This window comes from Cryptomeria japonica, chromosome 4 (genome assembly GCF_030272615.1).
Source record: "Cryptomeria japonica chromosome 4, Sugi_1.0, whole genome shotgun sequence".
NCBI classification, from domain to species: Eukaryota; Viridiplantae; Streptophyta; class Pinopsida; order Cupressales; family Cupressaceae; genus Cryptomeria; species Cryptomeria japonica.
The window spans coordinates 332,565,071-332,853,428 of NC_081408.1; the positions used below are offsets into that span (position 1 = coordinate 332,565,071).

Here is a 288,358-nt window from a genome sequence, read left to right on the forward strand (position 1 = left end):
GACTAAATACTTGACCCGTATTGATTGTGGGATCTTTTGTATGAACCAAGCAATTGGGCAATCAAATCATCAGAAAATTCTCTTTTCTATCCCCCTTTCTCACTCTTCTTGTTGTCTTTTGAAGAGTTGGCCATTTTGCAACTAAAGTTTCAAGTTTCCTCTCTAGGTTTTCACAAAGCTAACCCAAGGGTTTTGTTTATTATTAACTACTTTCACTAGTAATTTGTGACTAGATTACCTAAGCTATCCTTACTCCTACTAGCAATTTCCTTTAATTTGAATTGTAAATTCGAAGAAAAACCCTTATTACTTTGAGAATGTGACAAGGTAACTTACTAGTCTTAATGGCATGAAAGTTGCAGATTTGTTAAAAACTTTGTTCGGCCAAAAAAACTAGCAAATCCTTCCCCTTCTGCACTCGCATTGGCTCTGAAGTTAAGTTGCTTTTTTAATTATGCTAGAAGAGGCAGAAATAGCTAATAAATATTGATTAGAGGACACCATTAATGCAATTTGTGATAACAAGTTTAAAATGATCAAATTTCCACAATCCATATTAATATTCTTGTAGCACACAATCAAAACTAGAAGTAGCTACAAGAACAAGTTGTTTGTCAACTGACCATTGGCAATTTTTAGTGTTAGAAGTTGATTGGACTTAATCTGCAATATTTGTCGAGATTTGAATTTCTTTTGAGGAAAAAGACAACACCCTTTTGACTCGGTAACTTTGACATGTGTCATCATTTCACTTCTTCGTAGGAGCTCTCAAAGTGTCCCAGTGAAGCCTTTAGCTTGAGTGGAAGCTACCGACTCAACGTTTCAGTCCATCCTGGAGTGTTTCACTGTCTCACTAGGACACGATAACTTTCCTAGCGAAAGATTTTATCTTCAACAAAAGTGCTGACTGCAACCTTACCCTTCCTTCGAACCGGTGGGGCCATTGAAACACCTCCCTAGTCTTTCTTTTATCTAGCATGTCTTCCATGTGTTCATTCATTGAAACACTGGGACCAAAGGAATGTCCCAACGAAGGTACAACCTCTGGCAAAAACCCTTGATGTCAACAAAGTTCGACGCATCACCTCTCATGTTTCTTTTCGTAGCCTCACAAGGACATATGAAATGCTTGGGAGAGGACATGTTTCCCACGCAATGTTATCGATCCTATCAATTGGCCACATCAAACACTCCTTTCTATTTAGATTGTTTACAGAAGCCTCCAAAGGTTCTAGCAAATGTATTACCTTCTTTAAGACTTCGCCAAAGCACAAGGACGACTAGGGTGAATACAATACTTTAAAGACCCACATAAAGTAAGCATATGCTCCCCAAAAGCTTTCCAACCTTTGTCTTCGGAGGCCCTAGCCCACTGATGAATACTTTCCTCTGTAAACCAACTAGGATTGCAATCTTCTTTACAACACAAAATGCTAGCTTGTTCACTTGTTGTCCTAGCATTAGAATCCCCCACCAAAAGTACCTCACCGAGCTGAGAATACATTGCAATATCCTTTTTTAAAGCTGCAAAATGATCTTTGTGGTCCAGGCCTCTATTCTTGTACATTTTTTAAACTTGCAAGGCAAAGTAACATGCTGCAATACGAATAAGATTACCATTTTCTGCGATTTTGAACCAAATGAATTGTTTATTCGAATCTTCTCTTACTAGCTGAATTGAATGCCCTTCTTTTTTGTTCACTAAAATCATAATACCCCCGTGACCTTTGCCATTCCCTGTTGCCTTGTTCCACACTGCCAACTTCAAATACCCTTCAAACAAAGGTGTCTTGCACCCTTCATGCTCATGAGTTTCTATAAGACAAATAATGTCTCTATCCTCCGCAATAGGCCCTAACCCAGGTCCACGTCTCCATGGATAACCTCTACAATTCCAACAAACTAGACTTAGAGAGACCTGGGTAGGTCTTGATTGCTATTTGTGTTGGCATGTAAGACTCAAAGTTGAGTCTACCATCCCATTAGCCTATATTGTCTTCGTTGGAGTACTTTCTACCAAAGAATTTGCTGCCACTTCTTTGCTACAAACTTGCTGTTTTGTTTTGTAATGAGGCCCAAAAGAGGCAATAACCGCTTTGCCTTTGTACAACCATTCTCTTTTTCTTTCATTCCTAGCTGCTCTAACTATTGACATCGCCTCCCTCTTTTCCTCTTGTTGCCTGATAGTTAAATCATCATCTAGAGAAAAGCAAGCGCCCCTAAGGAGTTGTTTTTTTCCTAGAGGAACTTGTTTGTCCCGTATGTTTGACATGATGATTTTAATGGGTCTTGCTCTTTCATCGCTAAGCTTACCCACCCTCCATGCTTGGCAAATCTGCCCTTGCCAGCTCAAATTGTCTTTTAGAAAGTCACTAACTAGATTGAGAGTGCGTTCATTTCTCCCATAATCCTTCACACCTTTAATTACTATGTTTGTTGCCCTTGCTTGCCTTTCTTTGGCTTCTTTGTCTTGCATACTGTCAACCCGTGTATTTGCTTCTTCTACTTCATTAGAAGAATCGTTGATAACTTGTGCCCAAGACTTGGGATTTTTAGAAGAACCTTCTTCCTTACCTTCTCTTTTTGCCACTCCATGATTGTTTGTTTGGTCAACTTCTTTGCCTACCTCCTGAGGTGATTCAAAATTCAACACCTCTTTACTTTCCACTGTAGTTTTTTCATGGCTTGCCAGGCAGTCTTCATGTCTTGCCATTCATTCTTCCCCACCAAAAGAGCCTCCTGCAACAATGCTAATTGATCTTTTAAGAATAATGTTAATTTATCTAATCGATGAATCCTCACCACATTGGATGTTTCGGGACGAAGGCAAAAGCCTCAACATAATGCTAATTGGGACAAGAGGTTCCGCCTGCCTCGACACATAATCAAACAACTTAAAACTTATAAAATGCACATGAGGACTTGAACTCAACTAGGAAAGAGGGGGCATCGAAGGGCTGCGACAAATTCGACAATGCAAAATAAAACAAGGGGCTTAGTAAGTAAATAAATAAATGGGACGAGCATCGCATAGGACAAGGGAGCCGCTAACAACAACGTTTAAAAAGGCATGAGTTGTACCTTATGTTACTGGAAACTAGGAACAACCAACCAACACAAAATTAGAACTTAAGTAAATCAAAGCCGAAGGGTTTAGGGTTTTAGGAGTAAAACAAGAATCAACCCTAATAAACAAGAAGGTGCCCTAACATGTCATGCAAACAATTGATGTTTGTTTGAATTCAATTGCATCTTCATTGACAAAAGTTAGACCAAAACAAACAAAAAATGAAGTAGAGACTTTGAAAAGGAGTAAAAGCAAATAAATTTGGAGTTGGTCTTAGATATACAAGTGTAGTAACACATCTTCAACCCAACTTCACAAATCCCCTTAAGTTTGCTAATTGATACCATATATTTGACCAACAATAATATGATTCAGTTATTTAATCCAAATAGTCAAGTCAAAATTCTATGTCAAATGAAGTTGTTACCTCAAATCCTATTGTTTATGTATGTTTCCCTTGTCATAGAAATGCCACATTATACATTCTTGTTTTGATCTTCAATTTGTAGCGGTGGCAAGACCATTCATTTTGTCAACCATAATTATGTTACAACTGAGCCCACTGAGTCCATTACAAAGTCAATTTCAGACAGACTGATACTCTTGATGACATTCTTGATGCTATCTTCGACATAATTCATATATGCTTGGGGTATTTCACCTCTCATCAATGCAAATCCAAAATTTTGTGGCATAGTCCTTCAAGTATTAAATATGTTTCCTTGCTATGCAAACAATATAGTACCACCGTTAGTTAGATAGTGAAAAAGGTCTTCCCTCTAGCCAAGGAAATGCCATGAAACAATATGTTTTATATATAGAGATATAGACATGCAACTCAACCTTTTTAATAAGGACTGAATGACCAACTAAGCTATATGCAACTAAGTGGAATTTATTTGTGCAATATTTAATCATTTTGACGAACATGTTTGAATGGGGATTTAAGCAAAAGATTTGTGTGTTCGTGGCAAAACAATCAGATGACTCGAGGAAACATGAGCAATTTACATGATTTTTAGACTTCGTAATCTGAATGCTGTTTTTTATTAAAAATCTTCACTGAAAGTAAATAAAAAGTTCCCTAAAGATAAAAACAATGTATTTTGCAGGGAGTTTGCTGGATTGCTATAAATGGTGCTCCCTCCTCTACGATGTCACCTCTATGTTACCTAGATGTTCTATTGGATAGCTTTCTTCTGCAGAGTCATCTTCCCTGTTCTATTGGATAGCTTTATTTTGCAAAATCATTCTCTTTTCCAAATATAATTGTCTTACTGTTTCAAAAAAATTTCCCCCCTTTGGGAATTCTCTCTCACATCTGAATTTGTTACAATAAACTTAAACGGTCAATTTGCATATCTAGATTGCTTCCTAAGACTTGAGTGATGCTCTTTCAAGCAGTTTGCATTAGTGAATTGGTTAATTAAGTTGTGATATCTTATTTGTAATTGGCACTTTCACATATCAATTCAAGGCTTCTTTATATTTTATCTTCTCTACCAATACAAAACATGATACGTTTTGTGTGTTCTGGCTATCCAATCAACAATTCTTTGGGAATGGACCCCTTGAATAGGTAATTGAGTGTTGCTGTGCCCACTGCAAACGGGACGATATGGAATCAACTTATTCATCATTTATTTTATCCTTTTCAATTCTTTAACAATGAATTCGTGCAGGGAAAAGCACAACTATATCCAATAGAAACAAGCACTTTTTTGGCATTTTTGCAAAATGGTTCTCACATCTGATTTATGTACAACAATTCTCATATTTTCTCACAAACAAGATATTTATCATACATGCAGGGTTTCAAACTCCTTGCACTTTGAGCGAATTCTTGTATTTGTTGTGTTTTACAGGTTCCTTTTGTACTTGTAATGCATGTTCCTTTACACAAACACATAATTTTCAATTATGTGAGTACAAATAAATTTTCTCTAGGTTTTCTCATTAAATTCTCTCTAGCATTTTCCAATTTTGTGAGCAGAATTCAATATAGTACTGTGGCAGAGAAGATTAATGCGACCGCCCACAAATGATTTGCTACTCACATATCTGAATGTTTCTCTTCGAGATCAACTTGAGTAGATCACCTCTTACAAGGAATTTATGAAAACTGACATTTCATATATCTGGTGCAGCTACTGAAGTATTTCCTTTTTCTTGTAAGCATTTGGTACATTTACAAACAAATCCATAATCTGAAAGAGATGCTTCCCTTTCCTCCAACGGCATGTCTTCTTCAATGTAAGAAATAAAGATCTGTAGAACAAAAATGCAATTTGATCAGGAATTGAAATAATCTAATTAATACAAGAAGCATTTCAGGTGCATAAAAGTCTGTTCCTATTGACACTATTGGCTTGTAGATATATCTAAAAAACTCAGACGTTGAATATGTGTTTAACTTGTACACCAATAAATGCAAAGTGCCAACCTTAAAGTGAGTGAGTTTATTTAGTGCCATTTATTAAGCTATGTCATCGTAATTGATCCTAATCATCATAAGTAATTTTTTTGCATAATGAAATCGAAGTAGCATGTTATGTTGGAACAGCCCTACGCTACAAAGCAAAACTGTACTGTATTTTCAATCTCAAATTAATGGAAGAAAGCTTACGAGCAGTACATGACAGAACACACCAGTTTGGCAGAGAAAGACACAGTGATATCACCAATGACATCATCACAACTCATAAATCACATTAAGTTCAATGTTATCATCAAAACTCTTTTAAATCATCACGTAAATCATCATGAAAGCTATTCTTCTCTGGTGGAAAACATAGCCTTTACTGTAGTCATCATTCAGAAACTTGGAAATGGCAAAAACACAAGCCCAAAATTTTGGGCTTGGGACTCGGCAAATAAAAAATCACATAAATACAAAAAAATTAAAAATTAAATAAATTTAGAGAACACAAGTCTGTTTTGATCATAGTAGTATTACACAGAATTGGAATTGACATGGTGAACCAGAAGTCTAAATTGAATTCAATTACTTGGAAACAAAAAACCTCTGAAAATATCAAAAAAATAGGGAAAAAATAGTCTGTCATTTCAAGACAAATAAAGGGACAAAAAAATTCTGCCACATCTGGCACCGCACAAAACATTTTTACTCTTTGTTTTTAAAACTGACGTGAGGGATCTGGGGGTGGCAGACCATGTCAGGGTTGAGGAGCAGCCATTAGGATGGTGTTGATGCGGAAGTTTGCACTTCTGTCAATGCAGAATAAAATATATGGAACATATCCTATCCTCTCTTCAATAAGGTGATCTTGTATGCCCTCGAATTGTCCTAACAAGATAACCCCAAGGTGTCCAATGTCAGGTCTTGACTGTACTTGGATAAACTCAGTTATAATGTGATTTTGATGGTAATCACGAGGGGACTTATGCATCTGACAAGCTGGTTCGCATTTGGTATGCAATTTAATTGATGCTTCACTTTTCAAACTGATTAAAATAAAGAGCGAAAGGATAGGGTTTAGAGAATCTAACCTAAATCTATGGACAATGACAGTAATGGTTAGTGTTGCAAATAGACAAATTCCTCACAAACTGATTCCTGCTTCACTAGAGACAGACTCACAATGCCACAGAGATAGTGCAATCTTCAAAGGAAAACGAAAGGTTTTCAAATCATGAACATATATTTAAGTACCCAATCCTAGCGCAGCTCAAATAAACATTCACAATTGAACCAACAACAATAATAGGCTCAGATTAACCATACACAAAAACTTACAATCAGCAAATCCCCAATGATATGAACCAGAAATCCATCGAATATCATCATACTTCACCACTAAAATCACTGAACTTTAACTAACTTGATTGAAGAAACCATGTAATCAGGAGAAGGCAACTGGTAAAACACCATACTTAAATGCTTTATTCATTTGCTCCAACTGATGGTACAACAATTCCTGCTCAGCAACTCCTACTCTACTCTACTCTATTCTACTTCTAATTCTAATTTTTACAATGAAAGACACATTGGCCTTTTATAGATATTATATTTTACATCAACGGCCAAGATTAAATCTTATGAATGGCCCAAATCTGCCTTCTCGAAACCCTAACAAGTTTTATTTAATGATTTCAACAATTTTCTAACCAATTCCAAATTGTTTCCAACTGTTTCCACCACAAAACGAAAGTTACACGTTTCCCAACACAAGATAACAACTTTTTGTCACAAAAGGTCAGAATTGCCAGCTGGATAAATAACTGTCTTTTATTGTATTACATTAAATTAGCCAAAAAGTTGTTATTTTTACAATAAATTAATTCTCTTTTATTTTACAATAAATCATACTGCATCTCATATTTCCTGTAGCATTTCTCTGGAATCACTCACCTATTTTCTAGAATTCTAGAAATGACATCCTCTACATTGTGATAGTGATCTCAATACTTCATCTCCAGCTCTGCAACATGCTTTATGTTTGTTGACATCTCTAGATTTTACAAAATTCTTCATTTCTGGGAGTATGTTACTCTCAATCTTCTTTATAAAGACTGTTGAGACATGGACCAGCTAGGACTCAAACCTAGGACCTTCCATACGCTGCTGGAGTGCTCTACCATTGAGCTACTGGCCCCTCTTGGACCAGTCCATCGTCAGTCCGGGTGTGGCTTATTTCCAACACCAACACCAACACCCCCCCTTAAGCCACACCTCTCGTGTGCTTGGGGCTCCTAGCCTAGACCTGGCTCTGATACCATGTTGAGACATGGGCCAACTAGGACTCAAACGTAGGACCTTCCATATGCTGCTGGAGTGCTCTACCACTGAGCTACTGGCCCCTCTTGGACCAGTCCATCGTCGGTCCGGGTGTGGCTTATTTCCAACACCAACAAAGATATCTTGTAAATTTTAATCTTGTATTTCCGTATTTTGTCTTGGTAATCATGTAGTACTTTTAGAAACGTTATTTGGAAGGCTTCAAGTCATTTTCCTCTCGAATAACCATCTCCCTTGGTTCTTATTCAAACTGCTTCCTCACTTTGACTACATCTTTAATCTATGCTCCAAATTCTTCATCTCCACGCTCCTTTTTAATTTGCAAGGACAAATAGTTCATTAAGCACCTAAAGATTTTAGTAATTCAAACACCTTTCTCATTTATGTAAGTCTTGTGATTTTCAAAATTGTTCCAACACACACATATCCACCTCCTCACATATTCTTCACTTCATCCTCTTTTTAAAGGATTCATCTTCTCATCTTTGCTGGAATTTGGAATTCTGATTTAAGAAGGCAGATTTGAGATCTTGGCACTTGGAACATGATTAGGATTCTAACTTCTTGATGCAGTTGTCTTAGGAAAGTCTTTGGATTTAGGATTTTGGCACTTAACTCGTTACTTGGTACTGCAGACTCGAGTCTAGGAAAGGATTTAGGAGACTGCACTTTAGATCTTCTGCTTTGAACTCAGACCTCTGACAGATGTTAGGACAGGAGGCACTTAAAATGCTCTTTGGAAACCTAGGATTTGTCCTTTTGTCCTTAAGACAGCATTTTGGCAAATTTCTCCCAATCTTGGACTTGAGAGAGCTATTGGAAAACTCAATGCATGGATTCTGATTAGGAAATCTTAGGAAAGTGATTACGAACTTCAGACCAAACTAGGACCTACATATTAGACTTGGAATCAAATTTAGGTTAAACTTGGTTCATGGACTGTCTTTTGGATTGTTGACCTCAAATAGCATTTTGATATTTCATTCCTAAACTCGGACACGGGAGAAGAATAAGGATTTCTGCTATTGAAAACTCAAAGCTTAGACTAATTTTAGGATACATCAATCAGAAACTTGATGCTAGGAATGAAATCAGGATCATTGGTCGTCAAACTCGGAGATTGGAGGGATCTTGGGAACAATGCAAACTTGGAATATGGAAGGATTTTAGGATTAACCTGCTAAACTTGGGTTTTGGAAACAAATCAGGATTCTACTGTGTCAAACTTGGTATCAAGAACCCCTTGAGGATTAGACACAAACTCAGCATTTGGAAGTGATTTAGGAATAAGACAAACTCGGCGTTTGGAAGAGTTTCAGTAATAAGACAAACTCAGAGGTAGGAGAACTTTTGGGAAACTCAGAGTTGGTAACACCTTTTGGAATATATGCTCAAAACTCGGACTTTGGAAGGAATGTAGGAAAGTCAATCTGAAACTTGGAGTTAGGAATCAATTTAGAATTAAGACCTTATTTCAAAATGTTGTGCAAAGTCCAAGTTTTAAACCAGCTATGACACATGTCTTGCAACTCGGAGGTAGGAAGATTTTGGGAATAAGGCTTATTCCCACTTGTTATGCAAAGTCCGAGTTTGGGAGTCAAATGTGCTTTAGTTGGATTTTAAAAGGTTAAGGAGGCTTCCAAGTCCATATTTAAATAAATTATAGATTCAAGCTCATCAAGTTGTACTAGAAACTCCCCCCTAATGCACATCGTCGCCACCATGGTTCTCCATTTGAAAGTTCTTGTTCCTTGTTCCATATCATACTCTTGTGATTGCATGATGCATTTTGATCTAACCTCTCTCTTACTCTAGCAATCCCTATAAGACAAAGCTGTGGTAAAATACGAGCAAAGCAAGCAAAAATAAAGAGGGTTCTATTGATGTGTTTTTTATGCACATGCGAACATAGAATAAAATACCATAAGTATCTTATCCTCTCTTGAACAAAATCTCTCGGATGCTGAAGATTAGCTTAAGGATCATGCGAGAAGACTCCAAGGTTCATGAATGTAGGATCACTACGTGTGGGTAAGCTCGTTGGTTGATGTGATTATGTTGGAATCACGAGGGGACTTACATTCAAATGCCTGAATGCTTGATTTGCTAGAACTTAGGTCCTATCTACTCAATTAGAAGATAAAAAAGAGCAAAACGAATAGCGTTTGAGAAGTCTATGCTAGGACCTAGAATGTAAGAATATAGATGAATGACTATATGGAATCCTACTGAGCGAGGTCTCACCATCAAACTGAACAATTTGACACAAGCTCAGTGCAATCTTCTAAGGACATTTCAAAGATGTTCAAATCATTACCATTGAACACTATTCACCATTCAAGTTAATGCATAAGCAATGGATGGATAACGATTCGAAGTTGAGCTTATTTCATTCCAATTGACCACACAAGGCGCACTTACAAGCAGCAAGAGGCTAGTGGTATGGATTAGGCGGATTCCACATGAATACATTCAATAATTTCTTCCATTCAATCTAATCAACATAAAAATAAATTGAGAAGTAGAACCATGAGGCTTGTTGAAATAACAAATTTCACCATAACTTCAATGAAAAGAGTATCTCATTTACAAGTCATACCAACAATTCTTCCTTCTCTTAATCTACTCTAATTGCTATTCTAATTGCTATTCTATTCACTACTGGCTAACTATTCACTATTAGCTATTAACCAACTATTAACCTTTACAAATGAGAGACTTGAGCCTTTTATAATGCTCAATACAATTCAATGGCTTAGATCCATTTGAAATCAATGGCCGAGATTTTACAATGAGAACCCTAATTAGGGCTTGTTACAACAACTCAATTCGGCCAATGAAATAATTACATTCCATGAGTGTGGACCAATAGAAATCAGGCGTAGGTGCCTCAGAGTTTGTGCCATCATTGGTGAATCAGGTATGTTGAATCAAGACATGCAGAGGTAGACCTTCCTTGATTGGCAAGTGGTGACTGGGATAATGATTAGGATGCCACTTCACACTTTGTAGGTTTGATCTTCTAACTTTGATTAACTCTTCTGAAACTGTCTGCTTCTTCAATCGTGCTCGATGTAGGCTTCAATCATAGATGTGCGAGGTGTAGATCTTAGTTTTGAAGTATTGATGTACTTCTGATGTCACCGTTGTCTTTCTCCTTTGAAACTCCAAATCTTTTCTCTTGTGACTCTCTTCATGCCCTGCAAAAGAAACAAGCAAGTATTACACACACTTAATATAGGCTGATTAAAGCATATAGAGAGGATTTGCCATCATGAAGCAACACTTGAAGTTGTCTTTTTTTTTTGGCTCGTGAAGAGGTCTGAAGTGTATTCCATTATTGATGTTCATTAAGTTCTCCTTGTCTTTGAAGTCACTCATTTCACTGAGATCATGAAGTTGTTAATGTAGATCAAATCATGAAGTTCGCTCATCTTTCTCAACTCATGAAGTTCACTTGCATGAAATTAGCTCCATTTCCTCAACTCATGAAGTTCGCTTCAATTATGCAAGTCATGAAGTTCGTTCTTGATCTCTAATTTGTGATGCGCTCTTCTGTTTCAGTTTGTGAAGTCACTTATATCCATCAAAATTTAAAGCTCGCTGATATCCTTGCATTCATAAAATTCGCCCTTATATGCTTGAAGGTGAAGTTTGAAGTTCGTTGTTATATCATGAATCTTGAAGTCCGCTGCCTTAGGTGAGTTTATAAAGTCGTTCATCTGTGTGGATTCATGAAGTGCTCTCTCCTACCTCAATTCATGAAGCGCTCCCCTATCTCAATTCATGAAGATGATTTTCGCTTTTGTAGGCTTGAGATCAAGTTATAATTCGCTCTCCTTCTTGAACTCATAAAGTTCATTCTTAGTGGTGTGCATATGAAGTTTGTTCCAAAAGTGATGTGTTTAAGAAATTTATTCTTTGAAATTCGCTCCCCTCACTCAACTCATGAAGTAAATGCTATCAAATTTCCTTCATTCCTCTAATTTCAACGCGAGGAAGTCCGCTCATGTCCTCCAATTCATGAATTCGCTCCTTTCACTCAACGCATGAAGTAAAAACTTCGCTCCTCTCACTTCCAACCTGAAGTAAAAATTTCACTCTTAGTTGCTTGAACTTGAAGTTCGCTCCTCTCAATGGGATCATGAAGTTCATTTGATATTATATCTTCATTGGGCGATTATCTCTTCTTATTCAATGTTGTTTTTCTTTGATGAAACACGAAGTTTTCTCACCTCTATTCATACATGAAGTTCGCTCACTTCTTCCTCAACATGAAGTTCGCTTACCTCCTCTCGAACATGAAGTTAAATCTTCGCTTACCTCATTCAGCACATGAACCTTGCACTTCGCTCTTCTCCTTCATTCCACGAAGTTGATATTCTTTTAGTCTCAAGATCGCTTCCATTTATTAAATCATGCACTTCGCTCATCTCTTTTGATACATGAAGTTCGCTCACTTCGTCTTGAAGGTGAAGTTGTGAAATTACTCTACTTCGCTCCTCTCAATGGGATCATGAACTTCGCTCCATTCCTTCAACTCCCGAAGCTATCAACTTCGCTCACCTCTTGCAACTCCCGAAGTTGGAAATTTCGCTCACCTCCTTCAATTCATGAAGTAGCATTTCGCTCACCTCCCTCAATTCATTTGATAGTGGAATCGCTCCAAACCGGCAGCTAATGAAGTTTGTTTGGCATTGGATCTACTCAAAGTGATCATCTTTCATCTCTCCCTCAACTTCGCTCGTGTTTTGATTTCTTGTGCATGGACATTGATGAAATTCGTTCCTAGATGTAAAGTCATAAAGTCCAGTCCAAAACAGCAACTTATAAAGTTGCAAATTTCGATCAAAGGGGTATGCAAATAGAGTCTTATTTCATTTGCTTTGCTTTCTGGTCATGAAATCCCCTCTAAACTCTTCAATCCTTTACATAAAATTCGCTCCAATTTGTTGATTCATGAAGTATGCACCTCGCTCTAAATCCTCAACACATGAAGTCGCTCCTATCAGCCATCACATGACGTTCGTTCCTCTCCTTGAAGTGATGAAGTACGCTCCTCTAGCCTTGAGCATGAAGTGGATTTCAAACTTGAAGAAATTTTTTTTCAGTAAACAGGATGCACTTGCTCGTTCTTCTTCATCATTCCATGACCTTCCCTTTGCTTTTGTATCAAACTCCAACTCTGTTTAAGGTGGTGAATCTCCTGCAGTCAGCTTTGTAAGTGAATAGTAATGGTCTGATCCACCCTCTTCATGTGATCAAATCTTGATATTGTCCCTTTCCCAAATGTGGATATTGATGTGTGAGTCCTCCTTGAATTTGACTTGCCTTGGAATGTAGTCTTTGAACTTCCTAATGAAATCATCTCTTTATCAGCTTTCGGTACTCTTATCAAAACCTGAAAGATACATAATGAATCAAGAATCATGCAAATAAAACAATCCTTCACACCCCTAATGCATCATTAATTGCTTTCAAAGATCAATTCAAATCTGGGAAATAACAATCTACTGATGGAATTAGTCCTTGAAATCAGTTCTGATCTGAATTTTGATCTTCAAATTTGTAGCTCTGCCTCTCTGTCTGCTGCAATTCGCTGTCTTTAGATTGTAGAGCAGATTGTATCAATTGTTTTGATTAATGCCTTGGAATGAGGATGGATGTCCTCTTATATAGACGGTGGATGTTAAAGGGTCTCTTTTACTCTATCTTCATTAAAGTGACACATCTTCATTCACAGGCCAGCTCCTTATTTTTTGTTGCCACACCTTGCAAGGACTGATGAGGTGGATACTTTATCTTTTAAAATTCCCAAAAAGAAAAACCTATTTTTTTATAAAATTTCTGGTGGGGCCCATGCAATATCCCAAAACATTCTAAATTCCCAATCCAAAAGTTAGTGGGTCCCAGCAAAGAGTATTTTAAAAACTTATTTAATTCTCTATTTTGGAGTGTGTGGGGTCCAAAAGGATGATATGATACAGTGGAGAGAAATATGAGGGGGGAGTGGTAGGAAATGTTAAGGGTAGCTGCTACGTGGAGAAAGAGGGGGAATGGGATGTTGGAGAAAAGGGGGACATAAGGGATAAAAATGATGGAAGGTAAGAAATACGTGGAGGGAAATGAGGTATAAGTGGTAGTGGATGGAGTTAGGGGAGGTTAGGGAGTAAAATGTAATGGGAGGTATAAGGGGGTAATGAAAGGGTAGAGAGGATGGAGGTTATAATGGGATGGGGTTTAGGTTAGGGGAAGGAAGGTGGTATAGGATAGGATAGGATAGGGGTAGGGGTAAAGTGGTAGGTAAGGGAAGTAGAAGGGTAAGGGGGGTGTGAGATGGAGGGTGGAGGATGTAGGTGTGAAGTTATAGGTGAAGGTAGGGAGGTGAATGAGATGGAAGGGGTAACGGGGGTAAAGGCAAAGGTAGTGGTAGGGGTAGGTTAAGGATGTAGGATGGGAATTAGGAAATATAAGGTAGGTTATGTAGGTGAAGTAGGTTAGGGTATGGGGATGGGTGGAAGGAAGGGTAGATGGATAAGAAGGTTAGGATCAGGTATATGGGGATAGTGAATGAAGTTTTAGGATATGATAGGAAAAATTGGAAAGTAGGGGAGGTAACGATAAATGTAGGTGAAGGGTATAGGTGATGAGATGAAAGGGGAAATGGGGACAACAATGGTGAGGGATAGAAATGAGTGATCGGGTTTGGGCGCCCACTGACAGTGCTGGGAGAAGTGGAAGTGGTTGTGCCTTGGCTGGGCGGAGGGAGTGTTGAACCTCACTTCATCCTTAAGAAAGAGACTTGATCAGCTCCTGAGCAACTGCAAACAAAAAGGTTAATAGCAAAGACTCAATAACAACCAACAACTAAACTAAGACCACTAACCTAGAAAGTGAAAAAAGTGGGGGTCCCCATTTGCAATGGGGCGATGTGTGAATACGTCACAACAGGTTCCCTGTTGGAGATGACGTGTGTGTGTGCAACACAACAGATGGCATCATTTTGTATATTTTTATCACTACAACCAACCATCAATAAATAATTACAATCACTTGCCAGTCCACTCAAGCTGCTAAGATGCTAATCATTGAAGAGAAGATGCTGCTTTTTTTTCATTTCAGCTAAATTTGCCATTTTATCTAGTTGCATGTACTTGTTTATTTGGCTTGGGCTAGCCCCTCCAATTTTCCAAATTACTCATTGCTTTAGCATAGATGATAAATCATGGATGTTTCTATTTCATAATGATACTTTATTTGTTATATTGAATGGTATCTTCTTTTTGCATCAATGTGCTTTTCACAAGAGGTGAGCACTAATGCAGAGCATCCACACACTAAACCATATTAGGGAGATTCTTTCTCCCAACTTACCTATTCGATAGGTACTAACCCTTCCACAACTTCACAATTCTCCTCACAAGGCTACTAATCCACTCACAAGGCTTCAATAGCCCAAAACACATTTCTTGTTCACCAACTCCTTATCCAACCACTCACACACATTCCTCCATACATATTCAACCATCTTGAACTCACATCCATGCTCTAAAGCACTCAAATACCTTCAAACCCCTTTATGGTCACTCAACCTAGGCTGTCCCCTATTAGGACTTCCACTCTTCCACCAATGCCAACTCACAATATGCAATGGTTTCTTACAAACACACATACTCTCTTGTCACTCCTAAAATGCTTCTCAACATGTTCAAACTTGGCCCTCTCTACCCACCCAACCTCCCAAAATGACTTAACAATGTTTATTGAGGATTCACTGTTTTTAGGACAGTCAACAACATGTTTAGGATCAGTCAATATCATGTGGATGCTTCTCACTTCATAGGGTCTTCAAACACTGCTAAAAGCTTCAAAGAACCTCCTAGACCTTCCTCAGATCTCTCCCACTCTAACTCTCATCAACACTCACTCAATCTTGCACAAAAATGGAGATGTTCTTATCACTGTCAAATTAGGACAGTCAACTAAGTGCAGGGACAGTCATAAACTTTCTTGGTTTGATTAGCCCTTAGGGTTTCCAACCTCTTGGAACACGTTTGAGACACCTCTATAACCTCTTCTAAGCCTCCACCAATCTTTCCAAACCCTCCTTACACTTCAACACATTCAAACACCACCAATACACTTCTGTTCACAGTCTGAGACACTGAAACCAGTCACATTACCATCTATTTGCACGTACCAACATTGATATGAGACCCTGCAACCAAAGTAGAAATAAAAATACATGACATTTGCAACATTGCCCTCCATTCCACCAAGTTTTGGCCCATTCCACCAAGTTTTGGCCCTTGGTCAACATGGAATGAAGGCTATTTACATTTTTTTTTCAAAACACTGTTTACCCTACCTAGGGTTTTAACAACTTTTACAAAAATTAGGAGGTCTCTCTCAAAACTTAATGAAAGGAAATGAAACAAAGATCAAACTCCTGACAATTCACCCTTCTATCATTACCAAATACCTTAGAATGCAAATGAATGAGTTTCCAACGAGAAAAACAAGAGAAATCAGACTTGTTGGTTGAAAATTTTGTACACTTAGGGAAATATACAAAATTGTGACTTCAACCACAGTGTGAGTAAAACTCTCCTAATTAAGGGAAGGCTGCCCCTATCTATATCTAATATTAAAACTAAAATTGGATGAAACAATAGCCTTTCTTCCCTTTTCAAGAAAGCTAATATCCTTTTCTCTTCACAGAAAAGTGATAACAATTTATGGTAAAACAGTAGTAACAAATTTAAAATAAATGAGAGAAAGGAAATGAAGTTTCCTGAAAGTTCAAAGACTTCTGTCACTTCCCTCGGGACGGGACAACAATATCAAGCTCAAAGCCTTGAATATATGAAGTCCTATCTACCCTTTTCTATACTAATGATATCAAGAACAAATTATAGCAGCACAAAAACTGAAATACCTTATTCTTTTCTACATAAAATAGTAAGAACTAGTACGAGCTCAAAGACTCACAGCTATTTCTTACGAAATCTACTTCTAAACACTCTTAAGAACAAGTGTAAGCACAAAGTCTTACAGCTCCTCTCAAAAGAATATTTACTCTAATTTAGATTAACCTCCAATACTTGCAACTCAAAGACTGCAAATCAGATTCGATTAAGCTCTCAAAGAAACACTTTCAAGAAAGGTAATATGGAACACAAACTCAAGAATGGAGCACAAAGACTCAAAGCTTGAGCAATTTTCTTCTATTCCTTTCAATTCTTCAATTTACACATAAAAGCTCAAAGACTTCTTTGTTGCAAATTTGGCAGAGTTTTTTGCTTGCTTTCTAAAAGATAAAAGATACGATAGACCCCCTCAAGTATTTATAGGAGAGGAGTCATGAGAAAAAGGTGGGAGGATCCTAACTAACTTGAGAAATTCTCTCGACCACCAAGATTTATTCAATAACTAATTATGACTTATTCAAAGTTACAAGTCCTATCTTAAATTGACTTGTAACTTGTCTACTTGTAATTACAAAACACAAGTAATGACTTAACTTGCAATCTCACAAAAATGTTTTTACAAGTAGACATGTCGAAGGAGAAACTACAACTAAAAGATTACAATTTTGAAAATGGAACCAAGTGTTGAAAAACACTTAAGTCTCAGCGTGAGAAAACATGAATCCTACGAACCTCTGGATGATCATTTGCAGCTCATCAGGATCTGGTTCATTGGTATTTTTTGCCACGATCATGGTTTTCACAATAACATCACTGCAACGAAGGATTGTGGCATTATTCTTCTCAAAGGAAGACTGGATTTCCTGCAAGTAGGCTTGATAAGTCACTAAAGCTTGAATGGATGCTGCTGAAAATGGTTCACTTTTCCACTCTTGACGGATCTTCAACTACAGATCTGAGAGAACCTTTTCTTCTGCCAATAATTCCCCATCATGACCCATGATGTTGCAAGAAGCTTTCTCACAATGAGAGATCATATCCTGAAAAACTTCCATTTGTAGCCTCATAGCATCATCAATGTCTTCAATAAGTGACTTGAGAACAAGGGCTTTGTCCTCCAAGAGCTCCTGATATTCTAAGTACACAACCCTTGAAGGAATTACCTGATGTTCTAGAAGAACACTTAACTTTTGCTGAAGAATTTTAAGCCAAGCAGTCAAGCTGTCTTCTACCCTTTCCAAGTTCCGTTTGAAAGTATCAAAAACTTGGTTCAATTGTTCTTCAATGGTCTTCAATTTGACCATCATTTGGAAAACCTCCTTCAAGACTCATGCACATAGATTATGAAGTTGATCAACCCAAGATTCCAATGCTTGTACCTTTTGAGCAACTCTCTCAACACCCTGAATTGACTCTCGTTCCTCGGTAGAATTTGAAGGATTACTCACTTCACCAACAGGTTTTGTGATCTTACGAACAACTGCAACAAATTGCCTATTCTCCTCTTCTAGCTTGTCTTTCTTGGCTAGAAGTTCATCATACCGATGTACTAGTGAAGCTACCGAATATTGGGCATCATGCTTTACTACCTCATGCGTTTGCTTACCCAGTTCTACCCTTGTGACCTTGTAATCAGCAGCTAACATCTCTTCACGTGGCTTATCTGCAAGAGGCTAAACAATTTCAGCCACCACCATCTTATTACCATCAACTGTTACCCTTGAGATTTTTGGCTCTTTTGGCAACCTTGGGCCTAGACTGCTTAAGCTGCTGGTAATCAAAGGCATCGGAAGAAATCTCTTGTTTCTTCCTCTTGGGCATGAATGAACTAAGCCATGGAGGTAAAGCCTGTTGTCCTCATTTTTGTTTTCAAAAATGAAGGACCATTACATAAATTTTTTGTGAAATAATGAAAAGTTTACTCTATGGCACGCTTCCCGAGGCAGAATTTCGACTAATCCTTGGACCAGCTTAATCCTCAGTCCATCCTCGAACCACGTTGCGAATTTCGTCGCATTCTGGATTTGTTTGCTATGTCTTTCTTTCAATTTCGGGTTTTTTCTCCCTGACTTTAGGTGGAAAATTTCTCTTGAATTGCAAGTTTTAATGATTTCCATTGTTTAGGTCTTTGTAGGGAAATTTTTGGCTAATTACAACTGCACTTTATTGAAAAATAAAAACTTGTAATTTGCTTTTTATTTCCCCCTTGATGCTTTTTGGCTTTTTCAGTTAAAATAGGGAATTTTTTGGTTAAGTTACAAGTAAACTTGTTATTCTTTTCTAAAACCTCTACTTTAATGGTTTTTGCTTGTAATAGGGATTTTAAACCCCTATTACATATGTGCAAGTAAATTAAAACTTGTTGTAGGGATTTTATTTTCCCGTTACAAGTAATTTTAAATTTGCACATCTCTCTCCAAAACCCGATTTTCTCTATAAAGTGCATTCTTGAAGGATTTTAAACATGTAATTGCATTTTAAAAACCCGATTTTGCCTTGTTAAAGGAAAAGTGACATTTTAAACTTGTCATATTGCCCAAAAAACCTGATTTTGCCTAGGAATGAGATAAAGTGCATTTTAAACTTGTTATTTCCTCCAAAAAACCCGATTTTCAACAATACATGCAAATTCGAACTTGTTATTCCTTCCAAAAAATCCGACCAGCAAGAAAAACAGATTTGTTGAAGATTTCAAAGCAATTTTTGTGGAGATTTGTTGGAGATGCAAGGTGTTTAGGATTTCTTCCTATTCTCATGCAATTGTAGACATCTTTCACGCCATTTGGGGGTTTTTGTTTGCTGTTTTTCTTCTTCAAAACCTACCACGTGATTCCTTGAATCCACATTTTGAGGGATTTTTACTCCACAAAGAAGCAATCTCCCGAGTCATTTTTGCATCTCTTGCCTATGCGTTGGAGTTAGAGGGAGATTTGGCCACTTTTTGTGCCATTTTATTTGCATTGATCACCACGTTTTTATGCAAATAGCGTTTTTGTAAAAACGTGGCTAGGGTTTGGCATTGCGGATTGTCTTTATTTAAGGGATTGTCTTCTTCATTCAAAGATTGTTTCATCTTTTTGAAGAGGCATTTCAGATTAAAGAAAGGTAGGTTTTCTTTTCCTTTCTTGTTTCATTTTCATGTTTTCTTGTTTTCTTATTTTCCTTTCTAGTTGTAAATTTGTAAATATGTTGTTCTTGCCCCTAAAATCGGTTTTGTGAGAGATTTTCCCTCTTCATAAGCAATTTTTGAATTGCATTGATCTTCCCCATTTTCCCTCTTTACTTGTGTTAGGGATTTTAAATCCCGATTACAAGTTGGCTGAAAATCATTGTTCTTCCCTTATGGTTAAAGAATTTAACCATTTTTGGTTAAAATTCCAAGTTGCAAAAAATAAGAAATACCCATCCTTTCAAAATTGGGTTTTAAGAACCGGATTACATGTTCGAAGTTCTTCCCATTTCATGAAAATGACATTCCCGGATCTTCCCTTTTTTATCTATTCATGTCACCCATATCCCTACTTTCCATTTTCGTCATTTTCCGCAAGTCTAATTCTCATTTTCCACCCATTTCTCCATTTGCAAATTTACAAGTGTACTTGAATTCGGGTTTTAAAAATCCGATTGCATGTATGCTCTTTCCAACTTGTATACTTGCAAAAATTTCCCCAAGATCTGAAATTGGTCTAAGTCAAGGTTCCCCCATTTCCATTTATTTCCCATCTTTCTCTCACAAAGTCGTGAAGTGCAAGAGTCAAAGTTCTTCCAATTTGAAGGAGGAAAAATGTTAGTTGCAGCTGAAAATGATGTTGCCTTAGAACTTTTAAATCTTCATCACAGTATTTCAGGTTGTCCAATGTCAGATTTGTCGTCATCACCAATTCCAAAAAAGAAGTATAAATATGACAAGTACCAAAACGAAGTTGCGCCTTCCCAAGTTTCCTCTCCTTTGGATCGTATAAGAGATACAAAGATAGGGCATGTGGACATGTCAGAAATTGTCAAGAGGGTTAAGTATCCACAAGATAGCAATATGCAGCGGCTGTTGCACAACCATATCCATCACGCATCTTCTTTCCCAGAGGTTGCCCTAGAACCTGAATTTGTTCTTGCTTGCGCCCATCACTTTGACAAGGAGACAAGAATCATTAAAAATGATGATGGCAAAGCAATAATCCGCCTTGATGCAGACACAATTGAGAAAGTCTTCAAAATACCTCCCACACCTGTTTACATGGAAATCTCCAAAGAGAGTGCAAATAAGTATTATGTGAAAACGGAGAAAGACTTCAAATGTCATATCAACAGGTGGATCTATAAGCTACAAGCCGCCTTCTCAAGGTGGGCTAAGTTGTAACGTTGTGACTTCAAATGGGAAATAGGAAACATCATAACCCTCCTCAACAGGATAATGGGCCTTGAACATTCTAATGTTTTTGAGCCCTGGATGTACCAGTTCATCATGTTCATAAAGCAGTCCCATCATATATCATGGGGAGAAGTCATCAACGATGCGTTGTGTGAACAACTTTCAGCAGGCTCTTCCACCATGACTTTCTACATGAACTCATATTTGGTGTACCTGGCAGCATCGCTTAGGCATTTTCCAGGTCTTTCTACCAAGGGTGATCGCTCGCTTATACCAGTATGGGAATATTATGATCAGTTGCCTTTAAGACCCAGCAGATTGCATTTCAGAAGAGTCCAAGATGCATTCTTCGGTTACTTCATGTGTCAGTTTGACAGAACTCTGAAGAACAAAAGGGTATCAAATGAGGCATGGGAAAGGGTGAGTGAGCATAGATGCTTGTTTCTACAGTTTCCAACCTTCACCTATATGAGAATCGGATGCTATAGTGGGCAGCCATACATGCTCCCTAGATACGCAACTGATAAGATCATTCTTATGGAGTCGGGAAGACAGATCATGGCTGTCCACGCTCATCAGTCCGTCAGACATAAGGTTGGAATGGGGATCTCTACAACAAACCCATTAAAAATTGGCCGGTATTCTCTTGTCACATCTGTTAAAGCCAAGGCCATGGAGACTGAAATGCAGGAAATTAAGCTCAAAAGGTTTAAGTCCAGAGCTGATTTTGATTACCGGGGTATGAAGGAGAAGATCAAAAAATCCTTCGTGCATGTGCATCGCATTGAGGATATCTGGGTAGATCTCCGTACAGAGGTCGAAGTTCTGAAGATGGATTACTACAGGCTCACTATTGAGCAAGTTGTTGATTTGAACTTGGTGGATATTCCACAAGGGATGACTGACGATGGGCACGTACTTGATCCTGAATATATTTCATGAAGGGTTGAGGAAGCTCCACTTCCTTTAAACCAATGGTCACACAAGGAGTGCATATCCATTTTTGAGAGATTTCAGCCTATCTTGGCTAACACCAACGCTTGGTTGAAAAGTAATGTTGTTAGACTCATAAAAATCAAGATTGGAAAAGAAGATGATTCTACGAGGCCTCTTGGATGTAAGTCTGAGATTCAGGTTGACAACAAGGAAGGCGCATCATCTTTGGGCACAAGGATCAAATTGCAAGATAGTCGGGCAACAGTGCTTCCTCCTGAGGCGACAATTCATGGGAAGGAAAAGCCACGGTTTCATGTTCAGGTGATCGATCTGGACAATCCAAAAGAAGGGCAGCAATCTGATGATGCTCCTAAGTGTCCAGCATCGGACTCGCCTCATGAGATCATTCCCCCAGTTTCCATTGAGACCCCCCTTTCTCCTCCTGACTTGCTTGTGGATGAATCTCCTCAGAATGCCATTCCTATTTTGGCATACGAGCCACCTCCTGATCATCAACACAAGAGTGTGTTGGAAGTTCCTGAAGATACTCTTGCATGTATGCAGCTGTTAGAGATTGATATCTCCACTCCTGGTTTTGAAGAATTTATGGGGCAATCTTCATGCCCATTGGTTATTGAGCAAACCGTGGTCGCCATCCAAACGAATATTCCTCCCAGAATGACCACGGTTATTCAAACAGAAACTGCTTCTCGTTTGCCTACAGCTGCTACTGAAGGAGAGTTGATGGCTTTACCTCCATAGCTTAGTTCTTTTGCTCCAAAAAGGAAGAAGCAAGAAATCTCACCTGATGCCTTTGATTATCAGCAGCTTAAACAGTCCAGATCCAAGGTTGCTAAAAACGCCAAGTCTATCTCCAGAGTAACTGTTGACAGCAACAAGATGAAGGTAGCTGAAATAGTTGAACCCACTGCAGATAAGCCACTTGAAGAAATGTCGGCTGCTGATTACTAAGTTACGAGGATAGAATTGGGTAAACAAACGCATGAGGTGATTAAACATGATGCTCTATTTTTTGTAGCTTCATTGGTACAGTGGTGTGATGAACTTCTAGCAAAGAAAGACAAGCTACAAGAGGAAAACCGAAAACTTATGGCAACTGTTCATAAAATTACAAAACCTGCTACTGAAGGGAGTGACCCCACAAGTTCTTCCGGTTCCCAAGAATCAATTCGTGGAGTTAAAAGGGCTGCTCAAAATGTACAAGCATTGGATTCCTGGGTTGATCAGCTTCATGATCTATGTGCACAAGTGATGAAAGACATTTTTCAGATGATGTCTAAGTTGGAAACCGTTGAAGAGAAACTGGATCAAACTTTCGATACTTTCAAAAAGAATCTGGAAAGTGTTGAAGATAGTTTGACAATTTGGCGTACCATGCCCCAACAACAGTTGAGTGTTCTACAGGAGCATGGCATCATCTCTTCAAGGGTCATGTACTTGGAATTTGAAGAGCTTTTGGAAAATAAGGCCCTTGTTCTTAAATCCCTCATTGAGGAGATTGGTGATGCAATGAGATTACGGGTAGAAGTTTTCCAAGATATTGTCTCTCATTGTGAAAAGGCCTCTTGCAACATAATAAGTTAGGATGGAGAGCTAATACCAGAAGAAGTTCTTGCAGATTTGCAAATAAGGATTCATAATGAATGGAGGAGTGTAATGTCCCCACTTTAGCAGTTGACCAAGTGTGTGTGCGTTAGCCTTGTTCTACATGGTCCCGAGGGCTAACGAAGGGTTTAAGGGGATCCTGGAGTGTTTTGGCCTAGTCATTTCCAGTTTGGGCCAAAACGAAGTTGATTTACTCAGTTTCAGGCATACTTACTATTTTTAGTAAGTCAACAGGACATAGTGGAGGCCAGTTTTGGTGTTTGGATTTCATACTCCTCGGTGAGAGCTTTCTGACGAGATATCATTCGCATTATTTGGAGTCCGATTGCTAACACATTTTAATGCCTGAAGTTTTATTAAAGTAACATTTAATTTAATTGCAAAATATTAAAGTGTTACTCTAATATTTATTTTATGGGGATCTGTACCCAAGGGAGACATAAGTGAATATTTTAATATATATTTTATATTGCTCATCTTTTATCCCACATTGCCCATGAGAGTTGAGTCGACCCTTGGAAAAAAAATAAAAGAAAGCGTTTGTGGCTTCATTAGATATGTTGAATATGAGAAGAATTGGTATGTGTGAGTTGCAGATCCGTTCTTGGCATTAGAGGACGTCTATCCTCTCTTGTGACATTCTAGACATCATTCCACTGGGGTTTAGCCTTTGGAATCCATTGCTATCAGCTTCATTATCAGGCAGATTGGGTGCATTTCTAGCTACAGGCAGATTTAATGTTTGTTCATATCTTCTTCCCTACTTGTCCGATGCTTATGCCATTTTGAGGAGATGATTTTATGAAGATATTGGACCTGCTGAAGACAAATTAATATTGCTGCAACACTATTCACGTGGGTACTATTCACGCGATTACTATTCACGCGGGTACTATTCATGTCACTGTAGCAGCAAGATTGAAAATGATTGCTGGAGTATTATGTCAATAATGCTGGAATAATTAGTGAGTTGATAATCTGCCATGTATTTGATTTTATTAAAATCTGAAAATAACATCTTATCAGCAATAGTTAAATTTTCAGTTTGCATATTATTGTAGTTTCATTCTTGTCCATATTCTGTGATTTCAATTCCATGTAAAACAAACCAACATTTCATTTCCGGAGCCATAAGGGAATTTAAAACATTAAACGGAGAAATAAGGAGTTGAATGCAAACTGTTTGATAAAATTCCTAGTAGCAATTGGTATGGTTTTTTGGGCATTCCGGGGTGTCCATTACAAGGAGCGATCAATTCTCAGCTGTTTCAATTCAAATATTGATGAAACATCAAATCTTTTTGCATGAAATTCAGTCCATCCTGGAGAAAAACAGCTCTGCGCTCCTCTGATGTCGTGATACCATTGTGAAGACCATGGTTGTTGCCAAGAACACCCATGAACCGGATCCCGATGAACTACAAATGATCATCCATAAATTTGAAGGATTCATGTCTTCACGTGCTACAGCTTAAGTGTTTTTCAACACTTAGTTGTATTTTTCCACATTTGTAATCTTTAGTTGTAGTTTTTCTTTTGACAAGTTACATGTAAAAGTCTTTTTGTAAAATACAAGTTAACTCATTACTTGCACTTTTGTAATTACATGTAAGGCAACTACAAGTTGTGTTCAGTTAGGACTGTAGTTGGAATAAGTCTTAGTTAGTTATTGAATAAGTCTTGGTGGTTGAGAGAATCTCTCAAGTTAGTTAGGATGCTCCCACTTTTTTCTCAAGGCTCCTCTTCTATAACTACTTGAGGGGTCTATTGTAATTTTTATCTTTTTGAAAGCAAGCAAAAACTCTACCAAATTCATAGCAAAGAAGTCTTTGAGCTTTCATGTGTAATTTCAAGAATTGAAAGAAATAGAAGGAAATTGCTCAAGTTTTGATTCTTTGTGCTACATACTTGAGTTTGTGTTCTATATTATCTTTCTTGCAAGTGTTTCTTAAAGAGCTTAATCACATTTGATTTGCAGTCTTTGTGCTGCAAGTAGGTGAGGTTAATATAGATTAAAATAAATATTTTGTTGAGCGAAGCTGTAAGTCTTTGTGCTTTCACTTGTTCTTAGGAGAATTTAGGAGTAGATTTTGTGAGAAATAGTTGTGAGTCTTTGTACTTATACTACTTCCGATTATTTGAAGTAGAAAAGAATAAGATATTCCAGTATTTGAGCTGTTATAATTTGTTCTTGATAGAATTAGTATAGAAAAGGGTAGATAGGACTTCACATAATCAAGTCTTTGAGCTTGATATTGTTGTCCTGTCCCGAAGGAAGTGACGGAAGCCTTTGAGCTTTCAGGAAACTTCATTTCCTTTCTCTCATTTCATTTCGAAAGTTGTTACTGTTGTTTTATATCAAATCGCTATCACTTTTCTGTGAAGAGAAAAGGATATTGTCTTTCTTGAAAGAAGAAGAAAGATTGTTGTCCCATCCCATTTTATTTTCAAAGTTGTAGTTAGATAGGGGGAGCCTTCCCTTAATTAGGAGAGTTTTACTCACAAGCTGTGGTTGAAACCACAATTTTGTATATTTCCCCAAGTGTACAAAATTTTCAACCAACAAAGCCATCAACTCTCCTTCAATAGTAGTTGCAAGCAAAGGAGAAGCAGTTCCTGTTTGAGCAACCGCGGTCATCCTGGGGAAAGTATCTGTCTGGATGGCAACCATGGCTTGTTTGGTAACCAAAGGACATGAAGTCTGTTTCATAAACTCCTCAAAGCTAGAAGTAGAGGTATTAATCTCTAATGGATGAATGCATGCAGGAGTATCCTCAAAGATTTGCAACAGACTCTCTCGTTGATGATCAATAGGAGGCTCAACCGCTGAAATAGGAATGGCATCCTAAGGGGACTCAGCCGCTACCGTGTCAAGAGGAGATAGAGATATCTCCATGGGAACTAAGGAGGGAATCTCATGAGATGACTCTGAAGCTAGTGACCTACGAGCATCATCTGATTGTTGTCCTTCTTCTGGATCATCAGGATCAATCACATGAATGTGAAGTTGGGACTTTTCTTTCCCACAAACTGTCGCCTCCTCAGGAGGAAGCACCATTGCCCGACTAATCCGCAACTTGATCCTTGTGCCAAAAGATGATGCACCTTCCTTGTTATCAATCTGAATCGCAGACTTGTGTCCAAGAGGCCCTGTAGAATCATCTTCCTTTCCAACCTTAATCTTGATGAGCCTAACACCATTACCTTTGAGCCAAGTGTTGGTGTTAGCTAAGATGGACTGAAATCTCTCAAGAATGGAAGTGCATTCTTTGGGTGACCATTGGATCAGAGGAAGTGGAGCTTCTTCGACCTTCTGTGAGATATACTTCGGGTCAATCACATTCCCATCATCAATCATCCCTTGTGGAATGTCCACCAAGTTCAGGTCAATGATCTGCTCATGGGTGAGCCGGCAATAGTCCATCTTCAAAACCTCCTTTTCTATACAGAGATCCACCCAGATATTCTTAATGCAATGCACATGTACGAAGGACTTTTTGATCCTTTCCTTCATGCCTCGATAGTCAAAATCTGCCCTTGACTTAAACCTTTTGAGTTTAATCTCCCACATCTCAGTCTCCATGGCTTTGACTTTGACGGATGCGACGAGAGAATACCGACCAATCTTCAATGGGTTAGTTGTAGAAATCCCCGTCCCAACCTTATGTTTGATAGACTGATGAGCATGCACAACCATGATCTGTCTTCTCAACTCCATAAGAATAATCCTATTAGTTGAGTATCTAGGAAGCATGTATGGCTGCCCACTATAGCATCCGACTCTCATATAAGTAAAAGTCAAAAATTGAAGGAACAAGCAACCATACTCATTCACTCTTTCCCATGCTTCATCTGACACCTTTCTATTCTTCAGAGTCTTGTCAAACTGGCACATGAAATAACCAAAGAAAGCATCTTGAACCCTCCTGAAATGTAATTTGTTGGGTCTCAAGGGCAGCTGATCATAGTATTCCCACATTGGTATAAGCGAGCGATCACCCTTGGTAGAAAGACCAAGGAAATGTCTAAGTGATGCTTCCAAATACACTAAGTATGAGTTCATATAACATGACATAGTGGTAGGGACTGCTACGAGTTGTTCACACAAAGCATCGCTGATGACCTCTCCCCATGAAATATGACGGGACTGCCTTATGAACATGATAAACTGATACATCCAAGGCTCAAAAACATTAGAAAAGTCAAGACCCGACATTTTGCTGAGAGTAATGATGTCTCCAATTTCCCACTTGAAGTCACAACAGTATAACTTAGCCCACCTTGTCAAAGTGGCCCGTAGCTCATGAATCCACCTATTGATGTGGCATTTGCAGTCCTTTTCACTCAGCTGCACTATCCTTGGAAATCTCCATATACACAGGTGTTGATGGTATTCTGAAAACTTTCTCAACGGTATCCGCATCAAGGCGAATTATTGCCTCCCCATCATCATTTCTGATGGTTCTTGTCTCCCTATCAAAATGATGAGCACAAGCAAGGACAAATTCAGGTTCTAGGGCAGCCACCGAAAAAGAGGAAGCGTGGTGAATGTGGTTGTCCAACAAATGCTGCATATTACTATCCTGTGGATCCTCCACCCTTTTGACGAATTCTGACATGTCAACATGCCCAATTTTCGTATCCTTGATATGATCCATAGGAGAGGAAACCTGTCTAGGAGAAACCTCATTCTGGTATTTGTTATATTTGTATTTCATCTTCTTGGGAACAGAGGATGATGACAAATATGTCATTGAAGAACAATCTGGTATGTTGCGATGAAGATTCAAAAGTGTCAAAGCAACATCAAGATCAGCTGCAACTAACATCTTCTCTTCTTCAAATGGGAAAAACTCTAACCCTTGCACTTCATGATTTTGTGAGAGGAAGATGGGAAATAAAAAGGGATGCTTAAAATTTGACTTTGACCAATTTCGGATCTTGGGGAAAATTTTACAAGTATACACGTGGGGAAGGACAAACGTGCAATCGAGCTTTTAAAACCTGAATGCAAGTATACTTGTAAAACGGAAAATGGGTGAAAAAAATGAGATTTTGATATGCGAGAAATGACGGGAATGATATGTATGGATAAAGGCAAAGAGTATGGATGAAAATGGAAAGATTTTGGGAAAATCACTTTCAAGAAAATGGGAAGAACTCTCAACATGTAATCCGGTTCTAAAAACCCGATTTTGAAAGAATGGGTATTTTTCATCTTTGAAACTTGGGATTTCAACAAAAGATGGTTAAAATATTCCAACCATAAGGGAAAATCAACTCTTTTCATCCTACTTGCAATCGGGATTTAAAATCCCGAATGCAAGTAAAGAGATAAAATGGGGAAGATCAATGCAATTCACAAATTGCTTTGCAAAGGGGAAAATCTCTCTCACAAAACCGATTTTAGGGCAAAACCAACATATATACAAAGATCAAGCAAGGAAAGAAAAACAACAAGACAAGAAAATAAAAACAAAAAAAAAAGAAATCATACCTTGCTTCAATCCAAATGCTCTTCCAAGGAAACGCAACAATCCTTGTGATGAAGAAGCAAAACCTTTAAATAAGCAACAAATCGAACTTGAAAACTCTAGCCACAAAAACGTCTTTAGTAGCAAAAATGCCTTTCAAAATGGCAAAAGAATTGGTCAAATCTCCCTTAAATCTCAACACCTAGGGTTCAAAAGGCAAAACGATATGGGAGAGAAGAGATTCGTGGCATTTTGGAGGAAAAAATCTTGGTGTTTTGGCAAACACGTGTTGCTGGAAACTCGCCTTCAAACCAGCAAATGAATACACCAAATGGCATGGAAAGAGTTTCAATATGCATGAAAATAGCAGAAGAATTCAAAACGCCTTTATCTTCCTTAAAAAATCTCCACAAAATAGGTGAAAATCTCAACAAACTCGCCTTCCTTGGCTGGTCGGATTCTTAGAGAGATGCAACAAGTTTTATTTTACATGTAATAGTGAAAATCGGGTTTCTATTTTCATATTACAAGTTTAAAATGTCACTTTATCTCTATTCTAGAGCAAACCGGGATTTAAAAACTCATTTACAAGTTTTAAAATGTTACTTTTCATTGCACAAGGCAAAATCGGGTTTTTGGGAGAGAAATACAAGTTATAACAACTTGTAAGAGGAAAATAAAATCCCCTCAACAAGTTTTAATAACTTAACTTAAAAAGAACTTGTAACAAGTGACTTGAAAAATAAAACATGTAATAGGGAAATAAAATCTCTATTACAACTAAAGAGCAACTTTAAAAACTTGTAATGGGGAAATAAAATCCCTATTACAAGTAAAACCACTTAAAGAGGAACTTTATAAAAGAATTACAAGTGACTTTTAAATTTATAATTTAAAATTAACTTGTAACTTATCCAAAAAAGTTCCTACATGACTTAAAAAGCCAAAAAGCAACAAGGGGGAAATTAAAAGTAAGTTACAAGTTCTTTAAAATAAAGTGAACTTTTAATTAACTAAAAATTTCCCTACAATGAGTAAAACAAAGGAAAACATAAAACTTGCAACTTAAAGAAAATTTCCCACCTGCAGTCAGGGAGAAAAAACCCGAAATTGAAGGAAAGACATGGCAAACGAACCCATAATGCTATGAAATTCGAAACGTGGTTCAAGGATGGACTGAGGATTAGTCCAGTCCATGGATAAAGCAAAATTCTGCCTCAGGAAGCGTTCCATAAAGTAAAATTTTCATTTTATTACAAAATTTTTATGTTATAGTCCATCATTTTTTAAAACAAAAATGAGGACAACACTGTCACATCTGAAACATACAGCAAAAATGCAGGAAATCACAATCTTTATTGATGTTCTTCTTCAATACATTGAACAATCTATAATAGTGTAGCATCTATGCACCCTAGCAATCATTAGTCCATCTGGTATGCATGATGATCTTGGACTTAAACGTATCCTTATATCTTATAGTACCACTAAGGGACAATCGTCTTATTTATAAGACTTCACGATTTTACGGATGCTTTAGTACTTCATTGCTATTATGACATTAGTATTAAGGATGAGGACATCACAGTTGTGCTCATAGGCTATGGACCTTTTCTAGGCCATTGAGCTCATGGGTTTGAACAAGTGAAGTGTGTTAGCACGAAAGGATGGCCCCGCAAAAGTGGCCTAAGTGGGAAGAGATCCTCCGTAAGTGGTCTATCTCAGCACGGACCAGGCTAAAAGCTCAAGTTTCTCCAAACAAAAAAATACTTAGAAAACTAAGACAAAATGACACACCTTGGCTATAGCTTCAAATTTGCAGTTGATAACTTGTTTCAGACTTGAAGCAAAAAGGAAATGTGACAAAATGTGTCCAATATCACCTTTGAATTTCCCTTGTCCCTGCAACAACCTTGATAAAAACCCAAACAACAAGGAGGAGCACACACCAAACAGAAAACACAAAATGAAATGAGATGATGTTTTCAAGTTTTGGGGAGCATTGTAGGGTTGGAAAGTGGCGTGGGAGGGATTGTGGGACCCCAACCAATCAAATTCTAAAACAAATGCTTTTTCTAAAAAAACATTGCTCACTGGAAGACCTTATTTCCACGAGGGATGCATGGTGGTCCCCGGGATGGTTGAGGGATGTCCCCAGCTGTCTCAAGGATGGCCAAGCGTCCCCTAGCATTTCCTCACCGTTTCCTGGGATTAGCAGATTGGGGGAAACATCCTCTAATGTCCTGCCATCCCTAAAACACCCTGGGGAACAGGGATGTGGGCTCCAAGGGTGGGGACGTGTCCTTGTGTAAGCTTGATTCCATATGATAGTGCAATGGGAAGCCTTATATTTTCATATCCAGCCCATGTGAAAAAATTGCATGACAGTAAAAAGGGTTTAAGTATATCTTCACCGGTCTTCAAATTTATCTATTTGCTCGAATGGGAGACCTAAAGGTAGGATATTCAACATATAGGGGTTTGTCGATGCAAATTGGAATGTGGATTGACGGTCCAAAAGTGGCTACATCTTCACCTTGTTTGGTTGGGCTACTAATTGGATGAGCAAGAGAAAATTAGTAGTTACTCTTTCCACTACAAAGGCGAAATATATGCAGCAATACATGCTTATCATGAGGCTGTTAGGTCATAGAGATTATGCACATATTTGGCCAAGAACTGTACATTCCATGCCATGACAATGCACATAGACATCAAATAGCACTTTGTCTGTGACATGGTGGAGGATATAAAGATGTTGGGAAAACCAGACACCTTGGAAGATGTTTCAAATTCTCTTACTATGCTTGTTTGGTGTGTGATGCTATCGGCATTGCCCATTATAACTAATTAACGTTTGATCATGTTTTTTACTTCTTATGCAATCTATACAAGAAGTAGAAGATTGTTGGGTTAGGAATGGTACACCTTGCATAATTGACAATTAATGTTGGTGATTAAGTTTGCTCATCTTGTAATGGATTCTACACTAGGTGATTCAATATTTTCCTATGTAATCAAATATAATATTGGAAATAGGTATTAATTAAGGAGACCACATGAAAACATGCATCAAGACACAAGAAGAGCACTTCAAGATGGAACATGAAACTGCCATTCTCTAGGTAGACCTATTTGGTTTTCGAATGTGAAAGTCAGCTCGGGTTAGGCGAAGGGTCATATTTGGGTGCCCTAAACAAATGTAACCGTGGTTTTGGTAGATGCCATTTGAGATTCATGTATCCCAACACTATACATACGATCCTTGGGACAGTAATTAGATACAGTCGATTTTGGAGTAAGGAGGTGCTGCTGGAATTGCTAAATTTAGAGCAAAGAATGATGATACTATAAATCAACTTTTTCATTGTATTGTACAACTATATTTGATTATATAGTAGGCGGTATTAATTTGATGCTAGGTTTTTTCTTGAAGTTGTTTTCCTTGGGTGAATTTAGTGTTGTAACTACACTAGGTGTGATTGCTCCCAATCTCCATTGTTGCTGATTTGCTTTCAGATTTCTGATGATTATTCATTTGATATAAAATTGGAAATTAACTCTTAAGCTAAATCTACAGTTATTTTTTCTCACCATGTACAAAAATAGAATATAATATTTTGAATACCACTGTTATTGCATTTTGACCATCTCTTTTGTCTTCACAATTCCATTCTAGTCATTCAAAATTGTAATATCTTACCTGTTCACCTTTAACGATAGGTTTAGTAGCCACCAATATAGCTTGACCATCCTTATCCTACAAAGGTCAATGCACAAATATTCAGTGCTTTAGCTGAACCATTAAATCCACTCTTATAGTAGAACACTTACAATTTACACTACAATTACTGACAATTATACAACAGTAATAAATAAGATATTTCAAGGAAATATTGAATTCCTTACAAATCACAGTGTGTCACAAAATAACACGGTGAACTACTCAAGAAATCCTTTTCTATAATATTATTCTCAATTCATTATGATTCAACAAATTTGCTAAGGATGTTCTGTTTGCATCTAATAAATGCATTCTAGTATGCAAAGGCAATCCTTGTAATCATGATGCAAAGTTTTTCCCAGTTGTTTCCACTCTTGATAATAACAAGGATAGAGAGAAAAACAAGTTTTACTGTACAAACATTTTAATTGACTGACAGATATATTGTATAATTTCACATCCTTCTTAAAGACCAAGTTTAAAATTTAGACAGATATTGTAAGTAATGGTTTTAGGGGTGATGATTTATTGACAGGGCTATTTATTCAAGGAATGAAACCTATGAAGATTTGATGAATCTATAGTATAATATATCACCCATATTCGTGTGCTCTAGCAGAGAGAAAAATTTTGGCCTGAAGAGGCTCACAGCTTATATGCACATTCGGTCTTATTAACCACTTGAATTGGAGCTCAATTGCAGGAGAAGTAATCCAATAGAGGATAGACTGGTGATTCTTATAACCCACGGACAGCACCTAATTGCAGGATGAAATGCCTGCAAAAGATAAAAGCCCAACAATCTCACCTCTCTATAAATGGAAGGAGAGCTATCTCTATCCAATTGAGTGCTTCTCAAAACATGTGATTTAAAGCTCATCTTGTTAGATGCTGACTGTTAGCCTAAAATTTGCAGGAATATAGCTCACAGAGCATTTATAAGAAGCATAAGGAAAATATTTCACAAAACTCCACAACTTTCATTCAAGTAAAAAAGGAAATGCCTTTTTTGGATTTTGTGTTAAAGATGATTAATTTCAAAAAACAACAATCACGTGGAAAAACTTAATGATTCATAACGTGGTATATGTGAACAACACATAGCATGGCCGAAAATTGCATTATCATCACTGCAGAATCCACATAATGATATCATAAGTTGGAAAGCAAATAGGATAGCTAATTTTATTCCCATACATGATGCAAATAAATAAAGCATTATTAAGAATGAACTTTCTTCCATCCAGTCTACTCTAGTGATCACTTTCCTAGATTTCACTCAAATTGCTATTTCTACTGAATCTGTCAAAGATACATCTATTGCATGTCTTTTGGTAGTGGCCATTCCATAGAGTCTAAAAATCACTATAAAGAATTTGTCGAATAGTGCAGTTGCACAATACAACGATATGGATTTTGTAGCCACATGGGAGGAATAAGTTCAACATGCAAATGTAGTGGATGACCCGACACCTAAAGAGTTAAGACATTCCTAATCCACCTCTTAAGTCTCCCAAAGCATGGAATGTACATTGTCACCAGGGAAAAGAGGGAAAACTCTAATTAGGGCATAGAGAATGAAGAGAGTTATTAGAAGACTTTGGAGTTCATTATTGAAGTATGTTGATAATATTTTCTCTTTCCTCACACGGATTTTGGCTGAGACTTAGGGTTTGAAGCTGCCCTTTGTGAAGACAAAAACCTTCATGAAGGATTTGTATCTGCAGGAGTGAAAGATCTCTCTAGGGTATTGTGGAAACCTCAACTTAGGGGTTTCATTTGGGCGTCAAATAATTTCAGTTTTGAAGTATTTTGCTGTGATTTTTTGAGCGAGCTGCCTCCTTGCTAGGCTGTACCATTTGGCCATCAGTTTGGAGATTGGAGGGGTCATTCCCACTACTATCTAGTGTTGATTTGCATAGTTTTTTCATTAGCAGTGGAGAAGGCAATTTTCTAGAAGATCTCAAGGTTGAGTGAGTTCATTACCAGCAACTCCTGTCCACAAATAGGCCATACAACTCACCTTGGGGGAGTAGCATTTCTAGTCCAAAACGCCTAGTGTTTTGGAAGCCTTCTTCTACACTTGTGGGCGCCTAGGTCAGATTTTGGTATTGGGACAACTTGTTGGATGGAGAAAGAAAGATTGAAGGAGCTGCAACCTAATTTCTGAGTTACCTACTTGGCTGTTACCTTCATTTCAGACCTGCAGTTGGCTGTAGCAGACCCTTTTTCAGCAAACTAATCAAGAGCAATATTCTGGGTATGCTTTACTCTGAGATGTAACACAATTTCCTAAACTGGGTTGCTGTCAGAATCAACAAGTCTCGCCATTCCAGACCTGCAACTAGATCTGGAAATTATTGTTAAAGAGGATATTTTGCTGTTGTATCCATTTCCTCTCCATTTCTCATATTTTGCTGTTTGCTCTCCTGTTTTGCTGAACGTTGAGGTTGACTTTAGTAAACTTATAACCTCCACAATTACAGAATTGCTTTGCAAAATTAATGATTCATCAATAAATTTTCAATCTTAGCGAATGGCAATCAAACTCAAAAAAGGATGGCATGATTATGTAGTTTATTATATTTTGTGTCATTCTGTTGGATTTTCCTCGTGTATACTGACACCTATAACCAGACCTAGTGGCCTAAATGAGGAGATCATCTAAATGGAGATTAGCCTTAAAAGACGAATCACCTTTATAAATAAGCAGCAGTTGAGACTGACCACTAATTTTGGGAAATTAATATATTTCTAGGAAATCACATTAGTGGTGTTGTATTCACTAAGTCGCAAAAATATGATTCATATAATCAGCACAATAACAAAAATAGTAAGTCTAATGTTATGGGGCATGCATCAAGGTGATATTAGTGTGTGTTCTTGATATCATAAAATAGTTTAATCTATTTGTGGAACTATATATCCAAATTTAGTCCTTATAAAAAGGCCTGTGATTTGTTCACTCCAGAAATTAGTAAGTCACCTGTTCTCGCTTGAAAGCCTTACAATTTGGCTCACAAGAATGATTGATGCAACTTTGCAATGGAAAGAATGCAGTGCCTGCAATGATACACAAGCATACATCAACATGGATGGAAAAGATTTCTAAATTATTTTTTAAAAGATGAAAAGTATGCATCACTTCACAAAAAAACAAAAAAGGTTGAATTTCTATTCAGTAATACAATATAAACTAATAAACACCATGGCATTACTAAGAACAATAACAAGAGATAAGACAAAATGTAGTCACTTGTTTTGAGCATGGACAGTCCAACTCTTTGCTGGAAAACAACAATCACATTCTTCTTTAAATAGTTGGACTAAAATAATGATAAATGTAAAATCCTTTGAGCTGACAAGGGCTATTTCTTCCATTGCTAACTGAGATGAATGGCTAAACGTAGCAAACTGGTTGGCTGAGTGTTATGAAATTCAAAACAAATATTTCTAGTTAGAATGAAGAGAATCTTACCTGCAAAATAGAACTATCATTTCATTTGGATTACAACAGAAAACATTAGCCATCAATTCAGTGTCCCTCCCATAAATGTGTTTTACTTTAACCATATAAGCATGTCAAGTTGATTGTTCAAGTTAAAGCAATCAGCAATGGAGCATAAATAAGATCACATTAAATTGAAATTTACAATTCTTGAACAACTTTGGTCAGCAAATAATATGGACAAACTAAATAAAATTCAATACCAACAAGAGTGAATCAACGAGATGATGGCACCAAGGAAGATTTGGCATATCATGTGTATTCCACATTACGTTAAATTCCATCATGGAAATTAGTTGCTTGGCTTGTGGAAAACTGTGTTTACTCTTACTAGGCCTACACAGCTACTCTTGATAGTTCATAAATCTTTACATCACATATTAATTGTCTTAGACAATGAAACAAGAACCGTGTAGGGAAATAATATTTCTAGAGAAGATCATCCTAACTCCAATCCAAAGGAAGTCTTTTGACATCCTTGTTAAAAGAGTCTATAATGACTTTGGTCTACTGCTCATACTATTTGAAATACTTACAATTTACGACAAAGTTTCATAGGATTGTTCCAAAGGGAATAGTCTTGAAGCCCTAAATGATGGAGTTGCCAAGATATATTTACAAATAAAATCTTATCATTTGATTTCCATCAAGTTCTGTCTTATTGGAAAATTCAACAAAATATGGAATGAAAAGTCAAATTTGTATTTATAATAAGTATGCCATGATATGAACATGAAGTCCATGCAATTGCAAAAGTATCAATAATTAATCATGAAATACTCAAGAGTGGAAATCCATGTGATAGCATGATTATATATGGGCCTATATATATGTTGTGTTATGATTTCAAAGGATGTGTAATAACAACAAATCATCAAGGAGTTGTTGCTTCCAAGTGTCATGTCCAATCAATTGCGTATAGAATCTCTAGTTTATGTAAAGACTTAAATTTTGTTGGACATCATAAAAGAGATCCTATGCAGGCCTTCCAAGACATATCTAATGTGAGTGTTGTGCTCTGCACAACACACCCCGTCTTAGACAGGGGACCCCCGTCTGCCTTAACGTGCCTTCGTGTGGTGGAACGAGGGAGAGCTTGGGATTTCATTCAAACAAAATCATTCCTTTTGTTATCACGAAGCCTCCCATGCCTTCCAAAAATGCCGAGAAAACCCCAACCCTACTGATGCCCAATATTGTGCCGATAAGGGCAAAACGAAATAGGAGTCATGTGTTTTGACCAAAGGCAATCCTGACTCACATCCAAGGGCAAGCAAGTAAAATTGATAGTATGCGTGATCTAAATGCCTTTGCAAATACTGAAAGAAATCCCCGAAGAAATGTGGAGGGGGGAAATGAAATGCTAAGCTCTTTCATCTCCAAATGCCGTGAAAATGTCGAAAGACAAGCTTGAAAGGAAAAAAGAAACAAAAGTCAGTGTTTTTTCTTGTCAAAAATAGGAATCGACATTCTTTTGCCCGACGACGTGTGCCTCGAATCTCCTATCTTCCCCGAGAAAATGCCAAGCGTGGCAATTTTAAAAGTCAATGCAAATTAAATTGAAAATATTTAAAGGGAGGACACGAAATTTCTCTCTAATCGCCACATAAGGCCGAGTTTTGCCTATTTAAAGAGGTGGTGTTCTAAATTTCGCCCCTTAGAGTTAAGTCGCCCCAAGAGATATGTTTAAAAATTAACTAAGGGGGGCATTTTAAGAAATCAGGTTTGCATTTCGGCCCAAAAGGCCGAATTTTTCCTCCCTAGTTGAATCACGCAAAGAGGAAAGTGAAAATTTTCTTTTTTTTAAAGAAGGCCTCTTGCGTTTTACTTGAAAAGGCCGAGTTTCAAAAAGGGGTCGCATTTCACAAGAGAAAAGACGAAAGCTCGACATTTTTCATATAAGTTTATAAAGAGAGTTTTCTTTCGCCCTCGTAAGCCAAGTTTTTTTTTCCCTCGAAGCTTGACATTGCCTTGAAAACATTTAATATTTGTTAAAATCAATTAGATTTTTCAAGGTGATTAGTTGAAATCAATTGTTTGTAGATTGATGTCGTTGGAAATAGCTAGGGTGGCAATCTGAGGCGCAAATTGAAGATGTGGTCGTGATCGAAGTTGGGAAGCAAAGATGCAACGCACAAGATCAAAATGGTGCTCCCAGAAGTGCTGCCAATGAAGAGCGCACTACAGAGCTAGAGTAAAGCACGAGGATACGCACCACCACCGAGCAACAAGTTGAAGTCCACCAGCAAGATTGAAGACAAAAGAACACACAGAATGCTACAAGCGTATGCATACTCAGAAATACACAGCTGGAATTGATTCCAGAAAATTAGTTTGTAAAACTGAACTGTTTTAATGTAAATAACTACCCGTGAGCCCCTTATTAATGCAAAATAAAACAAGGGTACACAAATCAGTTATTCCTCAGCTACTTGATTGACCAAATTGATGTCAAATAGTGGTTGGTAGTTGAGAAGGTGGTTGGGAGGACAACTGAAAGTTACTAGGCATGGGCTAAAGCTGCCAAGCTTCTAGAAGGTAGATTGCAACCATTGGATGCAGTCAATCCTGACCCTTGATTCAAATTCTAAAAGTCTATAAAAGGCAAGGCCTTTATTTTGTAAAGGGTTGGATTTTTAGTAGTTAGAGTTTTTAAGAGTTAGATTTTAGATAGCTAGATAGTTAGATGCAGTTTTCAGATTAGGATAGAATAGGACTGCTGTAAGAAATTGTTGTAATGGCAATATAAATCAATATATGAACATTGAAGTATGGTGTTGGTTATTTTGGTTTTCTCCTGTTTGCATGGTTTCCCTTCAGCTAGTTAGAATTAGAGTTCAACGATTTTAATAGCAAAGTGTGAGGGTATTTGATGCATTTCAAGTTCATAACATTGGGGTCCAGCTGATTGCAAGCCACCGTGTATGGTTAGTCTAAACCTTACTATTGTGCTTAGTTCAACTGTAGGTGTTTGTTTTGGGCTGCCCCAGAATTGGGTGCCTAAATGAATTCATGCAGTCTAAAAATCCTTCATTCCCTTGGAGCTTGCACTATCCCTACAAAGTTGTGAGTATATCTCTGGTGAAGCAAGGGTTAGTTTATTTGAAATCTGTCTACCTGTAGCACCAACCATTACTACCAATGTACTTTGGAACCCTACACCATTCTCTTTTGCTTTTATTTCCCAGTCTGAGAATCGCAACATCGTCGGATGCAGGCCAACTTGTTGTAAATGTAAGCCCCCTTGTGTTACCAGCAAAACACATCAAACTGTTGAGTTATTCCGCAGTCAAGACCTAACATTTGGAACCTTGAGGTCGTCCCCTTCTATTGTTCATAACAGCATTAGGGATTTCCTTATTCAAGAGAGGATACGATACTCAACATTCTATTATGTGTTGACCGGAAGGAGTTGGCAATCCGACTTTAGCTGCGTGAACAAGTGTCACTAACACTTGGTGATCTCTTACCATGTATTTCCCACACTTAATCTAATATAGTTTCATTTGACATTGTTCACATGATTCTTTGCATACATGATGTGATCGTATCACTCATTAAATATGACTCTGCTTATCTTCTATGAATGTTCTTGTTGACGTGTTTTTTAGGACTACACCGAACACAGAATAAAGTACCAACGGTCACCTTACTCTCTCTTGATCAAAACTAGTCTGTATGCTAAGATTGCATGAAAAGTTCAAACGGCTAACTCCAAGGTTCCTTCAATGCATGGACGTGACTCAGTCAGTTGATGGGTTTGTTGCTAACCCAAGGGGCCTTATGCATTCACTTGAAGAAGAGAGCAAGTTCAAGGATTTCGATACGAATGATTTGCAATGAAAGCTCTATTTTTTTTTGGATTTTTGGATTTAGGATATGCGGAAAAGTAAATGAGAATAGGGTAGAGAGAACTATACTACAACTAATCTAATCCTATGAACATGGAGATGGGATTACTTATGCAAAATCCAAACACGCTTCTCTTCGCCAGCAATGCACTACACGAAGGCGATGCAATCTTCAAAGGGTGTGTTAAAGATTTTTAAATCATCAATAGAAACCATCAAATCGAACAATCTCTATTGATATTCAAAGTGAAACATACACGAATAACGAGGGCTCAGGCAAACTTTGCATAGTATGCAACAATCAGCTGCACACCAAAAGTATGAGCACGAGTCTTGCATCAAGCAATCCTATCAAATCCAGTCCATCTAATAACATGAAAGCAAATCTAATCTATGAAGAGAGTGAGACCATGCGAGCTCCAAAACAACACAAGAACACACCAAAGATAGAACAATGTATTAAGTGTTTGCTTCAAAAACTCTTAGCAACAGTCTTTGACAATAATCTCTCCTACTTACAAATGAGGGGGGTCACCCCCTTATATAGGCGCCTGGCATTGACTACATACGAACCCTAAAGATTCCCCACTCAAGATGCAACAAGGTGGGAACTGGCTATTAATGCCCACAAAGCCCATATACAATTATTCCAAAATCCCAAAAATGGCGTCCATTAGTGCATTAAATGCACCCCATTACATCAAACATGACATAAATACAATAAACATTCCCATGCAAGAAATAAATGCCCATCATTCCCCATGCGACAGATACATCCGCCGAGAATCTGTCATAAGATCAATAATAAGGCGGCTGCATGCAAGAAGATTCCTCGTGCATTCAACATGCATTGACTGGGCCACCACTAAGTCAAAAATATTCCAGTAGTAAATATGTCGCCACTATTCAGCCAAAAAATTCTTGTCCAAGAATGGATGACCATTATCCCGATCATTTATTGCATATGCAATGAATTTACTAATGACGGCTTTCAGTTCTCCGATGGAGATACTTGGCACATTTTCAATATCAAATTCCATCAAGGTAATTTCTTCCTCGCTCTTAGAAAAGAAGCTTTCCCATTCCATCATGATTTCATGTGTCTTCTTCATTGTACTGGAAAATGAAAAAACATTTGCAAAATGTTCCTTAGGGAATGAGCCTACGAAGAAGAACTCATGCAATTGAGATTTCAAGGAGTTCACTATTACTCCATTCTCATTGAGCTTCCTTGCGAATAGTGCCTCAATTGCATTGATGATTTCCTCCTGCACCTTTTTGATCGAGTCCTTCAAAGTTAAAGACTCCATGTTGAATTTATCAAAGGTGTTCTTTCCTGAGCAAACAGCACAGAACCACCGGGGAAAGTCATAAAACTCGCTCTCCTAAATTACTTTTCCATCAATTAGAGTTTACCTTGGAATCTTTGTCAGAGCCCTGAGCCGCGGAATGGTTAAGTCTTGGTATATGTGAACATCTTCCCACAATCCTTCTACTGTCTCCAATCTGTTCAAGAGGGCTATGAACTTTGAATGAAGTTGAGCCAAGTCCTCGATGAATTTTCCTACTTCAGTGTAAACATCTTCTATCCATTCCCTGGAATTTTGTGCCATTGCTCTAATTATTTCCGCATCATCAACAACTTCCTTAGGAAGGGAAGAAGTAGGAAGGAATGAAGGACTTGCCTCCCTGAGTGGCCTTTTCAAACTTCTGATGTACTCGCATAGAGCTCTATTTTCCTCCCTCAACCTCTTACATTTCGCCTTTGTCTTCAACATCTTTTCCTTCATGGCTAAGGAAGATTCTTTGAAATCTCCAATTACTTGTCCCATGGAAGCAGGACCAAGATCAACCTGTCTCATAACATAATCTTCCTGCCTGATTTCATTCCTGTCCTTATCCACTGCAGGCTCAGCAATGTGCAAGGTCCGGGATCCACACTCATCCCCCACAACTTTTGAAAATTTCTAGGGAGCCTTCCTTTCTGCCGGCTGATCCATCTTCTTCAACAACTCTTCTAATTCCCAAGCTGGATCAATTTCCTTTTTTGGTTCCTTCCTCAGCCTTTCTATCAACCAATCTGGAGTGGGAATGGAGTGACTATGGATTTCCATATGCTCCCGCTCCTGTGATTCTTCTTCCATTTCGCCAAGGATGGCTTCCACGAAGCTATCCTGATGAGTCTCTTCCTAGTGTGGAGGACTTTCTTGTTTTTGACTTCTTGGTTGATTGGGTCTGTGTGAAGCACTAATGCTAAGTATATCTGGTGCTGGAGTATTGCCTCGAGGTGGATCTGTTGGATATGCAAACATCTCTACCTCATATACACTGGAAGAACTTGTCGGTGACTGCACCCTTGCTCTCTTTTGCAGAAATTCTTCTTGTCACACTTCTTGTTGAACTTCCTGTGGAACCCCCTGCTGGATATCTTTCTTCCTTCCCATCCTTGGTCTGTTTGGCACACCCTCCCCTTTATCAATCTGACCTTCTCCTTCTGCCTGGGCCTATGAAGATCCTTCGGTTGTTTCATTATGGCAATCTAGACTTCCCATTAGCCGATACGTCAAATGAATATTTCCTTCTGCCAACTTCCTTATCTGCCGATCAACCCAATGGTTAGTGAATTTCAGCACCGGTCTAGCCAGGACATTCAAATCATCAATTTTAGGATCCGACCAATCAAGCAACTGAATGGGCTGATCTTTCACTTTCTCAAATTCAGGTTGCATTAAATCCGAATCCGAATCCTCTTTCACCTGATCCGGCACCTGGTAAATTTCACTTATCCTGATGGTGTCAAGGAGCAGTCTGGAATACATTTCTTGCGGACTTCAAGGTCATCCTCGGCACTTGCCCAATAATCTTCTAAGTGAAATTTGTGTATGAATTTCATGCTAGCAACCTTCCTGATTTGGCAGTAAGGATCATACTGAGATCTGGATGTATAAAATGGCAAGCGATAGAATGCCAACTCCTCCATTGCACTTTCAGCCACTTCCAAACTTGGGCAAATTTCCGTTAAGTCACCTAGGACAATTGGGAATTCGATGGACTGCTTCTTCATCTGTAATTGATCATAGGTTGTTAACTGCCTCATGAGTTCCAACAGTATGAGTTTGTCTGATGGATACCTTGGCAACTTGTATGATTGGAATGAAAATCCCTGCGTCCTGATGTAGGTGAATTTTGGAAACTGTAAGAATGTGGCTCCATACTTCTAAACCAGGGCCCTTGCTTGTGGCGATACCCTTACGTGCAACTGCTTGTGCATAAGTCGTGTCAAGTACATAGTGAAGGTGTCATTCGCCAACCTGCAAGAACTAAGATTATGAAGATGCAGCTGGGGATAACAATCATGCACTTTCAGCTGTGCCGGTTCGCAGCCCATGATTCCACTTGTTCGCAGACCATCAAATCCTTCCCTTCGCGCAAGCATATAGATTACGTAGGAGCTCATGAAGAAAGACTGGGACTTTCTTTCTTTTAAGTTCCTCAGTTGTTCGTGCAAGTAATGACTAATCAATCTGGCCCAGTCAACTAGCTCGTTTGCATTCATGATCTCGCCTATATAGAAGAACATCCATGTTACAAAGTTCACAATATGTGAACATCCCATTACTCTACTCAGCATCTTTATTAGGTCCACATATTCCTGTTTGAACTCAAAGATAGTGAGAGTCTTTGGCATTTTGGAGACATGTGCCCTAGGCTTTAGCAACCACTGTTTATTGATCAAGTCAGCACACCTGGTAGGACCTACGTCATATACTATTTGAGCTCCACTAATAGTCATGTACGTCATGGAATGGTGTGAAGGAATTCCGAAAGCTTCACCAATTGACTCTGGAGTCAATGTCGCCAGCAGCCTGCCATTTGACATTGAAATTGTCTTCCGCTCCAGATTATAATGCTTTGTGCACTCCAAAATCAAATTTGGACACTGAATAGCAGGAGGAAAACCAGCTGCTGCAACAATTTCTCTTTTGACAAATTTGACAACAATTGGTGATGGATTGTCCTGTCGTCCCGAACATTCTGATCTTTAAGGCAGCCAAATTGAATGTGCCCAAATTTGTATCACTGATTTCCTTCCATCCGGAATTCATCTGGGAACTAGGAAGGAAGCCTTTCATCTCTGCCTTGATCAATGCTTGCCTAGTGTGGTTAGTCGTCTTGCTTGATTCTGCCATCCTGAAAAGCACCTTGCAAATGATGAAAAATCGACTAAGTATGACCTCTCTTCACTTCTCCAATTCTTCTTTCTCAAATCCTGCACGTGAGAAATGAAATGCCTCTCCATGCTTATACAGAATTCTTCAAATCGTACTGCTAAGTTAGGAAGCGTTAATTTGGCAACTGAATTTATTATGCATCACACTTTCCCAATCACTGCGCTATGCAAAAGAAACTTCCCTTGTAATTAAGTTTGAATTTGGAAGTTTCACTTAATGCACTAAGTTATGCATCATACTTAGAATATTCCCTTTGCCAACTCATTAACTTTCCATGCTTTCAAATTTCAGAGGGACATTGAAAGATTCTTCAAGATTCGCTTGATTCTCAATCCTAGCTTGACTTCTCCTGCTTCGAAAGGAATTTTTAATGCTTCTTCAACATCCCCTATTTTTTAGGGATCCTCCTAAAATTTAGGAGTCGGGTCCATTAGATAGAGAAATTTCCCACGATTTTGAATCCATAAAAAATTCAAAATTCAAAATTCAAAATTCAGATAAGATTCAATGCCTAAAAATTCAAAATTCAAATTTTTTCCCGAGGGGATTTTGCTTTTCATTCCTCCTTGACCCTTGGATTTTCATGCCTTTGCCAAATTTCTTCAATTTTCCGGTTTGGGCATGGAATTCATGGCAGGCGGAATCCATCACTTCCTTGATTCTCCTTGCATACCTCATTATAGCGCCTTGACTTGGCTTAGGGCGGATTTTTCAACTTGTCATGGAATTCGTGATTTGGAGGATTTTCCTTCAATACCCCTCTTTAGCGCCCTCCCTGAGTGTTGGGCAAAATTTCCCTAAGGTGGAGGAATTGACTATTTTTCCTTCCTTCCAAGCATACTACATTTTGGCACCCTTCCATGTCTTAGGGTGGAAATTTCACCTGGATAAGGAATTCCACTATGTTGTGCATCCTTACTTGACCCCTCAAATTTGGTGCCCTCCTAAGTGGTGGGGCAGATTTTCACCATGAAGGAGGAGCTCGACATTTTTATCCGTTCTCCATGAGCATACCATTTTGGCGCCCTCCTTCACTTCTAAGCGGTATTCTGACTTTGTCAAGGATTCATCAACTTTCAGCGCATTCCAAGGACTCGTCAATCTTGCGCCATCCACAATGTTTGGGCGCTATTTCACCTAAGAGAAGGAATTCACAATTTTCTCCCTCCTTCCATGACACTTGAGTTTTGGCCCCTTCCTTTCATGTTGAGCACTATTTTGACCAAGGAAGGAATTCATTGATTTTTCTCCTTTCCATCTCCACCTGAGTTTGGTGCCTTGGAATGCAATCTGGCATGGGTGAAGGAATTCCACTTGTCTTAGATTCTTCATGAACTTAGATGAATTTTTGAGCTTCTTCTAGATGAGGACGTGATGTGATTTCCCGGACTTGGATAAATTTTCCGAGCTTTCTACTTCAGGAATGGACTTTCAACACAGCCATTTTTTGACTCTCTCTGTCTGCTTTGACTTTCAGGGATTAGAAGTAGTCGTGAATGTTCGGCCTCCATCACATTGCCTGAATGGTCCTGGCAAAAATGAACTTCAAAAAAGAAAAACCTTTAGAACATCAGTGTTAGACCCCAAAACAAGACACGGAATGACTTTCTAAAAATAGAAACTTACTAAAAATAGTTAGTTTGATTTTTCTCAAAATGACGACATTCCAGGACTCAGTAAAATCCCTAAAAATAGAAAGTTGCTCCTTTTTGGCTCAAATTTTACTAGGAGGTTCCATGAAGGGTCCTAATTCTAGTTGTATGTTCAGTTTTTCCAAAACCCTAATAGAAAACCCCTAAAATCTAGGACTAAAGGCAAAAACCCTAAAATTGAAGAAACAAGCCTAGACTTCACCAAAATCACTCAAACGAAAAGCAGACTTAATAAATCTAACCCCTGAACACTCGCAAAGCAAAAGAATGACGAGATTGCCACCAAAAGACCCCAACAAACAAAACCAAATGACCAAGAGGGCCTAAAAAGTAGGGGGTCCCCATCCGGGATGGGGTGATGTGTGATTAGGTCACAACAGTTCTCAACGTAAATGACTATCTTCTCTCTTCACTTAAAGGAAATATACCAGTCTAGAATGTGTCAAAGAAAATATCTAATACTCACAAGCAACAAACAATATAACAACTCACAAATGAAATAGAAACTTGGCATATGCTCATATCCACTGCAGTGTACAATTCCCAAATAGAGAGCAACAAAACCAAAGAGAATACCAAAGAAAGCCCCCTTAACAAGTGGGATTGTGAAAATACAACAGCCCAAAAGACATTTTAGTTGGAGAACTGCCTCACAGAAAGCATGTATTGAGCAAGAATAATCACAAAATTAAATAAGTAGCCATGCATGACACAATACTCAATGATGTTGTTGCTCTGCCCTAAAAGTTAATAAGATAATTACTGATTTCTCAAAAGATCTCCAGCCACAAAATATCCTAGTGCAAAACAAAAAATCTTTCACTTTTTTCTTTTTCCTTGATATCATTCCAAAATCAAATTTTAACTCAAACTCTTCCCAAGAAACTCAAGCTAATTGTGCACTTAAAGGAATAATTTTTCCCTGCATCTCTACTCACTTATGCATGACAAGTCGTATTCTAAAAGAGGAGTGTCATTGTTAACCGTCAAAAAAATGTAATCTTTTTCTCGGACTATAGACACCCCAAAAATCAAGTATGGCATTATCCTTGCTAACATCAATGTCACTCCCACATGATTCATGCTCCTCTTGATGTCAAATCTGAAATCATGACATTCTCTCATCTAATTACATCTCTTCTAACATTAGTCCCTCAAATGTCTTGGATAATGCCATCTTGACATTGTTCTTACCAATGATGATATTATCCTACCTAATATTAAATTTCCTATTAGACAACTAACATCATTTTGTCTTTATTACACATCCAAATGCTCCTTAAGTCTGATGCAACTCTAAATCAATTTTCTAATGATGTCTCTACCAGCCTTCAAATTATTGAATTTCATGGACTTTGTTTATTCTAATTGCCTCTACCAAATTTACGAATTTCTGTCATAATCTCCAAAAAAAAATAATAAATAAATTAAAAAAAAATCTTGGGGAGTCTTAAAATCTTTTCTTGCCTCAATAAAATGAATTTGGAAACTGAAACGTTATCCTCAAGATAAAGTATAATGGATTTGACAGCTGAAATTTTGAACTTCACCTCTGAGTTGACCATGGTTATGCCAAATGTTTAGCTAATTTCTATTTTATTCTCTATGAACTTATGGCACCAAGTTTTGTCTTCAAATAAAATTTTGAAGCGAACAGTTTTTCTTCAAGTAGTTGTACCCATACAAAAGAATTCATATTAAGTTAAATTCCAAGTATAAAACATGTAATTTGTCGCTTGTAAGTTGTTTCTGATTCATTGTTGCCAATAGTTGCTACTATTGTCATCACCAATTATAGTCAGCACCTATGCAGGACCCACAAAAGGAGGTTTCCATGCACACCAAACAAGATGGATGTGCCAGCTAGGGTGCAAGAAAGAAAGAAATTATGTTAATGTCCACAAATGACCAAAACTAAGTCAATGGGACTCAACAATACATAAGTATAGAATAAGAGAAACCTAGAAAGGACCCCACAAAGGAAAAGCAAAGAGCAATGAGATACAAAAGAAGGGACCATCAACAAAAGTGGTCAAGAAACTAGTAAATTGTCATGTCACCTTTCTTGGAATAAACCCAAATAGAAGACTTTTAGCCTATCCTTATTTACAGTAGGCTAAAGAAGAAGAAACTTTACATTTTGTAAATATATAATAATATTTTAAGTGGGACAAATAATTTCAAATTTAAAGGCCAACTTAATAAAATTATTATAATAATAAAAATAAGAAATAAAAAGTTTTCATTATTACCAATATTAAAATTAAAAAAAGCATTTTGAATGCTAAATAAAATAAACAGAAGTATTTTTAAATACTTGAAATAAAAAATGAAATAAAATAAAAATATTAACTATATTTTTTTTGAAATACTTGGGAGGGAAATTTAAGACCCAAGAGCTCTTTATTTGAGGATCAATCAAGTTATCCTCTCTGCATCCAATTTCTAGATTTCAGCGAATTTTCTTAATTTACGGCATCCACGGATGAATACCCTTGATTTGTTTGGGGTTTGAAAGAACAAAAACCCTCTTGAATTCCAGATTTCAGATCTTTAAAAAAATATAATAAAATGAAACAACAAAAAGCATAAGGAGAACAATCAACAAAACATTAACACCAGGATTTCTCGTGGAGAACCCTTTCAGGAAAAAAACCACGGCATCAAATAGATTTCATTAACTCAAATGGGCACCAACCAATGTTACAAAAGTGAGCTTCAGGTGACAGAGAGCACCAACTCTCACAAAATCTGAAGCACAAACTTCATACATCATGAGCACCAACTTCGTTTCGCATAACACTGACATACTCAATTCTGTCCACTATCACACTCAATCCAATCTGATAAAAAATGCTCAAACAAATCAATCACTCTGATTTTCAACCTCCAGAGTATTATATTATTCTCACAATTGCACTACACTCCCAAATGTTATTAATAACCAGAAGAAAAGTTCCAGTTCAAATTTTGTCTCAGCATCGTATTCTTGACTCTCATCCATATCTGTCCAGCATACTTCAAAAAAAAAATTGCACCCATGAAATCTTCTGATTTTTGTCATCTCAGAACACACACTCGACACTTCGATTTTTCAAACATAAATTATATGTTTTCCCACACGGACATCTCCATTGCAATTGTAGGATATCATCACAAAAAGATCGCACACCTGATTGTGCACTACTCACTTCCAAAAATGCAGCTCGCACAAAAAAACGACTCAACCAATATTACCCCCAAAATAATATTTTTAACAACCAGCCATTTTTTACTGATTTCTAGCTGCACATAGCAATATTCATCCAATCAATTCATAGCATAAACAAAAGAGAAAACGGCAGCCTTCAAATGCGCTCAGCCCTGCATATTTTGAATAGACTGTTTTTTATTTTCAAGGCACTGTCACTGCCACCTTCAGCTCAATGAAATGAATAGCCACACAAATTAGAGTTATCCCCACGATTCAAAGTAACCGCAAGAAGAGAATAATACATCCAATAATTAATCACATCTTTCCATTTACCAAATCCAGCACACGATTTTTCAAAACATAATATACTTCACACAAATTTAATAGTGTACATACACAACCTGCGATAAACTCAGCAATCCCTTATGTGGCACTTCGTCGACTCAGAAGTATATTTAATTCATTCAAATGCCTATCCAAAGAAACGTTTGTCCTTACTTAGAAAGCTTTAACTGTACAGCATGAATATGCTTGGATAAATAAATAATATCCGACACATTCGTTGTGTGTTGCATTCCCACAAAAGTATCGCATAATCTCATTTATATGGCAGCATTCTTTGCAACGTGGAGCATGGATATAACAAAGAAAGAATATACCGAATCATTTAAGATTATCAAAAGCAGTCAACCCTTTTGAATATTCAAATGATGACATGGCAAATAAACTAACAAGATTGCTGACATGAGACAAGTAAGCACATAGGATGCTGATGCAGACACACACACTGCTCAACCAAACAACCAAGTAACTCCAGTAAGCATACAAGCACCTCAAACAAGCACACAAGCAGCTCAAGCTGCTCAACCAGGTAGACAAGTAGCTGAAGTGGGCAAAAAGGGAGCTCAAGCAGCTCAACCAGTCAGGTAGACAGCTCAAAACAAAAAGCCAACAACTCAAATAGGCCATAATGAATAATCAGCAACTTGACAAGCTCAGATAACCTTTGACATCAGTAAAAAAAATTCCAATAGAACCAACCGGGGAGGATCTCTCAGTACCATAGCCGATCCTTTTCAAAAGGGTTTCCATCCTGATCATATTCAATCTATGAATGAATAACTCAAAATAGGGTCTGCAACTAGGGTTTGCCGACGTGGATCGCGCATCTAGGCTCAGCGACGGGTTCCCTCCTGCGAGTGGAGGAGGTGGTAAGGCCTCCTCCATGGTGGTAAGGCCTTCCTCTTTACTTCTCTCCTGCATTCATTCTCCTTTGCATTTATTGTGCGTGATGAAGATAGGACTGTAGTTCATGTTTTTGTACATGTTGCCCTATGGGCGAGGATTCAAGCGTGTCGATCATTAATTCGGCTTAGCCGTCGGTCTCTAAGGTCAAGGTCGACGGTTTTAATGGCAACACTTTCCGAGATGCCATTATTGGCTCAGTTGTGCAGGTTCTGGATGAGGCCAAATTTGTTCTGGTAAGTGATACCAAACCAGGGAGCGATGGCGGAGGAGAAAACCTCGGTAAGGCCCCTCCCTCTCCTTTGCCTACCTTATCCATTTCGCCTAACGAATCAATGGCTAAGGCTATAGATTTGGAAAAGGCTAGACTACAAGATATAGCTATTTTTTTGCATCCACTGACATTGATAGATGCCCGGCTAGAAAATTTATGGATGATTGGATAAAAAATGTTTGGCTAAAAAAATTAGGGTTTAATTTTTCCTTTTACAGAATGGTTCAAAAAGGTCTTTTCATTATTTTTTTCAATGATAATAAATCTTAGGCGGAAGTTCTTAAGAAACAATTATGGGCCGTGGGGAAAACCACCTTAAGGGCTCTTAAATGGTCATTTAACACAATCAATGAGGAAATACTGGCACTATCTTGCCCTCAATGGATTCAAATCAAGAATTTACCTCCCATTTTCTAGAATTTTATTCCTCACATCATGGAACCTATAGGCAGAATGATAAGGGTAGACCGCTCGTCGAACCTGGTTCCTCACCTGGATGCCCGAGTTCTAGTTTCCATAAACCCCAGTGTAGATATTCCCAGATTTATTGTTATTAATCTTGGGGGTGAACAATTCACTTGTCTTGTTCAAGCCCTAGGCGGTCTAAATGTTTGTTTTTTGTGTAGGAAGGAAGGGCATATTAGAAGATTTTGCCCTATTATTAATGCTAGGAAAAGGGCTTCTAAAAACCCTGTTGACCATGTTTCTAAACTTGATTCTAACGGAGGTAACCCCTCCATTGGCCTCCAATCTTGGCGACAATTCTCCTTTAATGGGCAAACTTGACTCTCAGAGAAGCCATAAACAAAGCCGTCTCTGGCTTCCTGAGTGAGAAAAACAGTAGAAATCCCTACTATTGATAACTCTGTCGTCTTTGATACTTTCAATGCCGATCCCCCTCCACATTCTACTATGTCAGAAGCCATATCGCAGTTGGAGGAAACGAAGGACAAGGGCTTCCAGGTGGTAAGTAGGAAGGACAAGAGGTCAAAGAGGAAAAATGCACAACAACTCACATTGGAAAAAATTAGAGCGCATGGGCATGAGCAGAAGTGCTCCTCCGCAGTACTCATGGAAGAAGATGCTCTTGAAGCTCTGCCTGAGATTAAATTTTCTAAAAATAATAATGGGCATTATCTCATTAAATCTATCATTAGAAATTTTGAGGGGATAGAGAGGGATACCAGTGATTTGGAAAGGATGGAAATAGTCTCCCCTCCCCTCGGCAATTCCACCAATTTACCGGATTCTAATCAATTTCAGGTGCTTGCTAGTCAACCTGAACCAACAAAGGAATTGATTGATTCCTTGGATTCCCAAGGAGAAGGAGATTGCCCCCACCCTCGTCAAGCCATTGATACTACGGTGTCTACCCCTCCTGAAGCTAACAAGTTGATTGATCATGACGGTGTTTTTTATGAGATCGTCCCTTCTGACCCAACGATTGGCAATTCCAATCCTTACAACATTCCCACTCTCATCGAATTTCGCATAACTGAGGTAGATAACCCGCATGATGGCTCCTCATTGGGCATTCATGAGTCCGCAGTAGAGATTGACTTAATTTCCAACTACTCTGTCACTAGTGGTGAGGGGGTCTGGGAGAGAGGAGCTTTGGATGAGGAGATTTCAGAAACAAAAGCTAATACGAGGAGCAAAAGTGGCAGACCTCTAGGATCCCAAGAATAAAAACTCTCCTTTGCATAAGAAATCCAACCGTAAACCTAGCATGCCTAAGTGTTTTAGCAGCTTCCAAGCTGCCAAGGAAGACAATTAAGATTTTGCTGACCATGAAATGCATTTTGTGGAATATTCAGGGGATGGAATCTCCTGACAAGAAATATATTGTTAGAAGAATGATGAAACAACATAAAGAATTGGACGTTGTTATGCTTCAAGAAGTCCAGGCCATTAATTTCTCATTCGATGTTAATTTGAATTTTGTTTGGAAAGATGCTCTAAAGTTTTGTACCAAACATGAAAGGGGATGGGGGGAGTTGTGATCCTCATCAATCCCAAATGGAAAGACTCAATTGTGTGTTCCGGAATATCCCTATGTAACAGAGCAGTTTGGGTTTCTGTTAAAAATGGTGAAAACACTTGGTATTTGTACAATTTACGCTCCTAATGATTATAGGGAGGGAGCCAATCTATGGCAATGGCTCGCATCCTTACCAAACATCCCATGGATCATGGGAGGAGACTTTAATATGATTGAGCACTAGGAGGATAAGATGGGAGGTTACAAATTGGATTGGAAAGGCGGAGAGAAGATTAATTGGGATAGGCTGCAAGGGATGAAGAGACTGTATGATCCGTTAGAAGGTATGAGATCTTCCAACAAAGAAATTTGGTTTACCTGGTGTAACTACCAAAAAGGTAATAATAGGATCTACTCTAGACTTGACAAATTTTATGCTAATAAGGATTTCTTTTCTTTTGCACCTAATCAACATGGTTGCCCGGTGGGGGTCTGGCCTTCCTCTCTTTTTGACCATCACCCCATTATTACCCAATTTTCATTGAGAGAGGGTATCAAGGATCAGATTGAGGGCAATAACAAATTTATTCTCAACACAAAACTGTTGGAAGATCATGATGTTCTCGCTGCTATCCACATTGTCAAGCTCTTTAACAGATGGAATTCTCACTCTAATTCCTATATTGCAAGATGGAACGCCTCTGTGATTGGTTGGCAAAACGTACTTAAGACTGTGGGAAAAAAGAAAGCTAAGGATGTGAGGCAAATTGAACTTATCCTCATCTCCAATCTGCACAAGGCAGAAGAACAGATCCAAAATGACCCGAGTAGTGATGTCCTTTCCTAGTCGATGGCTATGGCTAGAGATAAACTTAGGAAATTGCAACATGACAGAGCATTAGGAGCAAGGGCGAGAGCCAGAATGCATTGGTTGCAGCAGGGTGATAAAGGTTCTAAGTTTTTCTTTAAGTATCTTAAGCAGAAACAAACTAGAGAAAGAATGGATAAGTTGTGGGTAGAAGACAAAGAGATCTCTAGTGGGGAAGGCATCATGGCAGAATTCCTGACCTTTTACCAAAAGCTTTTCTCATTTGAGGACTCACCTACTTCTCTTCTTACCAAGGAGAGATGTCGCTCTCTCATTCCTAAGCTTCTTTCACCTGAAGAAAATCAGAGGCTAAACCAACCATTTTCAGTGGAGGAAATCAAGAGAGCCATTAACTCACTTCACAATGATAAGGCCCCAAGCCTTGATGGACTCTCCATTGAATTCTACAAAGCCAATATCAAATGGATTGCAGATGACTTGCTGGAAGTGTATAAGGAAGCCACTGAGCAAGATTCCTTTGGGGCTGATATTAATAGAGGCCTTAATTAATTACTTCCTAAAGAGAGGGATAAGGCTCTCATAAAAAATTGGAGGCCTATCACTCTCCTCAACGTTTCCTATAAAATTCTAGCCAAAATGCTAACTATCTGACTAGAAAATATCCTTCCTAGACTTATATGTGCCACTCAGACAAGCTTCATTAAAGGCAGATACATACTTGAAAACCTGATCACCAGTTGGAAGGCAATGGAATGGGCCAATAACTCAAGTCAGAAGGTAGCTATGTTTCTTCTTGACTTTGAAAAGGCTTATGACAGGGTTGAATGGAAATTCATCATCATGATGCTTGAAGCATTTGGTTTTCTCGAGGTATTTTGTCACCTTGTCTAGGTCCTCCTCAAGGATGCCCATGCACAAATTGAAGTTAATGGTTCCATCTCATAGGCATTTCAGCTTAGTAGGTCTTTTAGGCAAGGATGTCCTCTTGCCCCTCCCCTCTTAAATTATTGCCTCAAAAGCTTTGTACTACCTGTTAAGAGATGACACCTTATCTCCTAAAGTAAAAGGAATTACTCTACCGGATAAATCAGATCTGCTTAACATACAGCTTGCAGATGATACTGCACTATTTCTCAAGCTATCTAAGAGTAACATGGATTCTTTATCCTTCAAACTTAAGATGTTATGTGGGTGCAAAAATTTCACAGTCTAAATCTACCTTGCTCAGTTGGTCTCATCACCCTCCTGATTGGCTTGCTCCCTATGGGTTTCAGTGGGGAGGACCTAACAAGATTGTCAGGATTGTCATGTTTTCAGCATGCTAAATTCATGTGTGTGCCTTCCTTGAATATGTTTGATTATCCCATGAGCATGTTTCATAATTACTCATAAATGTTTTAAGAGCTATGCTCTTACATCCCTTCTAAAATGAGGTGTATGTTTTAGATCACTGTGGTCCTTTCTGCAAACATAAATAAAATGAGAAGACAACCTAGGGACTATTGAAACAAGTCGATACTATGAAACCTTTAGGAAGGAAGAATGTGTGAATTGTGAAGTAATAGGATAAGAACTTAATAGGTATAGTAAGTTGCCTATAAATTGTCATAAAAGTATAAAGGAAACATGTTAGCCATTCAATATATTCATGATACATTTAATCTCAATCTAACACCTAAGTTACCAATACGTTAATATCTAACCATAACACCATTGGTCCAACCAAACCAATTTGTCATACATATGATTGATGACACTTTAAGGTGACCTTGTTCCTTCTCTTAGTAGATGAGAGGAAACTTGTCTTAAAATTACAACTTGAAATAGTATCAGAGTAGTGCAGCAGGAGATGGTTTAGGAAGGGGAGTACAAAAACAATTAGATACATCAAACCCTTGTAGAGTCATCTTGAACACTCTCTCCGTGATCATTGCTTGAGGACAAGCAATCTCGGGAAGGGCGGACGGACATATACCTATATAAATATTGTTATATAAGTATTATTACACAATCACCTACTCATTTCCATCCCTTATAAATATTACTAATAAATTTATCTAACAATAATATTTAATATTTAATATTTGTCCAACAATAATATTTAATAATTAATATTCATTTAACAATAATATTTTATATTTAATATTTAGTATTACCTGACAGTAATTTAGTGTTTAATATTCATTTAACAGTAATATTTAATATTTAATATATAGTATTACCTAACAGTAATACTTAATTATTCATTGCCGCCGATTACCAATAACAAAAGGGTGGCAGTCAAAACAAAGTCAGAATACCTTGAGGGGAAACGTGACCCCACATAAGCCATATCTCTCCCAACAGACACAGCCTTTACCCCAGTATAAAGCACGGGGAGGCAAACCACGGAGGATTTTAAGGAAGAATATTGCAGGTGAAAGATCACCCACAGGGTGATATCCTGTTCGAACTTCCAGGTATGCACACTAATAACCATTCATTGCTGACTGTAAGTTAAGTAGAAAGATAATCCTGTAATCATTCTTTAATATTATTCAAGATATGAACAATTTAATATATATATATATAAAATAATTGTATGACTATGTACACGAGAGAATAAATTAGTAATCCATTATGAAGAGAATAAGTAAGCAGTATTAACCAGATTTACAGTGATACAAATCCATCAAATACAAATAAATAAATGCATGACTACGAATTAATCTAATACTAAAATTAATCAATAATATAAATCAGAGATTCATAAATAAATATATAACATAAACAAACAATAATTCCTGTGACACAAACAGAATGCCTTTAAGCTGTCTTAAACCATTATCAACTCTGTATTTTCTATTCCCCAAGGGAGATGGGTGTTGCTAGGGAAGAGCAGAGTAAAAGCATCCAATAGAAAGCCCCAAGGGTGAAAGACTCCTCCTGGAATCTGGGCTACAAGCCCCAAGGGTGAATGGACTGAGTCCAGTAATCTGGGCTACATTAAAGAGGTGGTGTCAAGCGCCCTAGGCAGCCAAGCCCTCTTCTGGGAAAAGGATCAGATTGGTTTAAGTTTAGGCCTAGTTTTAAGAAGTTATCTTACAGCGCATTAGTTAGTTATACTTAATTAATAATGTAAGAAAGTAACATAGATGCTACTTTTGATAATTGACAGTGTATGACTAGGGGACATTACAATCTACCCTGCTCAGTTGGTCTGATCACCCTCCTGATTGGCTTGCTCCCTATGGGTTTCAGTGGGGAGGACCTAACAAGATTGTCAGATACCTAGGGATTCCGTTCTTTGTCTCTCCTTGTCTTAAGGATATGTGGAGTTGGATCAAAAGCAAGATTGAAAGGAAACTGACCAAGTGGAATAACCACTACCTCTCACTAGCAGGGAGAATGTAATGTCCCCGATTTTAGCCTGGAATTGTTTGTGTTGGATATGTGGAGAAATAAGGAAAAATCATTTAATTTAATATTATATAAGTTGTCTCATTATATTTATTTAAAATCATACGTGATATGACTTTATATTTTAGTTAAATTAATAAAGTGACTAAAGTATAAAATAAAAATAATTAAAGAGTCCCTTTAAAAAAAATAATTAAGTGTACCTACCCTCTTCTAGAAGGAATCTTATCATGGGTTATAAATAGAAGAGGGAAATGGAAGGATGGGCATCAGTTGTTTTGGTTATCTCTTGTATCGAGTTGTGGGGCCAAGGGTTGTCCGCAGAATAGATCCTAGGGAACGATACCTCCCTTTGATCAGCATAACTGAGGAGGTGAAAGACCCTCTAAAGGGTTGCTTTGTGAGTAAGGAGCACTCTACTTTTCACATCAGGCTTAAGGAGATTTTCATATCAGTCATAACAGTTTGGGAGTTTGCTTCAAACTCTCACTAGCCACGATTTTGTAGTTGAGGCATGTTTGATGCAAGCCTTCATAGTAGAGATCAGCAATTTTGTCTAGGAAGGAGGGTGATGCTATCTTGGTGTTTGGAAGGTGAAACAAATTGAATTGCAGACTTACATCAGATTGGCGCAGACTTCATGTTTCCCACGATTTGGTTCATGGCTCATTGTTGATGCACCAAAATTCACATTGGAGGACAGTGATTTCAGTCTAGGAGCAAGGGGATCCTTTTTGAGACATTTTGAATGAACATAGGTGACAAAACATTCATACTTTGGTGGTCTGACCAGACGGACCTGAGCATTGAAGAACCCATCAATTTGGGTGTTACCTCCTTGCATGAGCCTTGAGACTAGCCATTCAGTGAGGCGCTTCAATGTATCATTAAAAACGATCCATTAGAAAGTGATTTGGAGGAGTTATTGGCATATTACATCAGCATCTCAGTCATCTTCATACAGCAGCAGGGCCGAACTTTGGTTGGGTTCGATTGGGCATTGAGAAGACCCCAATATGATGGATATTGCTTGATTCTTCATCATTTCAATAAGGCAATACATATCAGGTTCCTAAGACATCTCAATTTCATTGTAATTTCAGTTGTATGCATGAGTTGTGTGAGTGTCACTTGTCCTCAGACAATCTGAGAAATAGTAATCATTATCAGTTCTTGTGTTTGAGTTTTGTAATGATTCATTGAGCTATTATATGAAAAGGGTTGAAGCACATAGGGCTGCACTTTATATAACTGAATTCTGAGGTTGTAAGTCAATTATTTGACAGAATGTCAGCAAGTAGATATGCCTGTTTTAAAGCTTTATTTGTCTTATAATACTTTTGGGTTGTTGTCCAAGCATTTCTATATTATGATACTTCTATTTACGAATGTTCTTACATGAAGAATTAGTGTTAGATGTCCCTAATATCAAACTGAAACTAAGATCAGCAGACTGAAACTATGTTAGCCAAGTGTTTGACGAAATATCTAAGCCAAAAGAAATAGAAGTTTATATCAGAATTACTAGGGGACATCACAAAGAATACAAGTCTGTCAAAAATTCTCTCCTCATATAGTATCTACTACCATCGGTGTGGATGTTCAGTAATTAACAAATTAATGATATTCAGAAAATCATCAGAAATTTTCTTTACCCTCTTGGGTGAATTGCTTAAAACATACAGGTAAAACACGTAATGCAGAATAATAATGCCATAGAGATCAGATAAAATATAAAAGATGTTATTCCACTCGTAATCATGTCTCTTTGTACAAGTTACCTTGTACAAGTTACCTCCGAGGTATATAAAGGTACCGAGGGGGTGCGAGTGGCAACCGTCGCACCATAACTACCATCCCTCGGTTACCGAACTAACAAAGACAATTACAACTTAATTAAATGTCTTATTCGTGTACAATATTGCCGCCAACATCATCCCCCCCAAAAAGAAAGGTCGTCTCCCGACGACTTACAACAAAATGGGGAATGCATTGCTTATTACAAAACCCAACATAAAAACTAAGGGGGTGCAGAGGGCAACCCTGATGAAGAAGGCCCCGGTGGTGGTGTAGTGGTGGATGCCAGTCACCCACACAGCTCGTACACCTGCTCCGTCCGCCTCTTCAGATCCCGTTCTGCCACCATTTGTCTCTCCAGTGCAATCTTCACCATGTAGGTGGCCTCCAATACTTCCTTATCCTTCTTGTCCACGCTCTCCAGTGCACTAACCAATCGAGTCTCCAACTGCTCTCTGGATGTCCTTTCCTCTTCCAACTGTATAGCCAAGGCAGACTTCTCTGCCACCAGAATATCCATCGTTGTGCGAGTATGTGCCATGGTAGCCTCAACCTCTCGAAACCTGGCAGTCAGCTCCTCCCGAGCCGTCACTGCGGCTACGCGCAAGACCTCAACTGTGGATGTCGTCTATTGTGTCCTCCAGAGCTCCAGATAGCCTTCGTGGAAGGCCTGCTCCACCTCTCTCAGCAACGACTGCATCTGAGTCTCGCCAACCCCCTCAGTGAGGCGCCAAGCCTCCAGCATCCCCAGGTTCTCCGTCTCGGGCCACCCAGCAAACTCAAAACACCTCCCAAACTCCTCTCTGCATCCGGTGCGAGCAAAGGTCAACAACCTCTCCATCTGCTCGACCATGGCTGCATCCGCCTAGAGGCTCGCAAATGACACAAGCCGTTGTGCTCCTGCAGTCATCTCCACATTGAATTGCTCAAATTCTCCAGCGCCCTGCTGCACTCCCACGGGTACCTCCTCTCTGTAAGGATTGGTTACTACATCCGCTAGGGGTGACGCAACCCTCTGAAGGGCCCTACTGCTCGGAGAACTCCCTTCCTCTAGATCAATGATATCCAAGGAATGCATGGTCCTGCCTGGAGATAGAGCGGCCTCTCCCGCCGGTGCCACAGGTGTAAGCTGGTAACGGCTCAACCAGGCACTGAGGTCATCATGGAGAGCGCCTGCTTCCATCATTGCCTCCTGCATATAGCCTGGCAAACCTGGCACATCCTGACCTGGCACATCCGACACATCGTGCACCATGGAAGCCTCTCCACTTGCCAAGGTACCCGGCCCATCTTGCTGAAGTGAGGCCACCCCAAAGTTGGTCCCTGTTGTGGTTGGTGTCATCGCTATCGTCACCCGAGGCTGCCCAAAGCTAGGAACTGGCACCATGGTGACTACGCTGACTATCTAGAATGACCGCGGCACCGCCAACTGACAAGTCTTCGATAAGCGTGCTGGTGTAAAGTGGACCTGAACCTGCAATGCTAAAACAGACCCTTCTGTACCGGCCGATTCCACTACCTCCTCTTCAGGCAACTAGTCACCTCTTCTTCCTGCCAACCGAAAGCTCCCTCCGCTCACCTGGGAGGTGTCTGAGGATTCCTCCCTGCTGCTATCTACATCCTCCTCTGCATCGGACTCTTCTGTGTCGGACTCTGTTTCTGACATGGCGGGCTTCTTCCTTTTTTTGCCGAGTCGTGCCTCCACGCCATGTGCCAAGACGTCCAAGTGCGACCAATAGAATATGGGCGGCTGGTCTGGTGCAACACGGCCTTGTGGCTCCAATGGCTGTGAGCTTGGGGTGATCTGTGTGCGGACTACATCGCGGAATAACCTAATGGCGTGATGCGGCATGTAAAATTTCTTGTACTGTAGCGTCATGAACTCGTCCATCCTATCCGCCAACAGTGATGCCCAATCATACACCACCCCATTGTGCAGCCCACTCATCAATACTATCTGTGCGATAGCTATGTCAAACGCGTGGCTAGCACCTATGAGGTGACTCTTCACCACGAACAACAAGCATCGCCATACTCCCTTGGCCAAAAATGTTTTCTTTACCCCCCTACTCTTGCCTACACTCTTGAGGCTATCTTTTTCTCCCTGGGTGAGGTTATCGCGCAACATCAACTGTAGCAATGTGGCACGGTTTTCTAGACTAATTTTCTGTGAAGTGTCAATTTTCTTTCCTTTCAACCCCGGTATGCCAAACACCCTACTGAACTCGCCTGTCGTGAATGAAATAGTTATCCGCTGGTATTGATAGTCAAATACAGACTGGTGGCGATGTCTATCATCGCTGCCAATCATGGCACGCAAAACCACCTCAAAATCCTTTATGCATAAAACTGGCATCTGGACGACCTAGTGTACCTGTGCCTGACGAAGGTTTTTCTTTATCGGGTCATCATGAGTTGTCTTCGCCCACCAGTTCCTACAGTCTATTCCATTCAGACCTTCGAACACAATATTATCTGTTGTTACCTCATCCTTGTCCTTTGTCGCCAGAGGTTTTGGATGATGCTTCCTGCTTTTCTGACTACTACTCATCTCGAGGTTGTCTGCAATATGCACACCAAATGGCAAAACTCGTTTGCCTGTGTCTGCGCTTGATTCTGAAGTTTTTCACCCTCCCTATAATTTTATCTTTTTTAGGCACATATAAAATATTAGTTTATTTTTTATTATCGTGCGACAATTCATTTCATCTATATAAAATATTAGTTTATTTTTTATTATCGTGTAACAATTCATTTCATCTATATAAAATATTAGTTTATTTTTTATTATCGTGCAACAATTCATTTCATCTTTTTTAGGCACATATAAAATATTAGTTTATTTTTATTATCGTGCAACGACTTGTCTTCTAACGGCTGTAACCGTTTTCGCCAATCCGCCTTGTTCTTATTTGTGTCCATTGGTCCCGGATTAATTTCTTTAATCTGCTTTTATAGCTTTAAAACCAGCCTGCTACTTTCTCCTTCCAACTGCCAGTTGCCACTTTCTGCCACTTTGCCACTTTCTCCGTCCAACTACCAACTGCCACTTTCTGCTCCTGTCGGTAGTACGATTGGGGCTCTCCTTCCTCCGGGATATTTTTCTTCTTACTGTTAGCTGGGCGTGCATTTTAATTTTCCCATGGGTGTGCGTTTTTGTTTTCTCCCTTTGGCATTGTGGTCTGTTTATATATGGTGGAGACGGTGCCACCGTACGGTGGTCCCATGGTGCCACTGGTGTGGCCCCCACCGTACGGTGACCCGCAGTGCCACCGCACGATGACCCCGCGATGCCACCGCACGGTGGACCCTACGGTGACCCCGCGGTGCCACCGCACAGTCGTCCCGTGGTGCCACCGATGTGGCCCCCACCGTACAGCGAGTGCCACCGTACGATGTCTCTGCTCTTTTTTTCTTTTTTTTTTTCAATTTTAATTTTCGGCCGTACGGTCAACTATCATACTAACTTGTATGACAGTACGGTTTTTTGTTTTTTTTTTTAAATTGTTATTTCTTCTAGAGGGTCCAGGATCAATCGCCCATCTCTATTCGTGGTGTTGTTTTAACTTCGACCCATTGACGATGTTTGGTATCTCCTTCCCGTCGACCGTCCACAACTTAATCACCCCGTTGCCATTGACCTCGCGTACCTTGAAGGGGCCTAGCCATCGCACTTTAAATTTTCCTGGTTTGATTCCGTTTCTCCCATTGAATTTCAACACTAATTGCCCCGGAGTAAACTTCATTTGCCGAAGATGCTTGTCGTGCCAGACCTTCCGTCTTTGTTGCGCTGCCTCTGTAGCCCATTGTGCCATCATTCTTTTTTCGTCCAGCTTGCTTAAGGCATACAGTCTCTCCCTCAGGCTCTCCATATCCCCGAATCTATTCTCCACTGCAATGCGAAGGCTTGGCACCATGAACTCTGCTGGCACCACAACTTTCTGCCCGTACATGAGTTGGAACAGAGTCTGGCCGGTGGTCACCTTGTAGGTTGTGCGATAGGCCCACAAGATCGACGGCAATTTTTCTTCCCATTCTTCTCCCTCGACACCGCATGACTTGTAAATCACGCCCACGAGAATCTTGTTGGTAGCCTCAGCCTGCCCATTGGCTCGCAGGTAATAGGGGCTAGACAATGAATGGAAAATCTTGAATTCTGTAGTAAGGAGTTTAATAACGTGATTCACAAAATGTCCACCCCTGTCGCTTGTCAACTGTATAGGGATCCCATATCGTGTAATAATTTGCTCGTAGATAAATCTTGTTGTACTTACGGCCGAGTTGTCAGGTAGGGCCCGCACTTCAACCCACTTGGTTAAATATTCAGTGGCTACCACAATGTAGCGACACCTCCTAGCGCGCCTCACCTTGAGCGGCCCAATAAAATCCAACCCCCAACGCTCGAATAGTTCTTGAGCATGCGAAGGGTTGAGGGGCATGAAATCCCTTTTCAGCAGCCTCCCCGCTCTCTGGCAGGTATCATAACCTACTACCCATTCTCTCGCATCATTATACAATGTGGGCCACCAGAGGCCTACTAGCAACACCTTCCTTGCCGTAGTGTCCGATCCCATATGGCTTCCTGCGGGCCCCTCATGTGCTTCCCTCAAGATGCTTGGCACCTCTTCCTCCATCACACACCGACGTAACACCTCGTCGGGCCCCATTTTATACAATAAACCATTAATCAGCTGGAATGTGCGGCTTCTCAACACAAGCTTTCTTCGCTCTCCCGGCGGCATGCCTTGGGGGAATACGGAGGTGGAGAGATATTCCCCGATGGTCGTATACCATGGTGGTAGTACTGCGGTCTTGAATAGGTGGGCGTCTGGGAAGTCGTCATTTACCCCTTCTGGCGGCTCTCCGGACCTGATCCGGGACAATTGGTCAGCAATGACATGGCTTTTGCCTAGCCGTACACTTATTGTGAACGTAAACTCCTGAAGCGGCAGTAGCCATCTGCTTATCATGCCTTGGATGACGGGTTTGTTTGCCAGGTACATCAAGGCCTGATGGTCCACATAGAAGGTGAAGGGTGTCGCTGGCAGGTAGTGTCGAAATTTTTGTACGGCATAGACCATCCCAAGGGCCTCCCTCTCGGTGGTACTGTAGTTCCTCTCGGCTTTCGACATCAACCTACTTGCAAAATAGATGGGGTTATCCAACGTGTGTGCCCCTTCCTGCGCTAGCATAGCACCAATGGCATAGTTCGAGGCATCCACGTGTACGTGGAATTCTCGGTCCCAGTTTGGATAGGCCAGAATGGGTGCTGCCACCAATCTCGTCTTGAGTTCTTGGAATGCTTCCCTTTGTGCCGATTCCCATATGTATGGTTCGCCCATTCGAGTTACTTTGTCGAGTGGAAATGAAAGTTGGGCAAAGTTCTTGATGAACTTCCGGTAGTATCCAATGTGTCCCAAAAAGGACTTGACTCCTATCACATCAATGGGCGACTCCATTTCCACAGTTACTCGTACCTTATCTAGGTCAGTTTTCAGTCCAGCTTTACAAACGATATGGCCCAGCAACTTCCCCTGTGGTACCATAAACCGGCATTTCCGTGGATTTAAGGCGAGCCTGGCCCTTCGGCACCACTCCATGCACTCTCTCAGCGCCACCAAGTGAGTGTCTTCGCTACTGAAAATCGACCAGTCATCCAAAAAGGCTTTAAAATTTCCCACCGACATCTTATCAAAGATGTGAAGAACTATCCTCTGGAAGGTTGCGGGAGCGTTGCACAAGCCAAAAGGCATCCGGTTGTACGCATAAACTCCATCTTCCACCACAAAGGTGGTCTTCAGCTTGTCCTCCTCAGCTATCGAAATTTGGTTGTACCTCGAGAAGCCGTCGAGAAATGGGTACATTTCATGGCCAGCCACCTCCTCCAGGATACTGTCTATGAAGGGTATGGGAAACGGGTCCTTGATGGTGACTGTGTTGAGGAACCAAAAATCCACGCAGATGCAAATCTCTTTGGCCTCCTTCTTTAGTGAAATCACAATCGGTGAGACCCACTCACTTGTCTCCACCCGAAATATGATGCCAGCCTCCAGCATTAGTTCGATTTTCTCGTTCACCGTGGCAACATAGTTTTTGTTCATTTGGTACGGCCTCTTCCATACTGGTTGAGCTCCTAGGACCAATGGTATCCGGTGGACACACATTTCTGGCGGAACCCCCTTCAAATCCTTGTAGGACCACGCGAATACGTCCTTGTATTCCAAGAAGATTTTGAATGTTGCAACCTTCAGCACTGGGCTCCAATCGTCGCCTACTCAAATATTTCGAGGATTGGCAGTGTCTCCCAAGTTTGTCTCCTTCACAGTGGGGTCTTCGTACCGCATTGGCCTATCTTTCGAAAATTCGTATGCCGAGACATCATTTACTAGGGCGTCTCCCTCCTTGTACTCTGTGTATTATGGCGGAAACTCCTCCTTCTTGCCTGGCTTGTCCTCAATTTGTAGCATGTGACAAGCCGGATGAAACACTTCATAGTCTTCCATTTGCTAGTGGAAGAGTCCATTCAATGAGGAAGTGTCATCTTCTGAACATCCGCCAAGTTCCAGCACTCCTTCCTCGTTTGGTTCCCTCTCGTCTTTACCTTCATAGGAGTCCCACTCCCATCTATTTGAATCCTCTGAATCCGAGTCAGATGACGCCAATTCCTCTCCGACAACCTGGGTCCTCAGGTCAATGGTGTACTTCCGCCCCCCTTTCTCCATAGAAAGGGTGTTCTTTGTCCAGTCGTGGTTCACCTTTGCTGTAACCAGCCACCCTCTACCTAAGATGGCGTCGTACATCTTCTTCTTGAGTGGGATTACCACAAAATCTAGTATGAATGGTTGCGTGCCGATGGTGACCGGCTGGGCCATCAGGGTGCCGAGTGGCTTGATACCGTGTTGGTTGCACCTACCAAGTTGAACGTGGGTGGCCATAATGTTGGCTTCCCCAGCTTCTTCCACATATCCTCTGGCAGTACATTCACCCCCAAACCTCCGTCCACGATGGTGTCTTTAAGGATAGCCCCGAGACTTCCCATCTCTACTACAGCAGGATGTCGACCACTATTTAAGGCCAACAACATTGGGTCAGATGAGGGGCTGACCGGAACTTCCGCCCGTGTGGCACACAAAGGTGCTTGCGCAGTGGTTTGTATGGAACTAAAAAATGGCGGTTCTCAACTGTGGTACTGTTTCCAAAAGGTCCTTTACCCTTATAGGTACTTCCATTTGCAGTACTTGCCCAATGATGTTATTTTCAGCTTCTGTACGAGATGTACTCACCACCTCGTTTTGTCGTTCGGCCGTCATTTAACGTTCAATATTGGCTTTTGCCTCCCATAATCTCTCCTCTGTACGGGGGTCGGGATAAGTGGCCTTTTTCGACTGAGCGCAGGTGATCGCCAGTACTTCTTTCTCACCAGTCTTCTCAATGTTGAGGAGATTAACCCCTAGCTTAGGGCAATTTGCGTCCTCATGGTCGCCTAGCCCACACCATCGGCAGAGGTGCTGAGGGGTGGCTTCCTTCGTGCAATCACGAGCGAAGTGCCCCCACTGATTACAAGCCCTACACTGGATAATTGGTAGGCCCTTAGTGTCATACTAGATACGGCTTCTGTTATTGTTATTGTTGTTATTCCTTCCGCCGCCGTGTCTGTTGTCCCGATAACCTCCAGATGATGTCGTTGTGTTGGTTTGCTGGGTTGTACCCGCTGGTGCGGATGTTGTGGCCTGCTCAGTGAACAGCACTTGGTTCATTTGCGTACTTCGGGTCTTCATGTTATATGGGCACTCCTTAATGGAGTGTCCCATCACTTGGCAAATCTCACAAAAGGCATTCTTCGGGCAAGTACCCTTCGTATGTCCTTCCTCTTTGCACTCCGTGCACCATACGTCGCCTTCGGTCCGACCCGTGCTTCTCATTGTTTTAAATTCTCTCCTCATTTGCTCCATGTCTTTCTGGAGCGATTGCACCTTTTTGCCCACCTCGCCATCGTTGTTGCTTCCCTCGAAAGAGTCATCATCCTCGGACAAGCTATCCTTCTTTTTTTTCTTGGATGTCTTGGTCTCACTCTCGAGATCCATCGCTCTATCATATGCGTCTCCGTACGAGGTTGGTGGAACAATTTTCATCTTCTTACGAAGGGAGTGTTTCAGTCCCTCCATGAACCATCTCTTTTTCAACCCATCCGCTAGTTGACTCTCCATTTTCCCCAACAATTCCTTGAGCCACCGACTATAGGCTTGGACACTCTCGTTCTTGTTCTGCTTTGTGCCATAGATTTCGACTACTATTTCATTGTCATCTCTGAGGAGACGGAACCCTATCCCAAACTCCTTCAGGTCGGGCCATGTGCCAACTTTGGCCTTATCCATATCTGAGTACCAGTCGATGGTTACCCCCCTTAAGGTTGCTGGAAATTGTGTTACCCATTCATCCTAGTCGGTAACACCGTTCGCTGACCATATGGTTTCACAAGTGCGGCAATGGCGGACGGGAGCTTCCTTCCTGTCGTCGTTGAACTTCGGCAACTTCTGTTTACTGGACATTGATGGGGGTCGTGTCCCCGGAGGTGGTTGTGGCTGTGTCTGTCATGCACCCGCACCACTCCCTCCAGCGCCGGTGGTGTTTCCTGCTTGAGTGACTGGCGGCTCCTCGGTCCCTACGGTCATACGATTGCCCTCACCTCCGTTCTCACCCATGTCCGGCTCCCTTCGGTGGTCCTCACTACACGGCTCACTATGCAGCGTAAGGAATAAGTTCCTGAACTGATCCCGGGTCTCTTCGACCAGATTCCTCCGTAGCCTTGTTTCCTCCAAAAACTCTTCGTGGCTTCTCACCCTGCAGTGTTCTGGCGACCCGTAGAAATTTTCCTCGGCTTCTACACCCTTTGTGACACCTCCTTGGTTCCCTTCGGGCAACCCTTCGACAGGTCGTCCTTCGGCAAGTTGCCTCAGCCTTCGTCTACGTTCTACTTGTTGCTCCAGAATCAAGGGCCTCTGCGCAACCTCCCACTCCTCACTTTTTGCTTTTCTATTTCTATCTTTGTTTAATAGTGTTGTGATCATTTCACACATCGCCCCATCGCAAATGGGGACCCCCTCTTTTTGCTTGTTTTTCGCTCGTTTTCGCTTTCGTTTTTAGGGTTTTGTTAGTTAGTTAGTTGTCTGGATTTAGGGCCAAGCCTTAGGGTTTTAAATTTTGCCTTTTCAAGCCAAAATCCAGTCGTTTTTTGAGAGCTTTTGAGCTTCCTTTTCTGGAATGCAAATTTTGAATGCAATAAATTCGCCAAAATGGTCTAATTCTCAATTGGAATGTTAATGCAGAGCTTAAATTTGTCTAAGTGTTGAAAGTGAAATGTGAATTTTTGTCCGATTGAATATTTTGACCAAATTTTGACTTTTTTGAATTTTGATCCTGGGCATTGGAATTGATTTGTTTTCGCCTCGTGAAGTGTTAAGATGTGAAAAATCTTGTTATTTTGGCCTGTAGGAGCAAAATCGCTCCTGTCCCTCAGTGAAGGACGGGAGCTCATTTTCAAATATCTCATCATCCCTGCAGAGTCTAGGCAAATTTCAAGTTGGACGTGATGGAGAACGGCGAGATCTTTCCATTGAATATAAATTGAAGATTTTCATGAGCACAGAAATGCCTCCAGGAGGAAAATCGCTCCTGTCCCTCAGTGAAGGACCGGAGCTACAATTCAAATTTCGCCTTATCCTTGCAAGATTTCGAAAACTTAATGATTTGAGGACATCCAAGGGAAGATGCTTTGCCAAATGAATATAATTTGAGATGCAAAAACGAAGGAGAATGACCTATATTGACTAAATCGCTCCTGTCCCTCTCCAAGGGACCAGGGCGAGGTACCTTGTAGCTCTCGTCCCTCTCCCAGGGACCAGAGCGATTTCCTTCATTATGCAAAATCCAGACAAGGGTCAAGGCAAGTTTACGTTCAAAAACAAGGGAAAACATGAGATGAATGCATTGAATATAAATTGAAGATTTTTGGGACGTCCATAACGGTGTTAAATGCCTAGTTCGCTCCTGTCCCTCAGGAAGGGACCAGAGCGATTTTTGATATAATTGCTTTTCTTGCAAAGTTACAAACAATGTCAAGGCATGAACGAATAGAGTGAAGAAGGACGAGTCCGTTGAATATAAACTTGGAACCTGGCAAAGTGAAATGAAGACCACAAGAGCAAGTTCGCTCCTGTCCCTCTCCAAGGGACCAGGGCGATACAATGGTGATGATACTTCCTACGCAAGTTCAAGGTCGTTCCTCCAAAGTTCAAGGTCGACACAAGTCAAGACAAGGTGGCGAGGGACGTTTCAAGGCATTTTCAATCAAACACAAGCATCAAGGTCGTCACGATGGAAGGATTTGCGCTCTAAGACCCCAGATCGCTCCTGTCCCATGGGAAGGGACCAGAGCGATATTTCCATTAAGGCATCGATTTCAAAAGACAAGCAAGTGTTAAGCTAGCAAGGGGATCGAAAGGACGTCATTACATGCGTTGAAGATAATTGCAAGTTGAAATAAACAAGAACAAGCTCACAATGTTGAACTTCGCTCCTGTCCCTCAGGAAGGGACCAGAGCGATATTGAGTATATTGATCAATTCATGCAAGAATTACGTTGAGTCAAGGCTTCACAAGGTTGTAAAGGGTTCAAGATGTCTTTTGAGGATGACATGCAAGAGTTGTGAACGTCCAAACATTATCAATCAAGCTAAGGAGTCCATATCGCTCCTGTCCTTTGGACAAGGACCAAAGCGATTTCATCAAAAACACTCATACTCCTTCAAAGTCAAGGCAAGGCGAGGATGGACGAGGTAAAGGACGTTATTTCGAAGGCAATAAACAATGAACCAGGGTTAAACGTTACCAACTTGAGTTCAAAATGGAGAAAAAACATGGATCGCTCCTGTCCCTCTCCAAGGGACAAGGGCGATGATCCTTATAACATCAAAGGTACCTTGCAAAAGCAATTGGGACGTACGTGGAATAGACAAGCAATGATATTATTCGCCTTACAATGGAAGTTCGAAGGTCAAAGATACAAGATGAACGTGAAGACATGGAGATCGCTCCTGTCCCTCTCCAAGGGACAAGGGCGATGTTAGGCAAAACACATGATATTTTTTTTGAAAATCACGTTAAAACAAGGACGCACAAGGTTTTAAATGGCACTTGGAAGATGATACAAGGAAAGGATCGTATCAAAATGGAGTATTTCAAGCAAAACCTTAGGATCGCTCCTGTCCCTCTCCAAGGGACAAGGGCAATGATACATCTAAAGACACTTATGCGCACATGCAAGGCAATCTAATTCGAAGAACCCAACCAGATGATCGATTTGGAACGTGGAAATGAAGGAGTTGAACGTGAAAAATGCAAAATCATGACAAAAATAGTGAATCGCTCCTGTCCCTCTCCAAGGGACCAGGGCGATGAGGTACGTCCACTTCATTTTCAAAATTTTTGGCGCCAATTAAACCTTTTTAAATTCATTTTAATGCCAAAATTCGATAAGATTTAAGTCCTATTTAATTGGCATTTAATATGGCGTTTTGCATTAATTAATTATTTTGCCTTGATTTAAAAAATCGAAATTTATTAATTAAAATAAAAGGCATTTAATTAATTAATGAATTAAATAATTAAAAGTCGAATAAGAACGCTCATGCATGTAAGTCGGCCTTGTTATTTTATTTAAAAATCGTTTGAAATTGCTTTATTTTATCAAGTCGGCCTTGAGGGTGAATTGTGATGTGAGCGCTATATAAGGGGGGTAAAAACTATCATTTCTACATCATTATTTTACCTTCCTTCATGCGAATTGAAGAAAGCAAAGGTGGTGCGAAGTGTGCTTGAAGTGTGGAATGCGAATTGCGTTGAAGACCAAAGGTGGTGCAAGTTTCATTCATCCAAGGGTGGCGATTAGTTATCAAAAGGTGGTGCGAATTTGAAGACCATACTAAAGGCAAACTTGGGGATCCATCTAAGACCACGTCGAAGGTGCGAAACTTGGAGATTTATTTGTGCGAACTTGAAGATCCATTTGAGACCACGTCAAAGGCGATAATTGAAGATCACGTTCTCCCCAGAGGTGGCGAAGTCAACTTTGAGGAGATCATATTGAAGATTATTTTATACCTCAATTTTGCCTAGGCAAATTTTGTTTTTGCATTCTAGAGTTAGCTCTCTATCGAGGTATGGCGATTTAATTGTTATTGCTTTATTCATTCATCGTCATATTTCAAATTTTGAAATTTTGATTCTTGAATTTCTCTTGGCTCAATCGTTGTATTTTAGGAAATGATGACTCTAGAGACTTATCATGAGGTTTCCTAAAATTTATCTCTCTTATTTACGTTATTTATTGCAAAATATATTTCTTATAATGAAATGTTGTGTAGGTATGGCAACCCCAAAGGCGGGAGCATCCACTAGTCGCTCGGCTCTCATGAAAGAAGATCAGAAGACCGAAGAAGTGGAGACCAAGATCGTGTCTAAATGGAGCAACGTTGGAGATACAAACTTGGGGAACTTTAGCACGAAGAAGTTCCGAGAGGTCCCTTACATCGGCAAGCCATCACCTGTCGCCCGGAGAATAATAGAGAGTGGCATCATCAAGGCGGCCGGTTTTCCTCCAGCTATTCAGTGCCACGAGTTGATGATCGAGTGTGCCCGTCACTACAATCCACAGTCCAGGACAATTGTGTCCAATGAGGGAAGCACTTTGGTGTACCTTTCAGAGGAAGCCATAAGTGAAGCCTTCCATCTTCCAGAGCACAGGGACATGATATACAAGAGCATTGAAGGAGCCAGATCAGTGTACGATGATGATCCAGATGCTTGCCTAAGCATAATTAACAAGAACTGGCTACTTAAGAGTCGTCCCCGTCTGAGCAAAGTACCGAACACACCACACAGGATTGATTTCCAGGAGGAGTACAGAGATTTGATTACCATGCTCAACAGAGTTACAGGAGCACCTCATGCCTTCTATTTTGAGAAATGGATGTTTTACTTCATCCAGGTGATTGTTCAAGGAAAGGGTACAATACATTGGGCTAGGATAATTAGCCATTGCTTAGACGTACAGTTGAGAAGACTCAGGGCTACTAAGTCCTTCCACATGAGTTCATACGTCATCTATGCCTTAATCAGGAGCGTTGAGTACGCAGGACTACCTCACAGAGGAGTGATTGGAAGAGGACCCGGCGAGGTCAGAGCTTGTGAATCCTATACCTACTTGCATCATCCACCAGGGAAGAACTACAAATTAGTCAATGATACTTTCACGATGAACATCACAAGGACGTTGCAAGGAGGGATTCACAATAGATTATCTCAGGATGCCCAGGAGTTCATCAAGAGGTACGGTGCTTGGTTCATTCAGTTTCCCAAGTTCACTTACATTAGAGTGTATGGATGTCCTTTACCTCCATACATGTTGCCGAGGTACCCGACAGACAGAATTGTGTTACTTGAAGTAACAAGGCAGTTGGCAGCATATGTGAAGGCATTCAGACACAGACATCAGAATGGAGTTCAGGTACCTATTATTTTGGGTAATTCAGTTGAGGTATGTCCTAATGTCTTAGCCATGGATGACGCAGAGAAGGAGTTAGCCTTGTATCCTTTTTCATCTTTTGCTTGGAGGAATAGTTTTGATCCACATGGACATTTAGAGGAGACGGTCGGTAGAAGATTTAGACATGAGCACCAGATTGAAGATTTTATGATGAATCTCCTAGACGATCTCGAAGTGAAACGAAAAATGCATTCTAGATTGCCTTTGGATTTCATCAGGAAATGTAAGATTTACAGAGTGGCCGACCAAGCTCAGGACAACGGCAGGCACATCCAATCTTCATATGATAGAGAAAGCAAAACAATAAGTTTGAATTGGAATGAGCCCGAGGCCGTGGATTTAGATGATTTGATGGCACCAGTCTTGTCTTGTACTCGCAGATGGGTAGACGTTCAGCATCAGAAGTTGAGAGAACAAGGCATAGCCATGTCTTTTACTTTGGAAGAGAAACCAGCCGAAGGTGGAGCCAGTGTTAGTGAAGGCAATCCTAATCCTAGGAATTCAGGTGAAGGTAACCTTCGATGTGCCAGTGAGGGCAATCTCCATTCGAGAGGTTCGAAGAGAAAGGAAAGATCAGAAAAGAAAGAGTCTTCCAAGAAAAAGCAAGGTGCTAACAAAGATCAAACACCAGGTACTTCTTCCAGACCAGAGGATAGAACAGTTCGAGTGGAAGAGTCCATGGAATCAATGGTACAGAATGATAGACAGGAGGAAGGACAGGCACAGCATGTTTCATCCGATGGATCTCTCCAAGACTATGATTTAGATAATGATAATGAAGTAACATCTCCTCCCAGACAAGAAGAAATAGTACATAAAGAAATTCAAGTTCAAGAGACAAGATCAAATATCCCAGATTGGTTGAAGGAAAGATTGACTAAGGTGATCGTAATTGAGGACGAGGACAGTGCAATTGATTTAGAGAGCCTCGTGGGACGTTCACATATGACAACAGAGAAGAAGAAGGCTACAAAGATGTCCAAGATGATTCGAGATGAGACTGGATCTCGAAAACTACAGATAGCTACACCGGCAGCAGACAAATATGAGGGTGAGATCCTAGCAGAAGACTACCATATACAGACTATTGAGTTAGGACCATCCACAGCAGAGCAGACTTTAGATGATGCCACCGACACATTTGAGGCATTGAAGGACAAGCTTAGAGAAGAAGTAGAAAAGAATAGAAAGCTTGAGAGAGAGGTTGGCGCATGGAGGACATATTTCAGTCACATCAATGAACCTTTGGGACGTCAGGATCCAGTTAGATCACCATTGCAGGCATTGCCCCTTCAATCAATCAATGAAGCAGAAAGATTCAGGAACCTGGTCCAGCGTACAGGTAGTTGGATGGATAGATCTCACACGGTGGCCATTGAGTTTGTTACAAGGATGTCGAAGATCACCCATCAGGCTATCCAAGTTCTTGAGATTATTCACAGATTGATGGCAACAGTAGCTGCATTTGCCCATACCAAGGACGTTGTCATCCCTGTCTTGAAAGTTATAAGACACACATCCAGAAGAATTTTAGCACAAGAGAGGATCTTAGAAGGTGATTCTCACAGTTTGTTTCAGTGGTCAACCTTACTCCATTTAAAGAGTGTTCTCTTCGAGGACATCAGTGTTAGATGTGGTCAAGTTGAGGAGGTGATCAATCTGATCCAGGACAGAGTATTTGAGGTACTTCGTACCATTCTTGGCAGAAGGATCGAGGTCGAGACAGATGTGGATTTACAAGAATTTGAGGATAGAATCAAGATCATCTTTCGCAAGGACGCGGATGTTACAGATGAGCAGTATGATCAAATGTATGCCACCATGCTCCTGATTGATAGAACAAAGGAACTTGAACCTACTTGGGACACGGCTCTTCTAGATGCATTTGATCAGGTTATCCACATAGAAGAGAGTATCAAGAATCTTCCCGAGATTCCAAGCACAGAAATCGAAGGAATCGTGACAAAATTCATTGCATATGCTAAGAAAGAGAATTGGAAAGGGAATAAGATTCTAGATGAAAGGTTGTTACAGATGACATGACATCTTATTTCTCATTGGTTGATACCTCCTAGATTTTTGTGCCAAATTTAATATTTGGCTATGTATTTAATATTGTTCAGTAAAAAGGAGGTCATTTGTAACAAACCCTAATTAGGGTTTAGGTGTCATAATCTTGTCCATTGATTTATTTTCAATCTGGACCTTTCATTGTAACTGGGGATGCTATTTATGCCCCCATTTTCATTTCAATAGTGAATGGTGAATAAGTGTGAGAGATAATAGTTGATGTAATAGAGAGATTAGAGTTAGAAGCAATTTTTATTTTGTAGCAAGATTGAGTCTTGAAGAGAGAGATTTAAGCAATTGTTGTATATGATGACTTGGAAATCAATAAAATATTGAAGTTATGGTGTTTTGTTGCAAATTTCTTAAGTTATCTTCATGGTTGTTGGATGTACTTGAATCACGCTCAATCAAAGTAGTTTGTTAATTTGAAAGACTAAGTGTGAGGTTTGATATTTGGTAGGATTCGCAATCCAAACCACTAGCTTCTTGCTGATTGTAAGAACGCCTTGCGTGGTCGACTGGAAAACATTTTGAGTCCTTAACCTTCAAGCATTTTCGTATCTAGGATATGTACCTTCGTAGTAGTGTCCTTGGTCTTTGATGCATTGAACATCATTATTACCTTAGAAGATCGCACTAATTCCAATTGAGTTGTTATCTTATGGCAAAAATTGAAGTTGGTTGAGTCTTGCCAAATCTCATTCATGCTAAGTCGTTCATAGGGCTAGGCTAGATTAGACTTCCTTAAACCCTGTCCTTTTGCCATTTTTTGAAAGTTCTTTTTAAATTAGTAAAAATCTTCGAGCCTTTGGAATCCGTAAGACGCCTTGGAGGAAACAGCAAATCACATCATACCACTAAAAAAGCTTGTCCACACGTGGAGACCCCACTAAAAGAACCTTGGAGTCCATCTAACTCATCCTTTTTGCAGATCTTCAGCAGTTAGAGACTATTTTCTCAAGAGAGGATAAGATGCCTGTCGGTATTTTATTCTGTGTATGATTGTGTACAAAATACACGTCAACAAATAGGTTAGGCATTAATTCCCGTGCATTTCCATAAATAACACATAAAAACAGAACACTCCTTTATTAATTCATCATATCAGATACAACTTGTGTCAATCTTATGACACCTTTATTCAATATAGAATGTTCTTTTATCCCTCTGGGATTCAGAGTTCAATTTCCTCTTGGTCTCATGCCATCTCGCTCAGCTTCCCAGCGACGGTTGTTTTCTTCGTACTGTTGGAGGACTTGTTGGCGTCGCTCCTCACAACCAATCTCCTCCAAGCGAATTTGTTGGGCCTGTGATGCCTGTGCGAGCAACCAGGGGAGGTGGTTCATCAACCGATTCACTGCGGGGCTAACTTCCAGTGCACTCCACACGGCACTTGTTGGAACTTCAGCCTCCATGGCCTCTCTTCGGACGTAGGTCTCGATGGCTACCTGGAGCAGGATTAAAAATTCCCTCATCGCAGTGTCTTCTCCATCGTAGAGCTCTATTTGCGCATTGTCGGCCTCTGGGTTTATCTCACCAATGGGTAAGCCCATCGTGTCCGTACGCCATCCGCTCCTTCCTTTCCCGAGTATGTCTAAGCAACGGCACCAAATGTTTACCCTCTTGGGTGAATCGCTTAAAATATACAGGTAAAACACGTAATGCAAATAATAATGCCATAGAGATCAGACAAAATATAAGAGATGTTATTCCACTCATAATCATGTCTCTTTGTACAAGTTACCTCCGAGGTATATAAAGGTACCAAGAGGGTGCGAGTGCCAACCGTCACACCATAACTACCATCCCTCGGTTACCGAACTAACAAAGACCATTACAACTTAATTAAATGTCTTATTCGTATACAATATTGCCGCCAACAAATTTCCTGTGGTCAGATGGAAAAGGGAATAGAAAAGTTCATTCAATTAAGTGGCAGTGGTGTTGTATGGCCAAGGCAATTGGGGGATTGGGGCTGAAGGATCTTAAAGCTCAAGGGACTGTTTTAGCAGCTAAATGGATATTCCATGCATTGGAAGGAAATGAGCCATGGAAGATACTTATTAGGAATAATATCAAGTTGGGTGTTCCCAAAACCGCTAAATCCTAGAAATCCCTTCCTCTTAGTGACCTTTTAGCTGGAAGTTTCCCTGTCTCTACTTCAGGCTCATCGGTGTTCAAGTCAATTTCGAAGGCATGGGAGAGCGTTAGGCACAATATAGCTAACAGTTGGGCCAATAGGGATGATCTCATATGTGGGCAAAGGTCAATTTGGTGGAATTTATTCCACAATGGTAAACCCCTAGCCCTTACTCAAGGTTGTTCGGCCAGACATTGGGCTAACAGAGGCATTTGCTGTTTCAAGGACATCTTTTTGAATAATGATCTCATCTCATGGGATGACCTCTCTGGAAAGTATCACCTCCCTACATCTAATAAGAGAACTTATAACATCATGTATAACGGATGTGTTGCTTTGCAGCTTCCCAAAAGATGCATAACTATTGCTAACAGGTTTGTAGACTTCTCTTGGTTTGATGACACTAAGCTATGTAAGTTGAAATCCATTTCTGTTTATAACTCTCTTATACACAATGTGAGCATTCTTAAGCACATTAATTCTTACTGGTATTCTGACTTAACACCCATGCAATGGGGTAAGTTGTTTAAAATGTTTTGGAGGAGCCCGTTGGCTCCCAAAAAGAAGACATTCAGATGGCTGCTAATGATTGATAAGCTTCCTATCAGACCTGATCATAATAGAGATGTTATTTGTACCATATGTAAAGTTAATGAAACTACTAGACATATATTCTTTGATTGTATCATTGCTAAGGAAATCTGGTTAATGTTTGGATTTTCATTTCCATTGCATGTTACTCCTCTTGATATTGTTACCGGCTAAGTTGCCGGTTCGGGTTCCGGTTCCGGTTCGGGTTCGCAGAACCCGGTACGCCGGTACGGCAAAATTTTGAAAAGGGGTTTGGGTTCGTTTGGGTTCGTTAGTACAAAAACATGTAAATTTTATATATATATATATATATATATCAAAGCCTATAAGCATGAATTAACATATGCATGTCACATAGCATCATATGAACAACAAAACAAACATAAACTTGTAATCATAGCATCATGATCATACCATAATTGATAATAGCATCATATACATCAAGTTTAATATCAAAATGACAAAATATTCAAGTATCATTGTTTCAACTTTCAACAATATAAACTTAAAGTTTAATCATCAAATGGATCATCTAATTCTTCATCCTCCTCCTCCTCCTCCTCCTCATCCTCATTGACATTGACATTACATGAGCCAATGCCACTTGCACTTGCACTATAAGTTGGCTCAATTTCCGAGTCATCAAGTGTCAATGCAAGAAGCTGAGAAGCAGGAGCATCCAAATCAGTATGCTCTGGCTCTATATCCCACATCTTTGTTTCCCCTTGTGTGTAGTCATGTTGTTTGTGTGAAAGAAGACGTAGGTTGGAATGCACATATACTAAATTCTCCGCTCTTTTTGATAGCAGCCTATTGCGCTTTACTGAGTGGATGAAAGAGTATGTGCTCCAATTTCTTTCTGAAGCAGATGAACTAGCAACCTATGAAGACAAAGTAAACAATTAAAGTTATACATTAATAAAAATAAAATTACTAGCAACCTATGAAGACAAAGTAAACTATAAATAAACTAAAACTTGTAAATTAAAAATTTTAATTAATTAAACTTACTTGTGATAAAACTTTTATAGCGAGGGGTTGTAGGTGTTGGAAGCATGTGCCATGGAAGTACCACCAGCTATGAGCATCTTTCTTGGATCTATGACGAAGTGCATCAACACTTAGACCATTCCCATTTGCGAATTCTATGAACTCATTTGTAACAACATCTCGCAAATCATCATCGGGATATAGTCTAAGAAATGCTGCCTTATACCCATCAGATACTTCTAGATCTCTCCATGGTGGAATCCTTCCTGGTTTATCAAGAAACTGATTGCTATAGTACTTAGGTGTCAAGGCATAGGCAAGAAGGTGCAAAGGAGTGGTCATCTTATTCCACCTCTCTACAATAATTAATTCCAGTTCTTTGAAGAATTTCTCCTGAGGATCATTCTCTTTTTCATTTATAGTGAACTTTACTTTTTCAAGCATTGAATCAATGCCATCATAAATCTCACCTATGCAAGGCCTATCCATGTCTGTATAGCGAATCATGCTCATGATGGGCTCAGTGATACTTAGGAGATATGTAACAAGATCCCACCATTTCTCATCCAATATTCTATCCCTAATTTTTCCTGCCCTCTCAGTGCTACTTTGCTTCCATACAGTCCAATTGGTGCTGATCACCATATTGCATAGTGCCACTCTAACTTTCACAAGTCGTCTTAAGACGATTGTGTTTGATGCAAAACGGGTCTCAGCAACCTATAACACAAATTAATGCCAAATTATTAAAAAATAAAGCCAAACTTTAAAGAAGAATACACAATATAGCTTACACAATGATATTATTAACATTGAAAATTCAAAAAAATCAGAAAATGTAAAATTAAATTACTATTTCACTTACCTTCAATAGCTCCAAATTCGAATAGGTTCTAAAAATCCCTTGAGACATGTGGTGGTTTGTGATGAACATCTGGATGTCCTCAGCCTCTGCATACACATCTCTGATCCATTTTATTTTTTGCCCAATCCTTTGTAGCATAAGATTGAGTGAATGTACCGCACAAGGTGTCCAAAAGATGTGATCATAGCGTTGCTCAACCAACAAACCAGCAGCTCTACAATTTTTTGCATTGTCCGTTATGACTTGGACAACATTGCGGGGTCCCACAGACTCAATGGCAGAGATGAGAATTTCTGCAATAAATTCGCCATCTTTTATTTGGCCCTCACAATCCACAGCTCTCAAAAACATTGCCCCTTTAGGGGACACCGCTATGACATTGATCAAGGGACGGTTTTTAGCATCTTTCCACCCATCTGAAACAATTGTTACACCTGTCTCAACCCACGAATCCCTTATGGGTTTCAATGCATCTTCAACCCTCTTCACCTCTTTCTCCAATAATGTTCCACGTACCTTCTCATAACCGGGGCCCTTATACCCTCTTGGTGCCTCATTAACACTTTTTATCATTTGCTTCCAATATGGGGAGCGAACAACATTGAATGACAAACCATTTGCATAAATGCACCTTACTATATCTTGATCAGCATTGTCTCTACTCTCATTTTGGAATGCGGTTTCTAAAGGCCCTTTTGTTCTTTTACGTGTCAAGGGTGGTTCACTTTGAGGTTCATTTGTGGCAAAGAAGGGGTGGTCTTCTACTACAATACTGGGATTAGAAGGGCCTTGCATTCCCCTTGTTTTCTTTGATGCGGTTTGGTTCAATCTACGGGCTTCCCTCTCTTCTGCCGCCTCATGCTCCCTAATATATTTCATCACTATCTCATCTGGTATAGGTTTACCACTTTTGCCAGGGCATTTTTTGATGCCTCTTCCTTTTATTCCACACAAATGGCCTACCACTCGATAATATGAACTATTACGTTCAATATCACATCCATGGCATTTCCAACGGAATCCCCCACCTCCCGGAAGTTGTTTTATAATGTCCACATATTTCCATAAGGGAGAATTTGGATCATTTCTTTATTTTGCAATTACTTGTTCATTGCCAATGGAGGAAGATGTAGATGCCATTCTAGTTCCTATGGCAAGAAATAAAATAAACATATTCAAAAACAAAAACTAAATAATGAAAAAAAATTCAAGTTTCATGTTTGACAATTTGTGAAACAAAAATAGTTGGAAAAAAATGTTTAAAAACCTACCTCTTGCTGCCAATGGAAGCTTGAAAATGTATGGAAATGATGCTGCAACACTTGTTGAAGCTTCTAAAATCAGTCTTCAACTCCTCCTCTTTGATCTTGGAAGCCAAATTTTGTTCAACCTCTCTTCAACCTGCTCTCATAAAAAATTTGTTTGCAACACAAATGAGGTGAAATGTGTCAATAAGATGTTTTAGAAGTGTTTTTTAGGTTATAATTTTCGCTTTTTTAAAGGCGGAATTGAAAAAAAAAAAAAAATTGGTTTGTTTTTTAACTTATTGGGCCGCCCAGCCACGCGGGTTCGACTGGGTCCGCCCGGGTTCGACTGGGTTCGACCCCAGGTTCGACTGGGTTCGACCCGGTTCGACCCGGGTCGAACCCACCCTGGGTTTTACGAACCCTGGTCGAACCCAGGTCGAACCGGACCCGGTCGAACCCGGACCCGTACCAGGGCTTCCCAGGGGCGAACCCTGCAACTTAGGTTACCGGTTATATTAAAGGCATTAAAAAAGAAAGCAATTTATTTTGGAATCTGTTATCTTGCGAAATTCTTTGGTATATATGGAAAATCAGAAATGAAGAAAGGTTTCAAAGTAAAGAGAGAGTCCTTACTGAGTCTTGTCGTAGACTCACACACTACTTTGTCTCTTCACAGTTGGATTTAGTAATCAGGTTGAACAAGGAGAAATTCCAGAGGTTTTTGAATAACGGCCACACCAGGATCTTCGTTCATGAGCTCTCTCACGGATACACATGGCATAGACTAAATGTTGAGGGTACTCCTTTTGTCAGCACCCTGGACGCCCTTTGGGAGGAAATCAGGGGCAATAGAGCCCTGATTCGTTAGTAGATGATATTCTCAGCCAGGATGAGAGATGATCAGAGGTTGGTCTGGATGGAAGGCACTCTGGGATGGGTCGCATGGATGTAAATAGATAGTCATTGTACATGTTGTGCACCATTATGTATCTAGTCAGATATATATTATTAGTTAGTCCTTCTTAGTTAGGAATCCAATAGGATCAGCATAAAAACAGTCTGATATGTTAGCATGATTTTTTTGAGGCTGTTCAATCAGTGATATTCTCAGATATGTACTCTTGATTTTTGCTCTATAATCGATATAAAAAAAAGAGTTTTCGTCCACCACAAGAATGAAACAAACCAACCTCAAACCTCAAGGGCTTCTAGGGAAAATATCATAATCTTATGCCTAACAAATGACCTCCTCAAATGCCTTTTTATACTTTTTCTATCCAACTTCCAGAAACCTCTAATTTAGAAACACTTTATTAATTTAAATTCCCTTTTAACTTTGAAAAGAACTTTTCATTAAAATAACAAAAAATTCACACTTAAGGTCCCTATATTACGCACCCAAAATTTAGAACTTTTTGCCTCGGTCCCGACGAGCTATAACACTAAGATGCGCAATAATATTTTAATTATTTTCAACAACCTTAGTAGAAATAATTAAAAATAAGCCATTAATGCACCAAAATAGCGGAAAATTGTCGAACCCCATCGGAATAAAAATCTGATCGCACTGTGTTGACGTGGCTACAGTCGTGTTACTACAACTATCTCCGGCCAACGCAGAATAGAATTTTCTAGTTGAGTATCATATCCTCTCTTGTATAAGGAAGCCCTAATGCTGCTTTTAATTGATCAAAGGGGACAACCTCAAGGTTCCAAATGTCAGGTCATGACTGCGGGATAGCTCAACAGTTGATGTGTTTTGCTGGGAGTACAAGGGGCCTTACATTTTGCAACAAGTTGGTCTGCTGCAATTCTCAAATTGGGAAATAAAAACAAAGGAGAAGGGTTAAGAGACCTAAGATTAGCTAGGCCGGTATGCGGGTAGACGGATTCAACATAACCAATCCCTGCTTGGCCAGAATAACTCACAACCTCGCAGGAACAGTGCAATCTTCAAGGGGACTTGGAAGATTTTCAGACTGCAGGAGCATGGCTAAGCACCCAATTTTGGCACAACTCAGACGGACACTTGCAATTGAACTAAGCATGATTTAAAGGCTCGGGCTAACCATACACAAGGATATACAATCAGCATATCCTCAATGGTATGAGCTTGAATCCATCAGATACCTGCACACCAAAAGATTTATCTGAATTGCTGAAAGAAACCATGCAAACAGACTAAAACCAAGATGACAAACACCAAATCAATGTCCATTATATTGATTCTAGCTGCCTATTACGACAATTTCTGCAACATTTCTATGCTGCTACTAATTTGAAAATTGCAACTACTTCTAACTCCTAAAAATCTAACTAGAATCTTACTAACAATCTAACCTTTTACAAAAGAAAGGCCTCTGCCTTTTATAGAATTTACAATTTCAATCGATGGCCAGGATTGACTGCATCCAAGGGCCCTGATTTGCCTTCTAGAACTTGGCAGCTTTAACCCATGCCTACTCAATTCTTAGTTATCCACCCAACCACTCTCCTCAGCTACCGACCACTATTTGGCTTCAATTTGGTCAATCCGGTAGTTGGACATAATTGACCTGTGTCCTCACACTTTGAATGTATTAGATGGGGCCCACAAGCAGCTTTACATTAAACAATTTCAATTCTTTAAACTGATTTTCTGGAATTTCTTCTAGCAGTGTATTTTTGAGAATGCACATTTCGAGTATTTTGTGTGCTCTGTCTTCGGTCTGGTTGGTGGACTTCAACTTTGCGGTTCAGGTGATGGCATGTTTCCCTGTACCTCATCGCTTCGACCTTGCGCTTTGCATCTTTTCTTTCCTAGCTTTGATTGCGATCCTTCTTCGATTTGCATTTCAGGCTTTCTCCTAGTTCTTTCCGACGACGCCTGCAAACAATCAATTTTGATCCACATTAATTACTTCGAAAGATTAAATAAATTAATTTAACAAATATCAAATTTTACGCGATGTCAGACTTTGTCCGGCTACGACGAAAGATGTTCGCTTTTAAAACAATATAAGTCCCCTCCTTTGCAAAATTAGGGTTCTAGGATAAAAAGCGACAAATATGCCAAGATTTGCTTTTAAACGTCCCTTTGTTTAAATTCGGCCAATTTGACGTGAAAGGGCGATCTTGCTCTTGGTTTTAAACGTTCTCCTTTGTCACACGTTGAAAACTTTGGCCAATTCACCTAGCTTTAAAAATTTGAATATTTTTGCCTAATTGCTAGTGATTTCAGCTTCATTAGTGAAAATACACGAATTTGAAAGTTTTCGACCTTTTGAGGTTAAATGTGCGATTTTGTCTTTCTTTCTCATTTTTGACTTATATGAGTCAAGATGGCACGATTTTGAAGTTTTTTTATTTCACTTTCGGCATTTGACTTTTGGACAATTTAAACTTTTATTCTATTCGGCTTATTTAGGGATTTTGCAAGTTGTCTACGAATTTCGGCCTTTTGGGTCATTTTGTACAAATTTTCACTTCTCTTCACATTTTCAACTTAAATGCTTGAAGTGTGCGACCTTAGGCCCTTTCGATCTTTTCGGCCTTTTGAGGTTATTTTGTGAGCTTAGACTTGTTTTAAGTTTTCGGCCTAAATAGTGCTTGCACAATTCAATTCCTTGAATGATTTTCGAGCTTCATTAGACATCCTTGCGATTTGAAATTGGTTTTCAGTTTGAATGATTTTGGCTCATGATGATATCGCGCAATTTGTATATATTGATCATTTTCAGCTCTCTAGATGGTTTGGCGTGATTTGAACCCCTTAAAGTTTTCGGGCGAATGAGCCCCTTTTGCGAACTTACCCTCTAATTTCGGCGAGTTTGGCCAAATTACGAACTTGCTTCTGATTTCGGCGAATTTGGTGATATCGTGCGATTGTGAACTTTTTTAGCTCCTTCAGCTTAGAAGCTCCTTTTGTGTGATTTGGATCTATTGATCTTTTTCGGCCTAGAAGCTGCTTTTTAGAGTTTTCGACATGATTAGCTATTCTGTGAGATTCGTTTTAAAGAGGACGAATTTGTTCGACCTATGGTTTGATAACTTTTCGGCCATTTCACTAAAATTGCACGATTTTACTTCCTTTTCATTTTAACTACCGCTCTTATTTCAGACCATTTCATCAATTTGTGCAATTTTTACTTTGCCCTATGACTCCATTTTAGTCGTTTATCGGCCATTTTGGGAAGAAAGTGCGAACTTTGTTCATTTAGCTTTATACGCCTAACTTCTCCAATTGTAAACTCGGGAATATTAGTGAAAAAGTGCAATTTTTGTCAAGTGACCCCCCTTGGTTAAGGCGAAAATACAAATACTTTCAAAAAACTTGACTCTTTAAGACTTTTATGCAAGAATTTTAAGACGCCTATGTTGTATGCCAAAGTCGAACTTTATGAAGGAAATGTGCGATTTTGCAAATGGCTAGGGAGATTTTGGCGATGAATGAAGAAATCGAACCATATTAGTTTCGACCTCCAACCCGATATTTTCTTCTATTTACTGATGGCCTCCGGCATTTCTCAGCTGCACAGGGCGGTGGTGGGTCTTTGCTCGAGATTTTTAGTGAAAATGAGCAAACTTTTTGTGTTCTTTGCAGAACACACAAAATCGCCGAACTTTTGCCCAATATTCACTGGGATTTGTGACTTTAACAGAGCCATGTTTAGCTTACGTGTTCACTATCATAGGCACTTCATTGGTTTTGAAGGCTTCAAGTAAAATTCCGACCCCATTCCGAGATTTTAGCGACTTACAGAGGATGCTAGCAAAAGCGATTTTGATCAGGTCCCTCTCTCTCTCACACAAATTGGGAAGACTAGCACGAGGGGGTCCCTGTCAACAAGACGGGGATGTGGTGCAAAACGCACAACACACTGCAGGGATCCTTATGGAGAATAATGACAAATGGATCCATCCAAACGACTTCCTATAAATAGATGGTCTCTCCAAGATTCTTGGAGACCAAATTGAAAGCCGGAAATAACATCTAAAAGAGGCATATGAGTCCTCCAGGTCACTCGAGCTCATTAGAATCATCAAATAACTCATCTAATCAAACAAACACCCATCAAGAAAGTCAAAGTCAATTGTAGTGCAAGAGAACCCTAAAATTGGGACATTTCATATAACCTAGCAAGTGGAAATGGCATTGTAACCCACCATTTTAAGGTTGAACTCGTTTTTTGGTCTATGATATGTATTAAACTCTAACTTTGATTTATATATGATGGAAATCCATAATATGCTCTACAAATTTAATAATGTGTTTTTGAAGAATATTTTTACAAATTTATGTATTTTAAAATGTTGGCTAAAATTGTCGAGTTTTTGTTAAGTCCCAAGTTTTAAAACTTTTTGAGCTTGCCACATTATTTTTGTGTCCATGCTTTTCAACTATGTTTGACTGCAACCCTTGAATAGCCATACCACTATCAAGGTTAGCCACTCAGCCTTGAATGATCGCAACCAATAAATCAAAGGGATTTCAATATGTTGTAGAGGGGATTTATTTATTGAATTCAGATGTACCATTTCAGGGGTGAAAAATACCTAGTAAACGGGTATCATACAAGATAAATTGCTGCAAAAGAAGACAAGTCTGCCATATGCCAGTCCTGGTCTGCCACAAAGATTTGTTTTATCTGCTATGAGCCATCCGACTACCAAAACCCAAGGTTAACGTAGCACCCAAGTAAAGGGAATCGCAGGTAGTTAAAGGGAATCACAGGTTTGACTAGGACTAAACAGCAACCCAAGGACGGCAACCTGGCATAGCAGGCAAGAGAAAAAGTAGAGTGAAGGCTAGGTTAATATAACTGCTACTAAGAAATTCGTTGTATTTACTCCAGATGCCTCAAATAGCTGCAAGGATTGGACATTGTAAAAAATAATTTATTGTGTTTTCTTTGGCAAGCACACCATCTCACAATCTGCCAACCCATTTGGCATTTAGCCCTTCAGGGATTGCAAGCTGGAGAAAAGCATTAGAAGCATATTTTGGACTAAGAAATCGAGAACACCTCCCCTTCTAGATACTTCGAAAATAATTTAACTATTATTTCAATTTGAATAATTTTTCCATGTGAATGTTGCAAGTATTCTTCTAAGTTCTATATTATTCAGATTCATATAATTCTGCTATATTCATGATAATAATATTTTATTCAAACAAAAGACAAGAAAAAAATTGTATTGTCAGAATACAACAAAAAAAGAAAAGAAAAAACAAAAAAACAAACAGTCAAGTATTTTTCAGTGAAAATGTCAAAAAATCTTATAAGGGATATTTCACGGACACCTATAAAATCCACAATTAAAATATCAAAAAAAAGCATAAAGTTTACAAAAAAAATTATTACTTTTCTCTACAAACTTAGAATGGAGATTGAAGATCATCTAACCTTCACAATTCGTGGCATAGCCATCACCTAGTGCTTCAAGAAAAGGCCTTGTCATTTTTTCAGCTTCTATCTGCAAAATGTATTGTGGTGAAAATAAATATATTCATCATTGTCGTTCTTTTCATTTTTTCCCTAAAACCCTGCAAAGTTTGAACTCTCCCTACAAAATGAAAAATATGCTGACCAAACATAGCAATAAGAGTAGAAATTTCCAAATTTTACATCTTGAACCATAAATAACTGTCCTTGCTGACTTTTGAAAATGACCTTTTCAGAATGTGGCAGATCATCAATGTAGATAAAATAGTCCTCTACAGGTGAGGCCACTACTAAATCTCTGCATGCAGAACACAAAAACGTGTTAGCAGAAAAATGAAAATTTAAAACAAAAACAAAAATGCAATTCCACAAACCAAAACATATCCACCCAAATTTAGACTTGCTGACAAATGAATACAAAGATGAATTGAACTATTTTATTACTCAAATATGGTTGGGACTATTTGAAGAAAAATAAATACAGAATCATATACTACTCCCATGAATAAGTGAAATACATGGGCCGAACACTGGGATAACAAAGAAAACCTCCGTCACTTTGCAAAACATTAAACAAAAGCACCTTTATAATTACTAGCTTAATAATTTCCTGTACTGAGAGAGAATCAACAATCCTCTTTCAGTTCTTAGTTTTCTTCTGGTTATTATGCATAACATGGTATTGAGACTCGGATTCATCTGGCATTTACATATAACATTTTTTACTCATAGAGACTGTAAAACTTGGATATAACCACTGCCTTCTGGAACCATGCATATTCTCAAATTACCAACTTTACTAATATTGCAAATGATAGCAGGCATCACTGAATGACAATTTTTGCTTCTTTCTTCAATAGCATCAGTAATAATAGAACAAGCATTCCAATAGCAATGAAATTTTCCATTTCTCTCAGTGGCAAACTGCACTGCCATCACTTTGAAAAGATCCATTGAAGAAAAAGGGAGTGTCTACAATCTACTGTAACAAATAAGAAAATACAAATATATTGACCTTCAACAATGAAGTATACAGAAAAATAAGAAGAGATAAGAGTTCAACTCAATAAAGCACTTGGAACAAGATTTTAGGGAAAAATTCTCAACATGAAGCCTCGAAGCAAAGGCCAAACTATACACGCACTTTAAGATATACTTGTTGGGTGACCACATAAATAGCTTCTGAGGTAATGATGATGGTGTTCCAAAAATAAAAATTACATGGAATGCTTCTATGGTCATAATAATACAATTCTAAAATTGATTTTCTTCATTTAACCATTAAATTTTATACACTGATTGTTTCAAGCCAGATGATGACCCAACGAAAGTTGCAAGAGGATCTTGGCTTTACAGTTTTCACAAAAAAGATTAAACAATTGGTTATTTCTAGTGTTCATTCTAAATGCCTTGGATAACACACATTCTGAAATATACAATACAATGTGTTGACTGGTGAGTCCACTGGGTCAAGGCAGCTAAAACCACAGCAGACCACTCAGCTCTGGTCTCTGTAATTCTTGCGCACTCAGAAAGTCTGAATACTACAAGAGAGACATTTCACTTTGAGGCAGAAGCACCCGGGCAAGTGAGCAATCCACATCATCAAATGTCTTTTGAGTTTTCATTTTCGTTATTCAGCATTGAGTTCGACACAATTTTCAGTCGGTTAAGGCATAATTTATTGACATTGTTGTCATTTCCAGTGATAAAATGTCTTGTTTTCAATATGTGATGTGGTATTTTCATTGTCTGGTTGATTTGAATTCATCTGGTATTTGAAGGTGCAGATAAGAGGTCCGATTTAGAGTTGCACATGGTCCACCAATCAGATAATTGTAATGATTGCAATTATTGGTATCCTCTATTACATTGATAATGAAGCTTCTGTCAATTTTCTCACAACACTTGAGACATTATTGCCAATATATATCCCAACTTAATTGAAATCAAAGGAAGGAGTCACTTTGACCATAATCAAAGAAGCAAAGAGAATTAACTATACACCAACAATGAAAGAATGGTGTAGCCACTAATTGATAGAGTCATTCGAAGGCAAGGATGCCAATCTTGTGGACATTTCAGAAATATACAAACCATCCTATCTTGATCATATGTTACTAAGTTTGTTATGCTAAAATAATAATAAGTATTTTATATGACAATTGCATCTTTGTAATGCTGCCCTAGAAAGAGGAGTGTAGTGGGGCGCATAGTACGGTCCTACAATGCAGATTTAAAGAAAAGGCAGATTGCAAGTCAGAAGGTGAGGAGTTGTGAATAGAGAGAGACCATGCAGAGCTTTAAATAAGACAAAACAAAATCAAAAAGGAAGAATGAAGGGCCACAAGAATATGAAAAGATAACAGAAAAGAAGATGAGGTGCCACCTTTGGGGATAGGAATGCATGAAGACTAGGAAGGTGGAAAGGCATGCAGGGAAGTAGGGAAGACTTGAAAAATGTTGCAAATAAAGTGAAAGCATGGACAAAGGCGTAGAAATAATAAGTGCACGCAGAGATGAACCAGATGGGAGAATAAAGGCATGGCTTAGAGGAAAGGAATGTTGAGTTTTGTCATTGATGCCAATATTTAAGTCATTCTGCTTATGTCTTTGTGCAGAATTATGCTCAGATGATCGATTCTTTTTAGTTTACTTTGTGACATGTGGATTGAGCGTATATTTATTGGAAGCCAGTTGCACAGTTTGAACGCTGTTTCTCTCTACTTTGGTTTGTGCCAAAGGTATGGCGGAATTCATTTGTTTTGACAGAGGGATTTGCAGGGTGTGTAAGTTTCTTTTACAGAGCCATCTTCTATTATTCTCTGACAATGGTGATTTGTTCTGCCTGTATTTGAGCCATTTCTTTCAGCCTTATAGGTTCTCTGTGAGTGGGAGTTACAATTTCTTTTGTACCTCTTGATCTGTGTGGCTGATGAGATATGATACTGCTCACTTTTCAAACATGATGCCAACCTCCAGTGCTCACAAAAAGAATAAATTGCTACCAGTTTTGTTTCAGAAGAAGTAAAGTCTTTATTGAATGATGGTTGGAGTGCATCGGTTTTTTGGTGAAGCGTGGCATTCCTCTACTTGGAAGTTTTCTACGGAAATTTTCTTTTGGTGAAGTAAAGTTTTGTTTTTTTAATCCGGAAAAAACAAGAGTTTTCATATTTTCTTCCCGAGCTGCTTACATATTGCGCACAGCAGGTGATTTCGGATAATGTAGATGTAGCGTCCTAAAATTGCGACACTTGCAATTTCGACTGCATTTGGGTCTTCACGATGGCGATGCAACACGGAACCTGAATGGAGACCCCGAAACTTGTTCATGACACCAAATACTGCATTTTTCAGCACCTTGGCCTAATCCTCCTTGCACCCTGCTGTCCCTGGAGGTGGGACCATGGCGCCCAACGCCCTGGTCCTTCAGGACTAGGGCACCCAGCGCCTTGGTCCCCCAGGACCATGGCGCCCAGCGCCCTGGTCCCTGGCCCTATTTTGGGCCTGGTCTCTTTTGGGGCTTCGGGTCTTTAAGTTTGCAAATTGGAAAATAATGTTTCCTGGTCGGCCTAAGGTCGGGAAAATCAGTCTATCAACCCTAATTGACAAGTATATAAACTACATTTCCTCTCCCATTTGAGGAGGTCGAAAAGGGGAAAGAAGCAAGAGCAAGACGCGAAAGCGATATTCAAACATTCAAGCATTCAAGCATTCAAGCATTCCTTCAAGCAATTGAGCATTCTAAGTCTCCATTCAAGGCTAGGTGTTGCATTCAAGACAAGGATTCAACCATTGAAGAGGAGATCACATACAACATACAACATACTACATACATTACACCTTCGTATGTAAGAATACAAACATTCTTACAACAAGGTATCAGTACTTGTTTACATTACAAACATTTACATTTACAGCATTCTCATTTCTTGGTTAATTCCAAAACCGGGGTTTGACCTAAAGGCAAACCCCTCATCCCTAACCCCCCAATCGTCCTCTCTTTTCTGTGTGTAGGTTGCAGGTACGCAGCTGTAATTGAAGATCTGGAATCCTTGTGCAAAGACGAACAGATCCCCCTTCGTTTCGCGGATTTTTCGGAGGACCGTGTGCACGCCGGGCGCCATCGTCCCGTCAACTTTTGCTCAAATTTGCAAAACAGCACCGTCTCAACTTTTACTGCTAATTCCAGGTCCGCAGCGTCATCCCATATCCCTATCTCTGTTTATAAGCGAATCTTTCCTACTTTACATGCATTCCTAGTTCAATCTTTCTATCTACATTCTTTACAAAAGAGGGTATCCTTGATGTCTTAACCCTTGAAACTCATATAGAATCCAATCTTGCATTGCATGGGATTGGATCTTGTTGGTTTCAACCCCTCTTTTGAATGTAAAGTCTCTCCTAAGTGAAAACCATCAACCCTAGTGACTCTCCCTTCTCTCTCCTTGGAGTTGGGGAGGGGAGAACGACTAGGGTTCGATTTTTCCGCTTTACAGTAGATATGGTATTTTTTTTTTTTAAATCGGCTTATCGCCTTCAGTGGAGTGTCGACAAAGTGTAGCGATTTATTCTTTTTGTGAGCACTGGAGGTTGGTATCATGTTTGAAAAGTGAATCGGATATTTTATTTATTTTTAAATATAATCAATTTTCTCTGATGAGTGAGCAGTCTGTTAGTTAACAACTTTGTTTCTAAAAAAAGGGGTATTGCATATGTTAGTAGTGCTGGAGTTCATTTTTGATCGAGGATATAATTGCTGCTGGGAATATATACATACATTGATGAAAATATATATACAGAGCTGAAAAACATATTGTTTTGGTACAAAGATGCCTGAGGTCTGAGTATTTGGTGTTTGAGTTAAAATTTGAAGATTGAGATGGGGTTCTGTATACAGTGTGAGTTGCTGTAAATCTCCTGAGATATTTTTTTTGTGTACACAGAGAACCTTCATTACAGACAATCTGTTGAATATAAATATCTAATGATATGACAATGTAATGTGTTAAAAGAGTTTTACTTATGTCTGATAAAACAGAGTGCTTATGTTTTCGATCAAGTCCTTGAATTCATTTTTGGTGTTTTTGAGTTGGTGCTCATTTAAGGTTGATGCCTTTGTATTGAGTTGGTGCTCATAATGTGAGTTGTAGCTCACTTTTGTAAAAGGGTTGGTGCCCAGTTTCAGTTATGATAATATTTTTCTGTACCGTGGTTTTTTAACCATATGGGTTTTAGCTTTCTTTTCTTTAAATTTGATTCAAAATTTCAAAGTACCTAAGATACTGATTCCCCCCCTCAGTATCTTTGGTTTTGTTTTCAAGGAAGACGCCCATATAGAAGCAAATAAGAAAAAATAAATAAAGAATTGCACAGGCAAGAAGAAGATGTAGAGAAGAGTGATGAAGTGGAAGAAAAGTGTGGGCAGAAAGAAGTAAAAGGAGCAAAGAAGGTAAGAGGCCACAAAGAAGAGAATGAACTGAGCAAAGATTGAGGGGAATAAGGAAGTGACCATGTGAAGTTATCACAGAGATAAGGAAATGCCAAGCTAGATAGATATAGAGGAAGGACTGCCTCAGTTGGGCATGCATTTATGAACAGAGATGGATTAAAAGAGCTTAGGGTTTGCAGAAGAAAGCAAAGAAGACTGCTAAACAAGAAGAATCATGACAGTTTGGAAAGAGAGTTTTGGCATATGGATTAGTCTACCCATGCGTAGTAAGAAATAAAGGAATTTGTGTTGCAGATTAACGAAAGGGGAGATGCAAAGCAAGGTAGGAGAGTAGCAGAGCAAGACTAATAAGGTGTAGCCTATGTAAGCAGATGAAGATTAGAAAACTAGTGCGATTACAGATAGAAGAACAACGTAGAAACATTATAGCATTTGTGTGATGATAAATTAAGTTCATCTATTGAAACTTGGAAATGTTTATCAATAATGAAAGAATTTGTTGTGCATAATTAGTGATAGTTGCTCTTTTCATTAGTCTGATAAGACTCGTGAAATTTGAACTGTGTCAACTTTAAATAGAAAGGACGCTACAAATTCGATGTTTTATCTCTACTATGTTTCTCTCAGGGATCTGCAACTTACCAACCATCCCCAAAACACAAGGTCAAACTCTTTTTTCTACTACAAAAGCTACACCATCCTTGGATGTTAGGGAAGTTTCTAGATAAACTGATATCAAACTCATCCGTACCATTTGCCCAAAAATCTTCCAGGTCTATCCTATGTCTATACCTCTCTCCACAAACCATTCCAATATGGCTGTGAGGATCGAAATCAGCCCTGGATCGGTAAAATGTGAATGGATACCACTGCACTTCTAACCTGGCACTCTTAGCTACCTGTGTCGTCAAGCAAGACTAAAAACATATTTCCGATAAAAAACGGAAAGGAAATGGCTGTCTTCTGCTTTGCACTTTGGAAGCCTTGATATGTTTCCAATTGCCGAAGGACTTCAAGCAAGATCATTCTGCTGATAGGATAAATCGGAAGTTGGTAAGGACATCCGGTAAATCCTTGAATTCTTATATACATGAATCTTGGATAATGGATAAACCAGGATCCATACTTGCTTATCAAGCTCTTGTCCTCCTGAGTGAGCCTCTAACGAGTTCCTCCCTGCAATGTCCTAGTGATGTACATCAAAAAGGCATCATTTACCCGTTTGAATTGGGCCTTTTCGCTAAGCTGCAACTGTGGATAACAGTCATAGGACATAAATTCATTCTTGCCATTGCCTACTATGCCCTTGCAAATTAGTCTTGTATATCTATAATTTCTTGCTAGTAGGTAGACAATGTAGGAGCTCATGTAAAAGGACTTCGTCCTTTCCAAAATTTTCAGTTGTTCATGCAGGTTGTTGCTGATTATTCTAGACAAATTGAACATTCTAACTCCAGAGGTGATCTCGTCGATGAAATAATACATCCATGTTTCAAATGGCGCACCTTGAGGGCTGCCCATTACTCTATTCAGTAACAAAATGTTGCCATATTCCTCCTTGAAGTTAGTGCGAAGCAATCTCTTTGGCACTCTCTTGAGGGTGGGCCTTGGCTTCTCCAACCACAATATGGCTGTCTTCTGCTTTGCTCTTTGGAGGCCTTGATATGTTTCCAATTGTCTAAGGACTTCAAGCAAGATCATTCTACAGATAGGATAAATCGGAAGTTGGTAAGGACATCCGGTAAATCCTTGAATTCTTATATACATGAATCTTGGATACTGGATAAACCAGGATCCATACTTGCTTATCAAGCTCTTGTCCTCCTAAGTGAGCCTCTAATGAGTTCCTCCCTGCAATGTCCTAGTGATGTACATCAAAAAGGCATCATTTACCCGTTTGAAGTGGGCCTTTTCGCTAAGCTGCAACTATGGATAACACTCATAGGACTTAAATTCATTCTCGCCATTGCCTACTATGCCCTTGCAAATTAGCCTTGTATGTCTATAATTTCTTGCTAGTAGGTAGACAATGTAGGAGCTCATGTAAAAGGACTTCGTCCTTTCCAAAATTTTCAGTTGTTCATGCAGGGTGTTGCTGATTATTCTAGACCAATTGAACATTCTAACTCCAGAGGTGATCTCGTCAATGAAATAATACATCCATGTTTCAAATGGCGCACCTTGAGGGCTGCCCATTACTCTATTCAGTAACAAAATGTTGCCATATTCCTCCTTGAAGTTAGTGCGAAGCAATCTCTTTGGCACTCTCTCGAGGGTGGGCCTTGGCTTCTCCAACCACAATATAGTTGTCTTCTGCTTTGCTCTTTGGAAGCCTTGATATGTTTCCAATTGTCGAAGGACTTCAAGCAAGATCATTCTGCTGATAGGATAAATCAGAAGTTGTTAAGGACATCCGGTAAATCCTTGAATTCTTATATACATGAATCTTGGATACTAGATAAACCAGGATCCATACTTGCTTATCAAGCTCTTGTCCTCCTGAGTGAGCCTCTAACGAGTTCCTCCCTGCAATGTCCTAGTGATGTACATCAAAAAGGCATCATTTACCCATTTGACAGTCATAGGACTTAAATTCATTCTCGCCATTGCCTACTATGCCCTTGCAAATTAGTCTTGTATATCTATAATTTCTTGCTAGTAGGTAGACAATGTAGGAGCTCATGTAAAAGGACTTCGTCCTTTTCAAAATTTTCAGTTGTTCATACAGGTTGTTGCTGATTATTCTAGACCAATAGAAAATTCTAACTCCAGAGGTGATCTCGTCGATGAAATAATACATCCATGTTTCAAATGGCGCACCTTGAGGGCTGCCCATTACTCTATTCAGTAACAAAATGTTGCCATATTCCTCCTTGAAGTTAGTGTGAAGCAATCTCTTTGGCACTCTCTTGAGGGTGGTCCCCCTTCCTTTTTTGGGCCTTTTTGTCTTCGCCCTGTTGAGTTTCGCGCAGAGTGTCTCGCGTCCTTTCGAGCGAGCCCGCGACCGGTCCGTGAAGTGATGATGTTGAACGAAGAAGTTGGTGATTCCGTTAGGCTAGTCGAGCCCTCGGGCATGAATTCAAAGAGATTGTTCAAACTTGTGAAATCGCCCTGAACAGGCGTGTGATGATGGAGACTCGCGAAGTCCGCCAAGTAAAAGGACAGCGCGTCTGAAGGTCACATGAGGACCCAAAGTTGCTGATTTTTCGCCTAGGAATGATGAGAGAGATTACATGATGTTTGTTTTTACAAATTCGCGAGATTTGAATGAATGGCGATTTTTGCCAGCTGAAAGGCAAAAGGAGCGAATTTTTTTTCAAAGTGCCAAGTTGCCAAAATGCCCAAAAGGGCCGAAATTCGGACCTTAAGGCCAAAATGCAAAAAAAAAGAAAGTTGGCAAAAGTTAGAAAAGGTCCTAAAGTTTTAAATTGGCAAAAGTTGGAAAAGGTCCGAAAGTTTTATATTGGCAAAAGTTGGAAAAGGTCTGAAATTCACTAAAGGCACTTAGATTGCGAAATTGGCAAAACCCTAGAAGTCGCCGAAGTTGACAAAATCGTCAAAAGGTCCGAACTTAGCAGAAATCCCAAAAGCACCGAAAATCGCGTGAGGGTAAGAGACGTGGAAAATGTAAGACGTTTGCAGAAGGGTTAGAAGTGCCGAAGTTCGCACTTTCTACCAAAATGCGAAAAGTCCAAAATTAACGAAAACAACCAAAGGTTCGAAGTTTTACGAACTGCGCCCAATCCTCAAAAATCGTGATTTGGGCGAAAATCGCGATTCATTCACCAGTTCAAACATTGGCAAATAAGACCAAAGTGCCGCACATTGGAGACGCAACCCAAAAGTTCGAAGTTTACATACCAAGGAGAGGTCGCAATTTAGGTAAACTTTACAAATCGTATGAAAGCTCCGTGGATCGCGATTACTGCGAAGTGTTTGGGTTTCTAAGTTTTCAAATACTCCAGGAATGCCGAAGTTCGGTGGCTATAGCGAAGTTACAAATTAGTAAAACTTGCAAAGGTTCTAAAACCCCGAATTTTCCAATAGGGCATGAGTCGCATTTTTTTTGGATTGAAGTTGACCGTTGAAATTCAAAATTGCAGAAACCTCCCCTTTCCATCCGCGAAAATCTCACCAAGTAACAACAACGCAAAAGTGTGGAGGTAGGAGCTTTCACAAATCGCCCAAGGTTGGAAATCGCAGGAGCAAATCGCCCATATCGCAGACCCTCCCATTCAAATTTGGAATTCATTCTCGCAGGGCAAATCGTGCAAATTCTCACCATCCATTTTCACCAGGTAAGTGTGCTCTACCTCTTTCAATCGTCTCAAATATTTGCAAATTGGATAGATGTGTGTGCGAAAAATCTAATTAAAATGTTTAAGTCTTCAAGTCACATCTTTTTCCGTTTGTAAGGCGTCATGCTAAGCAATTGAAATCAGAATTTACTCCTTAGATTTAACCAGAAATTATATTTTCAAACTTAGGAAAATTTCTCAAGCTTTGTCCATTTTAAAAAAAAAAATTGATCCTGGAAATGCCTAAGTATAAATCCGCAGTCAAAAGCTTCATAACTATTCATGTTTAAATCAATCAAGCTTTTAGCTAACAATATCACGTTGTTTCCAATTCAATTTTTGAATTAATCCTTGAATGCTGGCATATTCTCTATCTAACCCACCTTACTTCCTTTATATCGCCTCGTAATCCACATCCCGCTATGCAAGATAAATGCCTAAATCGGCAGTAGAATCATAAAAAACACCTGCTATAGCTGAGACATCGTGAGCATCCAAATCAAATATCCCTCGCAAAATTGAAAGGATGAAGTATCAATATCAAAGAGGGGGGCTGAGGGAGTCAAAAGTTCACATTGTCTGGGACGGTGTCGATGATACTAACCTGGGCCATATTGATATCCAAGATTTCAGGAATCGAGTCTTCTCCCCTAATGCCTATGGCAGACCTAGACAGATGATGGAAAGTGGCATCGCCCAAGCGGCGGGATTTCCTCCAGCAATGCAAAACTATGAGTTAGTAGTAGAAGTTGCCTGACATTACCAGCCAGGTTCCAGATTGATGCTCCTCGAGAACATGACCCTCGCTAACTTCACTCCCGAGGCCATTGGCGACGCATTTGACATTCCCTTTCCAAACAACCCTATAGCAATGACTATGGACGAAGCATAGGAGTTGTATGATATGAATCCCACCAGATGCAGAACGCTGATAAATGAAGAGTGGTACAAGGAAAGGAGATCCCCAAGCGTCAGGATTGGGAAAAAGACCCCTAGAAGCGACTTTCACAATGAGCATGGGGACATGGTCACATTGCTCAGCAGGATTATGGGACTTCCCCAATCCAACTACTTTGAAGAATGGATGTTCTACTTCACAGAGTAGGTCTTCGCTGGGAAGTCCAAGTTTGACTAGGCCCAGATCATAAGCGACAACATCCACACCCAGCTGATAGAACTTAAGACAAAGAAATACTTCACTATGACCTCCTATTTGGTCTACATGTTCGCCAAGAACCAACCACTGCCAGGTTTAATAATGAAAGGAGAAATTGGGAGTGGGCCTGGTCAGGTGTAGGTATATGATTGTTACCCACGTCTGCATTATCAAGATATAGCTCAAAGAGAAAAGAACAGCGCAGCCTATGCGGTTGGTCAATATGAGCGCGTCAATGACGCCTTCACAATGCGCCTAGTCAGGCTAATGCAGGGAGGATTACACATAAGGCTCTCAGAGCAAGCTACTATTCTAGTACAGAGATACGGAGCCTGGTTCATCCAGTTCCCGAGGTTCTCCTACATCCGGATAGTTGGCTTTGATGGTGCCCCTCTCCGGCTTCCACAGTACCCAACCGATAAGATAGTTCTTATGGAGGTCGCTAGGCAATCACGTCCGGCTGGTAGCTTACTCAGAGACAGGAAGCTAACTAGATTTGCATTCCCCATGATCATAGGCAACTAGGATGTACATCTAAAGACCCCATCTCAGGCAGAGGAATCCTTTGCAGAGCTAGCCTCATATGGCCTAAAAGAGCATTTTCCAAGGAAATGTTTTGATCACGACAATCTGGCGAAGAGAGCCTATGGCAGGCGGTACAGAGAAAAGAAGTCAGTTGAAGATTATTGGAAAAACTGCTCTGACGACTATGAGGTCCGAAGGCGTGAATATTCTAGGCTGAGTGTGCAGCAAATGCGACTCTTTGAATACCGTCGGGTCCCAGATCAACTCACAGATTCAGGGAATTGTCTGCAAGTCCGGGAATTTGAGGCGGTAAGGCATCTTTTGCCAAGCATTGATTGGTTGCAAGACCCGATCACTGATTTTGAGGCAGTTATGGCAGCCCCAGCAAGATATACAGACCAATGGTTGCATCAGCAGATTGAGCGACTAATTCATGAAGGAGTCCAGTTCACCTACCACTTAATGGGTAGCCTTGATTCTCAGTCCTCCGAAGATGAGGGGACTTCCAGTGCACCTAGGGAAGAAATTGAAGAGTCTGAGAAAAGGAAGAAGGCTAAAGCCAGTAGAGGAACTCTGACATCCAAGAGAACAAGGGAGAAGATTCCCATTAGGAGACCAGAGGTCACTTCATCGTCAAAGGACCCTAGTTCGTCCGATGATCTAGTAGAACTAGACTATATACCCGCTCCGCCTTCCCAGAGTGACATTGATGCATTTGGAGTTGATGATCATCCCGCACCCGACATGCTAGACGCCGAGCTGAGAGCTATTGAATTAGCCGAACCGGGTAACCAAATTGAGGAAGGAGAAATTCCATCCATTCAGAGGATTGAAGTGCATGAACCCACCCAACAGAGTCGCCATGAACTACTGCTCCATAACACTGCCAAAGATGACTCTACCATTGAAGGAAAGCGAAAGACAGAGGAGACCCGCGAGCTCGAAAAGACTGAAGAGCTACCATCACACGAAGGCACCAGGCAATTGTTTAGTGAAATAGGAGAAAACTCTGCTGCAAGCAAAGAGCTTGACACCTCCTCCACTCCTCCCGTAACCGAGTAGCTACAAATTTGTGATGAGACGGCTGAAAACATCAAAGAACAGAGTGAAAATTTAACCATAGCATCAGCCCAAGTTGTACCTCATGAATGGTTGATTGCCCGAGCCCAGCGCAAGGCTACCAAAAAGCCACCCATTGATTTGGAGGACACCTTCTCACATATAGATCAAGCTAAAGCCAAGGGGAAGAAAAAGCCCAAGGCATATTCCAGAATAACCAAAGATGAGCAAAGAAACCGTACTCTTCACATCGCCACCCCGCCTGTAGACAAGCCAGCAGATCAGATCACACTGGCAGATTATAGCATCACAACCGTCCCCATCAGACGACCCACTAAGGAACAGGAAAAGGAGGAATTCAAGGATTCAGTACAGAACATGCTCAAGCAACTTGAAGAGATAACAGCTGAAAAGGACATGTATCAAGCTCGTGTCGAGCAGGCCAAGGGATACATCGATCAACTCCTGAGACCATTGCACAATGCTTCCGAATCCCACATTCCCCCGACAGCCTTGGCACAGAGGACCACAACAGAATTTGAAGAAGTACGGGATACTGTGAGGGCCGTCAGAGAATGGATACAAGGCATCAAAGGGAGGGGAGAACGAATCCTCAAAGAAGTAAAAGAAATGGCTCACCATCGAGAGACCACCCAGGTCCGGCTATTAGAGGTAAAGAGGGAATCCCTTAGAATGCATGAAGTGGCTGCCACTACTCTTCCCCTCATGAGAGCTCTCTTCTGGACCCATGCACAGATTCCTACATTGTCCACTATCCTAGATCCTTATAACATTAGCACTCTTAAGGAATAGTACTGGACTATCACCATGAAGAATGACACGAGAAATCATTGATAAAGAACACGATGCATGCGAGACAATTCTAAACACCGTGCAAAAACTCGGCAAAATGATCCTTCGATCAATGGTCTCGGGATGGCAAAATGACCTGTCCGATGAAGTGATACAGCCGGACTGGGAGGAAAGACTAGGGACGGATAGGATCACCTATTCCGCTAAAGACCTAAGTTTTGCTGGTCAATTCCAATCAGACATGTGCTTCGACCGTAATCGTTCCAGCTGGAAGGATGGTTTGAAGCACAGAGACCAATACCTTGAAGGCATGCAGTATAAAATTTGCCATCCTCCTATGCCTCCATTCAGTTTGCTATTCCAATTGTGCTTCAGGTTCCAGGAATATGTTCGTGAGGAACGTACAGCAGGTCGGGACCTTTGGCAAGAATATTTGCACGACGAGGATGAATTCCTAGAAAAGGGGTGTGAAGCTGAAAAAGAAAAAGTGCTCTCCTAAAAGTGTTTTTTCCTTTCTAATTTTGAAAAGTGCACTTTTTGGCCAAAGGGTCATGTTTGACTTCCAAGTCAACTAAATGTAAAACTTTATGTGTATGCACCTTTTGGATTATTTTGGATAAGTTCTAATTACCTTTTTGGGTAGTTATTACTCCCTTTAGGGTAGTTGCTGATATTTGCCTCCCATTTATGGGTATGGGTACTCTTTTGTAAGGATGAATCTGGGCCTTTAGTTTAGATTGGATCTTGGCCATTCATCCATTTTTGAAGCCTATTTAAGGGACTGGTTTTCCCTCATTTTGTAAGAAGTTCATGGATTGTTGCAGAAGCTCTGGCGAAATTTACAGGATTTAATGCAAAGTTAAGACTGTTTCAAGTTTCCTTGTGAGTACATGGTCTCCTTCATTAATTTAGAATTTTCAGTTACGTTTCCTTCCTTTATATAGCATTTTCAAAGTAAACATCTGATAGAATCCTCGTTGTTCATACCATTAGGGAATGGCTGACTGTCTTTCCTTCTGTATGGTTAATCTGAACCTTTCATATGCTTAGTTCGGTTATTGAATGCTCACTGAACGGATGTAAAAGTTCTGGTGTTGTATTTGATAGCATGAAAAATTAATTTTCCCTTGAAGATCGCACTGGATTGATGCAAGTATTGTGCTTAAATGGCTGGTAATGCTTAATCTAGTTATTTGGAGGTGTCTGTCTGTTTACTGAATCTGCTATCTAGTTAAGTAATTTAGATCTCTCTATCCCTCCTTTTTCCCCTTTTTTATCAAGAAGAATCCATAGTCTTGCTCAAGACAGTATTAATCCAACTTAAACCATCTGATAAGTGAGACTATTAAAGTTCCAGGGAACTCATCCAGCAATTACCTATTTTACCATAAGTCCCCTTGTGTTTCTAGCAAAAGCACATCAAACCACTGAGTAATCCCGCAGTCAAGACCTGACAAACGAAACCTTGAGGTTGTCCCCTTTGATCAAACGTCAGAAATAGCATTAGGGATTTCCTTATCTCAAGAGAGGATAGGATACTCAGCAAGTTTATTCTATTCTATGTTGGTCGTATAGAGTTTGCAGCAATGCGACTTTAGACACGTCAACAGATCCTAGATAAACTAGGATCCATACTTGCTTATCAAGCTCTTGTCCTCCTAAGTGAGCCTCTAACGAGTTCCTCCCTGCAATGTCCTAGTGATGTACATCAAAAAGGCATCATTTACCCGTTTGAAGTGGGCCTTTTCGCAAAACTGCAACTGTGGATAACAGTCATAGGACTTAAATTCATTCTCGCTGTTGGTTGAAAATTTTGTACACTTGGGGAAATATACAAAATTGTGGTTTCAACTACAGCACACGAGTAAAAACTCTCCTAATTAAGGGAAGGCTCCCCCTATCTAACTACAACTTGGAAAATAAAATTGGATGGAACAGCAATCTTTCTTCTTTTTTTAAGAAAGACAATATCCTTTTTCTCTTCACAGAAAAGGATAGCGATTGAATAACAGCAGTAACCACTTTCAAGTAAAATGAGAGAAAGGAAGTGAAGTTTCCTGAAAGCTCAAAGACTCCCGTCACTTCCTTCGGGACGGGACAGCAATATCAAGCTCAAAGACTTGACTATTGGAAGTCCTATCTACCCTTTGCTATACTAAATTTTACAACGAATAAAAGATAACAGCTCAAAGACTGGAATAATCTATTCTTTTAACACAAAGACAAGAACTAATGCAAGCTCAAAGACTTGCTGCTATTTCTTATCAAACAGTAATTTTCCTCAAGAATGGATGCAAGCTCAAAGACTTGCTGCTCCTTCAAGAGAGTTTCCTATTTTAATTAATCTTCTCTACTTGCAGCTCAAAGACTTCAAATCAGATTGGACTAAGCTCCTTTAGAAACACTTGGCATAGAAGAAATAAAAGATTCAAACTCAAACATGTAGCTCAAAGACTCAAAACTTGAGTAGTCCTTCTTTATTATTTCTTCAAAAACTTTCAATCCACATACATAAGCTCAAAGACTTCTTGCTGTAAATTTGGCAGAGTTTTTGCTTGCTTTCCCAAAAGATATATTTACAATGGACTTCTCAAGTATTTATAGAAGAGGAGCCTTGAGAAAAAGGTGGGAGGATCATAACTAACTTGAGAGATTCTCTCAACCACCAAGACTCCTTCAATAAATAACTGAGACTTCATTAATTAACTAAGAGTTACTCCAACTAACTAAGACTTATTCCAACTACAGTCCTAATCGGACACAACTTGTAGTTGCCTTACATGTAATTACAAAAGTGCAAGTAATGTGTAACTTGCATTTTACAAAAAATATTTTTACATGTAACTTGTCAAAACGAAATTACAACTAAAGATTACGAAAGAGAGAAAATTCAACTAAGTGTTGAAAAACACTTAGGTTGCCTTTTGTGAAGACATGAATCCTTGAAATTTCCGGATGCTCGCTTGTAGTTCCTCGGGATCCGGTTCATGAGTGTTCTTAGCAACTACCATAGTCTTCACAATAGTGTCGTGACAGCGGAGGAGCGCGGAATTGTCTCTATCCAGGATGGACTGGATCTCATGCAAAAAGGCTTGATGTTTCATCAATGCTTGAATTGAAACTGCCGAGAATTGTTCACTCCTCCATTCACCATGAATCCTCATCTGTAAGTCCGCAAGAACTTCTTCTTCTGGAATTAGCTCTCCATCCTGACTTACTATATTGCAAGAGGCCCTTTCACAATGTGAGACAATACCTTGATAAACTTCATTCCGGAATCTCCTTGCATCACTGATCTCTTCGATGAGGGACTTAAGAACAAGGGTTTTGTTTTCCATGAGTTCCTCATATTCCAAGTACATGACCCTGGAAGAGATGATGGTGTGCTCCTGCAAAATACTCAGCTGTTGTTGGGGTATGGTACGCCAGATTGCCAGACTTTTCTCAACACTTTCCAGATTCTTTTTGAAAGTGTTAGAAGTCTGATCCAATTTCTCCTCAATGGTTTCCAGCTTAGACATTATTTGAAAAATGTCTTTTATTACTTGCACGCATTGATCATGAAGGTGATCAATCCAGGAATCCAGTGCTTGTACTTTTTGAGCAGCCCTTTCTACTCCACGAATCGATTCTTGGGAACCGGAAGAACCTATGGAGTTACTCCCTTCAGCAGCAGGTTTTGTGATTTTATTGATGGCTGCCATGAGCTGTCGGTTTTCTTCTTCTAGCTTGTCTTTCTTTGCAAGAAGATCGTCACACCTTTGCACTAGTGAAGCAACAGAAAACTGAGCATCATGTTTAATGACTTCATGTGTTTGCTTGCCCAATTCTACCCTTGTAACCTTATAATCAGCAGCTGACATTTCATCAAGTGGTTTATCTGCAATAGGTTCCACAATTTCAGCTACTTTCATCTTGTTGCTATCAACAGTTACCCTGGAAATAGTCTTCGCCTTCTTAGCAACTTTGGATCTGGACTGTTTGAGTTGCTGGTAGTCGAAGGCATCAGGTGAGATCTCTTGCTTCTTTCTTTTCGGGGTGAAAGAACTAAGCCATGGAGGCAAAGTCATCAACTCACTTCCTGTAACAGCTGTAGGCAAAGGAGAAGCAGTTTCTGTTTGAATCACTGTGGTCACTCTGGGAGGAATATCTGTTTGAATAGCGACTATGTTTTGCTCAGTTAACAACGGACATGAAGATTGCCTCATGAATTCTTCAAAACCAGAAGTGGAAGTATCAATTTCTGATAACTGAATGCAAGTGGGATTATCTTCAGGAACTTCCAACACACTTTCTCGTTGTTGCTCAGGAGAAGGCCCGTATGCTGAAATGGGAACTGCATTCTGGGGAGACTCATCAATGAGCAAATCAGGGGGAGAAAGAGGCGTCTCAATAGAAACTGGAGGAATGACCTCATGAGGCGTGTCTGAAACTGGAGACTTAGGCGCATCATCAGATTGCTGCCCCTCTTCTGGATTATCCAGATCGATCACCCGAACATGGAACCGTGATTTCTCCTTCCCACGAGTAGTTGTCTCCTCAGGAGGAAGCACTACTGCACGACTAACTCGTAACTTGATCCTTGTGCTTGAAGATGAAGCACCCTCCTTATTATCAATCTGAATCTCAGACTTTCGTCCAAGAGGCCCTGTAGAATCATCTTCTTTACCAACCTTGATTTTGATAAGTCTAACAGCATTGCTTTTCAACCATGCGTTAGTGTTGGCCAAGATAGGCTGAAATCTATCAAGAATGGAGACGCACTCTTTATGTGACCATTGGATCAAAGGAAGTGGAGCTTCCTCAACCCTCCGTGAAGTGTATTCAGGATCAAGTATACGCCCATCATCAATCATCCCTTGTGGGATATCTGCCAAGTTCAAGTCAACAATTTGCTCAACAGTGAGCCTGCAGTAATCCATCTTCAGGACTTCAGCTTCTGTGCGGAGATCTGCCCAGATGTCTTCAATGCGATGAACATGTACAAAGGATTTTTTGATCTTTTCCTTCATACCTCTATAATCAAAATCAGCTCTAGGTTTGAACCTCTTAAGCTTGATTTCCTGCAATTCAACCTCCATGGCCTTAGCCTTCACAGATGTGACAAGGGAGTATCGACCAATTTTCAACGGATTTGTGCTGGAGATCCCCATTCCAATCTTGTGTCTAGCAGACTGAAGAGTATGAACAGCCATAATCTGTCTACCCAACTCCATAAGAATTATCCTATCGGTCGGGTATCTTGGTAGCATGTATGGTTGTCCATCATAGCACCCAATCCTCATGTAGGTGAAGGTGGGAAATTGCAGGAATAAGCACCCATACTCAGATACCTTGACCCATGCCTCATCTGATACTCGCTTATTTCTGAGATCCATGTCAAACTGACACATAAAATATCCAAAGAATGCGTCTTGGACTCTTCTAAAATGTAGTCTGCTAGGTTTCAAAGGCAGCTGGTCATAATATTCCCAAACTGGTATGAGAGAGCGATCACCCTTGGTAGAAAGACCTGGAAAGTGTCTAAGTGATGCTGCTAAATATACCAAATAAGAATTCATAAAGAAGGTCATAGTGGTAGGAACCGCTGCAAGTTGTTCGCACAAAGCATCGCTGATGATTTCACCCCATGAAATGTGATGCGACTGCCGTATGAACATGATGAATTGATACATCCATGGCTCAAAGACATTAGAGTGCTCAAGGCCTAACATTCTGCTGAGAAGAGTGATGGTGTCTCCTATCTCCCACTTGAAATCACAACGGTACAACTTTGCCCATCTTGAGAAGGAAGGACGTGGCTCATGAATCCACCTATTGATGTGGCGCTTGCAATCTTTTTCTCTTTTCACATAATACTCTGCTGCACTTTCTTTGGTGATTTCCATGTAAACAGGTGCAGGAGGTATTTTGAAGACCTTCTCGATTGTATCCGCATCAAGACGAATTATGGCTTCACCATCATCATTTTTTATGACTCTTGACTCTTTGTCAAAATGATGGGCGCATGCAAGAACAAATTCAGGTTCTAGGGCAGCAACTGGGAAAGAAGACGCATGATGGATATGGCTGTCCAACAGCCGCTGCAAGTTGTTATCCTGTGGATCTTCTACCCTGTGAATGAATTCTGCCATATCAACATGCCCTATTTCTGTGTCCCTGACGCGATCCAATGGCGAGGAGACCTGGGAAGGTGTAACCTCATTCTGGTATTTATCATATTTGTATTTCATTTTCTTTGGAGTTGGCGATGCCGGCAAATCTGACATTGATTGCGAACCTGGAATGCTGTGATGAAGACTTAAAAGGGTTAAGGCCACATCATAAACAGCTGCAAATATCATTCTTCCTTTTTTCAAATGGGTAAAACTTCGATCTCTGAATTTCACGGTTTTGTGAGAAGAAGAGAGAAGACATGTAGAAATGGGAAAATCTTGACTTTGACCAATTTCGGATCTTGGGGGAATTTTCGCAAGTATACAAGTTGGAAAGTACATACATGCAATCGGGATTTTAAAACCCGAATACAAGTATACTTGTAAATTCGAAAATGGAGAAACGGATGAAAAATGGGATTTTGACTTGCGGGAAATGATGGAAATGGAAAGTGCGGATATGGGGAACGTGAATGGATAGAAATGGGAATATCCGGGATAGTCATTTTCATGAAAATGGGAAGATCTTTTCAACATGTAATCCGGTTTTCAAAACACGAATTTGCAAGAGAGAGGTATTTCACATTTTTCAAGCTTGGAAATTTAACCGAAAATGATTAAATTTCTCAACCGTAAGGGAAGAACAACAATTTCCAGCGAACTTGTAATCGAGATTAAAAATCCCGAATACTAGCTAAGATGGAATTTTGAGAAGAATGATGCAATTTAACAATTGCATTTCAAAGGGAAGATTTGTTTCATGAAAACTAATTTTAAGGGAAGAACAACACATGTGAAGAATGCAATTAATAACAAAATAAAATGAAGAAAACATGAAAATAAAAAGAAGAGAAGAAAGGAAGAACATACCTTGATTGGAAAATCAAAATGCTTCTCCAACAATGCAATACTTCTTGAGATGAAGAAGCAAAACTGAACTTTTAAACCCTTATCACGTTTTTGTGAAAATGCCCCCAAAAATGGTAGCAATCTTAAACTTGCAAGAGTAAAATGCCAATGAAAGTGTTCATTTCAAGTTTGTTGCAGCAAAACGATCAAGGTATTTGCTAAAGCAATAATACCAAAGGTGTTTGAAGAGGTATCAATGCCAAAAAACGCAGCCAAGAGAGTCACGTTTTTGTGAAAAAACGTGGCATTCATTACACATTCAATGCACCATTAAATGGTGCGAACCTGCTCTTACCCTCCACGCCTTAGGAAGAAAGGCCAAAACGATTTAGGAGTGTGGGCAACATTGAAGATTTAACCGCTCAAATCGTGGCATTCATGAGGCACGTTAAAAAAAACGCAGTTGCTGTTCCTTAGGGTAAAAAACCAGCGGATTTGTCTTTGAAATGGCATGATAGATGTCAAAAAATGCAAGAAGATAGGATGCAAACTCAAAACGCCCCCATCATCCAACGATTCACCCACGAATTTCGCCTTGAAAAAGTCCAAAATCACTTCATTCTTGCATTTCGGGTTTTGAAAAATGAATGACAAGTTCGATTTTCTTCAAAGGAAGCAAATCGGGTTTTAAACATAAAATGACAAGTTCGATTTGCACTTTTTCCTCTTTCATGCTTAAAATCGGGTTTTAAATATAAAACAACAAGTTTAAAAAATTCACTTTTTCACTCATTAAGCCAAAATCGGGTTTTTTTGGACAAATGACAAGTTTAAAAATTGTCAAAAATGAACTTTATGCTAAAATCGGGTTTTAAAAGACAAACTGCAAGTTTAAAAATACTTGTAAGGGGGAAATAAAATCCCTACAACAAGTATTAAACACTTGCACACATGTAATGGGGATTTAAAATCCCTATTACATGTAAAACCCATTAAAGTAGGGGTTTTTTGGACAAACTGCAAGTTTACTTGCAGTTGAGCTAAAAAACCCCTATTTTAACTAAAAATGACCAAAAAACAACAAAAAGATAAAAACATTAAATGGGAAACTAAAAATAAATTACAAGTGACATATTTGAAATAAAAAATGCACATGTAAGTGATCAAAAATTCCCCTACAAAGACCACAACAATGAATATCATTAAAACTTGCATTTTGAAGAAAATTCTCCACCTGCAGTCTGGGTTTTAAAACCCGAAATTGAAGGAAAGGCATGGCAAACGAACCCAGAATTTGACGAAATTCGAAACGTAGTTCGAGGATGGACTGAGGATTAAGCCAGTCCAAGGATTAGTCGAAATTCTGCCTCGGGAAGCGTGCCATAGAGTAAATTTTTTCATTTTTTCACAAAAATTGCATCGTAGTGGTCCTTCATTTTTGGAAACAAAAATGAGGACAACACTCGCCATTGCCTACTATACCCTTGCAAATTAGTCTCGTATATCTATAATTTCTTGCTAGTAGATAGACAATGTAGGAGCTCATGTAAAAGGACTTCGTCCTTTCCAAAATTTTCAGTTGTTCATGCAGGTTGTTGCTGATTATTCTAGACCAATTGAACATTCTAACTCTAGAGGTGATCTCGTCGATGAAATAATACATCCATGTTTCAAATGGTGCACCTTGAGGGCTGCCCATTACTCTATTCACTAACAAAATGTTGCCATATTCCTCCTTGAAGTTAGTGCGAAGCAATCTCTTTGGCACTCTCTTGAGGGTGGGCCTTGGCTTCTCTAGCCACAACTTGTTGACATTTGTTGCGCAAAGCTCAAGCTGGTCCTCATAAAGTTTTTTAGTTTCTTCCTTAGTTTTATAGAAAGTCCTGTTGTAATTTGGTATTCCAGATGCTTCTTGAATGGCTAACTCTCCAAGATGAGCCATATTCTCCCATCTGGCACAATGATTTGTCTTTCTTGTGCATTGTAATATATGGCACATTCAACCATAAGCTCAGCACACTCCATAGCCAATGGAAATCCAATTGCTTGGACAATGACATTTCTCATCATCCGGTGAGCAATAGGTGTTGGCAATAGTCCATCTTGTCCATACATTCTCCTTTTGAAATCTTTGAAATCCACATGCCCAAGGATAGTGTCTGTGACATTTTTCCATTTGAAATTAATCTTTGACTCCGGCTGCAATCCTTTATTGGCGAACTTCATCTGAATTTTTCTTTAAGGTCCTCCTTTGGTGGTCATCAACCTGCAATCAGTATAAAAAATTTAACATTCTTTCAAGAAAATTGAAGATTCTAACTTTGATTTTTGGACCTTTTGCTCAAAAATTTCACTTTCAGCCTGTCAAAAAGCTAAATTTATGTGAAAAATTAGACTGAAAATGGAAGAATTTGGCCAAACACTTAGTAAATTTAATGAGAATAAGTGATTAAGATAGAAGACGGATGAAAGAAGTCAGTCAAATTCAGATTTTGAACCTTTGAAATTGCACTTGTGACTGAATTCTTGATGAAAAATTTGCCTTCAATTATGTCTTTAACTCAGAAAAATCACTTTATCTCTGTCCTCCACTTAGAAAATTTACTTTATCTTCAAAATTTCTCCTTCAAAAATCTATCTTTCATAACCTTGAGAGAGAAAACCTTTCACCATCGAACTTGAGAATGAAATGAAAATGACTAAAGGCTGGAGAAAATTGATCATTTTGGCAACTTCATGTTTTTCTTTAGATTTATCAAACTTGGACTACTTCATTTCTTCCAAAACGGCAGCTTAATCTTCTTTCAAAATTTTGGAAGAAAGTTTCTATTCTTGCCCATGGTGCCATCCTTAGTCAAAATATCCTCTGAATGAGTTGGTGAAGAACCTTCTAGATTCTTCTTTTGAATTCAAAATTTTCTTTGTGTTGGAAAATGGAGTTTTTCGAAATTTTCTTCCAAGTGTTGGAAAAATATTCAAAAAATATTATAAGTATTAAGTTTATTTTTCCAATCTTCAAACTTGATTGAACCTTCGTCAATGGCAGATTTTAAATGTTTCATGCCATTTCTCTCTCCTAGGCGAACTTTGCCATGGCATCTTATCAAACTTACCTTATGCTTTGGCGGTTTTGACCATGTTCTCTTTATCTCCCCTTGCATCTTGACATGGCGGACTTCACGTTTGGTATGTCATTCTAGTCAATGGAAAGGTGAAGTTTGTACTTCTTAAGCCATGCTTGGGCGAACTTTGCACTTCTTAAGCCATGTTTGGGCAGACTTCAACATTGACATGCCATTGTGCAAGGGGGACTTCATGACTTGCACACCATTGTGCAAGGCGGAATTCATGACTTGCATGCCATTGTGCAAATGCTAGGGCGGACTTTGAGGTTGTCTTGCCATGTGCAAGGCGAACTTGACACTTGCCTTGCATTGTCCCTTGCATCTTGACATGGTGGACCTTGAGGTTGTCTTGCCATGTGCAAGGTGGACTTGAACTTTTGTATGCCACTCCATGGCAGACTTTGCACATGATCTGACATCTTCACCTTTGGCATGGCGAACTTCATGTTTGGCCAAACACTTTAAATTTATTCCATTGCTATCCCCATTTGAACTTGTCCTTGGCGGACTTCGTGGTTTTCTTGTCATTGTGCATGTTTATCTAGAACATCTAGACGACCATTTTGTCTAGAGATTTTACCCTGCTTTTTACACTTGGAGACAATTTTTTTATTCTAAAGATAGGAATGTTAATGCCATGACCTGAGGGACCCAATCCTAAGTCAACTTTCAAAAAAGATGAAAAAAGAAAAAAAGAAAAAAGCAAAGAAGCTAGCAAAAAAGTTGCTTCCTGGATTGGTCCCAAAGTGCCAAAAATTTAAAAGGCAGAAAAAGAAAAAAAGCACAAAAGCAAAATCCCACAAAAATAGGAAGGTGCCAGAATTGACCCTAAGCAATTGTGTTTTTCGTCCTTCGGGCCCTCTGAGCACTTTGATGATGTCCAAACACTATTATGAGCATGATTTCCCTACTTGACCCGGATAACCTTTCAAAAACTCAAACTCCAAACTCCCAAAGAAATGGACTTATGAAATTGCAAAGCGAAGACAAAGCCCTAAAAAGCAAACAACTGGGGGGGCAATGTGTGAAATAGGTCACAACACCTTGTTAATATGAAAACTAACATTGCTACCAGCAATATGCTGCAACTGATATGTAGGAAAAATTTCAAAATGAAATGAAAAATTAAGGGACTGCAATATTTTAAATGTAATTTCATTTATAAAATTCAATTTAATATAATTTCTTTCTTTCTTACAGTTAAATTGTTGATATGAGAACTAACATTGTTACCAATTATATACTGCAGCTGATATATAGGAAAATTTTCAAAATAAAATGAAAAGTTAAGGAACTGCAATATTGTACACGTAATTTCATTTATAAAATTGAATTTATAATAACTTCTTTCTTTCTTTCTCAAAGTTCAATTGTTGATATGAGAACTAATATTGTTACCAATAATATACTGCAGCTGATATGTAGGAAATTTTTCAAAATGAAATGAAAAATTAAGGGACTGCAACATTTCACATGTAATTTCATTCCTGAATTTTTCAATTTTATAATTTATGATATTTCAACAAATAATAATAATTTTCCACTCTAGATCTTTCTAACGAAAAAAAATGTTTTGTACAATTGCTTATTGTAAGCTTTATTTTATTTTAAAACTGGTAAATAACCAAACCAAAAAGTTGAGAAATTAACTTACAGGTTATTTAATTCAAACATGCCAATGATTTTCCCATAGACTTGAAGGGAAAATACTTCAGAAAATGAATTAAAGAAAACAAAGAATGAGGCCAAGCCTATGAGGAATATTGGGAAAATTATTTGAATAAATCTCATAGCTACAACTACCAGGATATTCAAATATTGTTTCAACATTTCAAAGAATCATTTTCGAAGTTTTTGATACCATTTGTACAATTAAACTAAGAAAGCAGGAAAAAGCTATGTATATGTCATTATCAACATCTGGTTTATATAACAGTTAGTTTCCCATGCTGTACAAATGGATACGTGGTGCATATTCTTCTTCAAAAATTGCTCCTTTGAGAAGTTGCAAAGACTGCAGTGAAAAGATTGAATATCAGAAAAGAGATTTATATGTAAAAGCAAAATTTCTAATAAGCTACGCCTCCATTGCCATAGAATCTACCATAATAAAACAAAACACGAACACAGTACATGGAAAAAGAAAATCAGCACCAAGTCAAGCTAAATCAAAGGAGGAGAAGTCTATTATTGCAAGGTAGCAAGGCAAGATCCAGAGGTTAAACGAGGTCATCATACTTCCATTCTTGATTTGCATCCTCATTAATGAATAATTGGTTCTTATTTGAATAAGAATGAAGAGAAATACAGAGATAAGTATTTCATTAATATATTAGAGCACCACCAATGTATGCCCTCGGATATTTCAACTTTCAAATGCATAAAAATAATCTTACCGTCCATGCAAATTCCTTTATTTCCTTTCTAAATTCTGACTCGTCGATGGGATCAATATCTTCCGGTAATGCAACACACTCCCACCACCTACATGCAAATGTAATTGTCTATTTAATTGAGCATGGTATATATTTAAATTGAAAATCACCTAGACTCTTACATATTCCATATGCGCTGTCAATTACAAAACAAAAAATCAAAGTAAACAACACAAACAGTAGAAAAAAACCCTAAATACTCAAACAAGACACTGAAGAAATTATGAAAAACTATCAGTTGAGACAGTTCTTAAACAACACAAACAATAGAAGAAAATACTAAATACTCAAACAAGACACTATAAAATAGTTTATGAAAAAATATAGTTGAGACAGTTCTTAAAAAAAATCAAATTAAACAACACAAACAATAGAAGAAAATACTAAATAACCAAACAAGACTCTATAAATAATTTATGAAATACTATAGTTGGGACGGTTCTTAAATGTTGGCAGCACCCAATCTATGAAACTGTCATGCAATTTGGGGCTATTGTCAGTGAATAAATGCACATTTATCATTGAGGTTTTGGCATTGACTAAATTATGACATGTAAATCCTTGTAGGCAGCACTCATTTCCATAAGGTTCTGAGCATACAGTTTCTTATATCCCATAGCAAATGGCTCCCATATATTCAATACTTCAGACCAGTTGAAATCCTCATGAAGATTTTCCTTTCCCTTTCTACTTTTAAGAATGACTTTAGAAATGACCTGCAAAACTAAAACAATATAAGAACGCTATAAATCCATAAATGGTTAGGTAAATATAAGTTCAACTACATATATTCCAATAGTAATTCCACTGTGTCCGAAGACTTTGAAATATATCCAAAGATGGATGTGGAAACTAACCCATTCTTTTGAACTCTTTTATTTATTTGCAATCCTCCTATCCCATAGACATACTCAACAACATGATCTTTTGCATTGTAACAGACAATTGAAGGAAATTGACATAATGAACTAATCACAACCAACTCTATTATAGCCTGAGCTAGTTGTCATTCAGAAGAGCACATAGTATAGAAAGATGTAATTCATGTATAAACATGCCCAATTACAATTGCATGTCATAGGCCCTTCCAATTCTGTTATGAAGGATGATATTAGAAAACAAATGGAGCCATAAATAATTTCAATCTTCCAATATCCAAGATGATTTAACATATTATGAAATAAAACATGAAATTTACACAAACCAAAGTCAATTTTTGGATTGAAAAGGTAGTTTAGAAGCAACAGAATGATATTATTGTATAAGTCTTACGATAATATAAATTTTTGATATCCTATAGAGACATGTGCATGCAACTTGCTTTTGTGCATAATATATAGCATATGTTTTTGTTAATGAACACAGGACTAACTCATGTGCTCAAGAAATTTACTGTCAGGAGCTACAAAATTTGATTACAACTGAATGCTCGAGTGCACATCCTTAAGCCTCTATTTCATCATGACAATTTCCTGTTTTGTATAGGATTACCTCCTGTAAATAACGAATAACTTTCATGTAGCATATTGTAGTACTAGTAATACTAGCACATTGTAGTACTAGTAATACTAGCACATTGTAGTACTAGTAATACTAGCACTTGCACAATTAGGAGGTGCATTGTTTGGGCCAACAGGAAAACTCATGTTGAGCAGTATGTTAGATGTAATTATTAACAATTGGCATTTGAAATGACAGTATTATTAACATAGACCTATCATATACAGATGGAGATGCAACACAGCATGATCATTTGAAAAGACAAACGAGAATTTAAATCAAAATCACATTAAATACCAACAAACTGAAAACCATAAATTTTCAAGAAAACAAATGACAGCATTTATATATAGAATGATTCAAATAATAAAAAGACCTCTTCAATGTACAATTTGAACAACTCGAGTAGTACTCCTGATAAGTAAATTGACCAATTAACTTCCGACAAAAATATCTTTTTACAATATTTTTAAACATGCAACGTAATACAACAAAATGAACCCAAGCTTTGCATTATAACGGGTATCTTAACAAAATGCAACACATATAGAGTATGAATCTTTGAAAAAGTCAAAAATCTACAGAAACTATTCCCAAAATGAAAGGTTGTCACGGACATGTATCTTCATTTCATGATAACATACACAAAATAGCTACATAGTTGTTAAAAACAGTCATTTTCAACTAAATCAGGAAATAAGATTAATGAACGCAAACAACAAACAGCAAAATGCTTGAATACAAGAACCTGAAGAGAAAGAATCTTAAGGAATTGTTTTTTCTTGCAAAGATTCTATGCACAAAAATTTCTAATGGAGAAATCAACGAACATATACAATAACCAGAAAAACACTTCAAATGAACAAATCAGCAGTGTTACTCAGAAACACATTTCCGGCCTAAAGGCACACGGTCCGGAAACAGAAAGGGTTTCGGGGACAGGGGAACAATTGGAAACGTTTCCAAACCGTCCCCGATCCTCGAAATTTTTGGAAACCTTCCTGGAAACTTGGAAACAGTCAACCTTTTTTCCAGGGACCGTTGACCGTCCCCGGGACGGCAAGGGACGCCCAAGCTGTCCCCTAGCTGTCCCGAGGACAAATGACCATTTCCGGCCGTAGGCACAATTAAAAAACAATTTGTTTTTTATAAAATTTATTTTTCATTATTTTAATTTTCTTTAAATAAAAATTATTAAGGAAAGCAATTAAATTGTTTTTAATAAAAATCACTGATAGAAAGCAATTAAATTTTTTTTATTTTTACGATACCATATTTGATATTGATATAATATTATATCAATATCAATTATATGGTATCAATACCATATTATTGATATCGATATAATATGGTATCGATATAAACATAAAAAGTTAAGTATTTAAGTCATATTCAGTTTTGAACAAGAATTCAAAAAAAATTGGCAGAGATTTCATGGCAGCGCAGGGAAGAAATATTCTGAAATATAGAACTAGTGAACACTGAAGACATGAAGTGTGAAAGCTGAAAGGATTTTTTTCATTTTGATTTTGGTCTGAGCAAGGAAAAAGAAGACTATGAAGTGTGAGCTGTGAATTTTATTGCTCAGGCACCCGGGGTTTGAAGAAAAGAAAGAAAATTTAAGAAGTAACAGCAAGACTATTTGGATTTGCCATTTGGAGGGTTTAAATTCAGATTTGGAGCATTGAAGATAAGTCCATGCTTCTGTTTTTAAATTTTAATTTTTTTTTTCATAGTTTCAAGAAAAAATGTCTGATTTTATTTTTTGTCACTTTTATTTCGGAATTTTGAGCTTGCATTATACAGTAGACTCACTCATTAAACATGAGTGACAGCAATAGAAGTGATGGTAGTGATGAAGAATGGGAAGGGGAAAAAGTTGCAATTGAGGGTGGTAGTGGAAGTGTTGGGGGTGAATCAACACATGTATCTAACAAAATTGAAATCCCTTCATCTGTCCTAAAACTGTTTGCACAAGGCCCTTTTAACCCTTAAAACCCTCTACTTTGCCTTGTTCATCCCATAGATGCCAAAAAGAAAAATATTAGAATATTTAATTATTATTTATTTAGTATTTTAATGGTCATTAGAGTATGTTTTGCTTTATTTAGTTTTCTATTTTTGGCTTCTATTTTTTAGAAGCGGTTGTTTTTTTTTTAGAAACATCAATGTTTGTAATCGCCTATTTAAACGGCTCTATAGTTGAATAAAGAAATCCAATTATTTTGAGCAATCAATTTTCATGGTATCAAAGCGAAGAGATGGGATTTTTTAGAGTTTGGCAAATTTTTTTTAAATCTGTAGAACCCTTTCTAGAACTCTTTTCTAGAAAAAATTTTATCGATTTAAAAAAAAAAATCCTTGGTGGTTCGTGCGCTTTTTTAAGATGTAATTCAAAATTCTTTTCTAAGGCAATTTTTAGGGTTCATGGCTTTTGTTGTACTAGGGTTCGTGGTCACAAGTTTTTCACAGGTTTGAAGTTGCTATTTTTTTGGGTTGGCACAAGGGTTTTCTTAAGTTGAAAAAAACCGGATTTTTTTTGAAAAACGCGACCCGTTTCTACATATTCGAGGGTTCTTGGTCTCCTACGAAGCATTTTCTGGTTTTTCACGACACGATTTTCGCGTCTTTTTGGTGTGATTTTTCACGATTTCCCTTTTTTTCTAAGAGCGGGTTTTAAGCAGATTTTTCCTCCTTTCACATCAGAATTTGTGGACAAGCTTCTATTGCGGATTTCTTTTTGGGGGCTGTAGTCGCGTTTTTTCAACGCGTTTTCTTGGCAGTGACGACAAAGTCTTTTTTTAGTGCCATTTTTTTCCGTGATTTTTCCTATGTTTTTGTGGGTTCTAAGACCCATGTAGGGGTCTATAGTGCTTGGCGGCTTCTATTTGGTATTTTTCCCTGCACGCGATAAAAGTTTTTCTATCTGTTCGTGTTTTTTGTGCCCACGAAAGTGCCTTTCTCTCAACATCGCATGGTTTATGGGCCTCTTCGTGGATGGCAGGAGTGTTTTTGTCTACCAGTTGGAGGTTATGTGTCTTTCCTTTGGCGAGGGGAGTTTTGTTTTTTTTTTGACGGGTCTTTGTTACTTGCGATTGGTGTTTCAAGCGGCTAGGTTTTCATGGGTTCTCCCGTTTTGGGTTTTCTAATTTTTCTCCACAAAAAATCATGGGAGGGTTTTGCTTGATTTTTCCTCAAAAATCAAAGAGTGTTGTTTTACCATGTGATGTCTAGTGTTTTGTCACGTGATGTATGTCGTTTTACCACATGATGTTTAGTATTTTGTTGCATGATGTCTGATGTTTTACCACATGATGTTGTAATGTGCCCAATTTTAAAAGTGACAATTAAATTAATTTTTATTAAGTTGTCCAAAAATAAATATTATTTTAAAGGATGACTCATTATAAATTAATTTAATTAATAAGTAAAATTAAATAGTACATGTCACTTTATTATTTAATTGCCCTAAATTCAAATTATTATTCAAGAGGGGGGCGATTTATTCCCTTTGGCCAATTATTTGTTAATGAACACTTTATTAGTGTTGTGGGTGCCTATCTTCCCTTGGACAATTTATTTACAAGGCGATTTACCTTCAAGCCTAAGTAATATATTATTTATGTGGTCGATTCATTAACATTGGGTGACACTTTATAAAAGCTAAGTTAAATGGATGACTTAGGCGGCAGGAGAAAATATTTGTTTTGAGCCAATAAGGAGTTTCTTCTCATGGAGACTTCAGCATGTGTGAAATATTTCATTGCCAACTATAGGAAAACTAGGAAATATTTTATAATCGACCAATGAGAGGGCGAGTCTGGGATTCACGGCAATGGAGAGTTGTAGTCGATGCTCAGTCATGGACTTGGGGTGGCTCTTTAATCAGAAGTCGGGCGTGCTTTTTGGAGGTGATGGTGGATCGAAAGTTCTCATGGAGAATATCAGAAGGAATCGCTGAAATAAAAGCATTAATATTTGGATATTGATTTTGAAGTATTTTCTTCTTCCTGTGTTTTGTCAGGCAACTTACTAGGGACGAAAACCCTTGGTAGATAATGATTTGGATGGAATCCCAAGTCATTGAAGGTCGTAATCCACAAAGGGTTTCGAATTGCACATAAAGAAGCATTTACAGGTTATTTGGTTGCAGATTCAAGCTGAGATTAGGCGGCTAGGGTTTCTGTGCGAAATTCAGAATCTGATAATTATTTTGGACAGACTGATTAAAATCATTACCAGTGTCAAGTTCAACAGCAAATATCAATAATCTCCCAGCGCCCCATTGCTTCCAGTGATTCATGATTTGCAGAAGGCGTGGTAATTGTGGAGGCTAATACAAACTGTGAAATTCAAAGACCAGCACCATAGTAGGAGGGTGATTTGGAAATAGAAGAGTTCGATCAGCAGAGACTCACCATTGTGGTGTATGCAACATACTAGGCAACAATCTCAATATTTTAAGGCATCAAATCCTTAAATTCGTTAATGGTTTCTTCAATAAATTTGGCCAATTGGGGCAGTAGTCGACCTGCTGTAATAAGAGTATCCTATAGCATGTAAAAATAAGGAGCTGGGAAGTCTAACATAGTTCGAACCATCTTTGGTGGCAGACTGGGTGTGTTACTTGCACCTGGTATTATATTCATCAATAAACTCCATGTGTGGAAATACTGAAATCTCCGAAAGTTGGCATCTTTCAGATGTCTAGTGTTTTGTTGCGTGATGACTAGTGTTTTATTGCGTGATGTTTGGGGTTTTGTCGTGCGACGTTTCAAGGTTTTGTTCAATTTTTTCCTCAAAAATCGTTTCAAGGTTTTTGGTCTTGTTTAGGGATTTTTACCATTTTTCCCATAAAAAAAATGATGATTTGTAACTTCATTTTTTGAGGGTTTGCCGATTTTTCCTCAAAATCGTGGTTTCAGGTTTTAGTTTGGTTACCCAACATCAGGTTGGATGGATTCTGGTATTCTTGACCATTCACACTTTGCAAATCCTGGGAGGGTCTCTGTCGCAACAAAGTGTTCTTTCTGTATGTGATCAAAAGACCAACAGTGTCTTCTATAGGGTAGTTAGTAGATAGAATGACCAATAAAGGAGGGTATTAGAATATTCAGTTATTATTTATTTAGTATTTTAATGGTCATTAGAGTATCTTTTTCTTTATTTAGTTTTCTATTTTTGGCTTCTATTTTTTAGAAGCAGTTGTTTCTTTTTTAGAAATATCACCGTTAGTAATCGCCTATTTAAACGGCTCTAGAGTTGAATAAAGAAATCCGATTATTTTGAGCAATCAATTTTTCAAAAAGAAAAATTCGGGTGGAAGGAGGGTGTATAAGTGTCATGTATACAAAGGTGAAATTAGAGGGAGCTACACAAGGGTGTGGTCTCATTTTTGGTTGTTATGGGCAAAGGAGTTAAATATTGTAAAAATCTAGAGGATGCAAAGTTAGAGTGTTATAGAATACACATGGAGGCTGAATACAAGTCTAAAGGTTTGCCCTTCATAATGCCTCAGCCATCTACTCATTCTCATAGTGTTCACCCTAAGTCATCTAGTGGTAGTGCCGTTCATAGTGTGGGAGTCAAAAAAATAAAAATAAAAACGGAAAGAGGAAGGCTAGTGATAGTGAGCAGCCAGTGGCAGTTACAAATTTGTTCAATGTGCAAGCACGGGAATTGGCAAAGAGTTTCGTTGCTGATTTCTTTTATGCCCATGCCATCCCATTTCATGTGGCTCGTTCTCCTTAGAAAATGATGAAAGATGCAGGTAATATTGGTCCCTCTTTTGTACCCCTTGGAGATCATAAACTACGCACTACCCTCCTTGACAAAGCATATTCGAAGGTGAGTTTGGTGATGGAGGATATGAGGCATACTTGGATGAATAGCGGTTGTTCCATTGTGATGCATGGGTGGACCGATATTAGTCATCGGCCACTCATCAACATCATGGTCACATGCATATTGGCTCTAATTTTCTTAGAGCCATTGATTGTTAAAAACAACGCAAGGATGCCGATTTCAATTTAGCATTCTGACAAAGGCAATAGAGGAGGTTGGGACCTCAAATGTTGTTCAAGTGATAACTAATTCAGCACGTGTGTGCAGATTGGTTGGTTTGATGGTGGAGGGTGCTTACAAGCACATCTTTTGGACTCCATGTTGTGTTCATGCATTGAACAATGCATTGAAGGACATGGGGAAATTGGATTGGGTAAAGAAAGTGATGACACATGGTAGAGATGTTCAAATGTTCATTTGCAACCACCACACCTCGATTGTTCACTTCAGGTTGTTTTCAAGGAAGGAATTTCTCAAACCTGTAGAGACAAGATATGCCAGTTACTACATTTTGTTAGAGAGGATGGTTGAGGTGCATGATGCTCTATTGATGATGGTAATGAATTCAGAGTGGAATAGATGGCCTACTGCAAACACTCTTAAAGGAAAAGCCATAAAATAGTGGATCCTTGATGACAATTGGTGGTCCACTGTGAGGTAAGACATGTTAATTGTCGTATTTAATTAAAAATCAGATATTTCTTTCAATTTTCAATTTTTAAATTTCTGTTTTAATTAAAAAAAATCTGATTTTCAGTCTTTTATTAAAAAAAAACTGATTTTACGTTAAAAATTATGATTTTTAACATTTTGTTCTTGTTCTTATTGCAGATATGTTTGCTCCATCATCTCTCCTGTTGTAGATGTCATTAGATATGTTGATACGGACTCTCCTAGCTTTGGAGAGAGATATGTGATTGTTGACAGCATGATTCAAAAGATGGAGATAATTTTGGCTCACGATAAGTCGTTGGACTTATATGAGTACTACATTCAACCAATTTTCATGCGGAGGTGGAATGCTATGAACACTCCACTTCATATGGAAGCCTTTGCACTAAACCCAAAATGGTATGAGCCTAGGCCTGGAAGGTGCACTCTTAGTGAGGATGTCGAGGTGAGACATGGGATTATAAAGGCCCTTCAAAAGTTGTATTCATCTAAGGACTCTTGTAGACTTCGCGAGCAATGGGTCGCCTTCACAAACCTTGATGGTCCAAACTTTAGCACACTAGATGCCAAGATGGATAGAGCAATAATGGCACAAAAAAGCCTTGTTGGATGGTGGCAATGGCATGGGTTGATGCACCAGAGTTGAGGTCACTTGCCATTTGTGTCCTCTCACAGGTTGCTAGTTCCTCTGCTGCAGAGAGGAATTGGTCTACATATAGCTTTCTCCACTCCGTAAAGAGGAATAGGCTTACCTTTGAACAAGCGGATAAGTTAGTGGTTGTGCATAGTGCTTTGTGACTTGCAGATCATAAGACTCCAGAGTATTGACAGACTCCAGCTTTATGATGGGATATTAATCCCGAAGACGCCACCCAGGTTGATGAGGATGACACATTGGAGGGATTGCTTGGCATTCTGTTGGATGATGCAACCTTTGAGGCTCAAGCTGACAGTGTCAGTGACATTGACGTGGATCAAGATCAGGGGCAACAACATAATATTTTTGTTTTCATTTTGACTTTGAAGTTTGAGACTTTTGAGTCTTTTGACATCATATGATACATTGATACATTATCTTGATATATGATATGTTACTTTAAGTCTTGATTACTTTTAACTTTTCATTTTGTTGAAACTTGCAGCCTTTGCTTATTTAAATATTTTGATATATAATATGATACTTGATAGTGATACTTTTCATTGTTCAATGAATTATATCTATGAATGTATGAAATTGAAATTTGAGCTCTCATTTGATTCATTTGATCATGATGCTATCCTATGTCCTTAATCTTATTCTATGATGATTCGATTTGATTTGTTCGATGCTATGTTCTTAGTTCTATGATGATTCGATTAACAATCATTGATTCAATGATTTTAGATTTAGAATCTAGATTCTAATTTATAAATGTTATTATGCTGCTATGATGAATTTTTACTATGTTACAATGTTATATAAATTTCAGATTTCCCTATATATATATATATATATATATATATATATATATATATATATATATATATATATGTATATATATATATATATATATATATATATGTATATATATATATACATATATATATATATATATGTCGTACCCTGTTCCGGGGAAAAAAAAAAGTCCTGGAAACCATCCCCCCATCCCGGAAACTCGGGGAAACATAGTAAATCACTGCATACTATTGAGAAAACAAGGACAAGCTCTCTTCTAAAACAAGAGGATCGGAAATCTTTCTTCAAATTTTCAAAACTGCACTAAATGACACTACTTGTCTCCTTGGCACCAAAAGATTCACCAAAAAAAGCTTATGTGGATAGAAATTTTCTGCCCTGGAGAGAAAGTAGTTAACAATTTATGCAATGAACAAGAAAAATGTTAAAAAGAAAAAAAATATATCTGGTAAAAAGATAAAATGGCTTAAGACTTACCTTTGCTCATAGCAAGCTTGATGACATGAGGCATTATTGTAGTGACATTTATCTGGCACTTATCTCTGATGAGGTCTCAATTGATATTACCCCACTCTCTTGCTAGAGGCATCTCAATAAAAGCAACCTTGAGGCATACTGATGTCAAAGCAGCCTATGATAACACTAGCCTTGCCTTTGCCTTTGTCTTCCTTCATATGTCAAGGGAAGGGGATAATCCAACTGATAGACAGAATGGCATTACTTTTTTTTCAAGTTGAGGCAGTTGCAATGGGTTGACCATTGTGCCAAAGCCCTCTCTCTCTCCCACCACTATTATTTTTACTATCTGACATACAACAAGCCTTGGAACCCCCCAATGCCTAGTTTGATCCAGCTCGAACACAATGCCTCTTCCCTTTCTGATCTGTCCATGCTCCACTTTGGATTGGCTCAAATTTATCCTTTCCCCCAAAATAGATTGGATCGAAATTCTCCTTTAACCCACTATATTAACAAGAATGGATTTTCCCATAAAGTGAGAATTTTAGTGACTGAATGATACTTCCTAGCGTGAGACAATTTTTCCAGCATTTTTTGGGCTTGAAAGCCCACAAGAAAAAGCCTATCAGCTCATAACACAAAAAAATGATTTAGAGGTTACCTTTTTATGTTGGACATGGTATGAACATAACATTTAATGAGTAACAGTTACAAGGTTAAAAGTTTATGGGTCCTATGGATATAAATAGAAACCATCAGAATGATATATATGAAGATTGTAGTTTAGTATATACATAAGCCCACCTAGGACTAGCCATATGTGTAATTATCTGCTACATTATTTAATTAAGATATCAATTACAAACCAACACTGTCATCCATTAATGATTTCTCCAATCCTTCATTGATGTAATGGTACAGACTATAAAGACCCTTTGCTAATATGCCCAAAAAATTTCCAACTTCTCTAGTTTGTAATGGAATAAGTTTTGGAGAGTTTGCTTGTACGTTTCAGATTGTTTTATGAAATTGCTACTGCAGGGTTTTAGCTTTCACAATAAAAATACATGGATTGATTGAAAAGCGACAAATTTATAAAGCACGCACAACTGAAATGATAGACTTTCTTTGATTTTGGCAATATAAAATTACAGAGATAATATTAACAGAATGAAAATTACTGCTGTTGCATTCAGAACTGCAGAGCAGAAAACTTGACACCACCCTTGAATGGTGCTTTCAACAAATAAGAGGCTCGACGTGCATAAGAAGAGACACGTCCAGGCCTGAAGATTTTTGCAGCAGTCACTAATTAGTAATTTCAATGCAAGTAAAAATGCACTAGTCTGTAGTGTTAAACACTGCTCAATTCCACACCTAGGACATCAAAGTGAGCATTCTTCGCATTTATCAATTTGCTTCAGTCATAATCTCATTCGCACCCAACTGGAAATAACCATACACCTCTATAGAATGAGAAATAAGTTTGACCAGCTTCCTAAAGGCCACGCAAGGATGGAGGATTGTGCTCATGCCTTTACTGAGGCAATCAGTTTGCCTAGCAATAATATTCTGCCTTTAACTTCATGCCAAGGAATGACATAAAACCCAAATACCCAACACTATACCAATCACTCATCAATGAATAGTGAAAATAAAGCAACAACCAAATCAATCTGATATTTAATCAATAATAACCACGTCTCCCATTGTGTATTAGTGTCCAGCTAAAACTCCTTCGACAATATATTTCTTTCACATATCCATGGCATCCACAAATTCATCCAATAAATATTTGAGATAAACTCAAAATATTGCAAATATGTCTCTACAAGAGACTTCACAAATTTGATGAACTCTAATTGTTGAATCCACTGTGAGACTTTTGAATGAAATCTCCAACCACTAGCAAGGGTAGATTAGTTGCACTCCCGAAACCCATTTCCCCTTAAGGTTTTTGTCTTAAGAGTTTCCAGCTCCAAAGAGGCCCTCCAAATCCAAATGAGAGAAATAATCCAAGCATTTCCAAATGAGACTTGAAATGTCCCTTTTATAAAAATCCCCAAAAACCACTAGAAGAACTTTTTGAATTCCCGCTTTTTTTAATATTTTAATTAAACCAAGGAAATAAAGTATCTTTAGTTATTTCCTTTAATATTTCAATTAAGTCACTTTATAAAGCTTATTAAATTAATTAAATATTATTATCCACAAAACATGCTTTGTAGGATAATATTCAATAATTAAATTAAATAATTCTGTTTTTATATGACTTTAGCCTACAGGAATTAAATAGGCTAATCATTCATTCTTTACACAAACTCCAACCATGAGCTCTCAAATCTTAAAACCTTTGAAAATGCACAAAGTGATTGGAACTGTCACAACCCAAAATTTCAACTATTTAATAGGTTGCTACTGTTAGTGCCAACACTAGTATTGTCATTATATATATATATATATATATATATAGAGAGAGAGAGAGAGAGAGAGAGAGAGAGAGAGAGATCCACACACACATATATATACATATATATATACACATATATATGTACATATATACATATATATATGAATATATAGAATCACATATATGTATGTATATATATATATATATAGGATCACTTGGATAAGGTCCTAATTCAACACTATTGGGTTCATGATCAATCAAAAGCATGATATCCATGTTCGAAAAAGATGAAAGAATGTAGAACCTCTATGATTGTAATAGGATCACTTTAATGCCAAATGAATATTGTATTCATGAAACATAACTCTGCTTGATCCCCATTGCCAAGGTGGTATGAATCTTTGAGTTGTAAGTTGTAACTAAAGTTATGTTCAAAAATACTTAGAGTGTGTCAATTTCAATTCATGTGGAAGCTCAACCTATTTGGAAAGTTATTTTGATTAAGTCATTTCTAAACAAAAGAAAGTGCAAATGTTGTTATTAAATTATTGTAATTACCCTCTTATATTATAGTTAAAAATAATCATTTTGAATGGGTCGAATGGATTTAACTCCACTATTAGATTATTTAAGATAAAATAACCAACCACATAAGCAATACTCTATTCAAATATGGATGAAAGGTACATGAAACATGAATGGAGTAATTATCTGATAGGAAAGTAATTGTTTGAATTCACCTTGGCAGGCCAAAAGTGTCATTTAGCCAAAATCAAAGAGGATTGGAACAAACAACTAAAGCTAACTAGACTTAAAATTACATGTATTCGAGATTGAGAAGCTAGTAGCAATTGAATTGTGAGTTGATTGGAGTAGGGTTGTGTTGACGTCTGAAATCGCATTGCTGCAAACTCCATACGGCCAACGCAGAATAGAATAACCAGCTGAGTATCCTATCCTCTCTTGAGATAAGGAAGTCCCTAATGCTATTTTTTTTGTATTTGATCAAAGGGGACAACCTCAAGGTTTCTTTTGTCAGGTCTTGACTGCGGGATCTCTCAGTGGTTTGATGTGTTTTTGCTGGAAACATAAGGGGGACTTACGGGGAAATAGGCAATAAGCTAGTCTGCTGTGATTCTCGAATTACGCAATAAAGAGCAAAAGGAAAGGGTTAGGAGATCTAAAACTAACAACACGGGTATGCGGGTAGACGGATTCAACATAACCAATTCCTGCTTGGCCAGAGTAGCTCACAACCTTGCAGGAACAGTGCAATCTTCAAAGGGACTTGGAAGATTTTCAGACTGGAGACGCCCGGCTAAGCACCCAATTCTGGCGCAGCTCAAACGGACACCTGCAATTGAACTAAGCACAATTAAAGGCTCAGGTTAACCACACAAAAGGATACACAATCAGTATATCCTCAGTGGTATGAGCCTGAATCTATCAAATACCTGCACACCCAAAATAGAAAGATCTATCTAAAATGCTGAGAGAAACCATGCAAACAGGATGAAAACAAGACAATAAACACCAATTCAATGTCTATATATTGATTTCAGCTGCCTATTACAACAATTTTTGCAACATCTCTATGCTACTGCTAAGATCTAACCTATTCTAACTCTAAAATCTAACTATCTAACAATCTCTAACCATCTAACTATCTAACAATCTAACTCTTTACAAAAGAAAGGCCTCTGCCTTTTATAGATATTACAATTTTGAATCGAAGGCTAGGATGGACTGCATCCAAGGGTCCTGATCTGCCCTCCAGAAGCTAGCAGCTTTAACCCATGCCGAATTAATTCTCAGTTATCCAACCAGCAACTATCTCAACTACCTGCCACTATTTGGCTTTAATTCAGATCTATCCAATCTTCTTGGTGGTTGGCAATAGTTATCCACAAAAATATCTTGTGCGGGACCCATTGTCAGTTTACAATAAAGCAGTTTCAGTTTTAAAACTGAATTTCTGGACTTAAATCCAGTTGTGCACTTTCTTGAGAATGCATAAACGTGCGGCATTCAAAGTGTTCTTTGGTCTTTGGTCTCGGTGGTGGACTTCAACTTTGTGGTTTGGTGGCACGCTTCCCCATGCTCGGTTGTTCTCGCGCTCTTGCATCTTTTCTTTTCCAGTCGTCAACGCCTCACCTTGATTGCGATCCCTCTTCGATTTGCGTTTCAGGTTTTTCTCCCGGTTCTCCAATGACATCTCGCGACTTGTGAACAATCAATTTCATTTTTATAAATCAATTTGAAAAATTAAATAATTTAATTTAACAAACATTAAATTTAATTACGACATCTGGCTTGAGAAGCTCTTTGTGAGATGTATCTTGAAAATGCTTCTCCTTTCTCTTCGAATGTGAAATCTGATCCTTGGTCTTGATAGTGTTTGGGCGATTTACTTCTGCGTGATTTTACCTTTGGAGTCTTGGGCGTTTTGAATGGGTTTATGGCAAATTTCGGAGCATTTAACACCTTCTACAATTTTCAAAAACTTCGGACCCTAGGCTCATGTTCGCAAGTTTCGCCTTTTCGAATCTCGGAGCTTCAACGCCTTTTGCGATTTTGGAGATTTAGCGTTTTTGCAACTTGGAAAAGTTTTCGGACCTTTGGACATGTTTCGCAAAAAACTTCGGACCTTTAAACGTGTTTTGCAAATTTCGGATGTTTGGTGTTTTGGCGAGCTGGAGATTTTCGGACCTAAACCCACCTTTTTGCAAATTCAAGGTAAATTTAGGACCTTTAGCCCCTTTTCGCAAATTTCGAAGTGTTTAGATGTTTTTAGCGAACTGGAGGCATTTTCGGACCTAGACCACCTTTTTGCAAATTTATACAACTTTGAATTTCGGCCCCAGGGTCCGAAATTGGATGACTTAAGTGAAATTCGAACCTCTGGGGGCTTTTTGCAACTTTCCAAGCATTTTCAGACCTAAAGCACCTTTTGGGAAATTTTGAATTTGGCCCCAGGGTCCGAAATTGGAGGACTTAAGTGAAATTCGGACCTCTGGGGGCTTTTGGCAACTTTCCAAGCATTTTCGAACCTAAAGCACCTTTTGGGAAATTTTGAATTTGGCCCCAAGGTCCGAAATTGGAGGACTTAAGTGAAATTCGGACCTCTGGGGGCTTTTGGCAACTTTTGAACCTTTTCCAGTTTTGGCTTTTGGGTCCGAAATTGGGCATTTTAAGTGAAATTCGGACCTAAAGGGTCTTTTTGCAACATTTCACATTTTCCAGTTTTTGCCCCAGGGTCCGAAATTAGGCATTTTTAAGTGAAATTCGGACCTAAAGGGTCTTTTTGCAACATTTCACATTTTCCAGTTTTTGCCCCAGGGTCCGAAATTGGGCATTTTAAGTGAAATTCGGACCTAAAGGGTCTTTTTGCAACATTTCACATTTTCCAGTTTTTGCCCCAGGGTCCGAAATTGGGCATTTTAAGTGAAATTCAGACCTAAAGGGTCTTTTTGCAACATTTCACATTTTCCAGTTTTTGCCCCAAGGTCCGAAATTGGGCATTTTAAGCTTTTTCTTCAAGAAGTGCGAGCTTGGGCACTTGGGTGAGTTTGTCAAGATCTCGTCGAAGGATCATTTTATGGAATATAACATTTAAGTATAAGAAAGATTCTTCTTTCTTATACTTTAAGTTATATTCCATATATACTTTCAGGATGTTTGAGAGTGGTTTCGGACCTCCAGGAGTTATATTGCAAATTCTAGTTTTTGGAGGATTCCTCAGTTTTCCAGACTTAGTCAAATTTCAGGATCAGGGCATTCCAGACTTAGCCAAATTTCAGGATCAAGACCGAAAGGCACAAACTGGGGGGTCCCTGTCTAAGACGGGGATGGGTGTGCGATTCGCACAACAGGTTGCCAAGTGGCATTAGGTGAAGAAATATATATAGAGAAATAGGTTGAACATTGTCTTGTGGTTGGATTGGAGAAACAAGTTGATTACAATGGACATAAGAAAGTGATGGGGAGAGATACACAGATGAACAAAGAATAGGAAGCAAGTTGAACTCTTTGTCAGCATATGGGGGAGAATCTAAAGGGTGATCTAAAAATGTTTCTTTAAATTTGTGCTCAACTACGTTCGAAGACATTGTTTTTCAGCACTAATGGGTGGCGAGGAGCATTGATCTATGACAAACAATAGCAAATATGGATGCGGATATTCCATGAGGAGAGGAAATCTGTGAGATTGTGGCCCTTCAATTATGAAAAGTATTCAAGCTAGCTCAAGGAAATACGTAAAATAGATTTATTAGTGATCATTCAAAGGGAGAAATTGCAAACAAAGGAAATCAACCTGTTATTGCCTGCTGTTTTACAACAGTCTTTACTTGTTAAACACATAAGCAATTGTCTAGTGTTTTTGGGAATTGCAATAACTGTTTTGCTTTACTTCTGTTTTATGAAATAATGGAGGTATGAGGATTTAGTAAACTATATTTGATGACATAGCAGATGTATAAATATACTTATTATGTTTTTAAAAGATATTTCTGCAGACATTAAATCAGTTGTGTCACATCCACAACTTTCACTGTGGATGAACACAAAGGAAAATAAATAATTAAATAGCTAAAAGGCGTGTAGTCCAGTACAGGATGAACGATTTGATGGGAGGTATGGGCCTCCATAAAAGTTTATAGAATGACAATCAACGTGTAAGGGAGACATCAAAAATTAATGGGCATGGTGCAAGCTTTGTAGGAATGGTTGCATAGTTCGTAGAGCATGGCATCCCTGCCCTTTGGCAATCCAATACGACATCCAAAAGGTCAAATTGTTGCACAATAATCATTATTAAATCCTCCTCACAACCCCGGGAATGGGTCATTATTTTCTAAGTTGGTTTTGAAGGCAGAGAGGATGAGAGAGGGTGGGATGACAGGGAAGAAAGAGATAGACAAAAGAAGAGAAACGGAAGTATATGCCCAAATGGATCTGTTGAAAAGGCTATAGAAACATTAAGGCAGATGTAAACTGTAGGTGAGTACAAAGAAGAAAGATTTGCGATGGAAGAAGAGTTGATCCTCTCATTTAAAGAAAGTTAGCTTGTACTCTAACACCTTCTGTGTAGAGACTGAAAAGAGTTGGAGATTAGTTGCAGGTTGGGGATAGACAATGGAATTCCATAAAAGCATAAAGGACAGAGGAGATTCACAAAATGTTGTAGTTGTAATTGCTTTGGTAGATTGGTATGCAGAATGTGCAAGCACAGACAAAGCACATGAACTGTTTGATATAATTTCTGAAATGAAAATGTGGTCTCATGGAGTGCAATGAATGTAGAATATGCACAAATATATTTGTTAAAAGGCTTTTCAAACTATCAAGCCAATGACGTTGGAGTCAGAATCTACAACTGGTGGATGCATTCTCCTTGCCTGAGCAACCCTTAAAACTTGGAACAAGGTATGGGTATCCATCGATGTATGAGGGTTAGATAGATTCTTCCATGAGACGGGAAGATAATTTTGGAGCAAAAGTTTTATGAATGCCGAAAGAGGAAATTCCAAGGGTTAAAGTAAGGAATGTAGCCATCCAAGCACCAGGAGGAAGGACTATAGATTCAACGCCAGAATCAAAATATCTTCAACTCTCCTCAAAGCTTAGTATAACCTATTTAGTATAATTTTAAGTCTGGAATAACTACTTTCTCGTTGTTGTTTAGGGATTATGAAGATTTAAAATAAAGGATATGGAAATTGACAATTAAAGTAAGGATATTGACTTTAAGTCATTTTGCCATGTTTATTATACTTTTCAATAGTTGAGATTATTTGGTATTCGATTTAAATAGTGATGAACTTATATTCATATTTCCATATGGGATGGAGAATGTTGAAAAAATAAGAACAGTTTTCCAAGGTCTCATTCTAGCTATAAAATATGTATGATGTTAAGGTGTTGTGATCTTCTTTCTTATGGCTACCATTTACAAATGTTACTTGTTTTGACAATAACTAATGAACTTGCTGATGGACCTATTGATTGGTAGGAGGAGGGTACTCCATGGATGTCCATTGCATAATCAATTATAGAATATACTCACTTGTGCATATAAGCAAGCAACATACGAACTATTAGATATCAATTAACGTTACTTGATTCCCTCAATGTTAAAAGGAAACCGAGAAGTAGTGTTTTAATCTTCGCAAAATTAATCCCATGTATGATCTCTTTAAAGTCTAGATACTTATAGATTGTAAGAAAATAATTTAATTAAGGATCTTGGCCTTGAAGCCATATTCATACATGACACTACCTCACTAGATTCTCTATTGGTGACCATGTTTGCGAATATGGGGCATTATGTGTATTGAATCATAATCAACTCAAAATATTATAGCCAATAGTGGCTTAAGATGTTGCTTAAAATAATTATGTTTTAACTCCAATGGCTAGGAAGTGGCTTGGACCTTAACCTCTACCATGAAATTAGATGATCATGTTGTGAAGAGATCCTAGTGTGCTTAGCCTCAGCTGAAATGTTATCTAGGATTATGATACCCTTATCCTATAAATAAAATCAATTCCAAAAGCTATTATTCATCTTTCTAAGGTTGATATCAATGTCTTTAACTTAGTAAAACTATGATATATGGAAATTAAATATGGTGTTAATTAATAATAACTCTACAACTATTGTTCATTAAACCTTGTCTAGTAGAACCTAATTGAGAGTTATGGTGATTATTGATTTGCACTATTAGTAATTAAAATCATAAGTATAGAGTATTATTATTACCATGGGTATATCTTCATATGAAGACTTAACAACACAGCGTCTTCACCTATCTTCTGCATAGTGTTGGTAATAAATACACTTAAAGGAAGTTTATCATTCTTGATGTATGCTTCTATGTAGTTGATAACACACTACCATATAAATGACATTCTTATCTTGAAGACAATAGTTTCAAATACCATAACAATGGGTTACTCAATCAAGAAAATAAAATAGAATGTTAAGAATTTTATTACAAGTAATATTAAGGAGTGAATATCTTATATGAAAATACACAAAGAATATTGTTCCAATTACCTCGAGTGTGACACAAACACTAATCATACTTGATGCAAGTTTGTAAGCATTGGACATGTCTTTAGGAGTTAAGAAGAAGTTTATGCGGCTATAATAAGATGATGTCCTATATTTTTATGATGCTTGATATCATTGAACCATATTGAAGCGGAATGCCACTCGAAGCCTTATCAAGGCTTTTGCGACATTCTTATATCATATCAATCTTATGACTATACGATGAATATTGATCTCTTAGGCACAATAAACTTGATAAAGGACTATAATGAAAACCAAGGTAGGGTAATATAGTTGTGTTGAAAGATTGTATGTTTGTGTAGGAATCATGGCTTAAGCAATATATCCCTATGATGTCAGTCCTATGAGGTTTAAAATACTTGGGATATTGGAAACATTATATATATTGTTATATTGAGACTATAAGATACATATTGACCCTATGGGTAGAAGATCCTCCATACTAAATCTATTGGGTGAATTTTGATTGGTAGTGCTCTCTTGTGGGTTTGTGTGAACTAAAGTTATTTCAAGTTGAGTAGTAAGGTATCCCTAGGTTGATAAACAACCCCGAGTCATTCAGGTTGGTTTATGAATAATAATGGAGGACTTGATCAAACCTCAATATCATTAAAGGGAAAGCATTATAGTACTATTTACTAAATTATGACATTATTTATGATATACCAACTAATGCAAAGTGTTATTAATGGAAATGATCGTATGATGAACCTTAGGAACATGTGTGTAGGCGTCCAACGAGAGAAATCTTGGAGGAGAACTACATGTGACTTTGACCCATTTGGAAGCAGGAACGTAGGCGGTCCTTGGGTGAAGGATGCCCCTATGACTTCAAGTCCGTAGGGGTAGGGTCTAGGGGGGGTGGGGATAACTCTAAGGTTTGGGGTTGTTCCTAACTTGTCGACCTTTCCTCTTTAGTAGGCTTCAAAGGAGGCCAAATAGGCATTAGAAGATCATGAAAGAGATAAGAAAGCCTTATAACTCATATTTAATATATATGGTGTTTTTAAATAATTAGTTGATAAAGTGTAAGGGTAGACCACCTTGTTGTCAGTTTGTTTATCTATTGAGTAGAGGAAATATTATGTTGGATCCAAGTGTTCTTATGCAGTTGTATGATTTAATTCTAGACCTATAAGACTTGTGTATACTCCTAGATTAGTCAATTATGATCTATTTGTTCTGAATTAGGAACCTCTCTTCCAATTATAGTGCTAAGCCATGTACAGGTGTTGACTTTTATGGCTACGGATTGAGTAAGGGCCCTACAAGGGCATAGGTAGAGGTTGTATACCTCATTGCATAGGCTACCCTTCTCCATCCGAGGTGATCACCAATGGAAATCCTATGGCCCGCATAAGATAAGTTTATCCGCTCGAGATTGACAGTAGTCAAGGACCGTACTATGCCAGTAGATTGTCAGTCGTACCCCCTAGTTAGTGGATGGTTATCGCCTGTTGCATGCAGGCGAGGGATACCCCGCTTGGATCTAGGGTATTGGACAGATTCTGCCAGGAAGATGTAGGCTTGGGGGCCAGTTGCATGCCAGTGACGTATGTCCTTGTTGCTTAGCCATCCGATGGACTGCAGGGAAGAGAATTTCTAATGAAGAATAGGTAGGTAATAATTGGACCAAACCTTGTATAATTTGAGTATATACTTATGTGGAAGTGGTATAGTTGACTTGTTAGGATGAGGATAGACACCCGGTGTAGTACGGGATATATCGAATCTTGTTCCCACTTGCTCGTTGGTGCAAAATACTAGACAGAAGAATGTGTCCCACAATGTAGTGCATAGTGCACCAACATTTCTTTTATCTGGGATGCACTATGGGCAAGTGGTAGCTAGTTGTTAAGATACGTCAATTCCTCACTGTGTAAATTCCAGTCACTAGGTATGGGATGCCTACTGAAGCTAGTCACTATCTAAGAGAGATGTATATTGAAATTAATCCTTATGAATATGGGATGTATGCTAGAGCTAGTCACTATGTATATGTGGCGTAAGCCAGAGCTAGTAATCATGTGTGTGATGTGTACGAGCTAGTCACCATGTGTAAATGGGAAGTGTGCTCAATCACTCTTTATGGAATTGGAAAATTGTGAAAGGATAAGATCCCTAAGTAATTGTGTATCTTTGAACGTTACTTGATGGCAATTGGTTATTGCTATATTATTATTGGGCTAATTGATAAATAGTCCTTGTTTTAAAGAGAGATCAACTATCTTATACAAGAGGAGAGAAATGAACTCCCTCTAACACTCTGGACGAACTACGAAGCCTCTAACTTCCCTCGAAGGGATACGTAGGCAAGGTCATTTGGAATGAACCCTCGAGTCTTAAGTCTAGGTCTAATAGGGATCTTGACCTCAAGAGCTTACCACCTTTAGATGCAAGCATAAGTGGTGGTGTAGATTTGTCATCACTAAGGTGATTAAAGAAATTATGAAGTCGACGTTTCTATAATAGAACAAGAAGCTCAGTTGATTAAGTTGGCACTTGTGAATGTAAAAAAAAAATAATAATTGCAGTGTTCAAGGGGTGGATATTACAAGTTGTGCTGAACTATGACATTTTCTGATTCTGTACTTACATTTGTGGTATTTAGATCTTTGAGATTGCTAATTTCCTGTACATTGATTAAGAGAAATAATAGAGTAAAGAATACACATTGAAATGAAAATAGTTTCCTAATAGAACTATGCAAATTCAATATCTTGTTACAACTGATTGTATTATGTTATCAATAATGTTATGGAAGTTTATGTTTACTTTCATTTATATTGTTGGTAACTTAACCTTGGCTAATGAATACATATCATCTCCTACGGAACATAGGTGTAATCCAGTGAATTTAACCATTCGGAAAAAAATGATATAGAATCTTGGTGTAATCTTCTCACAACCCAAGTTGGGTTATGAAAGGAAAACATTGACGATAATATATGCCCATTGAAGCAGTTAGTGAAAGTTAATTTTAAAATGAAGCATAATTTGAGGAGGAAGATGACAGCTGCAAGGAGAACAAGGCATTGGAAAATACCAGTTTCTCTCTGGCTGCAAATTTGAAATGAGTGTTCCTCAAATATCACTTAGGAAGTGATAATATAAAACTAAACTGTGATGGAGGCCATTAGAGTGTAAATAATCAGCAATCAGAGAAATTAGAGATTGTAAAGGAGTCCACAAGGGTGCAGATTTCAATTTTCATACTCAAATCTCTGAGTTTCAAAACCTAATTCCATCTTCAATCAATTTTGTTGTAGAAAATTTCTTCAAGATGAACTCAGAATCTAAAGAAACCCTCAAAGAATGAAATCAACACTACAAAAAATGCCCATAATAAACCCAAAAAAACAATTGAAATACCACTTTAAAGAACTCAAAATTATTGGTAGCTCAAAAAGTAGACGTCTCTTTACCTGGCAGAGCCACATGAGTATATGATTGGCTTCTGAGCATCCAGGATGATATTCATGATTGGATATTTGTTTCCATGGATGAATTCTATAGGGCACTAAACAAGGGTAGACAGGGTGATTTGATCTACAAAGCAGTTTTCAGTCAACTTATGAAAATGAAAATGAGGGAAGTAGTTATAGGAGGGATTCAGAAATTTCTAATCTATAAACTTCCTTCTGAATGGAAAAATTTAGGAAAGATTTTCATGGACATCTTATGTGTTGTTGCATATGCCCAAAATTACTTGTCCATGGGATAGATATAAGTGAGAGATGTTGAAGGGGGCTGGTTGCTTCGTTGTATGCATGCTAATGGGGCAAGCATGTTTCCATCATGGTTGACCCCCATATTTTGATAGTAGCAAGTCGCATTGAATAAAAGAAGAATGTAGTGGCTTGTAGTTTTCACCTTAAGGCCTGGCAAAGAAACGCAGCACATTCATGTGATGAAAAGTGAGACAAGACAGTGAGTCACTCCATGCAATCACAAAGCAGAAAATGAATGAAGAAAATCAATTTGAAGGGAAGATGTTAATGTATGAGTGGAGACATCTCAACAGATAAATAAAAATTAGATACAGCTTTTGATGACAGATTGGAGGATGTAGAAAAAGGTTGATATGCAGGATATCCATGTTTCTAGCTGATTGATTTGCAGACCATATTGTTAGGGACAGGAAAAAAATCAAGCTAGTCGGAGAGAAATTATAAGCATCAGCTAAGAAACCAAAAAAGATGCACAGATGTTTTCATTAAGAGACTAATTTGATCAATTGATTTATGGTTTGATGTCCAAAGGTTTTTGAGAATTAAAAATATCATCTCTTGTAGTACCTTCAAATAAAGGCATTAATTCCATTGTGCCTTTGCTATATTTCCAGATCTTTAGAGCCTATAATCATTTATTAACTACCATATTTACTAGCCAGAAACTATCAGATGCTCTGAGTGTACGCACACACATATCAATGCATTCTTGCTTTCTTATTTTGTCTTAGGATTTTTCTTCCTCAAAAATACAAAGAAATATGTTGGAGACCAATACAAAATTGTTTAAGAGAGAATTTTCATAAATCTTGCAGCTCAAGAAGATTGTACAAATAATTTTTTCACTTCTCAAAGTATAATATATAACTCCTTACCAAGCACAGTAGCATATGCATATAATTCCCTTATTTAGTGTGTTATCTTGCTACAATACTTGAATTATCCACCATTCTCTTCAACTATTTTAACTTTAAAGTGCACCTGGCAACTTTGCAGTAATCTGTCATATTGAGTTTTAGTGATTAGGTTATGTAAGATTGTTTTTTGTACCTGAGCAGCAACATGGAAAATATCATTTGTCTCTGCAAGAATCAATTATCCAAATGAATCAGATGGAAAAATTATAAATCTAGATAAAATATAATAAAGGATTCTCACACAAATCAAGAAATCTTACAAAGTGAATACTCCGCTTCTATGAATGATTCCTACAAATCAAAAGTCATTCTGAAAATAAGTGTGCATCTTGATCAAAGAGGGGACACAGGATTATACCATCCGCATGTTGTTTGAAATCTAGTAGTCCAGCTCTGTTCTTACACAGAGATCTTTCCCCGGTACAGAGTAATGAATGAAAAGCTTCCCAGGCAGCTTCGGCACAGGATATGCTATACCAATATTCAACTCCAAGATGAGTTACAAGTCAGCATAGTCAATCAACTCCAAGAAATGATATAATTAAATAATATGACAAAATAAGAAAAAAGAATCTAGCGACATAAAACAAATCTTTAATAATTATTTTACAAAGTACAAACAATAAAATTATTGCATACAAATTATTATGAGGGATGTTCGAATTACATGATAAAAAACAACATCAACATCATCAGAGACTCACACGAGGACATGGAAGAGAAATCTTAATTTTAATTTTCAAATTTTAACAACTTGCAAATAAAATTTATAATTTCTCATCATAGTTAAAAAATAGAAATGAGAAAGAAGAAATAGGGTTTCTATTATTGACACCCAACATGGGAGGGAATTATGGTTCAAAGCAAAGCAATTAGAGATGCTCAGGAATCATCCTGATGATGGATAACAGAGTGTGATCTGAAACGTTGATGTAAAAAACTTCACACAATCTAATCCAGAAGCACTGATTCCTAACTTATGGATTGTGGAAACCTAATTTCTGTTAAGAAGAAATATGGCAATACAAGAAAACTCAAAAGATGTCTCACGCAGGCTTCACATAGAATAGGTAAAATATAAAAACCAGTTCTCTAAAATGGGCTGTGTATTTGATCAGGACCACTATTTCATGCATGGAAAGCACATCCACATGGAACAATTTACTAATTGAGAACTAGGATATTTGTTCACATACTCTAACAATAAGCATGATTTGATTTGGAGCCAGTGAGGCTCAGGTTTCAAAATCTAGCCCACACTTGTTGTTACATCTAAGTATTTGAATAATTATTATCATTAAATTATATAACAATTAATAGAAGGAGATATAATTGATATTGGTTAATGCATTATCAACAGACTAATTTATTACAGTTGATTAAATAGCAATTAATCAGTTCAATTGACTTATTATGATTAGTCCTCATGTTTACAGTGTCAATGATAATTATTGATGACTAACTACCACTCTTGGTTGTGTAGTTGCCTGCAGGTTACTTTCTCTTATGTAGACAAAGACCTAAGGAAGGGTATCATGGAGAAGAGGAAATTATATCAAGTTGAACTGACTGTGAAGAATGGGAACCTCACACACTCACTGTGCATGGACGACATTAATGTTCTAGTTGTTTAATGCCATTTCATCATTTTGCAAAATGCTGTGCATGTGTAGTTTTGTACTGTCGCATCCTACATCAATGTTCTTGGAGTGCCTATGCTGTGATTATGTCACAATGTCGTAAGTGCATTAAATTACAAGATGCTTTGCATGGTTGAATTCATGATTTTTTGGTCTTTTACAATGTCATTAATTAGGTTCTATCAAATAATAACCAATTTGTTGGTCCATGGGATTTTGGTCTTATGTCTTTGCATTGATTGATATTTGATAGTTTAAATTCATTTGTTTGATAAGCCTTTGGCTAAATGCATTGGTAGGTTGATGTTTGACAATCACATAGATGTGACCATGTTCTTGAGCCATTATTATGTGTGATTTTTTTTTTTAGTTAATAATAAAGTGGCCATTATTGTTCAACCCTAATAGTGAGCATTTGATGTTTGTTTGCAATTAGTACACTGCTGTTTACTCATTGTTCTTGAATCTTGAAGTAATGGTGGCATCACTGAAGTGCAAAATTTCGATCTTCTGCTCCATTCTTGGTATGTGTAGCAGGTTTGTTATGCTGTTATGAAAGCAAGCATGTAAATATGGATTGTTTGACAATTGTTAAGAATGGAGTTAAAACAGCTTCCATCCTCGGGCCACTTTAATTGTATTTATACTAGAAATTTTGGACTAAGGCATTTTACACTATAGTGTACCTTCTTAATAGGTCTCTGACACAGGCAATCAAAGAGAAGACCCCAGAAGAATCATGGACTGGGAGGAAACCACGAATCAGCCACTTGAAGGTTTTCAGTTCTACTACATAAGTGTGGATTCTAGATGCCAAGAGAACCAAGCTTGACTCCACGAGTCAAAAGTTAATGTTTACAAGTACAATAACAATCATAAAGCCTACAGGCTAATGATGTGGGCACTGATTGCATAACATTCAACAGGGATGTAATGAATGAAAAAGTTGGGCCTTTTCAGCTCTCTTCTAACATCTAGAGTCCTGAAGATCAGCCTCTGAAGGCTAAAGATTTGAGTGTTCAGCTTCCACTAGCTACACCTAAAAGGGGGATTTTGACGATTTCGAACTTGTGGAAACACCTAGGCAATTCCCAATACCAGCAGATTTTCTTCAAGAAAACCTGGATCAACATCCAAATGATATAGTTCAGGGCAGTCCAAGTCATGACGACCACGCTGGTTTGGATAAAGGTGTTTCTACAATGAGACCTAAGTGGTGAAAAAAGTCGTTGGTGATGTTCGAGATGATGAGCTGGTTGAGGATCGATCATCCAAAGGAAAAAGTAAGCAGAATACAGTAAACTTTGCTCTTATGGCTAACATTCAAAGTGTTTATGAACCCCAAGATTATTCAGAGGCAAAGGGTAAACCTGAATGGGAAAAGGCTTTGGAATCTGAACATCAAAGTATTTTAAAAATTAAGACTTGGGTCCTTTCAAATCTTCCAACAAGGAAGAAACCCATTGGCTGCAAATGGGTGTACAAAGTCAAGTACAAGTTTGATGGTACACTTGACAAATACAAAGCACAGTTGGTGGTTAAAGGATTCTCAAAGAGAGAAGGAATAGACTCTGAGGAGAATTTTGCTCCTACAACAAAGATGAGCACCATCCATCTAATTCTAGCCATGGCAACACAATTTGGCTGGAAAGTCCATTAAATGGATGTAAAGAGTGCCTCCCTCAATGGAGATTTGGAAGAAGTGTACATGACACATCCTTAGGGTTTTCAAGTTGCACAAAAAGAGCATCAGGTATGTAGACTGACGAAATCTCTTTATGGCCTAAAACAAGCACCGAAGGCATGGTACATAAAGATTGACAGGTATTTGGATGACTAGGGGTTTCTGCGAAGTCCTTTGTATCCCAATTTATATGTCAAAACCATAGGTGATGATATCATTCTTTTCATCATTTATGTGGACAATATTATCATTATAGGCAGTGGAGCACATTTGCTTGAGCAAATCAAATGGAATTTGTGTCAAGCTTTTGATATGACAAACTTAGGCCTTCTTTGTTATTGCCTGGGTATAGAGGTTTGGCAAACAAGTGATAATATTTTTATTTCTCAACCTAAATATGCCAAGAGTTTGCTAGACAAGTTTAGAATGACATATTGCAAAATTTCATCTACACCTATGGAGAAAGGGCTAAAACTTTCAGCCAAATCAAACTCAAACGTAATCAATGAGTCAATTTTCAAGCAACTAGTGGGCAGCCTCATCTATCTTACAGCCACTAAACTTGATTTGAGTTATGTTGTGAGTTACATTTCTCATTCCATGACAAACCCTCGGGCAAAACATTAGGTTGCAACGAAGCGAAAACTAAGATATGTGAAAGGGACACTTGACTTTGACATTCTATATAGCAAAAGAAAAGATCCTAGGCTGGTTGGATTCACAGATTCAAATTTGGCAGGTTTTGTTGATGACAAGAAGTCTTCTTCTGGATATGTTTTTAGTCTTAGTATGGGTGCAGTCACATGGACTAGTAAGAAGCAGCAACTAGTAGCTCTCTCCTCGACAGAAGCAGAGTATTAAGGAACTGTCAAAGCAGCATGTGAGGTAGTCTAGTGTAAGAGGATGCTACTTGACATGCAAATGTCTCAAAAGCTTGCCAAAAATCCAGTCTTCCACAAGCGTACAAAACATGTCAAGCTCCATTGTCATTTCATACAGCAGCTTGTAGAAGATCGATCAGTGATGTTGCAGTATGTTCCCACTAAGGATCAGACTGCAAATATTCTTACCAAGTCCTTGAGTCCAAACAAATTTGTCAAATTTTGGGACATGGTGTAATTAATAGATTGACCATTAAAAGAGGATATTAAAATAAAATTGTTATATTTAGTTTACAATGGTGAATTATGTTATTAGGATAGTATTTAGAAACATTCTTTTATTCTTCAGTTAAGTTCACTTTTCTTAGTTGTCGATCTTATCTGTAATGGAAAGATCTTTGTAATCTCTTATTTAAGGAGACTTTCACTAAGTTGAATATCAAATATTTTAGAAATCATTCTCTTGTTTTCAATTATTTTATTATAAAAAGGTGTGACTTCCCACAATTGAAGATATAAAAGAGGAGATCAATTCAATTGAGAAGACATCAATTGGGTATCATCCATAAGCAATTAAAAGAATTCAGATAAGCGACTCAGAAAATAAATCCCTGAAGGATCAATGGTATGATAAGGGGAACTAGAGCAGATCTAGTGCAAATTTAGAGCACAAGCACAAGGAAGGATCAAGATCGAATGGTCAAATAGATAAGTGAGAGATAAATTAAGATCAGAACTGAGTAAGAGAAGAAAATAGGACAAATAAGATGCAGAATCTGATCTAATATTAACAGCCTGAATTTAGTAAGTTTATGTAGGGAATGATTTGGAAAAAACATTTGATCTGATACCAAAAAATCAGACTAATAAGAAATCAAAATCTGAGTTTAATTCAGGAGAAAGGCAGCCAACTATAATATTTGGGTAAATGTGATTGGTATGTAATATGGTTGAATCTATTATTTGTTATTAAATTGGTTAAGAAGCATCAATTTACTTATAGAATTAAATTGCCAATCCATTAAGATTCTTAAATTCTTAGAATTAGCAATTAATCAATTAATTTTGCTACAAGCAATCATATATGAGATTAGTAAGGAAACATAATAGGGAGACGCATGAGTAGGGGTCCTCTAAATTAAGTAGACCACCCATTGAGTTGAATTACTTGTTAGGAAAGAAGCTATAGTATGGATCCAAATGCATTTAAGTGATGTTGTTTATCAATAGGAATCAGCGTCATTGATGTTAATTGATTATTTCTCTTTTGAGTTAAATACCTATTATGTAATCTAGTTATAGAATAGTCTTTGTAAATAAGTTGTATTGTTGAAATTGTTAATTTTGGACAAAAGGCAGGTATGTCCCAAAAAGAGACATTACAGACTGCTTGCAAATTCTGATGCGTCCAAGCAGAAAACTCACCTGCAAACAGAAGACTCCAGAAAACAAACAAAAAACCCTCATTCTTTGTCACTTTACCCTTTTATGATTTCTTGTACCTTCAAATATTTGGCAAATTGACAAAATTGTATCAATTTATTGATGGTTAAAAGCAATAAAATTATGAAGATCCATGTGGCTTCAAAAGACTTAATGTGCAAGCTATTGCCCCCAAATCCCACAAGGAGTGTTGATCCCAAACCCTGCAAGGGATGCCACGCCAGACCACTGCTCTTTAAAAAGCCAAAAAATAAATAATTTTGAGCTGTGTTGAAGGAAAGTAGCAATCTTTTCGCCTTTATTTGGCTTGGAATAACAAAAGAAGCAATTTTTTTTGCTTTTTAAAATATTTCAGCATTTTTTAGCTTCCTGAATTTTTCATGAGTGATTGAATTCTATTTGTATTTTTGGTTTGCTGAGTCAATCTTGATACCAAGTAATGCTACTTTTATCAATATAGACTTAAGTGGTCTCTAAATTCACTCTTTATGTTTCCATACATTATTTATGATTACTTCATAAATTTATGTATTTTTTAATATGTAAGTTTTTTTGGCATCTAAATTTTTAATTATGGTTACAACATTATTCCAGTTATTGAGTTTCAATTTTGTCATGTTGTCTCTCAAATATTAAATACTTTTCAAAGTCTGAATATGTTTTAGCATCCATGGATCTTATGACCATCATCAAGGAAACAGCATAGAGAGCTCTAGCCACTTCACTATAAGACCTATTTGTCAGTAAGTCTCTCAAGTGCATTATAGGACACATTTCAATGCAAATGCCAACCCCAACAATTATATCTTATTTACAAGTAAATAGGATCTTCGTGTTCCAACACCATTCCCAAGCTACAATCTCATTCATAAAATTAATTAGGTTGAGAACTCATACCCTGAAAGGAAGAATGTGATGCTAATGGGGAAATAATACCTAAGAATAAAACAAAGGAGATGCTTCTCCATAATCAAATTTTCTCCATGATGTACAAAAATATATATTGTTTAATATGTTGGCTGAAAATTTTGTACACTTGGGGGATGTGCAAAATTGTGGTTTCAGCCACAGTGTGTGAGTATGATACTATCCTAATTTAAGGAAGGTTCCCCCTATCTACAAACTAAACTAATCTAATATGGGTGAGACAGCAGTCTTTCTTCTTCTTTCAAGAAAAACTATACTCTTTTCTCTTCCCAGAAAAGTAATAGCAATTGGAAATAAATAACAGCAAATACAGAACTGAGGCTTTTTTGTAGGATTTTTGGAACATAAAGAGAAGCAAAGTTTCCATGAAAGCACAAAGACCTCCGTCATTTCCCCGGGACAGGAAAACAGAAATGAAAGCACAAAGTCTTCAACACTTCTACTGTCCTATCAACCTTCTCAAAATGATAATAAGGTACAACACACAGTAGCTCCAAGTCTGTCTATATGATGCACTTCACCTTCAAGCACAAGTCTTAAAAATAAAAGCAGCACAAAGTCTACAAGTTATCTCCTTACTTGAGCTTTCTACACTAGCTTCAAATGTGATAAACAGTTCAAAATCTGCAAGACCAAGTCTGAAAACTAAACATATAACTCTAAATACAATTAGCAGCTCAAAGTCTACAAGATTTTATTTAAATCCCTCTTGAACAATAGAACAAAAATCATAATCAACTCCAAAAAATGTCGTCACATGACAACTTGAATTGGCACAAAGTCTCAACACAACTTGCCTCTTTTATTGAATGCAATTTGATTTACATCTAAGCTCAAAGTCTTAGAGTGCACATACAAACTAGCAGAATTTTGTTACATCGCCCAAAGATCTCAATTACAATAGACCCCCCAAGTATTTACAGGGGAGAAGCCTTGAGAAAAAAGTGGGAGGATCCCAACTAACTTGAAAAATTCTCTCAACCACCATGACTTATTCCAACTACTAACTAAGACTTATTCAAAATTACAAATCCTATTCTAAATTGACTTGTAATCAGCTTACTTGTAATTACAAAAGTGCAAGAGATAAACTTGCAATTAAAAAATTGTTTTTTTTTACAAGTAAACTTGTCGAAAGGAAAACTAGAATTCTAACATTACAAATCTGAAACTATTCTATGTGTCCGAAGACACGACTCTAATTACATCATCCTCTATTTTGAAAATCTTCATGCTGCTACAAGACACTCTGTGATTGAGGTAAATGACGTTTTGAACTTGAAAAAGAATTTACACCCTTGATAGCCTGTGTCTTTAACCAACGAATTCCAACCTTTCACATGCTTGGGGTAGTACCATTTCTTCAAAAGGGAAAGGACTGCTTTCCTCTTTTCATGTTATGACCATCTTTGTCTTGAAAGCATTCTATAAGTTGCATCCATGAATTGCTGTTGTATCTCTTCTTCTTTTGTTCACTGATGAAGAACCCATAACACCTTATTCAAGATAATATTGTTATAAAACAATGCCCATGCCTTGATTTGTTGGTTTGATAGATCATGTGTGCAAACAGGACTAACAAGGGAAGGGATAAATTGATGTAAATATGGGCTCACAAGTGAATTTCGGGTTCTCGAAGGCTGACTGCAAGTGCAATGAAGGGAAAAACTTTGCAAATTCACAAGTTGTATTCAAAGAGCAAAACAACTTGGGAAGATCACATAGAAACCCGAAATCTTGCTTGGAGAATGCCCTAGACCAAAACAAATCGTAATGCTCTTATAAATAGATGAAGAACCCACCACGTTGGGATTGTGTTGACGTGTCTAAAATCACTGAACTTGCGACTTCATCCGGCCAACGCAGAATAGAATGTACTCGCTGAGTATCCTATCCTCTCTTGAGATAAGGAAATCCCTAATGTTGTTTTTTCATTTGATCAAAGGGAACGACCTCAAGGTTTCGATTGTCAGGTCTTGACTGCGGGATCACTCAGTGGTTTGATGTGTTTTGCTGGAAACACAAAGGGGACTTACGGTGATATGGATAATTGTTGGATGAGTTTCCTAAAATTCTAACAATCTCGTTATCGATTGGTTTCAGTTGGATTGATACTATTTCAGCAGGACTGTGGATTCTTTTTGGTAAAAAAAGGGGAAAAAGGAGGGATAGGGAAAAGGGATACAGAAAATCTAATTATTTAGCTAAGATAGCATATTAAGAAAAACAGACAGACACCTCCAAATAACTAGATTAAACACTATCAGCCATTTGAGCACAATACTTGTATGAATCTAGTGCGATCTTCAAGGAAAATAGAGTTTTCATGCTATTAAACACATCTTCAGAACTTTAACATTCATTCAATAATTGTTCAATAACCGAACTAAGCATATGAGACGGTTCAGATTAACCATGCAAAAGGAATGACAGTCAGTCAATCCCAAATGGTATGAACAGCGAGGATTTTATCAGATGTTTATCTAGAAAATGCTATAGAAATGAAAGAAACATAATAGAATGATTCAAATTGGTGAAGGAGACCATGCACTCACAATGAAATTGGAATAGTCATAATTTTGCATTAATATCTTGTGTAAATTTTGCCAGAGCTTCAATAACAATCCATGAACTTCTTACAAAAAGAGGGAAAACCAGTCCCCTTTAAATAGGCTTCCAAAAACAGATGAATGGCCAAGATCTAAACTTGAACAAGTGGCCTAGATTCATCCTTACAAGAGGTACCCATACCCATAAATGGAGGGTAAATATCAGCAACTACCCCAAAGGGAGTAATAACTACCTAAAAAGGTAATTAAAACTTATCCAAAATAATTCAAAAAGTGCACATACACAAAGTTTTAAGTTTACAGTTGACTTGGAAGTCAAATATGACCCTTTGGCCAAAAAGTGCACTTTTCAAATTTTTAAAAGGAAAAAATGCATTCTAAGAAAGCACTTTTTCTTTTCCAGTTTCATATCTTTTTACCAAAAATTGATCCTCTCCATGCAAATATTCTTGCCAAAGGTCTCGACCTGCTACACGTTCTTCACGAACATACTTTTGGAACCTGATGCACAATTGGAACAGCAAACCAAACTGAGGCATAGGGAGATGATGAATTTTATACTGCATGCTCTCCAAATAATGATCTATGTGTTTCAAACCATCCTGCCAGCTGGACCGATTAGCCTCAAAACTCAAAATAACAAAATGTAATCTACTAGCAAAATCTAGGTCCTCTGTAGAGTAGGCGATCTTATCTATTTTTAATCTATCCTCCTAATCTGGATGGATTATGGGATCGGACAAACTATTTTGCCAACCCAAAACCATAGATCGGAGGATTATTCCACCAAGGTCCCTCGTGTTCTTCAGAATTTCCTCGCATGTCTCTTGCTCTTTGTTAATGGTGGCCTTTGTGTCATTCTTCATGCTGATGGTCCAGTACCATTCTTTAAAAATGTTGATGTCGTGGGGGTCCAAGATGTCGGACAATGTAAGAATTTGCGGATGGATCCAGAAAAGAGCCGTCATGAGGGGGAGAGTTGTAGTAACGGCTTCATGAATTATGAAGCATTCCCGCTTCATCTCAAACAGTTTGACCAAAACGGTTTCTCGGTGGTGGGCCATTTTCTTTACATCGTTAATGATTAGCTCCCCCCCTTTCCTTAAGACTTCGAATCCATTCTCTAACAGCTTTGGCAGTATCCCGTACTCCCTCAAATTCTGTGGTGGTCCTTTGCGCCAATGCCGTCGGGGGAATATGGCATTCGGGGGCATTATGCAATGATCTCAGGAGTTGATCAATGTACCCCTCAGCCTGCTCAACACAAACTCAATACATGTCCTTTTCAGTAGTTATCTCTTCGAGTTGTCTAAGCATGTTTTGTACGGAATCCTTGAATTCCTCCCTTTCCTGCTCCTTTGTGGCTCGTTCGATGGGGACGTTCGTGATGCTATAATCAGCCAGTGTAATTTGATCTGCTGGCTTATCTACAGGCGGGGTGGCGATATGAAGGGTACGGTTCCTTTGCTCATCTTTGGTTATCCGGGAATATGCTTTAGGCTTTTTCTTCCCCTTGGCCTTGGCTTGGCCTATGCATGAGAAGATGTCCTCCAGATCGATGGGTGGCTTGGTGGCGGCCTTACACTGAGCTCGAGCAATTAACCATTCTTGAGGTACAGTCTAGGCTGATGCCATGGTTAAATTAGCATTTTGTTCTTTAATGTTTTCAGCCGGCTCATCACATATTTGCAGCTGTTCGGTTACAGAAGGAGTAGAGGAAGTGTCAAGTTCCTTGCTCGCAGTCGAATTCTCTCCCACTTCACTGAACGACTGTCTAGTATTTTCTTGTGATGGTTGTTCTTCAGTCTTTTCAGGCTCGCGAATCTCATTTGTCCTTTGCTTTCCTTCAAGAGTGGAGTCATCCTTGGTAGTATTATGCAGCTGCAATTCATGGCGGCTTTGTTGGGTGGGTTCATGCAATTCAATCCCCTGAGTGGATGGAATTTCTCCTTCCTCAACTTGATTATCAGGTTCGGCTGACTCAATGGCTCTTAGCTCGGCATCCAGCATGTCGGGTGCAGGAGGATCATCAGCTCCAAATGCGTCAATATCACTCTGGGAAGGCGGAGCAGGTATATAATCTAGTTCAACTACATCATCAGACGAACTAGGGTCTTTTGATGATGAAGTGACCTCTGGTCTCCTAATAGGGATCTTTTCCCTTCTTGTTCTTTTAGATGTCCGAGTTCCTCTGCTGACCTTAGCCTTATTCCTTTTTTCAGGCTTTTCAACCTCTTCCTTTGGTGCACTGGATGTTCCCTCGTCTTCGGAGGACTGAGAATCAAGGTTACCCATCAAGTGGTAGGTGAACTGGACTCCCTCATGAATCAGTTGGTCAATTTGCTGGTGCAACCACTAGTCAGTATATCTTCAGGGGGCTGCCATAACTGCCTCAAAATCAGTGATTGGATCTTCCGACCAATCGATGTCTGGCAAAAGATGTCTTACCGCCTCAAATTCCCGGACTTGTAGGCAATTTCCTAAATCTGTTAGTTGATCTGGGACCTAACAGTATTCATAGAGTCCCATTTGCTGCACACTCAGCCTCAAATATTCGCGCCTTCGGACCTCATAGTCATCAGAGCAGTTCTTCCAATAATCTTCAACTGATTCTTTTGCTTTGTATTGCCAGATTGTCGTGATCAAAGCATTTCCTTGGAAAATGCTCTTGTAGGCCGTAGGAGGCCAGTTCTGCAAAGGATTCCTCTGCCTGGGCTGGGTTCTTTAGATGGACATCAAGGTTACCTATAATCATAGGGAATGTGAATCCAGACTGCTTCCTGTCTCAAAGTAAGTTGTTCACCGGACGTGACTGCCTTGCGACTTCCAGGAGAACTATCTTGTCGATTGGGTATCGCGGAAGTCGGAAAGGAGCACCCTCAAAGCTAGCTATCCGGATGTAGGAGAACCTTGGGAACTAGATGAACCAGGCGCCATACCTATGTACTAGAATAGTAGCTTGCTCTGAGAGCCTTATATGTAGTCCTCCCTGGATCAGCCTGACCAGGCGCATTATGAAGGCGTCATTGACGCGCTCATACTGACCAATTGCATAAGCAGGGTTGTTCTTTTCCCTTTGAGCTATGTCTTGATAGTGTAGCTGTGGATAACAATCGTATACCTTCACCTAATCAGGCCCATTCCCAATTTCACCTTTCATGATTAAACCCGGCAGTGGCTGGTTTCTAGCGAACATGTAGACTAGATAGGATGTCATAGTGAAGTACTTCTTCGTCTCAAGTTCGATCAATTGGGTATGAATGTTGTCACTTATGATCTGGGCCCAGTCAAACTTGGATTTCCCAACGAAGACCTGTTCTGCGAAGTAGAACATCCATTGCTCAAAGTAATTGGATTGGGGAAGTCCCATAATCCTGTTGAGCAATGTGACCATGTCCCCATGCTCCTTGTGAAAGTCGCTTCTAGGGGTCTTTTCCCAATCCTGACGCTTGGAGGCCTTCTCTCCTTGTACCACTCTTCATTTATCAGTGTTCTACATCTGGCAGGGTTCATATGATATGCCACTTGTGCTTCATCTATAGTTGTTGCTATGGGGTTGTTCGGGAAAGGAATGTCAAATGCGTCTCCAATGGCTTCAGGAGTGAAGTTAGCGAGGACCATGTTGTCGAGGAGCACTAATCTGGAGCTTGGTTGGTAATGTCGGGCAACCTCTACTACTAGCTCATAGTTTTGCACTGCCGAGGGAAATCCTGCTACCTGGGCAATGCCACTTTCCATCATCCGCTTAGGCCTACCATAGGCATTAGGGGAGAAAACTCGGTTTTTGAAATCTTGAACAACAATATGCCCCAAGTCAGTATCACCTACATTTTCCCAGACACTCTAAACTTTTGATTCCCTCAGTCCCCCTCTCTGATACTGATACTTGATCTTTTCGACTCTGCGAGGGATATCTGATTTGGACGCTCGTGATGTCTCGGCTACAGTAGGTGTCTTTGATGATTCCACCATTGATTTAGGCATTTATCCTGCACAGTCGGATGCGGATTACGAGGCGATATAAAGGAAGTAAAGCGGGTTAGATAAAGGATATGCCAACATACAAGGATCAATTTGAAAACCGAATTTAAAGAACAGCATGACACCCTAGCTAAAAAGCTTGATTGATTTACACATGAATATTTATGAAGCTTTTTAATGACAAATTTACTTATTTGGCTGCGGTTCAAAGACTCAGACGATTTCAACTGCTGAATTTACACTTAGGCATTTCAAGATCAATTTTCAAAATGGACAATGCTTTAAAATTTGCCCTAAGTCTGAAAATGCGTTTTCTAGCTGGTTCCTAGGAACAGACTCTGATTTCAATTGCACTGCCTGACGTCTTATACACGGGGAAAAGATGCGTTTTAAGATTTAATCGTTTTAATCAACTTTTGCACACTGACACATCTATCCAATTTTGCACATATTTTGAATGATTTCAAGAGAGGCGAAGCACACTTACCTAGCGAAAAATGAGTGGTGTGAATTCACACAACCTACCTTGCAAGAATGAATTCCTTTGGATTTGAAAAAACGATGCCTCTTATACCCTGCGTTTTGAAAATAAATTCACGGCCTGCAAATTTGAAATGGGAGGGTTCTGCAATTTCGAATTTCAACGGTTAACTCCCTATTTCAAATTTGCGTGCCTAGGTTTGGAGAGAGAAATGTAGTTTAGGAACCTAGACTTAGCAATTTTTTACCTTGGTGATTCTGACTTCTGCGTTTTCTTCAAACTGCATCAAAGATGGGCGTTTGCTATGGGTTTATGGCGTTTGAACTTGGATGCTTTGAATGGGTTTTGTTCTTCGACCAAACACCAAACCTCCCCATGAATACTGTGGCGTTTTCTCAAATTCAAATTTCGCGGTGTTAACCCTACGCGAAGTTCGGCATTTGGATGGTTTCTACAAAGTTCGAGAGCGCGGCTTTGAAAGTCTGAAGAGCCTTTCAAACTTCACACTCCAACACCCACGCAGCTTCCGGCGAACTTCGGAGAATGGGAAGGGTTTTCAAACCTTGAAAACTCGCGATCTCCTCTTCTATGGCGTGATGAGAATGGGGGGTTTGGGGAGCCTTGTGAGGATTAAGAGCCTCGCGGGAATTTACCCTGCGCGAACTTTAGCATTTGGATGCCCTTTGCAAACTTTCGAAATCTTTCACTTATCGCTTGGAATGTGATTTTCGGCGTTTTCAGACACTTTGCCAACTTTGACACTTTGAAGTACTTTGCAATTTTTGCACTTACAAACTTTTAACTCTTACACAATATTCTCCTCTTTCGCGATTTTCGAGCTTTAGGGAGGATTTGAAAACTTCGGCGTTTGGTTGGAGTTTGCAAACTTCAGCGATTTGGGATGCTTTTCAAAAATTTTAACTTTCACGCACTTCTCCAAATCGCGATTTTCGGCAAAAGGGCGGGCTTTTGCGAACTTCCACATGCATCACTTACTACTTAAAATGCGGATTTCGGAGATTTGAGGGTGTTTTACAAACTTTACTTTTCGCACTATCCCTTTAGTATGCGAATTTTGGGGATTGGAGGCACTTTGAAAACTTCGGCGTTTGGTTGGAGTTTGCAAACTTCGGCATTTTAGGCGTTTTTCAAACCTTTACCTTTTTTGCATTTTCACCTAAAAGTGCGAATTTTGGGGTCTTGAGGGGTTTTGAAAACTTTCTAACTTTAAAACTTTCACGCAATCTACCCTAACTTCGGGTTTTGGAGGCATATTGCAAACTTCGAACTTTTACCGTTTTCACCCAAAAGTGCAAATTTCAGGCTTTATGTGCCCTTTGCAAAAAAAAAAAATTCACTTACCCCTTTGTGTGGTTTTCGAGCTTTATGTGCCCTTTGCAAAAAAAACTTTTTCTTTTCGCACTTAATGCCATTTTCGGGCTTTTCACCCATTTTGCCAATTTCGGCACTTGAAGAGTTTTTGCAAGTTTCACTTCTTGTATTTGGTCCAATGCTGGTGAACTTCGGCATTTTGGCCCATTCTGTAAACTCTTAGAAACTCATGTAATTTCTCCCTCTTAGTGCAAATTTCAGGATTTTGGGAGATTTTGAAAATTTATGCTTTTGCATCCTTTTATTTCCCTTGTATCCTTTGACGAGAAACGGCACTTTGGGTCCTCATGCGACCTTCAAACGTTTATCTTTTACTTGGGGGGATTTCGCCAGTTTCTATCATTCCAAGCCTATCTAAGGCGATCTTACAAGTTTAAACGATCTCTTGAAAATTTTCATGCCCGAAGGCTCAACTGATCATACGAATTCACAGGCTTCCGTTAATAACATCATCAACTCATGGACCGATTACGGGCACGCTCAAAGGGACGCGAGACACTTTGCGCGGAACTCAACAGGACGAAGGCGAAAAGGCCAAAAAGAGGAAAGGGGACCCTATCGGCGACGGGGAGCGTGTGCAACGCACAACAGATTGCAAACAACAAAAAAACCGGTTTTGCCTTTAAACCTCTCTATAAAAAACAGCTTGGAAAGAGAAGTATATTCGACTTCAAACACTCTACAATGGAGGAAAAATGCAAGATGTGTTTGCAATGTGGCAACAAGGGCGATTCTCATGCTTCAAAACGTGGTAATAACCAGCAAAGGGCGTATTCCAAAAACGTCTTCAAAAACGTTTTCAAAAATACCTTGAAAAACGCTTCACGTGTTTATCCAATCCGTTTTTGGTGAGAAACGTGGCAACCAGCATTGATTCCCAACGATTTTACATGAATGTTGGATGGATTTTGGGGAAGAAAGCCACAAAAAATGGATTTGTGGGAACAAATGTGCAGGTCAAGTTCTTCCTTAGCAAATGCCTTCAAATAAGATGCAATCGGGTTTTAGAAACCCCTTTGCAAGTTTTAATGACTTCACTTTTCTCTTCCTTGGGCAAATTCGGGTTTTTAGGGAAGAAGAGCACAAACATAAAGAGCAAATCAACTTGCAATGGGAAAATAAAACCCCTACAACAACTAAAAGGAATAAAAACATAAAAACTTGTAATAGGGAAATAAAATAACCATTACAAGTAAGACACAAGACATAAAATTACTTTAAAAACTTTAAAAGACTTGTAATAGGGAAATAAAACCCCTTTTACAACTTAAAAGCACAAAGTAGGAACTTTTATGAGAAGTTACAAGTTCTCATTAAACTTGTATTTTTAATTTAACTTGTAATTTGTCTAAAAAGTTCCTACAAACAACTCAAAATATCAAAAAGGGAAAATGGAAAAGAAAAGAAAATTACAAATTACAACTTTTAAACTCTCACTTGTAATTGCTTGAAAAAACCCCAACAACTCAAAAACATAAAGAAAACTCTAAACTTGCAAAGGAAAGAAAAATTTCCACTTGCAGTCCAGAGAATAGAACCCGAGTTTGAAGAAAAGACAACGAACGAACTCAGAACGCGATGAAATTTGAAACATGGATCAAAGATGAACCGAAGATTAGTCCAGTTCAAAAAGGAACAATAATTTTGCCTTGAAAAGCATGCCTCAAGAGTAAAATCTCCAGCTTGCAGTGACTGCTCTGAAACCCGAAATTGCACAAAAAGCTAGGGAAATGAAGGCCAAAACTTACAAAAACTTGGACAATGATAGCAAAGACACCCCTTGATGATTTGACACTAACAAATGTGATTTTTGCACCTCGTAAAACATGCCTCATAGACAAAAAAGACACATTTTAAGCAAAAATATTTAGGGGTTGTCGCATTTTTTAAAATTCAAAAATGAGGACAACATAATCAGTTCACCATAAGCAAATGATGGGATGTATTATTTGGCTTGAAGACATTCTGTGTCAAATGTATTTGAAGCAAATGGAAAGTCCTATGAGGATCTTTAACAAGTTGTGAGCTAGTTGATTTAGACAAATAAGCATTCATTACCCTATGTTGATTCATAAAGATGAATGCAAAGTGTCCAATATTTTCACTTTATAATGAGATTATTACTAGTAATAAGTATAAATAGTGATTACAGTTGGCATGGTGTGCAAATTCATGTTGCATACATCATAGCTTTATTTACATTCACTTGAACCTTATGCCCATCATAGAACATTAATTCAGTCAGAGCAATCAGTGGGATGATACTTTTTCACCTATGTTCCACAGAGGTAATCTCTTGGAAAATACCAGAATTCACATTCCTAGAATGTTTTGGGACATGGGAACTAGTAAAGATCCCTAGGGCCATCTGCTATGTGCAAATAAAACAAAAATGTTTCCAGAATGGTACGAAAAAGGAAGAGGATGGCAAGGGGTGTTGTCCTCATTTTAATTTTCAAAAATGAAGGACCATTACATAAATTTTTTGTGAAAAATGAAAAATTTACTCTGTGGCACGCTTCCCGAGGCATAATTTCGACTAATCCTTGGACTGGCTTAATCCTCAATCCATCCTCAAACCAAGTTTCGAATTTCGGCGCATTTTGGGTTCGTTTGCTATGTCTTTCCTTCAATTTCGGGTTTTTTCTCCCTGACTGCGAGTGGAGAATTTTCCTTGAACTGCAAGTTTTAATGATTTCCATTGTTTTGGTCTTTGTAGGGAAATTTTAGGCTAATTACAAGTGCACTTTATTAAAAATAAGAACTTGTAATTTGTTTTTTATTTCCCCCTTGATGCTTTTTGGCTTTTTCCGTTAAAATAGGAATTTTTTGGTTAAGTTACAAGTAAACTTGTAATTCTTTTCTAAAACCCCTACTTTAATGGTTTTTTCTTGTAATAGGGATTTTAAACCCCTATTACATATGTGCAAGTGAATTAGAATTTGTTGTAGGGATTTTATTTTCCCTTTACAAGTAATTTTAAACTTGCACATCTCTCTCCAAAACCCGATTTTCTCTATAAAGTGCATTTTTTAAAGATTTTAAACATGTAATTGGATTTTAAAAACCCGATTTTGCCTTGTTGAAGGAAAAGTGACATTTTAAACTTGTCATGTTGCCAAAAAGAAACCGATTTTGCCTATGAATGAGATAAAGTGCAATTTTAAACTTGTTATTTCATCCCAAAAACCCGAGTTTCTCCAATTCATGCAAATTCGAACTTTGTTATTCCTTCCAAAAAACCCGATCAGCAAGGAAAAACGTTTTTTGAGAATTTTAAGCAAATTTTTTTGGAGAAATTTTTGGAGGTAGAAGGCATTTAGGATTCCTTCCTATTCTCATGCAATTGTAGACATCTTTCATGCCATTTGGGGATTTTTGTTTGCTGTTTTTTCTCCTTCAAAACCTACCACGTGATTCCTTGAATCCACTTTTTGAGGGATCTTTACTCCACGAAGCAGCAATCTCCCAAGTCGTTTTTGCATCTCTTGCTTATGCGTTGGAGTTTAAGGGAGATTTGGCCACTTTTCGTGCCATTTTATTTGCATTGGTCACCACGTTTTTATGCAAATGGCGTTTTTGTAAAAACGTGGCAAGGGTTTGGCATTGCAGATTGTCTTTATTTAATGGATTGTCTTCTTCATTCCAAGATTGTTTCATCTTTTTGAAGAGGCATTTCAGATTAAAGCAAGGTATGTTTTCTTTTCCTTTCTTGTTTCATTTTCATGTTTTCTTGTTTTCTTATTTTCCTTTCTAGTTGTAAATTTGTAAATATGTTGTTCTTGCCCCTAAAATCAGTTTTGTGAGAGAGATTTTCCCCCTTCATAAGCGATTTTTGGATTGCATTGATCTTCCCCATTTTCCCTCTTTACTTGTATTCGGGATTTTAAATCCCGATTACAAGTTGGCTGAAAATCATTGTTCTTCCCTTACGATTAAAAGAATTTAACCATTTTTGGTTAAAATTCCAAGTTGCAAAAATGAAAAATACCCATCCTTTCTAAATCGGGTTTTAAGAACCAAATTACATGTTCAAAGTTCTTCCCATTTTCATGAAAATGACATTCCCAGATCTTCCCATTTTTATCTATTCATATCACCCATATCCGTACTTTCCATTTTCGTCATTTTCTGCAAGTCTAATTCTCATTTTCCACCCATTATTCCATTTGCAAATTTACAAGGGTACTTGTATTCGGGTTTTAAAAATCCGATTGCATGTATGCTCTTTCCAACTTGTATACTTGCAAAAATTTCCCCAAGATCCGAAATTGGTCAAAGTCAAGATTCCCCCATTTCCATTTATTTCCCATCTTTCTCTCACAAAGTCGTGAGGTGCAAGAGTCAAAGTTCTTCCCATTTGAAGAAGGAAAAATGTTAGTTGCAGCTGAATATGATGTTGCCGTAACACTTTTAAGTCTTCATCACAGTATTCCAGGTTGTCCATCAATGTCAAATTTGACGTCATCACCAATTCCAAAAAAGATGAAGTATAAATATGACAAGTACCAAAACAAAATTGCACCTTCCCAAGTTTCCTCTTCTTTGGATCGTATAAGAGATACAGAGATAGGGCATGTGGATATGTCAGAGTTTGTCAAGAGGGTTGAGGATCCACAAGATAGCAATATGCAGTGGTTGTTGGAGAGACATATCCATCACACATCTTCTTTCCCAGTGGCTGCCCTAGAACCTTAATTTGTTCTCGCTTGCGCCCATCACTTTGACAAGGAGACAAGAATCATTAAAAAAGATGATGGCGAAGCAATAATCCATCTTAATGCAAACATAATTGAGAAAGTCTTCAGAATACCCCTTGCACCTGTTTACATGGAAATCTCCAAAGAGTGTGCAGCTGAGTATTATGTGAAAAGGGAAAAAGACTGCAAACGTCATATCAACAGGTGGATCCATGAGCCACGAGCCGCCTTCTCAAGGTGGGCTAAGTTGTACCGCTGTGACTTCAAATGGAAAATAGGAGACATCATAACCCCCCTCAGCAGGATAATGGGCCTTGAACATTCTAATGTTTTTGAGCCCTGGATGTACAAGATCATCATGTTCATAAGGCAGTCCCATCATATATCATGGGGAGAAGTCATCAGCAATGCCTTGTGTGAACAATTTTCAGCAATCTCTTCCACCAAGACTTTATACATGAATTCATATTTGGTGTACTTGGCAGCATCGCTTAGACATTTTCCAGGTCTTTCTACCAAGGGTGATCGCTCGCTTATACCAGTTTGGGAATATTATGATCAGTTGCCCTTGAGACCCAGCAAATTGCATTTCAGAAGAGTCCAAGATGCATTCTTTGGTTACTTCATGTGTCAGTTTGACAGAACTCTGAAGAACAAAAAGGTATCAGATGAGGCATGGGAAAGGGTGAGTGAGTATGGATGCTTGTTCCTACAATTTTGGACCTTCACCTATATGAGAATCAGATGCTATAGTGGGCAACCATATATGCTCCACGCTCATCAGTCCGTCAGACATAAGGTTGGAATGGGGATCTCTACAACAAACCCATTAAAAATTGGTCGGTATTCTCTTGTCACATCCATTAAAGCCAACGCCATGGAGACCGAAATGCAGGAAATTAAGCTCAAAAGGTTTAAGTCTAGAGCTGATTTTCATTACCGGAGTATGAAGGAGAAGATCAAAAAATCCTTCGTGCACGTGCACGTGCATCGCATTCAGGATATTTGGGTAGATCTCCGTATAGAGGTCGAGGTTCTGAAGATGGATTACTGCAGGCTCACTATTGAGCAAGTTGTTGATTTGAACTTGGTGGATATTCCACAAGGGATGATTGACGATGGGCACGTAATTGATCCTGAATATATTTCACGATGGGTTGAGGAAGCTCCACTTCCTTTAATCCAATAGTCAGACAAGGAGTGCATATCCATTCTTGAGAGATTTCAACCTATCTTGGCTAACACCAACGCTTGGCTGAAAAGTAATGCTGTTAGACTCATAAAAATCAAGATTGGAAAAGAAGATGATTCTAAGGGGCCTCTTGGACGTAAGTCTGAGATTCAGGTTGACAACAAGGAAGGTGCATCATCTTCGGGCACAAGGATCAAATTGCGAGTTAGTCGGGTAGTAGTGCTTCCTCCTAAGGAGGCGACAGTTTGTGGGAAAGAAAAGTCACGGTTTCATGTTCAGGTGATTGATCTGGACAATCCAGAAGAAGGGCAGCAATCTGATGATGCTCCCAAGTCTCCAGCATTGGACTCGCCTCATGAGATCATTCCCCCAGTTTCCATTGAGACGCCCCTTTCTCCTCCTGACTTGCTTGTGGATGAATCTCCTCAGAATGCCATTCCTATTTCAGCATATGAGCCACCTCCTGATCATCAACAAGAGAGTGTGCTGGAAGTTCCTGAGGATACCACTGCTTGTATCAACCTGTCAAACATTGATACCTCCACTTCTGGTTATGAAGAATTTATGAGGCAATCTTCATGCCCATTGGTTACTGAGCAAACCGTGGTCGCCATACAAACAAATATTCTTCCCAGGATGACCACGGTTATTCAAACAAAAACTGCTTCTCCTTTGCCTACAGCTGCTACTGAAGGAGAGTTGATGGCTTTACCTCCATGGCTTAGTTCTTTTACTCCAAAAAGGTAGAAGCAAGAAATCTCACCTGATGCCTTTGATTATCAGCAACTAAAACAGTCTAGATCCAAGGTTGCTAAAAAAGCCAAGACTATCTCCAGAGTAACTGTTGACAGCAACAAGATGAAGGTAGCTGAAATTGTTGAACCCATTGCAGATAAGCCACTTGAAGAAATGTCACCTGCTGATTAGAAAGTTACGAGGATAGAATTGGGTAAGCAAACGCATGAGGTGATTAAACATGACGCTCAGTTTTCTGTAGCTTCACTAGTACAGCGGTGTGATGAACTTCTAGCAAAGAAAGACAAGCTAGAAGAGGAAAACCGACAACTTATGACAGCAATTCATAAAATCACAAAACCTGTTGTTGAAGGGAGTAATTCCATAGGTTCTTCCGGTTCCCAAGAATCAATTTGTGGAGTGGAAAGGGCTGCTCAGAAGGTACAATCATTGGATTCCTGGGTTGATCAGCTTCGTGATCTATGTGCACAAGTGATGAAAGACATTTTTCAGATGATGTCTAAGTTGGAAACCGTTGAAGAGAAATTGGATCAGACTTCCGATACTTTCAAAAAGAATCTGGAAAGTGTTGAAGATAGTTTGACAATCTGGCGTACCATGCCCCAACAACAGTTGAGTTTTCTACAGGAGCATGCCATCATCTCTTCCAGGGTCAAGTACTTGGAATTTGAAGAGCTTCTGGAAAATAAGGCCCTTGTTCTTAAATCCCTCATTGAGGAGATTGGTGATGCAATGAGATTACGGGGTGAAGTTTTCCAAGATATTGTCTCTTATTGCGAAAACGCCTCTTGCAACATAATAAGTCAAGATGGAGAGCTAATACCAAAAGAAGAAGTTCTTGCAGATTTGCAGATAAGGATTCATAATGAATGGAGCGATCAATTCTTAGCTGCTTCAATTCAAATATTGATGAAATATCAAATCTTTTTGCATGAAATTCAATCCATCTTGGAGAAAAACAGCTTTGCGCTCCTTCGATACCATGATACCATTGTGAAGACCATGGTTGTTGCTAAGAACAACCATGAACCAGATCCCGATGAACTACAAATGATCATCCAGAAGTTTGAAGGATTCATGTCTTCACGTGCTACAACTTAAGTGTTTTTCTGTTGAATTTTTCCACATTTGTAATCTTTAGTTGTAGTTTTTCTTTTGACAAGTTACATGTAAAAATCTTTTTGTAAAAGGCAAGTTAAGTCATTACTTGCACTTTTGTAATTACATGTATGGCAACTACAAGTTGTGTTCAATTAGGACTGTAGTTGGAATAAGTCTTAGTTAGTTATTGAAGTCTTAGTTAGTTATTGAATAAGTCTTGATGGTTGAGAGAATCTCTCAAGTTAGTTAGGATCCTCCCACCTTTTTCTCAAGGCTCCTCCTCTATAAATACTTGAGGGGTCTATTTTAATTTTTATCTTTTGGAAAGCAAGCAAAAACTCTGCCAAATTTACAGCAAAGAAATCTTTGGGCTTTCATGTGTAAATTCAAGAATTGAAAGGAATAGAAGGAAATTGCTCAAGCTTTGAGTCTTTGTGCTACATACTTGAGTTTGTGTTCTATATTATCTTTCTTGCAAGTGTTTTTTAAAGAGCTTAATCACATTTGATTTGCAGTCTTTGTGCTGCAAGTAGTTGAGGTTAATATAGATTAAAATAAGTATTTTGTGAGAAATCGCTGTGAGTCTTTGTGCTTATACTGCTTCCCATTATTTTAAGTAGAAAAGAATAAGATATTCCAGTCTTTGAGCTGTTATAATTTTTTCTTGATAGAATTAGTATAGAAAAGGGTAGATAGGACTTCACATAATCAAGTCTTTGAGCTTGATATTGTTGTCATGTCCCGAAGGAAGTGACGGAAGTCTTTGAACTTTCAGGAAACTTCATTTCCTTTCTCTCATTTCATTTTGAAAGTTGTTACTGCTATTTTATATCAAATCGCAATCACTTTTTTGTGAAGAGAAAAGGATATTGTCTTTCTTGAAAGAAGAAGAAAGATTGTTGTCCCATCCCATTTTATTTTCAAAGTTGTAGTTAGATAGGGAGAGTCTTCCCTTAATTAGGAGAGTTTTACTCACACGCTGTGGTTGAAACCACAATTCTGTATATCTCCCCAAGTGTCCAAAATTTTCAGCCAACAAGGGGCAGCCAGGGGACACCTATATCCCGAGAACTGGTACGGCCCAGCACTAAAATTACATATAACTACTGTAATTTGCAATTTTCCAGATGCTCTCAACAATCATCACCTTCAACTATGTTAATCAAAGAAACTTAAAAGGAAATTTTATGCCCATAGATCATCCTTCTTCAATCTCTCTATGACATTTCTTGTTATGGTAAGTTAATGAAATTAATTGCTTGTTCACTTCTCTAATCGTAAATAGAAAACTGCTTCACCCCTATTAAAATATTTTACACAAAACCTCATTACTTCTATCAATGGCTATGTTTATTCCATCACATGAAGTAGGAGACTTTGTAATTTATGGGCAAAGCTGATCCCTAATTATTCATTACAAGATATCTCTCTCTCAGGCCTTCCTTCTTTTTCCTATTGTTTTTCAAAATAAATTCCACGCAATTATTTCGCAAGAACTACAATACTAGGAGGAACTTTAGAGGACCAAAGAAACCTCTCCTACCAATAGTTTTCAATTGTCGTTTTAATTAAGTAAAATTCTCCTTGGGGAAATTTCCTTCTCATGGTTGTACCAAAGAAGAGCTTAAATATTATACAGGCACTCATAAATATTTTAGATAATTAAATGTTGGTTACTGAATAAAATGTATTTTATATTAAATATCGTCATACACTATTAGATTATAAAAATGTTGTTTTTAGTTGTGGCAGAAAGGAAATAATGTTATCATTACACATTGTAATGGTAAAAGAATGGAACCTTAGACATTAGCCTACGCTAAACAACTTTTTATTAGTTTGTGTGTCGACTCTCATGGTCAATGAAGTTCAGCTCAAAGGATAAGTAATATGATTCTATGGTATATATATATATATATATATATATATATGGTGAATGCCCTTATTTATGAATAATTGAAATTTCTTGTATTGTTTTAAAACTTGCTTGCTTTCTAAATTGTTGTCCCCTTTAAAAAGGCCTTCTGTCCCAGCCATTCTATAAATGTGTCCCAACATCCCCTGCTGTCCCTATCCCAGAAACTCTATGGAACATAAATTTTCAACATCCATGTTGTCCTTCTTAATGCATTGCAAGTAATAGGATAGGTGAAAGTTGTATGAATGCATGTAAAAAGCATCTGAATTATATGTTTAAGAATAGCCAGATACAATTCTGCCCCTCCCCAAGCGCATTTATCCCCATATCCAATATGGATACGGATACAATACATTGCAAATACATGTTGGATACCGTATCCACGTGTGCCCAAAAAAACTTGATTTTCCAATCATGTTGGATGCTATGTGATTTAATTTTTAAAAGATCTAACATAAATCTTCCTAAATTAAAAAAACTTCAACATGCAATTTTTAAAAAAAATGTTTGGTATTAACAAAACCTACATAAATTAAAGACATCCCCTAGAGGGCCATTTTTAGGGGACATACATACATTCATACACATATATATATAAATTTTCAAAATATATTAATATATTATAGAGAGAGAGAAGGGGAAAGAGAGAGACATGTCAGTAACTGATAACAAAAATATCATTTGTAAATAAATCTTGAGGGTGGTAATACAACAGCATAATTAATTTCAATGAAGTATTATAACAGCAGTCTCAAACATCAAAAAACCATCGTCCATCAATATCCGAAAGTCTCAAACATGTATCCAATAGTCTCAAACATCAAAATACAACAGTTTACGAAACTAAGCCTCATTCAAGCCATCAATATGCAAAGACTTAGAACCATCTCAGTCACTATCACCCTCTAGCAGAAGTGGATCATCCAATGGTAGCCTGACATCTTGGTTGTTGGGTTAGTGTTTCGTTTGGTTTTAACTCTTTATGTCATTTTAGGGTTCCTTTGTGGTTTAGAAGTCCTTGTGGGTCCCTCACACACCGATAGAAGTTTTTTGTTTTTGTAAGCTTGGAATCATTCCCAGTCGCAAGGGATGGGTAGTTGTTTCAAGGATGAGGGGATGCCAAGGGGGTGTTCCCAAATAGTTGGGGACGTTTACTGGCATTTCCTAGGATTTTTGGTCAAGCAGGGACAGCAAGGGGATGTCCCCCTATCCTGAAAACGGCATGGGACGAGGACATCGGCTTTTGGAGCAAAGGACGCATACCCTTGTAACATAGATTGTTTATAATTCTAAATTTATATTTAATATTTATCTTATGTTATTTAAATGTCAAATATTTTTTAAAAAAGGCACCATCCCATGCCAAGCACTGGGAAAGCTGGACAGAAATACACCATCCCATGCCAAGCACAGATTCTCCATATTAAGGGCTTTTTTACAAGCCTGATTGTAGAACCTATAAAAGGTCAATTGTAATTTAAAGGTTGCTAGTTTAACTGGACCGATGGTCCCGAGCAAGGCCAGAGGTTTTCTCCTCTCCGCTCTTTCCTACCGGTGCCCGCACTGAACGGAGATTGTAACATTTTCTATCAATAAAATACGGCTTAGACCTTTTTACCGAAAAAAAAAAAAAAAAATTATTAATATATATTTAATTCTTTATTTTTTACTAAAAAAATTTTATCCATAAACCGCAAACGGAGTCATGGGAGAGATTATATTAACATTTAAAAATTTACAGATTATTTAAATTGACAGTCCGACTAACATCAGAATGATAGCCAAGTGCCAACCATGGCATCCAAATAGAAAGTCTCATCCTTACACCAGACAACCATAATACAAAAAATGGCAGGCTTTTGAACAAGCCCAAAACAGCCCAGACCATCAAGAAGGCAACCCCAGGAACCTCAACCAAAAAGGACCTCCAACACCAAGACACCAGAAGATGGGAAGCTAAGAACTACAGCCAAGACCAAAACCCACAAACTGCAAACGAAAGGGTCTACAAGGAACAAAATGAAGGCGACTAGAGAATGAACCGCTCCCAAGGAAGAAAATTCATGAACCAGAAGCCGATGAGGGCAACCAAAAAACAATCAAAAACTAGAAGAACCCCGAAGCAATTCAATCTACTTCAAAATAGAACTCATCATAAGCAACAAACCAAGCAAACCTCTCATGCTAAAGCGAATTGTGATCATTGTCAATATCCACCAACTGACAAAGAAAGTCTCTAACAAGAGTGGCCCACTGACAATGGCAGGCCAAGGCTTGCATGTCTATGTTGAGCAAAAAAGTTGCCTCTACACCACCACCCCCAACTGAAACAACTTGTAAATGTCTCTTGACCAAGGAATCTGACACCATGTTCCGCCAAGACCACAATGTTGATATCATCCACTATGAAGTCAATACTAAAAACTTCTCAAAGCAGCAGCAATGTTTGCACCTTCAGCTCCCAAAGGTCTAATAGAGGAGCCAAAAAACTAGACGGAATGTTCGTATTTACTCTATAACGATCTGCCGATTTGATGAAATCCCAACCAAGGACCATGCAAATAGCCTCCATTGCTAATAGGCTAGGCTCTTTAAATATCATCTTCAGCCTCTGGTCCATAATAACGCCTGGGAAGGATTTTTGTCTTTTCACACACCTAAGTCTAATTAGCATCCCCATTGTGAGGACGAATGCAAAACTAGAGAGGCATTTTCCAAATAGAGGAAAGGCTATCGACCCAACACACAAGTAGCCAAGTTGGCAAAACCAAGGCAATAAAGAATGTCGTCCTACAAAGAATGTCAAAGCGCCACACATTTTGTCGCCAACCAATGATGCAAGCTTGAAAGGCTAGCAATTCTTTGAAAATGGAGAGATCATTTCATCTGATCTAGTCATATCAAAAGCAATGAGTTAGATCCAATTCTGCCCCTATGGAGATACAATTAATTTCATCAGCTGCTAAGTTGGCCAAATTGTCGGCCTTTCTATTACCTTCCATGCACATATGCTTAATGGGGTTTGACTCCAAATAAGGAAGCAACTCCAAAGCTCTTTCCAAAACAGCTTTCAATTTCCAATTTTGAGTGCTCCTTAAGTGAACAGTATTAATAATTATGGTGGAATCACCCTCAATATCAATTCTTTTAATGGCCATTCTTATACAAATTTGGAGTCCATGTATCAGGGCACAAAACTCTACTTCATTGTTCATTTGTGGGGTAGAGGAACAAATCATAGCCCCTTGCCAATATCTAATTATACATCCCGCACCAAAGACACCTGAATTGCCTCTCAATGCCCCATCAAAGTTCATTTTATACCAACCCACCAATGGCGAGTACCACACTACCTGATCTCTTGCCAAAATAGAGATAGAGCCCCCACACCCAAACCAAGGGGGGACTCTCAAACCTAGCAAATTGCACCTCATTGCTGCCTCGTGTTTCTTTCCTTACAAATTTTCCATAGAAGGATGAAAGGGCAAGTAATCAAAAGACTACCAAAAGTCATTGTCTTTTTAATTTGTGGGTAGGATTAAAATGAATTGAGAATATTACTTGGAAGCGTGCATGACCATCCCAACTTAGCACAAAGCCAACCCCAGCACTCCTAGGAGAAGGGGCAACCCAGGAGAAGATGATCCATAGTCTCTTCTTGAGCATTGCAAAGAACACACCTTGAGGGGCTTTAAAAGCTCGTCCTTTTGATCTTTTCTGCAGTTAAGATTTTTTTCAGAAGAGCAACTTGTTGATTCATGTCTTGTGGCACTCGCCAACATAGAATAAAATAAATTCTATCCTCTCTTGAACAAAGAAACCTCATATACTAAACAATGTGATCAAATAAGGCAACCCCAAGGCTTACAATGTGAAGAACACAACTTTACGTTGAATAGACTTAGTGAATGATGTGATTTGTTGTTTTCACAAAGGGACTTGCGCTTTGCGAGAACCGGAATACTAAAATAACTCGATCTTCAAATAAAAGACAAAAAGAGATAAGGGTTAGGAATCCTAAACTAAACACCTAACGACAATCATGATAATGGATAGTGCTAATATAGATGGATTCCATAAATCAAGCTTTGCTTTGCCACAAGGAAACAACTACACAAAACTGATGCAATCTCCAAAGGTAACGAAGGATTTTTATAGTGTAAAACATTCATCCAAATACCCAATACCGGCACACTCCAAATGAGCATCCACAATCGAACAAGTACTAAATTAGGTTCAACCATACACTACAATTTGAAATCAACAAACTAAAAATGGTAAGAATGGAAATTCCATTAAATACAATCACATTTCTCCATTACAATCAATGCACTGCAACTAAAACTTGAGAAGTAGAAACCATGCAAAATGTTGAAACAAAACACAAAGATCCACCACATCTCCAATGAAAATCATGTATTTATTTTGACATAGTCATGGCAACAATCTTTGATCTCCTCCTCCTACTGCTACTTGTTGCTTCTAACTATCAACTATTCCTTATTAACCTTTACAAATGAAAAGGCCAAGCCTTATATAGAGCTCTCAATTACAAATTAAGGACCCAAATTGATTTTAAATCAATAGCCAAGACAATTCAAGGAAACCCTAAAGTGAGGTAGTTACAACTAACAACTCCTTACATTTAATGTCAACCAATGAGAAAAAACATGTCTTTGAATTCTTATCCTTTTAAGGAAAAGGACTAATGATAATTAACATAGGCTCAATGGCACAATTTACAAGGAGTAGATGATGACACTACATTCAATGCATCCAGATGTCCACTTGTTGATGAGTCAAGTTCAATAGACTTGGACAAATTGACATTGAATTATTTGATTGGTTGGAGATGAGTGGGTGTCACCTCGACATATACATCTTGTGGACTTTCTCCTTCATCACAAAGAAGTCCTTGTATTTTAAGCAATATCTCTTGATACTCAACTTTATCCGACTTTTGACAAATTGTGATACTGCATCATCTCCTTAAATGTTCTTCTTCATCCTCATAGTAATCCCTCATGATTTCTTGGATGTTGATTTTGACTTTTTCATGCTTTCATCTTCACATTTGGAATCCTCCATCTCAAATGTCATCTTGCCTTGATCATCTTGTATTGATCATGTTGAGTCCTTCACCATGATCTTGGATTTCCAAGGTCATTGTAGAAGCCTCTTCATTAGTGCTTGTCTTTCATCCCATTCCAGCTGGTCCACTTTCATGTGGTCGAATCCTTCATGTTGTAATGCTCTTTCTTGTGCATCCTCTTTGAAAAACTTGAAAGTCTTGATCATTATCCTTTTCAGGTTGTGAAGTCCTTCTCCCTCTCCATGCACTTCTTTGCAAAGGATGGAAAACACCTTGAATCATAATAAGGAATGAAATCATATATCAAATATGGGATTCCCTAAGTGAAATGCAAGAGAAAATGATTAAAAAATGATAATTCAAAACTTGCATTCTAAATTCGATTTAAAAATCTTAAAATATTTTTTCATGAAAATCATTCTTCAATGTAAAGTAATAACATCAGGAATTCATCAAATTTGCCTCTAAACCACTTTAAAACCCTTTCATTTACCATTTTCCAGTAAACTGAACCTTAATACACTCTGATTTTCATCCTCTAAAATCTGAAAATTCACTTTCAAGCTGTGAATTCTCAACTTAGAAAATTCTGAAATGACGTTTCGAACTTGGAAATGCTCAAATTGATGAAGAAATGTAGCTCAGATCTGCTTATAACTTGCATGTGAATAACTAGTTTTTTCCTTTACAAACATCACCTCCTCTCATCTTTCAACATCAGCAACTCTTTCTTTTCCCTTCAATGCTTGTTGGGGTCTGATTTTCTTCACTGAATTTGCACCTATCTGTTCTTTATCAGCTGTATTCTCCGCTCCTTATTCTCTCTTGAAATCTGATTTGAATTGCTTTGTCTTTGATGTGATAAGCACTTCTTTGTCTCCCTTTTGTATTCTCCATCAAACACCTATATAAGGTCGGCTTAATTCAATCATCTTCTTTAATTTTACTTCAAATTACATCACATCTTGTTGCAAGTCGGCCCTACAGACATTTTACACTTTGAATTGCCTTTCCTACACATTTTAATTACTAATTTCCAGCCGAACTTACCCTTGAGCGGGATCTTTGACTTGTTTTTCATGTGGGCCAACCTATGCAAGGGTCTTGAGCGGGTTTCCATACATAAGGGCACATTTGGAGGGGTACGCATGTATTGTTGAGTGTAAATGTCAACTTTGCATGCACTGTTGGGTGGGTCTAGACCTTGTGCTTGCATTATGGAGTGCATATTAGAGGGTGTCATGTATTGATAAGCACAAATTAAACCCTCTCTTGCATTGCTGGGCAGATTTTAGGGATGATTGTGCATTTCAGATCGGAAATTTGTAGAGTTTGTGTAGTGCAGGTCGGAGATTTGGCGCATCCATGTATTGAGGAGTGGAATTCAGAGGATCATTTGCATTGTAGTGTGGAAATGAGGGAGTGTCTTGCATTGTTGAGCGCACTTTAGGTGGTGTCTTGCATTGTGCAATGAAAATGCAATTAGGTCTTACAATTTTGGGCGTGATTTCAAAAATTCTTTGCAACATTATGGAGCAAGATTTTGCCTTAGTGATTTCAACATTGACTTACAATTCCAAGCTAGGTTTCACCTCCAAGCAATTTTTAAAAAATAATGTTGGAATCACAAGGTAATTTTCCACTTCAATTTAGAACTTCACCTTGTATTTGCAATTTTGAAAGTTGCTTTGCACCATTTGTTTAAAGACTTTTGAAATTCAATGATATTTTAGAATATCCTCTCCCTTCATCGCACATATACTTTTATTCAAGTATCAACTTCACAAAAATTCGCCTCACGCATCTATTTTTCTCAAACTTCCTTCTCACTTAAGCAATTTCAAGATTTCACTTTGTGAACAACTCGTATTGACAAGATTTTCCTTGGCAACTTGACAACATTTTGCAACATTTTGACAATTTTGACAATTTTCCAAGCCTTGTCAAGTGAATTTTGTGAATTTCCTCACAATTTCACCCTCAATTCCAATCTTTAAGTTCATGGATTCTGGACTTGATCACACCCTTCAAGGACAAACCTCGCACTCTAACTCATTTCAAGGATCGATCAATGCACTCTCTTGAACTGACAAGACAATACCACCTTCCTCAAATGCTAAAAGATCAAAATTATTGCCAAACTAAAACAAAACTAAGCAAAAACAACTAAACTATCAAGCAAAAACAAGGGGGTCCCCATTTGCAATGGGGCCTGTGCGTACACAACACAACACAACACAGCCCAAGTAAAAGTTCCTACTTTTGGAAGACAAAATTTGCTCTAGCAAAAATTGAGGGGGATGCTTGTGGGTGTTTGTTCCTCAACCTTTGACAATCTTAGATATCCATACATGGTATTATATTGACCTGATTTAGAGCCACGACAAATCAAGTTATCCTATCCATGCCTAAAAACAATATTCCAATGAGCAAGAGCAACTAGAGAAGACTAACATCCCTATCAACAAAGGCAAGCAAATAGATATCTTTCCATTTCCAACCAAGGATCTAATCCTTGGCTAAAAAGATAACAAAGTCTTTTACCCTATCACCCCACATCCATTTCAGAGTGTAGCGAACCTACTCCATATTCAAAAAGTTGTCCAAACTCGGATGCCCAGCCCAAGAATATTCCCAGAAGAGAGCTTTACTGTCATCATGGATGTCCCAAGACAAATAATTTGTTACTATAGATTAGCAATTTTGTGTTAAGTTCCATGCCCTAGATCCCCGAGGAGGATTGGAAGTCGTGAGGATACTTGAAGGGCAGTCATCATCAAGATATGTACCCCTAAAGATCTTAACACATTTCCTATAAGGTTTCATGAACATACACCAAATGATTTTGGCCCCAAGATCTCTTATTCTGATTCCGCCTACCTCCTTAAACTTACAAATCTTCTCCCACAAGATGAGGGCAATGTTATCTTTCTCACCATTTCCTTGCCAAAAGAACTTCCTCATCATCTGATTAAGTTTTTGCCTAACACAAACGGGCAAGGCCAAACAAGACAGCAAGTAGATAGGCATGGCCAAAATGACTGATTTCAACATGTTAGCTCTACCTGCCCAAGACAGCCATGTACCTTTCCAAGAGGAAAAATTTGTATCCATTTTCAGCTTGAGGGGATTCCAAAGCTTGCCTAGTGTAAGACCCTTCTCCAAAGGAAGTCTTGGGTAAGTGCATGGTAGTTGCCCCTTTTTACAATCCCAAATCTTAAGGATTTCTTGCTCCTTCTGAGGAGTATGAAAAAAGAAGATTTCAGACTTAACCTTGCTACTTTATCGTGAGTATGCACATAGGCTCATACTCCCGCTAAAATGGGGGCTTAATGTAGCATCATAAATTGTAACCCTACACAATTTACACCACCTTTTGTGCCTCTACTTTAGTGTATCCCATCTTAGCTCTCACCCAAGTCCATTTCCAGCCTTTTTACCTCAAAATTGATGTTATCTTTCTGCACTATGATCTAAACCCTGACATTGGATTGTTTTCTCTTCATTTCCCACTTGTTTACCCTGTTTTTGATGGATAGGGGCGCTTGGGGCACCCTTGTCTAGACAAGGACACCTAAGGCATCCTTGTCCTCCTTAAACATGAGCTATTTTAAATATGTCCATGCACTTCCTCTTCCCAGTGATTTCGGATCTTGGTTTCTCAGTTTGACCATCGGAGGTTGGCCTAATTGGTAAATTACCTTTTAGAACCCTAAACAAGAGCATCCTTTCAATTCATTTTCACATGACATCGTCCATACCCATCCATTCCACATCCATCCACAAGCAACATCAAGCATCTTCAAGCATTCAAGGCGCATTTCATCCCAACATATACTTCTAACATTTTCAAACATCATGGAGCATCAAACTACATCAATCTTTCTGCAAGCATATGTTTATGATTGAGTCTCTTATGCTTCGTCATATTATTGCATCAACTATGTGATTACATTCAAAGAGCATTGCATCATCAACCATTATCAATTGCAACAAATCTAAGGTATATCATTCAGCATTTACTTCAGTATTTTCATTTCCAATTTCAATTCAATTCAAGGGTTAATTCCAAACCCGAGGTTTGACTTAGGCAAACACCTATCAAGAACACCATTTCCCCTCTTTTTGTGTGCAAGCGACAGATCCAAAAGCTACAAACGAAGATTCTGACAGAGGAAACGACGATGATCAAATTTAACTTTTGTGGGAGCAAAAAGCGGAGGAGAGGGTCGCCCCACACCACCTTGTTCGACGAATTTCTAATGAACCTTCAAGAGAAGATTCTGAGTGACAGTCTAATTCTGGAAGTTTCCTGTTTGTCTGCAGCCAACAACTGGAGGACAGGGTCGCCCCAAGCCACCTTGTTCTATACTTTTGGGCCAGATTTTCAGACACAAGTTCCTCTTTGTACCCTTACCTTAGATCTAGCTCCATGTTTGCACACTGTTTATGTTATTTTACACCAATTTTGCATCATTTAACCTATATCTAGCATTCAATTTCAATTCCCTTATGCACCTTCAACTCAAACAAAAAGAGGGTAAAGTCTAATCAGCATTCCATTCAATTTGAAGTTGAATCTATTGATTTTACTCCCTCTTTCATGTTTGGTGGTCGTTTTGAAAATAAGTGGATTCATATCCAATTTTGTGGATCCCTATTTCACCACTAAACAGAAAATATTCTCTAGTAACTTAGAAAATTGCGTTAAATATGTGTATGTATTTTATATGAATGTCGTATCCAGCTGTATCCAGATTTGGGGTCTTCAAAAATGCAAATCCATATCTGATACTATATTCATGCCTATATCTATATCCATGTGCAAATCTGGTTTACAGGTATTATTAAGATTCTTATTATTTTATTCACCCTAAGTAAGCAACACAAAATATTAATAGAAATAAAAGTTTAATACATATTTTTTGGGAATGCCGAGAGCATCTATGAAATAGCTCAGCTACATAATAGGGAAATCATTCTTAACCAGTATACAAACTCCTCTCAACAGGTAAAGACAACAAATCATCGAGCCCGTGTCTAATTACAAGTTGGATAGTGTTTTAGATACCCAATCACTAATGGTAAATAACTGTAGAAAAATCAATTTATAATTAGGTGTATATTTAAATATATTGATAATCTTCATAAAATGAACAGCAGAATTACAGTAAACATTCTAATCCTTGAGTACAGTTCAGGTGCAAAACAAGCACATGGGCAGACAAACATTTTTCAAATTTAGAATAATCATAGATCAATGATAATTATTCAAGATGATATAATGGGCACAAGCAATTAGAATGAAGTGACATAAAATCACTTTTTCTAGAAATGTAAACCTGTTTTGTATTTCAATCATCAAAATGAACAATCAGGACCAAGAGAAGGAAGCAGGAATGCATGGGCACTGCTATAGCATATGGAAATATAAGTAGCAAGCACTTGCATATAGAAACACAGGCACGGTGATATCAGTATCATTACAATCAGAAACTGTCAAGACATGAAGCAAACCTGCAATAACTTTCGTCAGAACACCCACCAATGCATTTTGTAATGACAGGCAATGGGAAATGTTCTGAAAACGGCAAGGAAAGCTTCCCATTAAGAAGATCTTCCACCACTTCTTTAGGAATATGTGATGTCATCTTTGATTTGTTGTCAGGTAATTGAAGGCTATGATGATGATGCAACCCATCTCCGTTGTCAATATTTACAGACCTGGCCACAAGTTCCATGTGGAAATAATTGAAATTTCTTTTCATCTCAGACTCACAGAACTTAACACCCAGTTGAATTAAGCCTCACCGTAAGAATAATCGCCGTCCAATTTGAATTTCTATTGATCCAATATAACAAAAACAAAAGCTGCAAACAAAAGAATCACCCTGCAAAGAACAATACATCAAAACTAAATAAGATTAAAATACAAATCCGATACAAGAACATATACAATGAAGCCATCACAATGGCTCTTTTCGAAGTCACGTTATAACCGAGAAAACAAATTAATGTTATGGAAAAAATGCATATGACCTTCAGTATGTCAATCTGGTATACTTGGGAATCAGAAAGAAGCCTTCAAGAAATAGTAATTACCTTGTTAGAAAAATGTTGTGCCCCAACCAACATGCGGTCTTGCAATACCAACTCTTCCTCTTGAAAATCCCTCTCTGCAAATACACCTGTAGTATGCACAATGGATGCTTTCACTATAAATGATACTTGCAAAATAATCTCTGCTTATTAAACACATTTCCTATCAATGAGAAAAACCATTAATTAAAATTGCCTAAACCAGGATACAAGATGGAAATTGCACTGAACAAAATTATCTTGCTTTTCATAGAAAAAGGGGGAATTACACAGTAAATTTAATATTAAGAAGATAGTGCTGTAGCATGAGGATGGATCCATACTGTTAAACTAAATCATAAATTCAATGTTTTCTTTGCTTAAGAATTGAACCCAAGGTAGGCCTTGAAGTAACAGGAGCAGATGCCAGCACTAACGTCGTGAAGCATCCACCTTGGAGTTGTAAGAAAGCTTGTTATTGATCAAGGCCCACCAAGGGAACAAACAATATGGAGTTCAGCATCGATTGCATAAGGTCTAATTATTTGTAAAATTTAAAGACACAGAGCAATCAAAAAATAAAGAAAAGTGTAAAATAGAATAAAATAGAAAAAAAAAATAGGAAAAATAGATATAACAATGGCCTTACCACACCCATATTATACAACACTCTAGAAATAGTTGATTAAAAGAGCCAAGCTATTGAAAAGATGAGCAACGGTTTGAAAATAAAAAGACAAAACCCAATCTTATTGAAGCAAATCACAAAAATCAGCCATCGCAATCAAAAAAAATATTGTGAAGAGCGAATTCAGAATATGCAACCAAAAAATCAAAGTCCAATGACAAAAGGCATAAAAAGATCAACGAGGCACCAAAAAAAAATCAACGCAGAAAAAAGTATACTTTTATCTATCATACATCCTATCAAACCTATTAAAGCCATGCCACAGAAATACCTAGACAGGATTGAATTAGACCCATTCTATAAAGGTTGTACAGATATATGGAAGAACTCGTAAGCCTCTTGTTGGCAAAGCTATATAGGTATATGATTTGCCAATGGAGCAAACAAATTCAAGATCTTGGTGACAAAAGTGACCACAATAGCAAAAGCATAAAGACAATTGGAGATTGCATAATGCAATACGATAGCTATTACAAAATAGAAGATGCGATACAGTGAGATGTCTCCAATATCTACATCACTGTGCAAGAAAAAAAATCCAAATGAGTTGAGACGAGCAATGGATTCTCAAGAGTGAGCTATAGGTGGGTATATATAGGATATGCAACCAAGTGATGTGAAAATACAACTCATGTAGGATAAAGGAGATGTAGTCACATGTGTAGTAAATCTCCACCAAATAAGGAAAATACAACCACAATTATTAAATGCACAAGTGCATAGTAACTCTCTAAGTAGATGCCTCACTATGTGCAAGTGAATGTAACTTTATCCTATCCTAGGTGCATAATATGCAATAAAGTAAATAACTAAATACAAGAAAATAAACTAATACACCAGCAATGGGCCCTCCGTAAGGTCATACACTATTAGTACAGCCATACAAACTAGGAATAGGATCACATCGGCCCAAGCAAATGCACATTTTTCAATCATAAGAGCCCAATCTCAAGAAGGCCATATACGAGCAACATGTTGGGAGGCCTTTAGGCCCAACTAATGAAATTCAATGAAATAAGCCCCTTAATTTTTATTTTTATTTTTGCACAATTCACAATAAACACCAACACCCGTTAAGGTTAGATAATGAACTTTCTGATCACCAAGAGCCCAATATGGGAGGGTGGGAGCATACGGTGTCAAGGGGATCGTTAGCTCAAATAGCTGCTGGAAATGAAATCTCAAATACAATACTGGGCGGCAAGCCAGCCCCTTCCGCTTATCCAACGGGTGTAAGAACTTGTACAACAATATGGTGGTGCAACTAGCCAATTAGAAGATTACAAAACTGAAAGAACAGCAATCACTCAACCACTTATTAAGTGGGAGGATTGAAAATGAAATTACAATCAACTCAACCGCTTATTCAGCGGGAGGACAGCATTACAATAAATAAGAAGGCAGTAAGCCAGCTTCTTCCACTTATGCAGTGGGACTAAGAGCAACAATCCAAATAGATAGCTATTAGTACTACTAATCAGCTTTACAATGCAAACATGGATTATTAGACTTACTAGAAATCACTGTCCAAAGCTAGGCGGCGAAGCTAGCCTCTTCCACTAATGCAGTGGGACTAGAGAAATCAATAGAAATTGTTGTTAGTACTACTAGCCAGCATTACAAAATGATTCATAATGCATAATATTCAAATGCTAATAACCAGACCAACAGCTGCAACTCATTACCAAGACCCTTCTCACCACACTAATGAACTCTCACAACTTAACCCAACTTCAATCTCTAAACAACTGAATCTGATATCAATGAACAGCAAGAAGGAAATGCAGACCAGCAACATAAAACCCCCACAAAAACACTTCTATCTCGCTCCAAACACATCCAAATTAACTCTAAACACACCCCCAAAGACCCAAGACATTCAACAACTAGTGCAGAACTAAGGAAATGACATTAACAATTCAGAATCAGCATAACACGCAACCCAAACACCTCCCAGCAAAGGGCGTCTACAGCAAGAAAGTTCGAATTGCATTATAAAAACCAATACTCCAAGATAATCAACGAAAACTTACAGGATGAATCACCCGAGGCATAGGAATTGAACAAGCAAACACCCAAAACGAGCTAACACACACCAAAGGAGCTATGAATGAAAACACACTTCAGCTACACTGGAAAACAGCAACCTAGAACACACTACAGCACTCCCAAAAATCAGAAAATCCATAAAACTTCATCTTCATTGAGCCCCAATCTGCTCCTCTGGATGAGAAACAGTCACAAATTCAACTAGGCGCTATCTCTCAAGCACGAAACTGAAAGCACTAGGAGGTAAGCATCCCTCGAAGCAAGAGTCTGACGGTATTTTGACACACTTCGTTATCAAAGCAAAAATAGATGCCAAAATGAGAGCCCAAGGCCTATATTTATAACTTTTTGCCAGCCAAATTCAAATTCAAATGCTCTCCAAATACACCCAAACCAAATGCCATTTCATTTCACCCTCATTAGGCGTTGCATTTTCATTTCATTTCCTTGCACAAATTCGCCCAACTCACATTTACCCCTTTTGATAAATATAAGTTTCATAAAATGAAGTGTAAAGTGGAAGCCCAACTATGACTTCCAAATAAAAATAAACTAAGGCAATATACTTGGAAAATCGCCCCATTTGCCTTGAGTTATAATTTAATCACCAACACCATGTCGACCCCTTGAAGTCATAAACAATATTCGCCTAGGCCATAATAAAAATAAAGTATTAAAAAATACTTCCTCTTCCAAATACTGAATACTTCCAAGATGAATTGACATACTTCCTCTTCAGCACAGTATTAAAAAATACTTCCTCTTCAGCACTTATTTTTGTGGCAGCTTTGACATTAATAAAGTTCTAGAATTTGGAGCTCTCTTGCTTGCATTAGGAAGACAGGAATATGATATCGAAACAGTCACATTCCTCGCGAGCTTGGTATATTTCAAAGGACTGTTAAATTGGAGAAGGGAATGCAATGCTGGTATGCATCCTGTGAAAATAAAATTGTCTCAGAAATTGATGTTAATGATAAGTTAGATGCTGAAAATCTAGTTTCTGAATATACAATTTAGAGAAAGCTGGAGACATTTTAGAGAAAAAGGAGATCTATAAGTAGCACAGTAGCAGTGATATTTGTCCCATGGAGATATCAAATTATCTTTTGCAGCCAGGAAAGACAACCTTGAACAATGGTTCTAATTAGATCTTAAATGTAAAATGTAATGGGAATTGATCAAGATATAAGTGAATTAAGGCCTACACAGATAAATCAACATCTTAATTCACATATTTATTTCTTCTGCTAATTGCTCAATGTGGTGGAAAATATAGTTGAAATGCAAGAAATGAGGTTAATCTATAGCTAAAGAAAGAAGCTAATTTTATGGTGATAAGATTATTGTTCCATTAGGAATGTTATGAGCTTGTAGCTTTGAAGATTGTTGCAATATGTGAATATAGGCTGCAAAATATATTTACAGATTGCACAATGAAGTGTGATGATGATACATCTGTGAGAATGGATAACATATTGGAAAGTAATTTGATATATTACAAAAGAGGGCCAAAGAGGCTACAGGATGAGTGGTGATGGTAATGAATATGCAGAGTAATAATTTTTGCCAAATATTTGATAAAATATCAAATGTGGCAAAATGGAATATGCAGTATTTTGTGAGTCAAAATATAAAATCATATATTGCAAGGAATTTTAAATGCCCGTGAAATGTAAGTTAGGTGGTGAATGTGCTATTAAAATAAATTTTTAATCACCACTAAACGTGTTTTGCTTCATGTGAACATTTTTACCCACAAGGTTAAAACGCAGCTGCCATGAGTTAATTTTAATTTTTTGACCAAGGACAAAGAATTTCACGGTAAAAGGCCCAGGAAGGGGAATAAGGACAAAAGCAATTCAGTTGCAAAATAAAAGAAAGAAAATGCAGATCAAAGGTAGATGAAAGGAGGAAAAGATATGGGAAATTAAATATTTTGCTACAAATCAAATAAAGAGAAAAGGGACAGGTGTCACAGCAGATTCTATCTGGAGGCTTCTTCTCTTCTTCATATTCTCTTTCTTCCTCATTTTTACATGTTTTGAACTCCCGATTTAGAAAAATAGAATAGAAAAAAGTTTAGCTTAGAGCTGGAGTTTCATCTGCAGTGAGTGAATGGACATTTTCCTACAGCATTGTCAATTGGTTTTGAGCAAATTAATGAGAATATTGCAGAAATTGTCTCCATTTTGTATTCTCAAACATCCAATGAATCAATAGTATCAAGTATATTTTTTATCTGCATTGTAATGTTTTTGCAATTGTGTGATTTGTCTATGGGTTTCTGCAAGCAAAGAATTAAATTCTGTATAATTTGGATCTGTTAGTCTGATTATGCAATAGCATGAGAGGCTGCATTGATGTCAAGCATTAATGTTAAAGGGCCACTAATTTGAAGTGATCTGTTATTTGAATTTGCATTCATACTTAGATTTGACTCCACACTGTAGGATTAGGCACCAATATATGATATTGCCAAGGTCCAGTTCAGAAACAATCAAACATGTTCAAAATCTCTTTACTTTTATGTTCTAGGTGTAGGTTTAGAATTAGAAGTTGTTCCCAATTGCTGGTTAAATGTTCAATAAACCAAAAATGGAGCCAATTCGAGGTTTAGATCAATTTTCCTTGGTATATTTTCATTGGGAATTATCTGCTTTAAATGAAATGTCTGTGTAAAATTGTTGTAGATCTTTAGGCATTGTGAGGTCCACCTGCCTAGGTTTTGCAGAACCTGAAGTGCAGTTTATATCAATCTTTGATTGATTCTCATCGTTGGTCATATCCAGCATTAAATCCAAGCATAAAACCTGACTAATCTTTAGGATTTAATGATTTGTAATTGGGAACCAACAGGGTCCAGCCAGATTGATGCAAACTACAATAAATCCAACTCATACATAGCCACAATCATGTTGACACAAGCACCCATTCCCTCTTTGACTTTGGGCAAGCCATAGCCCACTTCACTGAAATCAATAAAAGAATTGGATAAGGCAACATTAACATTGGTTACAAAGGAAGAGCCTATACAAAATCCATGCACCAAAGGAACTAAAGTAGCACATAATGGAAGGTAATGTTTTGCAAAGGTGATGATAAGATAGTGTAGCTAATGATGAGTTGAGGTTGTTCCTAATTCAAGCCAATGTGAATAAGGCAATTGAAAAGCCCTACTTTCCATAGAAAGCCTTTGTGGGGGACTTGTAGAGGATGCTCAACAACTAGGATGCCAATACACGATGTAGACACTAAAATCTCACATTTGCTCATTTCCATATTGCTGCCTCCACCTTGACACCTAACAAATTTCATTCACAAATAATTCATCTTTCATTAGTTAACCCTCATAAAAATTAAATTGATTAAATAATCTTTATTGTTTAATTAATTTAAATAAATCATTTTCTCAAAAGAACTCAAAATACTAATATAATACCTTATCCACAAACAGCTCTATAAAATAAATAAAAAAATAAACACGATAAATCAAATTTAAAAAAGAAAAATCAGTTAACAAATCAAAATTAAATTAGTCAATCCTTTGATCAAAATAAAATAATAATTCAATTAAACCAATAAATGAACTAATTTCTGATCAAAAAATAAATGAACTAATTAACTAATAATAATCGCCACCTCTCCTCATCCATTCCAACATTATTGGGATAAATCCTAGCAATCCAATTATCTCCTCAAAATCCTATATATTGAGTTCAAATCCCTAATTTTTCAAGAATCATAATCCAAGTTTGAGCAAGTAGATGTTGATCCAACAAACAACAAACATACAAGTATCGAAATCAAGAGCATATCCTTTTCCACACTATCAAAGTTTTGCAGAGAATTGGTATAGGAAATTTTCTATTGTGTTTACTTCTTATTTCTATTCAAATTCTTGTGTTTACATTTGGCATGCCCAATGGGACACAAACCCACAGTTACCCAATTGCATTTTTTGCTTTTTCGCATCGAAGGTTTGATATGTGCTTTGTTTGTTATTTAATTTATGCTTTGGATCAAATTCTTCTTTGGTGAAAATCGATTCCCACATTAAAAAAAATATTAAGGACTTCTGAATTTTAAATTGTTTTCGTACATTATTTTGTAGAATAAGCAAATAAAATGAAGATCATATAATTCAACGCCTATTCTATAGATATTGCTGCAGTTGGTCTTAGGGTGATTTTGCCATTTAAACTTGACATATTCTCTTTAGAATTGATGCAAAGGTATTAAATCATAAAGCCACAGAAACATTTATTCTTTGGCCCAGCAATTTTGAGAGTAACATTTAAATCACCTTGTTTAGGGAGGCTACCCTGCAACTACCCATATCATTTGGCCAATTGTTTTACCACGAGGCCAGCAGCACTAGGTGCTTGGCATGTGCAAGAAAGGATTGTGTGAGATCCCAAGAGGATTTTGTTTGAAGGGGGAATCATCTAACTTCAATTGATGACCTTGCCACTCGAGAAGATCAGGAATTTAATTTGTAAGTACATTTATTTGGATTTTACTAGTTTTCTAGGAAGCTTTATGTCTTGCAAGGCAACATGTTCTAAAAACTAAAAAAAAATTGAATGATTACTTCTTTTTTATTCTTTTGACGGCCATCATAAGGGAATATGATGTCTAATGACGTTCTAATCTTTTCAATTGGTTTAAATTTTATAAGAGCAGCAAGAACTAGATCCTCATCCTCAAGAGTTGGTATTTTCTTGCCAGATTTCGCATCACATGGAATTGTACAACCCTTAGGCACTACGGATCCCACTAGCTCAGATTATAGACATGAATCTTTTAAATCTGATCTTGCAAACTCATAAAACACATTGGCTGGCTCTAATGAATGGCACACCTTGTAGTGTGACTGCATCTGGGAACTGATTTGCATCATCGTAGCTTTGTATATCTTTTGCGCAATTTGACTTGCATTTTATAATAAAAAAAGAAAATCAAAAATTATAAAATTTTACTAGCCTTTTGTTTTTTGCCAAGTCCATAGTCATTTTTCTCTACATGACAAAGTTTAAAGACATTTCTTTTAAGACTACTAACAATCTTCATGCAGGTTTGATAGATAAAGACACAAACTTGAAACCAAATTTCACGCCTCATTTATAATAATCTAAAATGGACTCTGCACATCTTACTTAGCTGCTCAATAAATGAACTTGTTTAATATGTTTTATGCTGTTAAGACAAATTGTTTCTTTTGGTGATTAAATTCACTTATGCTCTACACTTTTGCCTTTTAGGCACTCTGGAGGACCAAAAGTGATCCAATTTGCTTTTTCCCCTTTTTATTTTTTTAAAGGCTTTGCTTGAGAATTTCATCACCTTAGAGGATGACCTAAACATGCATTTCGACGAAATATACAAAGGGGTGAGAGCAAAAGTTGTATATCAAAGAGGTACCATCATGTCTAGCACACCCTTGGCACCCTTTTTCATAAGGAGATAAGGTGAAGTAGAATTGAACTTGTCCATGAACACATGCTTGTAGATGGACTCTCATTCATGGAATTGAGCATCACATACCTTCAAGTATATAAAGGACTCCTTTAGATTGTGTATTCATCCTAGTTAGGCATCCACTCAGCCGTCTTTTCTTGTAGTGCATCAGCAAGCAATTAGCCCCCAAAAGTCAATCACATCATACCCACAAGAAGTAATAGTAGTAAACTGTGGACGCAAGCATTTGCAATCCTTCCATGTGCTAAAGCAAGCAAGGCCTTGGTACCCACAACCCAAGGTCCTAAATAAACCGTTTAGGCTATCCTCAAATGTGGTATATTTGTGATCCTAAAAGGACTAATACAACTACTTGATTAAATAGGATCATGGGTATCTATTTTGAGTTTTAATTTGTAAAGCTAGGTCACCCTCAACCCCCCTGTTCATGCAATTAAGCAAGCTGATCTCACTGTCAACCCCAAGATTGGAACATGTGGGTAGCACCGAAAATGGGATGGGTTAAAATCAATTTCGACAGAACCTCAAGAGACAACATGAATGTTTGTGGTATTGGATGCATGATTAGGGATCATGAGGGAATAGTTTTGAGGAGAGTAATGAAACAATTGAGCATCGAAATGAATAATGATGCAAAATTCCAAGCTACTCTTCTTGGTTTGACTTGTGGGGTCGATTTAAACATGAAGGGACTTCATCTTGAAGGGGATTAATTAATAATAATGAATGTCATACATCAAAAATGGATCTTGTTGATGGTAAAAGTCTGCACTTTCAATCAATGTAGAATAGAATGTGTATCCTACCCTCTCTTGAATAAAGAAAACTCCAGTGCTATTTGGATTGATCATAGGAGATAACCTCAAGGTTCCAACTATCAAGTCTTGACTTGCTTAGGATGACTTAGGGTTAGTGTGTTTTGTTGGTAACCACAAGGGGACTTATCTATTTGACAAGTTGGCTTACATCTGGTATGGCTATTTGGCAATGCTTTTACTTCTCAAACTAGGGAAAATAAAAGGCAAAGGGACAGAGTTTGGAGATCCTAGGGACAATGACAGTAACGGTTGGTGTTGTAGGTAGACAGATTTTGAATAAAACTAGTTCCTACTTAGCCAAAGACAAACTCACAACTTCACAGGAATAGTGCAAGCTCCAAAAGAAATAATAGGATTTTCAAACTATGAATATTCATTTAGATACCCAATTCTAGGCACAATCTAAAAGAAAACATGCATAGTTGAACTAAGAGTAAGAGTAGGCTTAGACTAACCATGCATAGGGACTTACAATCAGCAAGCCTCCAATGGTATGAACCTGAAATTAAATCAAATACCCTCACACTTCACTATTAAGATCACTGAACTTCAACTAACTTGATGAAAAGAAACCATGCAAACAAATTAGGGCAAATGGCAAAACACCATGCTTCAATGCTTTATTCATTTGTTCTAACTACAATTATGACAATTCCTACTCTATTCTACTTCTACTTCTAACTATTGTTATTTCTAACCTGTCATCTCCTAAAAATCTATCTAACCCTTCTAGCCTATTTACAATGAGAGAGGCCTTTTATAGATTTTACATTCTAAATCAATGGCCTGGATTCCATTCATCCAATGGCCCAAATCTGCCTTCTAGAAATCCTAAAAGCTTTTTGGTTAATGATCTCAACAACCATCAACCACCTTTTCAACTACTTTCAACTATTTTCAATTAATCCCACTAGAAGACAAAATTTCACGAGGCTCAAGGCACAAAAAGAGTAAATTTTGTAGCTGGGAAATAACTAACATGTGGCCCCTTTTTTAATTGCATTTAATAAGGCCAAAAGTAGTCATTTTACAATAAAATAATTGCCATTACAATAAATTTATTTCTTGTCATCTCCAGCTGCTCAGTTTCTATTTCTACATACTCTTGTAGCATTTTGTGCATGCCCCTGTCATTGTTTTCCATAGTTTTGGAAATAGCACCAATTGGCCTTACAGCGCACTACTATGTGATCCTTCCTTCAATCTCATGCCCTAGCCTTCAACTTGTTGCCATGTTGATGGTGGTAGTGGCCTTTGCCCATCCAACCCCCTCTTAATTTGTCTTTGCTTTGCTCATTGACATCTTCAGGATGTTGACATGGAATTCATCCTCTTTTATCACGATGATCTTTTTGGCATATTTAGGCAATACCATGAACCCTTGGCTTCTTCGTATGGTCCCTTCCTCTATTGGTGCTCCAGATTGTAGTGCTACAAAGACTTATTTGTCCCAAGCATCTCCACATGAACTCCTTTGTGCTCTTCATCCTGCATGGACACATAAGTTCAATGATCAATCATTGTTTTATTTAGTTATTCATTCTCACCATCACATTCCATCCTATATCACTCATTTCTTACTCATCTCCCGAGGGATTTGAATATTACTCTCCCATCATATCTATGAGGGTCTTTTGGCTTTGAGAAAGTGACCCGGGAAGAGCCAAGGATTAAACTTGGCGTAAGGAAGTTCTGCAAGGGTAAGGTCAAAGCAGGTTCTACACTCCTACACCAAATTTGGAGAGCTTGTGCAAAGTTCGGCTTGAACTTAGGCATTTGCAAGGTTGAAAGAAACAAGCGTTGTTTTGATCTTGTTAAAATGCCTAACTTCATAAGCCTGGGATGAACTTTGGCCTTAAGTTCGGCTTGGGAAGCACCTTTGGAAGGACTTAATCCTCACTTCATTGCTAACACCGAAGTTTGCTCAAGTTTTGGTGAACTTTGGCCTTTTTCTCAGCATTGGAAGAAGTTTAGGAATAAGGTCATTTATTTGGCAAACATCGAAGTTTGGTCTACAATTCAACTTCATACCTAGCTTATATTTCATTTCCTTAGTCTATAGCCTTTTAAACACATAGATCTTGCATTGTAACCCTTTGCTTATGAAAGTTGATGACTACAAAGATCTGATTCTAGAAGCAAACTTGAAACAAACCTCGGAATAAGGAGGAGCATTAGAAACATCACCGAATTTTGGCACAAACTAAGAAAGTTCAACCTTTTCTTCGGCCTTGGAAGGAGATGAAATAGAGCTTGTTCCTACCTTTATGAAAACACTAAAGTTTGGAAAGCTTGGATGAATTTTAGCCTAAACTTTGGCCTTTTCAAGGGATCGGAATGCCAAAAGTTTTGAAAACACCAAACTTTGCGGAGGAAAGCCCGAAATTCCTTCCTCGGCCTAGGCTGGCCTATAGTTTAGGGGGGAATTTAGCCCTCATTCCTTGCCTTTCCTCTTCACTTGCTATGTTCTTCTTATGCCTAAGCCCTCAAGTTCCTACGTTGCAATACAAAAACAGGTCCATGGACCCCAATTTCACCCCATTTCCTCATGCTTGGACCTCTCTCTCTCTCTCTCTCTCTCTCTCTCTCTCTCTCTCTCTCTCTCTCTCATGGCTAGCACGGCAAAACGGAAGGAGGTCCTTGTCGGAGACAAGGAGTGTGTGCATAGCACAACAAATCCCAAACTAGAGACTAAGAAAGTGGTTATTATCGACACGGAGCCTACAAGAAAATTCGAAGACTTCAAATTATCACATGTATACCAAGAAGGTAATGATGTGATGCATGAGTTGGCAAAGGCAGTGACAAAAGTGAATGATGAAATGGTAATTATGGAAGGACACAAGACTGGGGATCACCCTGATTTATGGGAAAAGCTAAGGACCGAAAGGAAAAGTTAGCAAGTTGAACTTAAGAATGCAACAATAAAAGAGGCAAGATAATTAGTGAAAAAAGAAAGTAGGAGCACAAAACTGCAAACAGCATATGGCAAACATGTTCCTGATCTGCATCACCCTAAAGAAAGATCAAACTTGAATTACACACTTTTTGGTGGCAAAGACACAAAGAAAACAAGATTCAAGTTAAAGCTAGTTAGAATATCAAATTTTCACACATTTTCAGTGCCATTGCCACATTAAAGTCCTAACAAATTAAAAATGAAAAAAAGAAGTAAGTTGGGTGCCATTTTGAGGTGGTATCGTCACATGAAAACTCAGTGTTGCTTTTTAAATCAGCAACTTCAGATTCTCTATGCCAATTCAAGCATTATAAAGCAAAAAGTCAATGAATCGTAGCCATATTTTATCACCAAGTGGCCTACATTAATGAGAAAGCAATTTTTTAAAGCAGGAAAGAGCCTATTTTATGCCACTAAATAATTTATTGTCTCTTTTCAAAAGGAAAGAAATAGGATTGATTTAAAGCGCAAATCTTTTAAAGACATAATTTTATTATCATTTGATCCCTAAACGTTGCCTATGATCAGCTTATAAATAAGTACCTTGAACGCATCATTGATAATAAGGATAGTTAATGTTGAGCCTATGCTGAAAAATTGTCAATCAAATAATTGTATTTTCAAGAAAATTAAAGAATGTTGATGTAAGTCAAGCTTATGCTACAAAAGAAATTGTTCAATGGAATTGATTGTGTAACCATGATTAAATGTTTGTAATTTCATAAATTAAATTGGCAGAAGATAATTTTTGGCCAAGCTCAGTATTGGCATGAAAAATAAATTGAATGAATGATTCAATAATCGGATAATGTATTCAACAATATACGAGCGTATATATAGAGATTACAAGACGACGTTCTAAATTAAGAATGAGTCATTTAAAGTGAACTACTAAAAAGCTAAATGCTAAATAAAGCTTAAAAGCTAATTAACTAAAAAGAAAAAGCTAAATGCTAAATAAAGCTTAAAAGCTAATTAACTAAAAAGCTAAATGACCATTAACAAGGAACTAAATATAGGTGACTAAAATATAATTAAATATTCTAATACCCTCCATTAATGGTCATTCTATCTACTAACTACCCTACAGAAGACACTGCAGGTCTTTTGATCACAAATGAAAAGAACACTCTGTTGCGGTGGAGACCCTCCCTGGATCGGAAAAGTGTTAATGACCAAGAATACCAAAATCCATCCAACCTGACATTGGGTAACCAAACTGAAACCTAAAACCATGATTTTGAGGAAAAATCGGCAAACCCTTTTGCAAAACAGTACCAACTCCAAAACTGACTGCAAGATACCACGGTTGCAGATGTTCGCCCTAGCAGGTGCGACCCAAACTAACTGCAACAAAGCACAATTTTGAGGAAAAAACAGTCAAACCCTGAAATAGGAACCCTCGAAAAGAGAATTTATGATTTTGAGGAGAAAATCGAAAAACCAAGAAATCTGAGGTTACAAATCATCGTTTTTGTGGAAAAAAACGGTAAAACCCAGGTAATTAAAATCTTACGCAAATATCGCGGATTACAGATGAGATAATTTTTAAGGGAAAATTATAAACCCAGCGAACAATTTTTGAGGAAAAAAACGTGAAAACCCTCCCATGATTTTTTGTGGAAAAAATCAAAAAACCGACAAACAATTTTTTAGGAAAAAATCGTGAAAACCCTGGGACCTGTAAGACGAGGTCTGGCCTAAATCAATCTAATAAAGGTAACGATATTCAGATATCGTGAACATGCACTGTTTCCAGGTGTTGTGCCAGCTATTGAACTTTTGACTGTGTTCCAACATGATGTTGGTCAAAGATGCCATCACAAAAAATGGAGGTTGAACGAAGTCAACCTAATGAAAGCATGAGACAAAAGAATTTGATTCAAAAATCAGAATAGTAAAACAGTGCGAGACAAGCAATGGATTTCAAAGAATTGATTGATTTACAGAATGAGCAAGACGCTCATAAATAATACAAGAGTATTTACAAGAATAGCAAGTTTATAATAAGAAACTGCTGAGAAGATCGTAGAAGATCTTACTAAAATAGAATGTAAACTATTGAGCATTAATACTAAAATTAACATTATTTTAATATTCTAATACCCTCCCTTAATGCTCAATCTATTAACTACACCTATAGACCCCCTGAATTTTACAAATTTATCAGGACCAAGGGGCTTGGTGAAGATGTCTGCTGGCTGCTCTGAGGTAGGAACATACAGCAACTGGATAGATCTGTCTTCAACCAGCTGTCGAATATAGTGACAATGAGTTTCCACATGCTTGGTTCTTTCATGGAAGACTGGATTCTTGGCGAGTTTGAGCACTCCCTGATTATCACAGAACAAGGGAGTTGGACCTGCCTGGGAGACATGCATATCTGCAAGCATTCGTCGAAGCCAAACCGCCTCACAAGACGCCTTAACTGCTCCCCGATACTCTGCTTCTGTCGAGGAGAAAGCCACTGCTTGTTGCTTCTTACTAGTCCATGTGACAGCACCAGATCCCAAACTAAACACATACCTTGCTGTAGATTTACGGTCATCAACCGAACCTGCCCAGTCAAAATTTGTGTAACCACTGAGTGTAGGATCAAAACTCCGAGTGTACAGAAGTCCATAATTAGGAGTGCCACTCACATAACGCAGCACACGCTTCGCTACTATCCAATGATCAACCTTGGGAGCTGTCATGAAGCGTGAAATGTAGCTCACTGCAAAACTGATGTCAGGTCTAGTGGCAGTAAGATAGATGAGGCTGCCCACTAGTTGCCTGAACAAAGATTCATCCACAACTGGTGAAGATGACTGAGCTGAAAGTTTGAGCCCGGGTTCCATAGGAGTAGAGGCAAGTTTGCAATCCTGCATTCTGAACCTGTCCACAAGACTTCTGGCATACTTGGACTGAGAGAGAAAGATACTGTTCTCAGTCTGCCAGACTTCAACTCCTAAGCAGTAATGTAGAAGTCCCAAATCTGTCATATCAAAGGTGCGGCACAAATCCTGTTTGATCCCAGTGATCAAATGTGTTGAACTGCCAGTAATGATTAAGTCATCCACATAGATAACCACAAATAGAACATCATTACTAGTATGCTTGATATACAGGTTTGCATCAGATGGACTCCGCTGAAAACCATGATCTATCAGTTACTTATCAATTTTCATGTACCAAGCCCAAGGAGCTTGTTTCAGACCATAGAGTGCTTTGACTAGTCTACAGACCTTCTGTTCTTGACTAGCAACCTTGAATCCTGGGGGTTGCGTCATGTAGACTTCTTCCTGTAAGTCACCATTCAAAAAAGCACTCTTGAGGTCCATCTGATGGACTTTCCACTGCCAAGGCAAGAACGAGCCGTATGGTACTCATTTTGGCTGTAGGAGCAAAAGTCTCCTCGTAGTCAATGCCTTCTTTCTGTGAGAACCCACAAGCAACAAGACGAGCCTTATACTTGTCTAGGGTTCCATCAACTTTTTATTTTACTTTGTACACCCATTTGCAGCTAATGGGCTTCTTCCCTGAAGGAAGATCAAAAAGGGCCCAAGTGTGATTCTTCTGAAGACTCTGGAACTCAGCTTCCATAGCATGTTCCCACTCAGGTATACCTTTAGCCTCTGAATAAGTCTGAGGCTCAAAAACACTGTGTATGTTAGCCATGAGAGCAAAATTGACTGTATGCTGCTGTTTGCTCTTATTACGAGAGGTTCTACCCTCAATGAGCTCAGTATCCCTGAGATCACCAATGGTCTTGGCCCACCATTTAGGCCGGAGAGTAGAAGTGCTAACATTTGGAGGAGTTGGAAGAGGCTCAGGATCAGGAACAGGAGCAGCAGGAGGAGGATTATTCTCTGGAGGGAACTCAGGTAGTGCATCATCGAAAATGGATTCTACATCATCCCTCCCATCAGGCGAACCTAATGGAAGAAGAACACTGTGAGGCTGATCCTCAGAACACTGCTCAGAAGAAGGGGACTGAAAGAATCCTCTGTCTTCATCAAATACAACATCACGACTAATGATAAGACGTTCAGTGTCTATATCTATCAGTCTGTAGGCCTTATGGTGATCACTGTATCCTATCATCATGAGTTTTTGACTTTTGGAATCCAACTTGGAGCGCTTAGCATCTGGAATCCAAACATAGGCAACAGAGCCAAAAACCTTCAGGTGGCTAATCTTAGGCTTCGAACCAGACCAAACCTCTTCTGGAGTCTTCCCCTTAACAGCCTAAGTAGGTGGACGGTTAAGGAGGTAGACAGCAGTAAACACTGCTTCAGCCCAATACTTATTCGGAACACTCCTGTGTTGTAACATGGAGCGAGCCATCTCAACAACCGTACAATTGCGACGCTCGACAACACTGTTTTGCTGAGGAGTGTAGGGTGTAGTCAACTGGCGTTTGATGCCATGGGTATCACAAAAGTTGGAGAATGCAGAAGAACAAAATTCCCCCCCGTTATCTGTCCTAAGAGTAACGATGCTACATCCAGACTCTTTTTCAACTAAGGACTTAAACTTCTGAAAGATACTAAATACATCTGATTTGTGTTTAAGAAAGTACACCCACATCTTTCTACTAAAATCATCTACAATAAGCAAAAAGTATTTGCAACCAGTAACAGAAGATGTATTCATAGGACCACAAATATCAGCATGAAGTAATTGAAGTACCTTAGATGCGCCCCAAGACTCTCCATGTGTGAATGAAGTCCGATGTTGTTTGCCAGCTTGACAGGCGCCACATACTCCAAGATGCTGAGTCTGAATATCAGGTAACCCTGAAACAAGTCCCTCCTGAGATAGCTGAGAGAGATACTGAATGTTGTAATGTCCCCATTTTAGCAGACTTGGATTTTGTGAGATTAGCCTATTATCCTGACCCTCGTAGTCTAATGTGTTGGATAGAGGGTCTTTTGAGGATTGGTATCATCTCCAGTGTTCAGAGTGCTTCAGTTTGGTCTTCGTTTGGCATCATTCGGACATCATTTGCTCTACTTCCTATTTTTAGTAAGTCTTGGGATGTTAGAGATGGACCCCTGCTATTTTTAGTAAAGGGGGTATGGTCATATGCAGCTTCATCATGTCAGCTCCCAGTTCAGACGGTGTTCAAAAATGTTGAATATTAATGGAGATATTAATGTTTATTTAGTTTAAATAAACATTAATGTTTTGAGCTTATATTATTAAGTTATAATATAATTTTATATTATAACTTAAGGAAAGGTCCAAGTATCATTAAAGGGGACCATTTAATTAATTAATTGTGGTTTTTTTTACCAAGGTGAAATATTAAATGACAAAGTGAAAATATTATATCATTAAATGTCATTTAATATCATTAATTGATTTAATGTCTTATTGGAGAAAATCGAACCTTCATGGGAAATATATATAAGGCTTTTGAAAAGAAGAGGAGGGGGATTGATCATTGTTATTTTTGATGAGAAGACTTGTCTCTTGGCTTTGGAGAAGAAACTGGGGTTTCTGCAGCTTGCCCAGAGTATCGGCATTGGAGAACGTGAAGACTTCATTGAATCAGCAATCTGAGGGTGTGAGATATTCATCTGAAGTTGCTCCTAGGGTTGGCTTCATCCAGAAGTTGACATTGTGCTGATTGGGGATTTATTTTCAGATTTATTGGCATAGCTGAGGGCATATGTATATGGCAGACTGAGAACATCATACGGAGGGTTTATTTGCTGCTACAGTGTCGTGAACAGTGCGCGTGAACAGTGCGCTACAATACCCGTGAATAGTAAATTGCTACAGTACCGCGCTACAATAAACGCTACAATACCTTGCCAATTTTGTGGTCTTTGTGGAGACCAAATTGGAGATGTTTGTTCAGATTTATGATGAAGATTGAATAAGGAGTCTTTGGCTGCTTCTTCTACATTCTGCAAACCCCTGTAGCCGCCTTCATCACCTCCAGATTGGGGTCGATTGATATTCCAGGTGACATTCAACATTGATCGGCCACTTAGCTTTCATGCCAACTGTTTGCTTAAATGCCTAATGGCTGTAGGTGTACTTTGGGATGCATGACAAGTGTTTGTCTTAATGTCTACTAGTTGTACTAGTTAATTTCAGTCATTCCATGTGTGTGTAAGGTCTAAAACAGCTAGCAAATCATTTCTATAACAACTTTGCATTGTTAGAAGCTTTCCATAACTTCATTTGCAGCCTACAAACCCAAAGAAGACAAATAAAGAATTCACTACAGCGGCTTCAAACATTGTATGCCAAGTGTTTGACAATATTCCTTGGGGTTCAAATAAGCGAAATAGGGTCAGATTAGCCAAGGGATACTACAGATGTTGAGATGTCCATATCTCTAATGCCACAAAGTGCTTAGAGGGGAAACACGAGCTGCCAAAGCCACTTCAGGAGAATCACCAGTGTCAAGAAGCCTGTATAGGCCATGATCCTCTAGACCAACAGCAACAGTAAGACAAGTCTCCCGATCAATGATGGAACACTTGTGAGCACTGAACACCACATCTAACTGAGGAGAATTCCTCATAATCTGACTGACAGTGAGCAGATTAAGTTCCATTCCAGGAACATAGTACACATTCAGGAAGATGAGATTCCTACCACCAGACTGTATCTGAACAGTGCCTCTGCCAACAACTGTATACTCCTCACCTCCGCCAAATACAACGGAATCACTGAAAGATGAGAAGTTTGTAAACCAGTCACGCCAATGAGAAAAGTGACGTGACGCACCAGAGTCGATGTACCAAGCAAAAGACCTGGCATGATCTGAAGACCTCTTAGCCATAAAGGCATAAAAGGCAGACTCCTTCTGCTCGGAATGTTCAGCAACATGCACCTTCTGGTGTGACCCTCCCTGCTTCTTTTGTTCAGAAGCGAGCCTCTGACGGCAATCTTTCTTCATATGGCCATACTTGTGACAGTAATTGCACTGCACATTCTTCTTCTTAGCACCATCCTGTGTCTGAGAAGAGCCTTTCTGCTGAAAAGACTGAGAGGACTGAAATTTGTCTTTATCCTTGTGAAAGGATTGGGCTGTAAAGGCATTTTCCGAGGAGGCTGACGTAGTACCACTACCAAACTGTTGTTTCCAGCGACCTGCTGTAGAAGTTTGGTGCACAATTCTGAAAACTTCAAGTCAACATTAGTTGAAGTAATATTGAGAGTCTCAATGAAGTGTTCATACAATTTCGGAAGACTTTTCAGAGTGATTACTACCATGTCTTCTTCCTCCATAGTCCGACCAATAGCTTCGAGTTGATCTCGAATGTCCTTAATCCTCGTGAGGTGTTCCTGTAAGGACATGCGTTCGTCCATCATAATGGAGAACAGTTGATTCTTCAGAAAGAATGCTCAGCTCTTGTCGAATGTCTCATGCAATTCCTTCAGATGCTTCCAGATGTCGAAAGTTGTTTTGCCGGAAGGAATCTGTGGTAACTGATCATCAGTCACGGAGAGTTTGAGAAGCATAACTGCCTCCCGGTTGCGTTCATCAAACTTATCTTGATCTGCACCAAGTGTACCAGGGCTGAGCTCTTTTCCCAAAACAAGCTGGTCAAGACGCCTATATTCAAAAATGGTCAACATACGTTGTTTCCAGATGTTGTAATTGTTGCCATTAAAGCGTTGACTGCCTTCTAACATCAGGTTGGTTAGAGAAGCCATTTGCACGTTTCCCAATGCACTGAAAACGAAAAAAAACTGAGAAGAGGCGCTGGCACAGAATTCAAAAATTTTGAATCCCACTGCAGAAACAAAGGCAGATGCAGGTACAAACTTCAAAAAATGAAGTACGGCTAGCACGAATTTCAAGAAAAAAATTTCGACTGACCCAGAAAATTCCGAAGACAACCCAGAAATCCTTGCAAGAAACCCAGAAGGAATCTGTTGTCGGAATCTGGATCCGCTGGCTCGAAAATTGAGGCACGAAAATCAAGGCACCCAAAAAATTCTGACGACGACTCATATGAGATCTTGAAAAACCCACCAAGAATCTGCAATTAGAAAAAAAAATCAACTGAATCTGGAGGGTCAAAACCCTAGCTGAAAATGCAGATTTCCGTCCAAAAATGGTAAAAAAAAATCTGCAGGCGGGAAAAAATGCGATCACAAATAAACCCACACGCACAGGCATAGGAAACGAAGTCGCGCGGCCAAGGATGAAAATCACGATTTTTTACACAGCAAATGCAGGCGCCTGGAAAACGCGCAAACCGAAAATCCACGGTTTCAAAAAAATCCGAACAAGCTGAAACAAATCCGCGATTTTGTGGAAGAAAATTCCCAAAAAAAATTCGAAACAAAAAAAATCCTTCGATATTGTTTTTCAAAACAATAGAACAAAAAAAATTCACTGAATTTTTTGCTTTGAAAACATTTCGAATTTTTAAGGAACCAGGCTCTGATACCATAAAACAGTGCGAGACACGCAATGGATTTCAAAGAATTGATTGATTTACAGAATGAGCAAGACGCTCATAAATAATACAAGAGTATTTACAAGAATAGCAAGTTTTTAATAAGAAACTGCTGAGAAGATCGTAAAAGATCTTACTAAAATAGAATATAAACTATTGAGCATTAATACTAAAATTAACATTATTTTAATATTCTAATAAATAGAAGCAGCTGCACAAAAATTTTGAAACCCTAGAGGCGAATTCTGGCACAAATTCCAAGGTGCAAATTTTGAGGTTTGGAAAAAATCCATAAATTAAAATTTTCTACAAACTTAAAACCTGAAATTTTTCTTGAAAATAATCAGAAAATAAAAAAATACCTCTGATTTTTTTGTAAAAAACAAAAAAAATATTGACGATTTTTTTTCCAAAAATAATAGGGGCAGAAACCCTAGGTCGGATGTACAACATAAACGGCGCCCAGAAGACACCAAAATTCCCGTCGTTCGCAGAATTAGCAAAAATCATTGACTGTTTTTAAATTCCAAGGCAAATTCGCTAGCACAAAATTCGAGTCACGGAAAACGAGGCATCCAGAAAAATTTGAGACCGACCCAAAAAATTTCTTGAAAAACCCACCAAGAATTTGCAACCAGAATAAAATTTCGAATTGAACTGAAGGGTCAAAACCCTAGTCGAAAATTGCAGAAACCCTTGAAAAATTTTCAATCTGCAGCTTGAAAATCTCCAAAACCCTTAAAAAAACATGAACTGCTGCCCAGCACAAAGAAATTCGCCCACGAACCAAAAACCTTCAAAAAGCCTTCAAAAAAGCAAAATCATTTTTTTATTAAAAAACAATTAAAAAAAATTTGGAAAATATTCCAAAAAGAAAGCCATGAATTTTTATTAAAAAATTCGCCAAACTTTAAAGAATCCCATCGACCCGCTCTGATACCATGAAAAATAAATTGAATGAATGATTCAATAATTGGATAATGTTTTCAACAATATACGAGCGTATATATAGAGATTACAAGACAACATTCTAAATTAAGAACAAGTCGTTTAAAGTGAACTATTAAAAAGCTAAACGCTAAATAAAGCTTAAAAGCTAATTAACTAAAAAGAAAAAGCTAAATGCTAAATAAATCTTAAAAGCAAATTAACTAAAAAGCTAAATGACCATTAAACAAGGAACTAAATATAGGTGACTAAAATATAATTAAATATTCTAATATGGCAAAGTCCATCTTTCCAAATTGCAGCTTTCAATACACTCTAGCCTTTTATTTCATGAAATTGGAGTTGTTCACTTGTTTAATTCTTTATTGTTGATGTACATCTAGTGGCCTCTATTTTAGCCAGTAATCAACATTTGGATGTGTTTTCCCTTCAAATCATAGTTTACAACCAACTATTGATCTCTACTTTAGCCAATAGGATGTTGTCTCTATGAGCTTAAATTAATTCATCCTCCTTAAATCTAAAAATATTGCTACAAGGGCTTGACTATTGACAATGGTCATTTATATTGTTATATTTAATGCTAAACCCATTGAGATATTGCATAGTATGCATACTTGTAAATTCTACCAATAGCTTTAGGTTTTAGGTCTCAAGGAGATTCCCCTTATAATTTTTTTAAAAAAAAGTTATACTGCATGTGTTGTTATATTTTGTGTTATCTAGCAATAGACAAATTAAAACACTCACACCATACATACTGCTGCAGCATCGTGCCCACATTCCAAATAGTTTTGTATATATGTACCCTATTTACCCACATGCCTAGACACCCATATAACCTTCATTAAAATCTTCTCTAATTTTTCTTTTTAGATACTTAAAAGTAGAATTTCAAAGGCACGTCCCTCTCTTCCATCTGATCTGGGACATACAACCCCTAATTCTGGTCCCTCTTGCCTTGTACTAGAATGTAATGTCCCCTTTTGGGATTCCCTTAGAATTTGCCCTAGAATCGCAAGTTCAATAACAGCAAGAGATGAACTACTGTTAGAGATATATCTTTACCATGTAAAATGTCCTTTTAACCTGATAAATCCTGATTTAAGTCCTGCAACCACAACAAATATTATATATATATATATATACAATTTTCAATTATTAGGGTTAATAATCACACCTATGAGTATATATAATTATTCCAGTTCAATAAGATAGATCATATCAATATTTAATCCCTAGAATCAATCACAATAGGGTTCGGATAAGGAAGCATGATAGTTTGGCCTGAAGACATCCCCACACTAAGCCCAAGAGCAAACACTCACCCTCTTGGCCCCAATTGGCAAGCACATTGGACATCCACATGAGGTGGTCTACCTAGTGGGATGCTTGTATCTGCTTTCCCTATTCATGCCTCATCCCTTTAAGGCAATAGTCAATCACTGTACAGATGGGAGAGGAGATCCAATAGTGGTCAGGAATCCACCTATCTAAGCCCAAGGGCGGACACTCACCCTCTTGGCCCTAAGTGGAAGGCACATTGGACATCCATCATGGGGTGGCCTACTTAGATGCCCACCTTGTATATACTCCCCTTCCTCACACCTCCTTTCCTTCCCTATATGATTGCTCGTGAGGATACAAACAGGTTTATGTTCTAGCATATTTATTTCACATCAATGTATATAAGAGATTATATAATAAAAGCTATCTTTATAGTGCATAGGTTAGACATACACTTAGGCATACCACAAAGATAATTAACAATGCTAACTTCTGTTCTGTATAGTAAGTCTGGGTCTGATCTGCTATGTGCCTGATCAGTTTGTTCTTATTGCTTATTATTGTCTTCTTTGATCGGTATTGATATTTCCTTTTATTGATTGCTGAAGATGTTTGTCTGATCTGCCTTGATGATTTCCATGAAATGTTGTTCTGTGCTTATATACCCCTCAAGAGGGAGTGAAAGGTTGTGCACTCTGATTGGTCATAACCTTCCCAGAAGTGGCGTCTCTTCCTGCATGTTCTTTGCCTTTTCATTTATTAAACTGTCGCTTGTTACCTTGACAACCCATGCCTTAATCATTGTATATGATGCAGGCTTATGTAGCAATGCGAAAGACTTGTTTTTAATTCAATTGTGTTATTCTTCCCTGTTCGGGCATAACCATCACGTCAAATAATTAATTCCTTGGTTTAAACACTGACTTCAGCATTGAGCACTAGAGAAAATTGTGAAGTCTTATTTAATAAGACAATTTTCTGAATATCTATATCTATATATATATATATATATATGAATTTAATTATTATTTATTTGTTTTCTCTTAAGGTGGGTTGTAAGAAGTATCATGGCAGGGGCATGACATAAACTTCCTATATTGTCTTCCAATCCACTAGCTAGCTTTTGATTCATTACATACAAAGGGTTCATTTCCAAACTTTGTTTAGCTTGTCATGCTAGAAATGAAGATGGTGATTCTTTTTTTTTCAAGCAACCATATTGTCAAATACTTGGAAAATTTGTAATTTGTCAAATTGTACATTTTCAATAATCGAAATATGATATTATAGTGTGAAAGAGGAAGAGGCATAAAAGCATTAGCCATAGCTACTGAAACCAAGATCACAAAATAAGCTTTGTCATAATTGAGAAGTAAACCTAATCAAAAGGCTTGAAATGATGTTTTAACAACAAATTGAATCTAGTTAAAAGCATAGGAAACCAAACAAATTAGAAAGTTTGCCATCATAAAATTGCAAACTATAATATCTATTAACTAGTTTCATTTAATATAATGTGGTAAATGAGATGTAAGTGAAACAAATAGGGCAAAATGACCAAAACGATAACGCTAAGAATAAATAGTTACCCTTTCCCATTTCTCTAGTTTGTTTAACCTTCAAGCCTTGACCATGCCCTTCTAGAGCAAGCTTGTCATAGTATTTCTGTGTAATAAACAAATCCATTGATTGTAAGAAGTTTTATTCCCTTGCTAAACTGAAATAATATAAAACACCATTGCAATCTCAAAGAGCACAACTAAGACAACTCATTCACAAAATAAAGACTTTTTGATACAGACGTAAAATTTCACCTCATAAGATGTGTTCAAAGAAATAAGATATCCATAACTGCAGAAATGTTTTACATCCCTACAAAACTCAATGTCTATAATTGCTTTTTCACATTTGTTGTGAAGATCGATCATTATTGTGTATTGACCAAATTCAATTTGTGGACTTCCTCATTAGTTGGCAAAAGTGCTATGTTCCACAGCATTTCAAGGGGACAGCAGACCGGCAAGGGACGTATTTTGGGGATGACAGTCTGAGGACCATTTTTTGGGGATGGCATGGGGAACAACAGAACATATTAATTTTATTGTTATTATTATTATAATTTTGCGCACACACACACACACACACAGAGTCAAATTTCAACAAGGTAATTGACAGCAGCAATATATCATGATACTGTTAAAAGGATGCTAGAAAATGTCTGCAGTAGCCTACACACCAACCACATTCCAAAAAAATTTGTTTGTCTGCATTTCTCACCCAATACCACAATGTACTAAACCATGGTCAATCCAACTTTAAACTATTCTACCACTGACAATAATAATTGACTCTAATACCATATCAAATATTTTAAATTTTGAAAACAGTGAAATCCGAAATTCCAATTATTATTGTTAGTGTTAACTGATATATAACTTATTATCATTAGTTATGAATCTGAATCATTATATTTATTGCTATTATACTAGTGTCGCTGCTGTCGGTGTGTCATGATTACTTGTATTGCTCTTATACAGCTATCATGATATATTTATTGCTACTGTTATAATGCTGTCATGTCATTCTACGGTTGTAATGTTGTCATGTTATACTACTGTTATAATGCTGTCAGTTATACTACTGTTATAATGCTGTTATGATATATTAAACAGTCCTTTTCTAATGTTATGGATGATTTTTTTTTAGAAACATTATAAAAAATTTATCTTGCCAATGGGAATTTCTGGCCATCCCCTGGAAGGTTGAGGGACACCTTAGACAACCCTAGCCATCTTAGGGACAGACAAACATCCCAACAGCATTTCCTATTACTGCAACACATTTCAGAAACATTTCAAAGATTTGAAAATTTTGGGGGATGGACAAGGGGCATCCCTTGCCATCTGATCATACTCAAAATGCCATTTGGGGGGTAGGTAAACAATTGGAAGGACAGGGATGCATCCACATGGAACACAGCAAAATTGTTAAGTTTTGGTCTTGGTTTTTCAACTAACAATTTTTGCAAAATGATGGATGTTGCAGCTATTCAATATGAAATAACAATGAGTTTTGAAGGTCATCAATGGCATCAACAGTGAAGAAGTATAAAAATGGCTCAAGTACATGAAAGTTGCACCTCAGCTTAAGTGAAAGAAAAATCCTCTTCAAACTCTGTAGTGCAAGTTTGAAGTGACCTTTCCATATGGTTTCTCTACCTAAGGTCTTAAATTTGGTTCAAGTGAGTGGAAATTCTACCCAAGGATGCCAATAAGAGATATAAACTCCTATGCACACAGTCGTAATGGCTTAACCATATAAACACTCCACCTAGCATTTGAAAAGTGGTTTAACTAGCCAATATCTCCACCTTGGCATAAGAGGAATAAGTTCTACCATTTCACTTAAAGTTGGTAGTGTCACTTAAAAGTTCCCCTTCATCTAAGACAATCACACTTTTGGACTGGCTGAGTCACTAAAGTGTTCCACCCTCTAGTAAATACTGATTTAACTTTAAGTGACCAAAATTTCTGTGCATTTCTTGTAAAATCCCTACCTAAAATTGGCTCAAGTAAAGAATATCTCTACCTAGTTAAAAAGTGGCACAATGACTCAGATTTTCCTCCTCATAAACATGAGTGCATGATAACAATGGTTGAGCCACTAAAACTTCTAACCAATAATAAAACAGGTGGCAAGGTCAATCCACATATCCCTTGGTGCATTTTAACCATGGCACCACCAAGCAAAGCAAGCAATTATCCCACATAAGTCAATTGAATATGGCTCAAGCAATAGTGGCACGAGGCCAAGGTCATCAGGCCACTCACAAGCTATTCCCAACTTAAAAATAACTACCAAAGACGACAAAAACATATAGAAGTTATGTCAAGTCATTAAAGCTTGCAAACACGTCTTAAATCTCCACCACCGTGAAAATAATTGACCTTGAAAGCTAAAAGCCACTATTGAAAGTGCTAGAACTTAAAGATTTCTCCTAAGTATGCAAGTGAAGATTTTAATATCTTTTTCAAATCTATTCCTGTTGTGTTTTGTAATGTCCCCCTCTTGCACTTGGTATGGCTTTCCATTAGCCTATTCCTAGATTCCCATAGGCTAGGCGGAGTTGGTTAGGGGACTTAGTGTCTTGCAGAGAGCTCAAGCTTGTGACTTCAATGTTTTCTAGCAGAGTTTCTATTTTTAGCATATGTTATTTTCAATAAGCGCTATTTTAGGCACTTGGTCTCAGCTTCAGAGTGAAGCGCTTTCAATTTTTGTCAGGTTGGGAACAATCACCTTTTCCACTATACTATCGCAAGAACAGGAATGCTGCAAATTTGGTTACCAAAGAACAAAGAGCAGTAGACAGACAAAACACAGAGAATATGGATGACAGGAAGAAGAGAGATTTTTTAATCGTTGGATGCCTTAGTTAGAGGACAACAAGCTGCAGAACAGAGAGCACAACAACAAAATCAGTGGCTAGAACTCGTAACTGAATCAATGACTCAACAAATGTAAGTTAACATTGGTCCCAACGGTCCCAACAATACTATTAATCCAAACAATGCTAATATGGGAGGCAATAATGGAGAGAACTCATTACATGGTGGTAATCCAAATCAGCAAACTAGAACCATCAACTCAAAGCCTCTTATGCCTACCTTTCCACCGAGGGCACCGGCACAGACTGACAATGAACGTTAGGTAACAGATTTGCAGGATCAGTTCAAACATGATTGGGAGAGTGGAGGTCTTGAGTTCTAGGCTGCTGTATCGTTAAGAGACTGTAATGTCCTCATTTTGAAATAGGATTTTAATAATAAAATTAAAATATAAAAGAATAAACATAAAATTAAAATTAAAAAATAATTAAAAATTAGTTAAGTTTAATGAATGGTCAGAAGGCATAAAATGAAAAGTCGTGACTCCATCACACGAGGTATAAAAAGGAGAAGAGAACTTCATTTGAAACATAAAATTTTAATATACAATCAGAAGTACAGATCTGATTTAAATAATAAGACAGCAATGAGGAGACATGTCCATTTGAAGGGATATCTATTTCCAAAAGATGTGTCTCCTCAATGAGCTATGAAGATATAAAAGAGTAAGCAATTAATATGAAGAGGAAGGAATAGAAATTCTGATTCTGAGTTTAATACAAAAAAGTGCAGGCATCAATCAAGGAATGGAATTAAAGAAAGAAGGATGAATGGAGCACAGGGATTAAGGAAGGATTGATGGAAGAAGAAAGGAATGGGCAGAAAATAAGGAAGTGACTTTTAAGGACAGAAATGATGAAAGGTCGTGACCCTTTGAAAGGGTGGTAATTGTGAAAGGTTGTGACCCTTGCAAAGAGAAGGCATGACCAAGGGGGGTGACACTCCCTCACATTGGAAGTTATAAGGGGAGAGGGTTCCATTTGAAGAGGATTGTTAAGAAAGATTGTAAACATTCTTTAAAGACAGCAACTTCCAAAAATTGTCTCACTTCAAAGAGACATGAAGATATAAAAGGTAGAAGACCGCGACGGAAGGAACCATCAAGCAATCATTTCAAGAACATCAAGCCTCATAAAGAGGAAACAATATCCAACAAATAGATCAAGCCATCAAGGGAAGAACAATACAGTAGGCAGCAAAAGAGAATAGAACAGTCATCAGAAATCAAGCACATAAATCAGATTAGGGATCTCTATATGTCGCAGACATCGGCGATCTTCTCCATTTGTGGTATGAGTGCTTAGTGTATGCATTATGAATATATTATCTAGCATATAATTCCTTGTGTTTGACATAGATAATAATATAATATGCATATGTCTGCAATAAATGTGTGTGAAACCCCCATCATGTATGGAAGGATGGCGGTGTAGGGAAGAGGGGAATTAGGAGGTTGCCATCTAAGTAGCCCACCCTAGGGATGTCCATGTTGCCTGCCTCTAGGGCAAAGATCCACTCTTAGGCTTAGATAGAACAATCAAGAAACCCCCACTACAATCTCTTCCCCAGCTCCACAACGATGACTATTGACCTTGAAAGGATGAGGCATCGATAGGGAAAGCAGGTACAAGCCACTAAGTAGACCTCCCTAGGGATGTCCATGTTTCCTGCCCTAGGACCAAGAGGGTGAGTGTCCACTCTTGGGCTTAGTGCGGGATGGCTTTGGGCAGATCTGTCATGCTTCTTCCTCCATCCCTAATGTGCTTGAATAGGGTTCCCTTGGTTATGGTTGCAGGATCTAAACCCAAGACCGTAATGTGGTAAGAAGATATTTTAATTTATAAAGATGTGACGCTAACCCTAATTGTTGCAATTGTGATTCTAGGGCGGATTCTAGGGTAAATTTTGGAAGGGAACATTACAGGGACTATATTGATGTCAAGATGAAGCATAGACCCCGCACTAGTGATAGAGCACATAACTATGATCTGCAGTAAAAGGTGGGAAAATTCATCGTTCCTTACTATGATGGTTCAGGGTAGACTTCAGCTCGAGCTTGGGTTATTTTCGACTCAACCCTATGTTAAAGGAAGAGGCCATTAAGTATGCAGTGATACATCTTGATGGCATTGCGCATGAGTGGCGGCATCATGGGATGATCACCATAGGGCATGATCTATGCTGAGTTTACAAAGAGGCTGATTGAAAAGTTTGATAATAGAGATCCGGAGTTACATTTCAAGGAATTGGCACAGCTGAAGCAATGGGGTTCAGTGGATGCTTATGTAGCTGATTTTCAGAGACTTGCAATGCTATTTGCAAATATATATGAGAGAAGACTCTGATGCTTTTCATGAATAGTTTGACAAATCCATTGAGAGGTTGGATTAAGGCTCTCAATCCACCTACTTTATAGGAGGCCATCAAAAAGGATAGATATATGGAAGCTGTTACTTCTAGAAACCAATTTCAATCAAAAGGATTCCCTCAAAAGAAAGATAAGGACAAGAAGCACTTTAATAGGGAATCACATCAGCCACGCAATGACTCAGATAGATTGGATAGTGAACAGTTGAATGATCTCCAAAGGAAGAAATTATGCTTCCATTGCAGAGAATCTTGGAACCCATCACATAACTGCAATATGAAAGCCAAGGCTAAGCAGTTGGAGTATTTTTCTGCTGAAGAATCAGTGTCAGAAAAATCACAGCAGCAGTCTGACTTGGAGAGTAGTGAAGAGGAAAATACATCTGAAGAAGAGTCAAAGAATGATAGGACCACTGCACAACTCGCTAGCGCTCAAAAGGCAGTCACATTCAAGGTGAAAGGTGTAATACAGAGGCAGTTAGTAGTTGCATTGATTGACACAAGAGCCACACATAATTTTATTGATGAACATTTTGTGGCTAGAAGAGGTTTGCCAACGGAGGAACATAATGGGTTTAAGGTGATGGTAGCCAACAATAACAAACTTCCTTGTACTCATAAGATCTCTAATACGAGTATACAGTTGAGAGATTATGAGCTGAAAGATGAATTCTATGTGGTTGATATGGGGGACAATGATTTTATCCTTGATTAGACATGATCCATAGAGTGGGTAGCAAAGTTATGATTTGTACCTTTCTAGTTATATTGGAAATCATTCTTGGTTGGGTATCCATGCTTGGGATCTTCAACAAGAACTGATGGAGTTTATTGGGGATGGTAGGAGTGATCTTTGGATGGATAAGGATCAAAATTTCAGAATTAATAGTGCTGCTCTTTTTTCTTACCAGCCATTTAGTGATTCCATTGGCTCATCATCAAATGGATTGGACAAAGATTTTAAAGAAGGATTGGAGCAATGAACAAATGGACACTCGTTGATTTGCTCTTGGGCTTGTTGATTGGTTGCAGGTCAATCACCTCACATTTTGGTTTGCTCTCGTTAAGGAGAATTGGCACTTTCTTCTTTGTCAAGGAGGTAATAGTTTTCAGTTAGAGTTTGCTTGGAGGTGTTTCCCAGCAACTTCTACCATATTTTGGTGCAACACAATGCTTTTCACAAATGCTTACACTTGAGAAATTCATTGGTACTACTGTTGTTCTTGGTGTAGAGCACTTAAATCAGATTGTACTTCACTGATTTCAGTTTTGAACTGCAGTCATTATTGTTTACTTCAGACCTTCCTAACTCAGAGAGTTCATCTTATGAAGGTTTCTGATGTAAACTTTGATAGTTTACCCTCGGTTTTGGTTCAGGACAGCAAACTTCCACATGCTTTAGTTCATCATTCAGAGACCCTTGGAATTGGAATAGTAAGTGTTTTCGCAAGTCATCATGGTTGTATCAGATTTGCATAGAGGAGGCATGTTAGATTCCTGTAGTATTTTGTTGGTGAGTTTCTTGAACTCTTCCAAAGGAATGCTTTCCTTTTAGCAAGAAGATTGGAGGAGTTCGCATTTGTAGTTGAGACTCTATAAGTTATCATGAGGTGTTACACTAAGGGATACGGTTTGGGGTTGAGTGAACCTTTCTTCCTGGTACCCAAGATCATGTTAGGTACAGGGGTTTCAGTTATGGACCTTACTAGGATGTTTCAGCTGGAGATGTTTCATGGTATAGATTTTAGCTCTTACAAGTATCTCGGCTTGGGATTTGATGATGATTGCCTTTTGAGGTTTCAAGAGAGAAGATTTCAATTTGGGCATAATGCTTCCACAGTTGTGATTAGAGTGGCGCAGTGTCAATGTGGTGGTTCTTTTCTCAAGTTGATTTGGGACCCTAGGATCATTCTTGGTTTTAGTTTGATGATTGTGGGGTTGCATTTTCATTGCTTGAGAACAAGCAATCTTTTGTAAAGTCCTCCTTTTCAAGTTATCTTACAATGCAATTGGAGCTAACTTTTTGGGGTTGTGTTAGCTTGATTAGAGTAGTATCTTGGTGTTGCCAATGAGCTCAGATGGGTCAAGGGAGATGAATGACACTTTCTAGAGGGATTTCAGACAATTTATCCATACTATTTATAGAAAGTGTTTGCATGGAACTAACCTTTATGGGTTTTTTTGGGGTTTGTTCTCTTTGGTTCATGGAGAACACTGCTATTTATAGTAAGTGCTTGCATGGCACTAATCTTAATGGGATTTTTTGGGTTTTTTCTCTTTGGTCCCCCAAAAATGATACTATTTATAGTAAGTGCTTGCATGGCACTAATCTTTCTGGGTTTTTTGGGGGTTTGTTCTCTTTGATCCTCAGAGAACACTACTATCTATAGTATTAGCTCATGTCGACATCAATTGTCACCTTACAAAATTCAATTGGTTTTGGCACTATTACTATTTTGGGAAAATCAGTGATTGCATTAATGATCTTGGTGACTTATGTCATTTAGAGATGTTATTTTAAATAAAGTTAAAATACTAAAGTTAAATTAAATATTCAACTTAACGTTATTTAATTTAATAGTGTGACTTTACTGGGTGCCTAAGGAGATATAAGGTGTTATTTTAAATTATCAAATAAAGTGCTTTCAAAAATGTGGGTGCCAACATAGGGAGACATAAAGTGAGATTAAAGTTAAATTAAAAGATTTCAAAACCCTAATTAGGTCATTGAACTTGCAGTTTATAAAAAGGCATTTTGGAGCTCATTTTTAGTATGCTAAAGTTTATTATTTATGATATTTCTCTCTAGTTGAGAAGAAGAAACTTTGTTGGGATTCATGAGATTGAATGTGGTTCATTTCAACTTTTGGAGGGCGAAAATCCTTTTTTGGAAATCAGTTTCAGTAGTGGATGATCTACCCTAGCTGGTATTTGTTGGAGATATCATTTATGTATTTCACAGTGCAATCAATTTGAAATATTTGTGTGTTTTCCTTCAATGACAAGTTTGCAGAAGATATTCCTTACCATTTGAAGGATTCAAAGGCAACATTGATACATCTATTCTTGGCATGGGATTATTCTTATTTCTTGGTGTGAAACTTAATGTTGGTGTGGAGTTATGACACTTGCTTGGTGTAGGGTTTTAACCTCTATTGCTTGGCATGAGAATATGTTTAAGCTTGGCATGGGTTTTAAGATTTATTGTTTGCAAAATTGCCCTTGCAATGTGTTGTGACGTTTTCACACATCGCCCCATTGCAAATGGGGACCCCCACTTTTTGCTTTCTAGCGTGGTTTTAGCTGGTCATCTAGCTTGACAGTAGTTTCTTTAGTTATTAACCTCTTCCTTGTGAGGGAGTGCAATGCCTTGTCATTAGGATGTGATCAATTCAGGCAGTCTAGCAATAGTCGAGTTCCCCTCTCTTTAAGTGCTCGGGCGATAGGTGCAAGCCAAGTGACCAGATAGAGGTCAAGGCGATCATTGGGTGATGCTTCACGGTGCATCCTTCAAGTTGAGGCAGGGTATTAGTCTCAAGTGTGATAAGCAGTCAAGCGAGCAAGTGGATATCTTCAGGATAGAATGAGGAAGTGAGGATTTATCAAACCTAGGTGATGATGAAAGGAAGAAAACACCAAGTCAGCCCTATGAGTCAGTAACTCTACACTTGGTGAAATCAATGCTTGATCAGGAGCAACCAAGGTCTTGATGGTAATGTTGAATGGAGGAGGCAGTGAGTGAGTTACCCCTTGAATCCTTCAAGTTTGCAAGCAAAGGCAATGAAATGATCAAATTAGGCCAGCATTGAAGTGGTCAACTCAGAGTAGAAGGAAAAAAACTTCCACTTCACCTTGAAATCCCCGGCCTTCCACTTCCATCCTCACTTCCAATTCACCCTTAAATCCCCGGCTATCCTTCTTCACTTCCACTTGCCCCCCAAATCTACGGCCTACCTTGCAAAACTCCTTTGCCCCCAAATCCACGGCCTGATACACATCCTTCCTTGAGATGATGAAAACCCCAGCTTAGGATGCACTACCCCCCTCATTTGCTAAGATCCATGCCTTGTGGAGGCCAAGTACTTGAAGATTTTTGAAAGGCAATGATGAGCAATGCTGATAAAGATGCCTTAATGCAGGAATATAAGGATGCTTTGAAAGTTAATTGAGCAAGGAGATATTAATGTTGAAGGAGAATGGCAGTGGATTGCACCACTTCGACTTACCCCTCAAAAGCCTGGCCATCATGAGCACACTTCCACTTACCCCTCAAAAGCCCAACCATCATGTGCACACTTCCACTTCACCCTCAAAAGCCCGGCCTAACTCAAGAACTTCCTTTGCACCTCCAAAAGCCTGGCCATCTTGACACTATTCCCTGCAGCAAGTTTGTCTACCACTTGGTGGAAACACCAATCAGACCTCTGAGAAGTGAAGTCTCAGACTGAAAGCATGAGCAATCAAACTTCAAAATATCAATGAATCAGACCTTGAAATGTGAAAATCAGAAGTCAAACAAAGGAAATTCATTTCCAAATTTAAAGAATGACATTGTTCTCTTTCTATCTTGATCAAAGTGTGTTTTCTTTTCAGATTTTGAAGCAAGGGTGGAAAGCTTCATCAGCGGGTAGAAGGATACAAGGAAGCGGCACAAAGGAGAGGATTTCACAAGATTACACAAGGTGGATAGATAATTCATTAACAATGCAAGGGAAGGATAAAGACTCATCATCATAATGTGAAAATCAATATCATGAAAGAGCAAGCATAAGAAATGAAAGTGCTAAAAGAAGGAATTTTACAACTATCTTGAATTTCCTCCGGAAATCCAAGAATCATTGCCAGCACAACAAGAGAATAATCCAAGATGAAGGCTCCAAGTTAAAGCATCCAAGTTCAATGCACTTGACTCATCCAACGAGGAGGATAACTACCACACATGGAGGCACAAAGTTTGATGTACCTAACCTCATCATTCATTGGTTGGAATTCAATGATGGACATTTGTCCTATTTATTGTGATTTTATCATTGATTAAACATTAAGTGTTATGTAATGGGTGTAACAAACCCTAATTAGGGTTTTTATCTTTCAATCTTGGCTATTGATGTGGATTTGATCCAAGCCATTCAATTGTATTGAGAGCACTATATAAGGCTCGCCATCCTCATTTGTAAAGGTTAATAGTGGAACAATAGACAATAGTTGATAGCATATAGTTAGAGTAGTGTACGAGGAGAAGGCAGAAATTGTTGCCAAGCTTGTAAATAAACATCTTTTTCATTGAAGCTATGGTGGAATGTGTTGTTTCTTCTACATATTGCATGATTTCTTGTCGTATCCTCATCTTAGATGAAGTTCATTGATTGTGATGGATTAATGTGTGGATGTTGATAATTCCTTGGTTCATACTATTTGTGGTTGGATGATTTTCAATTGCAGTGCATAGTTAGCCTAAACATTAAAACATGCTAAGTTCAATCGTGGATATGTTTATTCAAGTTGTGCCAATGTATTGGGTATTTGTATGAACGTTCATGATATGAAAACCTTTCCTTTCCCTTGGAAGATTGCATCAGTTTTGTGGAGTTGTTGGTAACATGGCGAAGCAATGCTCGGATTAAGGAATGTGTCCATCCAAGCATGATCCAGTGCTATCAGTGATCTTAGGAAGAGTGCAGTCTCTCTAAACCCCCAATGCCTTTTGTCCTTTTATTAATCAAGTAAATTTCCACATTCCAGCCGCATTCAAGCAAGAGTTCATACAAAACGTAAGTCCCCTTTGTGATTCCAGCAATATCACATCAAACCATTGAGTTTATCCACACGTCAAGACCTAACATTTGGAATCTTGGGGTCACCTCAAGTGATCACTTAGTTCAGCATTTGAGAGGATTTTGTTCAAGCGAGGATAAGATACCTTGGTATTTATTCTGTGTATAAAGTGCATAAAAAAGACATCAACACTATGGTGTGCATGAGCAGATCTGTGGACTGATGTTGGTCTGAGAATCATCAAGTTTTTATTGCAGATTTCTTTAACAGAGGTTCCAAGGGTTTTAGTTCAGATTTCCATTGTGGGTTGCTAAGTATAGTTCTCTGGTTTCCTGAGTGTTAAGATCAGCCATTGAAGGATTTTCTCATTGCAGACCTGTATGTGTGGGTGAAGTACTGTAATGACCCCTTCTCAAACCTGATCCTTTCTGCAACCGTTGGTCTCTTTCTAGGAAGCTCGGAGGCCAGTCGGAGGGTAAAATTAGGGTTTCCTATTTTTGAGGAGGTCTTTTTGGATGGGTTCATCGTCGGCTTTTTCTGATGGTTCAGAGGGCTTCGCAACGATGTCTTCATCTCAGTTTTTGGAGCAGTTTTCAGAATTTACTATTTTTAGTAAGTTCTATTTTTGGCAGGGCTCGCGTGGCATCGGGCAATCTCTACATCCTGTTCAGTTAACTCCAGGAGCATGGTCAGGTTCTAGCTTCAGATTTTGGAGTTGTGTGGTCAAGTAACTTTATTTTAATTAAATAATCATTATAATTATAAAGTTGCTTATCCCCCCTTGGCCTAGTCCAACAACTTAAAAACATCACTTAAAAGGGGGACTTTATGGGTGGCGCCCTCATGGAGGATTTAATTAATATTTTATCCTTGGCCAAAGTCAAAACATGGCAAAACTTACCAAGGTGATATTTTTATATTATTTCATTGACTTTTTGGCTAGGTGTGATGGCGCCATGTTGAGGAGGGGATTAGGGTTTGCCTTGGAAATCGAATTAGGGTTTTGAGGAGGCAAGTGAAGCTATTTATTGGAGTCTTGGGAGGATTGAAGAGATCTTTTGGCAGAATTTGTATTTGGGCAGCCGTCTGGCTCTGGACATGCTTCAAGGAATGGAAGCCTTCTAGCATAGGCATCTCTTCTTGCTTGAAAAATAGCAACTAGGGTGATTATATTCTCTATGTAATTGCATTTAGCTGTAGTTTATCATCAGAGTTTTCATTGTAATCATTTAGGCTTATAGTTCATTCAGTTTTCTGCATCCAGAATTCCCGCGACTAATTTCATGTTTTGTTCACAACCAGAAAATACAAAAAAATTGCATTGTGGGTATTAGTTCTTTGCATTTGCCTCACCTAGGCGTTGCATTTCCTAGGGTTTCAGCAAGTTTGGTTCATGCATTTATTTTTAATGACAAATCGTATTTTGCAGCCAGCCGTACCATTTTAAATGCATTGGAAATCGTGCCATTTTTCATTGTGAGGGTTTTGCAGTGTTGTTTGAGTCTTTCGCAGGTTTCCACGTCACCAAGGCATTTTGCAATTAGTTTCCGAAGGAAAGAAGATTGTACGAGGACGAAATGAGCTGTTGGCAGTGATCCATGGGTTCGCGGCTGAATGTGCAGATTTATGTTGAATTAGAAACTCTCTTCTAAAAGGGGAGTTGTGAAAGAATTTCTTTTGATTGTACTCTGACCAGTAGTACTGGCAGTCTTGAACTGTGATCTTGATTGTAATTGTCAAGCTAACCAAACTTATCTTATCTACCTCCATCCTATGGTAGCTCCTCTCCCTGTTGGGATTGAAAGCACATCCTGGATGTCGAGTGTCTTTTTAATTTCTGCAATCAATTAAATTCAAGCATTTAAGTTCCACTCCGTCATATGGTAGCCCCTATCCGTCTGGAGTGGGTAGCACATACTTGGCGTTGAGTTCCTTCCAGTTCTAGATTTCAGGGACCCTCTGACCAATGCTCGCCATCCCGGCGCCATACTGGTTAGAGTTCTTTGCATAAGCAACTAAGATCCTTTGACCAATGCTCGCCATCCCGGCGCCATACTGGTTAGAGTTCTTTGCATAAGCAACTAAGATCCTCTGACCAATGCTCATCCACACGGTGCCATTCTGGTTAGGGTTACTTCAGCAAATCAAATACTTTTTCTCAGAACTAATTGATCACTCATATAGTTGTTGTAATTAAGTTGATCAAAAATTTCAAAAAAATTGGCTAGGGATATTCCAGTGGTATCAGAGCCAAGATTCTGCCATCCTGTGAGCAACTTGTCTATGAGTGACAGAGAAAAACGATATTGGGCAAGAGAAGATAAGAAGGTTGGGAAACAATTTCAGTTTCATCAGCCTCCTGAGGGTCAAACAGCCTCAAAAGTCTTGTGGGCTCACTGGGAGTCTTCTCAGGAATCTGATATGGCAGAGGGTGAGAGATCAGTTGGGGGTAATGAGAGGCACACCCACAACAGAGATGATAGTGGAAAGGAAAGAGAAAGATCTCTGAGTCCTGGGAAGAGATTTGAAAGAAAGATGGATGCTTTGATGGACATGGTCTCCCTCATGATGGGAAAAATGGGTCAGAACACCACTCCTCAGAATAACTCAGGCCATAGAGGAGAGTATAGTGCTTCCAAACCGCATGATGAGCATGTAGGCCGAATAGTGCCTAATAATACCAACATTTCTTCCAGACCCTTTAAACCCACTTTCCTGGCACCTACAATCAACCAGCCAGATCCCGAGGAGAATGCTTCATTTGTGGAGCAGTTGAGACTCGGTAGAGCGGAGTATGATTCTCTGCCTGATGACATCAAAATGGATATGTCCTATAATGATTTTATGGATCATAAAAGGAAAAACAAAGGACAAGGGAGGTATTATGACCAAAGGAGATCATTCAATCAAGGGGATTTGTACCAAGCTGTCAACAAAGTCATCCTTCCACACTTTGACGGGAGTGAGACTAATTCAGCCCGAGCTTGGATTCAGAAGCTGGATAACTATCTAGCTCTTAGGCCAATGGCAGAAGAAGAAGCGATTAAGTTCGCTACGCTGCACCTGGACGGAGTAGCGCACGAGTGGTGGTACCATGGCCTCATTACTCTTGGTCATCGGTCTATCACAACGTATGATGAGTTCACCACTAGGCTCATCGAGAGGTTTGAGAAGAAGGATCCTGAAATCCATTTCAGAGAGCTTGCTCAACTGAGACAATATAGTACGGTCGAGGCTTACATTGCAGAGTTTCAAAGGCTCTCAGTCATGGTGACTGGAATCACGGAAAGGAGACTGGTGATTTTGTTTAGTGAAGGGTTGACAGAACCTCTCAAAGGTTGGATCAAAGCCTTTGACCCTCCATCACTGCAAGAAGCCATGAAAAAGGCAAGGAACATGGAGTGGGCTGCTCCTAAGGCCAAGTTTCAGTCAAATTCCCCCTTTCAGAAAAGGGATAAGGGAAAAAGGCCTCAGCATAGACCACCCTTGAGACCTCAACACCAAGAGTTCAAGAACCGCAATCCAAATGTTACCAGGTTGGATCCAGAAACCCTGAATGAACTCAGAAGGAAAGGGTTATGTTTTCGGTGTAGGGAAAAATGGTCTCAAGATCATGTTTGTCAAAAGGGGGTTAAGTTCAATCAGATTGAATATTATTCTGCTGGTGAAAGTGGGTCTGATTTATCCGACCAGCAATCTGATTATGAAGAAAGTGAAGGTGATAGAGCCCCAGAAGAATCTGGAGATGAAAAAGAGTGTGGTGGAGTCTTGGCCCAGCTCTCTAGTTTTCAAAGAAACGAATCATTCAAGGTTCGTGGGATGATCAAAGGGCAGCGAATTGTTGCCTTGATCGACACCGGAGCAACACATAACTTCATTGATGAAGTTGTAGTAGCCAAGAAGGGGCTGCAAACTGAAGAGTTTGAAGGGTTCAAGGTCATGGTTGCAGATGGATTTCATATCTCTTGCACCAAGAAGATTTCAAACATGACCATGCAGTTGGGAAACTACGAAGTCAAGGATGACTTCTACGTAGTACACATTGGGGATACTGATGCTGTCTTAGGTATTCAATGGCTGCGATCTCTTGGAGAGATCTCCTTGAATCTGCAAACTATGGAGTTAAAGTTTCAATCAGATGGGAAGAGAGTAGTTCTAAGAGGCATGTCTAATGGAGGTCCGCGAGTGGTGTCATTCAAAAGAATGGCAAGACTGATCCGTCATGATCAAGTTGAATGGGTTGCCGAATGTATGATCCTCCCTGCAAGCCCCATTGAGGCTAAGCGTGATCAACCTCCTGATATCCAGTCTCTGCTTGCAAAGAAGAGTGCAGTTTTTGCCGACTTGCCTCCTGGACCTCCCCCTGAACGGGGTTCAGAACACATTATAGAGCTCAAGGAAGGAGCTAAACCACTGATCACAACTCCATACCGGTATCCAAAGAGGCAGAAGGATGAAATAGAAAGGAACATTCAAGAACTCCTGGAGATGGGTTTCATTCGCCCAAGCAAGAGTCCCTTTGCTTCAGCAGTAGTGCTTGTTAAGAAAAAAGATGGGACCATGCGCATGTGCGTGGACTATCGTGCTTTGAATCAAAGCACCATCAAAAATAGATACCCCATTCCCAGAATTGATGAACTCATTGATGAGTTACATGGGGCCAAGTTCTTTTCGAAGATCGATCTGAGGTCGGGCTACCACCAGATTCGGATGAGGGGATCTGACGTGGAAAAGACAGCCTTCAGATGCCACTATGGCCATTTTGAATTCCTAGTCATGCCCTTTGGGTTGACTAATGCTCCAGCCACCTTCCAGTCTTGCATGAACCGTGTCTTTCAGAATCAGTTAAGGAAATTTGTGCTGATATTTTTTGATGACATCCTGATTTACAGCAAGACTTGGGATGAGCACCTTAAACATTTGGAGGTAGTGCTTAGTACCCTAGAGTCAGAAAGTTTGTTTGCAAAAGCTTCCAAATGTGAATTTGGAATGGAGGAGTTATTGTACTTGGGTCACATAATCAGTGCTGGGGGAGTAAAGGTGGATCCGGAGAAAATAAAAGCAGTAATGGATTGGCCACCTCCCGAGAACTTGACTCAATTAAAAGGATTTCTAGGTCTATGTGGTTTTTATCGGAGGTTTGTTAAGGGGTATTCCCAGAATGCAGCTCCTCTTACTGATCTCACCAAAAAGGGGGCCTTTGTTTGGTCCGAAAGAGCTCAAGAGGTGTTTGATAAATTTAAGAAAATCATGAGCTCGTGTCCAGTTCTAGCCATTCCAGACTTTTCCAAACCATTTGAGTTGCAGTGTGACGCATCAGGTGAAGGAGTTGGCGCTGTCCTGATGCAAGACAAACACCCTATCGTGTTTGAGAGCAGAAAATTGAGGGGTGTGGAGAGATCCTATTCAATTTATGACAAAGAAATGCTTGCCATTATGCATGCATTAGCCAAGTTCAGGCAGTACTTGGTGGGAAACAAGTTCGTGGTAAAAACAGACCACAATAGCCTCAAGCATTTTATGCACCAGAAGGATTTAAATGAGAGGCAACAGAAATGGGTGAGTAAGCTGCAAGCTTACGACTTTGACATTGAATATGTCAAAGGGAAAAATAATGTCGTGGCCGATGCTCTCTCCCGACGACCTCATCTTAGCTCATTGTGTGAGCTTACTGCAGATTGGAGAGACATGTTGCTTGCTGATTATGCCAAAAATCAGTTTGCAACCAGCATTTTAGAAGGTACTTTCCATGATGAGAAGTATCAGGTGGTTGAGGGATTGATTCACTATAAGGGAAGAATCTTTTTGGTGGCTGATTCTAAGCTCAAAAGAAAGATCCTTGTGAATTTTCATGACATCCCAGTGGCTGGCCATCAAGGTTTTTTCAAGACCTATAGGCAGATCCGCGAAAGGTTTTCTTGGAAAGGTCTGAAGAAGGAGGTGCAACGCTACATTCAGGAATGTCCTGTTTGTCAAGCGAATAAGAATGAGCATACATTGCCCGCCGGATTGCTGCAACCACTTCCCATTCCCAATCAAAAATGGGAAAGCATTTCAATGGATTTCATCACTGGGTTGCCCAAGGCCCAAGGGAGGGATTGCATTTACGTGGTGGTTGACAGATTAACCAAGTTTGCTCATTTCTTTGCCATTACTAGTACTTTTTCTGCAGCCCAAGTTGCAGATTTATTTTTTCGAGAAGTGTTTAGGCTTCATGGATTGCCAAAGAATATTGTAAGTGATAGGGACAGTAAGTTCCTAAGTACATTTTGGCAGGAAGTCTTTAGAATGAGTGGTACTGTGTTGACTCCAAGCACAAGTTATCACCCCCAAACTGATGGGCAAACTGAAGTTGTGAACAAGTGGCTGGAAGGCTACTTGAGAAATTATGTGTCAGAGCAGCAGAAAGCTTGGGTTAAGTGGCTGCATATAGGCGAGTATTGCTACAACTCTACCTATCATATGTCAATCAAAATGTCTCCCTTCTTGGCACTTTATGGGTATGAAGCACCCAGCTTTGCAGATTTGGTGTTTGGGGATAGCAAAGCCCCTTTAGCCAAGGATTTATTGCAGCAGAGTCAAGACATAATGAGGTCCTTAAAGGATAATTTGCAGATTGCACAGAATCAGCAGAAGTTATATGCTGATCAAAGACGGGTAGAGCGTTCTTTTGAGGTTGGGGACATGGTCTACCTCCGGTTACAACCTTATAGACAGTCTACTCTCAAGAAGAGTGGAGCTGAGAAGCTGAAACCGCGCTTCTATGGACCATTTAGGGTCATCAGGAAGATTGGGGCTGTAGCTTATGAATTAGAGCTACCTTCAGATAGCAGAGTGCATAACGTCTTCCACGTGTCTCGCCTCAAGAAGGCACTTGGACACAATGTGGTTGCTTCTTCACAGTTGCCACCGTTGGACGAAGAAGGACTATTGATTCTAGTTCCCGAGGAGATACTTGATGTCAGAGAACGTTCTTTGAGGAATAGAACTGTCAGAGAATATTTAGTGAAGTGGAAGAACCTACCTTTGGAGGATGCAACATGGGAAAATGATGAGATATTGCAGCATCCTGGGTTGCGATTGCTTGAGGGCAAGCAATCTTGGGGAGGGCGGACTGTAATGACCCCTTCTCAAACCTGATCCTTTCTGCAACCGTTGGTCTCTTTCTAGGAAGCTCGGAGGCCAGTCGGAGGGTAAAATTAGGGTTTCCTATTTTTGAGGAGGTCTTTTTGGATGGGTTCATCGTCGGCTTTTTCTGATGGTTCAGAGGGCTTCGCAACGATGTCTTCATCTCAGTTTTTGGAGCAGTTTTCAGAATTTACTATTTTTAGTAAGTTCTATTTTTGGCAGGGCTCGCGTGGCATCGGGCAATCTCTACATCCTGTTCAGTTAACTCCAGGAGCATGGTCAGGTTCTAGCTTCAGATTTTGGAGTTGTGTGGTCAAGTAACTTTATTTTAATTAAATAATCATTATAATTATAAAGTTGCTTATCCCCCCTTGGCCTAGTCCAACAACTTAAAAACATCACTTAAAAGGGGGACTTTATGGGTGGCGCCCTCATGGAGGATTTAATTAATATTTTATCCTTGGCCAAAGTCAAAACATGGCGAAACTTACCAAGGTGATATTTTTATATTATTTCATTGACTTTTTGGCTAGGTGTGATGGCGCCATGTTGAGGAGGGGATTAGGGTTTGCCTTGGAAATCGAATTAGGGTTTTGAGGAGGCAAGTGAAGCTATTTATTGGAGTCTTGGGAGGATTGAAGAGATCTTTTGGCAGAATTTGTATTTGGGCAGCCGTCTGGCTCTGGACATGCTTCAAGGAATGGAAGCCTTCTAGCATAGGCATCTCTTCTTGCTTGAAAAATAGCAACTAGGGTGATTATATTCTCTATGTAATTGCATTTAGCTGTAGTTTATCATCAGAGTTTTCATTGTAATCATTTAGGCTTATAGTTCATTCAGTTTTCTGCATCCAGAATTCCCGCGACTAATTTCATGTTTTGTTCACAACCAGAAAATACAAAAAAATTGCATTGTGGGTATTAGTTCTTTGCATTTGCCTCACCTAGGCGTTGCATTTCCTAGGGTTTCAGCAAGTTTGGTTCATGCATTTATTTTTAATGACAAATCGTATTTTGCAGCCAGCCGTACCATTTTAAATGCATTGGAAATCGTGCCATTTTTCATTGTGAGGGTTTTGCAGTGTTGTTTGAGTCTTTCGCAGGTTTCCACGTCACCAAGGCATTTTGCAATTAGTTTCCGAAGGAAAGAAGATTGTACGAGGACGAAATGAGCTGTTGGCAGTGATCCATGGGTTCGCGGCTGAATGTGCAGATTTATGTTGAATCAGAAACTCTCTTCTAAAAGGGGAGTTGTGAAAGAATTTCTTTTGATTGTACTCTGACCAGTAGCACTGGCAGTCTTGAACTGTGATCTTGATTGTAATTGTCAAGCTAACCAAACTTATCTTATCTACCTCCATCCTATGGTAGCTCCTCTCCCTGTTGGGATTGAAAGCACATCCTGGATGTCGAGTGTCTTTTTAATTTCTGCAATCAATTAAATTCAAGCATTTAAGTTCCACTCCGTCATATGGTAGCCCCTATCCGTCTGGAGTGGGTAGCACATACTTGGCGTTGAGTTCCTTCCAGTTCTAGATTTCAGGGACCCTCTGACCAATGCTCGCCATCCCGGCGCCATACTGGTTAGAGTTCTTTGCATAAGCAACTAAGATCCTCTGACCAATGCTCGCCATCCCGGCGCCATACTGGTTAGAGTTCTTTGCATAAGCAACTAAGATCCTCTGACCAATGCTCATCCACACGGTGCCATTCTGGTTAGGGTTACTTCAGCAAATCAAATACTTTTTCTCAGAACTAATTGATCACTCATATAGTTGTTGTAATTAAGTTGATCAAAAATTTCAAAAAAATTGGCTAGGGATATTCCAAGTACATAGAGGTTCAAGCTACATGAATATCTTCGTACTAAAGGGCTGCAATATGTACTTTCAAAACTGTTTAAGTGTAAAGGTCAGAAATATATTATGTCTACCTTTTTGAAAACTGATCTCATCTCAGAACTGTATTATTCATTGATATATTTCAGACATTAAATATTTAAGGGCTTAATCTCTACGCATTGCCTCTTTAAATTGGTATTTTAGTGAACAGTATTTGCTGTATTCAAATGTATGTTTTAACAGTTGATCATTGACATTAAATATGAAAAATCTTGCAACACATAAAACTATCTTTACACATTGAGCAAACAGATTGTTGAAAAGACATGGTTAAGAATGCAATCGGTAAGAGTGCCAACTGTATGACAAAATACCATCATAGCTGAGTGGGTGAAAGAAGTGCAAAAAAATTGGTTGCAATTTGAGGTAGCTTACTACAAACAAACACAGGAGATCTTCCAAGAGCTAAGAGAATGCTCCACCATCCAAATAAATCCTAAGTTACCGGTACTTCACATTTTCCCCACGAATCCGGATGCGGTGCGTATCGGATTCGGATTCGCCCTGGAATCCCTGTGGATTTGGACAGGGTACCGATTTTTTCCCCCTGAAACGTATCCGATATTTGACTCACGAATCCCGACGCATCCGGTGTAGACGTGGCGATTCCATACGGTTTTTTTGACGAATCCGCATCATTCACAAATTTCGAGGGTTTTTTCACGGGTCGAATATGTCGTTTAACATTTAAAACCCTAAAGCAAAGGCAAAAATAAAAAATTGTGAAACCATTCCACGCCACGCATGGTGAAAAAGGAAAACCGAAAAATCGCGAAAGTTTGAAACCATTAACGCGTGACGGCACAGGGGTTTGAGGAGGCGCCACGGCAGGAGGGCGACGCAAACACAGAGGACGGGAGGCACGCGACGACGGCGGGAGGCGCCACGGCAGGAGGGCGACGGCACGGCAGGACGGGAGGCGCGCGACGACGGCGGGAGGCGCCACGGCAGGAGGGCTTCGGCATCAAGTTTGAAATTAATTTTTTTATTATAGTTTGCTATAGTTTGTTAAATTTTATTATAGTTAAAAAAATTTATTAGTTTGTTAAATTTTAATATTTATTCTAGTTTTTCTTTTGTTTAATAGTTTGCTAATTAAATTGTTTGTTAAATGAAAACAAACAATCTAATAAAAATATAATTTTTCATTAGATTGTTTGTTTTCATTTAACAAACAATTTACAAACTATTAAATAAAGTTAAACTATAATAATTTTTTTTAAAAACTACTCATATTTAAAATATTAAAAATAATAATAATTTAATAATAGGTATATTTTAATATTTTTTAAAAACCTAATAACTTTCATAATTATAATAATTTCACTTTTATTTTAAATAAATTATTAAATTTAATTTTATATATTTAACATTTATAATCTATTGTTTAATATTAAATATTAATTTATTTTTTTTAAATTTGTTGTAGAAATTATAATGGCAACGACTACTAGCTCTACTCCTCAAAGCTCTACTCCTCAACGGACTTTCAAAACTGACCCAAATTCACCTTTATGGAAATATGTCAAAATAATAGACCAAGTAAAAGGTGGTGGAACATTTTTATGGATATGCAACTTCTGTAGTACGAAAAAAACTAGCTCCTACAGTCGTGTCAAAGCCCATTTTTGTGCCATTCCCCAACAAGGAATCAAACCATGTCTAGGAAAGAATGGAAATGGGATGTCACCTCAAGAAATAGCAGGATATATTAGAGAGCAAGAGGAAGCAGATGCAAGAGTTGGTCGTGCCTCAAACCATCCTTTGTTGACAGGAAGAGGAAGTAAATCAAAGAGGCCCCCTACTTCTCCATCTTATAGCGATTTTCCTAATATCGTGGTAGAGAGCCACCCATTCTTGGACCCATTTAGTGAAGAACCTGTTATTGTGAAGAGAAGCAGGGGACCATTAGAGAGAGCATTTAAGAATGATGCTAGAGAGATTGCAGATCAATCCGTTGGAAGATGTCTATATGCAAACGGTTTGTCATTTAATGTGGTACGATCACCATATTGGCAGGATATGTTGAAAAAGGTAAATGAGGCTCCACAAGGGTACACAGGGCCAGGTTATGAGAAGGTGCATAGCACCTTACTAGCAAAGGAGGTAAAAAACATAGACAATGCATTGGCTCCCATTAGAAATTCATGGAAACAAACAGGGGTGTCCATCATTTCAGATGGATGGAAGGATACCAAAAATCGGCCATTAATTAATGTAATTGCAGTGTGCCCTAAAGGGGCAATGTTTCTGAAAGCTGTGGATTGTGAGGGACAGGTGAAGGATGCACAATTTATTGCTAACATCCTTATACAATGCATTCAGGATGTGGGACCTCAAAATGTTGTCCAAGTAATAACGGACAATGCAAAGAATTGTAGAGCTACAGGTATGTTGATTGAGACACGGTTTGAACACATATTTTGGACACCTTGTGCTGTCCACTCTCTCAACCTCATGCTAGAAAAGATAGGCAGGAAAATAGATTGGATCAAACAAATTTATGTTGAGGCTGAAGAGATCCAAATGTTCATCACAAACCATAACATGTCACAGGCCATTTTCAGATCATTTTCACAGTTGGAGTTGCTAAAGGTAATTGAAACACTTCAATTTTTAAAATCTACATTTCACTTTGATGGTTACTTAATTTTTTTTTTTTAATCATGTCTTCTTTGTATTCTAATTTTTATTTTTAATTTTTGAATAGGTTGCCGAGACCCGATTTGCATCCAACACAATCGTCTTGAGGCGACTTGTGAAGGTGCGACAGCCACTTGCTAGCATGGTAATTAGTCAAAGTTGGTCCCTATGGAGGCAATCCAATACTGAAAGGGCAGCAAATGTAAAGCGCATGATCCTAGATGACACTTGGTGGGATCGAGTGGAATATCTTTTGAGTTTCACTGAGCCCATCATGAGTATGATCCGTTATACTGACATGGATCACCCATGTTTGGGAGAGGTATATGATGGCATTGACTCGATGATTGAGAAAATGAAAGCCATCATCAATGCAAAAGAGCAAGATCCCGAAGAAACTTTCTTCAAAGAGGTTCAATCAATTTGTGTTGAGCGGTGGAACAAAATGACCACCCCACTACATCTTCTTGCATTTGCATTGACTCCCAAATTTTATAGTGATGAAATGCTTGCTAAGCCATCAAGGGTACCACCATATAGAGATTCAGAAGTCAGTGAAGGGCGTAGGACAGCACTTACTAAACTCTTCCCAGATTCTGAAATGGAGGATTTAATGACAAGTGAGTTTGCTGATTTTGTAGCCTCCAATGGTCAAAGTGTTTCCGCTCTCCGTGACAAGTATAAAAAGGATTCTCATGCTTGGTGGTACCTCAATGGCCATACATCACCAAACCTTCAAACTCTTGCAATCAAAGTTTTATCGCAAGTAAGTTTCTTAATTTTTATTGCTCTCTAAATTTAGATTTTTTACTATTTTATAATTGTCACCCTCTCACTTTGTGTCAATTATTCAATAGGTTGCTAGTTCCTCTTCATCTGAGCGAAATTGGAACACATACTCCTTTATCCACTCAGTGAAACGCAACCGACTGGCAGCAAGTAAGGCAGAAGAGCTCGTTTATGTGCATTCAAACTTGCACCTTCTTACTCATAAACAAAATGAGTATAAGGATGGAAGCACAAAGTTTTGGGATGTAGATCCAGAGCGAACTGATTTGGATTTTTCAGCTGCCACACAATCTTTACTTTCTGGGGAGTCTGATAGCCAATGTGCTGCTAGTGCAAGTGGCAGTGAGGCTGCATGTGGTTCCAGTACTCTACCTACATCATCTAATGTCAATGATGATGTTGATCTTGATCTTCCTAGTGGCCCATATGATGCTATTGCTGATTATTAGTTGTGTTATTTTATTGTTGAACGGTTGAGCCAGTGAACAATGAATTCGATATCTATCATAACATTCAAAGTTTGTAATTTTGTTATAGACTTATAGTTATATCAATATGAATCATATATGATAGTTCCAAGTTTTGTTTAGCATATGGATGATATGTGGGATTCTAAATTTAATTTTTGTTTCTACTTATTAGAGTGTATATATGTATATATTTATGATTTTTACATTTTTTTGTACGGACATACCCAAGCCCCCCCTAAAAAAAATGCCGTACCAGCGTACCGTACCCACGTACCCGTACCCGTACCGGCAACTTAGGTATTACCGTATTAACAAGGATTCTAGGGGCTGGAGACATTTTAACAAGGTTGGAAGCACGGCATCTAAAAGCTTGACAGTAGGATGAAAACCCCGTATGATTCCCTTGAAAGGAAGAAATTCCTGCCAAGTAGTATGTTATCCACTCACTTTTTGATGGGTTTGAAGTTTGAACCCTTAAAAAGGCACTATGTTGAACTGGAGGACTCAACGATTATGGAAGTTGAATATGCCCTTGATTTTCCTTATCAATAGATCCATCCCAGTCTTGCACCACATGATCTCATTCTCTGAGAAACATGGTGGAGAGAATAGGCAAAAAGAAATCAAAGAGATGTGAGAATAATCTATGTAAGACAACTGAGGAACTCAGAAGCTCAAAGAGCCTCTGGTGATTGTGCATTCAGCAAGAAGAAGAATGGATTGGGTGCCCCGTTGGCTCATTGGGTGACCTTGCAAACCTAAATTTGAGGCATAGATGCAGTTGGGGGAGCCTAGAGAACAGGAAGAATCTATTCAGAAAACTCTGAACAGTCGCCATAGACCAGAATGGTGCTTTTCCAGCTTGGATTGCTAGCAGACAACTGGTAAGGTCCCGATGACGGGTCTCTCTTTGGTTGCAGCTCACTCGAATCTAGTTCAAGCAGGAAGGATGTAACCAATGGAGAAAGGAGGATGGATAGCTTTTGGCATAGGTAAGACGAGTTACAACAATAGATGAAAACTTATCTGCTAGTCAAACTGTACAAGGAGAATCCATTTTCTTCTGCCTCCCTCATTGCGGACTGAAGTGAAACTTCGGTGATGGTCATCCCTCATGTTATGGTCAAAGGCAGTTTTATTGTTTAGTCTGATATGTCACCATTTTTTCTAAGATGGCACGAAATTCTATGTATGCACCACTTTGAGGCTACCTAACTGTAGTTATAATTTAAATTGTAGTTCCATGTGATAGATTTTGGGACATTCTTACTTGGCCACTTCGCAGAAGCAGGACAGCATTACTTAAAGATAAACAAGCTTAAAGGTAATGCAAGATGGAAATGGTACCATTTTCGACCGTAACTTGGAGAAAATGATAGTATTATTGCTGCTTCTGCTACTACTGGTGAATAATCAACATTGACTGTGATCTTTTATTTAGTTACGAATTTTTCATTTTCATTCTACTTTATAGTTCATCATTGGAGACATGTAAACTCGATCCACTCTAAGCACCCTGAACTTTTACAGTCTCATTGACATTTAAGGTCATTTTCATGTTAGACTTTGTCGTTTTTTCTGCCCGGTGATTTAGTCTCTGAGCCCTATGAACACTAGCTTTAAATAGCAATCATAACATATTGAAAATTGTATAAATTACAAGAGCAAAAATGTGAACTTGTTTTTCTTGATACTTGTATTTTGTTGGTCTTCTTCGTTAATATTATTTTCTTATTTGTTTTGGATGGAGTGTCATACTCTGCCATTAACATTCGAATGAAGGTTTTACAAAAAAATACAATTAATAGAAACAAAAAATCCACCAACCTCAACAGCCTGGGGTGAAGGTGTACTGAGAAGCCCAGCAATCTGATCTGCATATTTGAGCTCTAAATCCGAATCATACCTGCCTTCCATTTCAGCCTTCAACAAGTTCTCCCTCTTCCAGGAACGCTTAAATTCTGTTCAAACTAAGCAATGGTCAATAATTTCATGTTTCAAGACTTTTTAACCACGCATTTATAACGCAAATTTGCTGGTAAAAATAAAAAGATCAGATGGAGCCTACCTATACAACAGGGTTTAATCAGGGTTTAATATGATTGAAATTAAATGTAACCTGAACACTACACAGAGTCCATAAAAAACAAATCAGATTCAGTAATAAGGGCGGGACAGGTTACGGGAATGACACGTATTGTGCCCGAAATAAATTTGGCGGCTTGCAGGCTTCAAAGAGAAGTAAATGGAGAGGTTGGGTTATTAGTGCATTAATCAAAGTTTAGTTTTGTTCATTTGAGTATATAGTTTTAAATCTTAAATTTTAATTTTAAATGTTTTAAAATTCAGGCTTTCTAATTAATATATCAATTTATCTAAATTTATATTCAATAATAATTGAGGTAATTAATATATCAATTTATCTAAATTTATATTCAATAATAATTGAGGTAAACAGATGTAATTGATATTTAAAGTGAATGTTCATATGATAGATGTAATTTATATTTGTTTTTAAAAAAATCATATAAATTTGAATTATAATAAGTGAGACTTAAACTTTGTAATTTGAATTTGAATTTGTAATGGTATGAGTTGACAATTAAAATATTTGAAGGTTTTTTTGACTATTTTTATTTCCATCTTTTGGCCTCTAGAAATGTCGATTCAATTATTTAAATTTGTGATTATATTTAGCTATGTGCAAAGGAGGAAAATAGGAATAAAATAAGAATACAAGGTTAAAAGACAATCTAAGCAATCAAATATGAAGTAAAGACAATAAACTATTTAATACAATTCAATATATACATCCATTAAAAGTTGCCTAAGTTTTTTGGTTTTCTCTTTAAGGGTGCATCAACATTAAAGAATATCATGAGAACAAAATCATTGCTTGTGCATAGAAGCCATAGTTGATACTAAAAAATCAAAGTTAATACAAAGTATGTCTTTGTAACACAATTAAACAAGCAATCAAATACAAAGAAAAGACAATAAACTACATAATGCAATTCAATACATCGAATAATTAATAATTTATTAATATGTTGAAATTGATGACTTATTTGAAACATAGTGTAACAATTGTCGCTCGATTCGTCCACTCAAAGTTGCCTAAGTTTTTTGGTTTTCTCTTTAAGAGCACATGAATAGTGAAGGACATCATGAGAATAAAATCATTGTTTGTGCATAAAGACCATAGTCAATATAGAAAATAAAGAAAGATAACAATAATTAGAGTTAATACAAAGCATATCGTTGTTACACAATTAAACACCCTAAATAACAAATGATCCTAATCACTGTCATTCCAATTCTGTGAACATCATAGTTAAATTGTAATCATTAAATTCCTAATGCAAACATCTTATCATATGGTTCATTGTAATCTCAAAACAGTCCCATGGAGAAATGCTTTCATTATCTCAATTATCATTTAAAACATTTCAAAGGATCTAAAATATTTTTAAATGATCATTGATCATCTTATTTTTGTTTGAAAATAAACAAAATTAATTTAGATTTGTGTGTTATTATTTTCTCCATGTGACATATAATAAGATCTATTTTATTTCAAGTGCCTACACTACAACCTTCAAGAAGTCAAATTTGCATGATGAATTGTCATTCCTACATAGTTTAATGTGGGAGGAAATTAATAATCATGTAACGATTTATCCCTAAATAAACTTCTAACCTACAAAGCCATGTGGACTTCTACTCACCTTTTATTTGTCAATATATTCATCCATTTTGCTAAATCAATCACAAAAAATGTATGGATTACGACATCTTCATAAGTTATTATATTCTTTAACTATGTCATATATCTAGTTATACATTAACTCGTGTTAGTATTCTATTAACACAACAATTTTGTAAACTATAAACACCACTAACTAATAATGATTATGTTATCTTTTCCAGGTATATTTATACTAACTCCTAAAATGAACACATCAAGTTTTTTACTAAAATAATGCATATTACTTCTATAAACTAAATGCATATCTATTCCAAAATCAACTACTTTAAACCTAAAAAGTTTCAATGCTACAACTCTCATTAAGTATTTTTGTAACTATAATTCTAAATTAACACTTTCGATATTTTAATGGATCAATATTAAACAAAATTAGGATTTAGTGAAGGGGTAGAGAGACTCTCAAACTAGTTATACACCTAGGCACCAAACATATCCAAAATTGTGCATGGCACCTTTAAAACATTCAAGTAAACCTTTGAATAAATATGATTTTCTCATGGTAGAACATGATCAATGTTAAAGGAGAACATAATTAGAAGTATTTGTGCAAACCACATGAATCCAACAGTTAGAAAAAAAAAAAAAATGGACTTGAGTAATTTCTGATAAGTTTTAATTTTTTTCAAACAAATGTAAAACTAATAACTTTGCATCAATATGTGAACATTATAATCATCTAGATAATACATATTATTTTTAATCTATGTGTTATTTCATCTGTCATACCAAAACCTATTAATTCTAGCTAAGGAATATGAATGATCTTCTACCATGAATGATCAACCAAAGATGGAGTTTGTACCATGTTATATCTAAGAAAAAATTCAATTGAACATAAAGATCAAACAAAATAATTCTGATCTTTACTTACCAAGCAAGAGATATCCTTTGTTGAATGGATTTACTCGTGGATATGAGTGATGTAGTATGAGCAATGTAATTTCTCATTAGATACTTCAAGGTATTAATAGCATGTACTTGTATGCGTATACTTATTGTGTGCTCTTGATGTGTCCAATGCTTGATGGATATTCATATGTTAATCATGTTATTACTATATGTGATGGAGGAATGAAGACTTGATTTATGTGTTTGGATGACCGTACAAATATCGAGATTAAATGATGGATGGATGGTGGAGATTAAATGAGACATTATCGAGGTATTAGATCACATGCGAAGGATCGTTTTCATTTAATTTAATTTATTTTGATTATTATAGGTGGATGGTATGGGCTTATTTATTTGAATTTTGGATGGATATTTTTATTTGTTTATTTTAAATGAAAAAGTGGAACTATTTTATTTATTTTCATAGTGGGATGGAAAAAGATTTAATTTCTTTAATTTGATAATGAATGGAAGTGAATTTGTTTTATTTAATTTGAATAGTAAATGATTGGATGTAATTATTAGTGTGCATTGTGGGTGAAATTAATTAATTATTATAGAAATATTAGACATGAATGTATATATGGTAAATGTTAGGTGTCTATGTTTGCATCTCTTTTAAATGGCATTGCAACAAAAAGATGCAATGTTTTTTCAAAGAAAAATAAAATAAGATGCTCCAAGCATTAGGTTTGGATGATGGAGTGGATTAGGCATGCCCCCTTGAGAAGGAAAGTGGGTATGAAGGACACAAATATGCTCTCAAAAATTACAAACTAAATGTGCCAAGAAACCTAGTACTTTCTTTAGCATAAAAAATGATGAACTAAAATGTAAAAAAGTCATGATGATATTGCGCTATATGCAAGAAGGACTAACTAAAAAATACAAATAGTAAGTGTAACAACAAAAATTGTATACTTTTGCAATTTCACTCTATATTTTTCACTCACTTTGATGTCCATCCCCTTATTGTGTTTCTATGCTCATTTAGTCTCTTTTTGTTAAGTTAATGTTGCATTTATGTTATCCTTGTGTTCCTCTATTGTTTCATCGTTGTTAGAGCCAAAACTATTTGGAGACTAGTGTGATGTTCCAACATCCATGCAATGTGCTAGCATTCTATGATAGTTTCATATTCAACAACCCTTTCTAAATTTTTTCTACCTATCACCTACCTAGGCTAGTGGTAACCACTCAAGATGAATTTAAATAATTTGATAACCTCTTCCTATTACATTTTCCTCTCATTTTGAATCTATCTATTACTTTTTACATACACACTATCTCTCTCGTTAAAGTGTTATAGCATTCTGCAACTATTACTCTACAACCCTCTTTACAAATTTATTGACTTTGGTTCCTCCTTGTGAGTACACTAACACGTTGTTATCTATCTTCTCAAGGGCGTCACGTAATTCTATAACCCTCTTGTCTCTTTGCTTCCCTTGAGTTTCAAAAGTTGATATTGTTCTTATCTCATTGCTATTATCTTGTCTACTTTTTGTCATTGTAGCATTTTTTTTGTAATGCCCTTGAGAAACTTTAGATATTCACATCCTTTCAATTTCTCTTGTATTAGTTAGATTGTTTTTGGAAGTTACCTTCGAACAAAGGTGCTTTATGGCGTACCTTCATTCGAAGAAATACCTTTGAGTAGAGGTATTTTTAACTTTTTGTCTCCATTTGAGTTAAAAAATGTGATGTCCCAAGTTTGGAACTCATTATTGTGGGATCACCCACACGAGACATGATACCTATGATGTGAAGGGGTCATTAAGTAAAAAGAAAAGACAAAGGGAATTACATTAAAAGAGATAGTAGATGGGTAGGCTAAAAGTAAGTGATGTAAATGATGGGGGAACTAATAGGAAAAATAAAGATAGAGGGTATGAGTGTTAGACATTGTTAGACAAATAGACAACATTGTTTTTGTCATTGATGTCAAAATGTATTGCAAATATCATAGTCAAAAAATGCAGAATGAATTGATAGAAAAAAAGAACAAACACATACCTTTGATACATTTCTTATATCAAACAAGACGTAAAAAATACTTTATGAGGTGTGCCTATATTGATTTCTAGGAGGTGGAAATATTCTTCTTAAAAGGTTCACAAGTGGCGTCAAGAATAAAAACATCAAATTTAATATTATTGGTGTTGGTACGAGATCTATTTGTTGTTAGAGTTATTTGGTTGTAACTATCTAATAGAAGCAATTCCAACTATCTTCTAATCATTCACCTATAGAAGAAGAGGGAGTTTATTTAAATAAAAAATAAGAGTGAGGAAGTTGGAATAAAAAAACAAGGGATATTATTCAAACTCGATAAAGGTGTTGTTTGAGAACCCAATGAATTGGTATGGAGACTCGGTGAAGGAAATGTTGTGCAATATGTATATGGAATGAAAAAGGGTAACTTTTTGGTAATAGAATAACATGAGGAGTATTTAAAAACAATTATTTATTTTTTCCTGAAGTATTGAAGATAATGCATCCATGATGTCTAAAGAGAGTTGAAGCATTCACAAAGATCTTTTCTTCTAAGGAAAGGTAAACCATTTGAAGACGAGTGACATGTATATCGATTTCACACTTGTTTAAATCTGACTTTAAAGTATTTCACAAATTTGTGCTAGCAATGAAGTTTGATCTTTCAAGTTCGTTCTAAAACTCTAGATGAGAGTATTTTAGATTGAATTTGTAGTGTTATTGTATCAGTACAAAAAAATACTTATTGTTTCATGTTTGGATTCAATTTGTATAATTAACCCAGTTTGCAGAGGAAGGGGTGTTAGTTTTTTAGATTGTCAATTTGTAGAGAATTTTGTGGGGTTATTTTGTTGAAATAGAAATCTTTTATTATACATGTTTGTAAAAGAAAATTGCAAAACTATAACCAATTGTAATTCTTGTAAATTCTAAGTTGGTGCTCAAATTGAAAAGTTGGTGATTGTAAGAGTTTGTGCTCTTAAGATAGGGGTTTAGTGACTCCTTAGGGTTGGTGCCCTTAAACATTGTAATTGGATTTTAATTGTGAGGCTGGATTGGGACAATAGCTCTTAGCAGCGTTTCTCACCATAGTTTTTCCCATCCTAGGTTTCCATGTAAAATTGGTGTCTTCCTTATGTGAATACTTTTGTGTTCATTTTAATTTTCATTGCACTTTATAATTCATATTAAAGAAGAAAACATACTCAAGTTTATTTGAGTTTTTATTACTATTGATTCAACCCCCACTTCTCAATAGTGAATATGTATTCTACAATTGGTATTAAAGCCAATGCTTGGATAAGACCTAATCCTTCTAAGAAAATCCTATCAATATAACACATGGCTAACTTGGAAGGGTCTTCATTTAATAAGGTGTGTTTATTTGATGGCAATAATTATGGATTCTAGAGCATTAGAATGGAAAGCTATATTTCTTCCTTAGGATTTGATGTTTGGATAGCAGTAGAAATATTATGCCTAAACTTCCTTTAACTAATAATGCAAAGAAAAAGGATTATGAAAAAAATGCTAAAGCTAAAAATACTATACTACATGGTTTATCTAACACTGAGTTTGTCAAAGTTATGCATCGTACGTCAGCCAAGGAAATTTGGGAGAAACTAAAGGGTATTTATGAAGGAGATGACAAGGTGAAACAAAGCAAACTACAAACCTACAGGGATCTATTTGAATGTTTAAAGATGAAAGAAGAAAAATAGATTGTAGATTATCTGTTATGAGTGGACGAGATAGTGAATGTAATTAGGGCCTTGGAGAAGTAGTGGAAAACAAAGAAGTGGTGCAGAAAATTCTAAAATCTTTACCCTCTAGGTATAATGCTAAAACATTTGCTATAGAAGAAGCTAGGGATCTTAAACAAATAACTATTGATGATTTGAATGGAATACTAACTACTTATGAAATGAGAATGTTTGATGAAGAAACTAATAAGAGAGAAATTGATTTTAAAACTACAAAGAAGGTAAAAGAAGAAAGTTTAGAGTTAGATAGTGATGTGGATGAAGAACTTGCAGAACTTGTAAAGAAACTCGAAAAGGGTTTTAGAAAATACAAAAGGAAGCTACTCTTCAAATGCTTCAACTATGAGAAGATTGGGCACTTTGTTGCTAAGTTTCCCTATGCCAAAGGTGATCAAGATAATGAGGAAGAATTCAAACGGATTAATAAAGCCCAATCCTCTTACAAACAACGACATTTCTCAAAGAAGAAGAAAAGTTTGTGTTAAAGAAGAAAGTTCAAGCTTAAAAGATAGTGATGAATCTGGTGGTGAAGTATATTTAATGGCAATTGGTTCACCAGATCAAACTGATGAAAATGATGTCAAAGAAGGTGAAATAGATCTTGAAGGAGAACTACTATGTGCCCTTGAAGAAACCAACAGATTGAAGAAGGAGAACTCTCGACAGAATATTTCATCATTGAAAGAAGTTGAAGCCCTAAAGAATAAACTTGCAGAAGGAAACCAAATGATTACCAAGCTAAAAGTTGAAATTGAAGAAGGTAAAAAAAGGGAGAAGGTAATACATTCAAAATTTCTATCTAAATCTGAAGAATGCATGGTTTTAGAAGATAAATTAGTGGCTTTACAACATGAGATTGAACAATATAAAGTGACTCGTATAGAAAAGAAAAATTTATTAAAATTTTGAACATGTTGGATGAGATGTTAGCCAACCACAGGTTTGGTAAAAACAAATTAGGTTTTGGTCTTGATAAGGCTCATAGTTCTAATAATTCTTGAAGTAAAAAGGAAACACATGATGGATTAGTTACTTAAGATTTAGAGACAAAAGGTATTTGCAATGGCATCTTCCAACTAGAAGAAGAACAAAAAACATAATTTATTCCTTCTATGGTTATTGCAATATTTGTAATTAATTGTAGGGTGTAAAGAAGCTAATTGTAGGGTTGTAACAAGAAAGAAAATCATTTTTATTAGTTAGAATTCTTTTGACTCACTAAAGGATTTTGATATGATATGTTTTAATTGTCAGAATGTTGGTCATATTAAAAGGAATTGTTATTTGGTTTTTGTAGAAAAGAAAAGGGTTGAGAACAAGATCTTTAGGAAAGAGACAAAGAAAGTGTAGAAGAAGAAAGAAGGCAAGAAGTCAAAAAAGTCCATGATTGCTCATATTGATCCTAATGTGAATAGATAGAACCTTTGGATCATAGACAATGGTTGCTTGAATTACATGACAAGTGATAAGAGTAAGTTTATTACCTTTAAGTTATTATTACTACTTATTCATCCCACCCCCCTCTTAGTAGTAAATCTATGTTCTACAATGGGGGAGTAACAAAGGGTACCTAGGAGATAGGATAGCTAAGTAGAACATAAAAGAATGGTATAGGTGGGAAATTTGGGATAGGATAAGAAGTAATAGACACAATGTTAGAATGTGTCAAGAAAATCTAATATAATTATGAGATTGGAGGAAAAGATAAACTATACCAAGGGATGGTATGGGTATGAGAGTATGGGTATAGGGAAGGTTAAAGAAAGTGGAGATGAACAATTAGATTTACACTAGATATGATTTATAAACCTGGGCTAGTTTCAAGTTTACATAATTTATAATTATTTGGTTAAATATAATTTGTTTCAAATATTCCAAGTTTATTTAGAACAAGTCAATTAATTATTTTCAAATGATCTATATCTTTCCAAAATCAATTAAAATTTCATATATTAAGAAAAAATAAACTATTTCATTTAGAATCTAGGGATAATCTACTTGGAATACAACTAAATCTATTTGGAATGAAATTCAAATTCTTCTAAATGGAATTTGGAAATGTAGACTTGTTTTTTATATTAAAAAGAAACAAAACTAGGGTGTTGGCCCTTTCCACAAACAACCAATTGGCAACATTAACTATAGCAACACTCTATCAACATACTAAGAACAACATACTTATAGTAAACAAAAACAACTTAAAAGTCTTAGCAGTAGTAATAAAACAATACGAAGTCTTAGAAATAGCAAAGTAAAACAAAAAGCCTAAACTAGAACTAGCCAAATCACAACTGCTTGAGCACATTGCTCCAATGTTTAGTTTGGAATTTAAAAATTTCCTTGTAATTTTCTTCATTGTTATCATCCTTGCCTAGGACCTTTTTATACATGAGACACATGAAGGTAGTTGAATTGTACATTACCCATAGGCTGAATTTGGAGACACTAACCATTTTCAGTTCTATCTCAAACACCCTCTTTTTTAGGGCTTCCAACTCCTATGTCGTGGTCCTGCAAATGACACAGTTACGCGTGTTGTCACCTTTGTTGTCCACCTCCTCTGGCATCCCTTTTGAGGTCAAGTTCAAAGCTTCATTTTTACCTCTCTGTTCAGAGCCCTCTCTAGTATATTTAGCCAAACATTTGCTCTTCCATGTGCCATCCTCCACATCTTCATCATTTTTCATTGTTTCATCACTTTCAGTAGTGTCCTCCTCAAATTCTTCCTCATTGCCCACCAAATTCTGATTACAAATTTTACCCACTATGCGCCAAACTAGCCTATTGCAATGTCTATGGTTGTCCTTCCACTCTTGCTCTCATCCTCCTCGACCTCCATATCCACCTCACTATCAACTTCAATCCTTTGTTTTTTAGCTAAAGGAGAGGGTCCTTGGGTCTTCCTCTTCTTCTCCACCCTACAAGTGGTGTCTTGTTGTTTATTTGCCAATGTGTCGGGGTTAGGGGTCGTAAGGAAGTTAGGGTGGGAAGAGGTTTTGGCACTTCTAGGCAATTGCAGGTGTTTCTTTTTTCGAAACCTTGAGGAATCAAAAATGGTAGTCGCAGGGAGCAAGTCAAAGCATGGGGCTTTAGGGACAATCATTAAGGTCAAATATTTTGAAGGACAAAGGGTAAGATGGAAATTGTAAAGGCTAAAAATTAGACCCTAGTGGAGTACTATAGGTTTCCATCAATGATTTCTATCCAACTCCAAAGCATCAAGCACAAAGCTTTCAAGGGAGGTTAACAAGAAGAAAAGAAGAGAAAGCATATCATGCTTTTGAAAGTGATTTAGTAGAGGGAAATGATAGTAGTAGTACACCTTTAACCTACCTTCTAGGTTAAAGAACTTCATTATCATTAAACGCATATGGCTCCAAGGATACGACAACTCAACCCACACAAAACCCCCACGAAGCTTCACTGGTTCCTCCTTTTCCTTGAAGAACTGTACCAGGCTCTCATTATCCATCCCATGGCTTTACTTTTCCCATTTCCTACCTCTAGTCAAAAGAACTATGGTACTAGCAATGACTTCTTCGTTTATCCCAAACAAAACACCTCCCATAGTAATCCTCCTATCAACCTAGGACTTAGCAAATTGAATGAATAGATTTTTCCTCATAACCATTGATGTCCTAGATAACCTCAAGAACCCCTCCCTCATTACAAACATTCCTCATTGTTGGGTCATTTTCCAGTTCAATTTGAATAATAGGTTATATTCTAAATCTATCCCCACCCATGGTGAAAAATAACATGGTTAACATAGTGATAAGACATACACAAACCATAAACTTAGCTCTGACATCACTTAGAAGATCATAACTAGCCGGAAACAAAGCATTTAAGGACTAAAATTTATCTTTTTTAATAATTGTGTGTCACAAGGGTTGTAATAATTGAACAACACTCTTCCATAAATTTCAAGCTTGCCAAGCTTTTCGGCATATCAAAAGACAGATTACATTGGGATCCTCTAGCCTTTATACCATCACTGCATAAAGTGTTGGTTAAATAATTATTATTATTAGTAGCAATAGTCATATCATTGGCACATCCACACACAAAATGATAACATATTGTTATCATGAATTGAACATCCACAATAGCCACACAAGCTTGCCATGCACAAGTAAGCCACCTCATTGTCATGACCCCAACACTGTTATGTGCCACCCCCCCCCCCCCATTTTTCCAGCTCTCCCAATTTTCCCATATACATTGAGTCCACATCATTTTTACTGTCTTCATACTTCTTTCAACAAGTTTGGTATAGTAGGGATCTTGCCCATTCTTCCACTTAGGTTTTTTTCTCAAACTGTACATCCCAATCAACATCACCTCCATCAACCTCCAAGCACTTAGCCAACTATATAGAGGTCCCCACCTTTTTTTATCATTTAGACTTCTTAGCCCACTTTCTACTTGTCCACATTAACTTAGTGGCTAATCCCCCACCAAAACTAGCCACTCTATTATTTTTATTCAAACAGTAATTCAAAACCCATAAAACCCATTCCCACCAAAACAAATTCAAATTTGAATTATAATTCCCCAATCTTAGTTCAATGATAAATATACCAAGAATGGGACCAAACAACCACACCCACCAAATATTAATCATTCAGTATGTTGGTTGAGTCTACTCTCCTTTATTAGGAGTCTTTGAATATTATTCGGTAAGCAACATGCCCTCCTCCAACATTTGAGATTACCCAACCCCAATCCCAAAAACATCATGGCATCCACCACTTTATTTCCTTCATTGTAGGCATGTCTTGATAAAAAAGTGTGAATCCCTAACAACAATTTTTGGATATCATTGGTGATTCCTTCAATAGTGCATCCAATCATGTTGTAGCCATTGATTATATCTACAATCAGTTTGGAGTTTCCCTCAATTTCCAAGTTCTAGATGCCAATAGAGAGGGCATTCCTTAACCCTCAAAATAAAGATATAGCCTCAAACTGATTACTTGTACCTTCCACAATACTACCAAAGTAAGCAGCTACTAAGGTTCTAGCATAGGACTGTATCACTCCTCCTCCAACAACCAACCCCTATCTAGCAACTCCATCAAAATTCAGTTTATGCCACCTCAACATAGGGGGGTGCCAATGAGTGTCCTGCCTCTTCAATCTTTTTGAATCATAAAATCTAGCACATGAAAAGGGTAAATTTATCTTTGCAATTCTTTCATCAAAAGAGGAGGGGGGAAATGATGGACAAGCCCACTTGCAGGTTGAAATAATTTTTTAGGAGTTTAACAAAACTTTTGAACACCTTGTCTACATATCTTTCTTCTCCCCTGAATAGTTTGTTATTCCTCTCCTTCTGGATGATGTTGGCATTAGATTGCCATTGATGTCAATAATTGAGAAGATGCAGTGGAGAGATCATATTGCAGATCAAATTGAGATTAGATTGACAAGTTAGCAAAATTGTTGTTGTAGCATCATATAACACACCGGGTTAGTCTCATATGGAGATATAAAAGGCAAGCATTGGAGGTGTTATATGTCATCAACTATTGAGTTGGTAAGGTATTGTGAAATCTAGTCCGACTCTGAAAAAGTTATCTCCAGTTGAATATAACACGCTATTTTAGTTGCATGCAGTTACAAGGAATATCAGTCATGATTGTCAATAACACATAGGTTATTGCTATGAAGTTACAAGTCAAGAAATGTAAAAATCCTCTGTTTGGAACTTTTTTAGCATGACTGTGTTTCTGGTTCAATGACATCATTCATTTCGGTGTAGGTTTTCCTTTTGTCAAGACCCTTTCTCCCTTTTGGTTGCACTTTTTGTGTTACATCGAAATATCTTCTTTCGGTGAGACGACTTTCTAGTCTTGGCGATAAGTTAAATGAGAGCTATAAGTTCTTGCGAGGTAATGATAAATTGCGACGGAGAAGTCAATAACATGATAGGTTATGTGCCCCCACAATCCCACAGTTGAAACAGGTGAAGCAAATGTACACCCATGGTCACGCGGGATATGTGGCGCCCCTACCAACTTGCAACTATACAAAGCAAACAAATGGTGGCATTGCGAGCGCCCGGGATAAGGGAATGATGGGCCCCTGCCAACCCATGGTTGGAATCTGTGAGGAAAGGGTGATCTCGTGGGTGCATGGGAAAAGCTACATGACTGCCCACCATCCTGTGGTGTGATGAACATGAGAATTGCGGTTGTGCAGGGTAAAAATACTAAAGAAGATAGATGCATCCAGCAAGCCCGCATGGGTAAAAAGGCATAAGAAGAAATGGCACGAGTTAATGAAAATGGTAGAAAGTGCATTATCCCGCCAGCCTGCATGAAGGAAGAGTTGTTGTCTCGTGACGTGTATAACACGCGTGTTATGTGATCCAGGAAACACATCAACGCGGCACGCGAATTTATTGTGGATTTATTCTACACGTGGAACTTTGTGAGCAGTGTTGGCATTTGATGAGCCGGTATGTTAGCATGTGATAATATGACAAAGTATGTTGTCATTGATGTCAATAAGTGTAGGTCAACCAGTATAAAGATTGGAAGCAGTTGAAGAACCAGTATGAAGAGATGTAGTGAACCGGTGTCGGGGTTTCACTAAGTATGACTACCGGTTGGTAGTCTCAGCTCTAGGGTTTCCAATTTGACAATCTAGCTTGTGCGATGCAACCAATGGTATTCTATGATGAGTTAGCTAAGAAATGAGGATGAGATCATGATGCCATGTCATCTTTGTGCACGTGAAGGACTTCCATGAAGATCTTGCATGTGAAGATCGATTGCATTAAATGTCAACCTTGAGAATGAACATTCTTCTTAGTGGTATGAGAAGAAAGCGTGATGGGTTATTGATTTCTATGTGCGGTGAAGAATGGACGATGCAAAATGACTTGTGATTTGTTTGAGATTGCTTCATTCCATGAAAAGTGTTTGGACGGTTAGGATTGGACCGCCTGTAATTGTAAACCTAAATGCTTAGGGTTTAGGGTTTATGCTACCGACCTAATTGTTATCTATAAGGTCGATGATGTTTGTTATTGTAAGTTGTTGGCAAAAGTTGTGTGTGTATCCGACTGATGAGATACTTGCCAGGCTAGTGAGTGAAAACTGCAGAGTTTGATTGCAGAGTAGAGGAACTGAAAAGGATCTGCCTTAGCATATAGTGTTGTTATCAGATCAGAGTTTTACCTATTGTCTTTTAACCATTTCAACAGAAGGAAAATCCCTTTGCCGAGTAGCTTTAACAGGCTTACTATAAATCCTCTAACCAGGTGACTCAAGTTCATTGAGTTCTTTAAATCCTCTAGCAAGGTAACCTTTAACAGGGTTTCAACCTTTAACAGGGTATATAGCCATCCCTTAACCGAGTGATCTTTAACAGGATCGGTTCCTAGCAGAACCTTATTGTAAAGTCTTTAACCGGACTAGGCTCCTAATAGAGCGAGCTTCAAAAGAGTTCAAAACAAGCTTGTGAGTGTTCATCCCCACCATGGTTTTTCCCATTTGGGTTTCTACATGAAAAATTCGTGTGTCATGAGTTGTGCATTTTTCATGTGATGATTAAGTATTCTTTGTTTAAGAGATTATGTATGCAGAGCTAGTGGTTATGGTATTGTTGATATACCACATGCATATGTATATGGGTGAAGTAGTTATGAAGTGTTGAATGTATTTGAAGTATTAAGCTTTACTGATTTTGACTGTCTGAAGTCTTACTGTGTTTAACCGGTATTACCATGGTTAAGTTCAGTAATGAAGACAACTGGTTAGTATTGTTTTAACTTGATAAGTTGCGAAGAAGTTTTTGTATGTACTGATTCACCCCCCCTCTCAGTACCATTCACGGTATCTATTGTTCATCATTATTTATCAATTGGTATCAGAGCAACTCCAGGTCCTCGATGATATAAGCTTAACCACTTGAGGAAAAAGATCCTGCCTTAATGATGAAGAGGGAAGGTCCTAAGTTCAATAGAGATAACTTCAAAATATGGAAGGATAGAATGAAGATCTATAGCAAGATTTTGGGTGCTCAACACTGGAGCTATGCTGAGAATATCTATGTAATCCCCACTGGCACTCTAACCGATGATCAAAAAAGAGAGATTCAAGAAAATGAGCAAGTCATGGAAGCCCCTATTAGCAGTTTGTCTAATATTGAGTTTATTGATGTAAAAGATAAGGACACTCCTAAGGATGTATGGGACACATTGGGAACTATTTATGGCGGTGATGAGCATGTTAAGAAAGCTAAGGAAGAAAGCCTTAGAGGAAATTTTGAAGACATGAGGATGGTTGAAGGTGAGACCATTCAACAATACGACATAAGGATCAAGACTGTTGTTGGAGATATCAAGAGCACTAGTGGAACAATTGATGATGCCACCATTGTCAATAAATTTTTGAGATCATTGTTACCAGTCTATGCAATCAGAGTTGCTGCTATTCAGGAACTACGGTCTATTGACAAAACCAAGGTATCCTTAGACTCTATCATTGCAAAGTTGACCGCATATGAGTTGAATAGATATGATGGTAGTGTTTAGAAGACCGAGTCAGCCTTTAGAGCATCTGTTGCACCAACCCGAAAAGGAAAAGAAGTAAGTACCAATTATGAATCCATGCAAAGCAGAGGTATGGATGATGAAGAGATTCTGATGGAGTTTGAAGCTCTTCTTGCCAAGAGACTTCCAAAAGGCACTGGAAAATACAGAGGTAAGCTTCCTCTAAAATGTTTTTCCTGCAATAAGATAGGACATATAGTTGTTAACTGTCCTAACAATGACAATAAGGATAAACCAGAGAGGTTTAGAAATTATAAAAGAGGAAATAGAAGAAATTGTCTTGTTGCAGTGGATGAAGGTGTTACTGATGAAGAATCTGAGAATGAAGAGAATGAGGACATAGTGTTTGTAGCTGTAAAGAAAGAAGTGTTTGACAAGAAAGCACTTGTCTCTCGCATTGACAACTCTAATGAGTGGATTATTGATAGTGGTTGTTCTTACCACATGACTGGTGATCGAAGAAAGTTTTTGTTTCTAGAAGAATATGATGGAGGTGTTGTCAGATTTGGCAATGATGCACCATGCTTGGTAAAAGAAAAAGGATCCATCTCAATGAATGGAAAGAGTAGTGCGGATGATGTCTACTGGGTAGAAGGTCTTAAGCACAACCTGTTGAGTGTTGCTCAACTAAATGATAAAGGACTCATTCTGGAGTTCAAAGGTGGGGTCTGCAGTATAATTGGAAAGAGTGGTGAACTTATTGCCACTGGTAAGCAGACCAGAGGTAAATTGTTTCAGTTGAATGCCAAAATAAGTTAGTGTCTGATGGCGAAGTGTGATGACAGTTGGATATGGCATAGGAGACTTTGTCATATGAACTTTGATAATATTATAAAGGCTAGTAAGATCAAGGCAGTAAGAGGATTGCCTTTGCTGAACAAATCGGAGAATTCTTTGTTCAGAGAATGTCAACTTGGGAAGATGTCTTCCTCAACTTTCAAAGGTAAGTCTTTTTCAGCAGAAAACTTACTTGATCTTGTGTGGTCCTATGAAAACTAGAAGTATTCAGGGAGATAGGTATTTCATGATTTTTACTGATGACTACTCAAGAATGATGTGGGTCACATTCTTGAAAGACAAGTCTGAGGCGTTTGGAAAGTTCAAAGCCTTTAGAGCTTTAATAGAGAAGGAAAGTGTTCAAAAGATAAAATGCCTAAGAACTGATCAAAGAGGTGAATTCACTTCTGATGAATTCAATAACCACTGTGAAGATAACGGTATCAAGAGGCAATTGTCTGCCCCAAGGACACCAGAACAGAATGGCATAGCAGAAAGGAATAACAAGACTATAGTTGAAGCGACCAGAACAATGTTGATCCAAGGAAAGGTTTCTCACTTTTTGGAGAGAAGTGATGAGCACTGCAGTATATACTATGAACTGGGTACTCATCAAGAAAGGTAGAGTTAAAACCCCTTATGAGTATTGGACTGAGAAGACTGCCACTATGAGTTATTTTAAAGTATTTGGTAGTAAGTGTTACATCAAGAGAGGTGAGCATCTGAGCAAGTTTGATGCTAAATGTGATGAAGGAATATTTTTGGGATATTCCACTAAGAGCAAAGCTCTCAAGTGCTACAACAATAGAACAGAGAAAATTGTTGAGAGTATCAATGTCAGGGTTGATGAATCCCCTGAGGAACCTAAGGAAACCTGCATCGAGGAAGTGGAAGATGAACCGGGTATAGCCTTCTGGGAACCGGTTAAGAAAGAAACAAGTAAAGATCTCAGTGTTCCTGTACCAGTAGAAGCTGCAGTAGGTGAAGAAGAAGAGGAAAAGCTAGCAGAACCAGCTAGAGTCATTCCTAGATATGTGACGCTACATCATGATCTGAATCAGATCATAGGAGATAAAGATGCAGAGATACTCACAAGAAGAAGAGTGAAAGAAACTCTTGCATGATTTCTGAATTGGAGCCCAAGACTTCCAAAGAAGCACTTACAAATGAAGATTGGATTAAGGCAATGGAAGAGGAGCAAGACCAGATAGAAAAGAATGCAACATGGTCCTTGGTACCCAGACCAGAACATAAGAATGTTATAGGTACCAAATGGGTCTTCAGGAATAAGCTAAATGAAGAAGGCATGATTGTAAGAAAAAAGGCAAGACTTGTATGCAAGCGATATGCTCAGGAAGAGGGAGAAGACTATGGAGAAACCTTTGCTCCTGTGGCTAGACTAGAAGGTGTCTGAATGCTACTTGCATTTGCAACATTCAAGGGATTTAAGGTTTATCAAATGGATGTGAAGTATGTGTTCTTGAATGGAATCCTAGAAGAGGAAGTGTCTATTGAGCAACCAGATGGGTTTGCCTTATCAGAAGATAGTAACATGGTGTGTAGATTACACAAAGCCCCGTATGGATTGAAACAAGCACCTAGGGCATGGTATGAACAGTTACACTCTCATCTTGTGAAGATAGGATTTTAGAGAACAAGTGAGGATAACAACATCTACCTAAAATATGAAGGTGACCAGATTCTGATCTGTGAAGTATTTGTAGATGACATAATCTTTGAAGGAGATGATGAAATAAGTCATGCTTTTGCAGATGAAATGAAGAAAGAGTTTGAGATGTCTCTGATTGGAGAGATAAAGTTCTTCATTGGTTTATAGATTCAGCAAATGAAAGAGGGAATCTTCATTTCCCAGTCCAAATATGTCAAAGAGGTATTGAAGACCTTTATCATGGAGGAGAGCAAACTGGTTGGTACACCGATGGTGACTGACTGTAAACTGACTAAGGGAGATGATTCAGCGTTGGTGAACGAGGAGTACTAGTCAATGATTGGTAAGCTGCACTATGTGGTGAATAGCAAACTAGATATTGCTCATGCAGTGGGCATTGTAGCTCATTTTTAGAAAAGTCCAAGAGAATCCCACTTGGTAGCAGTAAAGAGGATTCTTTGATACCTGAAAGGGACTGTTGACTATGGATTGTGGTATCCATACAATGGTGGTTTTAATCTCAAGGTATTTACTGATGTAGATTGGGGAGGTAATGTGGATGATCGAAAGAGCACAATCGGTGGAGCGTTCTTTCTTGGTGGAAGACTAGTCTGCTAGACAAGCAAGAAGCAGAGTTGTATTTCTCAGTGTACTATTGAAGCGGAGTACATGGTAGCATTTATGAACTGCACTCAGGCAATCTGGATGAAACATGTATTGGATGGTTTCAAAGTACCTATATCTGAACTGGTGAGTATATTTTGTGACAATACTAGTGCAATTAATATTTCCAAGAATTCGGTATTGCATGCTAGAACTAAGTACATTGAGCTCAAGTATCATTTCTTGAGAGAGAAGGTTCAAAACAAAGAGGTTGTATTACAACATGTTTCCAGTAAGGAGCAGCTAGTAGACATATTCACTAAGCCCTTACTGAAGACTACATTTACCTATTTGAGAGGTGAATTAGGGGTTTTGCCCCTTCATGAAGTCAACTAAAGTTGTGTGCTCCACATCAGTCAGGTATTACAGTGACAAATCTTTCAGGATTGATGTGATGAAGGATTCTACTCCATAGGGGGAGCAACATAGTGGAGTATGGAATCTTGTGCCTCCACTTTGGCATTGTTGTCAAAGGGGGAGAAGATATATAATAGGGGGAGAAGATATATAATAAGGAGAAAAGATATATGTTGTATGATATCTGATGAAGATATTTTAGATGCAGTGGTCTATGATGTTTCTTGTTGCAATGCTACGCTAAGTAAGTATTGCCATCAATGCCAAAGGGGGAGATTGTTGTCATTTGATGAACTGGTATGTTGGCATGTGATAATATGACAAAGTATGTTATCATTTGATGTCAAGAAGTGTAGGTCAATCGGTATGAAGATTGGAAGCAATTGAAGAACCGATATGAAGAGATGTAGTGAACCGGTGTTGCAGTTTCACTAAGTATGACTACCGGTTGGTAGTCTCAGCTCTAGGGTTTCCGGTTTGGAAATCTAGCTTGTGCGATGCAACCGATGGTATTTTGTGATGAGTTATCTAAGAAATGAGGATGAGATTGTGATGCCATGTCAGCTTTGTGCACATGAAGGATTTCCATGAAGATCTTGCATGTGAAGATCGACTGCATTAAATGTCTACCTCGGGAATGAATATTCTTCTTAGCGGTATGAGAAGAAAGCGCGATGGGTTGCTAATTTCTATGTGCGGTGAAGAATGGATGATGGAGAATGACTTGTGATCTGTTTGAGATTGCTTCATTCTATGAAAAGTGTTTGGATGGTCAGGATTGGACGGTCTGTAATTGTAAACCTAAATGCTTATGGTTTAGGGTTTATGCTACTGATCTAATTGTTGTCTATAAGGTCGATGATGTTTGTTATTGTAAGTTGTTGGCAAAAGTTGTGTGTGTATCTGAGTGATGAGATACTCACCAGACTAGTGAGTGAAAACTTCAGAGTTTGATTACGGAATAGAGGAACTGAAATGGATCTGCCTTAGCATATAGTGTTGTTATTAGATCAGAGTTTTATTTGTTGTCTTCTAATCATTTCAACAGAAGAAAAATCCCTTTGTCGGGTAGCTTTAACATGCTTACTGTAAATCCTCTAACCAAGTGACTCAAGTTCATCGAGTTCTTTAAATCCTCTAGCAAGGTAACCTTTAACAGGGTATATAGCCATCCCTTAATCGGGTGATCTTTAACAGGATCGGTTCCTAGCAGAACCTTATTGTAAAGTCTTTAACCAAACTATGCTCCTAATAGAGCGAGCTTCAAAAGAGTTCAAAACAAGTTTGTGGGTGTTCATCCCCACTGTGGTTTTTCCCATTTGGGTTTACACGTGAAAAATTTGTGTGTCATGAGTTGTGCATTTTTCATGTGATGATTAAGTATTCTTTGTTTAAGTGATTATGCATGCAGAGCTAATGGTTATGGTATTGTTGATATATCACATGCATATGTTTATGGGTGAAGTAGTTATGAAGTGTTGAATGTATTTGAAGTATATAGCTTTACTGGTTTTGACTGTTTGATGTCTTACTGTGTTTAACCGATATTGCCATGGTTAAGTTCAGTAATGAAGACAACCGGTTAGTATTGTTTTAACTTGATAATTTGCGAAGAAGTTTTTGTATGTACTGATTCACCCCCCCCCCCCCCTCCCTCTTAGTACCAATTAGGGTATCTGTTGTTCATCATTATTCATCAAGCAGAGGGAGTTGTTGATGGGTCTCAGCATCCACCATGTGGCCAATGACATGTGAATGTCGAGTGGACAAATTAACATCATTCCTTTTTGGTTGGACATTGAATCTACAAGATGCATTCATATCAACGTAGATTTCCAATCATGATAAAAAATTAAAAGAGGGAAAGAGTTATGAGTGGGATTCTTGTTCAAATTTTGTTTTGGAGGGAAATCCTTTGGGGAATGCAATTTCTAGAGGGAAAGTCCAACTGGAACAACCTATTGCATTTGCAGGGAAAAACCCTTGAAGAATGGAGACTGCTACCAAGTAAAATGTATTGAATGTGCAAGGGTTGAGGGTGTGTGTTTTTTAGATGATGTTGTATGAGTTTTTTTTATGGCATGAAGAAAGTGTGAGTAATTGAAAAAGGTAGATTATAGAGAAGTAAAAACAGACAAAGGATTGATAGAGAAGTTGCTCCCACAAGTGTAACACGATGTCTAAGCAGTCAATAACCTCGCAGAAAGAGTTGCATACAAAGTGGGACAAAAAAGAGTAGTTTTCAAAAAAGAGATTAGAGTGGTGTAATCGACAACAAAGATCAGAGGGTAGAGATCAGAGAGTAGATAACAAAATTTTAGAACAGAGGACAATCGAGTCAATATCAATTGCAAATAACAGATTGTGAGTTACAAATTTTCATTTGTAACAAGCTGCTTAATTGTTATTGAATATTTATTTATTGTATTTCTCTGAGTGGGGGCTCAGAGTAGGGGTTGGTGCTCCTTGAGTTGGTGTGCAAAATCAATAGGGGTTGGTGATCCTTGAGTTGGTGCTCAAAAATCATCAAGGGTTGGTGCTCCTTGGGTTGGTTCCCTAAACATATTATAATCAGTGATTTTATTGCGAGGTTGGATTGGAGCAGTAGACTCCAACAACTATTCTCACCGAGGTTTTTACCACATTGGGTTTTCCTTGTATATCTTGTGTCCTATGGTTTTATTTGTGTGTGTGTTTCTATCTTATCTGCATCTTTAGCTTTTGCACACTTTTTGCTTTAAAAGTTTTTAATATCAATGATTCACCCCCATCTCAGTGATCACTTGTGTTCTTCAATTGGTATCAGAGCGAGGTTCCCTATTAGAAAAGATTTCTCCAGCTTGGGTAGATCCTGTCTTATAAACACAATGGCTAGGAATGAATCCACTTCTAAAGAACCTATGTTTGATGACACTAACTATGCCTTCTGGAGAAGAATAATGGAAACTTACTTATCCTCTTTAGGCTTTGATGTCTGGATGTCAATGAAGAATGGTTATATTGTTCCTCAGGTTCCTCCTACCGACCCTAATGCTAAAAGGGAATATGAGAACAATGCCAAAGCTAAGAATGTCATCTTAAGTGGTCTGTTTGATACAGAGTTTGTCAAAGTAATGCACAACACATCAACAAAGGAAACATGGGTCGATAAGCTACAAAGTATGTATGAAGGAGATACCAAAGTGAAAGAAGCCAAACTACAAAATCTAAGAGCCCAATTTGAAAACCTGAAAATGAAAGATGAGGAGAAGATAACTGACTATCTACAAAGAGTGGATGAGATTGTAAGTGCTATAAGAGGACTTGGAGAGGAAGTCAAAGATGAAGTTACTGTCAAGAAAGTTCTAAGATCATTAACCACAAGGTATGACACAAAGGTCTATACTATTGATTAAGCTAAAGACTTAAATACATTCTTAATGGATGAATTTTTTGGCTCCCTATCAACTTATGAGATGAGAATAATTAGCAGTGAATCATCAAAGAGAGAAGTTGCATTCAACATAACCAAGAAAGGAAAAGAAGAGGTTGCTCATGAAGAAGATGATGACTATGATGCTTCTATAGAAAATTGCTCAAGAAAGGATTAGAAAAATACAAAGGTAAGATCCCCTTCAAATGTTTCAATTGTGGTAAGATTGAACACTTTGCTTCTAAATATCCATATGAAGAAAAATGAGAAGATGAGAAGCACAATATGAAAAATTTTGACAAAGAAAAGATGAATAAATCCTACAAAACAAGGAGAAGAAATTTTAGAAGGAAGAACAATCTTTACACATTTGAAGATGATTCCACAGATGAAGAAAGTGTCTCAGATGAGTGTTGTGGTGAGGATGAAAGAAAAGTAAATCTCTTCAAGGCACAAGAGGTGTTGGGTGATGAAGAAGAGGAAATAGAAGCTGAGGTAGATCTTGAAGGTGAACTTCTGAGTGCACTCAAAGAACTCAGAAAGGTGAGGAGAGAATACAAAAAGGTTAAGTATGTTGTTGTTGAAGAACAAGATAGGCTGACCAAATGTCTTGAGGAGTTTGAGCAAAACATTTTAGATCTGAAAAAATAGTTAAATGAAGCTAAAATAATGTATAAGGGAACAAAATCAGATTTAGAGAATAAGGAGAAGGAGTATCAAAATATGGAGGAAGAAAAGTGAACCTCATAAAGGAACTTGAGAAGTGCCCAGATGAACTCAAGGTGAGAATCAAATATTAGGGCAACATTGATGCATTGGATAAAATGATGAACAAACAAAAGCACCCTAATGACATAGAGGGTGTTGGATTTGATGTTGGTCAATGCTCTAAAGGTGAGGACTCATCCAGGAAAGAAATACACTTCACCTCATCAAGTTAAAATGGAAACAAAAAAACTTTTACAGTTGGCAAACCCACTGAGGAGAAGACATATGTTGTTGCTACAAAGAACAAACTTGTTGATGCGAAAGAAAAGCCAAGGTAGAAGATGGAAGCTTCACAAAGGTCAAGGACACAAAGAAAAATTCAAGAAGACCGAGTTATATTGCTTCAAGGAGACCAATGAGAAACAATAATTGGTATGTACCCCAATTCCATGGCTCCTGCTATAAATGTAATACTTATGGTCATAAAATTACTGATTGTAAGTTGATGTGTAGGTCTCCTCCTAGTTATGAAAGTAGGAATCCTTTTGTTTCCCTTGGAAATGATGATATCTTTTGTTATCACTGTAATGGTATTGGCCATAGAAGCTATGAGTGTAGGAGATATAGTTTTCAGTCCTATGATAGTCCATTAGATTCATCATTCAATAGGAATGTCAAATATTATTATTTGCAAAATTTGGGTCACATAACAAAACATTGTAAGCATAGAAGAGCAAAACAAGAGAAGAAAATGTCTACCTCGAAATCAAATAAAGAATCAAATCATAATGTGATAGCAAAAAAGAAGAAAGAGACAAAACAAGTTTGGATAGAAAAGGATAAGGATGGAAATGAGTCAAGTTTGATTGTCCAAACTGCCCTACATGCAGAAAAGAAGAATTTATGGGTTGAAGATAGTGGCTGCTCAGATCACATGAATGGAGATAAAAAGAAATTCACTAAACTTGAATATTGTAATGGTGGTTCAGTGAGGTTTGGAGACAACTCATGAATCAAAATAAAAGGCAATGGTACTCTTAGCATAGATGGAAAATTAAAAACCCATGATATATATTATGTGGAAGGACTAAAACACAATTTGTTGAGTGTAAGTCAAATGTGTGATAAATGATATAAGTTTACGTTTGACTCAAAAGGATGTGAAATTAGAAACGAGAGCAATAGAAAATTAGTTGCAAAAGGAAAGAGAACTGATGGAAATGTTTATAATTTAAAAGAATTCTTTGAGTCTCAATGCATGATGGGACAGGTAGATGAGAGTTGGCTTTGACATAGAAGGCTTGGTCATATAAACTTTGTTAATATTGTTAAGGTTAGCAAAAGAGAATATGTGAGGCACATACCACAAATCATCATGCCAGCAAGCACCTTCTATGATGAATGTCAAAGAGGAATACAAACTAAAGTGAGCTTCAAGACTAAAGAATATTTGACTACAAGGCCATTAGAACTTGTGCATACTAATTTGTGTGGGCCAACCAGAATAAGAGCACTAAATGGTGAGAAATACTTTATTGTGTTGATTGATGACTACTTAAGAATGACATCCTGCAAGACAAGTCACAAGCTTTTGAAAGATTCAAAATTTTCAGAAAATGGTTGAAAAAGAAAGTGGATACAAGCTAAAATGTCTCAGATCAGACCGTGGAGGAGAATTCACATCAAATGAATTTGAACACTACTGTGAAAGACATAGAATTAGAAGACAATATTCAACTCCTAGGACACCACAACAAAATGGTGTTGTGGAAAGGAAAAACAAGACGATCAAGGAGATGGTGAGAAAAATGTTAAATGAAGCAAATATGCCTGATGTATACTGGAAGGAGGCAATCCACACTGCAGTATATATACTAAATAGGGTGCAACTAAGAGTAAATAACAGAATGACTCCATGCAAACATCGGTATGATAGGAAATCCTCAGTCAAGTACCTCAAGGTGTGTGGTAGCATATGTTTTGTCAAAAGAGATGAGAATAGATTAGGTATCTTTGAATCAAGAGTTGATAAAGGTGTCTTCTTTGGCTACTCTAGTCACAACAAGGCCTACAAGTGTTTCAACAAAAGACTAAAGAGAGTGGTTGAAAGCATAAATGTCAGGATTGATGAGGATATGCATAAAGGGAGGCAAAGAACAATAAATAAAATTGAGGAACCATGTGGAAGAGGAAGCACAATCCGAAAGTGAACAAGAGGAAGAGGTACCAAGCAAGGCTTCAAATAAGTATGTTAAAAAAAATCACCCTGAGGATTAGATTATAGGCAACAAGAATGATGGTGTGCAAACAAGAATGAGAGCGAGGAAAAAAGAACAAGTAAATTTTTGCCTTATTAGAGAGATGGAACCCAAGACATATGATGAGGCTAGCAAAAGTGACAAGTGGATGAAGGCTATGGAAGAAAAGTTGCAGCAAATTGAGAAGAACAAGACTTGGGAATTGGTTTCTAGACCAGTTGACAAGAATGTTATTGGTACCAAATGGGTTTACAGAAACAAAATGAATGAAGAAGGTAAGGTGATAAGGAATAAAGAAAGATTAGTATGTAAGGGGTATTCTCAAGTAGAGGGCATAGACTTTGAAGAGACCTTTGCTCCTGTGGCAAGGCTTGAAGCTATAAGGATGTTCTTGGAATTCTCAACCTATAAAGGATATAAAGTATATCAAATGGATGTCAAATCTGCATTCTTGAACAACAATCTTGAAGAAGAGGTCTACATTGAGCAACCTGGAGGTTTTCAACTTTATGAAGATGAGAATTTTGTCTGTAGATTGAAGAAGGCACTATATGGATTAAAACAGGCACCTAGAGCATGGTATTCAAGATTGGATAAATATCTCCATCAACAAGGTTTTCGAAAGGGAAATACTAAATGCAATTTATATATTAATGTGGATGGTGATCACATGATCATAGTTGTTGTATATGTAGATGACATCATCTTTGGAGGCAATAAGGATATCTTATGTATAGAGTTTGCTGATCAAATGCAGTCTGTGTTTGAGATGTCCATGCTTGGAGAGTTATCATATTTTCTTGGTTTGCAAATATGACAACAAAATAAGGGCATATTCATTTCCCAAACCAAGTATGTCAAGGACATGTTGAAGAAGTTTCAAAAGGAGGACAACAAACTGGTCAGTACCCCTATGGTGACTGGATGCAAGCTAAGTAAAGATGATGAGTCACCCAGTGTAGATCAGACTTTGTATGGATCAATGGTTGGAAATGTATGTGGGGAAATTGGGCGACAAAAATGAAAAAGTCGGATTCAAAAGACCCACACACCAATGAGACTCTTGGTGCAAGTATAGGAACTATTTGAAATAGTTCAGCTTCCCAAGGGGTGCCCCATTGTTCTCTATCTCACAGGATACCTAAAGTCAATATTTTTTCCCTCAGATTACTGAGCAAAGTGACTTAGGAATGACAACTCCAAGAATGAGTGATGTTTGATTTATATGCATGAATGCATTCTAAGATGTATGATATTGAATCTATGATGATTAATCTATCATAAAGATGATGATAATATTAGCAAATTATCCTAGCAATGATATACTAGTCTAACATGAATGTTCTATGATATATTAAAATGCTTCTAAATGCTATTATGATGATTTTACAAAGAGAGGCTAAAAATGCTTAGTAATTAGACTATAATATAGATGCACGAAAGATTATTGATTGAGAAAAATGACTATAAGTTTGATGCACAAAGACTTGATTGTGAAAATGAAGAATGAGAACTCTGTTTATAGGGAAAATAGGGCAATGGATGGTCAAGATTGAATAATCTTAACAAGGGTCAAGATTGAAAGTTAATCAATCCATGTTCACAATTCTCACCAATGACATGGTGACAATTGTCAACAAGAGGTTGCTTGAGAGGAGATGAAAGAAGCACTAAATTCTTGATAAGACATGAAGGTTACCCTAGGAAGTAAGGTTATGGTTAGGTTATGGTTATCCAATGGATAAAGCTTTTACCCAAGGGGTAAACTCTTATGCAAGGGTTAAAGGGAAAACCAAGGTTAAAGCCATGAATACTTGATGAGACCCTTGGGTTAGATGAGGGTTAAGTTAGAGAGAAAGTCTCTAATCATGCAAGAAGGTTGAGTTAACCATTAATGGTTATGTAAGAGCCATATATGGTTTGGTAGACTTTGAGGGTTAACTTGTTGAGAGCATAAAGCCTTTAATGCATTTCAAAGACTTTGGACGTTTTGAGAAGTGACTTCTCTTTGCTTAGGAATGTGACAATAATTAGGAGATGAATTAGGCTAAATTGGAAGTGATTAGAAGAATCTAGAAAGGGTTTAGGAGGCAAGCGGGAGATGTAGGAAAATGCAAGTGGATTGAGGAGGATTTTAATTAAAATAAAATTATTTTATTTCAACAAAATAGTGCAACTTGCATGAATACAAGTGGGGGATTTAATAAATAAATTAGATTTATTTATTTGCAAGGATCAATTTAATTAAATGTAAATTTAATTTAAAAGGGAGAAAGGGGAATTAATTAAATAGAGTGATTTATTTAATTAAAGGCTAGAAAAGGTTTAGGTGAACTTAATTAAATAAATTGAGTAATTCATTCAATCAAATAGATGAATATGAAGAAATTAATTAAATAGAATTTAATTAATAAGGGGAATGGGGTTAAAATAAATATTAAATATCTATTTAGGAAACTGGTCATATTTATACGTCTACATTTTGCCCCTCTTTGAAGTGACGTGTGTGCACATGTTGATTCAAAGAAAATTGTCCGGATATGCTGTCAAAATTTGATTGATATGATGCCCCAGATTTGGTGAACGATATTAATGATGCCCCCTTGGGAGATAAATTGAGAAAATTATGATTTCGAGGGCAGTGTCACGATGTAGTATGATTTTCGAAAGCTAGATGATTTGAATTGTTAATTTTTTTGATATTTATCTGCCGATAAATTTTAAAAGGGATATTGAAGAAACGAGGAAGACTAATGTGGGCATAGCGTGTACATGCCCCATATGTCTACCAAAGATTAAAGAAATGAGGAAGACTAATGTGGGCATAGCGCGTACATGCCCCACACGTCCACCAAGGTCGCGTTGGTAGGAATCCTGATTGTCGATATGGTTCAAGTGTTGATATGGGTCTTGATTCGATATGAGTCCTGATTTGATATGGGTCCTAATTCGATATGGGTCCTAATTCGATATGTTTCTTGATTCGATATGGGTCCTGATTCAATATGGAACTTGGTTCATAGATTTCAACATGGAACTTGGATTGATTGATTTTGAATATGAAACTTGGATTGAGTGATTGATTGATATGATATCCAGGGACTTTGGACATTTATTTGTTCTGACTGACGATTGGTTCTGACTTGTATCATTGATTTTCCTTTGGATCAGCATGTGGTCACACATGTGCCTGATGATATGGTATGGATGCAACTATTTTGATTTTGATGAGCTATATGCTTTTAATCTATATAACTTTTGCAGATGATGTTATGTGTGTGTGTGTGTTTTTATTTTTAATTTTTACATGCTTATATGATGATTGTAATGATACTATATGTTTTGAAGGTGATATGCATATGATGGTTGGAAGTGATGAATGTAGATGTTTCTAACATGTTGTCGATATGATATGATCATGTATGGGGATAATGATAAGGTTTATCATATGGATAAGATTGATTAGAATGGATAAGATTGAGGTTAAGTCTCATTTCAAGAATGACACCTCTTGTATAAGACAAAGATGATCGAAGCGTCTAATTTCAGGAACGTTATATCCTATATAAGACCTGATCAAAATGTCTGGTTTCAGGAAAGATACATCCCGTATAAGACATGAGAGAATGGATCAAATGAAATGGATTGATAAGATTGATTGGATTTTAGATCAAGTCTGGTTTCAGGAATGATACCTCCTATATAAGACAAAGATGATCAAAAGGTCTGGTTTCAAGAACGATATATCCTGTATAAGACCTGATCAAAACATCTGGTTTCAGGAAAGATACAACCTATATAAGACATGATAGATGATAGTTGGAAGAATGATGAAGATATGAAAGTGAAGAAAGATTCCTTGATGATGCGATAAATATGCATGTGGTGGATGCAATGATGAATATGACTAGATGATGATGATGAGATGTATCTTGAAAATGAGATGTACAATAATGATAATGATATGAGATGTATCTTGATAATGAGATGTATGATAATGATAATGATAATGATATGAGATGTATCTTGAAAATGAGATGTATGATAATGATATGAGACTAATTCAAGATGAAATGCGATTTTAAGATGATGATGAGAGTGATATGATGATGATAATGATAATGAAATGATGTGAGAGTGACATGAAATGATACTAGTGCAAGATTTAAAATGATATGCAACCTAAATGTAAGTTTTAAAATGATATGCAACTAAATGCAAGTTTTAAAATGATATGCAACCTAAATGCAAGTTTTAATTTTGTCATTGTCATTCATGTTTAGTCACTTGTTTGTGCTCTGTTTTGTTTGTCATCATTGAGCTTTTGATATGTTGAAAGTTAATACAAGCATCATAGTATAATTGAACCAAAACGACTTGAGTATAACTTACATGGATTTTGATATTACAAGATGACACAAGCATTGAGGTATAATTGAACCAAGACGACCTGAGTCTTGCTTGCGTAAAACAAACAAGAGTTAACCATTTGCATGTGCAAAGTGGAAAATATCTTTAATGATATGTTTCCAACCATGTCTCGAGACAAATTTGCACCATACGAATGATTGAATCACAGACAGAAAACCAAAGAAAAATAATATTAGATTCCTTCGTCGCTTCTCTAGCCCAATGCATCCTTGAGTAGCTCAGGAGATCTAATGATTCAGAAATTAAGATGCAAAATAGTAAAAAATTCATGATAAAATGTAATCAAATCATAATTCAGAAAATCATCCATCTTGATTCTTGAAAGGACGAATTGTCTATGATGATGGAACTAGGAATGCCATATCTGCAAATGAGATAATTGAGAATGAATGAGGAGATCTGTTTTCCAATTACAATGGTCATTGGGACTGCTTCAATCCACTTCATGAAATACTCTATTGTAGTGATAATGAACTTATATCTATTTGAAGAAGGATGAATTTTCCCTACCAAATCAAGTCCCCATTGATAGAAAGGCCAAGATGTGGTGAAAGGTTGCAGCTCCTGTGCTGGTGCATGGATAATAATATCGTGAATTTGATATTTAGGACATTTCTTTGCAAATTGAAAGGACTCTCTCTCTCTATTGTCGACCAGTAATATCCCATTCTCAAAAGTTTCTTGGCGAGAGTAGGACCACTTGAATGTGTACCACAGATACCCTTGTGAAGCTCATGTAAGGTAGAGTCAAATTCGTTACGATCGAAGCATCGAAGAAGAGTACCATCTAGACCTCAACGGTAAAGTGTGTCAGCGTTTAAGGTATAGCGGGTGGCTTGTTAGATGAAACTTCATTTTTGGTTGCAAGATAGGTCAGGTGGAAGAGTATTGTTTTTGAGATAATCATATATTGTCCCATATAGAGGTGAATCTAAACCGATTAGGGTATAGATGACTTGGGATGCGGAATTGTCATAGGCTGGGGAAAACAATTACTCTACCAGGAACTCATAATGACTCTGTTTATCTGGAATTTGCAGTAGTGAAGTGATAGTGGCCATTGCATCAACAACTCTATTGTCCAATCTTGGGATTTGCTCAAAGGTGATATGTACAAAGTACTGTTTGAAATCATCCACCATTCTCTTGTAAGGCATTAGCTTATCATCCTTTGTCTGATATTCATCGTTGATCTGATTGATAACTAATTGAGAATCCCCATAGGCTCTTAATTTTGTGATTCTCCATTCCAGTGCCATTTTGATTCCTGTCACCAGGGCTTCATATTTAGCGACATTGTTGGTACATGGAAAAATCAGTCTATAAGATCTTAGAATTGTGTACCCTTCTGGGGTGATGAATAAGATGCCAACACCTGATCCATGTTATGTATAGGATCCATCAAAGTACATGATCCATTTATTGGGTGTGATAGTGAGTACATTCATGTCTGGAAATTCGACCTGTAGTGGTTGTTGATCTGGTAGTGGTGCTTTAGCTAGTTGATCTGCAATTACCTATCCTTTGATAGCCCGACGTTCTGTGTATTGGATATCAAACTGATTGAGAATCATGACCCACTTAGCCAATCGTCCTATAAGAGTTGCCTTGCTAATTAAATACTTGAGAGGATCAATTTTTGCTACCAGCTTGATTGTATGGGCTAGCATAGAGGTGAACACCACCGCTAAGCAAGCCTTCTCAATGAATGTATAATTTAGTTCATATCTGTTTAAAGTCCTGCTGATGTAGTAAATAGCTCGTTCCTTGCCTTCTGGATCTTCTTGTGCTAGCAGTGCCCCTAATGATACTTATATTGTTGATATATAGAGAATGAGTGGCTTGCTTGCTATTGGTGGTACCAAAACTGGCGGATTCATCAGATATTGTTTGAGTTGGTGAAATGATTCCGCACACTTGTCTTCCCATATGAAAGGTATATTCTTATGGAGTAGATGATTGAATGGTAGACATTTATCTGCTACTTGAGCTATGAATCGCCTGATGGATTGCAGTTGTCCCTGTAGAGATATTAGTTGGCTAATGTTCCTGGGAGGTGGCCTTTCCATGATAGCCTATACCTTTGCTGGATCTACTTCGATGCCCTTTTCTGATACAATGTAGCCTAACAGTTTGTCTGATATGACCCCGAAGACACACTTCTTAGGGTTTAGTCTGACCTGGAATTGCTTCAATCTTTGAAATATTTTATCTAATATGCCCATATGTTCTGCTCGGGTGAATGATTTAGCCAACAAATCATCCACATAGTCTTCCATGAAGGTATGCATCATATCATGGAAGATTGTCGTCATGGATCTTTGATAAGTTCCCCCAACATTTTTCAAGCCGAAAGGCATGACGTTTCAACAATACGTTCCCCATGGACAGGTGAACGTAGTTTTATCTTGATCCTTGGGAGCTATCTTAATTTGATTATAGCCAGAGAAACCATCCATTAATGATAACATTGCGTGGCTTGCTGTTAGATCCACAATTATGTCAATGCTTGGTAAAGGAAAGTCATCCTTTGGACATGTTTTGTTGACATCTCTAAAATATGTGCATATTCTGATGCTTTCGTTAGGTTTTGAAATTGGTACAATGTTTGAGATCAATTCAACAGTCTATAGGTCGAATGAATCCGACATCTAATAACTTCTTTAGTTCTTCTTTGACCAATCATGCCACATGTAGATTCATCTTTCTTAATTTTTGTTTGACCAGGTTAGCTCCTGGAACGATGGATATGTGATGTATGATCAGGTTCGGATCTATTCTGGGCATATCAACATACAACGAAGAAAAAATGATTTGCTTTTCCTTGAAGAATTTGATAAAATTGGGTTGTTCCTCTTTTGTCAGTGATTCTGCTAGATGTATGGTTTTGACTACTGCTTGAGTTTTGATGTTTATTGATTGAGTTGGCTCAATCAATATGGGTGACCTTTCTTGATAATGTTCAGGAAGAGTGTCAAGTCTCCCATTGTTAGGTGCCTCAAAAAGGTTTTCACCTACAGATGTGTCCTTTGTTTTTACTTTTTTGTTGTGATCTAATACCGCCATTGACTGGTTTTCACTATTAGATCCTTTGTTTATTTCATTTTTGCGATTGAGAGAATTGGCACTCCGTTGATTGCAGATATCATCATTTTATTCACTGGTAGAGCACGTTTCTGGGTTGACTGAACATAGATACTAGACAATGGATTCATCATCTGGGAGTATTGGTATATCATGGTGTTTAGGTTCTTCCCAGTCTATGAGATCAAGATATACAAGCGATAAGGAGTCATTTGGTGGGTTGAGATTAGTTGCAGTAAGTGTCATGATAGAGTCATCGTTATAGTTGTTTGGGATATTGGTTAGGTCTATGATATTGTTAAGGTCTTTGATGGTATTATCTTTGATGTAGCCTTGTTCATATTGTCAATGCTCGTTCTCACTAGCCTCGTAGATATGTCGTGGTCCAAATTCAAGTGGTCGAGATTCTGAGCCTTGTCCCTCTTGAGAAAGGGATGTGTATGAGTGGATGGTATCTACCTCAACGTCTTTAGTAACATCTGAATAGCTACCCCACACATATTCATTAGAATCGGTTTTAGAATTACTATCCCAAATTATATCATTGCTTCTTACAGGTATGTTGTATGGTGAGAAAAGATCTCTAACAATTGATACCAATTTTGTAGCTTTTTCTGATTCAAAATCGGAGCCTGCTTGTACTCTTTGCATTTGTTCATACACTGTTTCTCTTCAGTGAGTAGTAATTGCTTCGGGTCTCTTCCTCGGTTTGATCAGGTTCTTGCACATGATGCACTTTCTCATAAGAGACTTCTTCCCTTTGAATGGCCAGTTCTTCTTGTCATTTCTCATTTTCTTGATGTTCTTTCTCTTTCCTTGTCATTTCTGCTGCTTGGTGTAGTGCTTCTTGTCATGAGTTTTCATTATATTTTTTCTTTGCTCTCCATTGAGGTTTTTGATGGTTATTTTGTTTCTGCCTAGGCAGTACATGTTGTCCATTCCCCAGTCTTGTTTTGTCTCTTGCAAATTGTGAAGGAAGTTGTAAGGGTTATATTATGGCTTCTTGGCGCTTGCCAATAGGTCCTTTGCCATTGTATCCCATCTGTTGCATGATCCAGAATCCTTTTCCATATTGTTGTGCTGGTATTGCTACTTCTATGGTAGTTGCTTTGACTTCTTCTTCATCCTTATATAGCCAACGAAGGATGTCTTTCTCTTTTGATTTATCAACCAATGTGCCCAGTTGGATAAATTTGCCATCAAACTTGGTGATGGGATGTGTTGCTTGATGTGTTGACGCAGAAGGTTGTCCATAATATTTTGATGACATTGGCAATTTTTATAGACATAAGGGTTCAAAAGAGTATTCCCCCATGCCTTGGTCCTTGATTTTCATCTTTTGCTTGAAGTCTATAGATAGAGACTTGAGTTCTTCTTGATGATGATTGGATGTTGAAGAAGCTTGGGCCTCCCTGTTGTGTGTAACCAGGCTATCTTGAGCTGCCCCCATAGCATTGCAATGCTAAAAAGGGTTATTATCTATAAATAGGGAAATTTCCTGTCCATTATATGGGAACTTGATACATTGATAGTATGTGGAAGGCATTGCTTGCATTTCATGGATCCATGGATGACCCAATAGTATATTGTATGTCAAGCATATGTCCAAGACTTGGCACATGGTGTCCTTTTGTATTGGACTTACCTAAATAGGCAGTATTAGCGTTCCTTTGGATGACCTCTCTTCATCATCATAGGCTTTGATGGTAATCTTCTTGTTCGGATCAATAGACTGCTTAAAGAAGCCCAATGCATGGATAATCTTTAAAGTACAGATATTGAGACCAGCTCCTCCATATATTAACACTCTTTTTACTCGATGTTTATAGACTAAGACTTTGATATGGATTGGGGTGTTATGCGGGTGATTCAAGGAGACATCATCATGTTTGAAAAAGGATAGGTTATGAGGCCCTATCATTTGAGCCACCATGGCTTGGAATCGATCAATGGCCAGATCATTTGGAACGTTTGTTTCGATAAGTGATTGTTCCAAGATATCTTTGTGTTTTGGTGAGAGTGTGAGAAACTCAAGCATGGATATCTGAGCGGGAGTTCTCCGTAGTTGATCAACTAAATTATATTGAGTCTCGGGGATGGTTGTGGATGTTGATGTGTTCCCTTTCAAGACATATTTTTGCGCTCTAGTTGTCACATTTATTGATGCATGTTCTTGTTTGTCCTTGATTTTTATGACATTTACTTGATTGTCATATGTCAATATGTGATTGATGGTGTTCTCGTATAGGTGATTTATACGAGATCATCTAGTATCATTTGATGTTGAAGCTCCTCCCTTGTTGTAATTTGGAAGCGGTTTTTTAAAGGCTTCATGGTCACCATTCATTTTGTGACCATCAACTGTTAAATCGCCTCTATTGATAATGTCTTGAACGATGTTCTTTAGCCTCATGCAATCATTTGTTTTATGTCCTTTGTTTCGATAAAAATCACAGAAGTGTGAATCATTCCACCGAGGCAGTTTGATCTAGGGTTCAAAGTTGTTCGTGGCTAGCAATGTGCTGATCTTATTCACCAAGAGTTCTCGAAACGTTGATTTTAAGGTTTATCCTAATGATGTATAGATGCGTCAATATGGGAAAGTATTGGTGTTGCCTCTTTGGTTTGTGTTATTCCCTTGGTTAATGTTGTTGCCTTGGTTAATGTTGTGACCTTGGTTAGTGGTGTTGCCTTGATGATTTTTGTTGGTGTTTGATGTCGAAGTTCATTGATTGGAATTTTGTGGATAAGTGTTAGTGCCTTGATTAACACTTTTTTGATCTTTGTTGGATGGTGGGTTACCTGATAAAGCCAATACTGGTTGTTTAGACTTCACATTGTTGGCATCAACTACCCCATCATTAATAACATTTTTATTCTTTTTCCAAAATCTGGATTTGTCTAAAGTGTTGTTATTGTTTTGATTGTTAAAGGGGTTTATGCTTGATGAATTAATACTTTCTTTAAAGAACTTCAACGTTCCTTTCTTGATGCAAGCTTCCTCCACTTGGATTTTGTTTTCTATCAATTTGGCAAAAGATGGTATGCATTGGAGTTTGAGTTGATAACTCATCTCACTATTTAGATTATCGATGAAGATTTCCATCTTTTCCTTCTCAGGCACATCTCGAGGATATCTTGAAACCATGCGTCTCCATCGTTGAAGAAATACCATGAAGGTTTCATTGCTCTTTTGTTTTGTGTTACACACATCCAGCTTTGTGATCGCATGTTGAATGTTATAGGAGTATTGTGTTATGAATTCATTTACCGACTCATCAAATGATCTAATGGGAGGTGTGAGTTTAGACAACCACTCCATTGTTTTCCCTCCCAAACTTCTTGGGAATAATCTCATTAAGTAAGTGTCATCACGAGCAAACTCTAGGCTCATGGTACAAAATTCCTAAACGTGATCATGGGGATCGCTTTTACCATCGTATTTGTCATACTTTGGTATATCTGAATTTGGGGGAAAAGGTACCATGTTCAATATCCTATCAAAAGGATAAGGATAGATTTTGTCGAAGGAGTATCATATTGTAGTTCCTTGTTGCATGTCCTGCATTTGCCTTTGCAGTGTTTGGAGTTGTTGTGCAAGAGCAATCATGGGCGCATTTGTCCTCCGAGGGAGATTTTCCCCTCGTTCATTAAGATTGTCCCGATTGCAGGTACGGTCTTGCTCATGGGTGTTGTCTTGTTCATGAGTGCGATCTAGGTTGCGTATGTTTAATGGATCATGTGTCTCTTCTTCTCTTTATTGTTCTTGATAGGCATAATTTCTTGACCTTGTTCTTGAAATTCTCTCATCTACATTCCTTAATTTTTCTGTATCAAAATCTTCAAAAATATTAGCATGAGTAGATATTTTTCTTTGTCTGCTTTGATAAGTCTTTCCATGAGTTTTTGGGAAGCTGCATTTTTTTAACATTCTTGGAGAAGTTCTTCGGTGATTTTTGTTTCTCCCATATTTGCATACTCATCAAAAGGATTGGACAATCTACGAACCTAGTTGTGATTCTTTCTACTTATTTCTTTGGGATCGAGTGATAACAAGCATTTATATATTTCTACTGTGACAAATTCTTCTTCTTCTATGGGAGTTCTTGGCAGACTTGGTGGCTCGGGTCGAGCTTCGTTATAAGTGATAGGGAACTTTGGCAACAAAGTGGGGTTAATCCTTCCTCCATGATTTAGGCATTGGTTGAATGCCGCTTTCTGAACGTAAGCCCTACTTCTCAAAGGCTCTTTGTCAAACTCGTTTGTTTTTCCCTCAATGTACAATTGCATATGACGCAAGAATGCGCGATGTGATGCAAATAGTTGACGATTGATATAGAGAAATTTATTCCTTTTAACAAGTGTCTTATAGCTAGGTTGTCTCTTCTTTAACTTAGTTTTTTTATGAAGACTTGTTCTTCTCAAAATATGAGGAGTGGTCATACACGAATGATCAAAGGTTGATGTTGATGTTGACGTTGGATACTTCGTTTGAAACTCAAGTTTACTTTATCAAGTAGAGGTTTAGTTTGATTCGCCTCCATGACAAAGTGTGTCAAATGATATGGATAAAGTCTCCCGATATGGAAACTTGATTTGACAACTTAAGGATTACATTAGGTATTGTTTTGATAGGATCCACTGGATGGTGAAACTTTGATCACTGTTTCTGATACTCCCTAATTTTATTGGATAAAGTCCGATCTCAAACTAGTTGATGATTTGAAAAAATCGTTCTAAGAGTGCCTTGTTGATTTGGAAATTTTCCCATTGATGATCAGATTTGAAGTTTTGCTACTGAGTTTGCTAAAGGACTTGAAAGGGTATTTGAAACTATTGATAAAATTTTGTCAAAGTGACTGGTTAGCTCTCTGTTTTTCCCTAATATTGATCATGCACTAAGACAAAGGCTAGATGCACTAAAGATAATTCCCGAAGCACTAGAAAATGTTCCCTATGCGCTATGCTACCTTTCCTAATCGCTATTTCAAACTGTTTGAAAATGTCTGTGTTGGATGGGTTATGCACTATTATGTCTTGATTATGCACTAATGTTTGATATGAAAGCGCTATAGGATGTCTTGAATGCACTATAATGATGCTGATAAGCACTATCAAAAATTTCACTAGTATGATACTGATTATGTGCTAAGTTGAGTGATGAAAGCGCTAAGTTTTGGTGTAAATGCGCTATTGAATGTTTGCAACGCGCTAGGAAGTTGCTCCTATGCGCTAATTGTTTTGATTTATTTGTTTCTGCTATGTTGAAAAATAACACTTGTGATTTTGATGGATAATTTTCTGAAAAATAATGACTTGAAAACACGACACATAGAAGAGATAACAATTTTATCTATGCTAAACAAGTAGTGTATGTTCTTTTGAGGATGTGTTCAAATCCGTGATGTTTTCACTGGTTTGGATAACAATAAGACAGATCAAACAAACTCTTTATTCAGGGTCATCAACAATATCATATCCCACTAGTCTTGATACTCCGTTAGCTCAAACAACCTTGTCACACCCTAGGGGATGCCCATTTTTTTGCCTTTTGCCAGAAATTAACCCAAAGTGAATTGCTTCACAATTGAGTAGTTATCTTGGAAGATATATGGTGAGTGATCTTGGGGTGGATTCTTCCCCACCCTTGCACTATGATATTGCCAATGTTTGGCGACTAACTTGGTTCAGAGTTTCTAATGCTAAGGTTCTTAATCAAGCTTTCATTCAGTCTTTAGTGATAAACTCTCTTGGGAGGCTTCCCAAACTTTAGAACAAAGGCTTTACGTATCTTAAAGATACTGGGGGAAGACTAATCAATGAGAAAAACCATTGAAGGGGAATTTCGTCAACCTCCACTTTTGATTATAGTGGGTTGGAACACTTGGAGCTAAAGCCGTTTCCCACTTAGGCCGTTCCCCTCTCACCGGCCTTTCAAAACCTTGAAAAACAAACCTGGTGAACAAAGTAAAATCATGAATTTGGTCAACAAAATGAGAATTGTGCAATCAATCCTCAGTGAAGCTCTTTTTGCCTTGTACAAAAACAATGAAAGTGAGATTATTTTTAACCTTGCCAAATAAAGGTTTGTTTGTAGTTCTTTTTATCCCTTTTTGGAAAAATGAAAGTGAGGTTTTGTTTTAAGCACCAAAGGAGTGATGAGGTTCTTTTTAGATTTAACACCAAAAGAAAATGGGATCCTTTTTAGATTTGCAAAAAAGCATTTGTTTGCAGTTCTTTTTAACCCTTTTGCAAAAATGAGAGTGAGGTTTTGTTTTAAACACCAAAGGAGTAATGAAGCTCTTTTTAATCAACAAGAAATGAACTCTTTTTAAACTAACTTGGAAAAGCTAGAAATAAAAATAATCAAATGCCTAAATATAACTCCTCCCATCTACAAACAATGATTAGTAATCTGTAGCAAATAAAAGTTAGTGAAAAATTAAGGCCCTAGATGAGCTTATACAAGCCTAACTTTTAATTTCATTATAAATTATTCCTTCTTTTTTCCAGAGTCACATGCTGGACTTCTACACATATGCGCTATAGAAAGGTACAAATGCGCTATAGAATGAATCCTACGCCCTACACTGATTACCGAATGTGCTACATTGATATCCCGATGCGCAAGAAAGAAACTGAAAGTGTTATGCGCTAACAGTAAGCTCCAAAGCGCTACAAAAATGTTCCTATGCACTAAACAATGAAATGAACACGCTACTGTTTGCCACAAATACGCTAAAGAAAGTTCCCAATGTGCTAAAATGGTATTCCAGTGTGCTTGTAATCTTTGTCCTGCAATAAAAATGATGTGATTTATGGTGATGAGCCCCACAGTGGGCGCCAAAAATGTATGCGGGGAAATTGGGCGACAAAAATGAAAAAGTCGAATATAAATGACCCACACACCAATGAGACTCTTGGTGCAAGTATAGGAACTATTTGAAATAGTTCAACTTACCAAGGAGTGTCCCATTGTTCTCTATCTCACAGGATCCCTAAAGTCAATATTTTTGCTCTCAGATTACTGAGCAAAGTGACTTAGGAATGACAACTCCAAGAACGAGTGATGTTTGAATTATATGCATTAATGCATTCTAAGATGTACGATATTGAATCTATGATGATTAATCTAGCATAAAGGTGACGATAAGATTAGCAAATTATCCTAGCAATGATATACAAGTCTAACATGAATGATCTATGATATATTAAAATGCTTCTAAATGCTATTATGATGATTTTACAAAGAGAGGCTAAAAATGCTTAGTAATTAGACTATAATGTAGATGCATGAAAGATTATTGATTGAGCAAAATGACTATAAGTTTGATGCACAAAGACTTGATTGCGAAAATAAAGAATGAGAGCTCTATTTATAGGAAAAATAGGGCAATGGATGGTCAAGATTGAATAATCTTAACAAGGGTCAAGATTGAAAGTTAATCAGTCCATGTTCACAATTCTCACCAATGAAATGGTGACAATTGTCAACAAGAGGTTGCTTGAGAGGAGATGAAAGAAGCACTAAATTCTTTATAAGACATGAAGATTACCCTAGGAGGTAAGGTTATGGTTAGGTTAGGGTTATCCAATGGATAAAGCTTTTACCCAAGGGGTAAACTCTTGTGCAAGGGTTAAAGGGATAACCAAGGTTAAATCCATGAATGGTTGATGAGACCCTTGGGTTGGATGAGGGTTAAGTTAGAGAGAAAGTATCTAATCATGCAAGAAGGTTTACATAACCATTAATGGTTATGTAAGAGCCTTAAATGGTTTGGAAGACTTTGAGGGTTAACTTGTTGAGAACATAAAGCCTTTAATGCATTTTAAAGACTTTGGAGGTTTTGAGAAGTGACTTCTCTTTGCTTAGGAATGTGACAATAATTAGGAGATGAATTAGGCTAAATTGGAAGTGATTAGAAGAATCTAGAAGGGGTTTGGGAGGAAAGCGGGAGATGTAGGAAAATGCAAGTGGATGGAGGAGGATTTTAATTAAAATAAAATTACTTTATTTCAACAAAATAGGTGCAACTTGCATGAATACAAGTGGGGGATTTAATAAATAAATTAGATTTATTTATTTGCAAGGATCAATTTAATTAAATATAAATTTAATTAAAAAGGGAGAAAGGGGAATTAATTAAATAGAGTGATTTATTTAATTAAAGGCTAGAAAAGGTTTAGGTGAACTTAATTAAATAAATTGAGTAATTCATTCAATCAAACAGATGAATATGAAGAAATTAATTAAATAGAATTTAATTAATAAGGGGAATGGGGTTAAAATAAATATTAAATATCTATTTAGGACAAAGTACATTGCTATAAATATATCAAAGAACCCTATCATGCATTCAAGGACAAAGCACATTGCAATAAATTATCATTTTCTCAAAGAAAAAGTTGCAGAGAAAGAGGTAAAATTTGAATGTGTGCACTAGTGAACAAGTACTTGAGAGAGGAAGAAGGTAATCAATACAAGTAATACATAGAAAGGTTTAGAGAGAGGGAGATAGATAAAGAGATAGAGATAGAGATAGAGATAGAGATAGAGATGAGGAGACAAAAACATGCAGTGTGTGTATATGCATTAAGAAGAGATGAGAAGTAGATAGATATGAAAAGAAGTGATGGGGGGAGAGGGGAAGAGGGGAAGAGGGATAGATAAGGATATAAGAGATAGAAAAAGGTAGAGATAGGGATAGAAAGGAGAGGTATAGTAAATATAACTTAAAAAATATAAAGGAGGTGAGAAAGAGGTAGAGATAGAAGAAGAGAGAAAAAGTGAAAGGGAGAGATAGGGATGTAAAGATGGTAACTATGAGAGAGGGGGAGATACAGAGATAGAAAGATAAATATATGAGAAGTGATATATAGAGAGGTAGAGAGGGATATAGAGAAAGTAGGAAAAATGAAGGGAGATGAATGTGTGTGTGTGTGTGTGTGTGTGAGAGAGAGAGAGAGAGAGAGAGAGAGAGAGAGAGAGAGAGAGAGAGAGAGAGAGAGAGAGAGAGAGAGAGAGAGAGAGGAAATAATATATATATATAAGTAGATAGAGAAGGTGAGAGAGGCAGAGAGGGATGGCAAGAGATCTATAGTGGGAACAATGGAGGGGGAAGAGAGATATATCAAGAGATGTAAGGGGATGTATATAAGGGAAATAGATAGATATGAAAATAATAATCAAATGACATGCTACCAGGTTAAGAATAACTCACCAAGGACACATGGTATCCTTAAGTTATAAGAATGAAATAAGTAATAAAAAATAAGTTTCTCTCTATTTCTCTCTTTCTCTAAGATTTTAATTTAGGTTTTAAGTTGAAATTTATTTAATCATATAAATTAAATTAAAAATTCAAATATAATTATTCTACAATAAATAAACTTATGATAAGATAAAAAAATTAAATAAAAATTACTCTAATATCTTTTAATTATTATCTGATATTTTTTAATTATTATTTTTAATTCCATAATAAGATATAAACAATTACAATAAAATTTTAACTTAATGAACATTAATCCTTAAAATAAGAAGAAGAAATTAGAATAAATAGAAAAATCTAATAAATGAAGATAACATAAAAGATATTATTATCAATATAAGATAGTAATAACATAAAGCTATTTAACTCTTCTCTTAAAGCTTTGAAAAAAGGGAAATGGAGGGAGCATTGCAAGTAGAGGGAAATTTGAATCCTGGAAATGGAGGGAACAACGAGGCTGGGTCCTCTGGTTCTGCTGCCTCTGCAGCTCAAGGATAAGCGATGGATGATGAAGATGGGAGACTGGATGGGGACCCATGGCAATGAGACCCTCCTCCCGACCGCAAAAAGATGATAGATTCTCCAAAATTGGGTCCCGAGGTGGTGAAAGCTGACTCAGAAAAGACTATAGAGGTGAAGGTCCTCAAACCCTGGAGTAGTCTTTTTGCAAATAAACTGACTGGAAAATCGTCCTTTCCCTTTCTGGAAGACATCTCTGATAGAAAAATGGGTAAACTAGCTATTGTTGTTCCAGATTTGGTTATTGATCATAGCATCTCTTTAATGGCCTTCTCTCTGGTGGGGAAGTTTGTTGGATCACGACCCAATATTGAGGATGTTAGGTCTTTTGTTAAGAGAAAATGGAGGATGAAAGGACAAGTTGATGTTTCAGCCCTGTCAAGAGGTTTTTTTGTTTTCTCCTTTTCTTGTGGGGAAGATATGGAAGCAACATTAAGCGGTGGTCCTTGGATGTATGGTAAATCTTCCCTATCCATGAGAAAATAGTCTCCTAATATGGAACTCAACGATTCTTTCTTTGAATCTGCTCCGGTCTGGGTAAGGCTGCCTGGTTTGCCACTTGAATTCTAGGTTGAGGATGTTTTCTCAGGAATAGAAAACTCCTTTGGGGAGCTTGTTGCGATAGATCCAATGACTGTAGCTCGAAAGAGGTTGGTTTATGTGCGCATTTGTGTCAATATTTCGTAGAAGATGGATCTTCCTAGCTCTATTGATATAAGTTCCAAACTTGGATTATGGGAACATACAATAGAGTTCGATTCCCTCCCCTTTGTGTGCTTTTCTTGTAAGAAAGCTTGTCACTGGGCTAAGGCTTGCCCTAGTAACCCTAAAAAACCTATGACGGTTAACAATCCCCATAAACAGGTATGAAAAGAAAAGAATAATAATAAGGAAGTTAGTAAAGTAGAAGGAGGAAGTGGAATTCCTGGTAACATGCAAGACTTATCAGAAGGAGATAGAAATGCTAACCCTCTTAAGGCTCCCCCTTTGAAGGAACATAAAAAGAATGAAATCAGTGAGTTTGAGATCAAAATAGTCAATACTTTTGAGGCCCTACAGGCTCAGGAGGAAGAGATTGCAATCATTGAAGAGATTCTTGAAGAAGGTGAGATTGAGGATGCAACTGAAACTCAACATGAGGCCCTTCAAGTTTCAGCAATAAAAAGAGATAAAGAGTGCCCAAATGATTTTGAAGGACATGAAGATAAATATGGAAGGAAGAACAAGTTTGGATCGCCTAAGGTTAATCTAAATGCATTATTCTAGAATATTGGAGTTGATATGCCCACTTCATCCCAGAAAAGAGGAGAACTGTGGAATAACATGAAAGATGAACCTAGAGATGAGCATGAGGAAGAAATAACAGGGAATGGAAAAAAGAAAAATAAGAAGGCAGGATGCCCTAATAGGGTGAAAACTAGGACCAGATCCAAGGCTGATATTGGTCTATCCAAATCTCCACAGGGACGTAAAACCATGAAATGGCATAGGGACCAGGAGAGTAAGCAAAACATAGCTGATGGAAGGCAACCAACTATATAGGAATCTTGCCCCTAGGTTTCCAAATGAAGGTAATCTCATGGAACATTAGAGGCCTAAATGGTCTCAATAAACATGATATATTATGGAATCTCATTTGAGACCATAAGCTGGATATTATCCTGGTGCAGGAAACCAAAATGAGTAAGGAAAAAGTGGAGAATTTAAACTTCTTTAAAAATGGAGGGGTCTGTGGTAGTAGCTCAAATGGGGCATCTGGTGGGGTGGCTATTTTTTGGAACAAGAAAACTATTTTAGGAGAAATGATTGATGAAGATGGTAACATTATATCTATGAAAGTTAAAAGCATCTATGAAGGAAAGGAATAGGTGGTCACAAATATCTACGCCCCTAATTCCAAAGCTGCTAGGAGTAAATTTTGGGATAAAATCCAGCAGAAAAGAAGATCTTTCCCTAAGAACACCTGGTTGTTGATGGGATATTTCAACACTCCTTTGCAAGGAACTAAAAAATTTGGAGGAACTCAAGCCCAACTGGATAGCAGATCTGATTTGATGGACCTCATCAATGTCAATGCTCTTATTGATATGGATCTCACTGGAGCTTCTTACACCTGGTCTAATCGCAGGGATGGAGAAGACCTCATTCAGGTAAAACTTGATAGATCCCTTATTACTAATGATTGGATTCTTTCTCATAGATGCTCCCTGTCAGTTGTCAATAGAATTGGTTCGGATCATTATCCCATTGCCTTTGTTGCTGAGTCCATTAAGAGTAAGCAGTGCTTCCCTTTCTGGTTTGAGAAAATATGGATCTCTCACCCCTCTCTTGAAAAATCCATTGTCAACTAGTGGAATATTGATGTGAATGGAACAACCATGTATAAAGTTGCCAAAAAACTTAGAAACATCAAAGATAACAATGGAACAAGAAGGTCTTTGGTGATATTTTTGACTCAAAAAAAAAGCCAAAGGAGGAATTAGAACAGATCCAAAACACAATGCATAAAGATGGCTATAAAAAGTATCCTAAAGCTAAGGAAGATGATATATTAGTCAAAATTCACAACATTATTTCTAGGGAGGAAATCTATTGGAGGCAGAGATCTAGGGCTATTTGGCTGGAGGCTGGGGACAGAAACACTAAATTTTTTCACATGACTTCTATGAAACATAAAGCTGCGAATAGAATTTCTAGATTAATTGCTGAGGACAAAATTCTTCTTAATGAGGATGATATTAGGGATGAAGCTATTAGTTTCTTTTCTCAGCTCCTCACCAGTAGCAAGGAGATTGATTATACCCAACAATAGGATCTAGTTGATATCATCCCCAAGATTATTAATCCTAATCAGAATAAGGTCCTTTCTACTATCCCCTTTGCTAGGGAAATTAAAAAAGCCATGTTGTCCTTTCAAGGGGATAAGGCTTCAGGACCTGATGGCTTCCCCATGTTCTTCTTCCAGGAATTTTGGCATATTATGGGAAAAGACACGGTCAATGTAGTAAAAGAATTTTTTGGTTCAAGAAGAATCCTAAAGGAAATCAACTCCACTTTTATTGCCTTAATTCCTAAGGTGGTTGGGGCAGATTCCATGGGAAAATTTAGGCCAATAAGTCCATGTAACTCCTTTTATAAGATCATATCTAAAGTTTTGACTTCCAGACTTTTGGCTGTCCTCCCCCTCATCATCTCTGAGGAGCAAAAAGGATTTGTTCCTGGTAGGCAGATTTTGGACTCTATCATTCTTGTGCATGAGAATATTCACTCCCTTAATGCTGCCAATAAAGAAGGATTCCAGATAAAGCTAGATCTGGCGAAATCTTATGATAGAGTGGATTGACAAGCTCTTTTCAGAATTATGGAGGCTTTTGGATTTGATGAGAAGATAATTAAAATTATCAGCGAGTTGATCTCCACCCCAATGTTTTCAATTCTCATTAATGTATCTCCTTCTAAATTCTTTAAATCATCTAGGGGGCTCAGACAAGGAGATCCCATATCTCCTATCCATTTCACCATATTGGCGGAGAGCATGAGCAGACTGATCCAAAAAATGAAAGTGAATAAAATTATCAAAGGTCTTCAACCTTCCTTTGCTAATGTTTTTTTTTCTCACCAACAGTTTGTTGATGATACTATCTTAATGGGATACTCTTCTATTGGGGAGGTTGTTGCCTTTAAAGGTGCTCTTAATTCTTATTCTTTGGCTACTGGCCAGCAAGTCAATTGGGACAAGTCGACTATATACTTCATGAATACTCCTATCATAAGACAATAGAGAATTGCTAAAATTATTGGGTGCAAGGTGGAAATGCTCCCCTCCACTTATCTGGGTCTCCCATTGGGATTAGTTCCCCCAAACTCCTTCTGGAATATGTTAATTGACAAACTCAACAAAAAACTTGCTGGCTGGAAAGGATCCATTTTATCTCAGGCTGGAAAGTTGTAGCTTCTTCAAGCCACTCTCCAGAATCTCCCTGTCTATGCTCTCAGTCTATTTGGCATCCTGACTAAATTTGCTGAAGCCTTAGAAAGGATTCAAAAGAGATTTCTTTGGTCAGGGGTTGAAGAAAAAAAGAGATTATCCTTGGTTTCTTGGGACAAAGTGTGTAAGCCAAAGAGAAAAGGAGGTCTTGGTATTAAAGCTCTCAAAACTTTTAATAAAGCTCTTCTTGCTAGACAAATATGGAGAGCTTATGACATTAAGAAAGATTGGAACCAGATTTGGTTTGACAAATATGTTCATGATCAACCTCTCTAGGATCTCCTCTACTCTGAAGATATCCCTGTTGGGTCTTTCATTTGGAATAGTATTATCAAATCCATAAAAGTGGCCAAAGCTGGAGCTGGATGGGTCCTTGGGAAAGGTGACAAAATTAGGTTCTGGGAGGATCCTTGGATGAAAAATGAACCTCTCTTTAATCAAGATTGCAATCAATTTATTGAGGAATGTAAAAGGAGGTTTGGGTCTATGGTGTGTGACTACTGGAAGGAGAACAGATGGGTTAGGCTTGATGTTATACATGCTGGGTTTTCCCTACTTCAATAGGAGTTGATGTTCTTTTCTATTAACAAATATTATGATAATGTTTTCCTCTGGAAGAGTAATCCAAGGGGTGACTTTACGGTTGCCTCAGCCTATAAAAACACTTTTACCCAGATCAACAACCCTATATGGGGTAAAGTTTGGAATAGAATTCTTATCCCTAAAGTCAACATGTTCCTTTGGCTTGCTACTCACAATAGGATCCTTACTATTGATAACTTGGTCCAAAGAGGTTTTATGTTCCCTAACAGGTGTGAGCTATGCCAGAAAGAGGAAGAATCAGTTGATCATCTGTTTATCCATTGCTCCTTCACTTGGGAAATTTGGAGTAAGTTTTGGGTGAATTGGAAAGTTGATTGGGTCATGCATAAGAGTCTCAAGGAAATTATTTGGCAATGGACCTTTCCCACCAAATTTCCTCTTATCAAGAACCTTTGGTCCCTAATCCTTCCCATGACTTGCTGGGGAATTTGGAAAGAGAGAAATAACAGAATATTTAGGGAAGCTAAGTGCACTTCTCAGGTGGTCTTTCAAATTTTTTGCAGGGCTATAAAAGAAAACATAAATATTCCTCACAGGAACAATAAACAATGGTTTTTTATTGATATGAATAAAATTGAAAAAGGCATCCTTATTGAATGTAACTTAATCCACAAAGTTTGCAAATCTGGCAATAAGACAAGGAGAGATAATATTGTTTGGAGATTTCCTGATCATGGATGGATCAAAGTGAATTTTGATGGGGTTGCTAAAGGCAACCCTAGGAAGTCCGATGGGGGAGGAGTCATAAAAAATTCTCAAGGTGTCTATATTGCTGCTATTTCTTCTCCTTTTGGGGTCCAAAATAATCATGTGGCTGAAGCTCAGGCTATGCTAAAAAGTCTCCAACTTGCTCAGGGATTCAAATTTTAAAAAAATTGGTTGGAAGGGGACTCCCTCAACATCATTCAGGCTCTTAAAGGTACAAGTTCCTCATCTTGGAATATTACTAATTTGATTGAAAGTGCTAAAAAGTTATTAAATGACTATGTTAGTATTCTCATAATTCACACTCTAAGGGAAGGTAATAAGGTTGCAGACCTTTTAGCTAATGAAGGGGTCAATTTAGAGGTGGAGGTTAAATATATCGAAGAGGCCCAATGTAAAAGGGATGTTAGGGAGCAATTATTATTTGATCGCATCAATGGGTCAAGTTAAAATCATGATTACCTTTTGGGGTCCGAAAATCAAAGATAGAGTTTGGGGGCAAATGAACTGTCAGTTAATTATTGCTACTAGGCATCAGTTTTATGATTATATGTGTGATGGGGATTATAATAATAAGTGTTGGATTTGTGTGGCCATTATTATTTTCTTTAAAACCACAGATGGGACTCTGTTTTGTTACCCCAGAATTTTGCTCAAGAACCTGTGGTTAAATCTAGGCCTGCAAATTGTGAGATACACCATTGGGGAATTCAACCTGTTGTTCAATATAGGAGGTAACTTAAACAGGAATGAGCCCTTTGGTTGCGAGAACTGGAAGAGTGAGCGGAAAGTGTGGAGGAGGCTTCATAGATATGGATTCACCGACTATATGGAAAAGCTGCATGGTAGTAGAAAATCAGTGTCTCAAGGCTTTGCTAGGGGTTGGAACAACAACATAGTCACTTTGTTTGGGGAGACCTGGAAGATTGATGAGGATTTGGTTGTGGAGGTCATGAGTCTTAAGAAGGAGGCCACAAAATTCTCTAGAGACTGGAAGTTTGCTGCTGAAGCGATTAAAAACTTCCCGAAAACTAAGGATGAGAAGGCTCGGCTTGCCAAGAAAGACAATGTCTCTTACTACCTCCCCCAGCAGGTAAAGTCTTTTTGGCAAAAAGTGTTAAGGGTTTTGATGGAATTCCTTACTGTTGATGGTAGATTTACTAAAGTCTACAATTATCATTTTGCAATTCTTATTCATTTCTGCCATGGGGTTAAGATTTCTCTGCCCTTTTATTTAGCTTCTTCTTTGAATGAGAGCTTGGCTGACCACACCAAAAAGCCCAAATCTTACCCCATAGCCCATCAGGGGCTTATTTTGCTCATTTACGAACACCTGAAGGAAAAAGATAGGGTTAGCAAGGATGATTACCTGGTAACTAATGCACATGTTTCTGAGAGTTGTAATGATTTTGAGTTTGATGATGACCTGTCTAATGCCCCTAGCCATAAAAAAGGGAGAGTTGACATTGATAATGTGGACATGGAGGTGAATTATGATTTGGAGGAGGAAAAGGGGAAGGAGGTTGAGACTAAAATGGAGAGTGAGAAGGAAGAGAACGTTGGAGAAGAGGAGGAAGGGAAAAAAGATGCCAATTTTGCAAACCCTGATTCTAACCCTATGGGTTTGGATAGCAGGAATGTCGCCCCGAACTCAATGGAGGAAGACAACCCTAAATCCGTGAGCATTGAGTAGGGTAGGGATTCGACGAATACTATTTTGAATACTGCCCAAAATTGCACACTGGAGTCTTTCAATCTCCAGAAGTGAGTTATTGACAACATAACAAGCATTTAGAGCAAACAGAGGGACTTGGAAAGTAAGATACACAATTTGATTAAGGAAACAAATTCGGGGAAAAAGAGTGAGGAGGTGGAAACCAGTGAAGCTGAGGAGGAAATTGAGATGCAGGACTGGTCAGAAAAAGACTTGACAAAAGGGGATTTGAAACATCTGGAGGATGTTATTAGAATTGTAAAAGAAAAGGCTGAGGTGGATAACGATAACATCATCACTCAGGTTGCTCAAACTGAGAAGGCATTGAAAAGCTTCATGAACCACAGTCTTGAGGTCTTGAGAGTTTCTTCTCAAAATGTGAATGCCTTGGTGGATCACTTAGAGAGGAAAAATTGGAATAAGGATTTGGTAATCATTGAAGATATACCGACCTCCAACTCCACTCATCAAATCTCCAGGCGAAGCACCAGGCAGACCACCACTGATATGGAGACAAAAACGAAAGACATTCAGTTGAAACAAGAGAACAATAATTTGAGAGAAGCCGCTAAGGCCATGATGCTTTTGGTTCAGAATGTTGAGGAATCTATAAAAGTTTTCATTTGACTTGTAATGCTGGGTTTTGGACGCTAGTTTCTCGCTGGCTCTTTGCTGTCCTTTTGTCCTAGCTGGTGGTTTTTGTACTGGTTTTTTGCAGCTATTTTGTCTTGGTCTTATCTTCTCTTATTTCTTTCTTGTTCATATATCGTAATGTAAGCAAGTTTTGGGTCCCTTAAATCCTGATTTTCCTTAATAAAAAACATAAAGCTATTTAATTAAAAATATAATTATTTTTTAATTATTATTTTATAATTTTTAAAAAATTTTATAAGACAAATAATTATGAATTAAATTATTTAATAAGGTTTTGATATTATTTGTAATTTCATAAAAAGACAAGTAATTAAAATCAATTTTAAACTTAATGAAAAACTAATCCTTTCCTTTTCTTTTTAGAAAGTTAAAAAAATAAAAAGATAGTAAATCTAATATCAAAAGAAATAATCACGAGGTCACACGGTCTAGTCTCCCCCTAGCCCACGTGGTACCGAAGGACGTGTCGCGCCAACATTACTAGTCACATTAAAAAGTTTATTCGGTGCACTGCAGTTTATAAGGGGCGCTATACCCGATTCTTGCAGTCTAAAAAATAAATCAAAAGAAATAATATAAAAAAATCTCTTATAAAAAAAAGATAATTAGGAAAGATGATTTTTTGTTTTATGCACTTTCTTTATCTAATTAATATTTTTAAATTTTATTTTATTTAGACAAATTTCTTTTTTAAAACTAATATAAATGTACAATTGAGATTAATTCTATAGTCCTGCATCCTTCTCTTTAATTTTGGACTATTGATTTCAAAAACTAAGTGGTCTATTTCATATAAGGAATGTCTTTGGCATAATAAACAAAAGTGATCTATTTTGAAGTGGTGGGTGTGATTATTTAACAATTATGTTTATTAATACACGAGATTCCTCTTTTCATAGAAGGCAAGAAGATATGAGAAGAAATAAGAAATGTGTGGTGTGGTGTGTGTAAAGTTGAAAAAGAAGATAGATCAAGTGCCAAGACAGAGAATTATATAAAGAAGATTAATTCAAAATTATATAAGGAGTTCATGAGAAGATTGTGAAGAAGAGATTGTGATCTCTTAGTGGCAGTTTTGTGATAAGGTTTATAGGAGATTTAAAGTGGTATAAATAACTTCATCATAGAAAAATAGTAAAGAGAATTTTGTGGCAGACTTATAGTTATTTTATAGCAGAATTGAAGAAAGATTTATTGCATATTGAGAAGAGGATTATAACTCTTGTGACTACATTTTTGAATGAGGGTTTGGTGCCTCTACTAGGAAAGTTCTCACAAACTAAATGAGGGTTTGGTGCCTCTTGCAAAAAAGTGTTCACAAATTTAATGAGGGGTTGGTGCCTTTAAATTTGTGAAGAAATTGTTATATAAAGAAATTATTTTGCCGTGGTTTTCTCCCGTAAGGGCTTCCACCTAAATATTGAGTTATTGTATTCTTTGCATGTGTGTGATCAATGCAATTGTGATTGATAAAGTTTAAATTGATAAAATTTATTATTCTACCGATTCACCCCCCTCTCAATATAACGATGTGCTAAAAAAAACTATGAATCTCTTTGTGTTTATGGGTATGAGGATGATCATGATGAATCTATATCAAATTGATTAGTCTTGATAGATGAGCTACTAGATCAAACATATGATAGTGATAGTCAAGTAAATTTCAAAAAGGTTGATTTCAATTTATTATATTTCATCTTAAACTATAAGATCAATTAAATTACTAGATTGATTATAATAAATTTTAGGGTTAGAGTGTTCACCTTGTATTTGGTGGCCCTCCACCTCTCGATTACATGATGATGTGAAGTCCATAAGTGTGTAACTAGTAAAAATATAATAAATATAGTGCATGTGAATAGTTTAACCCTATATGTGTGGTGATATCATAACTCACATTAGATGTTGAACAAATTAATGTTGGGCCTTTGACAACAATAGTTGCTAGTCAAGGTAGTCATATAACATTCATTGAGGTATGCTTGACTATTTTTTTAATCATGAAATATTTATAAAATAATTTTAGGTAGATTTTGGTAATTTAATAACATTTTTTTATTTTTAGTTGATGACATCACTTGATAATCCTCCTAATATTCATACCACAATGGAGTATGGTGTTGCTGCAACAAAATTATCTTCGATGTCTTTGATAGAGGTATGAGCCAAATTAGCAAAGTTATTATACATTTTTTGTTTATTTGCATATTAGTAAAAAATTGAATATTATTCAATTGTAGTTTAATTTGTATCTTGATGCTTGCCATGGGGCTTCGTAACTCTAGATTGCATGAACATGCCCCTATCACAAATGAAGAGAGAAAAAAATAATTTAGAGTGATTATGAGTTTTTGGTAAGTGATTATTCTGATATTTGTCATTCTATAATTTAATTTCTATCTATTAATGTATATTTTTTTTAATGTATTAGGTCTCTCTCTAGAATAGTTTAGAGAGGAGTTTGAGTTAGTGAGTTTAAAAGAAACCATCATCATATACATCTCCATCCACTTGATAGTGGAAGGCATGTTATGATCTTTTTTCCTCCCCTACAGGGAAGTGACTACATTAGGGTCATTTTTTGTATTCCTATATGACATTTTTGTACATATATTTTTTAATTATAGATATGAGACATTAATGCTTATATGACTCTCTTGTACATATATTATACTTACATATAATATTATATTCCTATATGAATTTCTTGTTAATACAATTTTTTTTACTAATGTTTTCCATATTTTTCATAAATAATTAATTGAATAAATGAATTATTACACAAGTAAAATGAAGATATTTTGATTTCAATTATTAGATAAATCTTTGATTCTTTAGTTTTTAATCTTGTCCAATGAGTTTGATCCTAATATAGGTCTTGGTTCCAGTCACTTTGGCTTGGTCATATAGAGATTGATAAAATGTCATGGTTTAGATGGATTATTTGTCCTAATATATACTATCAAGTGAGTTTGGTTGATCGATTGACTTGTCTCTATTTTGGGATGGATTTGACCAGATGAGAATGAGATTGATTCTTAGGAGCATTTGGATATGGATAATTATGAATAATCATCACTTGCATTATAATTGACATCTAAACCATTGTATGCTTGCTTAATTTATCTATCACTTTCTCAAGGCCATAAAGTTAGTCTTTCAAAATGTGAATTGAGGAGAACTTGACTCTCATAGTTTGATATCTTTTCCATTTATTTTTACTACCAAAAGTTACATTAGCTAACATTACAATTTCAAAAAAACATCACACATATTATATTAACATTTTTCACTATCCATTGTCCTTAGTAACTCTTTATGCATGTGAATTTAAATGTAAGCTATTGTATTAAATATAGGAACTTATGTATAGTGACATGTATGTAGTAGGGATGTTGGTTGGTTCTTCTATGCATGCAGTTTATTTATCTTGGTAGTATTTACACACATGTATTGTCAACTAGACATTCATAATATATATACTCTTCATCTCTACTTTACCACAAGTATAGGTGTAATTTTGTACTCCTTCTAATGTGGGGGTAAATGTAGTGTCGTAAATTGTAACCCCTTACAATTTCACACTCCTTTTTGGGCAATTCTTTATTGTGCCTCTTTATATGCAAATTTCAACCTATTTTTGGCCTTATCACATCCAAAATTATCGTTATATGCTCAGGAGGTGATCCGATCTTATGTTTTGGGCCTGTGCACTCTACAACCACCTTTCATTTATCTCCTTTAATATAGAATATATTGCCTAGTGCCTTAATACTAGGGGACCATGGTACTTAGTGCCTTATCCCCTTCATATATATATGAAAGATGGATTACAATCAAATGAAGCTAATAAGAAGCGAGATATTGAATAATTGGTGATTGATAAAGTAGGTATTACAATGGTTGCTACTATATACTCAAATATGACACTCATATGTGATTGTTATCATGCCATTTGGAACCATGTTACTCATGAAATAACCTTGAAGGAAGGTTGAAAAGTTACCTTAAATTTCATAGAAGATAACCAAAAGAGGTCTATGGATATCTTCACAAAAAATGGGAGTTTTCAAGAATTTACAACTATCATAATTCATGCATAACGATTCATTGCCATGCTAGGATAGTCATAAAATCTTTTTTTTTGTCTAAGGTAGTACATACCAATATTTAGCCATGAAGTCTCATTATGTCCACACAAATGAGAAAAATTAGGTAATTATGATGGTTGTAGAGCCATAAAGAGGGTGTTAGAATAGTCATAATTAGGATAGCCTTAGGTTATCCAAGAGAAAATAATAATCTAGGTTTTTGAGAGATTAAACCACCCATGTTGATTATTTTTTGTAGTCAATTGGGCCCCATGATACACAAAATAAAAATAAAAATCCTATTTTTAGGATGACTTTGCTCTTAACTAATGCTTTTTTTAAGAATGTTTTGATTGCTAGAATATTTAAACAATGTTGTTTTTACTAAAATCAATATAGAATAGTATAAAATGTTGAGGTTACTAAAATTAATATAGTATACTATAGAGGCACCCCATATCTACATATAGGTTGAAATAATATATTCACATGTATCACTAATTTCAAGAACATAGGTTGATAATTTGTTGTAGATAGGGTTGTTAAGAGACTACACCAAAATGATATAACTCAAAAATATTGAGATAGAAAGGGTTAAAAAAAAGGTCTCCCATATCATTCACCCACCCACCCTGATGTGTTCACGTAATTGGTTGAATCCCACAAGACAAAAAACATAAAATATGGCTCCTGACAAGTTTTTACTAAACACAAATGACACTTTTAATAACTTTTCATAAATTATTGCCATAGTAAAATGGATTAAAGATATAAAAATATGGGAGAGGTAACATAATTACAAATATGTTTTTAGATAGAACACGTGTAGGCCCCACAAATTATGAGGACCGGTCCATCATAGTTTGACACCTTTTTTGAACTTAGGGCTCTTAAGAGACTATGCTAGAGTAGTGTAGCCTAGAAATATTGGAAAATAGGGTGAAAAAAATGTCTCTCTTAAAATTAAACAATCCATATCAATATTTTCATGTATCCGGTTGGACCCCACGAGATAAAGAACACAAAATATGGCTCCTGCCATTAGTTTTTACAAAATGTAAAAATGCTTTTTGAAACTTTTCATACATTATCACCATAGTCAAATGGTTTGGAGATATAAAAATTTAAAAGATGTTATTATAAAGGGTCCCTACATGTGGTTGTATCTTTAGAAAATAAAGTTATAGGTGCCACAAATTTTGAGAATCAATTTGTCATAGTTTGACAATTTTTTGCACTTAGGACTCTTGAGAGACTACATCGAAATAGTGTATCCTAAAATGATTGGGATAATTGGGGTGAAAACAAAGGAATTTCATATAATTGACCCACCCACCTTGATGTTTTGGCATGTTCATTTGAGCCCCTCAACATGCATGAAACAAAAAATATGGCTCCTAACGAGTTTTTGTAGAATGCAAATTATCACACTTTTTGCAACTTTTGAAACATTATCGTCATGATCAAATACTTTGAAGAATTTTTTTTTTATGAGAGAGGTTATTGTGTAGGTTCTCTATGTGAAGTTATAGGTTTAGATAAATATTAATAGGTTCCATGAATTTCAAAATTTGGTCTATCATAGTTTGGTAGTCTTGTGCACTTAGGGATCTTAAGAGACTGCATCTAAATAGTGTAGCTTGGGATGGTTGGAATAGTTGTGGTTAAAAATTGGAATTGAATATGTAAAAAGATAAGAGACATTATTGTGGAGGGACCCTACATGCAAGTGCAGGTTTAGATGAAACATTTGTAGGTGCCAAATTTTTTAAGAGCCAATACATCATAGTTTGATAATTTTTTGCACTTAGGGGTCTTAAGAGACACTATCAAAATATTGCATCTTGGAATGATCGACTATCTTGGGGAACAAATAGAGATCTTCCCTAGCATTCACACACCATTTTGGATGTGTTAACATAGTCATTTTTTCTCATGATGCACCAAACGTAAAATATAGATTCCAAAAAGTTTTTTTAGAACATAATTGATGCATTTTACAACTTTTGAAACATTATCGCCATAGTCAAATGGCCTAGATATATAAAAATTGGGAGAGGTTATTGTGAAGGGACTTCAGGTTTAGTTGTAAGTTTAGACAAAATAGTGATAGATTCCATGGAGTTTGATTGAGCCAATATGTCATAGTTTGACATTATTTTGTACTTACGGCTCTTAAGAGATACACATAAATAGTATAGCTCAAAATGATTGGGTGTCTTGGGGAAAAAATAGAGACATACTTTAGGATTCACATACCCACTTGGATATGTATGCACATTCAATTTCATTCCACGATGCATCAAACACAACATTTGGTTCTTACTATACTTTCATTGCTTCTAATTGACACTTTTTCCAAGGATGTATTCATTATTGGAATGGTTAACAATGTTGACTTGACCAAAAATAAGAGAGGTTAACATGGATGGACTCTATATCCACATGTGAATATCTTACATGCCATGAGCTATAATAACTACTCTATTGTAGTTTGTAATTTTTTCACTCTTTAGGCTTGTCGATGTGTTTTTCATGCACTTCGAATACATAATAAAATACTAATGTATATATCCTCTATTGAACACAAAAACTTTATATGATAAAAAATGTGATCAAATAAGATAACCCCAAGTTTTCTTTAGTTAGGTCTTGACTTTGCCAATGGATAGACTCAGTTGTAATGATGTGATATGTTGGTATCACAAAGGGACTTACGTTTATGAATTGCAACTAGAACTTGATCATTTTATGTAACAATATAGTGATGCTTTCATCCTACACTAACTCAAATTTAAACAAAAGGAAAAAGGGAAAGGGTTTAGGAATCTATTCTAACACCTACAGACAATGATAATAATGGATAATGCTTTGATAGATAAACTCCTTCAAACCAAGCTTTGCTTCATCATGATAACAATAACTACATAAAACTGATACAATCTCCTAAGGCAGTGAAAACTATGAACCATTCATTGAAATACCCAATCTTAACACAATCCAAATGAAACATTCACAGTCGAACTTAGAAACAATGAGGTTTAGGCTAACTTTACATTGTAGCTTACAATTAGCAAACCACAAAAAGTATGAACCAATGAATTCATTATATATATCATTGTGTTTCTCCATTAAGATCAATGAAAATTAACTAACTGAGAAGTAACATGAAATCATGTAAAATATAAAGCACAACACAAAGAAGCACCATAAATTCAAAGAAACTTATGTATTGATGTGAACATAGTCTTGGAAACAATTTCTTCTTTCCTCCTACTCTACTTCTACTTTCTAAGGCTATATACTATTGTTTATTGATCTCATACATAAAAGTGAAACTTTCAAGGGCTCACACATGAATTCATCACTTCACGCACAAGTAGTAATTTTTGAAAGAAAACATTAGGGATACATAGGTTAAATGTATATTTGGGATAAATTTCAAGGGGACCTTGAAATTCCACCCTTTACAATAACTAAAGCAATACATCTAACCTCTCCTTTCAAAACCTTTAATTTCAATCTGGAACTCATTCTTGGACCTGTCAAAATAAAATATTCTCATTCAAAGGCTAAACATTGGAAAAGGTTTCCAAACAGAAACTTAACTTAAACAAGACACTAACCTATTGATAAAAAAAGGGGTCCCCATTTGTAATGGGGCGATGTGTGAAAACGTCACAACAAGGCTCTTACAAGACCACATCAACATAGTTTAGCCCAAAACCATTAGGTGACTTGAGAAATGAATAAAGGTCTTCCCTAGAAACTTATAATGTATATAATTTTTAACTTATTTATACATACATAACTTTGAATCTAATTAGTCATTCAAGGCAAAAGAAAAATCCATTCCCCATTTATTTTTATCCTTGTATTCATCATCTAAATCTTTACTTCTCTCATATATACAAAAGTTATTTTGGTATTCTTTGCAAGTTGTGGTAGTAAAATAGAGTTTTAAAGAGGAATCTTTATGGAGTACTATAACAATCAATCTGGTTATGAAGGTGCATGATTTAAGCATCTAGTAAGTGATGTTGGATCTCCCACATTATGTGATGGTTTCAAAATTTTGAGGATCCAATATAAAAGTTATTTGAGATTGAATTAAAAAGATTATGTCATTTATGCCAATACCACATCCAATGCTATTACCAATAATTTAATTTTGGGTGAAGTTGTGGAAGCATAAATCACAATGATTATTGGTGGTGTGCAATTGTCCTAGATTTTACATCAACTCTTAATGCTCCTCCACAAGGTTACTTTCTTTATTTTTTGGACACCATAACATGGGGAAACTATGAAGTCAAGGACCTTCACCCCTAGCAACAATGTGTGAAGGATAGGTAGATCTTTCCGTTGGTATTTCAACTTGCTATCTATCTAAATAAATTAAATATATTTAGTTTATTCATAATATATGGATAAATTGATGAAAGGCTACTATCTCAGGCCCTACTGATTTGTAGTTAATCATGCTTATATTTTGTGAATATAAATTTTAGATTGAATCTATTGAAACAAATCCATTCTCTATATTCTATTTAGAAACTATGAGGCAAAAGTTTGCAGACTTTACAAAATGATAATTATGACTTTCAATTATATATTTGATTCTCATATGTCAGTCTTGCAAGTGTGTTAGTGTTGAGGCTTGTGTTTGACTCTATTTCTTATGTAATTGAGGTACAAATATTTAATAGCTCATTCTCTAACCACACAATTTTAAAAAATTAATAAATTTTTTTTATTTTAGTTAGTTTCTAGTTTTTATGTCATTCCCTCTTCCATGACTTAGAGGTTCTATCTGTAACATTTTTTCTCTAATCATATAACTTATTACACTTTTAGAGAGTCATAATGGAATTGTATTTAAACATGTCTAGATGTGTAAATATACATGAAAGATTAATGAAATTCATGAGCAATAGTATAAATTGGATTTCATCTTTTATTACATGTGCATACTTGTATTAATTTGCTTTTAATTGGAAGCCACATATGTCTAGTTAGAGCTAGTGGCATGCTATAATCTTAGTGATAAGTTCTGGGGATTTATCATGCTTTAGGTATGTTTATTAAGGGCTTGACGTGAATTATTTCACTTTTAAAAAAAAAAATTCCTAGAGAAATTCTAATATCCCCCATAAATGAATTTCTTTTGTTTTTAATGTGTACAAGATAAGAATCAATATTCATGAATGATGGACAAAAGCGATAAAGATACTAAAGGAGAATATGACCTAGGGAAAAGTGAAATTAAAAACTAAGGTCATACCCCTATCCTAAGTATTAAGAGGAGATGCCCCCAAGGGAAGGGTGAACAAGTGCAATAGTGAAAAATAAAAATACTATAGGCATGTAGAAGGTATGTATAAGTAATCAAGAATGAGATCATAGGATGGGTAGAAATGAAGTATAGGATAAGACAAATCATAAAAGTAATTCTCTAGGTAGGATTGCTATGTGCATATATGTGTGTTTAGTAGGACTAGATTGTGAGATACAAATTTATATGTTGAGAATTATATGAATGTGGTTATTTTTTTACCCTTGGTTATAAGTTTATCTTTCTCTTTTATTATGTTGTGGTATATTATACTTTATGAAAGGTGTGGATAGGTTTGTTTCATGAATGGTGTCCTAAAAATATTGAAATTATAATTGTTTTAAAGCTAGTGACAATTATAAAAACAACATAGTAAAAATTATGCTACTTACAATAATCATGTATTTGGTTCAACAAAGTCAATTTTTAAAGAAATTTACCAAAATTATCAAATTAAATAATTTAACATTGCATGCATTTAGATCTAAGAATGTGTGATACTAATGAAAGGACCATAAGTACTATGTATGGAAGTAGATTATTTGCTAAAAATATATTTTATTTCTTATTCCAAATTCCAAATAATTTGTGTCAATGTCAAGATAATACTTTTTTGAGGGAGAACGATATAAATGCCTTAAGAATATTGCCTAATAAAAGATTAATTATTAGTATACATTGTTACAATAATAGTGATCAGTGAACAATTTTTTGCTAGCTTGATATTATTGTATGAAGGGATAATCCAACTAGATCAATTCAATAGTGATCAGTGAACAATTTTTTGCTGACTCTTGTCCATTTCTCTAGCCATTGTGAATTGACTTGGTACATGTTGCTTGACTTATTGCTATGTCTTGGTATTTAAGGACCTTCAATTTGTAATAAATTTATAGGTTTGATGAAGGAGATATTATTTTAAGAAGATTTTGATTTGGAGCACAAATATTAATGCATCAGTATATAGGCTATTGCAAACTTGAACCTATTATCTTCAAATATTATTCTAGAGCTATGAAGCCAATTCACCAAGGGGGTTAACTATTGTTGATCAGGTTGAAAGCACCAGAATAATGAGAGGGGGGGGGGGGGGGGAATCGGTATTCCCATAGATTTAAAAACAATACTCTTTACCAATTATAACTGTTAACAAATACACTTGACTTATATAAAGCAGTTAATGCAAAATAGATATGAAAAACACAAACACAAGATAAACACTACATTTTATACATGGAAAACCCAAATGGGAAAAACCACAGAGAGTGTTAACTCTTTGGAGAATATAACTAGTTATACTTGAATTTACAAAGGGGTGGCTCACTACTGGGTGGCTCACTATCGGGTGGTTCACTGCCAGATTACAAAAAATGACTTATTGCCAGACCACTCACTGTAGATATACAAATGATGGCTAACTATCAGAATTCTCACTGTAACTGGAAAGGTTGAACTAAAAAGGTTTGCATTTTCAAATGCATGGGACCATTTCCAAGTTTAAGCTTAATTACAAATATCAAACTCTACAGTAGATCCGGTTAGAGATCTCTTTACACCTAACTTGCAACAGGTCTGGTAAAGGACTACTTCACTACTACAACATTGATTGCCTTTGTTGTTTGCAACTCACACTTCACACACTCTGCTATCTTCACTGCCAACTATCTTTCACACATCAATCACTCACTTGTTCGATCTCACTCTCACATACCATTTCATATGTATATGTATATATATACCAAAGGGCACATATACAAAATAGTGTGTCAGTCAAGCCCAGCTCGTTACCAATATGCTCATGTTGGCCTCCACAATACTTCTACATGCTTCCTTTTCATACTCCGATTGCCAATGCATATATCGAGATTATCAGAAAGGAGAAGGGTCATCCAGAACCAAGAATACCACCCATTATCACAAGATCAAGCCCAATACTGACCAAGGAAATTGCAACACAAAACTCGAAGAGATACATATGATAATTACCAAAGTTGCTAACACCGAGACCCATAACTGATATTGGGATCAATAAGAACTCCTAACATCGGGATGCCAGGATCAATGAGAACTCCTAACATGGGATATCAGGATCAATGAGAACTTAATGAATCCACAAAACTCATCATCCAAAGCTGTCCATGTTGCTTAATAACTTCTAACCAAAACTGCAATATCTGAACTGCACACATACAGACTGCATTACCATAACATCTAAACTGCACATACATACATAACGTCCATAATATCCGGGCCTCAAACACTGTTCGGTCCAAAACCAGATGATTGGCTTGACATCAATGACAACATTGTTCACACAAGTCTAATAATCTCCCTCTTTGTCATTGATGACAAAACATATTTAAAACATAACTGCACAACTCCCCCTTACTCATGCAATTCCTCAAAACTGCATTCCTTGAGTTCGTTTCTCCTCCTTTTGACATCAAAGACAAATGATGCCTTTGATGAAAAAAGAAAATAAAAGAAAAAGAATAGATATATATATAATCAAAATTGTCAAAAAACTGAACCTTACACAAAGAAACATTTAGCTGCTCTTCTTCGAAAATATAAGCTTGTACTTTTCTTTCAAATCAGGAAGAACAACTTCCCAAGAATGTATAGCCAATTTGATACTCACTTAAAGATTTTTGCACTCAACCAACAAATCAACAAAATTTGAGAAATTATTCAGATCAGTTGGATTCTGCCCATACTCAACTGCGTTCTCAATTAATGTTGAAAAATGCTCTAGCTTAGCTTGAACAATTTCCTTAACCTTCCAAAACATACTCACAAAGTCTTCTTTTTTCCTTTTCAGTAGAAGGAGCTTAGCTTGAAGAGAATTAACTCTTTTCCTCTGCTCACCATCTTTATCATTGAGAAAATCAAAAGACTTGCCTAGTCTTATCGGTTCATCTTCAATAGCATCAATTTTACCTTTGTGCTTCATAGCAGTTGCCGGCCAAGAAATACAATATCTGTAGACTCTACTAGCACTGTGGATACAATCTCTCAATTCCTTTATACATGTTGAAAAGTTCTTTTGTGCATCAATGCATTCATTTAGTAGATTTTGCATATCTAGGCTTTTACCTTCAACTGATTGCTCAAACATTCTTTCTTTTAGGACCTCATTCAAGGACTCTAAAATTAGATTATTGATATCTTCTAGACTGATGTTGTTATAGATCAAATGCTTCATTAGAATGCTCTCAATTTTTTTCTGACTCAATTGAGGTCAGCCATTTCACACCAATCTTCTGAATTCTATCTACACTATCAACTAGTTTTAGTAAAACAAACTCATTGTCTAAATCTCCATCTTCTCGTTCATTAGCTTTTGTAACTTCTTTAGCTGTAGGGGATTCCAAATCTTCAATTACCATGGAATTCTCCATCTTGATTCTCTTTGGCTTTGAGACTCCAATAAGAATAGATTGTCTCCTTTTCTTCTTTTCGGAGGACGAATCTCCAAAATCGGAAGAGAAAGACACAAAAACTGGGCCAACTCTCTATATATCCACAAATGATTTGAAATAACCATTGAAAAATTCCTCTTTGTTAGCCAAACTGTTCAAGTACCTAAATATCCGTCTTGTAATAGGAACAATAGACTTGCAAATGACATTATCTTTTATCGGAAGGGATTCTAAATAGTAGATAACCAAACTCACAAGCAATGACCCAAACTGAAAAGCATAATTCTTCTCTTTTGTCATCTTCATATTTTCAAACAATAATTATTTCAACAATTAACACAAGTCGAATGAACTATTCTCTATTACAAGCATATGTGCCATATATACCGCAATAGCCGAGGTGGCTCCTTCCCTATTTTGGAAATAGATTTATAAGAGATGCTATAGACAACATATCTCACTACGGGGTTGATGATTGTGTTTTGATTAGAGCTCTCTAATCGCCCTTTATGCTGATTAGATCTTCCACTTCTTTGCTCAAGATCAATTTCTTTGTTGGAACTTCTCCACTATCACACAAGCTAGTGACATTAGAAATGATTTCCTTTGTGATTGGATAGGGTTTGTGCAATATGATGCAATTATCTCGCACATAGCTAAGAATTACCTCGACAACCTCTGCATTATCAAACCAAGGGAATTCGGTCCATAGATTCAGACCTTTGACTTCCAACTCTTTGACCCTTTGTAATTCATCATCCTTCAAACCTACCTCAACAACTTTTATCTTCTCTAGGCTAAACTCGTCTAGGAGCACCTTGTCCATAGATTGAAATACCTCACTGCTAGATTCTCCAACGATCAACTTTCCTGTTGATGTTTGTAGCTTCGGTCGACATCCTTCAAGCAACCAACTACAATTAAATATTTATATTAAGGGGAGTCGACTTTGTGAAATTCTGCCACCCTTGGGAAAGGATATATTATTTTTATTATTGAAGGATGACCCTTTGTGAAAGGGTGCCTCACACATATATATACAATCTAAAATATTAGAAGGGAAGATCAACTAAAATTAGTAGAGCAGTTTGCATACCAAGACAAGTAGGTCTTTACATAGGCACAATGCTCAAGGAGATGATAGTTGTATATCGTCTATGGTTGAGAAGGGAACATATTTGAGTCGTTTCCTGCGGTTAAATGAGCACCCCATTAACATTTCTGATTGCTTACATTTCTTATCATAAAAAACAACATTGTATCAGAGCAGGTCGATCGTGGCAAAGGAGATTATTGCAAATTATGATTAGAGAATCAAATCAAGTAGGGTTTGAATGCGACTCTCCTTCAGGATTGAATCCTCTCAAACATAAATCAAGATCGGCGAATTGGAATCAGCCATGGCTGGGTGCTCACATAAGGTGGAGCAATGGCAGATAGCCTTGGAAAAGTTGAAAAAAATAGATATACTTTATTTGGAGCAAGAAGACCGAGTGTTTCTAAGGCTCCGACTCAACATTGATGCTCTCAATTCAAACCTCAGGGTTTGCCTTCTTTACTTCATGACCTACAAGGAGAAGTGCTTGTTTAGAGAAGACAAAGACCTCACATCATTCCAAGTGAGGATGTTTCAAAAAAAAAATCCGCAATGGATAACAAGATCGTTTGCAATATGTTTGCGGGCGCTTGATTATTAAAAGTGGCTTACTTTTCATTAGAAGTAGATTTTTTGAGGGTTGATGGTAATCACATGCCAGTTCACATTGGTCTTGTATTAGTCAGGTTTCTAGTATCTGATCTTGATAAGTGATTTGACTTCCTTGACCTCTGATATATATCTCATTGTTGTTTACATCATTCAACATCTTTATATTATTGTTCGATGGCTATGTTTTGAGTCCCAATAGTTTGTGGCAATAAGGAGGGTCATCAATTCAAGATAGCTCTATCAACTCAAGCAGCCTATGCAAATGGAACAATATTTGGTGGAGATCATGCTTTGGATTCTAGTACTAGCTTATGGCAAACTACCAAGCATTCAAAGAAGGAACTTGCCAGTCGTAGAGGTTGAAGCTAGGAGCAATTTCAAAGATGATGAAATGGAATCTCCCGTAGAACAATCTTTCCATGGTTACTTTGATACCATTTCAGGGTGGTTAGAATCAAAGGTAGACCAATCACCTGCTTATGCAAATAGTACACTAACAGGCTTGGGTAATTACTAGTCTCAGGAAAAGTATAGTGTGGCATCTTCTTTAAAATTGTGGCAAGATCAGGGATAACTTTAAGAAACCACCCCCCGAGCAACTGTGTAAAATCCTAGTGAATCGGACTTTATTTTCGGGGGGAAATTTTTATATCGATGGCGAAATTTTTTTTAAAATGGGAAAAAAAATTATTTTGTATTGGCGATTTTTTTCTAGGGTACGATAATTCCATAAATTTCTGGTGAATAATACCTTGTTCTATGGGGAAATATTTATTGTGGGAGGCGAATAATTTTTGTTAAAAGGAACAAATATATAATTGTATGAGCGAAATTTTTTACTCCGAAGGAAAAATTATTTAAATGTATTGGCGATTTTTATCCACCGCTTGAAAATTATTTAAATGTATTGGTGATTTATATCCACCGCTTGAAAATTATTTAAATGTATTGGTGAATATTTTGTTATTTATGGAAAAATATATAATTTATTGGAGATTTCATGAATTCATTGCCATTAATAGACAAGGCACATCACATCACATCAGTACATCACATCACATAAATTCATAATACAATGAGTTCGGACTCTGCACGAGGTATCAATAAGCGCGACCTCTTTGACACGTGAAGGGTGACACATACCTAAAATCTATCAATGATTTTAAACCAATCGATGATCGTAGATCAATGGCTAAAGTTTTATTTCGGCCCAATTTTCTGAAGAGAACATAGCTCACCAGAAAGTGCCCAGAATGGAATTGGATTCAATAGACACGTATCAAATGTCATGAA

The 288,358-nt window shown here is 37.6% G+C and overlaps 1 protein-coding gene across 1 annotated transcript; it reads right to left on the minus strand.

Moving 5' to 3' along the window:
• Positions 1–4,764: 4,764 nt before the first annotated feature.
• On the minus strand, positions 4,765–222,980 carry LOC131063587 (histone-lysine N-methyltransferase ATXR2). Its single transcript, XM_057997450.2, has 17 exons — positions 222,780–222,980; positions 222,539–222,672; positions 196,784–196,859; positions 172,572–172,657; positions 172,281–172,360; positions 171,987–172,193; positions 137,070–137,182; positions 136,845–136,876; positions 113,245–113,360; positions 112,606–112,693; positions 112,175–112,223; positions 111,864–111,918; positions 87,006–87,075; positions 86,739–86,808; positions 35,872–35,948; positions 32,865–32,921; positions 4,765–5,335 (listed from the first exon to the last, which is right to left on the minus strand). Exons 2-17 carry the CDS (start codon positions 222,626–222,628, stop codon positions 5,198–5,200), a joined length of 1,404 nt encoding a protein of 467 aa, XP_057853433.2. The 5' UTR covers positions 222,629–222,672; positions 222,780–222,980; the 3' UTR covers positions 4,765–5,197.
• Positions 222,981–288,358: the final 65,378 nt, after the last annotated feature.

What these genes read in the sequence shown, in the direction of transcription:
- LOC131063587 (XM_057997450.2), bottom strand. Translation starts at nt 222,628, where the DNA reads ATGGAAGGCAGGTATGATTCGGATTTAGAGCTCAAATATGCAGATCAG. An exon ending in TGAAGAAGAATATGCACCAC is followed by an intron (nt 111,919 to 112,174) that starts GTATCCATTTGT and finishes CATTTTCTGAAG; the next exon opens with TATTTTCCCTTCAAGTCTAT. An exon ending in ATGTTTGAATTAAATAACCT is followed by an intron (nt 87,076 to 111,863) that starts GTAAGTTAATTT and finishes TTCTGCATGCAG; the next exon opens with AGATTTAGTAGTGGCCTCAC.